At 44.8% G+C, this 243,793-nt stretch overlaps 3 protein-coding genes across 5 annotated transcripts in view; 2 read left to right on the top strand and 1 right to left on the bottom strand.

Moving 5' to 3' along the window:
- Nucleotides 1–426: 426 nt before the first annotated feature.
- On the bottom strand, nt 427–126,338 carry LOC117362837 (serine/threonine-protein kinase 10-like). Of its 2 annotated transcripts, none has more exons than XM_033949875.1 (18): nt 125,395–126,338; nt 93,301–93,465; nt 92,254–92,302; nt 86,047–86,196; nt 85,054–85,126; nt 81,081–81,275; nt 80,105–80,186; nt 67,483–67,632; nt 57,482–60,256; nt 51,870–52,000; nt 50,146–50,269; nt 43,744–43,923; nt 43,053–43,182; nt 28,363–28,487; nt 23,613–23,798; nt 6,296–6,421; nt 5,447–5,560; nt 427–1,653 (listed from the first exon to the last, which is right to left on the bottom strand). In XM_033949875.1, the coding sequence occupies exons 1-18, from the start codon at nt 125,539–125,541 to the stop codon at nt 1,534–1,536; spliced, it is 5,022 nt and encodes a 1,673-aa protein (XP_033805766.1). In that variant the 5' UTR covers nt 125,542–126,338; the 3' UTR covers nt 427–1,533. The 2 variants fall into 2 exon arrangements, with proteins under 2 accessions (XP_033805766.1, XP_033805767.1); XM_033949876.1 differs by having other exon boundaries at nt 85,054–85,123.
- Nucleotides 126,339–141,864: 15,526 nt separating this feature from the next.
- STARD7 (StAR related lipid transfer domain containing 7) lies at nt 141,865–230,821 on the top strand. 2 transcript variants are annotated; one of them, XM_033949851.1, is made up of 9 exons: nt 141,865–142,262; nt 161,561–161,778; nt 169,580–169,629; nt 177,503–177,613; nt 177,751–177,833; nt 181,196–181,295; nt 206,349–206,433; nt 213,624–213,828; nt 230,246–230,821. In XM_033949851.1, exons 1-8 carry the CDS (start codon nt 141,976–141,978, stop codon nt 213,794–213,796), a joined length of 1,107 nt encoding a protein of 368 aa, XP_033805742.1. In that variant the 5' UTR covers nt 141,865–141,975; the 3' UTR covers nt 213,797–213,828; nt 230,246–230,821. The 2 variants fall into 2 exon arrangements, with proteins under 2 accessions (XP_033805742.1, XP_033805741.1); XM_033949850.1 differs by lacking the exon at nt 230,246–230,821 and having other exon boundaries at nt 213,624–215,892.
- Nucleotides 230,822–242,938: 12,117 nt separating this feature from the next.
- Nucleotides 242,939–243,793, top strand: part of ADRA2B (adrenoceptor alpha 2B) — a 1,808-nt gene continuing 953 nt past the window's right edge. The window contains exon 1 of the mRNA XM_033949494.1: nt 242,939–243,793. This exon is cut by the window's right edge and continues 953 nt beyond it. Within this exon, the coding sequence (XP_033805385.1) occupies nt 243,444–243,793 (350 nt within the window). The 5' untranslated portion in view covers nt 242,939–243,443.

The following is a 243,793-nucleotide window of genomic DNA, read 5'->3' as shown; positions in this document are numbered from 1 at the left end:
AATACTTCCTCCTATTGGTTTTACAAGTATTTCCTTGTAACTTTGAGTGTCCCCTAGTCGTTGTAGTTTTTGATGGAGTTAAAAATCGATTAACTCATACCCATTCTACACAACTCAGGATTTTGTAGAATTCAATCATACCTCCCCTCACCCATCTCTCTTCCAAGCTGAAGATCCCTAACCTCTTTAGTCTTTCCTCATACAAGAGGAGTTCCACCTTCTTTATCATCTTGGTAGCTCTTCTTTGAAACTTTTCTAATTCTGCTATATCTTTTTTGAGATATGAAGTCCAAAATTGAATGCAATACTCAAGACTTCTTCCCTAAGACCTCTTTTCAACCTAGTAGACAGTTACCCCAATTTAAAATTTCCCATGGGATGATGAGAAGTCTCTTGTGGTAGAAGACATGTCTGCTCACTAAGAATTACTACCATATTCAGCTTCATCTCTACTTTAAAGTGACCCAATTCATCTTTGGTCTGTTTGACTGGAGACTAGTAACCAGTTCAACAAACACAGGCAACTCCATTGTTTTTATAAGTTATATTCATTGACAGAAAAATTTAAGATGAGATAATCTACTTTGTGACAAGTTTTGCAATGGTTTGCAATTGGTTAACTGAGGAATCGTCATTTACATCTCCCATCCACTTTTACTTTTAACTGCAAGCATCAGATGTAATTGAGTAAAAGCAGTAAACAAATTGTTGAAAACTGCTTCAGTAAAAGTAACAAATGTTATCCTTTACTTCTTTACAAGTAGAAATAACAAAACATTTACTTAAGTACAGTAACTAGATAGTAACGAAGTAAATATAAGTAGCATAGTGCATAAAATCAAGTAAGGGCATATACAGTATACTGGTGAAACAGTGAGGTTTGCATTTACAAGTACACAATTTACAGAATGAAAGTTGCATGCATCCCTGCTGCATTTACGCATCTTAGTTATGCCAGGTCTATGGATGATATAACTGTGGGCACATAAATGTAGGTGTGCCAATACTGGGTTACACTAGTTTTCTATAACAGAATCTGGGTGCTTAGATGCTGTTTTAGAATAGGCTTTCCCCATGCAGCATTGGGGCACCTAAGTGGAAGAATCCACTTATAGAATTTTTCCCTATGGGCTGAATTATAGCAGTGTCTTTAAAAGAGGTAATATTAATTTACAGAAAATAAAACTTAAGTATTCTGGTCCAGGAACTGCCACATGTAATTGTAAGTGTGTTCAGGGAAGTTTCTTTAACTATTACTGTGTACATATCTTTTGTTATATATAGGTGCCATCATGTTCATCTTTTATGTTGTATGTTTGTCTATGTAGTGAATAGTTGTGTATCAATTTTACAATGTGCGCCTTGTAAATACTGTAGATGTGTGCTCTAGCTGCTGCGCCACACCAAACCACTATCTCTGTAAATTTTGATACTACTGTGTGTTCACATGTTTTACAAGTATTTCAGTCTTGGAGACAGCATCTTATTTCACAGGAATTAGATACCCATAGTGTTTTCTCATTAAGGTTATTATCAGGTGGGAAAATGGAAGATGGGTAAGAATCGTGAAGTTCGCCTAGTAGGCTCACTGTTGCTCCTCCGTGGTTCCTTCTGCTGTAAATGCTGCTTGTGAGCAAGTTCTACCTCAAGTATCTAGAAAAAAATAAGACAAGTGACTGTTTAAATATACAGTGCCCCTTCCATACTCCATGATTCTGTGCAGAGGTGTGCCAGGAACTACAATATTTATAATGTGTTTTATTAATTATATCAAACAAAAACAATGAGAGAAATCGTATTCAAAAAACATGAGGATTCAAATCTAATCAAATATAAACAACAAAGAATCCACTCTTTAAAATCACAATCTAAATTCATTCAATATTATGTCAATGTAATCTAAATATACCAATGTCAATTCATAATATATAATATAAATGCATTCAATACTTGATTTCTAACATCATCAATTCATTAAAAGACAAGCATACAAACACACATCCAAATATTGAAAAAAAGACAAAAGAAATATTAAAGGAGGCAAAGGAATCCAATAATTCATTATATAGTCATTTTTCATAAGTCACTTAACTCAAGTTGGTCCAAACTTCAGCTTATATAGCCTTCAATGGCAAAGCCAACGAGACAAGTCGGAATCCTGAACCATCCAATAGAGAAAAAGTTATATAAATACAAAAGTTCATGTGCAGGCTAATCCCAAAATCGTCAGAATTAATAAAGTGCAAGTGTAAAAATCCAGTGAAGTAATCTAATATAAATCTAATCTAAACCTTAGGTTTGTATACCGCATCATCTCTACATTCGTAAAGCTCGACACGGTTAACAAGAGTTAGGGTAGAAAGGAACTCCAGTGGAGGGAAGAGGCAAAATGAAGAGAAAATTTAGAAGACTAGAATAACCAGAGAGGGAGGAGGAGTTACATTTTTGAGAATAACCAGGTTTTCAGATGTTTACGGAAGAGTTGGAGGGAGCTCAGATTCCTAAGAGGGGAGGTAAGGTTGTTCCAGAGCTGAGTGATTCTGAAAGGGAGGGAAGAACCTAGTTTTCCTACAAGTGAAACGCCTTTTAGAGAGGGAAAGTTTCAGTTTTTGGGTGGATCTGGCAGAATTGGGGTTAGAGGAGTTCCAAGAAAGAGGAATGAAGGGAGGGAGAATACCGTGTAGGATCTTGAAAGTGAGGCAGGCACATTTGAAGTGGACTCTGGAGATAATCGGAAGCCAGTGGAGCTTGGATAAAAGCGGTGAGATGTGGTCGAATTTGCTTTTTGCGAAGATAAGCTTAGCAGCGGTATTCTGAATCCGCTGGAGTCTTTGAAGGTTTTTCTTTGTTAGGCTAAGGTAGATAGAGTTGCAGTAGTCCAGTCTGGAAAGGATGGTGGATTGGACAAGGACGGCAAAGTGTTTTTGATGGAAACAGGATCTTACTTTTCTCAGCACGTGAAGGCTGAAGAAACATTTTTTTACTAGGGAGTTGAGGTGGTCGTTGAAGGAAAGTGTTGAGTCAATGATGACTCCCAGAACTTTACTAGAATATTCAAGATGCAGAGTAGGGCCAGAGGACAGTGGGATGGAGGTGGGCAGTTGGTCCAATTTTGGGCCGAGCCAGAGAAGTTTTGTTTTAGATTTGTTCAGTTTCATCTGCACAGTGTGGGCCCAGGATTGAAGGTTCGATATACATGAGGATATGTTTGCCGAGAGGTTGGTGAGGTTCCGGTCGGTCTCGAGGAGGACAAAGATATCGTCTGCGTAAGTGTAGAGTGTTTCAAGGGGGGAGAGATGGAGGAGTTTAAGGGAGGACATATAAATGTTGAAGAGGATAGGAGAGAGAGGTGAGCCTTGCGGGACTCCACAGATCGGATTCCAGAGGGAGGAAGAAGTGCCCTTCATGTTGACTATGTAGGAGCGGGAGCATAAGAACTTCGAGAACCAGTCAAGGACTGTGGAGTTTATGCCTATCTCGGTGAGTTGGTAAATTAGAATATCATGATGGACGACATCAAAAGCTGTAGAGAGGTCGAATTGAAGAAGGAAGGCGAACTTGTTGCGAGAATGGAGATATTGAACTTTTGAGATTATGGAGGTCAGAAGGGATTCGGTGCTGAAATTGGGACGGAAGCCGTATTGGTAGGGTTGAAGAATGGTGAATTTCTCAAGGTAGGAAGATAGTTGAGTGGATATGATGGACTCTAGCATCTTGGTAAGTAATCCAATAGTATTCAAAAATATAAAAAATAAACAGACCACGAGACCTTCCAATTCCCTCTTCCCTCTCGTGGAAGACTGGATGAATTGTCTGTTTATTTTTTAACCCTACCGTATTGGTAGGGTTGAAGAATGGTGAATTTCTCAAGGTAGGAAGATAGTGTATGGAGGAGTGTGTGGTGCAGTGGTTGGATCTACAGCCTCAGCACCCTGGGGTTGTGGGTTCAAACCCCGCGCTGCTCCTAGTGACCCTGGGCAAGTCACTCAGTCCTCCAAAGCCCCAGGTACGTTAGATAGATTGTGAGCCCACCGGGACAGAGAGGGAAAATACTTGAGTACCTGATTGTAAAAAAAAAACCGCTTAGATAACCTTGATAGGCGGTATATAAAATCCTAATAAACTTGAAACTTGAGTTGAGTGGATATGATGGACTCTAGCATCTTGGTAAGTAATCCAATAGTATTCAAAAATATAAAAAATAAACAGACCACGAGACCTTCCAATTCCCTCTTCCCTCTCGTGGAAGACTGGATGAATTGTCTGTTTATTTTTTAAATTTTTGAATACTATTGGATTACTTCACTGGATTTTTACACTTGCACTTTATTAATTCTGATGATTTTGGGATTAGCCTGCACATGAACTTTTGTATTTATATAACTTGTTCCCTATTGGATGGCTCAGGACTCCGACTTGTCTCATTGGCTTTGCTCTAATTGGCCTTGTATTTCTGCTTCTAATATTCTGTAGTTGTGCCACATGTTTAATGGCAATCGGGAAAAGTTGTGCTCAGAAGATGACTGCTAAACTCACACTAATCCAGAAAACTGTATTGCTTTGAAGCCAACCCTTTTATTGTTTCCTTTAACAGCCTGGAAATGATTGATAACTCGAGAAGTCGAGCCATTAATCAAGTGGGGCCTGAGGAACTAGCTGTACTTATGCTGTAAGGAAGAAAGATAAAAGGGCTGGATGAGGGTATAGTGGGCCTGGAGATTTGAGATGAAAGAAGAATGGAGCTCTGAGAGCAGTGACGAGCACAGTGAAAATTTAAGAAACGTAATCAGTTACTGACAGAGGTAGGAAAACAAGACCAATAGAGCGTAGGGGAATAAAAGTACAGAGATGACAAAAATTGAGAACGCCTGCAGAGGGAAGCAAATTATGAGAAACAGTTTCATAGACCTGCAAAAAAAAAATGTAAAAGCTAAAGATTAGGCATTGTGCAAATAAGTAGACTTCCTAGATAGCAAAATAGGATAATATATAGGTAGTAGAGAGAGAACAGAAATTGGGATGTTTATCTCAGGCTTTGGGACATTTACCTCATCCTAGAGTAGTTGTATCTGCATAGATGGTTGATATGCGGCCTATAAGTGTTTTAATTAAATTAAATAAAATGAGACCTCCTCATGCAACTACAGTATAGCCAAGGCTGTTTGATTGTTAAAGCAATATCAAGGAATAAAGTTATTCTTATACTTGTACAAGCATTCTGGTGGTCTACTTTATTGGGTGGGCTAGCAGCCCCTTCTCACTGAATAGTCTCCCCCATTTAAAAAAAGAAATGTCCAGACAGTCCTGTAAAAAGACGACATGTCTGGGTTTTCCCGGATGTATGGTAACTCTAGTTAGAAGTAAGAAGCATCACTTTGTAGCTGTTGAGCTTCTCTTGTAGCTCTATGGGAGTTGGAGGGTAACTACACATATGTATAATACGGACCTCCTTGCGGGTGATTAGTCTCTCCTGCCATTCCTGCAGCTCCATGGTATGTTCATCCTCTAATCTTTTAAGCTGTTTTTTCTCCTGTTCCTCCAGCATGTCCAGTTTCTCAGTCTGCAGAACAGGAGACAGAGATATATAAAGAAAAACTGGGAATGTGCTGTATTCTTGAGATCCATGGACTTACCCAGTGCTTGGAATAGTTTGTGAATTTTCAGTCATTTTCTGCTCTCCCTTTTTTATATTACTGGTACTTCACACAGCATTACTCCCTCTAACTATCACAATTCCTATAGTGGTGTGTGTTCTGTGGTCACAAGGATTATTATAACAATGAGTCATTTGCAGCGACAATGCCCCTTATGTGCCTACTCACTTTAAATTGTTCCTCCTTTCACCTGTACTTTTTCTTGCATTCTCGCCTGTAGTTGCTTCTATTTCCACACCTACTCAGTCACTGGTAACTACTCCTGTTCCCCTTTTTATAGTATCTTGTTTGCTCATATGTAGCTTCTTTTGTTCCCTAGTCCAGGGATAGGCAATTCCGGTCCTCGAGAGCCGGAGCCAGATCAGATTTTCAGGATATCCACAATAAATATGCATGAGATAGATTTGCATCTCAAGGAGGCAATGCATGCAAATCCATCTCATACTTCTAATCTCTGTACAATCCATTTGTAATCCGCCTTGAACCGCAAAGTAATGGCAGAATAGAAATCCCTAATGTAATATCCTGAAAACCTGACCTGGCTCTGGCTCTCGAGAACCGGAATTGCCTACCCCTGCCCTAGTCTATAGTTATTACTGCTCAGTGGTTATATCTTCTAGCTGTTCACTCCATCTGCTCACCTGTAGCTGCTCTTGCTCTTTCACAGTTGTGTCTAGCTGCTCTTGTAGTTCCTGCAGCTTTACTGTCTGCTTTTGCTGCTGCAGCTGCATTTCCCTTTTCTGCTGCTGTTCTTCCTGCTTGAGAAACTGAAAGAAAAAAGTTCAATGCCCGAATGTCACATCATGCTCTTCTCTGACCTCTATGTTTCACACTAATCCCTTCACTTAAAATATATGCTTGCCACTCTGTTATGTGCTGTATATCCTTTTCATGAGCCTTGAAGACATTATATTTCTGTCCACAATACTAGGGATATCCCAGCTACAATACAACTTAGTCACCATTTATGATACATCTGTGCTAATCTGGTCTCCTTATTTTAAGAAAGATAGAGCGGTGCTAGAAAAGATTAAAAGAAGAGCAACCAAGATGATAAAGGGGATGGAATGCCTCTCGTATGAGGAAAGACTAACAAGGGTAGGGCTCTTCAGCTTGGAAAAGAGACGGCTGAAGGGAGATATGATTGAAGTCTACAAAATCCTGAGTGGAATAAAACGGGTACAGGGGGATCGATTTTCACTCCATCAAAAATTACAAAGACTAGGGGACACTCAATGAAGTTGCAACGAAATACTTTTAAAACCAATAGGAGGAATTTTTTTTTCATGCAGAGAATGGTTAAGCTCTGGAATTCATTGCCAGAAGTTGTGGTAAGAGTGGATAGCGTAGCTGGTTTTAAGAAAAGTTTGGACAATTTCCTGGAGGAAAAGTCCATAGTCTGTTATTGAGAGACATGGGGAAGCCATTGCTTGCCCTGGATCGGTAGCATGGAGTATTGCTACTCCTTGGGTTTTGGCCAGGTACTAGTGAGCTGGATTGGTCATTGTAAGAATGGGCTACTGGGCTTGATGGACCATTGGTCTGATCCAGTAAGGCTATTCTTATATTCTTAATCCTAATGTGTGTGAATGCATTGTTAAGACTGTATTTTCTGAATTTCAACAGTTTATTGTAAAATAAGTATGAACAGTTTACTTACTGCTTGCGGAAACTGACACCCAAAGATTTTCTGCCCCAGGCCAAGAGTCTTTCTACAGGATATTCACAATTAGTGACAATGTTGCAGAGAGGTAGATATAGAATCTGAAGAATGAGTTCATTTTATTATTCTGGTGAAACTATGTAGAACATATAACTGAGGAAGTTATATGTGCAGTTCAGGCAATCTTGAGATTTTTAAAGTGACAGTACACTTTTGCACTGTCGTATTGGGCTACATTGATGACATTATCCACATGTGAGAATATGCTGCCTGCTTGTCCTCAGATAAATTTGGGATACATCTCTATTAGAGGAAGTATCTGGATAAAGTTGTAAGCATCCTTTGTCCAGAGAGCATAGCCAATCATTTTCCTGTATCATTGGGATTAAGGTGCCTAGGTAAAACTGTTCTCACCTTTTTTTCTTTTGACAGGATTTCATTGCATCCTATACTTAAGGGCCTTAAATAAATATCTGTCTTCTTGGGACCAGGAAATACTTGAGGTAAAATCTCTTTTCTTTGTATTCTGAACAGATCCCACTAATTGTACTAGTCTATAAAAGGGAAGAGAGTTCCTTTGAGGCTCTTGGTGGGTAATTTGGAGTGAACTTCTGCCACAGAAAAGTATATCCCACCCAGACTATTATGAGAACTCACCAGTTTGAATTTTTTCCAAGCAAGGGGGCCCCTTGTAACCTTAGCCTCTCTCCTACTGGCAGATCATCTTGGAAAGGAACTTTTACAATAGCTATGCTCTTCTGGAGCTGGTCAAAAGCTTGTCCCCTGCTTTGATTGGGGAGCTGGTTGGGACTTCTGAGCCCTCTGCTGCCTTGGATGGGAGCAAGACCTCTGGGCCTGAAAGAAACAGTGGAAGGGAGGAAGGCCCCTAGTGATTAGTAGTCTTTTCTAACTAATGCTGGCTATGGCAGGAGTAAGCTGAGAAAGTGACTTGATAGTATCAATTCTCTTCTGGATGAAATGAGCAACCTCCTCTATTTTGTCACCTCAGTGGGAAACGTCCACCAGCTTCTCTTGAACCACCAGCTCAAGGTCTAAGGCATGCAGCTAGGTGAGTCTACACATCCTAATACTCATGGTAGAGGCCCTGGATGCCACATCAAAAGCATCATAGGCTGCCTCTTCCTTGCACTTTTGATATTCCTGCTGCCCGACTACTAGCTAGCGGAGCTGTGCAGCTTGAACAGATGGTAGAGTATCTGTAAACTCCACAGCACTAAGGACTTCAAGTGCATGCTTATAAAGAGCTGTTAAGAATGTATGCAGGAGGCATTCTGGAATATTTTCCTCCCAAAGGTTTCCAGAGTCCTTGCAGCTCTCCCCAGGAAGCACTAAGGAGTGAGTTTTGGAGCTTCTTGCTCTTTTGAGGGTGGATTCAATGACCACTGTGTGGTGCAGAAGCTGGAGCTTTTTGAATCCAGGAGCCTTCTGGACTCTATACATAGAGTTGGCCTTTTTATGAATAGGCTAGACAGAGAAGGGGGTCTCCCATTGTTTCATCTTCACAGACTTAAGGATCTTGTAAATGGACAGTGTCAAAGCTTTCTTAGGAGGAACATCAAAGTTAACATTTCTGCTCTAGGTTCATCCTCAACCTCCAGCTAAACTGGGAGGATCTAAGCCATCACCCAGACAAAACTGGTAAAATTTACCTCCTCAGTGGGAGACCTTCTCCTTTCATAAGGGGATGGGTCTTTCATGAGAAGGATCCAGAGACTTCACCTCTGAGAGGATCTCTGGTTCTTGGTCAGACTTTCTCAAGGAGTCCATATAAGAGGGTAATACTCCTCCTGGGTCTATTAGACTCACATCCATGCTGTGAGTGCCAAGGAATGGACTCTCTCCTGGGCCCCAAATGGGCCAACAAGCAGATTGTGGGTCTCCAGTATAGGCTGAGAGCAATACTGGGATTGACACCCTTGAAGCCTCGGTATTGTGGCAAGCTATGATATGCTCCAGCTCTTCCTGAAGCAGGGAAGGCTGGGCCAGTACCAGTGTGGTTAGGTCCACAGGAAGGTATCAGAGCTGAATCAGTCCTGGTCCCAGTACATAGGAAGCTGGTGCATTAGTGTCCAATCTGGGGAGAGGGCATGCCCCTGGAGCTGAAAGTTCTCAGATACTGATGTTGAAGCCCCAGAGATCCTGGCACTGTGCCTTAAAGGTGACTTATGCTGTTGCTTCTTGGCTTCCGCCCAACACATGGCATCAGAGTTCTTCAGCACTGACAAGGATGATATCAATTCCTTACAGGTCCTCAGTGTCTGGTCTGACAATGCTTGATCCCAGTGGGCTCTACTGATACTAGATGCATCCACAGTGTCCAGTGCAGTGAACCAATGTCTTGAATGCTGAAGTCAATGAGCTGGACTTTTCAGTACCAAAAATATTTTTTGCACTGTTCATGATTCTTGATAGAACTCTAACATCCTAGAATAGAGTTTACAAAGAAGAGCATTGTAGTCAGGATCCACACACAGCAAGCCCAAATTATGAGAGACAGTATGTGACATAGTCTTAGAACGCTTTTTAAAACCAATGGGAGTTTTCTGGGATATGTCTGGAAACACAGATGATCTAAAATCAAATGACTCAATCTTGAGAAACAGAGAAAGAAATCCTGGCCAAGATGCTCAGGTCTCAGGGGACCAAATGGGCCGCAACAAAACAAGAAAGCTTAAAAATTCTAAACTGGAAAAATTAAAGAGAAAAAAGGCTGCTCATCCTCTGATGGAAGAGAACCCTCATCCAGATCCTCCTCCCAGTCCAGTCTTTGTCTTTTGGACATTTCCTCTTTCTGAGAAGCTGTCCAGCACCACAGCCATCTGATTCCCCTGCCTTCTTCAAGCAGAAGGCTTTATCACAGCAAGAATAAAGTCAGGAGAAAACTCCTTTGTACCAAGGACTCTACCTGGCCCTCTGGGGGGAGACATTACCTCCAGCCTTGGCAGCAGCTATGAACCTGCCATATTTGGAGCTGCTTCTGTGGGATTCCCATCCCCATAGCTGTCCTGAACATAACACAGCCAACATAGCCACCTCACCGGTCCATCCTCCTTGGTTACCATGCAGTAAGAGCATCTCATGGTGCTGACAAGCCTTACATTATCGGAGACAGTTTCTGGACAAGCTGTGCCTCCTGAGTTTGAAGACACACATACTCTTGTGAGCCTCATGTTTACTCAACCAAATACCTGAAATGGGACTGCAGGCACATACATGCCTGGAACAAACAGATGGGAAAAGAGCACTTCTGGGAAAGGCTTTGCTCCTAATTTTTTTTTTTTTTTTTTTTCTGCAGCAGCAGTCTCAAACAGCACTCGAAGCTCTCTGCCCCAGAAAAGAACCACAGCAGCTCCCTGGAATATGGGGACAGCAAGACAGGAGGGACAGGGGCTATGTGGGGAGGGACCCAGCTACTCGTGTTATATCTCCAAGGCAGAAGAGATCCCCATGGAACTCAGCCCAATAGCACACTACAGTTAGAGAGCTCTCAAAATGAGGAAGAATAGAAATTATACCTTCCCAAACTCTGTATGTTGGTTTTTTTTTTGTTTTGGGTTTTTTTTTGGAGGGGGGGGGGTGTTAACCAGACTCCTTGGGCCTAATCAAATCTAAATCTAACCAGACTATATAGGCTTACCAAGTCCACCATCTGCTGGAGACAACAATACTGACACCTCAAGGACTGCACAGGCTAGTTATAGGCTCACTCAAGATTTAGACATTTTCAGTCTCCATCTGGTGGTAGGCATGTGTAATAGAGAATGACACGGGGAGAGATCCCCGCAGTGAGCCGCGGGGAGCCTGCGGTTTGGCTGCGGGCTTCAGAGACTCTATACTCAAATCGCCGCAGACACGGGGAAAAAAGTTTTCACCGCCCGCAGGCCAATTTGTCCCCGCAGGCCAATGTTCCCCCTTCTAGGAACCGCTATTTACCTGGGTTTCACCGTGTTCGTGACCGGGTGTTCGATGTCTCCGCCATGTTGTCTGTCTCCTCCAACTCTCGATCCAACTTGCACGTTGCCGCATTGACTCCGCCCCCCAATATACTGGCTCCTCATTTGTCAGATCAACCCTTCCTGCCAATAGAACCCGCCCCCCCCGACGATCGCCGGCAGGAAGGTGCTCAGCCCTTCATGCCGACAGAACCAGCCCTCCCCAACGATCGCGGCAGGAGGGTACCCATCCCCTCCTGCCTACCCCAACCGCCCCCCCCGACGATCGCAGCAGGAGGATATCCAACCCCTCCTGCCAGCTCCCCAACAGCCCCCCTATGATCACTGGTAGGAGGGTGCCCAACCCCTCCTGCCGGCCCCCCCAACGGCCCCCTATATCGCCAATAGGAGGGTGCCCAACCCCTCCTGCTGGACCCCCCCCCCCAACGAACCCTCCCACCCCGGAACCCCCTTAGTCTTACTTTCCAAGTTGGACCGGACAGCTCCTCGCTCGTCTGGCCAGCAGGCCTGCCTCCGTCCAAATGAGGCGGGCCGGCCCCTCCCCTCCCCTGCCTAACCCACAGGATCCTAGGGCCTGATTGGCCCAAGCACCTAAGGCCCCTCCTATAGCGGGAGTGGCTTTAGGTGCCTAGACCAATCAGGCCCGAGGATCCTGTGGGTTGGGCAGGGTAGGGGCGGGCCCGCCTCATTTGGACGGAGGCAGGCCTGCTGGCCAGACGAGCGAGGAGCTGTCCGGTCCAACTTGGAAAGTAAGACTAAGGGGGTTCCGGGGTGGGAGGGTTCGTTGGGGGGGGTCCAGCAGGAGGGGTTGGGTACCCTCCTGCCGGCGATCTTAGGGGAGGCCATTGGGAGGACCGGCAGGAGGGGTTGGGGAGTGTCACATGGGAGAGGGAAAAGATAAAAGCTATTTAGAGAGAGAAAATCTTCCTGCGGCCTCCATTTTTTTTTTTTTTAACTTCAGCAAGGCCTACAGATCATAAGCATTACAAACAGGGCCTAATCATCCATAACAATCAATAACACAAGATTAACAGCAAACCTGCTGCGCTGTTACTGCCCTGAGGGTTATATACACTGTCCAGTGACTACCCTTCCCCAGAGCTAAGAGCACCACCACAGGGGTTATTTCAAAGGTCTACCCGTCTGCTCACTCACTTTCCACTGCCCCTCCCACCCCTACTCTGTACCCAGACACTTTACAGTACAGCAATCCTAGCATTAATTGCCTTTTACAAAGGAGCAGAAGGGGTGGAGAGGCTTGCAGGTAAATCAGTCATTTGCCATTGCCCAATCCCATCGTGGCTACCTATATATCACTAAATCTACATTTATACTCTAGGGATTATGGTTATACTGGTAAGTCCGGCTCTCGCTGTGTGCTGCTAGCCGTACGATCCAATGCAGCCGTATCTGGTGATGAGGGGCTTTTTGAGATGATGATGGGGAATTTGGAAAAGGCAGAATAAAGTTTTGAAGGCAGCTAACAAGTTTATTCTTAATGCTTTATTGTTAAGTCCCAAAAATTGGGGGGGGGGGGACTTCTTTTCCCCATAGCAACCCGATGCACTCCTGTTTTTCCTACTTAATGCACATGTGGACAAGCAGTTCTGATTTCCCCCAAGAATACCTACAAGAATTACTCATCTACTTACCGCGTCTACTTACCATGTAGGCTAACATTGTAAGCATTAAAAGTACATGTCGTGTTTGTTTTTGTATAGTTATTAACTAATATTTAACTAAGTTTTAAAGTTTTAAAGAATGTTTCCTTTATACGTAAATAAAGAAAAGTATTTAAAATCGTACCCGTTTGAGGCTTTTATATATGCAGCGGTGACGGTGACGGGGCGGTGAATGGGGTGGCAGTGGCGGTGACGGGGAGGTGAAGGGAATGGCGGTGACGGGGCGGTGCAGAGGATGGTGAGACGGGGACGGGGCGGTGACGGGGACCAATTTTTTCACCGTGTCATTCTCTAATGTGTAACCCATCAGTCTGGACCAGTCTGGGAAAATTACATGGAAAACCGTTTATACTCGAATATAAACTGAGATTTTGGGCCAAAAAAATGGCCCAAAATGGGGGGTCTCAGTTTATAATCCCATATATTGTCCAAAACTCAAAAAGTTTTTTAAAGATATAGGATATGAACTTATATGAATATGTGAATATATCATATAAGCTCAGATAATAAATAAATGTGTATGTGAGGTGCTAGGAACCCAAATCTCAAGGAGTCAACTGGACACCAATACCACGCTCCACCATCCACTTATCCTTGACTATACAATTAATAATATATTGGAGCAAGATACTTATCTGTAAGTCTGCAGGCACTTGGACGCTCCAACTTAATTCATGTTTCAAGTTTTTTTTTTATTTAAAGTTTATTTTTAATTTGATAAATCTAAGTGGCTCAGCAGAATAACAACCTCCATGTAGAACACACCACATGCATTTAGCTGTTAGTTCCCCTCTACCCAGACCTGAGTTTCGCCTCATGGCGTCTTCAGGAGTAGCATTTCTTATAACATGCTAAAATAAGACAAAATATAATAAAATTAAATCCATTATGGAATGAGCATGTGGCGTGTTCTACATGGAGATTGTTATCCTGTTGAGTCACTTTGAATTTTGTAATGGCCCCTGTTGACTCCTTTGCAGCTCACTTGCAGGCGACTTGGGTTCTCAGCACTTCACATACACACATTTATTATTTGAGTGCTTATTTGATTTATTCATATATATTCATACCCTATATTTTAAAAATGTTTTTTGAGTTTTGGACAATACATGGGATTATTATTGCATTTAAACTTCTGAATTTTGGTGCTCTCAGTTTATATTCAAGTTGGTGTCCACCTGAACCACCCCCCCACCCCTCCCCGGATCTTTGCAAGCCTCCCCTGGGCCTGCCATAAACCCTGGCAGTCCAGCAGTGAGCTGGATCAGGAGAGATCCTGCCTCCTGTCCCGGCTAACTCTAAAACATCCCACCTTCCAGACTTCTAGAATGCCTACCTTGAAAACTCTGGTGATCCAGTGGTGAATCAGGGCAGGAGCAATCTTCATACGCTCCTGCCCCGTGCGAGCTATCTAAAATGGCTACCACGAGTTCCCACAGTCTCGCAAGGTTTGCCACAGGAACTCGAGGCACCCCTGATAAACAATGGCTTGCATAGGAAGTAAAGAATGACATGGGGACAATTTTTTTCCCATCCCTGCAGAAACTCAATTTCCGCATCCCGTCCTGCGAGTTTTGTTGCTGTCCCTGCCCCATTCCTATAAGTTCTGCCTTAACCGCACAAGCCTCAACCACTTATGATTTTAAAATGTTTGAGGCTTGTGCAGATGAGGGCAGAGTTTGCAGGAATGGGGCAGGGACAGGAAAATGAGTTCCTGTGGGAATGAGGAAAAATTTGGCCCTGTGTCATTCTGTAGTACGAAGATTGCTCCTGTCCCAGTTCACCATTGTACCAATAGGGCTTTCAAGGTAGGTTTTCTAGAGTTGGGATGTTTTAGAGTCAGCTGGGATAGGAGATGGGAGGGATCGCTCCTGTCCTGGCCCACCACTAGACCACCAGGGCTTAAGGCAGGCCTGGAGAAAGGCCTGCAAGGCATCATGGATGGGAGGCAGAAAGGGAGTGGGGACAGGATGCAGAGCCTGTCAGGGCAGGGCAGGACATCTGAATATAAACCCTCGGTTTATATTCAAGTTAACTTTTTTTTTCTCCTTTGCAGGAGAAAAAAAGGTTACTTCGGTTTAAATTAGAGTATATGCAGTACGTGGTTAGCAGACTGAAAATTGCCACTAATTGGGTAACTCTTGGCCCTGCACAGGCCTTCTGTCCTACCCCAGCACTACTTGGCAAGTGCCAATGTAGTCTTACTAGATACTCAGTACTACAATCCAGATAAGTGTTTTTTTAATTTTAATTCTTTATTTGATTATTCCTTATAATAACAAATATTCACGAATATCCATCAAATTCTGTATACAAGATACAACTTAACATATAAAGGAAACAAATCATCCATGATATAGTCCACATTATAATGGTCGCCAGTATTAAGTAAGAAGTAAAAATCTATCTATCATTTAACATAGCAGGCAGTAATTGGCTAATCCATATAGATAATACATCATCCTCCAATATATCAAGTTTCAAGTTTATTAAGTATTTGATTAATCGCTTACTCAAATATCTAAGCGATGAACAAATCATTCAATTTACAGATAATACAGGGGTTATAAAAGACAGATGGACACTGAACAAAACATATTAAATTAACGACTAACAGAATAAACAGAAAAGGAAAACAAAGGGAAAGGCAGGGTAATGAAATACAATAATAATGATAGAAAGAAGGACGATTATGGTAAAAAACAATAGGAGGGAAATAAAGTTATCAATAATAGAAATTATACTTTCAGCAAAAGTTTTCCTTTGATAAAGTCTTCTAACTGGACTGGTTCAAAAAAAAGTATACTTATCGCTTCCATACGAGACTAAGCATTTACACGGAAATTTAAGAAAGAATGTAGCTCCAGCTGCTACTACCTTAGGTTTTAGCTTGAGGAATTGCTTCCTTTTAAACTGAGTTTGTCTAGAGACATCTGGAAAGATTATCACAAGTTGGCCACAAAACAGGTCTTGTTTTTTCAAAAAATATAATTTCAAAATAGCAATCCAGATAAGTGTTGCTGTATATTTGGGTCTGCCCCTACTCTGCCACGCACCCCCCCTTCCCTCGTACCTTTTTAATTTTCCAGGTGCGAGCAACCTCAAGAACTTGCTGACCGTATCATGTCGGCTATCTCTCTGATGTCACTTCCTAGGTGCAGAGCCTGGAAGTGATGTCAGAGAAAGGTGACATGGATGTGAGCAGCAAGTTCATAATGCTGTTCACGCAGGGAAAATTAGAGGTATGAGGGAAGGGGCACACATGTGCAGCAGGGGATTTGGAAAGGAGCAGGGGTGGGGAGGAGGACGGGTGCTGACGCCACTTCCCCCACCCCCTCCTATGCCACTGGCAGTTATTCTAACTCGGTTAAGTCCCACCAGCTATTGCCCATCCCTCTTCCTCTTCTTCCCCCTCCCAAGTATTTAGCCCTCCAGTTATGGTAACTGACTAATTATCTTGATTAAATAATGAGATGACTCCTCTCATGAAGAAGGCACCTCTTGCCCAAATAAGGAACTACTGCATACCACATTTGGACTTTCTGCGATTAAGGGTAGATAAATTCAATTAATAAGAGTTTCTTCTAAAGAGGCTAAGCTTATTATAAACTATGATTCCAAGAAATCCCAATAGTTGCCCACTTTATGGTCTAGAGCAGTGTTCTTCAACCACTAGTCTGTGGACCTGTGCCGGTCTGCAGAAATTTCCTGCCGGTCCACAGGGCCAGTATGTGCATTGGGCCCGAAACAGTGTTCTTCAACTGCCGGTCCGCAGTGCGATCGATGCGGCATTATCTTTGGGCCGGCTCCCTCTTCCTCACTGCTGCAGTGCACAGGGCCGCAGGCAGTGGCTCCTATGCGCATCCTGCGCCTGAACTGGAAGCCTTCTCTCTGACGTTGCAACGTCAGAGGGAAGGTTTCCAGAGCCGTTGCCCGCGGCTTTGTGCACTGTGTCAGTGAGGAAGAGGGAGCTGGCCTGAAGATAATGCCAGGGGCAGCATAAAACGGCTAGGCGGGAGCAGGCCAGAAATTAAGGCACAGCATGGAGGAAGGGAAACAACAAAGGTAGGGGAAATGATTTTATTTTTAAATTTAGTGATTGAATTGTGTCAATTTTGAGGATTTACATCTGCTGTCAGTATTTTGCACTGTTCAGGAAGAAATGCATTTGTTTCTTTTTCTCTGGGTTTGTACAGAATGCAGAGTTTTGCATCTTAGGGTCTCGTTTGTACATATTAGTACTTTCAGTTTGTGGTCCCATATTTGCATAGGGTTATCTGTGTTCTGGTAGGAATTAATGTTGAGAAGCATACAGTGTGCTTTGTGTAGTTTAATTTTGTGGTTAACTATTATGTGTTGTTAATAAGATTATATTGTGTGTATATATGAAAAATGAATGGAAAAAATAGTTAAAATTAGTATTATTATGGGGTGGGGTCTGGGGCGAAGATTTGGCAGAGATGGGCGGGGTCTGGCCTGCGATTTAGCCCAGTGTTCTTCAACCACCAGTCCACAAAAAGCAATGTTACTTACCGTAACAGTTGTTATCCAGGGACAGCAGGCAGCTATTCTCACTAGTGGGTGATGTCATCAGACAGAGCCCCGGTACGGACGTCTCACAAGCACGTGTTGCTTGTAGAAACTTAAAGTTTCTAGATGCCCGCACCGCGCATGCGCCGGTGCCTTCCTACCCGGAGATCCGGGCGTGTCTCCTCAGTTCAGGTAGCTAGCCTGAGAAGCCAACCCAGGGGAGGTGGGTGGGACGTGAGAATAGCTGCCTGCTGTCCCTGGATAACAACTGTTACGGTAAGTAACATTGCTTTATCCCAGGACAAGCAGGCAGGTATTCTCACTAGTGGGTGACCTCCAAGCTAACCTCAGTGGGATGGAGGGGGAGTTGGCGACTTAAGAGAATAAATTTTTCAATACTGTTTGGCCAAACTGTCCATCCCGTCTGGAGAGGGTATCCAGACAATAATGTGAGGTGAATGTGTGAACCGAGGACCAGGTGGCAGCCTTGCAAATTTCCTCGATTGGTGTTGATCTGAGGAATGCTACTGAGGCTGCCATTGCTCTGACCTTATGGGCTGTGACCTTACAAGGGAGTGATAATCCAGCCTGGGCATAGCAGAAAGAGATACAAGCCGCCATCCAGTTAGAGATGGTGCGCTTTGATACGGGTCTTCCCAACTTGTTAGGATCAAAGGAGACAAAAAGTTGAGGAGTGGTTCTGTGTGGCTTGGTGCGATCCAGGTAGAAAGCCAAGGCACGTTTACAGTCTAGAGTGTGAAGGGCCGATTCTCCGTGGTGAGAATGAGGCTTAGGGAAGAATACTGGAAGTACAATGGATTGGTTGAGATGAAATTCGGAGACCACCTTAGGCAGGAATTTCGGGTGAGTGCGGAGGACCACCTTGTCATGGTGGAATACTGTGAATGGTGGGTCCGCCATCAATGCCTGGAGTTCGCTGACTCTGCGAGCGGACGTCAGGGCTACAAGGAAAAGCACTTTCCAGGTGAGATACTTCAGAGGGGCCCTGTTGAGTGGTTCAAACGGGGGCTTCATGAGGTGGGAAAGGACTACATTGAGGTCCCAAACCACTGGGGGTGGTTTGAGAGGAGGGTTAACATGAAAGAGTCCTTTCATAAATCTGGCGACCACCGGATGGGCCGAGAGGGGTTTCCCTTGTAGAGGCTGGTGGAACGCCGCAATAGCGCTCAGGTGGACTCGTATGGATGTGGACTTGAGCCCAGATTGAGATAGGTGCAGGAGATAGTCCAGCACGGAGGATAAGGAAGCTCGCTGCGGTTCCTTTGACTTAGAAACGCACCATGAGGAGAATCTGGTCCATTTCTGGGAGTAGCATTGTCGAGTGGCGGGCTTCCTGGAAGCTTCCAAGACTTCCCTCACTTCTTGTGAGAATTGGTGAGGGGTTACGTTGAGAGGAACCAAGCTGTCAGGTGGAGAGACTGCAGGTTGGGATGAAGTAGTGATCCTTGATGTTGAGTAAGTAGTGAAGGAAACACTGGAAGTGGTACTGGTTCCCTGCTGCTGAGTTGAAGTAGGAGGGAGAACCAAGGTTGTCTGGGCCACCGAGGGGCTATTAGAATCATGGTGGCCCGTTCGAGTTTCAGCTTGACCAGAGTCTTCTGGATCAGCGGGAATGGTGGGAACGCATATAGAAATCGTTTCCCCCAGTTCAGTAGAAAAGCATCTGCCTCGAGGCGATGAGGAGTGTAGATCCTGGAGCAAAACTGAGGCAGTTTGGCGTTGTGGGGAGCCGCAAAGAGGTCTATCTGAGGCGTCCCCCATTGCGTGAAGATTTGGTGAAGGGGGTTGGAATGGAGAGTCCATTCGTGCGGTTGTAGCAGATGGCTTAGTTTGTCTGCTAGGACGTTGTTCTCCCCCTGGATGTATACTGCTCTGAGTAGGGCGTTGTGGCGCACCGCCCAGTCCCAGACTCGTAGAGCTTCCTGGCAAAGGAGGGACGAGCCCGTGCCCCCTTGCTTGTTGATGTAATACATGGCAGCCTGATTGTCTGTGCGAATGAGGATTACCATGTCGTGAAGTAGATGTTGGAAAGCTTGGAGCGCATTGAAGATGGCTCTGAGTTCCAATAGATTGATTTGGTGTAGTCTTTCCGCACTGGTCCAGAATCCTTGGGTGCGGAGACCCTCCAGGTGGGCCCCCCATGCGTAATTCGACGAATCGGTTGTGAGAACTTTCTGATGGGGGGGAGAGTGCATCAGCAAACCTCTGGATAGATTCGAAGAGGTCATCCACCAAAGTAGAGACTGCCGAAGAGCAGGTGTGACTACGATGCGTTTGGATAGTGGATCGGATGTCTGATTCCACTGTGATGCCAGGGTCCACTGGGGGATCCTGAGGTGGAGTCTGGCAAAGGGTGTCACGTGTACTGTGGAGGCCATATGGCCCAGGAGCACCATCAGTTGTCTCGCCGGTATGGTTTGGTGAGTGATCACCGACTGGCAGAGATGAAGAAGAGACTCCATGCGTTGCCGGGGCAGGAATGCTCGGAGTCGGGTGGTGTCCAGGACCGCTCCGATGAAGGGGAGGGACTGGGTGGGTTGTAGATGGGACTTGGAGAAGTTGATCTCGAAGCCCAAATTCTGGAGGAAGTAGGTTGTAGCCAAGGCCGCCGAAGTGACCTCTGGGGCTGACGGGGCCTTGATGAGCCAGTCGTCGAGGTATGGAAAGACCTGTAGACCCCTGTCCCTGAGTGCTGCGGCCACTACCACCAGGCACTTTGTGAAGACTCTGGGGGATGAAGATAGGCCGAATGGTAGCACTCGATACTGTAGGTGCAGATTTCCCACCCGAAATCTGAGGAACTTCCGGGAGGCCGGGTGAATGGGGATGTGAGTGTAGGCCTCTTTGAGATCCAGGGAGCATAACCAGTCGTTCTGCTCGAGGAGGGGGTATAGAGAAGCCAAAGTCAACATGCGAAACTTCTCTTTGACCAGGAACTTGTTGAGGGCCCGAAGGTCTAAAATGGGTCGCAGGTCGCCCGTTTTCTTCGGGACGAGGAAGTACCGGGAGTAAAACCCTCGGTTCAATTGGTCTGACGGGACCGTCTCGACCGCCCGAAGCTGAAGTAAGTTTTGGACTTCCTGAAGAAGAAGGGCGGTCTGCGTCGAGCTTGAAGGATACTCTCTTGAAGGATGGTCCGGGGGGACCCGGTGGAATTGAAGAGAGTATCCTTCTCTTATGATGGAGAGGACCCATAGGTCCGTGGTTATGGCCTCCCATCTGTGGTAAAAAAGATGGAGGTGGCCCCCTATGGGAGAGGCCGAGGTTATGCTCCCGGGAGGGGCGTCAAAAGGGCTGGGGAGCCTTAGGTACAGCGGGTGGCTGGACTTTTTGCTGAGACTTCTGGGGGGGTTGTCTCTTCGCAGGCTGTCTCGCCGCGGGCGTTTGTCTGGGCATGTAACGCCGCTGGTAAATCAGGGGTGGCCTGGAAGGTCGAGACTGTTGAGGTTTGGGTTTGGGCCGTAGGATGGATTGAAAGGATTTTTCATGATCCGACAGCTTCTTGGTAACAGTTTCGATAGACTCATCGAACAGGTCGGCTCCAGCACATGGTACGTTGGCGAGTCTGTCCTGTAGGTTGGGATCCATATCGATAGTACGGAGCCATGCCAGGCGACGCATAGCTACCGCGCTTGCGGCGGCGCGTGCCGAGAGTTCGAATGCATCGAAGGAGGATTGCATCAGCTGGAGTCGTAATTGGGAGAGGGAGGCTACCACTTCCTCGAACTCGAATCGAGCTTGGTTGTCTATGAACGGAGTGAACTTGCGGAGTACCGGCAAGAAGAACTCCAGATAGGAAGAGAAAAAGAAGTTGTAGTTTAGCACCCGTGACGCCATCATGGAGTTTTGGTAGAATTTTCTACCAAATTTGTCCATCGTTCTTCCCTCTCGGCCCGGCGGTACAGAAGCGTAGACCTGGGAGGGATGAGAGCGTTTGAGGGAGGACTCGACCAGTAGGGATTGGTGGGAGAGTTGGGGGCCCTCGAACCCTTTATGGTGCACGATGCGGTATCGAGCATCGAGTTTGCTGGGGATCGCCGGTATGGAATACGGCGTTTCGAAGCACTGCATGAAGGTCTGGTCCAGTAATTTATGCAAGGGGAGCCGAAGCGACTCCGTTGGAGGGTTAGGTAAGTGCATGGTGTCCAGATACTCTTTGGAGTATCTGGAGCCCGTGTCAAGGGTCACATCCAGATCATCCGCCATTTGTCGGAGGAATGATGAGAAGGACAATTGTTCCGCCAGCGTCGGTCTGTGGGACGGGCTGGAGGAGGATGAGGCCTCCAGGTCTGTGGACATCGGGGAGTGACAAGGAGAATCTGGTACCGGTGTCTCCTCGTACTCCGGGCCCCTCGGAGGGGACACCTCTGTTGAGGAGTATCCCCTACGTTGCAGTTTTTTCTGCGGTGACACCTCCGAATGGCGTGAGGAGTGCCAGGATGAGTGTCTCGATCGGTGCCCGTCTCGGTGGCGGGACGGGGATCGGGATCGTCTGTGCATCGCATGGTCTCCCGAGGCCCCCAAGTGGATAGGGCTGGAAGCGGTGGATCGCAACTGGGTTTGCGATGCGGGTTCTTGCGATGCTACCCAAGTCTGGTAAGGAGTGCGGAAGAACTCTTCCTGACTATGCCCAGGGCTTCGAGTATCGAGCGGGGGTCTGGTCCCATGTTGGCGCGGAGGCGTAATGGGTTCTAATGGCGGCATATCGGTAAGCGAGGCTTGCCGCGTGGGCATCGCCGCCCTCCCCCGTTCGTCCTCGTCGGTTGTCGAGGTCGAACGGTGTGGGGGAGGGGGAGGGGGCGGACCGCCCCTTTGGATCGGTACCGGGAGGTCACCCTGTATGGCAGCGATGAGCCCGGGTCCGATGGTCTGCATGAGCTCAACGAATTGAGCTTCCAGCACGGACCGTAGCGAAGCCGATAGGGAGGGATCCGCACCGAAAGGGGGTCCTCCTGCACGGACATCGCGCTCCTTCGAGGTCGAGTGCTTCTGCTTAGTAGCTTTCGGCACTTTGATGACCATTGGCGGCACTGTGGAAGGAAGAGGTACCTGAACCGAGGAGACCGGGGCAGGCACCGACGTCGAGCTCGTGGATGGTGTCGGGGCGAGCGATGCCGGTTTCACCACACTCGATGCAGGGGTGGTCGATGCCGGTTTCGCCCGAACCGGGGAGGTATCAGATGAAGTGGAGGCTGTGGGATCCTTAGCTGCGTCCATCTTGAACATCGATTCCCACAGTAGGCAACGCCGCTTGAATGAGCGTGCCGTAAGGGTAGAGCAAGGCCCGCACGATTTCGGGATGTGGTCAGGGCCCAAACACTGCAAACAGCGCCAGTGAGGGTCCGTGAGTGAAATCGCGCGTTGGCACTTGCTGCACTTTTTAAACCCGGTGATTGGCCGGGACATAGGCCGGAAAATCTCCGCCGCGAGGTCGAAGCCAGTGGGCCTGAGCCACGTGGCCGGCCCGTTCGACCCGCCGGAGGAAATAATCTTCTTTTTTTTTTTACGAAAATAAAAGAACTGTTAACTGTAATTAAAAGAAAAGCGAAAACGCGGACAAGGAAGGCAAATTTAACTGAATTCAGCTAGCGCATGATGAAGTTGAACTTCTCAGCTCCGCGGAAAAGAAAGAACTGAGGAGACACGCCCGGATCTCCGGGTAGGAAGGCACCGGCGCATGCGCGGTGCGGGCATCTAGAAACTTTAAGTTTCTACAAGCAACACGTGCTTGTGAGACGTCCGTACCGGGGCTCTGTCTGATGACATCACCCACTAGTGAGAATACCTGCCTGCTTGTCCTGGGATAATAATTATTTTATTTCTGCTGGTCCATAGGTGTATAAAGGTTGAAGAACACTGGTCTAGAGGCCTTTGTTCTTACCTTTTATTTTTCTGGTGTCTCTTGCCACCAAATAAAGAGCGAGCACAATTGGGTTGAAGGCTCGAATAGAAGGGGAGAGACTTGCATCAGTGCAAAGAGTACCCAGCAGGATTGCAAGTTCTTGTAGATGATGAAAAGAGGCCTATAGCATTATATGGCTTTTGAACCTGCAGTATCACTATTTTTCTGATTACAAAAAGTCTTTACCTGTTTGGTTCTCTCACGCAGCTCTGATGAGGTCACAGCTTGGATCTTCAGACTTTCCTTGAACATGTTGAGTCGTGTCTTGGAATCATTGCGCTGGTTTTTTAGCAGCTGCACTCTCTCCTGTGCATGACTATTTTTCATGTCTTCCAGGAGGAAGTGGTGGAAATAATTTATCCTCTCCTTCTCCTGAAAACAAAGGGCAGATGAAAAGTGTTTTGGAATTCAGAGATATAGGTATAATTGAGCAAAAAGAGAAATGTCTCGGAATGTAGGGTTACCAGAAGTCCGGAGAAACCCAGACATGTTCTTTTTTTAGAGGACTGTCAAGGTGCCTGGAGGGATTTCCAAAACCCAGCAGTTTGTCCAGGTTTTGGAAGGCCCCCCAAGCTCAGGGCTGCATCTGGAGGGCCTCCAAGCATGCTTGGATATGACACAATTGTGTCTCATTCATGCATGTTTGGAGATTCTCCAGACATAGCCCTGAGCTTGGGGAAGGTTTATGTAGGGGTGGAGAAAGGCTGGGGGCAAAACAGGGCGGGCCATGTGTTCTTTTTTTATGATGAAATCTGGTAACTCTATCAGAGTGGAGAGGAAGAAAGAACAAATAAAGGTGTACTAAGAAAGTAGGAGGGGATATTTTACAAGACACTTTCAGCACATGGGGCAATAAACCATTTTATAACCTAAGCAATGTCCCCAGGATCACCACGTACTCTGGTGGTCTAGTGATGTGCTGATAATGAGAGACTTGATATTGGCGCCAGTTAAGTGGGTGCTAGGGATTCCAGAACACCCCTAATTAGGGTTATCAGATTTTCCATCTGGTAAAAGAGGATGTATGGCCCCACCACAGGTCTGCCCCAGCCTGACACCATTCCACCCCCCAAACCTAGCCCCACCCAAACCTCGTCTCTTTGGGCTGGGTTTTGAAAAGTCATCCAACTAGTGCTGCCCGATTCAGAGAAAAATATTTCGATTCAATTCGATTCACCCTGTTGAATCGATTTTTCGATTCGATTCACTGTTAATGACACAGCTTTTTAAGTTTAAACATTTTATTTAACCAAGGCAATATCATATCACAAATTCCCAGCTTCCATCCCCAGCCCCCCAGACTCACCAGCCCCCCTGCTGATTCCCAGCTTCCAACCCCAGCCCCCCTGCCGATTCTGAGCTTCCATCCCCAGCCCCCCTGCCAATTTCAGCTTCCATCCCAAGCCCCCAAGACTCACCAGCCCCTCTGCCGATTCCGAGCACTACCTGCCGATTCTGAGCACTACCTGCCGATTCTCAGTCCCCCCTGCCAATTCTCAGTCCCCCCTGCTGATTCTGAGCACCCCCTGCCGATTCTCAGCCCTCCCTGCCGGTTCAGGTACTTACTCGACTGGATGTGGAATCGCGGGGAAGAGAGGAGAAATGCAGAGACAGCCAAAAAATACCCTTTGCTTCCGACTGGTCCGCTGCACGAGGTCTGCTCGCTCCCCCTCAACACTCCCACGTCCTTTGGTTTCTTCTGATGTAACTTCCAGTTTTGCAAAACCGGAAGTTATATTAGATGGGAACAAGTCCGGCGGCCAGCAGTGAAAAAAGAATGAACTTTAATCGGGATGAATCGGTAAGTCCGTTTTTTTACAAAAACGAACCGATTCAAATCGATTCACCTGCTTTGTTCCCAGATGGCAGTGGTGGCTTGGGGGTTGTTCCCAGACGACGGCCCCGGCTGTGGCTTAGGGAGAAAGAAAGGGGAGACAGAAAGGGGGGGCAGGTAGATAGAGAGGCTGAACAGGAACACAGACAGGGAGACAGAAAGAAAGAAAGAAAGGGGAAAGGGCGATAGAAATAAAGACAGACAGAGAGAAAGAAAGAAAGAAAAAAAGGGGTGGCAGGTACATAGAAAGAAAGAAAGGGGAGGGGGCAGGGAGAGAGGAAGCAAAAGTTGGGGGAGGAAATAGAATGTGTCGTGGGGCAGGGGGCAGGCAAGGAGAGAAGAAGAAAAAGTTGTACTCATGGAAGGGCAGAGATGTAGTTATCTTTATTTAAGTTCATTTCTTTTTCTTTTTCTAGTTTTAGCATTCTTGATGTACATTCTTGATGGGAAGATAGGACTTCGATGAGAAACCTAGGGGGCAAGGGGGCCCCTTCTGGTGATTAAGGCAGGTCATGACCTGTTGGGCCGCCGCGGGGGCGGACTGCTGGGCGGGATGGACCTCTGGTCTGACCCGGCAGAGGCACTGCTTATGTTCTTATGTTCTTATTCTTGATGAACCTTAAAGGAATATGTTCATGCATTGCTTGAAATGAAATTGTTGTTTACCTGTTTTTTTATATTTTTTAATTGGCATTCTAAGAACATAAGAACTGTCATCTCCGGATCAGACCTTCGGTCCATCAAATCCGGCAATCCGCACACGCGGGTGTACACCTGGCATAATTTTAGACACCCATATCCCTCTATGCCTCTCGTAAAGAGATATGCATCTAGTTTGCTTTTAAATCCTAGAACGGTGGATACCGCAATAACCTTCTCTGGGAGAGCATTCCAGATGTCCACCACTCGTTGCATGAAGCAGAACTTCCTGTTATTTGTCCTGGACTTGTCCCACCTTAGCTTCAGTCCATGTCCTCTTGTCTGTGTCACATTGGACATTGTAAATAATTTTTTTCCTGCTCTATTTTGTCGATTCCTTTCAGTATTTTGAAAATCTCGATCATATCCCCTCGCAGTCTCCTTTTCTCAAGGGAGAACAATCCCAGTCCCTTAAGTCGTTCCTCATATTCCAAGTTCTCCATACCTTTTATTAGCTTCGTTGCTTGTCTCTGCACCCTCTCCAGCAGTTTTATATCCTTCTTTAGGTTGGAAGACCAATGTTGGACACAGTATTCCAAGTGTGGTCTGACCATTACCCTATAAAGCAGCATTATAACTTTCTCTGATCTACTTGTGATTCCTTTCTTTATCATGCCTAACATTCTATTTGCTTTCTTTGCCACTGCTGCGCATTGTGCCGATGGTTTCAGGGTCCTATCTATCAGTATACCCAGGTCCTTTTCTTGTTCGCTCTTACCCAGAGTTGCACCTGACATTCTATACTCGTGTTCCTTGTTCTTTCTGCTTAAATGCATTACTTTGCACTTTTCCACATTAAACTTCATCTGCCATTTATCCGCCCATTTCTCTAACTGATACAAATCACTCTGGAGTTCCTCGCTATTCTTCTGCGATCTGATTGCCCGGCATAGCTTTGTGTCGTCTGCAAACTTGATGATCTCACTGGATGTTCCTTCTTCTAGGTCATTGATGAAAATATTAAATAAGATGGGCCCAAGTACCGAGCCCCGGGGCACACCGCTAGTCACTTTCTTCCAGTCTGAGAACTTCCCATTTATGCCTACTCTCTGCTTTCTGTTCTCCAGCCATTTGCCTGTCCATCTTAGTATATCTCCCTCTATTCCATGGCTTTGTAGTTTCCTGAGAAGTCTTTCATGTGGAACCTTGCCGAACGCTTTCTGGAAGTCCAAGTATATTATGTCCACCGGTTCTCCACTATCAGTTTGTTTGTTCACGATCTCAAAAATTTGAAGTAAATTCGTCAAACATGATTTCCCTTTCTTTATTACAATAGTAGTTATTTAGATCTATAGATGATTTTGGAGGTTCAAATTAAAATGATTTTTATGATATCTTATTGTTATGTTTATGTTCATGTGATGGAGCTCCTCAAGTCAATCCATTATTTTTAATGTGTCATTCTATTTTCACATTTTTTAAATGTTGAAGTTGTTTTATTGATGTATCATGTTTTTTAACCATTTGACTGTGTTTTTTAACTTTATGTATTTTAATTGTTTTGATTAATTTCATCACTAATATGTTTGTCTATGTAGACTCTTGAGGCAGGTCATTTTGACTGAAACATGTAAATGTAGAGTCATTGAATCACTGTTTTGAAGAAATAAAGGATTTTTATGCAATACATCTGAGTTCACCAGTCTTCTTTGGACATTTTCACTCCTTGGTGTACTACTGCAATAGAATAGAGCATGTCAACAAAGTCAGCATGTCCTCGATGAACATGTTGTTCACTTCCTTCTATTGCTGACAGAGGTTAAATCAACAGCATGTGATGAGTTAAGTCATTACTTGGTGCTAAGGAAAAGTACTAATGAAGTATGATGTGACTTAAATAGAACCAATAGAATATTGCTGAAGTATGCAATTTGTAATTGGATTGTAATTGGAAGATGTACCAACTACCTATGTTTAATAACGAATTAATTGATGATGTCATTATCTCACTAAAATAGCCAGTCACTTGTAATTCAGGGAGCCTTTCTGATGTCCTATTCATTAAAGGATGGCAGAAACTCTCCCAAGGCCTTGAATATTTAACTACATTTTTGTGTTAGATTTCTTTTCCATGATGTTCTCTGGGATAGAATTAAGAGATGAGGGGTAGCCTGTCCATATCGTTATTTAGACCAAACAGCACCAATGCAAGAGAGCACTAATAATATAATTTGACAGGCTGAGATCATACTAAGCATATTAAAGCTTATTAGTGAGGTTTCATGTTTTGCTGTGTATAAAACAATCCCAGCTGGAGACATGATCCTGACTCAAAAATAAATTGTGCCAGGCACAACTGAAACAATGCACAGAAATGAAAAATACTCTATAGGAGATGGTTATAGTGATAGCCCATGAGGATCGATGGTGCAAGAGATAGCAGGTAACAGTGAATAAATTCACCTTTTCATGCCGCTTTCTGAGCTGTTGCCTTTGTAAGCTGTGCTGTTCCTTCACCTGCTGTTTAAATAGATGATATTTCTCCTGCAGATGATGCTGTTCCAGGTCCCAAATCACTGCTTCACGGGCTAGAAAAACAGAAATGGTAAACAGCTATTGCAGTGGTTACCTACCATTAGATGGTTTAGGATTTATGAAAAAAAAAAAGAAACAAACTTTCAAATGAGTTCAAGGCCAAAACAATAAATAAGTGTAATGAAGATATGCCCTGTTTCTTGTAGAGCTCCAATCTACCCAGGTTGTTTCAGATAAACTGATTCAATTATGTTCATCCCCCAATCTTTTTAGAAGAGATAGGACTACAAACAAAGAGGCCAGAAACATCGTTACCTCAGCATACTGGATGTACACAGGCACAAAACAACTCCTGCTCTATCAGCTTGCACTAGAGGCAAAATGGAGCTTCAGAAAATATATTTACAGCAAACAAGGCTGAGAATTGGATCAGCCTCTCCAGGTTTGTTAGTCAGGTGCTAATGTCATTTGTTTTAGAGTGCAGGATATTTCTGGTTTTGGAGAATAAAATAAAAGAATAAAAATCCATGACAAAAGTAAAAAAAAGACCCCCAAATAGAACTGGAATAAACAGAGAGAAAAAGAACCCAATAGAAGGTCTTTTATTAAAAATACTCAAAAAACCCTCCCCATCCCTTTATTATTTATTAGATGATGTTATTTCAAATGGTAAACTACTTGATTTTTCACAGTTGCAACATAAATTTGGTCTTAATAAATCACAAAGCTTTAAATGGTTGCCACTGAAGCAGGCTATTCAGGAGGGGTTCCCTGAATGGAAAATTCTTAATAATCAGTATAATCTGGAATTCTTATGCTTTCAGGTGGATTTCTTGGGACACCAAGCCGCACAGTGGTACAAATTGATATCTGATTATATGAATAAAAAACCAAGGAATGGTCTTAGAGATATTTGGAGCATTGAGATTAAGCATCAAATTTCTGCGTCTCAATGGACACAAATTTGGTCTTGGAGAATGAGATGTACAGTGTCTGCATCTATGAGACAAACTTGGTTCTTTTTGTTACATAGAGCTTTTTGGACCCCTGTTAGATTACAAAAGTTATATAGCTCTAGGTCTAATAGATGCTGGCATTGTAATCTGGAAGCAGGGACTTTGGATCATTTAATATTTTATTGTCCCTATATCATGGTTTTTTGGAAATCAATTTGGTCTCAAATTAATTGTTTACTAGAAAACCATGTTGCTTTATCATATGATACAATTCTGTTTGGGATGTCAATGAGAGCAAAAAGTCAAATTTCATCAAATAATAAGCTTTTATTAATGATGACAGGAGTCGCCATACAACATATTACCAACAACTGGAAAAATTACAATAGGCTTAGCTACACATTTTGGTGGAATTCATTATGTCATCTTTATGAAATGGAAAGATCAATTGCCATACAAAAAGGGAATTATAATAATTTTAAAAAGATTTGGGGGCCATTAACAAATTATTGCAATGAATAGACATCATTTTCCTAATGAAAGTACATTTACATGTAGGGGGAGGGTAAATAGTTCTTTTAAAGGTCTGATTAATAGATTGAAATATAATATATAAATGATATTTTGAATTAAATTACTTGTGGGAAGTGTGGATGGGGGGAATAAATTCATGTATGTAAAATCATAATTGTATGAATATCAAGTGATATGTAAAAGTTAATATGATGTAGTATTGTGCACTTGTTGTAAGATGGAAAAATGTATAAAGAATTAAAAAAAAAATACTCAAAAAACAAACAATGTCAACAATAGAAGAGCACAGGAAAAAAGACTTACCATGGCTGTGTTTTGGCTGGAATACCTGCACCAGATGTCAATAATATCCTATGAAAGTTGCTCTCAGGCTAAGTGCACTGCAACAGGGTCAGTAGAGTTGTCTCTTTTCCCTTATTCCAAAAGGCCCATCAAATTCCAGGGCTCCCCTTCTGCCCTGCAACAGTAGTTTCTCTGCGGCCATCCTTATCACTCCTTTTTCTCTTCTGCCCTGAAATATGAAGGGCCTTTTGGAGTAAGGGAGATGTGACAAGAGGGTTACAAACTCTTCACTGACACTGATACAGTCCACAGCTGCCAGGGGAACAATTTAAACAACTAGGATGCCACACAATATCGAAGTGGTTACTTCATATAATAGGAAAATTTGTTATAAAAACCTCACTAATAGTAACTATAGGAATTTGAAAACCATCTTGGGCTTGTTGGAAATTCTGCATGCTTAAGATGGAGAAATTAGGTTCTTACCTGCTAATTTACTTTCTTTTAGCTTCTCCAGACCAGTAGAGGTTAACTTTACGAATGGGTATATATCTAATCATGACCAGCAGGTGGAGACTGAAAACAAAACTTTGGGACAGTATATCCTAGCCCCTCCTCTCTATTTCCCTCAGTCTGCCGAATAGCCAAGCAGAACCAAGAACTGGAAAACAACAGAGAGAAAAAACAATACTCCGAAAGGAGTAACAAATAACATACCCAAAATGCTGTTGGAAAATGCAGAGGAGAAATTCCCGAAGGAAGAATGTCCCCACAGCTCGCCAGCTAAGCCAGCCGAGCCACAGCCGCTGTTCTTCAATTCTCCCCGGCCCTAGAAAAATACTAGAACCCGCAGCAAAAACCAAAAACTGCCCGCGCAACAGCCCCAACAACAACAACAACAGACAGGGTGGGGACCTCTACTGGTCTGGAGAAGCTAAAAGAAAGTAAATTAGCAGGTAAGAACCTAATTTCTCCTTCTTTAGCACTCTCCAGACCAGTAGAGGTTAACTTTACGAATGGGACGTACCAAAGCAGTCCCTCTCACGGGCGGGACCCCCGAAGGGCCGATACCAGTACACGCTCACCGAACACCGCGTCCCGACGCGCCTGCACATCAACCCGATAATGACGAACAAAGGAATGCAAGGAGGACCAAACCGCAGCCTTACAAATATCCACTGGAGGCACGAGCGACGACTCAGCCCAAGAAGCCGCCTGACCCCGAGTGGAATGAGCCTTGAGAAACTCCGGAACAGGCTGCTGTTTCAGAAGATAAGCGGAAGCAATCGTCTCCTTGATCCAGCGCGCAATAGTAGCCTTAGAAGCGCCAGCTCCCCGACGAGGACCCGCCAGGAGGACAAAGAGATGATCGGACTTCCGGAATTCCTGGGTCCGCTGCACATAAGAGCGAAGGACCCGACCGACATCCAACTTGCGCAGCTGCCGTTGCTCAGAAGAGCCCTCCCGACCACCCAAGACCGGGAGAACCACCGATTGATTGACATGAAAAGGAGAAACAACCTTCGGCAGAAAGGAAGGAACAGGCCGCAAGACGACCCGCTCCCTAGAAAACTCCAAGAAGGGAGCCCTACAAGAGAAAGCCTGCAGCTCAGAAACACGCCTAGCAGAAGTAATGGCCACCAAAAAGACCGCCTTCAAAGTAAGGTCCTTCAAAGAACAGTCGTCCAAGGGCTCGAAAGGCGGACGCACCAAAACAGAGAGAACCAGATTAAGATCCCAAGAGGGAACCGAGGGCCGTAGGGGAGGCCTAAGCAACTTGGCCGCCCGCAAAAACCGAATCACATCAGGAAGAGCCGATAAACGCTGACCTGACACCAACCCTCGAAAAGCCGACAGGGCCGCAAGATGAACCCGGAGAGAAGACCAAGCCAGGCCTCTATCCAGGCCATCCTGCAAGAACTCCAGAATGTTAGGCAGAGAAGCGCGAAAAGAGGTCACTCCCCGCGCCCGACACCATTCCTCAAAGAGACGCCAAACCCGCACATAAGCCCGAGAGGTAGAAAGCCTCCGGGACCCCAACAGTGTAGAGATCACCTTGTCTGAATATCCCTTCTTGCTAAGGCGACCCCTTTCAAGAGCCACGCCGTAAGACAGAAGGGAGACGGGTCGAACATGGGAATGGGACCCTGCATCAGAAGGTCGTCCGAGAGAGGCAGAGGAAGAGGATCCGCTACCAGGTGCCTCACCAGATCCGCATACCACGGACGGCGAGGCCAATCCGGCGCCACCAGCACCACCAAACCCGGATGGTGAACAATGCGAAGAAGCACTCTGCCCACCAGCGGCCAAGGAGGGAACACATACAACAGCCCCTCCGTTGGCCACTGCTGGACCAGAGCATCCAGACCCTCGGCCAGACCGTCCCTGCGACGACTGAAGAAGCGGGGCACTTTGGCGTTGCCACCCGTGGCCATCAGGTCCATCAGGGGCTGCCCCCAAGCCTGCACTATCAACTGAAACGCCTCGGCGCCGAGACACCACTCTCCTGGATCTAGGAAGTGACGACTGAGGAAGTCTGCCTGAACATTTTCTACTCCGGCTATATGAGAGGCCGAGAGGTCCAGCAGATGGGATTCCGCCCAAACCATGAGCAGAGCCGCCTCCTGCGCCACCTGAGTGCTCTTGGTGCCCCCCTGACGATTGACATAAGCCACCGCCATGGCATTGTCCGACAGCACTCTGACCGACTTGCCCAGCAACAGGGAGTGGAAAACCAACAGCACCAGACGGACCGCTCTGGTCTCCAACACGTTGATCGACCAGGCGGCCTCCTCCGCGGACCAGGTGCCCTGAGCTGAGTGACCCAAACACTGAGCCCCCCAACCCAGGAGACTCGCATCCGTCAGGAGCACCGTCCACTGCGGGAGATCCAGACCCACCCCCTGAACTAGGTGAGGGGTCTGGAGCCACCAACGCAGACTGCAGTGCGCCAAGCCTCGCAGGGGAACCGGAACATCCATCCCGTGCCTCTGGGGAGACCACCTCCGGAGCAGAGCATACTGGAGAGGACGCAAGTGGGCCCGCGCCCACCTCACCACGTCCAGGGACGCCGCCATCGACCCCAAGACCTGGAGGAAATCTCGCGCCCGAGGACACCGGGACGCAAAAAGCAGGCGAATCTGATATTGCAATTTGCTCACCCGGCCCTCTGGGAGGAAGACCTTCCCCAAGGAGGTGTCGAACAGCACCCCTAGGTACTCCAGACGCTGAGCCGGGACCAACCGACTCTTGGAAAGGTTGACCACCCAGCCCAGCGACCGGAGAAACTCCACCACCCGAGCAGTAACCCGGGAGCTTTCCTGCAACGACTTTGCCCGAATTAACCAGTCGTCCAGGTAGGGGTGTACCAGGATGCCCTCCGACCGCAAGGCTGCCGCGACGACCACCATCACCTTGGTGAACGTCCGAGGAGCCGTGGCCAGCCCAAAGGGAAGCGCACAGAACTGAAAATGCCGACCCAAGATCGCAAAGCGCAGGAAACGCTGATGAGAGGCCCGAATGGGAACATGCAAGTAGGCCTCCGTCAGATCGAGAGAAGTGAGAAACTCCCCCGGCTGAACCGCCAGAATGACCGACCGCAGAGTTTCCATACGGAAAGAGGGAATCTTGAGAGCCCTGTTGACCCCTTTTAAATCGAGGATGGGCCGAAAGGTCCCCTCCTTCTTGGGCACCACAAAGTAAATGGAGTACCTGCCCGTGCCCCACTCCGGAGGGGGCACCGGAACAACTGCCCTGAGATCTAGCAAGCGCTGAAGGGTCTGGCGAAAAGCCTGCGTCTTCCCCGGAGTCTGACACGGAGAAGCGAGGAAAAAATCCGGCAGAGAGCGGGCGAACTCCAGGGCATAACCGTCCCGCACCACCTCCAGGACCCACTGATCGGACGTGATCTCGGCCCATTTGGGGAAAAATTCGCACAGCCGGGCCCCCACCGGAACCAAAGGGAGCGCCGGCAAGGCGTCATTGTGCAGGACGGGAAGCGGGGGAACCGGCGGAGGGATTCCCTGCCCCCCGACGGGCCCCCCGAAAGGGCTGCATGCGCTGGAAGAACCGACCCCGGGAAAATCCCGGAGACTGGAAAGAAGCAGCCCCACGCCCAGGGCGATACTTGCGAAAATCCCGCAAACGCCCCCGGGCCGCACCCCCCCGAGACGCCGGGCGGGCACGGTCCTCCGGCAGACGGGGAACTTTCGAGTCCGACAGAGTCTGAATCAACTTATCCAAGTCCTCTCCAAACAAAAACGACCCCCGAAAGGGAAATTTAGTAAGCTTAGCTTTGGACGCAGCATCCGCCGCCCAAGCGCGCAGCCACAACACACGCCTTGCGGCCACGCCAAAAGCCATAGACTTAGCCGAGATCCGCACCAAGTCATATAGAGCATCTGAGAGGAATGAGGCCGCCATCTCAATCTTCGCAACCTCCTGATCCACCAGAGACCAGTCGTCAGACTCTCGATCCAAGACCCGCTCCGCCCACCGAAACACGGCGCGAGCGACCAGTCCCCCACAAATAGCCGCCTGGACCCCAAAGGCAGAGACCTGAAAATTTTGCTTAAGGATGCTCTCCAATTTGCGCTCCTCAGGGTCCCGCAAGGCAGAACCGCCCTCAACAGGCACGGTATGCCGCTTGGAAATTGCCGAGACCACCGCATCCACGACTGGCGAAGCTAACGTAGCCCGATCCCCTTCAGGAATGGGATACAGGCGAGCCATGCTGCGCGCCAGCCGAAATGGCGTCTCCGGCGTTTTCCACTGCTCCAGAACAATATCCCGAATATCCTGATGCATAGGAAAAGAGCGGGAAACGGAACGGATCCCCCGTAACAGGGGGTCCCCCACACGCGGAGTCTCCGGCGGCGCGTCCTCAAAATGCAAAACCGAAGAAACCTGTTGAATAAGGTCAGGCAGCTCATCTTTCTGAAAAAGGCGCACCACGGACGCCTCGTCACTGGAGAACGGGAAATCCGACAACCCGCCGCCAGCTTCCGTCCCCTCCAGAGAGTCCTGGAACTCCTCAGAAGGGTCCAGGTCCTCCTCCAAACCGACCCGTTCCTCCGACCACAAATTCTCGTCCCACGACACCCGCGGACGCTTGGACAAGGGAGGCGGCGGAGGGGACGTCACGCCAGACGAAAGAGGCAAAGCCGCAGGGAGCGCGGAGGAAAACCCACCCCCCGAAACCCCCTGGGCGCAACCGGGACCCCCAGCCGCCTGAAAATAGGCTCTGCATAAAGAAAAGAAAAATTCAGGAGAAAAACCCCCCGAGGGTCCCAAGGGACTCCCTGCCACAGCAGGGGACCCAGCAGAACCTTGCCCCTGCATAGTCAAAACAGGGGGAAGGTCACCTGAGGTGGAAGACAAAATGGAGGGGCCAGACAGAGAAGATGGCGGTTTTCCCGCCAAAAAAGCTCCCTCCATAGCCTGAAGCGGCTGAGAAACCTGAATAGTCTCAGCCGCTAGAGCAGGCAAGCCGGCATCAGCTGTCAAAAAATCAGCTGAGAGGGAATCCTTCGGGGAATCCCTCCGTGGGCGGTTGTGGAAGACCGGGCTTCCCCACTGCTCCAAGCCGACTCGCGAGGCACCATCGGCGGGGAGCTCTGGGCGCCTGCAGCCGCTGCCGACGGAGCTCCACCACCTCACCGACCCAAACCGCCGAGTTCAGGCCGGCCGCGAGTGCCTCGCGGCTGGACTAAATTTGTGTCCTACTCCCTCGGAGAAGGGCACAATTGCTCCAGACGCGACCTAGCTAGAAAAAAAAGTGCCGGTTACATGAAAAAATACAGTAAAATACAGTTTTCTTAAAGGGAAACAACCCTTCAGACCAGCACTACCTCAGGATTTTTTTTTTTTTTTTTTTACAGAACAGACTCCACAGGCTCTCGAAGCAATATGCCTTGCTTGACTTAGGGGGCAAGGCTTACTGCTGAGGCTCCTCTAAAAAAATGTGGGGAGGTGGAGGAAGTGGGGGGAGGGACCCCGCTCGTGACCCGCCGGGTTTGACACCCCCAAGGTCGGACGAACCCCCAAACAGAGTCCGCCCAAGCTCCGTCCGGCTAAAAACAGGGACAATAAACCCCCTAAACAAATTCCAACAGCCCTACCAAGGGAGATGGGTACAGATCACTCAACACCTGCTGGAGACTGAAAGAAGACTGAGGGAAATAGAGAGGAGGGGCTAGGATATACTGTCCCAAAGTTTTGTTTTCAGTCTCCACCTGCTGGTCATGATTAGATATATACCCATTCGTAAAGTTAACCTCTACTGGTCTGGAGAGTGCTAAAGAAAAGTAATTTCTTCTGCTACTGAGAATTAAAGAAAAAAATAATATAAGAGGCAGAGAAAGTTTTGAGCACTAGGTGGAGGAGGGTTTGAGGGTCAATGATTGAAACTCTGAACCAGTCAGTCTTGCATATGGTAGATTTACCCAGATCCAAGCGGGTTTCTGAGACCTTCAATCCTCCTTTCCCACTTTAGATACCTTGATGTGGGATTTTTTGCAGATTTGAAGAAACAGGACCCCCAGCCGCCTGTAAGTAAGTGTACATGGCTAAAACAAAATCAGGGACAAACCCCCCTATGGCATAAGCAGGAGAAGCATTAAAAACCTGTTCCTCTCTCTAAGACAGGAGGAAGGTCACCTGAGGCCATGAGCAAAATAGCAGAGCTTCCCGCCAAAACTGACGAAAAGCCAGTCGAGAAAAATCTCCCCTTAGGCCTGTAGCAGCATAGAGGCCTGAACAGATCCAGCCGCTAAAGCAGGAGAGGCAGTTGCAGCAGGTACAGCGGTAAGGGAGACCCCAGCACTATCAGTGGTAAGGGAAACCTTATTTCCCTAACCGTCGGCAGCTAAGAAAATCCCTGTGTGGGCAGTAGGAGAAGCCTGGGCTTCCCCACTGCCTGTAGCCAACGAGTGGTGCACGTGCGAAGGGGAACCCCGCTCGCCAGCACTTGAAGCCGACGATGATTCCCCTTCATGGTGGCCTGAGCACTTTGTGCACACAGCAGCTGCATCAACTACACATCTGGTGCACAATGAGCACTTTTTAAGCTTGTTAAAAGTGCTCACTGCGAAAACCGCTAGAAGGAAAAACAAAAGTGCCAGTTAGCAATAAAAAACAATTAAAGTCAAAGCTAATTTAAAGCTTCCTTTAAGACCGACACTGCCTCAGGATTTTTTTTTTTTCTCAAATACAACTTTAGTGAGTAATTGAACAAACCCCACTGGCTCTCCAAGCTATATGCCTTGCCTAAACAGTGGCAATGCTTATAGCTGAAGCACCTCTATGACAAAAAATTTAGGAGAGGTGGAGTAAATGGGGGGGACTTGACCAGTCAAATGTGGCACCCCCGAGGTTGGAAGGACCCCCAAAAGGGTCCCTCAAGCTTAATCTGGCACCCACAACAGGGACAAGAAGGCCACTAAGCAAATCCAACAGGCTCTACACTAAACCAATCAAAACTGCACAGGCTGACCACTCCATCTGCTAGAGACCGATCTGTTTCTGTGCTGGTCTGGAGGGATGCTAAAGAAAAGACAGATTCTCATCTCAGCTTTGCGGAAAACTACGAACTGCAGATTCTGTGAGCCATCAGGTGGGAAGGCACCAACACGTATACGGTATGAGCAGTGCTAAAATTTAAAGTAACAATACACTTTTTAACTGTCCATACCAGATTCTATGGATGATGTCACCCACATGTAAGATTATTATATCTGCTTGTCATCTGAGAATGTAAGTTACACATGTACACTTCTCCCTCAGTATTTGCGGGGGATAGGGGCAGAGCCAGACCGCGAATTGAGAAAAAACGTGAATATCTTCTCGTCTGGCTCTGACCCACCCCCGCCTCCCTCCCGCCTTCCCCTCGGCATCCTGGCCCTACCTGGTGGTCTAGTGGGCTTTCGGGGCAGGAGCAAACTTAAGAACATAAGAATTTGCCTCCGCTGGGTCAGACCAGAGGTCCATTCCACCCAGCAGTCCGCTCCCGCGGCGGCCCCTCAGGCCTATCACCTGTGCAGTGGTCCCTGATTATTCCTATAACCTACCTCAACTCCTATCTGTACCCCTCAATCCCCTTATCCTCTAGGAACCTATCCAAACCTTCTTTGAAGCCCTGTAACGTGCTCTGGCCTATCACGGCCTCCGGAAGCGCGTTCCATGTGTCCACCACCCTCTGGGTAAAAAAGAACTTCCTAGCATTTGTTCTAAACCTGCCACCTTTTAATTTCTCCGAGTGCCCCCTTGTACTTGTGGTTCCCTATAGTGTGAAGAATCTGTCCCTGTCTATCTTTTCTATGCCCTTCAGGATTTTGAAGGTTTCTATCATGTCTCCAAGTCTCCGCTTTTCCAGGGAGAATAGCCCCAGCTTTTTCAACCTGTCAGCATATGAGAAGTTTTCCATACCCTTTATCAGTTTAGTCGCTCTTCTCTGGCCTCCCTCAAGTACTGCCATGTCCTTCTTAAGGTATGGGGACCAGTACTGGACACAGTACTCCAGATGCGGGCGCACCATTGCACGATACAGTGGCATGATGACTTCCTTTGTCCTGGCCATGATACCCTTCTTAATGATACCCAACATTTGGTTTGCTTTTCTTGAGGCCGTCGCACATTGTGCCGATGCCTTCAATGTTGTGTCTACCATCACCCCCAGATCTCTTTCAAGGTTACTTACCCCTAGCAGTGATCCCCCCATTTTGTAGCTGAACATCGGGTTCTTTTTCCCTACATGCATGACCTTGCATTTCTCTATGTTAAAGCTCATTTGCCATTTTTTTGCCCTCTCTTCCAGTATCGTTAGGTCCCTTTGCAGGTCCTTGCAGTCTTCCACGGTTCTAACCCTGCTGCAGAGTTTGGTGTCATCCGCAAACTTTATAACTTCACATTTTGTTCCCGCCTCCAGATCGTTAATAAATATATTGAACAGGAGCGGTCCCAGCAGCGGCCCCTGCGGAACTCCGCTCGTGACCCATAGCCAGTCTGAGTAGTGGCCTTTTACTCCAACCCTCTGTTTCCTGCCTGCCAGCCAGTTTTTGATCCATTGATGGACATCCCCTTGCACCCCGTGGTTCCACAGCTTCTTAAGCAGTCGTTCGTAGGGGTACCTTGTCGAAGGCTTTTTGGAAGTCAAGGTAAATGATGTCTATGGATTCCCCTTTATCCATCTGGCTGTTTATTCCCTCAAAGAAGTACAGTAAGTTTGTGAGGCATGACCTTCCCTTGCAGAAGCCGTGCTGGCTCGTCTTCAGCTGTCCATTGTTTTCTATGTGTTCACAGATGCTGTCCTTAACCAGTGCTTCCATCATCTTTCCCGGAACCGAGGTCAAGCTCACCGGCCTGTAGTTTCCTGGGTCACCCCTTGAACCCTTTTTAAAGATGGGCGTGACATTTGCTATTTTCCAGTCCTCCGGTATCTCCCCAGGTTTTAAGGATAGGTTACATATTTGGCGTATTGTTTCTGCTATTTCGTTCCTTAGCTCTTTGAGTACCCTTGGAAATGACTGCTGTGAGTTCCCGTAGTCTCTCGAGACTACGACGGGAGATCATGGCAGCCATTTCCTATTGGTGATCTACATGGGGCAGGAGCGTAGGAAGATTGCTCCTGCCCCGAAAGCCCGCTAGACCACCAGGTAAGGCCGGGATGCCGGGAGGAAGGCTGGAGAGAAGCGGGAACGTGCTAAACTATGGGGGTTTTTCCCCCTCCCCTCCAAAAATCGCAAATATGTGAAATCGCGAGTGTCAAAACTGTGAATGGGGAGGGGGAAGTGTACCTGCTGCACTTAGGTACAGACACTTAACCAACTCTATGGCTTGCATAAGTGCTAGCACCGACAGTAAATGCTAGGCATGTTAATATCCGGTGTTCTACAATGGGCGTCTAAGTTCCAGTAACAGAGTTGACCCCATAATTTATAACTTTAGCAGCACAGATCCAATCTACAGACCAAGAACCTGGGAGAAAAAGGGTCAGTCTGATTTGACAATGGTTGCTGAAACGAAGGAAGGGAAGAGAGCACAGAAAATCAGTCTGAGGGGAGAAAGATACTGCTGTTGTCATGAATTTGCATATTCCAGGGATCCTAATGAGAAAGAGCTGGTGCTGGTAAGAAAGAATGAAAGCAAGCCAAGAAAGATATACTAAAAGGGAGAAGGCCACGTCATATTAAAGTGCAGACAGGACCGTTCTGAACCTGAAACACACTCTGTGTGACAAGCCCCCTAGAGCTCCTATCCCACTCACTGCGTTGCAGCTAAACAGGGAAGGCAATGGATAGAACACAATTTTGGTTTGTCATTGCCTCACCTCATAATGCTCTAACAGACTTCATGATAAGATTCAGTTCGTAGGAACCTGGAGCTTCTAACTTAAAGCTGCCATGGTCACTCTCATTAGGTTCTTTTGTGGTCTATGCTTTTTGTTATAGTTGTACTAGGGATGTACATTGATTAAAATTTTTAATCGCATGATTACTTGCATAAAACACCCCCCTCATATTTCCTCCTGTACAGTGGAATACAGTGGTATCTTGGATTACGAGCATAATCCGTTCCAGGAGCATGCTCGTAATCCAAAATGCTCTTTTATCAAAGCGACTTTCCCCATAGGAAATAATGGAAACTCGTTTTAATACGTTCCCCCCAATGAGAACCGGTATTGCTCCCCCTGAAGGCCCCCCTGCGATCCGGCACCCCCCCCTGCGTTTGGGCACCCCCCGCGCCGCAATACAGCACCCCCCCCCACCCCGAACGTGAACTCGCAGGCCTTGAGCTTGAGCAGATCCTCAAGGCCCAGCAGAAGAGGAGGCCGATCTTCGGGCACCGGCACCAAGCACAGGACATGCTGGTGCCGATGCCCAGATGACGCTAAGAAGCAGTGGGGGGTGCCCAATCGCGGCGGGGGGTGCCTGAACGTGTCGGGGGGGGGGGTGCTGGATCGTGGGGGGGAAGGTGCTGGATCGCAGGGGGGCGCTCGTAAATCAAGCCACGCTCGGTTTCCAAGGTGCTGATTTTGCAAATGTTTTGCTCGTCTTGCAAAACACTCGCAAACCGAGGTACCACTGTATATAGATAGCAGATGTATATATTCTCAAAACTGACATATTTCAATTACTAAAATAAAATCATTAATCATCACTCACATTCCAGCAGCTCTCTCTTTCTTACTCACTCCACCCTCCCCTCATAGTTTGGTAACTTCCCTGCTCTCTAGCCACTCTTCACAGCCCTGCATTTTATACTCTTTTACTACCCCCTTCCCAATAGGTCCAGCACCTTTCCCTCTGCACCTCTGTACATCTCTCTCTCTCTGCTTCCCCTCAGTGCAATACCTCTCCTTCTGCCGCTCTCCCCTCTCAAGTCCAGCACCTTTCCCTCTGTATCCTCAGATTCTGGCATCTCTTATTCAGCCTCCCCCTCAGTCCAGCTCTTCTCCTTCTATTCCTCCTCCCTCGAATACAGCACCTCTTCCTCAGCTGGTCTACTTCCTCCTTGTGAAATAAAGCATCTTTTCCTTCATCTACTCTCCACTCACATCCAGCTTTCAAAATCATGTTCTTTGCTGGCAGCAACAAGTGGCAGCACTACCTTACTGCCCAGGCCAACCAGGAGCCTATCTAGGTCCCACCCCTCTGATGCAACTTCCTGTTTATTGTAGGACCTGGCTAAGATTAGCCCGGACAGCAAGTTAATGCTGTCGCTTGTTGCTGCCAGCAATAAGCAGGATTTTGAAAGCTGGAATTGAGAGGAGGGAGGCTGAAGAAGAAGGTGCTGGTCTTGTAGGGGTACGGGTTAAGCTGGTGAGGTGAGGGTTGTGGCAGCAGTGGGGTAGGATGGGGATTTCCAGGCTAGTTCGCGAGAGTTGGGGCAGCCATTCACAGAGCGGCATGGGACAAGGCAGGAAGCAAAAAAACTCGCACCTGCCTGCTTGCCGCTGCCGGTGCTGCTCAGGGGGAGAAAGCAGGAAACAAGGGCAGGAGGCTGAAAGCTCCTGCACTGCAGCGCAGGACCGCCATTCATGGAGTGGCAAGGCAGGAAGCAAAAAACTTGCGCCTGCCTTATTCCCGCTCTGCCACTGGGGAGAAAGACGGATGGAAGGGCAGGAGGCTGAAAGCTCCTGCCCTACAGCGCTGGACCATCAGACCGCTGGAGAAATTAAGGTGTGGGGGGGGTGGCGGTTAGTTAGTATTCGCTCCATAAGACGCACCCTTATTTCCACCCACTTTTTTGGGGGAAAAAAAGTGCATCTTAAAAAGCGAAAAATACGATAATATTTTGATGTGTTAAGCACATTAAAAATGAAATAAATGTGCAGCCCTAATTTGTACATTTTCTGGTTGCTAGCTCATGGTTTCTCTTTCTCTTCCTGGGCAGTATTGTGACCCTGAGCACTGATTTTCCTACAGTCACTCTTTCTAAACTTTATTGTAAGCGCTGCCTTCTTTTTCCTCTTCATATCTCTCTTAGTTCCCACCTCTATGAGTCCTCTTATTCTCTACCTGGGCTCTTGCACTGTATGGTCCTTCTCCTGCCATTTCTCAAAGTTTTATTGTGAATACTGCCTCATCTTCCTGCTGCAGTCGGTCTCTGAGCTTCACTGTGAGTGCTACCTGATCTCTCCCTTATGATTTCTCTCACTGGCTGAATTTTGAGTATTGCCAAGGTATATTCCCTGCAGTTTGTCTCTGCGCTATATTATGAGTACTGCATGGTCCTCCTATTTTACATACACAAATCATGCATGGTTCCTCCCTGATGGTTTTGCTGGACCTGTACTGTAAGCAGTGCCTACTGATTTTTTTCATTTCCTCTTAGGTTTGTTTTAGATACCTCGTTTCAGATTGTGGATTTTGCTAATGTATTCCCGTTTAGTGGAAGCGACCTTCTTTTTCTGCTCTAGAATCAGTTTTTGAAGGGCCTGGTTCAGTTCCTCCTGCCGTTGCTGCATAAAACTCTGCTCCTGGGACAATGAGAAACAAATCAACACACTGAATGAGAGATGGATAAGAAAACAGACACTGAAACTGACACACATACAAAGTGAAAAATGGACAGAAGGATAGACAAAAATACAAAACGAGAAAAAGATGAGACTGACAACCATAGTAGTGATTGAGAAATCAAGACTAGATCCACAAAAAGGAATAGAGTGATCCCTTTATCAGATGATGTTTCCCCATGATTGTGTATTTATAAATACAACTATTATTATTATTTTTCATACTAGAAGAAATATGTCCTAGCTGAGACCACGAGGAAGAGTTTAGTTTGATGGAGAGCACATGTTTACTTGCTGTGATTGTCACATCAGTACCTTCTTCATGGCATTCTTTCCAAAGCCTTCAACATTCTGTAAATCTGAACCTTCATTAGTTTTGTTGTCCCTTTCCTGCCCTGTAACCTTTTTCTCACCACTCCAATTTCCTGTTCTCCTTCCCTCACACTATTTTCTAGCTCTTTCTTTTTCCCTTTTATTTTTCCTTGACCCTTCTCTTTGCTCTCTAGCCACCTTTCTTCCTACCTCTTTGCTGTTATTCTGGAAAGTTGTGCTCTTCTTAGCATAGTCCTTGTTCTGCTGGGATTTCAGGCGCTTAGCATCCTGGCATAGTCGCAAAGTGTATTCTTGCTCTAAACGCTCTAGCACCTGCTGCTGTTGGCGTTCCAATACTTCAATTTCATGGTCATAGTACTGCTTCTTCCCCTGTAGGGACAGAGAAAGAGAGAGAAGTCAAAGAAGCCAAAACAAACACAAGATCCTTCTCATCATCCTGGTTCACAGAAAATCTGAGAGAACAAAAAAGGAAAATATGGAAAGTTGAAAAAAATAGATGCAAAACACATAGTGCTGAGGACAAATCTATCTGGAAAAGCCTCTTGAAAGAATATAAACTAGTGACACTCGAAACAAAAAAGACACATTTCACTAAGCTAATATCCAAGATCCTGAGCAGATCAAAGGCCATCTTCTCACTGTAAAAAAATTTGTTCTCCTCCCCTCAAGGCCCACACCTTGCCCAAGAAACAAACTTAGACAATGAATCCCTTTCAACCTTCTTCCACGAAAAGATATCAAAGATTCTAGAAATCCTAGACTTAGAGGCCAAAGCTCTACAAAACATCCCAAAAACTATACAACACGACAACCTATGCAAGACAAACCCTAAACAGCTTCAAACCATTTCCATTGATGACCCAAAAAGCATAATAGACTCCCTACACCTCACAACCTAGCCCAAATGAAATTTTCTTGAACTCTATCTTACCTTTAATAAACAAGTCCCTAAATTCAAGAATAATACCGCAGAGCTGGAAATCTCCTAAAAAAACCCTACCATGGACCCAGACGATCCAAGCAGCTATAGACCAGTCTCCAACCTCCCGTTTGACTCAAAAATACTAGAAAAGATAGTGTTCACACAACTACGAGACTTCATGGACACAAATGCCACCCTCTTCAATTTCCAATCAGGATTCAGAAAACACCTCAGAACAGAAACAGTACTACGAGACATCATAGACGATTGCTGGAAAATCCTGGATGAGGGAAAAGATGCATTGTTGGTACTATTAGACCTAAGTGCCGCCTTTAATATTATCAATCACTCACTTCTTCTATTCAGACAACACTACCGGAATCCATGATATTGCACTGGCATGGTTCTCCTCCTTCCTAAACGAAAGATCTCAGAGAGTACTATTGTGACCCTCCACTATGGAATGCCCCAGGGTGCATTGTTATCCCCACTCCTTTTCAGAAACTGAATTTCTCTGGATACACAAAGACACCTGCACATACTCCTGCCCGTCCCTTTCCTGGAGCTAAAGACAATGTATGAAGCCTTGGAGTGATACTTGACTCAAATCTGTCACTCTCAGATCATGTATCCAAACTAGTGTCTTCATCTTTTTACTTCCTCTGCTAGCTAAAGTGCATCTGTGCTTACTTCTCAGAAACCGATTTTGCTCACCTACTATATGTGTTTGTATTATCCCGCTTAGATTACTGCAACACACTACTAGTGGGCCTACCTGCAAAAACCCTCTCCCATCTCCAAGGTGTGCAAAACGCTGCAATCCAACTCCTGAAAAACCTGGGCTTCCATGACCGTGTCACCCTTGCAGTAACATCCATGCACTGGCTACCTATCCAAAAACGCTGTGCCTTCAAAGCCTTGGTTCTAGCCTTCAAGACCGTTCACAAGATAATACCAAACTACATGTCATCAAAACTACAAATCTATGTCCCCAACTGATCACTGCGATCCCAAGCAGAGAGACGGCTGGTCCTACCACCTTGTCGCGCACTCATGACTGAGACAGCTCGTAAGCGCTCCAATTACTTTTTATATCTAGATTTATACTTTTTATACCTCATCCTTTAGATCGCTGGACAGTCTATGGAACTATAGGAAGACCATGAAAAGCTTCCTCTTTACAAACCCAGCTCCTTAACGACAGGCACCTCCACCCCTGACTGATGGAACTCAATGGCACCTCCTAGCACACCAAATGGACTCCCACTGAAACTCAAATACTACTGCAAACATAACTGAAATAGCTACCAAACTTACCAAATGCTGAAACCACAACCATATTGTGCTACATACTGAAATTCAAATGCCACCCCCAGTATAACTAAATTGTGCTAACCAAGGAAACCAAACACTAGATTATCAACCATGTACACACCTGCAACACAAAAGCTGCATTACCTTCTGTTATCTTATGTTTGTACTGTAAATTGCTGCTATATCAACTAAACTATGTCTGTCAAGTCTATACTCTCACTTATTGTCCTGTCTATACTGTGACTGTTCTGGGCTCCTTTGGGAGGACGGGCTAAATAAATAAATAAATAAAATAAATAAATCTGTTGATGCCAAAGTAAAAGGATTACTTTCTTTGCCATGAGTACAGCACATGTCAAGAAATCCAACAGACCCTTGGGGATCCGTATACCCTAGAGCAGGAGTGCTCAAATGGTCGATTGCAATCGGCCAGTAGATTGCAAAGGCAACGTAAGTCAATCACGTTGCCTTTGCGATCTTGTTCTTCCTGCCTCCCCGAGCCAGGCCAGGCGCATACAAGTGCCGGACCCACAAGCCTTCACCTCCGACGTCAATTCTGAAGTTGGAGAGGAAGCTCTGGGTCAGCCAATCGCTGCCTCGATGGCCTGGAACTTCCTCTCAGATGTCAGAATTGACCTTGGGGGGGAAGGCTTGTGGGCCCGGCGCTTGTACGCACCAGGCCTAGCTCGGGGAAGCAGGGAAAAACCAGAGAGGTGGCTTGGGGAGGGGGGGGGGACAGGGAGAGAGAAAGAATCAGGGAAGTGGAGAAATCAGCGTGATGGCTTTGGGGGGCAGTGGGAGTGAGAAAGAAAGACAGGCAGGCAGGGGGAGAGAGAAAGACAGAAATAAAGAGGGGGCAGGGAGAGAGAGAAAGAGAGACAGAAAGAAAAGGGGAGAGGGCAAAAAGAAAGAAAGGCAGAAAGAAAGAAATATTAGATTTACAGAAGAAGGAAGTGCAACCAGAGACTCATGAAAACACCAGACAAAAAGATAGGAAAAATGATTTTATTTTCAATTTAGTTATCAAAATGTGTCCGTTTTGAGAATTTATATCTGCTGTCTATATTTTGCACTATGGCCCCCTTTTACTAAACCAAGATAGTGGTTATTAGCTCAGGGAGCCTATGAGCATCAAGAGCTGCGAGAGGCATTCAGCGCAGCTCCCTGCACTAAAAACTGCTATCGTGGTTTAGTAAAAGGGGAGAGGGTATATTTGTCTATTTTTGTATAGTTGTTACTGAGGTGACATTGCATATTTTAAAGTCATCTGCCTTGACCTCTGAAATCCCCCCCCCCCCTGAATACAAATGATAATTAACATTTTCTCTGTGTACAGTGTGCTTTTTAACATTTTATTGTTCGTAGATCATTTTGACTTGGTCATTTTAAAAGTAGCTCGCAAGCCAAAAAAGTATGGGCACCCCTGCCCTAGAGGAAAGGAGGGAAAGGGAAGATATGATTTAGACATTCAAATACTTGAAAGATATTAATGTAAAACAAAATCTTTTCCAGAGAAAGGAAAATGGTAAAACCAGAGGACATAATTTGAGGTTGAGGGGTAGTAATGTTAGGAAATTCTTCTTTACGGAGAGGATAGTTGATGCCTGGAATGCGCTCCTAAGGGAGGTGGTGGAGAGAAAAACGGTAACAGAGTTCAAACAAGCATGGAATGAACACAGAGGATCTCTAATCAGAAAATAGGTATATATTGAAGGAACTAAGGCCAGTACTGGGCAGACTTGCACAGTCTGTATCCCATATATGGCCATTCAGTTGAGGACGGGCTGGGGAGAACTTCAATGGCTGGGATGGTTCAGATGGGCTGGAGTGAGCTTGGACTGTGACTCCAGTAGATAGAACCTAAGCACATTACAGAGTTTCTGGCCCAAAAATATCTACGAAAAAGGACAATTTAAATTAAATTATTATTTTATAGAGCATGTACAGTTGGGCAGACTGGATGGACCATTCGGGTCTTTATCTGCTGTCATTTACTATGTTACTAAGATTGAGAGCCAGCATGAAGAAGTGGGTAAGGTGAAAGATGTGGTAAGTATTCTATTTATTTATTTGTTTAGCCATAGTTTGTGTTTTGATAGCAGATTAGATTACCTATTGAATACTGTAAATGCGAGAATGGTAGAGTGGTACAAAGTTGAAATGGAATCGTGATATATAGACTGCCTAATGAGTGCTTTAAGAAATTGAATAGGCTACGTCGCATTTGCCACATGAGAATTATTACCATGGTTTTGTAAAAAGCACTAAGTGTGGAAGTGGGCAGAAATGAAGCAAGAGTACTGTATATACTCGAATATAGGATGAGATTTTTGGGCCATAAAAATGGCCCAAAAATGGGGGTCTCATTCTATATTTGGGTCATCCCCCAGTGACCACCCGACACCCTCCTGAACTTCCTGCAAGCCTGCCATTAGGCCGGGACAGGAGGGATCCCTCCCGTCTCCTATCCTAGCCGACATTAACAATAACCACCCTCCCTCCCTCCCTCACGTACCTTTTCATTGGTGGTCCAGCGTGTATCCGGCGCTGAACCCCTGCTGTCGATTTCAAAGCTTGTAGTCAGCGGCGTACCCAGGCCAGCACACAGTAGCAAGCTTTTCATGCTCCTGGCCGGCCCTGCACTGCTCCTTGATAGGCTGCCGCGAGAACTGCGAGAACTGACGGCAGCCTATCAAGAAGCGGTGCAAGGCCGGCCGGGAGCACGAAAAGCTCGCTTCTGTGTTCCAGCCCAAGTGTGTTGTTGGCTACAAGCTTCAAAATCGGCAGGAGGGGTTCAGCGCGGGATACAAACTGGACCACCAGGGAAAAGGTATGCAAGGGAGGGAGGGAGGGTGGAAATTGTTAGCGTCAGCCGGGACAGGAGACAGGAGGAATCCCTCCTGTTCCGGCCTACCACTAGGTGGTTTCAGTTAAGGGGAAGGATTAATCTGCTGACTGGGTTGGAGGGCAGAGGGGAGTATGGGACAATCAAGCCATTGTGACATCACTAATGAGGTTGGCTCTTTTTAGTGGGAAGAGGGTACAGGGAAGGAAGATGTGACAGGGTGCAGAGCTTGGCAGGGAGGGGGGACAGAGTATAGAGCCTGGTAGGGAGGGGGGATAGTTTCGAACCTGGCAGGGAAGGAGGCTTGGTTCAAAGCCTGGTAGGGAAAGGGACTGAGTGCAGAACCCTGCAGGGCAGGGAGGGAAGGGGGCTGGGTGAGGAACTTGGCAGGGGAAGATTTGAGGGAGGGGACACTGGGTGCAGATCCTGGCAGGGCATGGCACTTGAATATTAAGCCCCTGTCTTATATTCGAGTTAACCATTTTTCCTCCTTTTTGGGGGGGAAAATGGGGGTCTTGACTTATATTTGAATCAACTTATATTCTAGTATATGCGGTATGTGGGAGGAGATGATATAGTTGACAGCCCACTTAGTGCTGTAAGTGGAAGAGTGGGATGGTGTAGGAGATGGTGAGTACTATAAATGTGGAATTGGGTGAGGTAAAATGAAAATAGTATGGGATTCAGTGGAGTAGATGGCCTGTTGATTGCCTAAGTGTGGGTGAGGGCGAGAGTGGGAAATGGTGGCATAATGTAGGAGTGCATGGAATTAGAGAATGACATGGGGACAAATTTGTTCCCATCCCTGCAGGAACTCAATTTCCCCTTCCCATCCCCATGAGTTTTGTTGCTGTCCCTGTCCCATTCCTACAAGCTCTGCCTTTACCGTGCAAGCCTCAAACACTTATGATTTTAAAGTGTTTGAGGCTTGTGCAAATGAGAACAGACCTTGTAGGAATGGGGCAGGAACAGAAAAAGAACTCATAGGGACGGGAAAATAAATTCCCGCAGGGATGGAGAAAAATTTGTCCCCATGTCATTCTCTACATAAAATAAAGTAAAGATGACATGCCAAGTGGTAGACTACTAGACAGCCTGCTGAGTGCTGTGTCAGAGCAGGCAGGGAGAAGTGCCATGAAGTAAGAGGAGTTAACAGGATATCATTACAGTAGTTGGATCAGCTAAAGGCAAGCACATATATCAGATGGTTCTGTGACTGTGCTAGATGTGTGAGGGAATAAACAATGTGTTAGGGAATAAACAAGTGCTATGCTTAATTGGTTCTGTATCTTACAACTGAATCTTTGACTCTGTGCTTGTGAACAATGTTCTGTACCTTGGAGTTGAGTCTAGATTAGTGATTGACTAAAGAACCTCTCAGTTAGTACTCTATTGTGATAGATTCTGTGCCTCCACATTCTGCATCCTCTGACAACCTGTCAATCTGTGGTTGATTGTGTGACCCAATGTGCGATTGCACTTTATTGGTATTGTGTTTTCTCACACTTACACTCATCTCTGTCTCAATGTGACGGAACATGAGCTCCCGCTGGCGCTGCAACTTCTGATATAACTGTGTTTGTGCTCTGTGCTCTTCCTTCTGCAAGAGACGAAGTTCATGCAGCTCCTGACGCCTGTAACACATATTCAGAAAACATGAGACAGCCTCAAAGGGGCAAATTCTATAAAGGACATCTAAAAGTTAGGTGTCGTTTAGACGTCCAGCAGCACAACGCTGAGCGCGATTCTATTAAGCATAGATGCACAACAGAGAATCGCACTCAGCGAATTTAAGAACATCTATATATGCTTTACAGAATCGCCTTCTGCCGGTAACCCCCCCCCAACTCCCCCTCCCCGAGACATCCCCTGGCAGGAGGGATGCCCAGTTCCTCCTGCTGGAACCCCCCTAAGATCATCGGCAGGAAGGATATCCAGTCCCTCCTGCTGGACCCCCCCTCACAATGATCGTCAGCAGGAGAGATGCCCAGTCCCAACTGCCGGAAGCCCTCCCCCGAAGGGCATGCCCCCCGACCTCACCCCAAGCCTAAGGTGCTTAAGGCTCCTTGGCCAACCGGAATCTTAGGCCTCTCTCCCAGTGCATTCTAGGATGCGCTAGGCATGGCCTAAGATTCAGTAGCAGTGTCCTAGAGTTGCTGCAACCACCCTCACCTGTTCTCCTGCATGCAAATACATGAAAACTGAATATATGTGTGGGTGGGGGGGTGGAGACCACTCTAGGACACTGCTACCAGCTAACCAGCTTTGAAGAGTTTTGGTCAGGAGGGGTCTTTAATCTGCAGGGGATCTCCACTAGCCACAACATAAGCAAACCAATTTTGAATGAGCTCAAGCCCAAAGTAGATGGGCACCGGTCTACCCAGACCACCTGTGACTATGCTACTTATTTCACCCTACTGATCCACTATACCATCTGTTTAACCATGACTGTTTAAGAACCCAGAAAGTCAGACCTCAGCCCTGCTGATCTAGTTATAGAAACATATAAGAGAATTTCCCTAACTGGTTCAGAGAGAAACAGCTGCATTGCTAAGTATAAGTGCTTCTTCTGGACCAAATCCCCCAAGCCCTTCCTGGATCTGCCTATCATGACAACCCACACATTCAGCATAAGAATCTCTGTCTGGAATCCCTTCTGTCAGTGTCTCTCTCCAAAGTGTCTCTCCCACCAATTGTCCTCATCAATATAAGAGTATCTATCTCAATCCTCCTCAAGTGTCCCCTCAATCCTTCTTCCCTCCTCTAAGGTGTCCTTTTATCAAGGCGCGGTAGGGGTTTAATGCACGGAATACCGCACGTTAAACCATTTGCCGCGCTAGTTGCTAATGCCTCCATTGATGAGGCGTTAGTTTTTTGGCTTGCCGCGGGGGTTAGCACGTGATTAAATGTCTGACGTGCTAACCCCGCTAGCGCACCTTAATAAAAGGAGCCCTAAGTCTTCCCAAGTCCTCAGTACTTTTCTCCTGAATTTTTCTTCCTTGCCACTTTCCTAAATTCTGCTCCTCCCCACCCTTGAATTTTCATCCCTTCACTCTCTTCTTTCTCCTTTTTGACAACAAATTGTCTCTCTGAATTCTCTTCTACTCCCTCCTTCTTGTCAGCCATGAAGACTCTCTCCCAGAATCATCCTCTTCTTTCTCCTCAGTATAGGAAATATTCTCTCCTTCCTGTTCCCACACCCACCCTTTTATTCTCAGAGTAAGAATCTCTCACCTTGCTGTCCGAAGCTTGTCGCCTTTCATGTTGTCCTTGTTTACAATTTTGGAGGTGGTCACACTAACCTCTTTCCCATCCACCACGAATTTTCGGGTTATCTTCACTGTTCTTCTAATGGAAGCAAGTTCCTGAGTCAAAAAGCAGAGAGTTATGATATAAATCCAAGCTATTGGGTGCTACTGACTGAAGAAAGTCCACAAGTACAGATTACACATATAGATATCTCAATAATCAAGGCTTTTTACAAAAAATCATTTTGGTCCTTATTCTATGAATTCCACCTCAAGTTAGATGTCAATATAAGCACTGATTCTTAGGCACCTACTCCTCCCCCACTCTGAATATATTCCTGTCTCTCTCTGTAGGCTCTCTCTGCACATCTCAATCACTTTCAGGTTCTTCCCTCCTAATTCCTCACTACACAGTCCTGTTACTACAAGCATTCCCACTACAACTGCATCTGAATTGAATTGCCACTACAAATCTCCCCCTTACAGCTCTATAACTGATTGTTTTCCCCAACCCTATTACTCACCCTCAGTGAATACATACCTCTCCCCCTTACAGGCCAGTCATTATATCCACATATACTAAGCCAACACCAGAACTAGATCAGTCTGTCTGGGTAAGATGGCAACTCTATCGCACTGTTATTGTGCATGTGGTGAACCAAAACTTTGAATGTCAAGGAAAAAAAATCCATCAGGCAAAAATCACCCTATGGTGTTCAGTACTACTATTAAAATTTAATGGAGGAATATTACAGATACAGGTACAGGCAGTCCCCGGGTTTGAGTTCCATTTTTCAAATCATTCTTAAGTTGAATTTGTATGTAACCCGGATCCTGTACAGTCTATAAGAGGACATAAGGGAAGTGGAAAGACAGTGGTCTAAGCTGAAAGGAGCGAAAAAATGGCTACGGACCTTTATGTGAAGAAAATAAATAAAAACAAGAGAAAAAGGAAACCGATATGGTTCTCCAAACTAGTGGCGGAGAAAATATAAGGTGAAAGAGTTGACATTCGTGAAATATAAAAAAACCCAAGAAGAGGAGTACAGAAAGGACTACAGGGTGAAATGAAAGAAGCCAAGAGAGAAATGTCTGGCGAAAGCGCAGGCAGAAGAACAAATAGCTAAAAATGTAAAAAAGGGAGACAAAAATTTTTTCAGATATATTACTGAAAGGAGGAAGATGAAAAATGGAATTCCTAAACTAAAAGATGCTGGGAACCGATATGTGGAGAGTGATGAGGAACAAGCAAACATGCTAAACAAATACTGCTGGAGAAGGACCGAGATTGTCTGGCAAAGTAACACGAGAAAATGGAGTAGATTCTGCGCCGTTCACGGGGGAGAGTGTTTATGAGCAACTTGAAAAACTGAAGGTGGACAAAGTGATGGGACCAGACGGGATCCATCCCAGGATACTGAGGGAGCTCAGAGAGGTTCTGGCGGGTCCTATTAAAAACTTGTTCAATAAACTCTGGAGATGGGAGTGGTTCCTGGGGATTGGAGGAGAGTGGATGTGGTCCCTATTCACAAAAGTGGTCACAGGGATGAAGCGGGAAACTACAGGCCGGTGAGCCTCACTTCGGTTGTTGGAAAAATAATGGAAGTGTTGCTGAAAGAAAGGATAGTGTACTTCCTTGAATCTAATGGGTTACAGGATCCGAGGCAACATGGCTTTATAAAAAGTAAATTGTGCTAAACAAACCTGATTGAATTTTTTGATTGGGTGACCGGAGAGCTGGATCGAGGACATATGCTAGATGTAATTTACTTAGATTTTAGTAAAGCCTTTGATACGGTTCCTTATAGAAGGCTCTTGAACAAACTTGAAGGGCTGAAGTTAGAACCCAAAGTGGTGAACTAGGTTAGAAACTGGCTGACGGACAGTCGCCAGAGAGTGGTGGTTAATGGAAGTCGCTCGGAGGAAGGAAAGGTGAGTAGTGGAGTCCCTCAGGGTTCGGTGCTGGGGCCGATCCTGTTCAATATGTTTGTGAATGACATTGCTGAAGGGTTAGAAAGAAAAGTTTGCCTTTTTGCGGATGATACCAAGATTTGTAACAGAGTAGACACCAAAGAGGGAGTAGAAAATATTAAAAAGGATCTGCAAAAGTTAGAGGAATGGTCTAATGCTTGGCAACTAAAATTCAATGCAAAGAAATGCAGAGTAATGCATTTGGGTATTAATAATCGGAAGGAACCGTAGATGCTGGGAGGTGAGAAGCTGACATCAGTTTATGATTTATGAAATTCTTGAACTAATAGAAATTGTTCAAGTTGTAAAGGATCCCAAAAGATGTAATCTTTATCGTGATGTTTAATCAAACATTTGCAGGGAAACTTTAAGAAAAAAGATGCTTCAATTGTCAAGATTCGAGGTTTTAATACCAAAAAAGCTTTCCTTTTGAACTGAGTTGCCTTGGCAACATCTGGAAACACTAGAACATTGTCTCCACAGAACTTCTTATTTTTATTCTGAAAATAAGTTTTTAGAATCAGTGTTTTGTCGGACTCATTTAAACATTTTACCAATAATGTTGCTCTAGTCAAAATAGTGTCTTGAGGGTCTTCCAAAAAACCAGTAAGATCAAATTCTGTGGGGACAAGTTCTTCTAATCCTGTTTCAGTAGTAATTTTCTTTTTTTGTGGGATATAGTAGCATGTTGATATAGGTAATAAATCTGCATTAGCTAAACAAAGGATTTCCTTAAAGAATTTCCTTAATAGAATTTCAGGTGTTAATAAATGAGTCCTTGGAAAATTAATTAGACGCAGATTTTTAACTCTTAGAAAATTTTCAAACATTTCAAATTTTGAATGAATTACATGGGAATCCTTTACAGCTGAAACAGTAAATGCTTGCAAAGATGTTATCTGAGATTCAGTTGTTACAAGACGTTTATCTAGCATCTTTACATTGGAATCATTATTTTCTAACTTCTGAATAACTTCCTGAGAAAAATTTAGATTCTGAGTGGTGAGAAGCTAATATGCACGGACGGGGAGAGGGACCTTGGGGTGATAGTGTCTGAAGATCTAAAGGCAAAAAAACAATGTGACAAGGCGGTGGCTGCTGCCAGAAGGATGCTTGGCTGTATAAAGAGAGGCGCAGCCAGTAGAAGCAAGAAGGTGTTGATGCCCCTGTACAGGTCGTTGGTGAGGCCCCACTTATGTTCAGTTTTGGAGACAGTATCTGGCGAAAGACGTAAGAAGACTTGAAGCGGTCCAGAGAAGGGCGACAAAAATGATAGGAGGCTTGCGCCAGAAGACGTATGAGGAGAGACTGGAAGCCCTGAATATGTATACCCTAGAGGAAAGGAGGGACAGGGGAGATATGATTCAGACGTTCAAATACTTGAACGGTATTAACGTAGAACAAAATCTTTTCCAGAGAAAGGAAAATGGTAAAGCCAGAAGACATAATTTGAGGTTGAGGGGTGGTAGATTCAAGAGCAATGTTAGGAAATTCTATTTTACGGAGAGGGTGGTGGATGCCTGAAATGCGCTCCCAAGAGAGGTGGTGGAGAGGAAAACGGTGCCGGAGTTCAACGAAGCTTGGAATGAACAAAGAGGATCTAGAATCAGAAAATAATATTAAATATTGAACTAAGGCCAGTACTGGGCAGACTTGCACGGTCTGTGCCTATATGTGGCCGTTTGGAGGAGGATAGGTTAGGGAGGGCTTCAATGGCTGGGAGGGTGTAGATGGGCTGAAGTAGGTTTTGACAAAGATTTTGGCAGTTGGAACCCAAGCACAGTACCAGGTAGAGCTTTGGATTCTTGCCCAGAAATAGCTAAGAAGAAAAAATTTAAATTGAATCAGGTTGGGCAGACTGGATGGACCATTCGGGTCTTTATCTGCCGTCATCTACTATGTTACTATGTTACATTAACAAATATATAAGGCAGTAGTATATATCTTTATAAGGCCAAAAATCTAAGAAGCTTCAAAACATGACATTAGTTTAAATAACCCCGGGACTGATTCTGGATGCTGATAGGATGCGTAACTATGAGATCATGATGCTTTTATTTTGTATAAAAAACGCCGCGGCCATGTTGTTCTGCCTGAACCAAACTATAATGATGGCAGTGCATGTGGAATCGGCATAATAAAGGTATTTAACAAGTTATTGCTCTAAGATTTAACCCTTACTTTTTATTCTCAACTACTTTATATGAGCTAGAAATGATACCCCTAGGAGTGGTTGATAAGAGCCGTAGAATGTATGTTCTAAGATACTAATTATGATATATCTCTCTTTTCTATCAGGGGATTACCTTGATAAAGCCCTAGGTGGCGAAACATAGCCTATGTCGGTGAAGAACCCCTGCTATGCTCTGATAAAGAGATGAGTATTTTTTCTTAATCTATTTTGAAAAATAAATAAAAATAAATAAAAATGAATAAACTAATAAGATTTGATAGAAACTTCTGACCGGTGACGACTTTAGTGCAAATTATACTGTGAATGAAACCTTTCTCACAGTTTGTACTGCTGAGGTCATAAATGAATGTATTTTAACTCTAATTGAGACTATATGTTTTGAAACTATGTTACATTAAACATCAAAGAACATTAAACATTAAAGAAACAGTCCTCAAAATAAAGTACTCTAGTTTAATAAGAAAGAAAAGATAGGAGGTTTGCACTTACTTTGTTTTTCATCTGTCCCACTGTTCCTCTCCACCACCACATCCAACATTTCTCCTGCTCATCTCTCTTTCCTATGTATCTGTACCTCAAGCCTCTCCCTTCCACAATGTCCAATATTTCTTTCTCCACCACTATGCCCAACAATTCACCAATTTCTTCATTTCCCCATGTGCACCATCTCTCTTTCTCTCTCACTCAGACCCATGTCCAACAATTCTCCCTTTCTATTCCCTCCCTACCTCAGCATCTCTTTCCCTGATTCCCTCTATTGTTCCATCCTATGTCCCAAGTTCATGCTTCCCTCCCTCCTTCCTTTCTGTGTCCCATGTTCGTGCTCCCTCCTTACTTTCTTCCTTCCTTCCATCCTTTGTCTGAAGTTTCTATTCCTTCCCTTCCTTCTGTGTCCCAATGTGACCCTGCTTCTCCCATGTCTCAATGCACCCCTCATCGTCCTTCCCTCCATTTTAAATCCCAAATTTGTGTCTCCCTCCTTTCTGCGGGTGTTTAACTCCTCTGGCCAACTCCCTCCTCCCGGTCGCATTTCTCTTTGCAAAGCCGTGAGCAGCAACTCCTGCATGTGGTTCACTGACCAGGAAGTGCGACTGGGAGGAGGGAGCTGACCAGAGGAGGTAAACACCCATGGGAGGGAGGCATGAATTTGGGATTCAGAACAGAGGAAAAGACAACGAGGGGCATATTTGGACACAGAAGGGAGAAGGAAGGTTGCGCTTAGACAGAAAGGGAGGAAGAAGGGGCGCGTTGGCACAAGAGAGGCAGGACCCCGGTTTGTAAGTACGAGTTTAATGTAGGTCAGGTGTTCTTAAACCAGGGACTGCCTGTACTGCATATTTCTTCCCCAATGTTGAAACTATGTTTGTAAATTATAATCCGCTTAGGTTATAAGCGGAATAGAAATTTTAAAAATAAATAAATAAACTACTTACCTGAGAAATATCTTCTGAGTCTTTACTGGAAACATACTTTGTTTGTGTTCCAGATTCCTTGGTGTCCCTTAATGCCAATTCCTCTCTTTCATCCTCTCTAGCACAATTTTCCTCAGAAGCAGATTTCACTTCCCATATTGCCATCCCATAGTTCTCATGACTTGCTACCTCTGAGAGCATAATTGGCATGTCCTCTGCAAAATTCACTTTCTTCTCCTTTTGGTGTACTATTGGTTTTTCTTGTAGTTTTGGTTTATTTACATTCCCTGTGGCATCCTTTATTTCTGCTGTTCTAGTCCTTTCCACTTCTGTACATTCTGACCTTAGCTCCGGCTTGTCAATAGATTCTTTTAATGGGACTTCATTATTTTTTTCAGACTCAGTGATATTGTTCCCTTCTCCATTTTTATGTTGTAAGCATATATTCTCATCTGCTTCAGTGATACAATTCATATTATTTTCTACACCTTTCTCTTTGTCCTCTTCTACAGATATCAGAGACTTTCCTGTATATATGTCTCTTATCATATTTTGATTTTCATTTTGGATCTTCTTAGTTATTGTACTATTATCAACAGTTCCTGGAGGCAACCTCTTTTCCTTGGGCTTTTCTGAGGTCTTTTGAGTTGCACTCTTTGGGCTTCCCTCAGTTTTAACTTCCATTTCACTCTTTTCATTCACTGGAGTTTTCTCTATTTCAACCTCCTTGTCAAGTTCCTCTCTCTCTAAAGGTTGCACAGTTAAAATTTCCCTTCCACATTCTTTTCTTTCTAGAGAACTCTCAATTCTAGGCTCCCATTTACCCTCTTGTCTCTCTGAAGAGTGTTCAGTTTTAGTGTTTATCAGATATTCCTTTCTCTCTGAGATACCCTTGGTTTCAGTGTCTATTTGGCATAGTTCTCTTTCTAAATTTCTATCAGTTCCAACTCTTTCACATTCATTCATTTCCAGAGACCTCTTTTTTCCAGCATCTTTTTGGCATTCTTCTTGCTTCAAAGCTTCCTCTGCTTTAGGTTCTTTTCCTGCCATATTTTCCTCTGTTTGACATTCTTCACTATTAGTAACTCTCTTGTTTCCTGTCTCCATTTGTGATTCTACTTGCTTCATTGCTCCCTCTTTGTCAGTCACCATTTGACATTCATCTTTCTTTACAGTTCTTTCCCTTTCAAGCTCTGTTAGAGGTTTTCTCTCCAGAGTATTCTTTAGATTTTTGTTCACCCCATCTAAAATTATGATGCTTTCTTTATTCCCAGTTTTAACCTGTTGTTGTTGTATAGTTGCTTCTCCATCCTGAGATACAGCCTCCTTCAACAGGAGATTTGGACATAGAGTATGTCTGAATCCTGACCTTGTTCTCTCCATATGCATTTCTGAGACTTCACTTTCTTTAATTTGAGAATATGCAATAATCTCTTTGACACTACAGTGGTCAGACCTGATGTGGCTAAGGTCCAGAGCCTCCAATAAAGAAGTATGAACAGTCACATCATTGTGTTTTAAATGATAAGAGTTGATATATGCACAATCCAAGTAATGGTAGCAATTCAAAAAATGTCTCTTTTCAATTTGCATGGCTTTATGTTTCCAATACCTTGACCAAGTGGCTGTCTGTTTACTTTCAGGTAATCCTTTATCACTTAGTCTACCTACTACTGATGTTTGGAGGATATGTGCTTCATTATTTTCACAGAAATTATCACAATTACCATTTGAAATATCACTCTGTGGTCTTTCCACAGAACTCTCCAAGTATGAAACAGAATGTGTGGCGATTCTGGTCTCTTGATCTGTATCATAGATCTGCTGGTGCTGCTCCACACTTGCACTAGGTCTAATATTTTCATTAGGAAATGTAACTTCTACTGAATTTGAGTAAAGGGGTTTGTTGTCAACTTGGGTTTCTAAAGAAAACTGGACATACTCAGCAAAGTGTTCAGTATCCCTCTCTTTTCCCTTTTGCATTTCATTTAAATCTTCTACTGATGATGAACTTTTTAAGATGGTGTACTCTTCCTCCTGTTTGTGTAAGATTTCCAGAGACTTTGCTTCATCATCATTTTTTGGTACCACATTACCTGCAGGTTCAAGTGTTGTCCCTGGATCAATATCATAGTTTAATTCTTCCTGCATTCCTGGACACCCACCTGATTTCAAATGCTCAAGACCTGGCTTTATCTGATTTCCTGGCTCACCTTCCAGTTTTATCTCAAGATTATCAATGACCACATCTTGTTTTTCTGGGTTTTCCTTTAACAGTAATCCTCCAAAAAAAGACTTGCGCCTCAGCAGTCCCAGAACATCAGGTTTGCTGGATGGGAGTCTCATGGATCGTCGCAATTCCTTGGGCATTGATAAAATAGGAGTAGACTTTCGTCTTACTTGCTTTAAATAATCAGACGTTCGGTTGGTCCTCAGACAAGGTTTCCCCTGGTGCAAATCATTTATGGTGCTAATGTTGGCATCATATTTCCCAGATTTTGGAACAGCAATACTGAATAGACATTTTTTCATGTTTTGTGAATCCCCGAGAGATCTAGTAGAACATCCCATCACTTCCCCTTGAGTTTCCTCTTCCTGAAGCTGGGGCTGTCTAGCAGAGGGAGCAATGAAGTTCATCTTGTTTTCTATTTCTATTTGGCCATTTAGTATGGCACTTTTCTTTGTAAGTTCACTCTGAAAATATAATCTCTCGTTTGACAGTCTTCTGGATTTTGATGGCCTCTCCTGCCCATCAAGGGTGCCAGAAAAGATTGGATAGGGCCGCTTGTAATCAGACTGAAAAAAAAATATAGTAAGAAAATTTTAGTTCTTGTTTATTTTGAGGAACATTTTCAAATGCTTACTCACAGTCTACCTGCATAAAATAAGGGTTTACATGGGTAGGTTGGCTCTATCCATATAAATTACTTTTTAAAAGTCAAAAATATCAATGGAGTTAAAGCAAGTGTTTTAGGCCACATTATATACAAAGGCATTCCCCAGGGAGTGAACCTAGTCTGGAATAGAAAACTACTTATCTAAGTGGAATGAGAGTTCTGTGGTCATTGGCAGTAGGTACAGTGTTTGCTGAAAATTACAAAATCAGCAATTGCCACTGGGGTTAAGGGGAGACACAGTCAGAAGAGGCGTGCACAATTGGCACACTGATTTACCCATTCAGTGGACAAGCTATGCATGTTCTTTTTCCAAAGTAAATGTTTAATTCTATGCTAAATTTTCCACCAAAATTATGTGGGTGTTTAAAATTTTTTTACAGTTTGTATGGATTAAAATGTTGAATAGGCTTTTGAAAATTTAGAACTTATCTTCAGATAATTGTGTCATAACACTACAGTCCCAGTGTCACCTTCTCAGCTGCAGTCCAACTATTTAAACCAAATTGTAGCCTCAGCCCTTATAAATTAGTGAATATATTTACATTGGTGTGATATACAGGCCTCCTTTACAGACAGAAGCAGTGGACAGAGATTTAATAGTAGACTTTCGGAATATAAGGGGAAGTTTTACAAATAGGTGATTTTAAACATGCTGGATGTTGACTGGGGTATCCTTATTTCGGGGTTTTCTAGAAGTAGGGAGATCCTGGATTCTCTACAAGGAGAACTGTTGCAGCAATTGGTAATAGAACCCACGCGGGATGGGAGTCATACTGGATTTAGTGCTTACAAACAGGGAAAGTGTTTCTGATGTTACAGTGGGTGATCATCTAGCATCCAGTGATCACTGCATGGTATAGTTTAATATTAAGATGGGTATAGAGAGGGTTAATTCAAATGCAAAGGTTCTAGATTTTTTTAAAACTAACTTTATTTGGATGGGAGATTATGTCAAGGAATTGTTTTCTGAATGGGAACGTCTGAAAGGAGTGGAAATGCAGTAGGCAAAACTGAGAAGAGTAATTGTAAGAGCGACAAACCTTTTTGTGAGGCAAGAAAGTAAAAGTAAGAGGAAAAGAAGGCCGCTTTGGATCTCAAAAGTAGTAGCTGAGAAGGTAAGGAATAAGAGGTTAGCTTTCATAAACTAGAAAAGATCACAGAAAGAGGAAGACAGGCAAAAATATCTGGAAAAATTAAGAGAGGCTGGTCGTGTAGTCAGGAAAGCAAAGATGCAAATGGAAGTAAAAACAGCTGACACAGTAAAATGGGGAGACAAGACATTTTTTAGATATATTAGTGATAGGAAGAAGTGCAAAAGTGGCATTGTGAGACTCAAAGGTGAAGGGGAGAAATATGTAGAAGCTGATAAAGAAAGGGCTGAATTGCTTAACAAATATTTCTGTTCTGTGTTCATGGCTGAAACGCCAGGAGCAGGACCACAAAAGACAAACATGAATAGGAATGGAGGAGTGGTAGATCCTGATTGATTTTCAGAGGGTGGTGTTCGTGAGGAGCTAGCTAAAATAAAAGTAGACAAAGTGATGGGACCAGATGGTGTACATCCGAGGGTACTGAAAGAACTTAGGGAAGTTCTGGTGGCTCTGTTGACTGACCTTTTCAATGAGTCTCTAGAGCCGAGAGTGGTACTGGAGGACTGGAGAAGGGTGGATATGGTCCCTCTCCACAAAAGTGGAAGTATGGAAGAAGTAGGGAATCACAGGCAGGTAAGTCTGACTTCTGTGGTAAGCAAATTAATGGAAACGCTTTTAAAACAATGAATGGTGAAGTTTCTGGAACCTTGTGGATTACAGGACGGAGGCAACATGGTTTCACTAGATATAGGTCTTGTTAAACAAATCTGATCAATTTCTTCAATTGGGTGACAAAAGAATTGGATAGAGAGAGTGCGCTAGATGTGGTGTATTTAGATTTTAGCAAAGCCTTTGACAATGTTCCACACAGACGTCAAATAAATAAACTGAGTGCCCTCAGGATGGGTCCTAAAGTTACAGGCTGGGTTAAGAACTGGTTAAGTGGAAGGCGACAGAGGATAGTGATCAATGGAGATCACTCTGAGGAAAGGGATGTTACCAGTGGTGGGCCTCAAGGTTCTGTTCTTGGGCTTGTTCTTTTAAACATTTTTATAAGCGATATTGCTGAAGGGCTGTCAGGTAAGATTTGGCTCTTTGCGGATACCAAAATCTGCAATAGAGTAGACACCCAGATGGTATGAATGACATGAAGAAAGATCTAGCAAAGCTTGAAGAATGGTCTGAAATTTGGTCATGCATTTGGGCTGCAAAAACCCAAAGGAACGGTACAGTTTTGGGAGTGAAGAATTTTTGTGCACGACAGAAGAGCGGGACTTGGGTGTGATTGTATGTGATGATCTTAAGGTGGCCAAACAGGTTGAAAAGGTGACGGCAAAAGCTAGAAGGATGCTAGGGTGCATGGGAAGAGGTATGGCCAGTAGGAAAAAGGAGGTATTGATGCCCCTGTATAAGACTTTGATGAGACCTTATTTAGAATATTCTGTACAATTCTGGAAACTGCACCTTCAAAAAGATATAAAAAGGATGGAGTCTGTCCAGAGGAAGGCTGCTAAAATGGTGCATGGTCTTCTTCATATGGCATATGGGGACAGACTTAAAGATCTCAATCTGTATACTTTGGAGGAAAGGCAGGAGAGGGGAGATATGATAGAGATGTTTAAATCTCAAAAATATACTCAATGTTATTAGCCTAGTGGTGAAGCTACCCACTGAAGCACATTTACTAATAGTGGAGAAAAAGCCTCAACTGCATTTAAAAATGCTTTCAATATCAGATGGCAACCCAACGGGATACTAGCTAGTGAAGCATTTTTTCCTGTTCTTTTTGTTGTTCTTCTTTTGTTTTCCTGTGCACAGTGGTGTTGGGTAACCCATTTTGAAAGTAGCATTTTGCACTTTGTTGAGTTTTTTGCCTATGAGACAGAAGTTGACTGGCTTATAACCCATTGGGTTGCCATCTGATATTGAAAGCATTTTTAAATGCAGTTGAGGCTTTTTCTCCACTATTAGTAAATGTGCTTCAGTGGGTAGCTTCACCACTAGGCTAATAACATTGAGTATATTTTTGAGATTTAAACATCTCTATCATATCTCCCCTCTCCCGACTTTCCTCCAAAGTATACAGATTGAGATCTTTAAGTCTGTCCCCATATGCCATATGAAGAAGACCATGCACCATTTTAGCAGCCTTCCTCTGGACAGACTCCATCCTTTTTATATCTTTTTGAAGGTGCAGTTTCCAGAATTGTACAGAATATTCTAAATAAGGTCTCATCAAAATCTTATACAGGGGCATCAATACCTCCTTTTTCCTACTGGCCATACCTCTTACCACTATTAGAAAATGTGCTTCAGTGAGTAGCTTCACCACTAGGCTAATAACATTGAAGGCCTGTTTTACAAAGCCGTGCTAGTGGCTGCCGTGCGGCAACAACCCCGAAGCCCTTTAAATCTCTATGGGCTTCGGGGCCGTTACTTAGCTGCAGACGCTAGCGTGACTTTGTAAAACAGCCCTGAGTATATTTTTGAGATTGAATTCTTGTTATTACATTATTTTTCTTGAGAGTCGTTTAAATACCTATGTAATGTAAATGTGCATGAGTCAAATCTCTTACCATGTGAAAGAAACTCTGCAATGAGAGGGCATTGGATGAAGTTAAGAGGTGATAGGCTCCGGAATAATCTAATGAAATACTTTTTTACAGAAAGGGTGGTAGATGCGTAGAACAGTCTCCCAGAAGAGGTGGTGGAGACAGTGACTGTGTTTGAATTCAAGAGGGCCTAGGATAGGCACGTGGGATCATTCAGAGAGAGAAAGAGATAATGGTTACTGTGGATGGGCAGACTAGATGGGTCATTTGGCCTTTATCTGCCATTATGTTTCTATGATATACAGCCTTTTGTAAAAAAAAAAAAAAAAAAAAGCATCAAAGCATTTACAATAAAATAAATAAAATATTAAAAAGAGGGAGATTGGAATGCCAATATAATTAATACAGAAGACAATGACAATGAAGGGAGGGGTTTAAAGGAAGAAGACTTCCTTAGGCAAAATGCCTTTTAGATACGGTAATTAGTACAAACTCTAGGGAATACCCTACCCCTGACGAGCTCCTTAACACTTCTACAACTCTAGATCTCATGGGAAAAGTGCTGTCTGAAGACACAGGGACTGAGCAGAATCTGCCAAAGCATCCAAGATGGTGGTGGTTTCCACTGAAATCAGGACCACTGCCACATCAGGAACACTCTCATCTGGCACAGTCTGGAGTTGTTCCTGACTCTATTCTGGGGATAAATCCAGTGCTGACTGTGACTCCACTGTGGCCTAGTTGCCATGCAGTCTCAGCAATATTTGCAAAAACTGCCTCCTCATCTAGACCATGCCTCTGACACATTGAGAAGTGGTATAGCTTTTCAGAACTCATGTCACCAAAAGCTGGTAGAAAGAAAGGGGGCCCAACCACAGCTTCTATCCCAGGAGTAGGACCACAAAAACTTGACTTCAAGGATCCTGACCACAAAAAGATAAACAGCCCCAAAGAGTTAAGTGCTGCTGGAACAACTCTTTTTTTTGTTGTTGTTATAGAGGCACAGTTCCCAAGAACTCAAAGTGCTAAGTCAGTAACATAGGCTGCAGCACAATGCAACAAATTCCCGTAGGAAAAGAACTGGAAGGAGAAAGGAGAGACCCAGCAACCTAGGTTGAACACCGCTGGGTCACAGAAAGAACCCCAAGGGCCACAGCTTCCAGCTAGAAGCCAAAAGAAAGGAGCCTTGGGAGAGAATAAACCAACTACAGAAAGCTTTTTAAAAGATACAGTAACCCCCCTTATGCGTGGATTTACCATCTGTGGTTTCAGTTAACCATGGTTTGAAAGTATTAAATGAAAAGTTCTCTCCCCAAAATTCCAAATTATAAATTTCACGCCATCAGTATATAGAACACGATACAGGTATTATGTGTGCACATATGAACATAGTACACAATACTATGATAGGATGATTGATTATGGTATAAATGTGTCTGTATTGAAAACCATCTACAAAAACGCTAACTCTATATTGTAACACCTTTACAGAAGCTCATGTAAACTGCTCTGAATTGACTCCCCAGTCATTTGTAGTGGTATAGAAGCTTTCAATAAACATACAACATATTGTTATAACTGTTCTATTTTATTATCAGTTATTGTTGTTGATGTCTTATTGTGCCTAATATATAAATTAAATTTTATCATATGTATGTATGTATGTATGTATGGTAAAAAATGTATACATATAGGGTTTGGTATAAACTGCTGTTTCAGGCATCTGCAGGGGATCTTAGAAAGTATCCTCTGCAGATACAGGGGTTTACTAAAATATTTTTTTGGGTTCCATACAGGCCTACTAGATCAGCCAAATCTGCACAAGCTTGCCATATGCTAGGAAGTTGTTCTTTACCCAACGTGTGGTGGACACCTGGAATGCGCTTCCAGAGGACGTTATAAGGCAAAGTACGGTACTGGGGTTCAAGAAAGGATTGGACAAATTCCTACTGGAAATGGGGATAGAGGGGTATAGATAGAAGATTACTGCACAGGTCCTGGACCTGTTGGGCCGCCGCATGAGCGGACTGCTGGGCACGATGGACCTCGGGTCTGACCCAGCAGAGGCATTTCTTATGTTCTTATATTCATCTCCAACTGGAGACTAAAATACTAGCTCTGAGAGGGACTGCACAGGTTAGTTATAGACTGCCAGAAATCTGTAGTTCTCAATCTCCACATGCTGGTAGCAATGCAAAACCCATCTGTCTGGGCCAATCTGGACAGACACTATCACTGAGGAACCTCCGTTTTAGCCTCACTCAAAGCAATACTTATCTTTTAGACTTACCTTCATTACTAGCCTTATTCTTTAATCTTTGTTCTACCCTTAGTACTAGCCTTCATCTAGAACATCAATCCTAGCTTCATCTCTCATTCCCACTTATTTAAACAGTATAATATGCATTATTGATTTTTATATTATCATGTAGTTATAATGTACTTTTTAATCTTTTTATCTATACTTATTTTAGTTTATATTGTGTTTTCCTTATTCATTAGTTTTAATGCTTGTATTAGTTATTTAGAATTTTATTATGTATGATGTTATTATTTTGTATGCTGAATTGCTAGTTAGGCGGTATATAAAAATAAAATTATTATTATTATATTATTATTTTTTTGATGGTATTGTTTTGTTTTCACCTCAAAAGAAGATGTGTTCATATGTATGTTTTTGTATGATAATACAATACTTTTAATATTTTTATATTGGATTTATTCTCCCCTCCCCCCAACCTCACCTTGAACCAGTGGCTTAGCTTGCCCTCCAATTTGGGGGAATCCTAGAGGTCTTTAGCATCCCTTCTCCCTCCTTGGAACAGGTATGCTGAAGCCCTACCAGTCAAACCTTGCTCTTGTGCTGCTATAGTACAGAAATCAGTTGCATACTTCCAGCCATTGATGCCAGGACTCCCTGAGCAAGCTCAGTTATTGTATGAACTGAGCATGTGCAAGAAGTTCTGGTGTCTGTGGCTGGAACCATGCCATCAACTTCTTCTGTCCAGCAGCAGTGCAATGAGGAGGAGAGCAACTCAGCAACTAAATTCTTTGTCTGGCAGGGCTCTGGTATCCTTGCCAGCAATTTAACGAGAGCTGCATGTTTGGAGGGGCCTAAGCCTGAAGGGGGGCAGGCCTCAACAGTGGGGGGCAGACCCCCAACATGACTACGCCACTGCCTTGATCAATTGCAGGGTCCAGTGAGAAAGCAGTTTCAAATCTCAGGTCAGGCAGAGAAACTGTTTACATTAATATGACACATATTCTATGAATTTGCAGGCTGTTGCAAAGATGTGTATCTCTCTATTGAGATACATGATGGGGAGGCAGGGTAAGAAAAACTGCCATAACAAGAATGGCCTATTTTTCCTATAAGATCATCTTGGAAGTGTGTTTCTTTTAGACTCTGCTCCTGCTCAGATTGTCCTTTGCATTTCAGAAATTCAGAACTAGGAAAGGCTTCAACTGATCTTCATACTTACCAAAAGGATCTTTCCTTCCAATTCCTCTTCATCCTCATCTTCCTCATGCTCTCCCTTTCCATCATCTATCTCTTCCATCACTTCTGCCTTTGCCTCTGCAATAAGCTCCCTCAGAGGGTGATTATCAGTCACTGATGTAACAAATGGGTGCTAGGAAAAACAAGAGAGCACATATAAAATAAGTGATCTGTGAGACGGACAATGAAACTGTACATAATAAAAGCAGAAAAATAGCAAATCTCAGATCACCATATCATAGGTAATGTGATCCCAGACAGTAATATTCAAAGTCATGTTACGGATCACATGATGCCAGTGGGTAAATGTCAAGAGCATGACATCAGAAACTAGAGCAGGGCTAGGCAATTCCGGTCCTTGAGAGCCATAGGCAGGTCAGCTTTTCAGGATATCCACAATAAATATGCATGAGATAGATTTGCATCTCAAGGATGCGGTACATGCAAATCCATCTCATACATATTCATTGTGGATATCCTGAAAACCTGACCTGCCTGTGGCTCTTGAGGACTGGAATTGTCTACCCCTGGACTAGAGGATTCTAGAACAGTGTTTCTCAATTCGGTCCTTGAGTACCCCCTTGCCAGTCAGGTTTTCAGGATATCCACAATGAATTTGCATAAGGAGAAATTAGGTTCTTACCTGCTAATTTACTTTCTTTTAGCTTCTCCAGACCAGTAGAGGTTAACTTTACGAATGGGTATATATCTAATCATGACCAGCAGGTGGAGACTGAAAACAAAACTTTGGGACAGTATATCCTAGCCCCTCCTCTCTATTTCCCTCAGTCTGCCGAATAGCCAAGCAGAACCAAGAACTGGAAAACAACAGAGAGAAAAAACAATACTCCAAAAGGAGTAACAAATAACATACCCAAAATGCTGTTGGAAAATGCAGAGGAGAAATTCCCGAAGGAAGAATGTCCCCACAGCTCGCCAGCTAAGCCAGCCGAGCCACAGCCGCTGTTCTTCAATTCTCCCCGGCCCTAGAAAAATACTAGAACCCGCAGCAAAAACCAAAAACTGCCCGCGCAACAGCCCCAACAACAACAACAACAGACAGGGTGGGGACCTCTACTGGTCTGGAGAAGCTAAAAGAAAGTAAATTAGCAGGTAAGAACCTAATTTCTCCTTCTTTAGCACTCTCCAGACCAGTAGAGGTTAACTTTACGAATGGGACGTACCAAAGCAGTCCCTCTCACGGGCGGGACCCCCGAAGGGCCGATACCAGTACACGCTCACCGAACACCGCGTCCCGACGCGCCTGCACATCAACCCGATAATGACGAACAAAGGAATGCAAGGAGGACCAAACCGCAGCCTTACAAATATCCACTGGAGGCACGAGCGACGACTCAGCCCAAGAAGCCGCCTGACCCCGAGTGGAATGAGCCTTGAGAAACTCCGGAACAGGCTGCTGTTTCAGAAGATAAGCGGAAGCAATCGTCTCCTTGATCCAGCGCGCAATAGTAGCCTTAGAAGCGCCCGCTCCCCGACGAGGACCCGCCAGGAGGACAAAGAGATGATCGGACTTCCGGAATTCCTGGGTCCGCTGCACATAAGAGCGAAGGACCCGACCGACATCCAACTTGCGCAGCTGCCGTTGCTCAGAAGAGCCCTCCCGACCACCCAAGACCGGGAGAACCACCGATTGATTGACATGAAAAGGAGAAACAACCTTCGGCAGAAAGGAAGGAACAGGCCGCAAGACGACCCGCTCCCTAGAAAACTCCAAGAAGGGAGCCCTACAAGAGAAAGCCTGCAGCTCAGAAACACGCCTAGCAGAAGTAATGGCCACCAAAAAGACCGCCTTCAAAGTAAGGTCCTTCAAAGAACAGTCGTCCAAGGGCTCGAAAGGCGGACGCACCAAAACAGAGAGAACCAGATTAAGATCCCAAGAGGGAACCGAGGGCCGTAGGGGAGGCCTAAGCAACTTGGCCGCCCGCAAAAACCGAATCACATCAGGAAGAGCCGATAAACGCTGACCTGACACCAACCCTCGAAAGGCCGACAGGGCCGCAATATGAACCCGGAGAGAAGACCAAGCCAGGCCTCTATCCAGGCCATCCTGCAAGAACTCCAGAATGTTAGGCAGATAAGCGCGAAAAGAGGTCACTCCCCGCGCCCGACACCATTCCTCAAAGAGACGCGAAACCCGCACATAAGCCCGAGAGGTAGAAAGCCTCCGGGACCCCAACAGTGTAGAGATCACCTTGTCTGAATATCCCTTCTTGCTAAGGCGACCCCTTTCAAGAGCCACGCCGTAAGACAGAAGGGAGACGGGTCGAACATGGGAATGGGACCCTGCATCAGAAGGTCGTCCGAGAGAGGCAGAGGAAGAGGATCCGCTACCAGGTGCCTCACCAGATCCGCATACCACGGACGGTGAGGCCAATCCGGCGCCACCAGCACCACCAAACCCGGATGATGAACAATGCGAAGAAGCACTCTGCCCACCAGCGGCCAAGGAGGGAACACATACAACAGCCCCTCCGTTGGCCACTGCTGGACCAGAGCATCCAGACCCTCGGCCAGACCGTCCCTGCGACGACTGAAGAAGCGGGGCACTTTGGCGTTGCCACCCGTGGCCAACAGGTCCATCAGGGGCTGCCCCCAAGCCTGCACTATCAACTGAAACGCCTCGGCGCCGAGACACCACTCTCCTGGATCTAGAAAGTGACGACTGAGGAAGTCTGCCTGAACATTTTCTACTCCGGCTATATGAGAGGCCGAGAGGTCCAGCAGATGGGATTCCGCCCAAACCATGAGCAGAGCCGCCTCCTGCGCCACCTGAGTGCTCTTGGTGCCCCCCTGACGATTGACCTAAGCCACCGCCGTGGCATTGTCCGACAGCACTCTGACCGACTTGCCCAGCAACAGGGAGTGGAAAACCAACAGCGCCAGACGGACCGCTCTGGTCTCCAACACGTTGATCGACCAGGCGGCCTCCTCCGCGGACCAGGTGCCCTGAGCTGAGTGACCCAAACACTGAGCCCCCCGACCCAGGAGACTCGCATCCGTCAGGAGCACCGTCCACTGCGGGAGATCCAGACCCACCCCCTGAACTAGGTGAGGGGTCTGGAGCCACCAACGCAGACTGCAGCGCGCCAAGCCTCGCAGGGGGACCGGAACATCCATCCCGTGCCTCTGGGGAGACCACCTCCGGAGCAGAGCATACTGGAGAGGACGCATGTGGGCCCGCGCCCACCTCACCACGTCCAGGGACGCCGCCATCGACCCCAAGACCTGGAGGAAATCTCGCGCCCGAGGACACCGGGACGCCAAAAGCAGGCGAATCTGAGATTGCAATTTGCTCACCCGGCCCTCTGGGAGGAAGACCCTCCCCAAGGAGGTGTTGAACAGCACCCCTAGGTACTCCAGACGCTGAGCCGGGACCAACCGACTCTTGGAAAGGTTGACCACCCAGCCCAGCGACCGGAGAAACTCCACCACCCGAGCAGTAACCCGGGAGCTTTCCTGCAACGACTTTGCCCGAATTAACCAGTCGTCCAGGTAGGGGTGTACCAGGATGCCCTCCGACCGCAAGGCTGCCGCGACGACCACCATCACCTTGGTGAACGTCCGAGGAGCCGTGGCCAGCCCAAAGGGAAGCGCACAGAACTGAAAGTGCCGACCCAAGATCGCAAAGTGCAGGAAACGCTGATGAGAGGCCCGAATGGGAACATGCAAGTAGGCCTCCGTCAGATCGAGAGAAGTGAGAAACTCCCCCGGCTGAACCGCCAGAATGACCGACCGCAGAGTTTCCATACGGAAAGAGGGAATCTTGAGAGCCCTGTTGACCCCTTTCAAATCGAGGATGGGCCGAAAGGTCCCCTCCTTCTTGGGCACCACAAAGTAAATGGAGTACCTGCCCGTGCCCCACTCCGGAGGGGGCACCGGAACAACTGCCCTGAGATCTAGCAAGCGCTGAAGGGTCTGGCGAAAAGCCTGCGTCTTCCCCGGAGTCTGACATGGAGAAGCGAGGAAAAAATCCGGCAGAGAGCGGGCGAACTCCAGGGCATAACCGTCCCGCACCACCTCCAGGACCCACTGATCGGACGTGATCTCGGCCCATTTGGGGAAAAATTCGCGCAGCCGGGCCCCCACCGGAACCAAAGGGGGCGCCGGCAAGGCGTCATTGTGCAGGACGGGAAGCGGGGGAACCGGCGGAGGGATTCCCTGCCCCCCGACGGGCCCCCCGAAAGGGCTGCATGCGCTGGAAGAACCGACCCCGGGAAAATCCCGGAGACTGGAAAGAAGCAGCCCCACGCCCAGGGCGATACTTGCGAAAATCCCGCAAACGCTCCCGGGCCGCACCCCCCCGAGACGCCGGACGGGCACGGTCCTCCGGCAGACGGGGAACTTTCGAGTCCGACAAAGTCTGAATCAACTTATCCAAGTCCTCTCCAAACAAAAACGACCCCCGAAAGGGAAATTTAGTAAGCTTAGCTTTGGACGCAGCATCCGCCGCCCAAGCGCTGTCGCACACCCGATAGTGAGTAGTCAGAATGGCTACCGGGTGCTGCGCACAACTACAGTTCCTAGACGTGCCTTCCCGAATTGAAAGGCCCTGCTGGTGATAGTAAAGTCAGGTAAACACAAAAATTGCTCAGGATGCTTCAGCTTTTAAAGATAGCACACTTTATTTATCACAGTCACTGTGCTCAAGTCCACATTCGAAAGGAAAAGAAAAACAAAAGAAAGCTCATTAGTTCAGCTTATTTTACAGCTAAACCTGAGCAGCCCTTTCCTCAGGGTAAGTCTTTCTTAGGTAGTCCTTATTATGCAATTCAAAAGTCAGTTTGTTTTCACAAGCACGCTGTGTCAGCCTGAGAGTATCACAGGCTTTTCCCCTGTTAAGCCAGCAAAGCTGACGGGGGTGGGGAGTTGCTGAATCCACTTATTTAGCTTGCCAGAAAATGGCCCCTCTATCCCGACCTAGGATCTTTGTGGATTCAGACCCCACAACTCCCACTGCACAACAATCAGCAGCTAACTTGGCCTTATCACAAAAAAGGCAAACCAAAAATATTCCAAACAGAGTTCACAGTTCTTCAAAGAACAAAAAGGTTTCTTCAGGGTGAGACTTGATAAGAATTCTCACACACACACACACAGTCCCAGCCAGCACAAGTCCCAGGTGCCTCAAAACCACAAATCAGGTTTGTCAGAGAAGAACAAACATAGCAAAAACAACTTAGCTCTCTCTCTCCTGCAGTCTTCTCAACTGTCACAGGCAATGTCCATTGCTTCTTCAGGTAAGCTTGCTAAAGGGAAATTACTCAGGTCCTCCATTTCTATCTCGTTCCCTTGCTGAGACATGGGAGCAGCACCAGGACATGAGTCTTCTTCCCAGGTTGGATCCAGACTGAATCTTCCCAGCTTGGACTGCTGGTTATGACCAGGTTTGAGAAAGCCACGCCCTGCTCTAAAAGGAGAATGGGTTGGCTTTTGCTGAGCCTTGTGGTGTTGCTCAATTAGTCTCAGGAGCTGTGTGCTAGCTTGATTAGGAGCCTGCCTACCAGAGTGCTTTCTAACAGGGATAGTTCTAGGTTCAGGGAAGTTTTTAAACTCATTCTGCTTCCCCTCCCCCCAGGGCTCCTGCTCTTGGGCAATCTCCTCAGGGCTAGAATCCTGTTCCCCACTGCTAGCACTGCTGCTGCACTGATCAGCCCTTTTAAAGATCAGGGGTTTTGGTGCTTTCACAGGCACAAACCTGACCTCAGTAGCAGGTTTGTGACAGCGCGCAGCCACAACACACGCCTTGCGGCCACGCCAAAAGCCATAGACTTAGCCGAGATCCGCACCAAGTCATATAGAGCATCTGAGAGGAATGAGGCCGCCATCTCAATCTTCGCTACCTCCTGATCCACCAGAGACCAGTCGTCAGACTCTCGATCCAAGACCCGCTCGGCCCACCGAAACACGGCGCGAGCGACCAGTCCCCCACAAATAGCCGCCTGGACCCCAAAGGCAGAGACCTGAAAATTTTGCTTAAGGATGCTCTCCAATTTGCGCTCCTCAGAGTCCCGCAAGGCAGAACCGCCCTCAACAGGCACGGTATGCCGCTTGGAAATTGCCGAGACCACCGCATCCACGACTGGCGAAGCTAACGTAGCCCGATCCCCTTCCGGAATGGGATACAGGCGAGCCATGCTGCGCGCCAGCCGAAACGGCGTCTCCGGCGTTTTCCACTGCTCCAGAATAATATCCCGAATATCCTGATGCATAGGAAAAGAGCGGGAAACGGAACGGATCCCCCACACGCGGAGTCTCCGGCGGCGCGTCCTCAAAACGCAAAACCGAAGAAACCTGCTGAATAAGGTCAGGCAGCTCATCTTTCTGAAAAAGGCGCACCACGGACGCCTCATCACTGGAGAACGGGAAATCCGACAACCCGCCGCCAGCTTCCGTCCCCTCCAGAGAGTCCTGGAACTCCTCAGAAGGGTCCAGGTCCTCCTCCAGACCGACCCGTTCCTCCGACCACAAATTCTCATCCCACGACACCCGCGGACGCTTGGACAAGGGAGGCGGTGGAGGGGACGTCACGCCAGACGAAAGAGGCAAAGCCGCAGGGAGCGCGGAGGAAAACCCACCCCCCGAAACCCCCTGGGCGCAACCGGGACCCCCAGCCGCCTGAAAATAGGCTCTGCATAAAGAAAAGAAAAATTCAGGAGAAAAACCCCCCGAGGGTCCCAAGGGACTCCCTGCCACAGCAGGGGACCCAGCAGAACCTTGCCCCTGCATAGTCAAAACAGGGGGAAGGTCACCTGAGGTGGAAGACAAAATGGAGGGGCCAGACAGAGAAGATGGCGGTTTTCCCGCCAAAAAAAGCTCCCTCCATAGCCTGAAGCGGCTGAGAAACCTGAATAGTCTCAGCCGCTAAAGCAGGCAAGCCGGCATCAGCTGTCAAAAAATCAGCTGAGAGGGAATCCTCTAAAACCCAACCGTCGGCGGTTTGGGGAATCCCTCCGTGGGCGGACGGAGAAGACCGGGCTTCCCCACCGTTCCCTGCCGACTCGCGAGGCACCATCGGCGGGGAGCTCTGGGCGCCTGCAGCCGCTGCCGACGGAGCTCCTCCACCGCACCGGCCTGAACACCGCTTGCACAGGCCGGCCGCGAGTGCCTCGCGTCTGGAGCACAATGAGCACTTTTTCCCTTTAGAAGTGCTCATTGCTCCATACGCGACCTAGCTGTAAAAAAGTGCCGGTTAGTTGAAAAAATACAGTAAAATACAGTTTTCTTAAAGGGATGCAACCCTCCAGACCAGCACTACCTCAGGATTTTTTTTTTTTTTTTTACAGAACAGACTCCACAGGCTCTCAAAGCAATATGCCTTGCTTGATTTAGGGGGCAAGGCTTACTGCTGAGGCTCCTCTAAAAAAAAGTGGGGAGGTGGAGGAAGTGGGGGGAGGGACCCCGCTCGTGACCCGCCGGGTTTGACACCCCCGAGGTCGGACGAACCCCCAAACAGAGTCCGCCCAAGCTCCGTCCGGCTAAAAACAGGGACAATAAACCCCCTAAACAAATTCCAACAGCCCTACCAAGGGAGATGGGTACAGATCACTCAACACCTGCTGGAGACTGAAAGAAGACTGAGGGAAATAGAGAGGAGGGGCTAGGATATACTGTCCCAAAGTTTTGTTTTCAGTCTCCACCTGCTGGTCATGATTAGATATATACCCATTCGTAAAGTTAACCTCTACTGGTCTGGAGAGTGCTAAAGAAATTTGATTTGCCTGCACTGCCTCCTTTATATGCAAATTTTTTCATGCATATTCATTGTGGATATCCTGAAAACCTGACTGGCAAAGGGGTACTCCAGGATCAAGTTGAGAAACACTATTCTAGAGCATGGCACAGCTAACATCGAGTGAAGCTGGCAAAATTCCCAGGGCCGCTCAAAGCAGCTGAACCATTTCTTCCTCTCCTCTATTCTGCGCCCAGGTCCAGTATCTCTACAGCTCCCCCCACTCTCCCCACTGGTCCTCCACAAGGCAAGGTAGCTCAAGGAGGACACAGCGCTGAAAGCGACCTCTCTTTCTCTGTCCAGCAGAGCCTTTCCTCTGCTGCGATCCACCCACAGGAAGTTGCACAAGAGAGGCAGGATACAGAAAAGGAAAGGCTCCACTGGCCTGAGAGAGAAAGGCTTCCTTCAGTGCTGTGTCTTCTGTGACTTGCCTCACTGTGAGGAGGACTAGAGAGGAGAGAGGAAGCTATAGAGACTCCAGTCCCGGTTGAGGGCAAGAAGAAGAGAAGAAAGAGAGAGACAGACAGAGATGAAGACCTAGACCATAGAGCAGAGGATTTGGAGGGAAAGCAAAGAACATAGAAATAGCCATACTGGGTCAGACCAATGGGCTATCTACCCAAGTATCATGCTTCCAACAGTGGCTAATCCAGTCGCAAGTACCTGGAAGAAACCCAAATAGTAGCAACACTTCATGTTACCAATCCCAGGGCAAGCGGTAGCTTCCCCCATGTCTATGTCAATGGCAGACTATGGACCTTTCCTCCAGGAACTTGTCCAAACCACCTTTTTAAAACCCAGCTATGCTAACCTCTATTACCACATTTTCTGACAACGAATTCCAGAGCTTAACTATTCTTTGAGTGAAAACATATTTCCTCTTATTTGTGTTAAAAGTATTTCCATGTAATTTCATTGAGTGTCTCCTAGTCTTTGTACTTTTTGAAAGAGTGAAACATTGATTCACTTTTACCCATTCTGTACCACTCAGGGGGAAGAAAAAAAAGAGAGAGTGACCTGGACTGAAGGGGAGGGAGAAGAGAGGAGGCAGATGTTGGACTGGCGGTAGTGCAGAGAGAGAAAGAGACTAGGGAGATGGAAAGACACCCTGGACCATAGAGGGAGGGAGAGGGATATAAGACCATAAATAGGGAGGGGAGAGGGAGAAAAAATCCTGGAATAAAGGTGGATGGAGAGATGGGGACAGACAAAGTACTGGGGGGGTTTAAGCAGAGGAAAGAGAAACAAAGAGAAACCTGAACCAAAGGGAAGAGAGGGGGCAGATGCTGGACTAGGGGGATGCAGAGGAAAGGGAGCGAGAGAGACTGAAGAGAGCGGGAGATACTGTGTTCCAAAGAGAGACATTGGACCATGGAGTGGAGGTGGGGGTTAGGGATGGGGGTACAAGAAGAAGGGAGAAGAAAGGAGAGAAACTAGCCATGGGGACACAAAAGAGATGCTACACATCCTGGAGGGAGCATAGGCACAGGAACACACAAGGGCAATGATGGACACAAGGAGAGAAAGAGGAACACAGGGATGCTGAACAGAGTAAGATAAGAACACAGAGGGCAGATACTGAATATAGAAAGAGGATAGGGACTCTGAGAAGGCAGATACTGAACACGGGGTGGGGGTGGGGAGGAGGCAGGATAGGGACAGGAGCACAGAGGAAAAAAATTGGACATGACTGATAAAGACATGGAAGAAAGGTAGGTATTGGGCATAGAGAGAAGAGAAATTCCAAAAGGACAGAAGACCTTGAGATAAGAAAAGCAGAAAAGAGACACTGGGACCAAGGTAAACAAAGGTAGAAAAAAAATATATTTTGTTTCTGAAATTATTAATTGTAATATGTCAGATTCGGGAAATGTGTATCTCTGATATCTTGCACTTCTGTTTCCATTTTTTTTAATTGTAAAAGGCTTTCTCTATATATCTGGAATGTGTTTGCTTTTTGCAGGGCTTGTTTACTGAAGTTGTGAAAGAATGTCTCAACCCTTTCCCCCACCCCCTCCTGTTGTCTTCACTACCTTGGAAGAGTTTATATTATAGAGAGCCCATCTCAGTTTTCCATCGGGGCCCATTCATTCCTAGCTACTCTAGTGCTCTAGAGAGTAATTATATCAAAGTTTTCATGATTTGGGAGCAGAGGATGCTACACAGTTTGTTGCCAGATAAACATGTGATAAAACCTGAGTAAGTCAAAAATCAGTAAAACATAAAAGTAAAATTGATGTATCTTTTAAATACCTGGCCCAAGAGTAATTGTCATGGCCTGAGATAGCTTTTGCAATGTCACATGGAGGGCATTTTTGATATGACATCCAAATATGTTTGGACGTTTTGCTGAAGATGCACAAAAATCCAGTAGCGAACATGACCATTTTCGAAACAGCAAAACATCTATCTTTTTGTTTTAAAAATGGTCATTTTTTAAATATACTTGTCATCAGTGCATCTATCTTTTTAAATTATGAGTATTAAAAAAAACCTCATCCAAAAGAAACACAAACAAAACAAGCCATTGGGATATAGAAGTGGCCAGCATTTTCAGTAAACTGGCTACACAGACATCCCAGCAGAGCAGTACGGCACCCTAGGGCATACTGCAGTGAACTTCACATAAAAAAGCCCAGGTACACATCTCACCATAACCTCTTTATAGTGTATGGTGAGCCCTCCAAAACCCACCCCAAACCTACTAGATCCAACCTTTATGTCTGCAGGTGTCACCTATGACAGGTACGTTAGATAGATTGTGAGCCCACCAGGACAGATAGGGAAAATGCTTGAGTACCTGATTGTAAAAACCACTTAGATAACCTTGATAGGCGGTATATAAAATCCTAATAAACTTGAAACTTGAAACATGAGCAAGTACAATGGGATTAGGGTGGGTTTTGTAGAGATCACATATTCCACCATAAGTGTTGTAGTTAAGAGTGGACTATGGAGCTGAGTCCCATCTCTGTGGTTGTCTACATCACCCACTAAGCTACTCCAGGAACCCGCTTGATGCTTTACTAGGACTGGCCATAACATCTGAAGCTATAATACAGGCAGATATGTACTGTTTCATTCTCAATCTTTGGGGGGTGGGAGGGAGTCAGTGACCATGGAGAAGAGTAGGGGGGTCATGCCTACATCCCTCCAGTATAGGGTTACCAGACATCCAGGAAAACCAGGACATGTCCTCTTTTTAGAGAACTGTCCAGGTGCCCGGACAGACTTTCCAAAACCTGGCAGTTTGTCTGGGATTTTGAAAGCCCCAATGAGCTTCGGCTACATCTGGAGGGCCTCTGAGCATATGCAGATGACGTCATAAACATCCACGCATGCTCCAGGTCTTCCAGACGTAGCCAGAGCTTGTCAGGAAAGAAGAGAGGAGGTTTTGTGGGGGTGGGACTGGGGCAAAACTGGATGGGGTTGGAGGCAGAACTGGGCAAGGCTGGGATAGAACAGGGCAGGGCCAAGTGTCCAGGGCTTTGTGGTCCAAAATATGGTAACCCAGTGGTCATCTGGTCAGTTTTGACACCTTTTGGGCACTTATTCGTTATTAAAACAAGTCCAGCCCTAAACATTCAAATTGTGCCCTGGACATTTTCTAAAATGTTCAAATACTGCACAAAAATGTCCAAATCATAAGCCCACCCTAGTGCCATCAAATCCATATGCTGCTAAAGGCGCATGCATGAAATCTCACTTTACTTTGTCGAATGCTTTTCCACATTAAAACTGATTAATATCGATTGGATATCAAGACGGGCCCTCTGTTCCAGTGACAGGAGAATCTTCTAACGTTCCATGTTATAGTCCTAATCTTCATGAAACCCACCTTTGATTCATGTATAACACTTGCCATTCCATTAGCCATAATTTGGCAAACAATTTCACTTCTGTGTTGAACAATGTATGCAATCTATATATTTTTTCATGTGTTTTCTTTGCTTTCAAGAATGAGTCAGAAAAAAAGGGTAGCTTTTTAGCAAGAAACATAAAGCTGTGTTTTTCATGTGCTGTGCTTCAGTTAATGGATCTTTTCCTCTAATTAGCAAATAGCATTGTTGTTTGTCTACAAAAATAGAAGGTTTTGCATGCAATCTATCTGTTTTGATGTGCCCTGTCTATATGGGGTGCCTTATTAAATATGTTTTCAGCTTAATAAGGCAAAAATAAAAACCCAGAGAGCTATTTAGCAGATCACATTAAGGCCATCCAAACTGTGCCTAAGTTCCCTCCATAGAACTCAGGTCTTTCTGAAGCCCAAACTATGCTGAATAGTAGGCCTAGTTTTCATTTGCCTACAATGTAAGCATGAGATGAACGCCCCAGGTTGCTCAGCATTATGTAAATGAATCAAAGGACGTCTATATTGAAGCCTCACCCAAACCACGCCCATTCCACGCCCACGCCTATTGAGTTAAGTGCTAATTTTACAAATGGCCGTCCATGAAATTATGAACACGTCTACAAAGTGCTAATTATCGCTCGTTAAGGCTCTTAAATGGCTCATTATCCACTTAGTTTGGACACCTAAGTCATGCTCAGCGTTAGGCATGATTTAGGCACCGTTTATAGAATCAGGGCTAAAGTGATTAATGACCCATTAGGCTTTCAATTAGTTGGATGAAGACAATTCCACAATTGAACAAAAATATGGACCCTTCTAACTTCTCGGCATGCAATTGTTCTATCTACTTTCAACAACCCTGAGTTTCTCTAAAAGGTTGGATTTCTATATCCAAAGTACACAACTTTATATTTTGTATTAAAATTACTGTCATGCAATTGACTCTTCAAGCTTTCTTAAATTATTTCCCATATCATCTGTTCCCTCAGGCTGACTCTTTACCTGCAACAATTGACTTGCTGACCAGCGACATTCAGGACTCCTTGCCAAACATTGCCTCAAGAAATCATTGAATTCCTCAGACCTGCAAGACCGAGTAAGAAAAGTAATTCGGAGAAAATCTCTCTTCAAAACACATTTCACTATCTCATGATTCCCTTCACCTAATATCAACCTTATCATCTCACAAATATTGAGCTGTGGTAAGGAGGCAGTCACTTTGTGTCATGTGACACATGTGATTCAGTGGGTCAAGATGGCACACTGGGGTCAAGATTCAGTGGGACTTATATGAATAGGAGAGACTCCTATCTAGATAAGTCCCACTGACCAGGTAGTATCCAAATATTCAGTTAGACTAAGAAGTTATCCAGGCACTGCCAATATTCAAGAGTAATGCAAAGATAGCTAACTGGGCAAGTAGGATCATATAAAAAAGCAGTCCTAACTATTTATCAGCAGTACCTGGATAACCTGGATAACTGGTAATTCAGTTCCAGCACCCAAATAGGGGCCAGCACTGACTATTTAAACTAAACTAAACCTTAAGTTTATATACCGCATCCTCTCCATAAAGATAGAGCTTGGCATGGTTTACAGGAACTTTAATATAAGGAAGGAAAAACATAATAAGAAATTAGTGATTATACAGAAATTAGTGATTATAAAGAAATTAGTAATTATACATTTTTGAGAATAGCCAAGTTTTCAGATGCTTTCGGAATAACTGGAAGGAGCCCAGATTCCGCAGCAGGGCAGGAAGGTTATTCCAAAGCTCAGTGATTTTGAAGAAAAGAGATTTCCCTAATTTTTCCACATATATAAAGCCTTTTAACCATCATGAGCTCAATACTGCCCAGATCATCTTTAGAAAATCAGGAAGGGGAGAGTTCCCTAAGGTTAAGAAAGAAAACCCATTATGGGTGTCAACAGCTCTGTAATGGGGTTGAATTCAGGGAGCTTTTGCTTTGCCACTCACCATTTTAGAGGTACACAAAGCCTCGGTGGGTCTGACTTGGTGATTTTCAGCAATACCCTCATAGGGTTAAGCTCATGATGGGGAGGCTCTCCTTCAGCCATCTCAATAAGAGTAATTCCCAAGGACCATATATCTGCCTTATAGTCATAGGGGACATCCTTAGAGGTCTCACAAAGCACCACCTCTGGAGCCATCCTGTAGCAAGAAAAGAACATGTGATGAGAGTAACACCCTTGCTTCCCCTGTACATGCATTTCCCCTCTCCCTACTCTAACACACATCTCTCCCACACCCATTTTATAGCAGAAACAAAACATGATGAGAGATTCTGCAGCTTCCCACATACACATGTCCTCCTATAAATATATAGTAACTTTCAGAGCCATTTTATAGTAAAAATAACACATGATGAGACTCTCCCGTTTCCTCTGTGCATGAACATCTTTATCCCCAGGGTTCCCCAATGCATACCACTCCTGAAGTTATCATGTATCAAGAGAAGAAAACAGGGTACACCTTGAACATCACCTGCATTTGATGGGAGTCTTCCACACAGAATTTATCTTTTACTCTTCCGCTGCAGCAACACAACTTGGTAACAGCAGCACATGCCATAAAGACTCTTAGCACAATCAGAAAGGAGTGCAGCCCCTTTCCCCGCCCTCCACACATGTGATTTCTATTCAAAGGAAAAGAGTGGAGTAGTATAAGCAAGCAGAAGTGTGCATTCTCAGAGTTCTCTTTGCCTCTGGGAGTCCTGGTTCAGCAGAATTGTGGCAGGAGGGAAAGAGGGTAGAGGGCTGGAGGAAGAGCGGGCTGGGCAAAAGATAGAAAGAAAGGTGAGAAGAAAGAGAAGACAAAGATGCTTCAAAGCATTTTTGAAGATGCTTTGAAGCATCTTTAAAGATGCTTTCAATTCCAAACTCCATCCCACCTTATAAGCACCAATATCTGTCTTATTGTTCCCTCTGTAATTCCTCTACCTGAGTACTATGTATTGATACATCTTCTTGTCCAGTTTGTCTGTCTTGACTAGATTGAAAGCTCTTTTGAGCAGGGACTGTCTCTTCTATGTTTTGATGTACAGTGATGCAAATGTCTAGTAACATTATAGAAATGATTAGTAGTGTAGTAGTAGTAGTAGAATTTGTGTGTGACAGCACAGTGCAGGAGAGTGGTATGTGAGAAAAGAGGGTAAGAGTAGAAGGCTGGAGGAGAAAAAAAATTAGGGAAGAAGATTGGAGAAAAAGATGAGGAAGAGAGGGATGGGCAACTGATAGAAAGATTTTTCCCTTGCGTAAGTGAGCCTGACCTGCCTGCTTCCAGTATCTCAGCAGCAGAGACTGTGGGTAGAATTCAGCCAATGGGAAAGCAGTAGGAGTGGGGGGATAAGAAGGTAGCTCTCTAGGCACAGGAAGGGAAAAATTTTGCTAGTGGGAGGTTCCTTTGCTGTGCAAGTAAGGCTTTTGCATGAGGTACAATAACTGAGTTCAGCAAATGGCATAGGGCTGAACTTGGAGAAAGATAGTGGCTGCTACAGGCTGAGGAAAAGAGCAGTCAGCAACTGCAAGAACTTTACATTTGTGCTGTTGATTAATCACTGTTAACGTTTGTGATTAGTGCACAAATGTTAATGGTGATTAAAATAATTAAGGCTGTTTTGTAAACCGCCTAGAAGTCGCAAGATTGTTGGCGGTATATAAGAATAAAGTTATTATTATTATTATTAATGCTGATCGCCACATCCATCTCCTCCATAACTTCCCCACATGAACATTCTCTCCAGTGGAGTACCAAGGGTGGGGCGGGGGGGCAGACCACCCCAGGTGCAAGCTCTAAGAGGATGCACAGCTGGCACACAGATTTTAAATGCAGCCACTGTGGGACCTCCCTGCCCCTCCCCACGGCTGCTGGTTCACCCCCTCCCCGACGTCACTTCCTTGTTCCATAGCAGAGCCAGCACCCATTTAAGTTTTTAACTGCTACTGCTGATATGGGAATGCAGCAACAACGGTGGGGAAGTGAGGGGACAGGATGCTTAATGGAATTAGGGTGGAGGAAGAGAGATAGAAGGGAACAGGATACTCAACGGAATTGGGGCGGAGGGAGAGAGAGAGGAGGCAGAATACTTGATGGAATTGGGTAAACATTGGATATTAGTGGGGATAGTAAGAAAGAATTTAATCTAGACAGAGACAGAAAATAAATTGAGAAGGAAGACCAAGGAAGAAAAGAAAGGGAGAGGTGGAGAGAGAGATGCCAGACAATGGGGGAGGGGGTAGGGAAGGAGAGGAGAGGGATGCCACAGCATAGAGGAGGGAGAGGAAACAGATATACTAGATCGGGGGGTGGGGGCGAGGAGAAGATAGAGATGCTAAAAACCATGGTGGGGAGGAAGGAGAGATGGAAGGGAAGGAGACAGAAATGCCATACCTTGGGGGGAAGTGGAGGGAAGAAGATAGATGCCAGACCATTGAGGGGGAGGGAGAGATGGAAGGGGAAGGCAGACAGTTTCTGTGAGTGCATGCAAAGTGATCCATGTGAGAAAGAGGGACCTGAACTATAGCTACATGATGCTGGGTTCTATGTTAGAAGTCACTGCCCAGGAAAAGGTCTATGTGTCAGTGTTGAGGATACGTTGAAACCCTCAGCTCAATTGCAGCGGTGGCTAAGAAATCAAATAGAATATTAGGAATTATCAGGAAAGGAATGGAAAACAAAGATGAAAATGTGATAATGCCCTTGTATCGCTCTGTGGTATGGCTGCACCTGAAATACTGTGTGCAGTTCTGGTCATTATATCTCAAAAAAGATGTAGCAGAATTAGAAAAGGTACAAAGAAGGATGATGAAAATTATAAAAGGGATAGGATGTCTTCCTTATGAAGAAAGGCTAAAGTGGCTAGGTGTCTTCAGCTTGGAGAAGAGTCAGCTCAGGGGGGACAAGATAGGTCTATAAAATAATGAGTGGAGTGGAAATGGTAGATGTGAATTGTTTGTTCACTCTTTCCAAAAATACTAGGACTAGGGGGCACGCAATGAAGCTACATAGTAGTAGATTTAAAATAAACCGGAGAAAATATTTCTTCACACAATGTGTAATTAAACTCTGGAATTTTTTGCCAGAGAATGTGGTTAAATCAGTTAGCTTAGTGAGGTTTAAAAAAGGTTTGGATAATTTCCTAAAAGAGAAGTCCATAGGCCATTATTGAGATGGCTTGAGGAAATACACTGCTTATTCCTACGATAAGCAGCATAAAATCTGTTTTACTACTTGGGATCTAGCTGGGTTTCCAAGTTTATTTCATATTTGATATACCATTTATCATGGAATAGCTAAACAGTACTTGGGACCTGGGTTAGCCACTGTTGGAAACAGAATACTGGGCTTGATGGACCTTCGGTCTGTCCCAGAATGGCAATTCTTATGTTCTTATGGCATAGAAAGAAGATCGTTACGATTAAAACGCTCACATGAACGTCGGGAGTCTATTGAGTTTTGTCAGTGCTAGAATTGGTTGTAACCATCAAAGATAAATGTTGCCAATATTGGATTTATTGCTGATGTTTATAATTAACATTAGAAGTAACAGGGATTTAGTACAGCACTTGTTTATTCCTCTTTTGAGGAAGGGAGGGTAGTCTATACATGATTAAAGGTATGATCCCAGGTTGGGGATCTGAAATAACATATAAGTTATAAGACATCCTATGATCTGAGCATCATAAGCATTATGATATATCCCCTTGTTAGAGTTTGTGATCCCTAGTGAGGTCTTTACAAATGTATTGAGATGTATTGAAATTTCTTGAAAGTGATTCTCATGCTTTCACGTTGAGTGGTGATAAGTATAATTGGATAATTTTAATTTGACATTTATCTGCCCTTTGTTACTATATTGTGTTTTTTTGGATAGTGGGCATGACTATAATTGAAACCCTTTTCTGATGTCTCATATGGTTTCTACACATACCAGTATGGGGTGCCTATAAAGGAGGAACGCCGCTGCATCGTTTGCAAATTTTTCGCTGACACTCCAAAATCTGCTAAAGTAAAAATGAGAAACAATAGTGATAAATAATAATATTGTAGTATTCAAGACATGGTTGTTCTAAGATGTTATGTGATTGCTTCTGGCAGCTATTATGATGTCATACATTGAAATCCTTTTGAGTAAGGAGAAGCCTGTTAAAAAAAATTGCAAACTTTATAGAACACTGCTATCTGTCTCCTTCAGCCCTTTTGGACCCAAATGGCCCTCACTTAAAAATTAGTGAAGACCAGTGTTCTAGTTTAAATGCCTGACTATATATTGTTTGAATTTTTCACTGAAGATCTTTCTTTCCTGCCACAGAAAAATGTAATCCATCATTAAAATATAGCCTCTTGTTCTTCCATCTATTGACTCAGCTGCCTATATATCTAAAACAACCATGTTTACCCCAGGTTTAGAGCCATGTATTAAAAGTGGTTGCATGATTGCAGCCTTTCTTCCTTAGCATGAACAGGCAAAACTTCTGAAAATGCCATGATACTGACAAAATCTGGAGTTGCTGTTCTAGCTAGGTCATTGTGTCCTTTGAACTTTGTACCCAAATTAATGCCTCAAATGATAAGGTCTCTAAAAAGTAACAGTGTTCTATTTTGTGCTTTGTTGAGATTACCTGAGGTATTTTTTATACATTGGGTTTCACTTTTCTTCTCTAAGGCCACTTTGGATTCTGCTTTTGAAGCATTATTTACCAAGGCAGAGAAGGCATTTTACAGTGGTATCCTTTGGGGGAAGTGGATAACTCTGTATTAGAAGCCATACCCTGTTGGAGACCACTGTAATCCATCTTCTCCTGGGATATCTAATTCTTTGTGGGAGGATAGAAAGAAGGAAGATGGTTATGATGGCGGGAAAGACCAAGAAACTCTGCAGCTACGAGTATGAAGGTTGTAAAGGCAACCTTCTAGCACCTACCCAGTTTGACCTCTCCTGCCAAGGACAGCAAGAGGTTTCCAGCCTTGAGATCCCTGTGAATAATTCTGTGACAGTGTAGATATTCTAAGGCCTGGAGTACTTGTTTACACACCACCTGGATCTGTACCTCAGTCAATGGCCGCTCCAGCTCTACCAAAAGAAAAAGAGGGTATAGGATAGATAACACTTCAAGACTCTTCAGAATATGAATATACCAATCCTATAGACTCTTGAGCCCAAATTCAGTATAAGATTCCCAGTCTCAGAAGCTACCTAAGCGGCTTTTGAGAATCGCACACGGGCATCCTATAGAGAATCGCACCTAAGTCCGCCTAAGAATCCGATTCTCTAACTGATGTCCATGTTACAGGCGCCGATTAGAGAATCAGGTTGCCACTGAGCTTATCGGGGCAAGGGATCTCCCTGCTGCAATAAGCTTAGCGGCAACCCATCCCCCCACCCCCCCGCGAAGACTACCGGCAGGAGGGATGCTCAATCCTTCCTGCCAGAACCCCCCCACCCCCATGAATGGTTTTGGCAGGAGGGATACCCAGTCCCTCCTGCCCACACCCAACGCAAACACCCCCCCCCCCCGAATGATTGCGCCAGGAGGCATGCCCAGTTCCTCCTGCCCGGCACCTGCAAACCAACCCCAATGTTCCCTGGCAGAAGAGATGCCTGCCCCCACCATTACCCCCACCAATCGTGGCAGGAGGGGTGCCCAATCCCTTCTGCCGACACCCCGTGAACCCCCCCAAATAATCAGAGGTAGGAGGAATGCCTAGTCCCTCCAGCTGTCACCCCCTACCCCCCTAAAAGTTTGTCTCCACCCCCAACTCCCTGAAAGTTCACCCCAGGATCCCCCCCGAAAGGTCACCCCCCATCCACACCCGGACTCCCCCACCTCCACCACGACCCCACCCATACTCCCCAACCTATTTTCATTGGCAGGACAGACGGCTCCTGTCTGCGTCCAGCCGGCAGGCCCGCCTTCGAAGGCTTGGTAGGCCTGCCCCTTCCCAGTGCATCTTGGGATACACTGGGGAGGGGCCTAAAGACCTGATTGGCCCAGGCACTTAAGGCTCATCCTGTTGTGGTCACAGAACATCACTGGCAAAGTACCTTCCATTTTTCAAAAAAGAGAGTTGCTGATTTTAGCTTTCATATGCGAGAAAACAGGAACAATATATATAGACACGAATGATGATAATTCTCTAATGAGATTTTTCTAGAGCACAGTAAGGAAAGAAACCACACATGAAAACAATCTGAGAATTAAGTGAAAGGGAGCAAGAGGTTGTGAATGATGGCTCTATGAAGACAGGTTGAAGGGATATGAACTCCCCAGACTATGGCTAAATAGTTTCATAACAAGGTTCACAAGATAAACCTTGAGTTCTCAATAGAATCACCTCCATTTCTCCCTCATCCTGTCTACCCTTCTGACCCTTCGCTGACCCCCACCACTTTTTCTTACTTCTCTCCAATTTCTGAGGATGAAACTGCACAATTTCGTTCCTCCTCCAAACCCTGTTCTTCTGATCCCATCCCCACCCATCTACTGATTCCCATCTCTCCTTCTATCTTCCCGTCTATCTGCCATATCCTCAAACTATTGCTCTCCACTGCAACTGTGCCTGACTCCTTCAAAGATACTGAAGTTATGCCGCTTCTTAAAAAAAACATTGCTAGACACTACCTGTCCCTCCAATTATTTCCCTGTCTCTCTCCTACCTTTCTTATCCAAGCTACTTGAACATTCTGTTCACCGCCGCTGTCTTTACTTTCTTTTGTCTCAAGCTATCCTCGACCCACTTCAATTGGGTTTTCGCCATCTTCATTCTATACTCACACTGGTTTTCCCTGCAGTACTGGGTAGAAGAGTTAATGATGAAGAGTTAAGCAAATGGCCTTCCTTTCTGGTTGACTGATGTTCCAAGATGCCTCCCAAGGGGACCAGTGTCCCTGTATGACTTGTACAACACAGTGGGCCTCTCAACGTCCTAGACTCAAATCAGCAGTTCAAAGAGTCCAGGATAAAAAACCCCTGAGAAGATGGGGTGGAGAATGCCACCATGCCAGCTGATCCTTTGGGTCCCTGGCAAGAGGAACCCTAACTTTGATTTCTTGAGACACAGGAGACCAGTGAGACAGCAAAACTCACTGCAGTAGCCTTATGAGGGCTCTCACCCATGGCACCACTTCAAACATATCCAAACACTCAAGGAAGCAGGAAAAAATATCACAAATACCAACTCCAAAGGAATGATAACTCAAACAAAAAAACCAGAATGGGCAACTAATCACTTGCATACAAAACTTTGAACAACTGCAATGGCATTTCAACACTGTGCTCAGTGTTGAAATGCCATTGCAGTTGTTCAAAGTTTTGTATGCAAGCGATTAGTTGACCACTTCAAAAGTAAACTGCCATGGATCTGAGTAACTGTAGGTATTTCCAAGCCTTTAAGCACAGGACGCCCACTTTTGGGCTCAAACTTTGGTTATGTATTCTTGACTTTAAAGTACCATACTCCATTTGGAGTTGAAAAGGACCCCAAGGTATTCTTAACTATTGTGAAAGCACAGGGTGATTCTCGGCATAATTCAGTATCCGTCCAAGGCACTCCAAAAGAAGCAGCAAATAGTAAGTTCCCTCCCCTAAAGCCTTCTTTGAGTTGGCTTGATTCAAAATGTTGTCCAAATATAGGTGAACATGAATCCCCTGTTTTATGAAGGTATACCACTACAACCACAAGGTCCTTGGAGTTGTGGCTAACCCAAAAGGCAGGGCTTGAATCTGAAAATACTTGCTAAGTATGCAGAAACACAGAAAGTGATTGTGCTCGGCCTTGTTTGCAAATGTGGAAATAAGCCTCTGAAAGAGCAAGAGAGGTGAAGAATTCCACTGACTAGACTCTATCTGAAAGTGCAGGACCTGAAGGAAAATGCTGAGCCATAAGTCCATGATAGTCTAATCCAGGGGTGCCCACACTTTTTGGGCTTGTGAGCTACTTTTAAAATGACCAAACCAAAAGGATCTACCAACAATAAAATTTAAAAAAAACCACAAAGCACACTGTACGCTGAGAAAATGTTAATTATCATTCCTATTCCGGGTTTTTTCATAGAGGTCAAGGCAGATGACTCTATGCACTGTCACCTCAGTAACAACCATACAAAAATAGACAAATATACCCCCTCCCTTTTTACTAAACCACAATAGCAGTTTTTAGCGCAGGGAACTGCACTGAATGCCCAGCGCTGCTCTTGACACTCATAGGCTCCCTGCGCTAAAAAACGCTATTGCGGTTTAGTAAAATGGGGCCATAGTGCAAAATATAGACAGCAAATATAAATTCAGACACATTTTGATCACTAAATTTAAAATAAAAAAATTTTTCCTACCTTGTTGTCTGGTGATTTCATGAGTCTCTGGTTGCACTTTCTTCTTCTGACTGTGCATCCAATCTTTCTTCCCTTCTTTCAGCCTGTATGCTTCCTCTCCTCCAGACCTCATTCCTTCCCCCAATTTTTTCTTCCTCTCTTCCTTCCCTTTCTTTCTCCCTGCCTCCCTTTCTTTTTTTCTCTCTTCATGCCCCCTTTCTTTTTTCTGTTTCCCTTCTTTCCTTCTGTCTCCCAAACCACTGCCGCTAGGCAGGGACAGGGCACAGTGCAGGCAGGCAGGCCTAGTGACAGGCAGGCCCCATACCCCTCTCGTACCCTAAACCATCCCCCTACGTACCCCCCAGTACCTTTTTTAATCATACCCCCTGTATTTTTTAAAATCCCTCCTTCCCTCCCTAGACGGCTAACCTGGTATTTTAAACATCCCCTCACCACCCCCACCCCCCGGTACCTTGATGCAATCCTGGCGGTCCAGAGCTGCATCGGCAGCCTTCCCTGCTGGACAGCCGCCCAAGTCCCCATCTGCCGCAGCAGTAATAGGCAGGTGTGAGCCCCAAGCGCGCCTGCCTGGTCTCGTGCCGCCCGAATGTTGTCAGCTCGGCAGGCTCCCCCATCTGCGCCGGAAGTGAAATCCAGACACGAGCCCCAAGCGCGTCTGCCTGGTCCCGCGCCGCCGCTCGAATGGTGCCGTCAACTCCCGCGAGTCTTGCAAGAACCCACAGGACCAGGCAGGCGCGAGCCCCGAGCGCGGACCGGGGTAAAGAAGGGCAGGAGGACCCGGACCTGGCCGGCTGTGCACCCCTCCAAGCCGTGCACCCGGAGTGGACCGCTCCCCCCCTTGGTACACCACCGATCTTCACCCTGCCCTGTCAGCACTCTGATTGGCTGGCATTCTTCAAGAGGCGGGCCAGTCAGGAGGGGAAAAAAGAGAAGGGAAGAAGGGAACCCGCTCTGCGATCGACTGGGGTCGCCTGAGCGAGCAACCTGTCGATCGCAATCGACGTATTGGGCACCCCTGGTCTAATCTAATCTAAAACTTAGTTTTATAGACCAGGTCATCAACCAAAATGGAACTCGACTCGGTTAACACTAAATGATAACATAATACAGAGGAACTGAAAAAATAATCAAAATTAAAAATAAAAAAAATTCATTTACAAAATATTTAGCTAACAGAAATGTCTTCAGGGCTTTTCAGAATAGTAAGAAGTTCTAGGCTGCACCATTCCCTATAGTGTGATATGACTTAAACAGTTCAGATTCTCTGCTTCCATCTGCTGGTATGATAACATAACCTGTCAATCTGGACTGACTAGCAGGATGAAAAATAAATATCCTTTTTGACTCCTCTCTTACCTTTAAGGATCAAATAAATTCTCTGAAATGCTTTTTCAGTTTACGAATGCTGAGGAAGGTTAGATCTCTTTTCCATCAACGTCATTTTTCTGTCTTGGTCCAATCAATTATACTATCTTGGCTAGATTACTGTAATGCTATTTATCTTGGCATCACAAAGATCTGTCTCCAAAGGTTACAACTGATTCAGAATACCACTGCAAAGTTGATTTATGGAAAAAGCAAATTCGACCATGTGACTCCTTTGCTTTTGAGCCTTCATTGGCTCCCAGTTCATCTCAGGATTCAATTTAAATGTGTATGCTTTACTTTCAAAATTTTATATGGTATTTTTATTCCTCTTCTTTTCCTATGCAAGAAGCATTCAACAATTTAAACTTTCCCTTCCTTCCAGGAAAGGAATTAAAGAAGTCAAGAACTTTAGCCTTTCTTTGGCTTTTAAATTTTCTCAATTATGGAATGAACTCCCTATAACTTTGAGATGCCCTAGTCCTTTCCAATTCTTCCGCAAATCATTAAAAACTTTTTTATTTGCTAAACATTTTGAAAATTAATCTTCCAATTTTAGCATATCTTTCTTAATTATTGTTAACCAAGTCGAGCTTCCTCTGGTTGATGACCCGGTATATAAAGGTAAGTTTTAGTTTAGTTTACTTGAATAGCCTTACTGGGTCAGACCAATGGTCCATCTAGCCCAGTATCCTGTCTTTGCAGAGGCCAATCCAAGTCACAAGTACCTGACAAAAACCCAAATAGTAGCAACATTCCATGCTGCCGTCCCATGTCTGTCTCAACAGCAGACTATAGACTTTTCCTCCTGGAACTTGTCCAAACCTTTTTTAAAACCAGCTACATTAACTGCTCTTACCACATCCTCTGGCAATACATTCCAGAGCTTAACTATTCTTTAAGTGAAACAATATTTCCTCCTATTGATTTTAGAAGTATTACATTGTAACTTCATCAAGTGTCCCCTAGTCTTTGTAAATCTTAATGCAGTAATCAATCCACTTACCTTTAAATAAGTTGCCACATCATGACTTATTTACTGCACCAGGAACTAAGTTGCTGTATTACCTCCCTCTGGCTTTTTCCAATAAAAGTACTCTCTCTTAGCCAAAGCAGCACTTCCTGCTGCCAGGCTGAAGCCTCAAGATAACAGCCACAAATTCACACAGTTGTTATCATGAGACTTCTGCCCAGCAGCAGGAAGTGAGACACTTATGTACTTCTGCTGCCATGAGAGAGTACTTTTATTGAAGAAAGCAGAAGGAGGTGATATAGCAACCTAGTTTTAAATAAGTCATATTTGTCAAGCAGCCTCATTTAAATTTTGGGCAATGTGGGGCAGGGGGAGTGAGAAGAGTGTCCCTTCTTCTGCCCCTCCCTTCCATGGTTACCATTGCCACAACTATGGGAGGACCTGTGCTGATATTAACTTACCCAGCATCACTGCATCCAGGGCACCTCCGGAACAAAACTCGATGAAAATCTGAGGAAACAAGACAAAATAAAGGAGGTAGGGAATGATAAAAAGCAAGGATGGATGTAGGATAAAGTAAGCATGTCATTCTGAGCATGGAGTGACAAAGGGCAACATTGAAAGCCTCAAGCTGGGTCTGGAATTGGGGAAGGAGAAGACAGAGAGTGGGAGCATATGTCAGCCATCAACCAGGAAAGGAAATCTCCCCACTGTCCCACCTCAATCTCTTGCCTGCCATAAGTGCTCACCTCAAAATAGCCCACAGCCTCTTGTTTTCTGATTACTCCTGACCCTTCTAGGTCACCAATGCAGAATCGAAACCATGGCCATATTTTGAGGTGAAATTCTGGCTTTTGTAGAAGTGTACTAACTTTTTAAAACCACATATTTTCTTGTCTGGCTATGAGACTGCTACAAGAGCATATTTACTGCATATTTCTGCTTTAGAGAGTGACTTCTCTGCATAGTTTTATCAACTATGCCTAGAGTAGATAAATACAAGAAGACACAGCAAGATGAGAACATTTCTTGGTTCAAATCAAACTCTGGACAACTGTTGTAAAAAATATTTTTCTATATGTCTGTATTTTCTGATTGGCTAAAGATACATCACCTCCTTTCTAAAGAAAGTATAATCTATACAGCATGATTTTGTATTCAACACATCTTTAGGGGACTTCATCTTAGATCATTACTGTCTGTATTCACAAAAATAAAAGCGGTAACTGAGTTAACAAGAAGGTCCTTTCCCTTCTTGGGGTGAGGACTAGTGGGGAGTGCCACTGACATACCAGCCTAGAGCACAGCATGCAGCAGAGCTGGCCCTGGCACAGAGGTCTCACACACATACACACCCCAAAACAAAAATGCCCTCCCAATCTTCCAACAGGTTCTAAGTTGTAGCATAGTTCCCCTTTATCCAGAAATTTTTTCCAGCACAGATCACTAAAAACCTCTTCCTCAACCCCATACCCCTTATGAAGGCTGCTTTTTCTATCACTGCTCACCCAGAGTTTCCCATCCCAGTGGAATGCCTCTAGCAGTTTCACGATATTGGGGTGCTCACACTGAGCTAGTATATCAATTTCCACCATGTAGTCCTCCAGCTCCTCCTCACTCTGTGTGTCAATCATCTTTGCAGCTGCTAGGACCCCTGTGTCCTTATTTTGTGCCTGCAAAAGAAAAGCAGCATCCATAAATGAAAATAAGATCATCTGGCATTAGTAATCATAGGTGACCCGTCAAAAGTGCGCTGGATTGTCTGTTGCGCTTTTGACGGTGTACCATAATCATAACATGATCAAATTCTACTTAATAACTGGAGTGAGAACACAAAGAAAATCTATTGCATTAATATTTAACGTTCAAAAGAAAGACAATGAGGAAATTAAGAAAATATACAAAATAATAAAATAAAATGAGTAAAGGTTATGAGTAATCAGACACATAAAGGAGCATAATCAAAAGAAACGTCTAAGTCCGTTTTGGGCCTAAGTCGCAAGTAGCCCAAAGTCAGACACGGGAAAAGGTCCATTTTTGAAAAATATGTCCAACATATTTTTTTTCCCAAAAATCATTCAACTGTACGTCCAGCTGTCTGATCGCCCAGACCGCTTTCATCCATCTTTATACCCCATTTTCATCCAAAAATTTGTCCAAGTCACAAACGCCTAGAAAAATACCTTTTGGGTGTGGGAGGGGCCAGAAAAGTGGTGGACTGGACACCCAGACATGGCACCAGAGTAATGGGGTACCTCACAGGGCACCGCTGTGAACTTCACAAAAAGGGTCCCACATAAACATGTCACTACAACTTCCTTATAGATCATGGTGAGCCCCCCAAAACACCTCCAAAATCTACTAGACCCACCTATCTACCACCCCAATAGCCCTTATGGCTGCAGGAGCCACTTATATGGCAGTACAAAAGGGTTTGTGGTTTCTTGGGGGGTGCACATGTTTCACCATGAATGCAGTGATTAGAGTGGCTTATGGACCTGGGTCCTTCTTTCTACGGTTCACTAACCCACCTCCAAGACCACTTAAGACACCTCTGTGCAGCTCTACTAGGCTTTCCTAGTAAAGTTGTTATTATGATTTTTAGTGGGGGGGGGTCAGTGATCATGGGACAGTGTGTGGGAGTCTGTACTTTGTGTCTGCATTGCTTATCTGGTCACTTTGGATACCTTCTTGTGATTTAGACTTGGTTTTAGATGAACTAAGTCACAACGTCTAGGTTCCATCTAGGCAGTGTTGTAAAACTAAACGCTAAAAACCTCTAGCTCAGCTTGATAAAAGGGGCCCTAAGTTAAGCAACGATAGGCCTCATACTGCTGCCTAACTTAATTGGCTTAATTGATTTTAATTGGAATAGGTAATTGACCACATTGTTTAAAATCAATTATTTTCTCATTAAAACAAAAAGTAAAGGTGCCTCCAGCATTGGCACCATACTTCTGACTACGGAGGTGCCTAAGGACACCTAAGGTCAGAGAAGGCATGGTTAACACTGGAAGAGACCTTAAGCGCCCTGAGACGCCTCCACAGTCATGATTCATGTCAAAGATAGGTGCCAGAAATGCAGGCCTTTAAATCCTTGGCCTACATTTCCAACACCTATCTTTGCTGTGGCTGCGGTTCTTAAAACAGCACCATTACATAATTGACACACAATCGGCAATGCATTTTTAGGCAGCCGCTGCGAATGGCGCCTTTCGAGAATCTGGACCTAAATGAATGTTTTGCTTCACTCTTTATTGAGGAAGATGTAAAGAAAAGGTATTTAATTTTGACAACTCGGAGACAGTAAAACAAATCTCTGTTAACCTGGAATGTAATAGGGTAAACTGGCAAACTAAACAACAGCTAATCACCTGGAACAAATGGTATACACCCCAAAGTACTAAAATAACTAAAATATTAAATTGCAGATATACAATTAGTGAACTGTAAACTCTCAATATAATCATCCACAATAACTGAAGATTGGACGTGGACAATTTACTGCTAATTTTTAAAAAAGGTTCCAGGGGTGATCCAGAACATTTCAGACTGGTGAGCCTGACATTAGTGCCAGACAAAAGGGTAGAAACTATTATAAAGAACAAAATTACTGAACACACAGAGGAGTAGCAAGGGAAGTTGGTGTTTGGGGCGGTGGCACCCAGCATTGCTGCGCCGAGTGCCCCCCACTCGAAAGCTCCACCAACCCCCCTCCTGCATACCTCTTGAAATGTTCACCAGCATGAGCAGCATCTTCTATCTGTTGCTCCCACCAGCCTTGGCTCCCTTCTGACTTCACATCCTGGTCCCACAACCAGGAAGTGACATCAGATGGGAGCCAAGGCCAGCGCGATCAGCAAGTAGAAGATGCTGCTTGGGCCAGCGAACATTTAAAGAAGTATGTGGGAGGGGGGGAGAGCATGTGGTTGTGGTAGACAGCAGGAGAGGCACTGGCGCACCCTGCGAAGATGGTGCCCAGGGAGTCTGCTCCCCTTACTATGCCACTGCACACAGTGCTGGTTTAATGGGACAACACTAACATAGATTTTGCCTAGGGAAGTCCTAGCTTACCAATCTCCTACATGTTTTTTGATATAGGCCTTTATTTCAGAAAAATAGCCATGTTTAAATATTGCATACACATAAATGGAAATTTAAGAAAGCCATAATTTACTATATATGTAGAGATCCATGCCACGCAGAGTATTCCAGATGACATGGTGAGAGCATGATTTGGGCAGGACATAAATCTACACATGTAGCCATCATGCTTAAAGACATGCATAGATTTTTTAAAGAGCTCATTTCAGCTCAAGCTTTACATGAGAGATTAATGGAGAAATGATCTTTAATTAATCCTATGCAGTTTATCTCTGTCTCTAATACAATGGAAAAAAATTGCAGCCTCACTTCTTAATTGGCACCACTTACATATATCAGCTATACATGGAAGCAGTGTCATTTAAGCATGGAAGCTGCCAAATGAAAAAATTTGGGTTGGCCCCATATGCCTAAGGCCCCGCCAACAGGAGTGGCCTAAAGTGACTGGGTCAATTCCAGTTGGCCCAGGCACCTAAGGCCTCTCCTATGGATGGGACCTTAGACGCCTGGCCCAATCAGACCCTAGGCCCACCATTCGGAGGATGGTGGGCCTGCTGGGCAGACGGGCTTGGGACCCGTCCGTCTGTCCAACTTAATGTAAGTTCAGGGGGGGTGTCGGGGGTGGGGTTTCGCAGAGTTAGGGGGGCCATTCGGGGTTTGGGGGGTGATCGGGATTTCGGCTGGGTCAAGGGGGGTGCACCATGGGCAGGAGGGCTTGGGATCCCTCCTATCCTGCCCGTATTTGAAGGGGGTGGGGGGTGCACCTCGAAAGGAGGGGTTGGGCTTCCTCCTGCCGGTATTGTTTCAGGAGGGTTGCGGGGGGGGGGGGGGGTTCGCCATGGGCAGGAGGGCCTAGGATCCCTCCTGCCCATAATTGAGGGATTCGGAGGGGTGTTCGGGGGCTCGTGCCTCAGCAGGAGAGGTTGGGCTCCCTCCTGCCAGTATTTTCAGGGTTTCGGGAGGAGGTGGATCACAATCATGGCAGGAGAGATGCCTCATCTCCCCTGCTGCAATCGCGATCTCCCTCCCTCCCGAACTGCTGCGAACCGCGGCAGGAGAGATTGGGCATCTCTCCTGCCGCGGTTTGCGGCAGTTTGGGGGGGGAACGCAATCACAGCAGGGGAGATGAGGCATCTCTCCTGCCACGATCACTGTGGAGGGGGGTGGGCAGGTTGCGATTAGCTCAGTGGCCCCTGTTCGGAATTTATACCTGTTTTGACTTGGTCTAAGTCAAAATGTATAAATTCTGACTAGGCAACCTGTTTTTGGTTTTACTTGCTGTACGACTAAGTCTAGGTCGGCCCACCTCTCGCCCTTTCCCCTCCTCTAAAAACACCTCTTTTCACTCTAGGCATTTAGAGGCAGGTTAAAGGCCTAAGCTGGTTTTAGATACATCTAAAACCAGTTTTATTATCGGTACTTGGACGATCTGTCTTTTTGATTGTCCAAGTACCGATTTATGCCACTTTTTGACTGGGGTTTTTTTTTTTTTTTTTTTTTAATTATTAGCTCCTTAGACACACAAAATACCATAGGTTTCTATGATACTCTGTGTGTCTACATGCTTTGAAAATGAGACCCTTAATCTTCGCTTCCTGATTCTCTAATGTTTTTTCTCAAATTAACAATTTGTATTGTATGTTTGATCATTGCTCTCCTTCAGTGGTTAAGGTTTTAACAGAACTTTCTTCTACTTATTTTGCAGAAATTGTTTATTTGAGTTAGGGTGTTCCTGACTCACTTAAGAGAGCAGCTGTAAGACCTTTGCTAAAGATCTCTTCCTTGGAAATTGATTTCATTGAAAATTATTGACTCATTTCCTCCCTGTCCTTTCTGGTCAAGGTTCTGGAAAATGTAGTTAGTACATAATCAACTACTGACTTTTTGGAGTATCACAATATTTTGGACATGAACCAGTTTGAATTTTGTTCTTTTCATGATACAGAAACTCTACTATTGTCTTTTTTGGATATTGTATGAACTAGCTTATTTATTTATAACATTTCTTTTCCAAGTATAACCTAAGCGAATTACAATAACATTATCTTAAGGCACTTTTAGAAACTTCCCTCTCTGTTTCACATGGGTTCACATTCTAAGCTAAAGTACCTAGGGAAATAGAGAAAATTAAAAAAAATATTATGCTTTAATTCTAGAGACCGGTATTTTTTGGTAAGTTACGATATTTCTGCCACATTTGATACTGTAAACCATGCTATTCTTTTAAACACATTCAAAGCTCTTGGCTTGCCGTGAAGTTCTTAGTTGGTTTCAATCTTTTTAAATTAATAAAATGAATATTGGTTGTTTACTAGATTAGATCTACAAAACATGTTATGTGACTGATGTTCCCCAAGGATCAGCAAGCATTCTCTGCTGTATTATATATATTTTTACTTCCTTTGTATTGGCTGCAGAGAAGTTTTGATATCCTGTTTTGCATTTATGCTGATGCCATTCATTTTTTTCTGGTTAAGATAAAACATAATATTGATGACACCCTTTCTGAGATACAATTGTATTTGACATCTATCAAGCAATGGTTATATGGTAACTTTGAAACTCATTATCCAGTTAAATCGGACGCCTAAAGCACGCCTAAAGTTAGGTGCACTTTACAGAATCTATGCTAAGAGTCCAGCAGTGTTTTGTTAGTTTTTCCTTTTAATTATACGAGTAGCTGGTGTGGAGGGTGACATCGTAAAGCAGTGTTATAAAAAGTAGTGGTGTCATCCAGGGAGAGGAGGCATATAATTAAAAAGGGAAAAAAACCCCAGTCTGCTTAGTAGATAAAAGTGCTGGAGCCTGAGAGGAAAGTCAAGTGGGATCATTTGCATATTTGAATAAAGCTAAGTGGACTATCTTAAACAAGCCTTGTTCTCAATGAGGGAGGGAGATCAAGTGAGTGAGGGAGCTGGTGCAGCTCAGGAGAAAGCCTCTTCAAGAGTCAGAAGGACTGTGACAGGAAACAGGGGATTGTAATGAACTCACTTCAGAGAAAGTCTTGGAGCACTTCAGCCCATTAAGACTGATGCTTGTTCCAGGTTAGGTTCTGTGGTGGTTTCTTCCCACCCTTTTGAGGAGAGAGCCCAGACCTTACCACAATATGTTTTATTGTTGATGTATATGTTTTACTGTAATCTGCAGAGAACTTTAGAATTAGTAGAATATAAGTACAATAAATACATAAATAAACCATAAATTCAGCATTCATTTCTCTTTAACCTTAACTAGTGTTAAAAGGCAAAAGAAGCAGGCCTTGCCCACTCAACCAAACCAGTCTTCTACTTGTTGCCCTCTACATTTAAAATACTGTAGTTAAGGCATAAGCAGAGCTAAGGATCTACATAGGTTGCAAAGCAGAAAAGAAATCCAGACAATAAAGCAGAAAAGATCCAAAAGATTTACACCCCCCCTTTTATAAAACTTTAGTGCAGCTTTTAGCACTGACCATGGTGGTAACAGCTCTGACACTTTTAGAATTCCAATGAGCATCAGAGCTGTTGCCACCAGGGCCAGCGCTAAAAAATGTGTTACGGGTTTGTAAAAGATGGGGTTAGTTGAATTCAGTCGTATTTTTCGCTCCATAAAACGCACTTTTTCCATCCAAAAACATGGGTGGAAAAAAGGGAGCGTCCTATGGAGCAAATACCCAAATCCCACTCCTGTTACCTTCAAGGACCACAGTCTGCCCCTCGCCTGCTGCCGCCACCACTGCTAGTTGCTCATTGCCAAAATTAGAAGGGAAAGGCCAGGCGGGTGCAGCGATTGCATGCTGCTGGCCCAGAAGTCCTACCCCCAATGTCAATTGTGACGTTGGGAAGAAGGTCAGGTCATCCAATGGGGGAGGGGGGGGAAGAGGACAAAGGCTGGAAGGCAGTGAGGGAAATATAGGAGGGGGGAGGAAGGGACAATTGTTGGGCCTGAGGAAAGAAAGAAAGAAAGAAAGAAATCAGATGGGGGGAGGAAGAGGACAAAGGCTTGCAGGCATTGAGAGGGATATAGAAGGGAGGGAGGAAGAGACAATTGTTGGGCTTGAGGAAGGAAAGAAATAATCACCAGATTTGGGGGGGGGGGGGAGGAAGAGGACAAAGGCTGGAAGGCATTGAGGGGGACATAGGAGGGAGGGACGAAGGTACAATTGTTGGGCCTGAGGAAGGAAAGAAAGAAAGAAATCACCAGACAATAAAGGTAAGAAAAATTATTCTATTTTCAATTTAGTGATCAAAATGTGTCAGTTTTAAGAATTTTTATCTGCTGTCTATATTTTGCACTATATTTGTCTATTTTTCTATAGTTGTTAATGAGGTAACATTCCATATTTTAAAAATTCATCTGCCTTGACATCTGTGCCCTGTCCCTGCCTGCCCTATGCCTCCCTGCCCGTCCTGTCCTAGCCTACCACTAGACCACCAGAGGGGACAGAGCCTGGCAGGGAAGGGAGACAGGGTGCAGAGCCTGGCAAAAAGTGTGGGGTTGGGTGCAGAGCCTGGCAGGGAGAAGTTGGTTCAGAATGTTTTTTTCTTGTTTTCCTCCTCTAAATCTAGGGTGCGTCTTATGGTCAAGTGCGTCTTATGGAGCGAAAAATACGGTATGTTTCAATATCCTCATCAGGAGTACAACTAAAATATAAAAAAGGAAACACATCCAAATAAAATTAATAAAATATTGACAAAAAATAATAATGAAAAATTAGCCCCCTTTTACGAAGCCGCACTGCTGGACAGCGTGACTTAGGGCTCCTTTTACGAAGCCGCGGTAGCGGCTTTAACGTGCTTGACTTTTCATCACGCGCTAACCCCCACGCTACCCAGAAAACTACAGCCTGCTCAAGAGGAGGTGATAGCGGCTAGCACGGCTGGCGGTTTAGCGCACGCTATTACACACGTTAAACCACTACCGCACCTTCGTAAAAGGAGTCCTTAGTATAAGGACCCGTAACATTTCAAATGTATATGTGGGTATACTGCATCAAAAATAACACCATACTTCTAAAGTAGCTATAAATAAGTGGTTACACAACTAAAGAAACATTTATTTCTCATTCAATTCAATTAATATTAGCATGACTTTATTTGATATGGAAAAATTATGTTCTTACCTGTTAATTTTCTTTCCCTTAGACGCAGCAGATGAATCCAGAGACCAATGGGATAGCTCACATCTACCAGCAGGCGGAGATAGAGAAACTGATTAACAGGTGGTCCTATTGGCTGGCACTCCTCCTGTCTCATCAGTATAGCTCCTTGCCCAAGCACACGTAACCAGCAATAGGCATAGCATGTAAAAAACATCTTTCCCATAACACATCTCAAAATGCAATAATACAGAAAACAACCTGCCATAATAACAAACTGCGAAAGTTGCAAAAGAAAAAACCGAGAGACAATATCCAGAAAGGGTGGGGCTCTGGATTCATCTGCTGCGTCTAAGGGAAAGAAAATTAACAGGTAAGAACATAATTTTTCCTTCCCTAGCAACAGCAGCAGATGAATCCAGAGACCAATGGATGTAGCAAAGCAATCCTCAATCTGGGTGGGAAGCAAACGCCGCCTCCGCAACAACCGAAGCACAAAACGCCCCTACCGCATGCGCCCCCACATCCAAGCAGAAATGCGGAGAGAAAGCACTCTCGGAAGACCAATTAGCCGCAAGACAAATCTCCTCCAAGGAAAAAACCTCTGGGCCGAGCCCAAGAAGTAGCCATCGCTCCAGCGGAATGGTCATGAAATTCTTTTGCCAACCGCTTCCCTGCCAGCAAGCAAGCATAAAGAATGTCCTCCTGGACCCATTGAGCGATGGAGGCTTCGGACGCCGCCAGACGTTTGAGGCGTCCCTTGAAGAATACAAAAAGGAGATATAAACAACTAAAAGTCGTTAGAAACCAAGCTCACAGAGAACGCTACGTACATATCAAAAAATGCAGTGAATAAAAGCACTGCTCCCAATTTCTCCTCCCAGGAAGAAGGAAGGAAAAGCGAGCATGACATAAAAGAAAGGATGACACCCCCTAGAAAGAAATAATGGTACCATCCGAACTGATACCCCATATTTCGGAAATCAGAAATAGGAATCCCCGTTGAACAAGGCCTGCAACATAGAAAACTGCAGAGCTGAAGCATGGCCACAAGAAACCCCATGTTCAACGGTACAGCCCTTTAGAGTCCCAAAAGACAAGGATGAAATGAAGCCTTCGGTAAACTGAGAAGAAGTACGTGAAGATTGTACTCCAAACCGTGCTTTCTAAGAGGCGCATGAATATACCGCACTCTGTTTAGGACCTGAACTACATGAAGCTGAGAAGTAAGCGAAGAGCAATATACCTAGCCCTTGTAATAAGCCAAGAATGGCACTAGAAGCTGAAGGAAATTGAACGCTAAGCCCTCAGCAATACACCTGTGCCAAAAAGGAACTCTGGAGTGGTTCAAACGTTAAGAAGCACCCAAGAAAGGAAAAACCTCCAAAAGGAAGCAGAAGCCACAGGAGAAGACGTCCGTAGCACCTGGATAAGAGAAGAAACAACCTGCTTCGCATAACCCTTACACGTCAGCCAAGATTTTTCAAAAAAACTAGGTCGTAATACTAAAGTAGTACAAATATCCATGTTGAACGGACCCTAGGCGAGCAAAGCCGGAGATACCAGGAAACTTCTTAGTCCGGCTGTCGAAAGACTCATCAAATCCGCAAAGTAAGGATGGCGCCAGAGATTCTACAAATACTGTGCCCGGAAAGCGAGCTCGAGGTGGCAAATCCAAGCCATCATCAGCCAGCGGAAAACACTGAAAAAGAGAAGGCAGAAACGAGAAAGGAGCCATGCAGCTACCCCCTCTAACTCCCACTCCCTGGGCCCGCCGAAGAAGCTAGGAAGCTTAGAATTGAGAGACGAGGCCATGAGGTCTAGGTCAAGCAAATCTCACGTCCATAAAAAGAGCTAGAACGCTGAGCCACAAATCTCAATATCCAGGATGCAGAAGATTACACTATTACTAACATGCACACTTTCCAGAGCGTACACAGCGCTGTACACTGTCACATACAAGAAATGGGCCATGCTCAGATTCCGCGGAGAGAAAGTCTATCCAAACTCTTATCCTGATCCATAAAAGGATCTGCCAACAGAAGACGAAGATGAGAGTCCACCCATTGAAGCAGAACAACTTCACCTGCCAACTGAGTACAACACCTACTGCCCAAGCAGTAGAGAAATACCCCCATCCTAATACTGACCAAAAGGACCCTTAGCGGCAATCCGGAAGAATGATCTGAAGCTCCAGAAAGGTAGCCTGACCCTGCTCAAGAGCAGAAGAATGAACAAGTACTGAGTCGCCTCTGAAAACCAGACTCCAGGAGCTGAGGATGGAAGCCACGGAGCCCCCCAACCCGACAGCCCGGGATGGTCGGTGGTCATGAGATAGTCCAGCAAAGACCGAGGCATGCCTTGAAAAGAGAAATCGCGCTGAGCCACCAAATCATACAGAGTGATGCAGGAGGAGCATACCAAATAATTGGTGCCCTGAGATACCGGGAACCACCGGAACAAAAGTGACTGCTGTAGCGTAAGAAGGGGAAAGCAAGCCGAAGTCCTCAGTGGAGTCAGCAATATGGATCCCAGAAACTGTACAGAATCCCATACTCTTGGTCATGGTAAGCGAAGAAGAATACCAATCTGAGACCGAGACCCCACGCCCAAGTCTCCGTAAAGAAACACATGTCTCTCCTATATGAATAAAAACATCACCCAGATATACCTATAAATAGTACAGGAGAAAAGAGCGCTGTGCAAATTCAAAGATGCACGTGTAAAGAACTGAGGAAAATATATCACCCTTTTCGTGTCAGTCAAATGGCCCGACTGGAAGTCGTCCGAATCAAGCAGGCAGTCAAGAAGAAATTAGATGAATCGCCTGGTAGCGCCAAAACGGTACCACCGCCCACATCACCTAAAATGTTTGTGAAGCCTTGGGTAGGCGAAATGGCATGTGCCAAAACCGAAAGCGCCGCTCCAAGAGAGGCAGGCAAACCAAGTGCCGATTCGGAGTCCATAGAGAAAATGTAAATATACTCCCAGGTTGTCTGCAGAAATGTGTAACCCCGAGAAACTAATTCAGCAGAATGGGATCCAGCCTGCCCAATGGCCCCGTCTCGGGCACCTTGCAGTAAGTGGAACAACGTCCCTTAGTTCCTGAAGGACTACAAGAACTGTCCTGAGGACCAGTAACACTGAAAAGGGAAATACAAAACATAGAGACTCCAAGAACGAACTGGAAACCTGAGGAGGATGCAAAGATGCAAGCATCCTGAAAAATCTTCACAGCCCCCTGACCTGACATTATAGCATCTTCTCCCTCATGAGAAAGCCTGAAGAGTCATTGGAAGAAGTCAAGATCCCCTCAGAATGAAGTGCAGAAGGTCAGGGAATGGCAGGATTAGACTGTAGGATCTGCAAGAAGAGTCTCCTAGGAAAAATCAAGTTTCACAATGTAAAGAGGAATATACTGGAACCATGAAAACAGTACTAACCCCATGCAACATGAGCGAAATACATATGTCCTTTAAAGTGAATACGTACTAGACTCAATCAAGGTGTTGCATCTACCGCCCTGTGGAAAACAACAGCATCCTTACAGGTAGCAGACAAAGCTCACATCGCTAATGAGAGCTTCAGGGATGAGGCTAACAGCCACATAGCGCGTGATCCTCCGTGGGTTTGATAGAATAGGTGACTGGCTCCTGGTTAAAAGGAGCTGTACAGCCCTTCCTGTCTGTTCGGGGGGGCCCGTCTAGCATGTGCCATGAGAAAATGGTGACAGGAGAAACCAGCGTGATAAGCATGGAAATCTGAAGTCCAGTCCCCCTCAGAAATAGAGAAAGAGAGTCCTGGCCACAGGAAGATGCGCAGTGTCATTATGCCCACAGAGACAGCCCAAACTTGGAAACTGTTTGTACTACCTTTAGGCATATATATCCTGTGCCACTACTAGACACATGCAGCTCAGCATAGAGGCCCAAATAAGGACAGTTACCAACAGACAAAGGCTCAATCTGCAGGGACCCCCAAGAGAGACAATGAGATACCTGTGTGAAATACAGGGCACTATCTTACTGCTGATCTCACCGTGCCGTGAGTTGCCGTATGTCGCCCCAGTCCGGAGACAAACCGAGACTGGGTGACCTAGCACAGGTCAGAGTCTCTCTGGTAAACCCCTTGAGTGCTAACCCCAGAGTCCGATTAAACAAGCAGCTTCCTTCAAGGGAGTACAGCAGGAACACAGACATAGACATATAAAGCTGCCCAAGCTTGTCCCAAAGCTGGTGAAACACATACAACTTGTCTGAACCGGAAAGGAGAGAAGCCTCGGCATACCCTGAGCAAAGTCAGCTGGAAATAAACTACCGGAACGCCGCAGCTCTCCTGCCATCGCCGGAGACCCAAGCACACGCCTGATTCTGACACGTGGCCGCTGCATCAACGCTCCTAGAAACATAGTTGGATTCAAGCCCCGCAAAATTTACCCTGCCGCGGCTTGCATAGAAATAAAATCAGACTCAGGGAATAACTAGAAGAACGGCCCACAGCGCCGGAAAAAACATGTCCCATTTCATGCTGCTATAAACTGGCACCTGCACAGTCAGCTGCACATGGCCGTGACAGAGCCTCAGAATAAACAGGACTCCTGCTGCACTGAAACCCAACAATGAGAACAAGTGCGAGCAAGAAATCGCACCGCTACTGCCGCGCTGTAACCAACAAGGAAACCAAGCGCGTGCATGTAAAGGGCGGGAAGTCCCGGCTCCCTCCAAGGATTTCTAGTCATAAAACTTAGCCACAATAAAATATCCATGCCTTAAATGTACGATGACCGAACCCACAGTACTAAGACTCCCAAACAGAACCTGAAGTTCAAACAACTGTAAAAGCCAGACATACTCACAGCTTGTTGTTAGGGCCGGTTGAAGCCAGTTTGCAGCAAAAGCATGGCATAATGTAGCAACTGTGGTCTCTTTTTTTTTTTTTTTTTTTTTTTTAACAGAGAAGGGAAAGAAGAAAAAAATTGAGACCCAGTCAGACCCTCTAGCAATGGAGGGAGGGTGAGGCAGGGACAAGGGGGGGCCCAAGTGTAACCTCTAAAGCCAGCACCGTTCAGCCGGACACCCCTGTCTCACTGAAGAGAAAATCTCAACAGGAGAAATAACACTGCCAGCTCACTGAAGAGAAACCTCAACAGGAGAAACAGAATGGCAGTCTCACTGAAGAGAAACCTCAACAGGAGAAACAGAATGGCAGTCTTGCTGAAGAGAAACCTCAACAGGAGAAAATAAAGTTCCAGCCACAGCCAGAATTCAGGAGCTAGTTGAATAGCAACCTTTTCCTGCTGGGAGATAGAGATTACTGATGAGACAGGAAGAGTGCCAGCCAATAGGACCACCTGTTAATCAGTTTCTCTATCTCCGCCTGCTGGTAGATGTGAGCTATCCCATTGGTCTCTGGATTCATCTGCTGCTGTTGCTAGGGAAATACTTTTTAGATGTTTTAATTTTATTAAAAGACATGTGACCACCAGTTGACTTCTACAACTCCCTCCCACCCTGGATGTGTATGTTTAAAGGTCAGTAAAATAAAGTCAGTTATCATTCCTTACAAAATTTAGTCAACAGCTCCCAAACAGCCATATGTTTTTTTGCTGAAGCTCTGATTAAATTATATAAAGCATCTGCCAACTAAATCATACCCAAATCTACAAAGAAGGATCCTGGACCACTGACAACTACCGAACTTTTCCACCAATTGCTCTGATCACCTAAAACATAGCCAAGCTGCATAGTCTCCACAGACAACCATCGGCAAGATTCATTGTCATACAGAGACTTCAAATGCTTGGTTCAAAAGAGACTCCATCCTGCAGGCCTGAGGATCTTTCAATACTGCACCCCTCTCAACCAGGATAGTAGTCTTCTTCATCACAGATGAAACCACCGCATTTACCTTAGGCAATGAATATTTTTGATTGATGAGATGCTACTAGGTAAAGCCTAGCTTTAGACTGGTTATCAAGAAAAATGGCACCTGGAACCTTCTATTCTTCCATAATATCTATCACCTTAGGCACAAGGAACACATTAGAAGTCTTTCTGATACCAACCAAAAGGGGGTCCTGAGAATCAGAACTAGAACTTGGCTTACCCATCAAAATCTTAAGAGTAGACAAACCCTGGGAAATTAAAGAAGTGAAGTCATCCTTACCAAAAATATGGACTACAGAAGGATCCTCTCCCAATGGAAACTCATTCCTCTCAGAAAGGATATCATTCTCTAAACCAAATTGATGCTCTGATGAGTTTAAATCAGGCTGTTCCTCCACTCAAGAGACTACAGATAGCTATCATCCTGATAATGTACCCTTTTCAACCAGGGCTGCTTAAAAGCTACACTAAAAGAGGAAGCAGGGACATTAAGAAAAAGAAGAAGAGGGTAAATCTCTGCCCATAACACAATAAATCCATGTAAGAAATTTTGAGCAAGACCTAAATCCTGCAACCTGCCCACAAGAGAAGGATGCCACTGCCAGTGCGAAAGAAGACAACTGAAGAGGCTCATCTCTGGCAGCAAACCTCTGTGGGTACTGTACACATGGCAGCAGTTCCTGCCATAATTGGGTCTACCTCTGCTTCAGCCGCATTAATTGCTAGCTGTGCTCAACCAGAAACCAGAGTGCTGCTCATTAAACGGTCCTTCAGCAACGAGAGGAAAGGAAACTGCAGCTTTCTCCTCACACTATCAGAATTTTCCCCATCTCCATTGTAGCCAACCTTCGTGTTCCATAATAGAACAGTGCTTGGTTTCTTTTTTTCTGCAGTCCTGTTATAATGGACTTCAAGGGTCCTGGAAAAACAGTCCTTTATATCCAGAGTCCGTTATATCCAGAGTTGCATTTTTTAAAAACTTTATTTAGGGCAACTTGAAACAACGTAAATCGATGAACAAGTCACTGCCCAAGCATATCAGTAACATCAATAATAAAACTCAGCAAAATACTGGTATGGCACGAAATGATTGCAAACCAGAACACTGTATTGGAAAGAAAAATACTTGGTCATTTTTTTCTGGGCTGCATTTTGATACTATATCACCAGCATGCCACGTGCCTTGTAGGTGTAGCCTGCATGTCCATTATAGCCGAATAAAACTACAGCTAAAAGCGGCTCTGGGGACCAAAATAGTTGTCCGGTATATCCGAAAGTCTGTTATATGCAAGTCCGCTATATCCAATGATTTTCTGTATGTTTATAATGGCGCTTGGCCGGGACCAGCAGACCTCGTCCGCTATATGCGAGGTTCCGTTATAAGCGAGTCCGGTATAATGGGATTATACTGTAGTGAAAACTCACCAGCAACTCTGCAAGGAGGTTAGGTTGACAAAGAAAACCAATGAAGTCATTATTCTTGCTTGCATTCAAATGTTCTTATTCAAAATTTTATTTTTCTCTTTTGTTCGAGTTTGTTTCAATACAGAGACTTCCAAAAATGAAAATAAAATATAATACCCAACAAAAACAAAGCCTTTCAGCACAATTTTTTTTTTTTTTTTAGGTAAACCACAGTGGATAAATAAAAGCCAAAGAAGCCCTGATACAAACAGCTGCTAGTCAAGCCATCTGTTGAACAGCAATTAAGTTTAGATACTCAAGGTTTCCCCCCCAAAAAAAGGTCCAAGAAAAACCAAACCCCTTAAGAAAAGGTTTGGTCTGGGGGATGGAGGGAGAGAGGGACCTGAGACCCCCAGATGTCACACCCCTAAAATCTTTTTTTCTTTTTTGTTGTTCAACACATAATCAAAAGCATATGCTATGCAATTTGGTACAACTGCCATGGATTTCTTTTCTGCTATCGGTGAAAAATTATTGATAAACTGTAGCACCTACTGTATGTGCAAAACATTTATGTATTCATCAAAATATCTTTAACATACGTAATGAAGTCTTTTGTGACGCAGAAGACTTTATGCAAGACTGTCACATATTGTCTGTTGATGCTCACATAGCTTTAAGAGGATATATCTGTTTGTGCTATGTGTGTCTTGGCTTTCAATGAGCACAGTGGGCGAGGGGAAACAGCAAGTAGAGATGTATCTGTAACTAGGTATCCGTTTCCTGTTTAATGTGTGATATACTCTGCGGTTACAGCAAAATTTCAGAACAGGCAGTAGAGTTTCTGAGCTAAACTCATGGGGGAACTTATCTAATACTGCAACAACAGTTCTCACAAACACACAAATATACAGAAACTCTGACACTGCTTTCCTTACACATATAGATACAGGGAGAAACTCTAACACTATATAGATCACCCCCATAAGTCAGACACACATAACTACAGTGGGAAGCAAGCATTGCTCCGTCTGACTCCCACTCTCCCATCACACATATGATAGCAAATAGAAGCCACAAAGCACATATTTGATCCTGTTAAAACACCCTACTTTCTCTTCAGTTTTACCATCACTGAAGATTTTCTTGCTTGTCCTAAGATTGCTCCAATACTCATTTCACCTCTAACACCTCAATTGAGATCCTGTTGAATGTATCCTCCCCTTTCACAGGTATGCTCAGAAACACTCCTTGCATCACTCCTTTGCTCATAACAGAGATCTCTAGACCAGTTCCATGCAATTTTTTTCCTAAAAGTACATACAAGTTGTCATACTGGGACAGATCAAAGGTCCATCAAGTCCACTATCCTGTTTCCAACGGTGGTCAATTCAGGTCAAAAACAACTGACAAAATTCCAAAAGAGTAAAACAGATTTTATGCTGCTTATCCTAGAAATAAGCAGTAGGTTTTCCCAAGTCCATCTTTTATACAGACTTTTTTTTCTTTAAAACCCTGCCAAATTAACTGCTTTCTCCACAGAAGATGAGTTCAAATATCAAGCATGGCAATTATATCATAGATTTTTAGAATGGGGATATCCCCATGGGGTGATAAGGGCTTATTTGCGGGCTAAATTTGCCTAGAGGGAATTGTTGTTGCATTATGTTCAGAACAAAAAAAAAACAAGATAGACTTGAGCAGTCTTTCCGTACATGTTACACATTACGATGATGACTACTCTCCTTTTCAAATATTGGGACATACTCACAACACAAAACTGTTTCCAAAAGTGGCCATTAATTGCATACCAGCGAGGAAAAATGTTGAGAGAGATTCTGTCTTATAAAAGCATTGATTATACTGGAAGCACTGGAACATCAACTGGCCACTCAGTTTGTGGACATCATGGGAGTCCAATGGAATCCACTGGGTAATAACAGCAGTAGAACTAACAAATCGATTCTGGAGACATTAAACCAGCAATGTCACTCAAAGCCCAAATGATGAAGTTATGACTGTCTTATTTTGGTCACACTGTCAGAAGAGAAAGATTATTGGAGAAGGACATTATGGGGGTCTTTTATTAAGTGTGCTAGCCAATTTAGTGCACGCTAAATGCTAATGCGTCCATAGAATATAATGGGCGCGTTAGCATTTAGCACGCGCTAAATCAACTAGTGCACTTTAGTAAAAGACCCCCTTTGTTTGGGAAGATTGAAGGAACCAGGTGAAGAGGGCGACCTGCAATCGGATGGCTAGACATGTTGAAAACAATCATGGGGATGATGCTGGAGGACCTTACTGGACTAGCACAAAACCAATCTTTTAGATCTGTAATTCATCAAGTTGCTAGGACTCGAACATGAGTCAATGGCACCTAACTAACTAATAACTAAGAAATGCAAGGTCATGTGTTTGGGCTGCAAAAACCCAGGGGAACAGTACAGTTTAGGGGGTGATGAACTTATGTGCACGACAGAAGAGCGGGACTTGGGTGTGATTGTATGTGATGATCTTAAGGTAGATCACTCCTTCAAATAATAGTGCGCCACACTTTATCACCAAAAATACAGATGGAATGCTGCTTAAGCCACACTTCTTACATGAAGTTGAATGAAAGAGATTAATAATGGATCTCAAGCGCTCACTGTTACACTGCCACTAGAACAAGTCCCGGCGTGCAACATACATGTGAGCTATCATCGGTCCTTTACACTCATTATTAATCTCTTTCATTCAACTTCATGTAAAAAGTGTGACTTAAGCAGCAGTTCATCTGTATTTTTGATGATCTTAAGGTAGCCAAACAGGTTGAAAGGTGACTGTGAAAGCTAGAAGGATGCTAGGTTGCATAGAGAGAGGTATGGTTAGTAGGAAAAAGGAGGTACTGATGCCCCTGTATAAGACTTTGGTGAGACCTCATTTAGAATATTGTGTATAATTCTGGAGACTGCACCTTCAAAAAAGATATAAAAAGGATGGAGTCAGTCCAGAGGAAGGCTAGCAGTGTTCCCGCTAAGCTGTGCTGGCGTGCGCTGGCGCACAAAATATTACGTCGCAGCGCACAAGTTTCTCTTCACAGCGCACACACGCGTCGCAAAGGTAAGGGGAGGCTGGGGGAGGAATCGGACGTCGGGGTGGGGGTGCGAGGGTTCACGGAAGTTTCGCCCCCCACATTTCGCCCCCAGCAATTCGCCCCTCACATTTCGCCCCCAGGTATGTTTCGCCCCCGGTGGTGTGGCTGCCGCCGTCTCATCTGCTCAGCGTGGCTGGAGTCCTTCCCCTCCCTGGGCGGCCCGGCTGTGTGGGAGGGGGGATTGGGGTTTGGTTTCCGACCCTGGCGGCCGCGTCGCTGTCTTCCCCTCCCTGGGCGGCCCGGCTGTGTGGGAGGGGGGATTGGGGTTTCCGACCCTGGCGGCCGCGTCGCTGTCTCCCAGCCGCCCTGCTCCGGCCCCGGGCAGGGCGTGATGCACTGGAGAGCCGGGGAGCCAGAGAGAGAGTTGGGGGAGGCAGAGAGCAGGTTGATTTCAGGGCTGCAGGGCTCAGGGGCGAAATGTGCGGGGGCGAAATGTGCGGGGGCGAAATGTGTGGGGGCAAAACATCCGGGGGGCAAAATGTGTGGGGGCAAAATGTGTGGGGGCGAAACATACCTGGGGGCGAAATGTGGGGGGCGAAATGCTGGGGGCGAAATGTGGGGGGCGAACCTTCCGGATCCCGGGTGCGAGCAGGGAGGGGGGCGATCGGAAGAGGCGTACGGCAGATGGCAGGGCGGCGAGAGGAGAGTCGGGTGGGGGGGGGGAGTAACACCGGAAGAGAGCGGCAAATCCGGGCAAGGCAAGACTTGCAGAGGCGTACCTAGGGGGTGCGGGGGGTCGATCCCGACGGTCCGCTCAGCTCGCCAACAAGGAGAGGCAGCCGGACTCGCGTACGCTCCGACCGCCTCTTCTTGCAAGAAGCCGGGTCTTATTCAATCAGGAGCTGCTTTGACATGCAGCTCCTGATTGGATAAGGCCCGACTTCGTGCAGGAAGAGGCGGTCAGAGCAGACGCGAGTGATTTCCTGCACTAGGCACCACATGAAGTCACCCACCGTACCACTCGATTCGGGTAAGCGCAGGTATCGGTGGGTGGCTTATTTGCGGGGGTGCCTTATTTTATATTTTTGTCTAAAAAGGGGGGGCTGTCTTATTTGATGGCCCTGCCTTATCATCGGGGAAACACGGTACTACTACTAGTAAATTAGTAATGCGCTACAAAACTGAGGCCGCACGAGCGCCATTGTTTATCTATACATGCATGAAGCAAGTTCTTTTCAAGTTTCGATCGTTTGAAGCGTGTGCATAAACTTTCTTTTGCGATCTTCCATAGATTCAGTCAAATAATTTTTACATCCATTCGAAAATGTCGAAGCGTAAAGAGAATGAAGAGTTTGGTAGCAGCACAAAGAAAAAGCGCAGCCAATTTAAGAAGGAATGGCTGACCGAGTTTTTGGTTGACACCACGTTGCCGCACGCGAGTGGACGGAAAACAGTGGCGATGAAAGAAATATTCGAATATAGCGACACGGACAACGCATTAATTTGCTCCCTATGCCGAAAAGCAGGTGTTAACGGAGAATGGAGCACAGGGAAGACTTGGTCTGAGTGGAAAATTGATTATTTAAAGCGTCATCTGAATCATAATTCTCATTTAGAAGCGGTTCAAAAGCTTCACAATCAAAGCCGAGGTTTTCTAATGAATTTCTTGAAAGAAACTCCCGATAGTCGGAACAACAGAATCGAATACGCACAGAGATATAAATCAAGTCCAGAGGAAGTTAACATTTTAATTGATAATATATTGCTAGCGGTAAAGTTGAATTCGTCCATGCTATCCGTCCAGGAAATTCACAATCACATGGCTAAATACGTAAAAATACCTGATAGCTGGAGAAGCAAAAACTATGCTTTCGAGTTCCTTGACTGCATAAATGCCATTGTTAAACGGGAAACATTTACAGAAATCCGGAGGTCTCCTTTTCATACCCTAATAATTGATGAAAGTACTGATATTTCTGTTTCGAAAATGCTCATAATATACATTAAATTTAGAAGAAGTGGCAGCAACATTCATGAGACAGTTTTTGCTGGCATCAAACATCTAACTGCTTGTGACAGCACAGCTATAGTTGATGCTATAAAGCAGTTTTATAGTGAGAACGATTTAGATTTCAGTCGTATGGTCATGTTCACGTCCGATGGAGCATCAGTCATGCTTGGGAAGCATAATGGTGTAGCTGCAAAGTTACGTCAATCAGTTCCTCATCTTCTAGAGCAACACTGTGTAGCTCACCGCGAAGATCTAGGCATAGACGATGCATGGAAAACGATCCCATTCATGAAAGAGATTGAAACTCTAATACGCACCGTGTATACGATTTTCAGTAGATCGAGCGTACAAAAAGCCAAACTGGAGGATATTGCTAATGCTGCAGACCAATGTTCCCTCTAAGGATTGATGAGGTGTGTGCAAAAAAAAATATGCATGAGCGACAAGTTACATACTCCACAAATTTATGAGCAGGCGCGGAGGACAAGTGCCCATGAGATTGTGGGAGGGTTAAATACTCAAAACTTAAAAGAATAACAATTTACTTAAAGTTTTTGCTTCGCCAGCTTTCTGGTATCTTTATATACAGTGGCGTACCTAGCATATGTAACACCCGGGGCCCATCATTTTTTGGCACCCCCCATCTGTACGCAAAACATGATTTTTAGTAACAAGCCACACGTCACACATGAGTAACTAGGAAAAGGCAGCATCTTACATATTGCAGTGAGCAGTACATCAATACACCCATTGTAAAACTAAACAAGCCAGACCAGCACAGATCAATCCTACACCGTCAATCCTAACAGAAAACCATGTCTTTCGAACACACAGAACACAGAAAATACCTTCGCCTAGTATGGAATATGTCATCACAAACTAACCCCTCCCCCTTTTACAAAACTGTAGTGTGGATTTTAGCCACATTGGTAACAGCTCTGATGCTCATAGAATTCTGAGCATCAGAGCTGCTACCACCACGGCTGGCGCTAAAAAACGCTCCACAGTTTTGTAAAAGGGGGGATAAAATAGAAATACACAGACAAAGGTTAAATTGAACCAGCAAGAAGCTGGACTCTGCATAAAATGCAACACCACAGAAACAGTGACATATGTCTCCTAAAGCAATAAATAAATAGAAACTTTTTGGGCTTGCGAGCTACTTTAAAATGACCAAGTCAAAATGATCTACCAATAATAAAATTAAAAAACACAAAGCACACTATACGCTGAGAAAATGTTAATTATCATTCCTATTCTGGGTTTTTTTCAAAGAGGTCAAGGCAGATGACTCTATGCATTGTCACCTCAATAACAACCATACAAAAATAGACAAATATACCCCTCTTCCTTTTTATTAAACCACAATAGCAGTTTTTAGCGCATGGAACTGCGCTAAATGCCCAGCGCTGCTCTCGACGCTCATAGGCTCCCTGCGCTAAAAAACACTATTGCGATTTAGTAAAAGGGGGCCATAGCGCAAAATATAGACAGCATATATAAATTCAGACACATTTTGATCACTAAATTTAAAATAAAATCATTTTTCCTACCTTGTCTGGTGATTTCATGAGTCTCTGGTTGCACTTTCATCTTCTGACTGTGCATCCAATCTTTCTTCCCTTCTTTCAGCCTGTATGCTTCCTCTCCTCCAGACCTCATTCCCTCCCCTAACATTTTCTTCCTCTCTCCCTGCCCTTTCTTTCTTTTTTCTCTCTTGATGCCCCCCTTTCTTTTTTTCTGTTTCCCTTCTGTCTCCCTGCCTGCCCCCTTTCTTTCTTTCTCCCTACCCTCCACAAAGCCATTGCTGCCACCATCCATGGAAACAGGCCCCAAAGCCACCACTGCGGCTGCCCCAAGCTCTCTCTGCTTCCCATCGTCGGACCGCCCCCCCTTGGTACGCCACATTTCAGGCAGCGGAGCGGAGCGGCGGATGAACAAAACAAGGCTCTGAGGAGGACGTGCAGGCACAGCGTCGCCTGAGGAGAACGACAAGCGCCGGACTCTCGCCACTTCCGTCCCCTTTCGTGGTGCCGCGCCGGCGCTTGGCCTGAGCCACGGCCGCCGCTTCCTCTCAACTCCGCCCGCGCTTGATTCCAGTCGCGCCCACTGCGAAATGTGAGGGGCGAATTGCTGGGGGCGAAATGTGGGGGGCGAAACTTCCGTGAACCCTCGCACCCCCACCCCGACGTCCGATTCCTCCCCCAGCCTCCCCTTACCTTTGCGACGCGTGTGTGCGCTGTGACGAGAAACTTGTGCGCTGCGATGTAATATTTTGTGCGCCAGCGCACGCCAGCGCAGCTTAGCGGGAACACTGCTGCAGACTCAGATGTCATTTCATTTAAAGCTATACATGATGTTAGGTGGCTGTCTCGGCACTTTGCTGTAAGTGCAGTGGTTAGAAATTATGACATCCTGTTAGAATATTGTCAAGAACAGGTGGAAGAAGACAATGATCCCGTGCACAAATACTGCCTGACTAAATTGAGTAATCTGGAATTTAAAGTTGCGCTATTTATTCTCTGCGATGTTCTTGAGGAGCTTGGATCACTGTGTAAGCTTCTTCAGAAGAGTTGTTTGGCACCTTTGGATGCATTCCAGTTCACTAAAGCCAAATTAAGGAAACTCAGATCTCAATATCTGGGAGAAAAACCACATTTCAATGAAAATGTTGAAACTCTCATTTCATCTTGTAATTCTGTAATTAAAACAGATCATATTCTTACATTTATTACACAAACTTGTGATCATATGGACAAAAGATTTCCTGACAATGAATTAGAGGACTGGCGTGTTTTCGACAAAGACTGTATCTCAAATCCGTCCAACTTAGAGGAATTTACATTTGGAAACGAACAATTTTCACGATTATCTAACCGTTATTTTCTGTTAATGAACAAAGATGATGAACATTGTTTCAAAAGGCAGCTTATTTCAGAATATTCGGAGTTCAAATATATTATTGCTGAAAAAGTAAAAGCAGGAGCTATACAAACGATTCAGGAAATGTACAATTTTGCTCAGCAGCATAAACAGTTCAGTGGACTAAATGCTCTATTAGACGTGTGTGGCACCTTTCAGGCTTCAAGTGCCGATTGTGAGAGAGGATTTAGCTTGATGAATGCTATAAAGACAAAGACTCGTAATAAGTTAAGAGTAGAACATTTGGAATGCCTAATTATAATCAAACTTTATTTAGCCACAGGAAATAATGTAAACATAGACAGTGTTTACAATTTTTGGAAATCAGAAAAAGGCAGAAGAGAACAATCTTAATAAAGAATTTTGGAGCCTAAAAGCCTATGGAGAACTTCCAGAACATGCTAAAATCAATGAAACGGACACATTTGGCCCCGGTGATGACGATGAAATCCAGTTTGATGATATTGGGGATGATGATGAAGATATTGATGATATCTAACTTGAGTGAAGAATTGATTCCATTCCAGTTTCACAACAATTATTCTACAACATATTGAGTGAACTCTTCTCACTGAAGGCAAACTTTGTGCCCAATAAAATGGTTTTCAATATTTTGTTTTAATGTATTTATACTTTTGTGTAGAAGCTGGAATTGATAGATTGTCTAGAAATTGAAAGCATCAAACGTATTGTCTTCTGGACTGTTTTTAATTTACAGTTTACACATATGGATGTAACAGACATAACTACATTTGTTGTAAAACATTTATTAAGATATCATTTCATCCCTACAATTTCTGTAGACTGTTTTAAAATAAATTTGAGTTTTTCTGGTAAAAAAATAAAAAAAAATAAAGAATTTTGTACTTTCAAGAATTAATGCGTTGTTTTGTGTTCTTAAAAATATTATTTAACGTTATTTAATTTAGCGTGTAGGCCTAAAATTCCTTTGAATACCTCGTCCTCATGTATCAGCAACTTTGACAACATATTTATTTGGCTCATAACTTGCTGGCGCCCGATATTTTTAGCTCACAGTGAAAAAAGTTTGCTCACAACACCCGCCCGCTTAGAGGGAACAGGCTACTACAATGGTATGTGATCTTCATCAGAAGGCGTATGGGGACAGACTTAAAGATCTCAATCTGTATGCTTTGGAGGAAAGGCAGGAGAGGGGAGATATGATAAAGATGTTTAAATACCTATGTAATGTAAATGCACATGAATCGAGTCTCTATCATTTGAAAGGAAACTCTGCAATGAGAGGGCATAGGAGTAATCTAAGGAAATACTTTTTTACAGAAAGGGTGGTAGATGCATGGAACAGTCTCCCAGAAGAGGTAGTGGAGACAGAGACTGTGTCTGAATTCAAAAGGGCATGGGATAGGCACGTGGGATCTCTCGGAGAGAGAAAGAGATAATTGTTACTGCGGATGGGCAGACTAGATGGGCCATCTGGCCTTTATCTGCCATCATATTTCTATTTTTCTATGAGCAAATTCACATTTTGATACACTTGAACATGCAAAGTTGAGAAGGTGGTGGATGGACACTTATTTGGCAACTTCAGCTCTGGATAGGAAAGCTGGATGTGTGATTTTATTTCACAAGTTTGTTAGTGGAAATACATAAATCTTATATTGATCCTAATGGGCATTATATAGTGGCACACGGCTCAGTGGATTGGCAACCTTTGATATTATTTAATATATTTTCCCAAATATTTATACGTAGTACAGCATTTTTGGTACTATTATTTGAGAGGTTTCTTTGATGGGTGATATACCGATTATTATGGGCAGAGATTTTAATTTGGTTCATGATCCAGCTCTAGATGGAACTGGGAGTTCCTTAAGAGAAATTTATGATACTGCTAGAGGCATTCCTCTGGTCAATGCACCTTTGGACCCGGTTGATATATGGAGAGTCCTTCATCCCCAGGAGAGGGACTATACCCATCTTTTGAGGGTGCATAGTACGCAGTCACGGATTGATTACCTTCTGGTCTCCCAATCTCTGTTTTCAAAAGTAATGAATACAGCCATTGAGGCCTATCAGATCTCAGATCATGCCCTGGTCTGGTTTGATCTTGATAACCCAGTGACTTCTACCAGTACCCCAATTTTGAGGTTCCCTATAGAACTCTATAGAGATATAGTTTTTTTTAGGATTATTTGGTCTACAAATGGCAGGATTATCAAACTTTTAATTTCCAGCATCGAGACAATTCTATTCTTTTTTGGGAAACTGCATAGGTAGTGCTTCGTGGAGACATAATTTCTTATGTTTCCCACAAGAAAAAAATGAGAGACAGGGAGATACTGCAATTGGAATGACAGATATGTCAATTGTGTAAAGAATTTGGTATCTCTCCCACATCTGCAATTAGAGAACAAATAAAAGTATCTCAGTCGACTTTGAATTTTCTGCTGAATCAGCAGACTCTCAAATCTCAACTCTTTCATGGATTTCAGTTTTATAATCAGGCCAATAAAAGTGGTTCTCTTCTGACTAAGATTGCCAGACAATGGGAGGGTCCAAAACATATTTCTTTTTTAAAATCACAGACTGGAAGTCTCATTATAGAGGACAGAGGCATCAATAGAAACTTTCAACAATATTTTGCTTCTCTGTACCAAGCCCCCATAGATCAAGGCTTAAGTAGTGAGAAATATCTAGATAGTTTAGACCTTTCCTCACTGGATAAAGAATCTCGGCAGTCTTTAGGGTGCCCTGTTTTAGATGAAGAGATACAATGGGTAATTAGCCAAAGCTCTAATCATAAAACACCAGGACCGGATGGTTTCCAGGCAGAATTTTATAAATTACTTCAAGATTACATTACACCTTCTTTGAGGGCTATGTTTCAAGAGAGCATATGCACAGGTCATCTACTAGAATCCTTATCCTATTGTAGTACTTTCAAAACCAGGGAAGAATCATACTCTTCCAGGTTCCTATCGACCAATATCATTGTTAAATTATGAAATGAAGCTTCTGGTAAAGATTTTGGTCAATAGGTTGGCTGGAAAACTACCTCAGTTGATCACAGAACAATAAGTTGAATTTGTGTGAGATCAGTACATAGAGAAAAATCTCCGGAAGATTTTGGTGTCTATTGCTGTAATGCAGCAGGATAAGATTTTGACCATTTTGGTTAGTTTCGATGTTGAAACATTCTTCAACCAAGTCTCATGGGATCTTTTATTTACTATATAAGAGGAAATATGGACTGGGAGACTCTTTTACTCATAGTATACAAATGTATCAAAAACCAAGAGCATGTGTTTGGGTTAATGGTCCAGTGTTTAACAAGTTTGAGATCTTTAGAGGGACACGTCATAGGTGTCCTCTTTCTCCACTATTGTTTAAGTTTTTATTGGATCCTTTGATTTGGGAGATATAAAGTAACCCTGAAACTAGAGGTATACCTTTAGGCTCATCACTTTTCAAAGTTGATGCTTTTAATCTAGCACCCCCAATTTTGGCCTTAAGAATCTTAATGGAAAGTTTTTGAGAATATGAGGACTTCTTAGGCTTTAAATTAAATTTAGAGGTCTGAGGCTCTGCCTTCAGAGGAAGCTTTGAAAACTGATTGGCTTGGGATGGGTGGACCGTCATTTCACTTATTTAGGAATCCAGTTACCAATGCAGCTTGATCAATTATATAAGGTTAACACTGGCAAATTGTTGAAACAGACAGAGTAACAATTAAAAGTCTGGAGATAACTGCCCCTTTCATTGCTGGGGAAAATAGCTTTGGTGTGAATGACATTGTTCCCTCGGCTTTATGTTTTCAGGGTTTTACCATTATGGATAACACAAAAAGATCTGGGGCAGGTATGAAAGTTGATGGGGAACTTTTGTTGGGGAGGAAAATTACTATGACTGTTATGATTATTTGATAGGAACTTGGCATAGGTTGTGATTGGGTCTCCCAGATTTACAACTTTATAATTGGGCCTGTTTGTTGAGACATTTAAGTAATTGGATACAAAGTGCAGAAGACTACTCCATATGGTCTGGAGGCATCTTTTTTTTCATCCCTGGCATTTGAATTATTTGTCATAAGTTAAGGGAAAACATCTTCCAATACAATTTAAGAATCGTGTGTTGTTACAACCTCTCTAATTGGTCTGGAAAGCGTTAACTAAACTGTGGACTCGGGATCCATGCTATTCTTTGTTATTACCTGTTATGGGAAATGCCAATTTTAGTACAGAAACAGATGGTAAAGTCTTCCGAGGCTGGCATGCCCAAGGAGCAGATTTATTGGAACATTATGTGCTGAGAATTGAGAAGGAGCTTGGGAAACCATGAAAGAGATACATTTGCTTATTTGCAATTGCGGCACTATATACAATCTTTGCCCTCTTCATTCATTTCTTATGTTTTTTGGGTAGACTTTGAACTTTGCTGACTCCTGACTGTCTCATTGTTTAAGGTTGCATTGGTTGGAGAGAAGCCTCCTAAGCAATATGAGTACTATTTTAATAAATGGAAGTTGGAGTGGAGGGATTCTTGTAGAGAATTTAATGTTCCCACCATTATAAAATTAATTTCAACAGTAGTGTATAGAGAGAATGTTGGTTCGGAATCCTGCACAGGGCCTATTTTCCTATAACCAGAGCGTTCAAGATGGGATGTGTGCTAGAGCAGTGTTCTTCAACCTTTTTACACCTATGGACCGGTGGAAATAAAATAATTATTTCATGGACCGGCAAACTAATAAGACTAAAATTTTTAAAAACCCCATTGCCGCCCTGTCCCCGCGAGCTCGGTCCCGTTAACCATCTGATCCCATCCGCACAAGCCTCAAATAGTTATGATTTTATATTGAACATATTTTATTAAAGTATAAAAAGAAACAATATTCTGTACAATTGTCATTTTATAAATATAAATAATACAGGGCAAGGATCAACAAAACCCCCGTTTCCCCTCCCCTTCACATATATCCCCTCTACTATCAAGAAAACTGAATAAGCCAAATTATTACAGAATGCTACGCAAATATCATGCTAACAGAATACCGCAGTCACACATGGCAGGAATGGTGTTAGGGGGAATGCAACTAGGGCAACTGCCTCATGGTCAGAGAGAGCCCTAAGCCAGCTGGAAGCTAAAGACGCACTGCCTGGGCTTTGCACTCCCCAGTTATGTCTAACATCAGCTCTAGCAGGATACATATTTTAAATCTGATATATTCTAATCACAAGATAGAAATAAAATTATTTTTTTCTACCTTTTGTCATCTCTGGTTTCTGCTTTCATCGTCTTTTCACTCTCTTCCATCCAGCGTCTGCCCTCTGTCTCTTCAATCCAGCATCTGCCTCTTCCATCCACTATCTGCCCTCTACCCCTCCCCCTCCCATATGGTATCTGCGTTCTTTCTATGCCCCTCTCTCCTACACCAGATCTAGCATCTTTGTCCCTCTTTCCTTATTTTTCATCTGACCCCCTTCCCAGCATCAATCTCTTTCTACCTTGTCATTCCTCTGTCTCTTCCCTTTTCCCTCTTCTGATCTCTCCATTCCATCCTGACTCCTTCCCCTCCTCTAATCTCCCCGCCAGCTGTTTCCTTCCAATGTTCCTCCTCCCCTGTCCAGCAGTACCTTCTCCCTTTCTTCCTCCCCTTATCCAACAGTAACTCTCTTCCCTTCCCCTTCTCCCCTGCCAGTAGTAGCCCCTTCCCCTCCCTTGTCCAGGAGTACCCCTTCTCCCTTTCCTCCTCCCCTTATCCAACAGTAATTCTTATCCCTTCCCTTCCCCTTCTCCCTGTCAGCAGTAGCCCCTTCTCCTCCCTTGTCCAGGAGTACCCCTTCTCCCTTTCCTCCTCCCCTTATCCAACAGTAATTCTCATCCCTTCCCTTTCCTTTCTCCCCTGTCAGAAGTAGCCCTTCCCCTCCCTTGTCCAGGAGTACCCCTTCTCCCTTTCCTCCTCCCCTTATCCAACAGTAATTCTCATCCCTTCCCTTCCCCTTCTCATCCCTTCCCTTCTCCTCCCTTGTCCAGGAGTACCCCTTCTCCTTTTCCTCCTCCCCTTATCCAACAGTAATTCTCGTCCCTTCCCTTTCCCTTCTCCCCTGTCAGAAGTAGCCCCTTCTCCCTTTCCTCCTCCCCTTATCCAACAATAATTCTCATCCCTTCCCTTTCCCTTCTCCCCTGTCAGCAGTAGCCCCTTCCCCTCCCTTGTCCAGGAGTACCCCTTCTCCCTTCCCTCCTTCCCTCTCCAGCAAATGTTTCCTTTATGTAAGCTAGCGGCAGCTCTGTGTGCTTTTAACTTCGGCACAGAAGCATTATTCTAGCAGTTAGTATTATGAGAATATGGCTAGGGATGTCATTTTGATGGAAGGTGCCAGCTGAGGCAGGAGTGATTAAGGATTGATCCTATCCTGGGACCCCCCAAGGGACTTGTAATGGTAGGCCCAGATAGGGCTATGAACTGGGGGGGAGGGGAAAGGGAATCATTTGGTAGTTGGGGATGTTGCTCATGGGGGTAGGGCTTCAGATCAGAGATGGGGCTTCTGATCAGATGGGCTTTGAATCACTATTAATCCTATTAATCACTATCCTATTAATGCACTTCCAGAGGACGTAATAGGACAGAGTACGGTACTGGAGTTCAAGAAAGGATTGGACAATTTCCTGCTGGAAAAAGGGATAGAGGGGTATAGATAGGGGGCTACTGCGCAGGTCCTGGACCTGTTGGGCCGCCGCATGAGCGGACTGCTGGGCACGATGGACCTCGGGTCTGACTCAGTGGAGGCATTGCTTATGTTCTTATGTTTATGTTCTTAAGTAAAGAGCAGTTGGGGAATGATTGAGGTACTAGAATCTTGAGCGGGGTGGGGGTGGGGGTTTAGGGGATGATCAATCTTTTTAAGATGCAGCCTGGGAACATTAGGCAATGGCTTTGAGATTCAATGCTAGCAAGATGGTAAATTAAACCCAGCTTTTGGCTGGAGTTATTTTTCCAGCTATCAATAGACTTGCAATATTCACTGCAAGTCACATTATAAAATTTACATAGTAATGGAGTGCAAGTTTCCAAACTTACTTAGCATTTGATATACCACATTAGCAAAACATTTATGTGGTTTATATTTAAATAAAAGTATATGTGAAAAATAAAATAACTACTATGTACCCTGCATTAACTTCCCCCCTCTTTTACTAAGCTTGATAGTGTGGGCTGACACATTAAATTAGTGCCCCCCACAAACTTGTTTTTTTTGCTCTGGCACACTAATGGAGCAAATGTTTTTCTTTGGCCCACCCATAACTCCGCCCCACTCCACCCCTTGCCTCACCCTACATGAACCTCATCTCATTTTTCCTGAGCTAGGGGCCATGTCTGGAAGGCCTCTGAGCATGTGTTGACATTGATACGATGATGTCACGCACATGTGCACATCATCATCATGTCAACATCTGAGAATGACATGGTGACTGTCACCTGCGGCTAGCCATGGGTAACCCACCGAAACGAGGACAAAAAAAAACCTGGTCACCGCAGGTATGGGGACAAGGCCATTCACCGCCCCGTGGAGCAGTGAATGGCCTTGTCCCCATAGTTAATTGAGGGAACGCGTGCAAAATACTTAAAATCTGATCGCGCGATTCGAGCATCTCCCTCCCTCACCTTTACCTTCGCTGGCGATTTTTCTCTTAACAAGCAGCTGCAGCATTTCCTGAAGTCGCGTGCGGCTGGCTGGCTGCCTGAAATTTTTCCTCTAACGCAATCGGAAACATGAAGTTGCGTCAAAGCAGAGGAGAAGTTTCAGGCAGCAAGCCAGCCGCACGTGACTTTAGGAAATGCTCCAGCTGTTTGTTAAGAAAAAAATTGCCAGTGAAGGTAAGGGCAAGGGAGGGAGGGAGATGCACGGACTGCAATGGCGAGAGGGAGGGAGGGAGGGAGGGAGGGAGGGGGCTGCTGCTGGGGACAGAGGACCCAGCTGAAATTAACCTTTTTAAAAATATATATATTAGTTTCCCATACAGCTTGGGGGGAAAAAGGACACAAAATCAAAACTGGTCGAGGAGTAGGAAAGAGAAAGGGGAGAAGGACAGGCAGATGAGCCAGATGCTGGAAGCGGGGGGAGAAAGAGGGAAAGAAGCTAGATGGGGTTGGAGAGGAGAGAGACACATAGGTGTGGAAGAGGAAGAGAGGGGAAATCTGGACACAGGAAGGTAACAGAAACAGAGGGGAAATTATGTGCATAGGGCATAGGGACAGAGACATAAAGGGGAGATACATGGGGGGAGGAATTATATGCATCGGAGCATAGGGACAGATACATAAAGTGGAGATACAAGGGGATGGTATATGGACATAGGGGAGGCAATGCTGGACATAGGAGGGAGTATACAGATACAGAGGGGAGATATTAGAAATGGGGAAAATAGGAACACAGAAGGGAGATGGTTTGCGGGGACGGGACCGGGACCAAGCTTGCAGGGACAGATGTCAGGGACTGAGCTCACAGGGATTGGACGGAGACGAGCTCAAGGGGACGGGGCGGAGACGGGGGACACATTTTTTCCCCATGTCATTCTCTAATTTATATACTGCCTTTCTGTGGTACAGTGAAAGCAGTTGTCATACATATTGCATTAAGGCACTTACAGTACACATGACTTAAAGCCCTAATATAGCTTGATAACTTCCTCACTTAATTTCTGACTAAAAAGTAATTTAATTAAAAAAATTGTATTCTGCCTTAGAAGCCAGAAGAGCACAATAAAGTTCCTTAAACAATTCAAGACTGTGATTTAAGTAGATGTAAGGGATCAGCCAAGCAAATTAACAAGAGGGGAGAGGCATGGATTACATATATTTTACGCAGGTATTTTCTTTGTCCCTAGTGGGCTCACAATCTGGAGGGTCACCGACAAATGGCTTGCTCAGCTTTACAAGGATCTGCAGTAGGAATTGAACCCAGTTCCCCAGGTTCTCAGCCCACCGTCCTAACCACGAGGATTCTCCTCTACTCCGTCTAAAATCTCTTTTCCTTTAAACATAACAGTGACGGTATCTTTGTTGCAAATAGCCTTGCTTCTGACAGCGGTTTACTCTTTACCTGCTGTATATAGCAGTTGGCGGTGAGGGATACTTACCTTCAAAACTTTGCCAAAGGCTCCATCACCAAGCTCCCCTGTTACTGCCCAGCCATCCTCTGGGTTCTCGTCCCGGTTCACATTCTCATAGCGCTTTATTTTCTTCTTCTCGACTCCCAACTTGAACAGCCTTCGGAAGAAATCCATCGCCGCCAGGTCTGGGGGGGGGGGGGGGGGGGTTGAGGGGTGAGTGCGGAGGTCACCTCCAGGGGTCAGCCTGGCGAGGGGAATGAGGGCGCATACCTATCCGCAAGCAGAGTCAAATCCCCTACGGGAGGAGTGGGGAAGCTAGAGAAGACCCCACAGCGATAACAGCTTTCCCAATTAAATAATAATAATAATTAAAAAAAAATATTGATCCAGGAGAGTAATAGTGCTGTCCTTTCCCTCGGCCGATCTGTCACCTCAGTTTAGCTTTGCAATTTGGGCTCCATCATTGACCCCATTCACCGACAGAACACCTGTAAAGCCACCACAACCGAGTCTGCCAAATTTCGCGCCCAGTGTGTCTGGCTCGGTGCCTAAAAGCCAGCAGTGAGCAGAATCCTTGACAAAAATAAAAATTAAAGTCCAGGAGAAAATGCTGCGAGGTCGCAAACCCCGGAGTCAACTGTTTCTTCTGCAGTAGTTCTCCCGCGCCCTAAGACACATCGTGGCAGGAAACAAGCTTCGACAGCTCACACTGAAGAGAAAGTCAAAGAAGGGGGAGGGCGGTGACACGTGAGGATTCACTTTGGCCCGGGCAGAGAGAGCAGAGGACCTGAAAAAAGGTATTCTATGATGTATTAAAAACGGCAGACCACCACAGACTCATCCATGTGAAAAGCTTAATATTTTAGCCCTACCCTATGTTTCCCTTTAATGAATAAGTTTCCGGTCAAAGGTCTTGTTGCTGTCAACATCTTGAAAGAAAACCAAAAACACCTTTGCTACCCATGCTCTTACTCCTGATCCACTCCCATCAGATAAATACCACCCCTCCCCGTCTTTTATGAAGCTGCCAAATCCACCAATAAAAAAAACCCTAATTACATTACATTACATTAGGGATTTCTATTCCGCCATTACCTTCTGGTTCAAGGCGGATTACAAAAGATTAATTAAAAAAACGGTGTTACAATGGGAGAACTATTGATTAGCTAGAAAGGTAGGTAGTAGATCTTTTAAATATTTCACGGGTTGTTAAGGATAAGGCGGTTTGCAAAAGAATTAAGAAGGGGGTCATAATGGAAGTTGTTATTACTAGTGAGGTAAAGGGTAGATCAATTGTCAGTTTTGGAGTTATTAAGAGTACGTGGTGTTATGGTTGCTTCAGGAATTTCTTGAAAAGTATAGTTTTTATTTCTTTTCTGAATGTCTTGTAGTCTGGGGTGGTCGTCAGAAGGTTGGAAATCTGGTTGTCCAGCCTTGCGGCTTGAGTGGCTAGGAGGCCGTCGTGTAGTTTTGTTCGTTTTACTTCCTTGATTGGGGGAGGTATGAATGGGGAGTGCGTTTTTCTGTGTCTGGTAGTGGGTGCTTGGATGAGGCGATTGTTCAAGTAAGATGGGCTGTCTCCGTTTAGGGTTTTAAATAACATGCAGTAGAATTTAAATTTGATTCTTTCTTGGATTGGAAGCCAATGTGAGTTGATGTAGGATTCTGTGATATGGTCATATTTTCTCAATGAGTAGATGAGTCTCAAAGCTGTATTTTGATTTGTTTGAAGTTGTCTAATCATAGTAACAGGGCAAGGAAGGAAGAGGATGTTGCAGTAGTCCAGTAGACCTAGTATTAGGGATTGTACTATAAGTTGGAATTGTGTTCTTTCAAAGAATTTCCGGACTAGTCTCAGATTTCTCATGATTGCGAAGGATTTCTGAATTGTTTTGTTTATTTGCGGTTGCATGGTGCAGCATCTGTCTATGGTCATGCCAAGTAGTTTTATGGTAGTTTGGATGGGATAGTTGATTGCGTTGAGTTCTAAGTTGGTTGTGGTTTGGACCTTGTCATTTTCGAGAAGGATGAATTTGGTTTTGTCTGGGTTGAGTTTAAGTTTGTGATCTTTCATCCAGGTTGTGACTGTTTCAAGTGTTCGGTGAAGTGTGTCTGTCATGGTAGGTTTAGAATGATCATATGGGATGAGGATGGTGATGTCATCTGCATAACTATAGGTGGTTATGCCTAGATTGTCCAGATGTGTTCCTAGAGAAGCAGTGTAAAGGTTGAAGAGGGTAGGGGATAGTGGAGATCCTTGTGGTACGCCGCAGGGGTTTGACCAAGGTTCTGATTTTTCTTTGTTTGATTTTACACTGTAGGTTCTGGATTTTAGGAAGCCTTCAAACCAAGAGTATACTTTATCTGAGATGCCTATTGCATCTATGATCTGTAGAAGGATGTTGTGATCTACTAAGTTGAATGCAGCAGTTAGGTCCAGTTGTATGAGAAGCATTTTTTTCCCTGTACTAAGGTGTTGTCTGACAGTGTCCATAAGGGAACCTTGTAGTGTCTCTGTGCTGAAGTTGGTTCTGAAGCCTGATTGCATGGGGTGGAGTAGGTTATGGTCATCTAGGTAGTTGGTGAGGAGTTTGGCTACTAGGCCTTCTATAATTTTGACATATAGCGGAATGGAGGCAATAGGTCTAAAGTTAGATGGGTGGTTTTGTGGTACTTTTGGGTCTTTTTGGATTGGGGTGATGACGATTTCACTGAGGTCAGCAGGGAAAATGCCTTCTGTGAGCGTGGATTGAATCCATTGTAGAAGTATGGTGCGGAATTTTACACTGGAGGTAGTAAGGAGATATGAGGGGCAGAGGTTGAGGTCACAAGAGGCATGGCTGTATTTTTTGTAGAATTTATTGAGTTCGGACCATTGTATGTTGGGAAACTGAGATCATGTTCTGTCTGCTGCAGTTGACTCTTTTTCTGAAGGGTGGATTGTGATTGCGTTTTGATGGGGTGGGTTTAGGTTGAGAGTGGCTCTGATGTTGGTAATTTTGTTCTTGAAGTGTTCTGCTAAGAGGATGGCTGAGGGAGGAGGGGTGTTATTGGTGGTTGTGTAGGGTTTGGTGTCTGTTAGATCTTTAAGGATTTGGAATAGTTTTTTGGAATCTTGGGTTTTCGTGCCTATGAGATTAGTGTAGTGGGTTTTCCTCTTGTCCTTTAGTAGATTTTTGTATTGTTTGTTGATTTTTTTCCAGTCGGTTTTTGTTTGATCTAGGTTAGTTTTTCTCCATTTTCTTTCTAATCTTCTACACTGTCTTTTGAGTTGGAGCAATTCATTATCAAACCACTGGTCTGATTTCCTGCTGGTTCTGGTTTTGGTTTGTAGAGGGGCCATATCATCAAGGATGTTGGTGGTCACATTCTTCCAGTGAGAGATGAAGTCTTTTGGGTCGCAGTCTTGGATAGTTTCGTCTACTTTTGACCAAAAAATGGTTGGCTCGATATGTTTGCGTGCGGTGTATGTGGATTTTTTGGATTGAGGTGTGGGTTTGGTCTTGGTCCAGTTGATGTTGAAGTTATATGTGTAGTGGTCTGACCATAGGGATGGGGCAGAGGGGATGCGGCTTCATAAAAAAAAAGGGGGGGGGTACATTTGCAATAAGATTAGCAGTGCAGTCATCACTCAGCACATTGAAGGGAGGGGGGAGGCTGGAAATACAAGAGATTGCAGTCTCTGAAGTACCTCAAAACACATATGCTTCCCCTCATATAATACAAGGGGTGTTCAATCATTTATCTACCTCATTAGGAAAGAAAAGAGTTTTCAAAACGTTTTTGTGTTATTTTTCAATATAGTCTTTTGACAGCTCCATACACTTCATCTACTTTTCCTGCAATTACTTTAAACCCGTTGAAAATAATTCTTCTGTTTGACCTTAAACCAGAACGTCACCACTTCCTTGACATCATCACTTGAAAACTGCTGTCAATGGAGAAATTTCTTCAAAACTCAGAACAGGAAATAATTTAAGGGAGCCATCTCAGGACTGTAGGGTGGATGGTTCAGCTGTTGAAATCCATATTCTCAGATGGCAGCTTGTTATTGTTGTGAGATGTGCACTGGCGCATTGTCATAAAGAAGCAGCAGCCTGCTATGAGTTTTCCTCCTCTTTTCTCCTTGATTGACTCCTGCAAAGCAATCATTGTGTTAGGTAACTTTCCCCAGTTATAGTTGTCTTGTGTGACATGAACTCCAGAAGCAAAAGTCCTTCATCATCCCAGAAGACTGTTGCCATGACTTTGCCTTTAACATTTTTTGGGAGGGTGAGGGATGCTTTGTGCTTCCACTGCATTGACTCCATTTTGGACTCAGGATCTCTTTGACAGACCCAAGTTGCATCTCCAGTCAACAAACAATGAAAAAAATTCACTTGGTCTTCACAAAGCATCTCCAAGTCTCCTGACAGCACTGGAGCCTCGTGGCCTTCTGACACTGCAATCAACATTCTTGGAAGCCATCTTGCACTAACCTTGGATGTGCCCAACTTTTCATTAATTATTTTCCAAACTAAACCTGCTGAAATGCCCATTTCTTCATCTAGTCTGGAACCTTAAATTGTCTTTCTGACAAAATTAAATTCTCGACTATCTTGCACATTTCTGTGCAAATTGCTTCCAGAGGCCGTTCAGTAAGGGTCATCTTCAATGGATTCTATCCCACTTGTTCCAAGCATTTTACTTTGTAGGATAATGGGGCAGACTCACTATAAACTGCAGTCATTCATTCATAGATCTCCTTAGGCTTTTTCTCTTCTTTTGTGAGAAATTTTATCACTGAACGGTGTCCAAATCTAGCAGTTTCTTACTTGATTTGCAAGAGGACTCTCTTGACATCCTGTCTCTTGGAATGTTAAACTCGCACTGAAACACAACTAACTGTACATGAGTAACCTTGAGACATGTCACAACAAGCACAGACTTGTTTAAACACGCTTGATATTTTCTTTCATATTCAGGTAGATAAATTATTGGATGCCTCTTGTATTAAAGCCAAAATAATTCTGTATCCACAGAACCCACTTAGTCCCTCTCTCAACAAAGGCTGTAGAACAGACCGCAGAATATTTCTCCGTAAAAATTGAAATAAAAAACCCTCTTGATTTACATCTAAAGAATTCATGGGAGCAAAACCATTTTTTTGTGAGCAAAGGACTGAGTTGATATGCCATCTTTTATCATGCTACGGTTAGGTTTTTTTTTTTATCGTGGGTCACTTTGGTAAAAGCTCCAATGCTCATAGAAGCATCTGAGCTTTTACTGCAGCAGCATGTGATAAAAAAAAACCCTAATGCAGTATGATAAAAGGGGGCCAAGGATAGTAGACATAAATTGCTAAAAACTGACATATTTCAACCACTACATTACAAATCAACAAATGCAAATAAAACATACAATGGAAAACTATACCATTTAAATATATTTTTCAACTAGCTTGTTTTTTTGGAGCATGCAATTTTTTTTCTTTGTATTGTTACATAGTAACATAGTAGATGACGGCAGATAAAGACCCAAATGGTCCATCCAGTCTGCCCAACCTGATTCAATTTAAATTTTTTATTTTTTTCTTCTTAGCTATTTCTGGGCAAGAATCCAAAGCTTTACCCTGTACTTTGCTTGGGTTCCAACTGCCGAAATCTCTGTTAAGACTTACTCCAGCCCATCTACACCCTCCCAGCCTTTGAAGCCCTCCCCAGCCCATCCTCCACCAAACGGCCATATACAGACACAGACCATGCAAGTCTGCCCAGTACTGGCCTTAGTTCAATATTTAATCTTATTTTCTGATTCTAGATCCTTTGTGTTCATCCCACGCTTCTTTGAACTCAGTCACAGTTTTACTCTCCACCACCTCTCTCGGGAGCGCATTCCAGGCATCCACCACCCTCTCCGTAAAGTAGAATTTCCTAACATTGCCTTTGAATCTACCACCCCTCAACCTCAAATTATGTCCTCTGGTTTTACCATTTTCCTTTCTCTGAAAAAGATTTTGTTCTACATTAATACCCTTCAAGTATTTGAACGTCTGAATCATATCTTCCCTGTCTCTCCTTTCCTCTAGGGTATACATATTCAGGGCTTCCAGTCTCTCCTCATACGTCTTCTGGCGCAAGCCTCCTATCATTTTTGTCACCCTCCTCTGGACCGCCTCAAGTCTTCTTACGTCTTTCGCCAGATACAGTCTCCAAAACTGAACACAATACTCCAAGTGGGGCCTCACCAATGACCTGTACAGGGGCATCAACACCTTCTTCCTTCTACTGACTACGCCTCTCTTTATACAGCCCAGAATCCTTCTGGCAGCAGCCACTGCCTTGTCACACTGTTTTTTCGCCTTTAGATCTTCGGATACTATCACCCCAAGGTCCCTCTCCTCGTCCGTGCATATCAGCTTCTCTCCTCCCAGCATATACGGTTCCTTCCTATTATTAATCCCCAAATGCATTACTCTGCATTTCTTTGCATTAAATTTTAGTTGCCAGGCATTAGACCATTCCTCTAACTTTTGCAGATCCTTTTTCATATTTTCCACTCCCTCTTCGGTGTCTACTCTGTTACAAATCTTGGTATCATCTGCAAAAAGGCACACTTTTCCTTCTAACCCTTCAGCAATGTCACTTACATACATATTGAACAGGATTGGCCCCAGCACCGAACCCTGAGGGACTCCACTAGTCACCTTTCCTTCCTTCGAGCGACTTCCATTAACCACCACCCTCTGGCGTCTGTCCGACAGCCAGTTTCTGACCCAGTTCACCACTTTGGGTCCTAACTCCAGCCCTTCAAGTTTGTTCAACAGCCTCCTATGAGGAACTGTATCAAAGGCTTTGCTGAAATCCAAGTAAATTACATCTAGCATATGTCCTCGATCCAGCTCTCTGGTCACCCAATCAAAAAATTCAATCAGGTTCGTTTGGCACGATTTACCTTTTGTAAAGCCATGTTGCCTCGGATCCTGTAACCCATTAGATTCAAGGAAATACACTATCCTTTCTTTCAGCAACACTTCCATTATTTTTCCAACAACTGAAGTGAGGCTCACCGGCCTGTAGTTTCCTGCTTCATCCCTGTGACCACTTTTATGAATAGGGACCACATCCGCTCTCCTCCAATCCCCAGGAATCACTCCCGTCTCCAGAGATTTGTTGAACAAGTCTTTAATAGGACTCGCCAGAACCTCTCCGAGCTCCCTTAGTATCCTGGGATGGATCTTGTCTGGTCCCATCGCTTTGTCCACCTTCAGTTTTTCAAGTTGCTCATAAACACCCTCCTCCATGAACGGCGCAGAATCTACTCCATTTTTTCGTGTAACTTTGCTAGACAATCTCGGTCCTTCTCCTCATCACTTTCCACATATTGGTTCCCAGCATCTTTTATCCTAGCAATTCCATTTTTCATCTTCCTCCTTTCACTAATATATCTGAAAAAATTTTTGTCTCCCTTTTTACATTTTTAGCCATTTGTTCTTCCGCCTGTGCTTTCGCCAGACGTATCTCTCTCTTGGCTTCTTTCAGTTTCACCCTGTAGTCCTTTCTGTTCTCCTCTTCTTGGTTTTTTTTATATTTCACGAATGCCAACTCTTTCTCCTTTATTTTCTCAGCCACTAGGTTGGAGAACCATATCGGCTTCCTTTTTCTCTTGTTTTTATTGATTTTCTTCACATAAAGGTCCTTAGCCATTTTTATCGCTCCTTTCAGCTTAGACCACTGTCTTTCCACTTCTCTTATGTCCTCCCATCCTAACAGCTCTTTCTTCAGGTACTCTCCCATAGCATTAAAGTCCGTACGTTTGAAATCTAGGACTTTAAGTATCGTGCGGCCGCTCTCCACTTTAGCCGTTATATCAAACCAAACTGTTTGATGATTGCTACTTCCCAGGTGAGCACCCACTCGAACACTAGAGATACTCTCTCCATTTGTGAGGACCAGGTTCTGGGAGTTTTTTAATTAATTTATTTATTTTTAATATTCTTTGTATTTGATATACACCCCATCAGTGAAGACATTTGAGGGGTTCACAGTCTAATCAGATACTCTTAATTTTTATTCCTATTGGTTGGTTTCCAGAGCTTTTGAAATTTATAATAAGAATGGATTCCAGTGGGATAAATCATAAAAGCAGCACCCCTTCCCTGCTCCCCCTGTCCAGCAGTAGCCCTTCTCCCTTACTTTTACCTCACCCCTGTCCAGTAATACCCCTTATCCCTTACCTGCTCCCCCTGTCCAGCATCTGCTAACCTGGGCAGCCTCGGGGCTTTTGCTAGGCCGGCCCACCGCACATTATCGAAGTGGGCCAGCCTAGCAAATGAAACCATGGCTGCTTCCGTTGCTGGTCTAGCCTCAGGCTGAGGCCTGCATATTTGCCGTTCGTTGAAGCGCAGGCTGGCTTGGGTGTGGGAAGCATATGCGCATGAGAACAGAGGCTGATAGAGAAACCGCCGCAGGGTCCTACTGCGCAAGCGGGAGCATGGCATCACGGCACCACAGAGTTTGAAGTGCGCATGCGTGCTAAGGGTATTATTATTATAGCGGATGTTTAATCTGTAACGCATTCTGAGCTCTTTGGGGAAAATGGGATAGAAAACAAATTAAATAAATAACCCGTGGCGGTAACAGCTCAGATGCTCATAGGAAACTGAGAAACTGTTCACAAGAAAAAGGGCAGAACACGCCCGTCACATGCTTTTCAGATTTTTTTCTCCAAAACTACTATAATTTATTTGGTGTATTATTTTTTTATTTTAAGATAAGCCACAGCCATAAACGCACGTTTGAGACACAGTATCGGCACCCCCAGACCAGATGGCAATTTTTGGTTGTCAAAACTACTATAATGTATGTGGATGGTATCTTTTTTAATTTTATGATCAGCCACAGCCAGAAAAGCACGCCTGAGATGCGCTTTGCACAGTAACAGCACCCCCGACCAGCCAGTAATTTTTGGTCACCACAAACTTGTGCCGCGCTTAGATAGATGATAAAGAATTGCCTGGAGTGCTTGTTTAAATATTGATGAACTAATTTTACTACCACTTTAATATTAACGACCTCGTTGTAATACATCTGCATGGCAGAGTCGAAGTCTGGCAGGAAGCTCAGAAAAGACCACGGTGAGCCATTTTGATAATCAGCCAGTAAAATACTGCCATGCTAAACCTGCTGGAGCTCATTTAGCAACCATTGCTAAAGGCACGGTAAGTTTTGAGAATCTTCCTCTTAGGTGCCATCGACTCCTGTTTGAGTCCTAGCAACTTGATGAATTACAGATCTAAAAAGAGATTGGTTTTGTGCTAATCTGGTAAGGTCCTCTAGAGTTAGGGTTACTAGAAGGTTGATTGGGCGGTTTATAAAATTTCTGAATAAACTTGAAACTTGAAAAAAAAGAGGACACATTGCCCATCCCGTTCCACCCCAGCCTCTCCCAGCCTTTCCGGAGCTCCAGGCCGTGTCTAGAGAACCTCCACATATGCGCGGACATTGACACGATATTAATCCATGTATACGCAGAGGTCCTCCAGACATGGCCTTGAGCTTGGTGGTTTTCCAAAACCTGGACAGACTGTCAACAAATATCTTCCTACTTGGGGCCAAGATACCAATAATGCTTCACAACATTCATTCCTACCAGAACACCTGGCCTTGATCAAAACACAGATAAACCCTATTCAAAATAGGACCACAAACTAAAAGTCCTAATACAGTATACACAAATGAAACCCTAAGATGCCAGACTCTGAATGCAGTATAACACCAGAGAATAGAAAGAAACATTTTTCTTCCTTAACATTGCAAAATATAGACAGCAGATATAAATTCTGAAAACACATTTCAATCACTAAATTGAAAATAAAATCACTTTTCCTGCTTTTGTTGTTTGGTGATTTTATTTTTCTACTCATTTTTTCCCAGTCCCAGGTTGCACTTCCTTCTGTCTGTGCTCTAAATGCTTTATTTTTCTACTTATCTTTTCACAGTCACTGGTTGCACTTCCTTCTGTCTGTGCTCTAAACGCTTTATCTATTTTCTGTTTTTCTCTCCTTCACTTTCTGCCCTACGTCCATCTTTTTCTTTATGAGATGGCGGGGATGTCACTAGTGAAAACTACGTCCACTAGTGAAAACTACGTCCATCTTTGGCATTAACTTTTACCATTCAACTTTTTTCCACTTTTCTCTTTCTTCCTCAAATCTATCTATTTTTCCATATCTTTTCTTCCCATCTATCCATTGAGCATAGGAATTTGACGCCCTCATGAAGCTCAAGGTGTGAAAAACAAATAAAATGCAAAGTGACGCTAATACAAAGGGTTTTTTTCCAAATATAATTATTGTTTTTATTTTTTCAATCATGACACCAAAAGAATAAAGCATAATTACAGTTGCATTAGCGGGAGATCGTTATAGTTACCAAAATGCTGGCTTTCTGATAACGAGCTCAGCTTAAGATCTCAAGATACTCTATTATATACTTTTGGCTCAGTGTAACATCATCAGTTTGACAACCAATAAAAATCAACAAAGGAGGTGTTTAAAATTAGACAAAGAAAAAAGTTTCAAAGGTGCTGAAAAGTTCTCAGCCTTAGAGGAAAGGAGAAAGTGCAGGAGAATGCAATCAAAGAGAAGGAGGGGATGTCTCCCCCTGAGCTGACAGTTTCAAATTTCATCGATCTTTACACAGAAGCCTTCCTATGTTAGAGAAGGAGTCTCTGACTTAATTACTTCCAGATGTTATTTTAGGATTTCTTTAGGTTGCAAATATATATAATATGCCTTTTCAAAACCCATTCTTTTGTTCAATACACAGTCACACAATCACTCCAGGGGCCCCCATTCATTCATAACTTGATTCATTCATATTTTGGCCATTCATATTTAATGCATTTTATATCTTAGTTTAGGACACGTTATCTTCCTAGCCAGTCTAAAGCACATCTGGTATCAATTAACACCATGATGCTAGGAGCCTGAACAAAGACTTGGAAAAACTGCACACAAAATGGATTCCAAAGACAGAGAAGAAACAGCAAACAATAATGGAGTCCCTGTATCTCTTAATTTCCTTCATGATCTAGCCTAATAGCAAAGTACATAAAAAGAATATTATTATACTTTCCCTTATATTAATCTGTAGTGTGTTTTTCTGGCTTTAGCTTCATTCATATTCAGATTTTTATTCACTCGTCTTTCGTACGCTTCTATTGGGCGTGGCCTTAACTGACACATATGCTTGTATCTAACTAGAATTACCCAGAATCATACGAAAAACAGGCACTTAATACTGCACTATCATGTTCTGATATCCATTCCATTTCCGTCCCATCACCCCCTACTGGCCACGTGCCACTACTCCTCACCATGCACATTATCTCCTCCTTCTCTCCACCCTTCCCCACCATCCATGTGGCCATCTCCTCCCTTCTCCCCTATTCCCATCTATCCATAAACAGTATTTCTTCCATTTTCTTCCCTTCTCCACTCCTTCCATCCCTATGCAACATCTCCTTCATTGCTCTCCCCTTCTCCTCCACCAATCTGGAAATTGGAACGAGTGAGGTGATTAAATTTGCAGATGACACTAAAGTGTTCAAAGTTGTTAAAACGCATGTGGATTGTGAAAAATTGCAGGCGGACCTTAGAAATTGGAAGACAGGGTGTCCAAATGGCAGATGAAATTTAATGTGGACAAATGCAAAGTGATGCACATTGGGAAGAATAACCTGAATCTCAGTTACTGGATGCTAGGGTCCACCTTGGGCGTTAGTGCCCAAGAAAAGGATCTGTGTATCATTGTAAACAATATGATGAAACCTTCCACCCAATGTGCAGTGGAGGCCAAAAATGGAAACAGGATGCTAGGAATTATTAAAAAAGGGATAGTTAACAAGACTAAAATTTGTTATAATGCCCCTGTATCGCTCCATGGTGCAACCTCATCTGAAGTATTGTGTTCAATTCTGGTCTCCTTATCTCAAAAAAGATATAGTGGTGCTAGAAAAGGTTCAAAGAAGAACGACCAAGATGATAAAAGGGATGGAACTACTCTCGTATGAGAAAGACTGAGTGAGTAGAACGGGTACAAGTGGATCGATTTTTCACTCCATCAAAAATTACAAAGACTAGGGGACACACGATGAACTTACAGGGAAATACTTTTAAAACCAATAGAGGGAAATATTTTTTCACCCAGAGAATAGTTAAGATCTGGAACGCATTGCCAGAGGTTGTGGTTAAGATCGGATAGCATAGCTGGTTTTAAGAAAGATTTGGACATGGAGGAAAAGTCCATAGTCTGTTATTGAGAAAGACATGGGTGAAGCCACTGCCTGAATATTGCTACTCCTTGGGTTTGGGCCAGGTATTAGTGACCTGAATTGGGCACCGTGAGAATGGGCCTGATAGTCCATTGGTCTGACCTAGTAAGGCTATTCTTATATTCATCCCATCCCTATACACCATGTCCTCTCTATCTCTCCCCTTCCCCTCCATCCCTGTGTACCATCTCCTTTCTCTCCTATGGTCTGACATCTGTCTTCCCCCTTTCCCTCTCCTATGGTCTGGAATCTTTACCCTCTCCTTTCCACAGTCTGGCATCTCTCTCCCCTCCTTCCTTTCCCTCCTCCCCCATTTTTGGTTTGGTATCTCTGTCTTTCCCTTCCCCTCTCCCTGCCTTAGGCTGTAACCCCACTTTCCTTTCCCTGGTTTGACATCTCTTTCTTCTCTCCCCCCCTTCCCATCCAGTGATCTTAATATCTCTCTCCTTTTCTTCCTCCCCCTTCCTGTGGTCTGGCATCTCTATCTGTCCCTTCCGTTCCTTCTTCTGGAAGTCTGGCATCTTTCTTTCCCTTTCCATCCCAGCAGGCTAGCATCTCTTACCTTCCCCACCCCCACCGCGGGATCCAGTGCTTGCTCATCATTCTCCCAGTGGTTCTGCTCTCTTTTGCCATAGGCAGTGTGACTGAAATAAACAAACTGTCTCCGGCGACCTGGAAGCTTTCTTTCTGCTACTCCTTCCTGACTATGCAGGGGCAAGAAGCAATAGAAAAAAATGATTCTGGGTTGCCTACGGCTGAAGAGTTAAAGCAGCAGCACTGCGAGAACAGTGAGCAAGCACTGGATCTTGGGGGAGGGGGTGGTGGGGGTAGCTGGGGACTCTGGATAGGTGCGCGGACCTTGCAGTGAAGATGGGGGTGTGGATGGCAGAGGACTCTGGATAGGTGTGCAGGTTTTGCAGTGAAGATGGGAATGGCAGGGGAACCCAGATATGTATGCGGCTTTGCAGTGAAGACTAGGGGTGAGGGGGAGCACAGGACTCCAGATAGGTGTGCGAGCCTTGCAATGACTGCTGTAGGGTTTCCAGATTTCCGGTTTCCCCGGACAAAAATAGCAAAACAGAAATGCTGCCCGGATTCCTAGAGAGTCCTCAAAAAGAGCATGTCTGAAGAAACCCATACATCTGGTAAAACTATCTAGAGCAGTGGTCTCAAACCCTTTGCAGGGCCATATGATCAAAAAACTGTTTTATTTTACTTTTGTGATTATGATAAACATACCAAGGGCCTCAAAATAGTACTTGGTGGGCCGCAAGTTTGAGACCATTAATCTAGAGTCATCCCCATGGTTATTTTAATTGTATCTAGCCATTCGATTGAAGGTCGCCCTCATTGCCTGGTTACTTCAATCTTCCCAAATATAATATCATAAGAAAATAAGAATAGCCTTACTGGGTCAGTCCAATGGTCCATCTAGCCCAGTATCCCATCTTTGCAAAGGCCAATCCAAGTCACATGTGCCTGGCAAAAAACATAAATAGTAGCAGCATTCAATGCTACCATTTGTCTCAACAACAGACTCAACATATGGACTTTTGCTCCAGGAACTTATCCAAGCCTTTTTTTAAAACCAACTACATTATATGCTCCTACCACATCCTTTGGCAATCCGTTCCACAGCTTAACTATTCTCTGAATGAAAAAATATTTCCTATTGATTTTAAAAGTATTACTCTGTAATTTCATTGAGTGTCCCCTAGTCTTTGTAAATCTTGATGCAGTAAAAAATTGATCCACTTGTACTTGTTCTACACCACTCAGGATTTTGTAGACTTAAATCATATCTCCCCTCAGCTGTCTCTTTTCCAAGCTGAAGAGACCTAACCTCTAGTCTTTCCTCATATGAGATAAGTTCCATCCCCTTTATCATCTCGGTCGCTCTTCTTCAAACTTTTTCTTGTGCCGCTATATCTTTTTTGAGATAAGGAGACCAGAACTGAATGCATTACTCAAAGTGAGGTCACACCATTGGGCGATACAGAGGCATTATAACATTGTTACCCATCCCTTTTCTAAGAATTCCTAGCATCCTGTTTGCCTTCTTGGCCGCTGCCGCACATTGGGCAGAAGGCTTCAGCATATTGTCTACGATGACACCCAAATCCTTTTCTTGAGCGATGACCCCCAAGGTGGTCCCTAACTAAGATTCAGATTATTCTTCCCAATGTGCATCACTTTGCATTTGTCCACATTAATTTCATCTGCCATTTGGACACCCAGTCTGCCAATTTCCCAGTCTGAATTCGTTTTAACAATTTCTAAAAGTTTAGTATCATCTGCAAATTTAATCACCTTGCTTGTAGTTGAAATTTCTAGGTCATTTATAAATAAGTTAAATAGCACCGATCCCAATAAAGATCCCTGAAGCACTCAACTATTTACCCCCCTCCACTGAGAAAAATGTCCATTTTACATTACCCTGTTTTCTATCCGCTAACCAAATCCTGATGCACAACTATTACCTCCTATCCCATGACTAATTTTCTCAAGAGCCATTCATGAGGAACTTTGTCAAAAGCTTTCTGGAAATATAGATACACTAAATCAATCAGCTCACCTTTATCCACATGTTTATTCACACCTTGAAAGTAATCAAGCAAATCGGTGGGCAAGACCTCCCTCAGCTGAACCCAAGCTGACTCTGTTTCATTAAATCATGTTTGTCTCTATGTTGACGACTCCCAGATCTATTTCTCTGCACCAAATATCTCTACTGAAACTCAGACTAGTCTCAGCCTGCCTGTCTGACATTGCCACTTGGAAGTCTCATTGCAATCTAAAACTGAATATGGCTAAAACAGAGCTGTTCATCTTCCCGCTTAAACCCACCTCTCCGTTTCCCTTGTTCTCCGTCTCTGTGGACAACAATCTTATCCTTCCTGCTTTGTCTGCTAGTAATCTCTCCTTCACTGCCTGGATGCAACATATCACTAAAACCTACTTCTTCTATAATATTACCAAAATCTGACCCTTCTAAAACACTTATCCATACCCTCATCACCTCGCACTTAAACTACTGCAACTCACTACTCTCAGGCCTTCCACTTAGTCATCTCGCTCTCCTCCAATCTGTCCAAAATTCGGCTACACGACTCATATTCCGAGAGCTGCTTTACTTACGTTACTTTACGTTCTAAGTCACTTCATTGGCTTCCCATCTGTTTCCGAATACAATTCAAACTCCTCTTACTGACCTACAAATACACTCACTTAGCTGCCCCTCTGTCTCTCTTCACTTATCTCCACCTATGATCCCCCCCAAGAGCTCCGCTCAGCTGATAAGTCCTCCTATCTGTGCCTTTCTCTTCAACTGCCAATTCCAGACTCGTCCCTTCTGCTTTGCTGCACCGTATGCTTGGAACAAGCTGCCCAAATCCCTATGGTGGGCTCTGTCTCCTGGCAGTGTTCAAGGCTCAGTTAAAATCCCACCGCTTTGAGAGTGCTTTTGACTCCTAACTCCTTGCACCTTGGGTTCTGCATCTCCAACCCTATATGTCATGTATGTCTGTCCAAGTTAGATTGTAAGGTCTTTCGAGCAGTGACTGTCTATAAATGTCAAAATATACAGCACTTTGTACGCCTTTCAGCGCTATATAAGGGATAAGTAGTAGTAGTTTGTCTATATGTTCCACAATTTTATTTTTTATAATTGTTTCCTTCATCAATGATCTTTCTCGTCTCTGACAGTGTGACCAAAATAAGACTGATTTAGGGTTACCAGATTTTCGGGCGGGGCTGGAGGCGGAACAGAGTGGAGCCATGCCTCTGGGTTTGTCCGTCTTTTAATCTGGTAACCCTAATCCGAATTTTCTAAGGACTCTTGGTAAATGTTTGTGTCCTAGGTACATGCCTAGTTTGCCTTTGCGTTAATCCTGCCCTGCGCGTGTTCAGAAATATACTTCCGTTTTTATGAATTTCAACAACCGCATTCCCGATTAGAAGATCGGTCAAACATTTCAAGGGGGAAGCCCACTTCAACCAATCTCCAAAGGCAGGCATTAAGTTAGACAGAGGTCAGTCAAACCGGTCCTCCTTCGATCCAAAGCGCCCTTGACTAGCCCCCTACGGCTTAGCACGTGGAGGCGGAAGCTAAGTGGGAATGTATCGTAACCAATCAGCGGGAATGCCAAGTTGACGTAGACAATTCGAATAGCAATGGTGAGAGCTAAGGGGTGGGACGTTAGCATAGTTTGGCTGTGCGGTTGAAAGAGCTAGTAAGGGAGGTGATTGCGGATCGGGGTGGGCTCAAATTTGTGAGTCTGCCCCGCTACTGCCATGTTGCGTTCGGTGCCAGCTGCTATAGCTGCTTTGGTTCTGCGCTGGCGCCGCCCTGCGGGTCCGAAGCTACTGTCGTTGCTCGCTAGTCACTGTAGTTTTGTTACAGGGCAGCGGCTGCGCCGTGCCCAACAGATCGCGCAGCTTTACAGTAATCTATACACGGAGCACGCTCGTCGCGGCCTGTGGCGCCGCCTGCGGGCCCGTCATGCGGGCCGCCTGATGATCGCGCTTGGCGGAGTTTTCCTTTGGGAGGAGGAGCGGATACGAGATGACGAGCTGTACCGGTAAGGTTCCTGGGAGTGGAGTCAAGGGCCTGCTAAGGTTGAGATTGTGATAAAATCAGATTTGCAAATCTGGGACACCTGCGTGAGGTTGGGGGGTGGAGTTGAGCATGACTGAATGGGGGGGGGGGATAAGGTCCTTCCAATGACAATTTTTTCACTGTATTATAATCATTCTCTTCTACTTTTTTAGTTTAGCATCTCCATATGTCTTTCCTATTGCCGCTGAAACTTCTCTTTTTAGCACCTGACTCAGGGGTGTAACTAGCCCACCCAGTTTTGGGTAGGTCTGAGTCCAAAGTGGGTGGGCATGAGAACACCCCCCCTGCTCCTGTGACCAATCATCTCTGAATTCTCCTCCTGCCCCTCTATGCTTTTTCAACCCTTCAGTGCTTTGTGACTATGGAAAGTGACTGCTTGTACTGGTCCAGAGCCTTCCCTTTGGCCTGGTCCCACATATGCACAAACAGGAAGTTGAATCTAAGTGAAGGTTCTGGGCCCATGTGAGCAGTGGGTATGAGTTGCTGTTGATAAAGAACATAAGAATAGCCTTATTGGGTCAGACCAATGATACATCTAGCCCAGTAGTCCATCTTCACAGTGGCCAATCCAGGTCACAAGTACCTAGCAAAAGACTTGAAATATAGAGGGGGGTTGGTTTAGAGTTGAGAAGTGCTGGTGATCTTTCACACCTCTTTATGCTGGCCTTCTGGTAGATGCAGCATTAAGTAAAGAATGAAAAGCTTTGCTGACTTCTAGCACTGTGTTTTACATTGGAAGCAATTACTAATTTCTAGTGCAAATAGTTGTCATTCTGGATAAGTGGTTAGTGAATTCAAACCCGCACACTTTGCAGAAGGTATCAATCACAGTATAGTATTAAACTCTCCCTCCTCTTTTCTCGGTGGAGTGTGCTGCCCACTTCATTTATTTTTCGTGTCTATCTTCAGATTTGGAGGATTTCGGTATTACAGAGTTCCCAGTATTTCTGGGGTAACTCTGCCTGGGAGAAGAAGCAGACTTGGGGTTGGCAGCTGGCAGGCCAATGGTACCTGCTAGCCAGCCTGCTTAACATTTTTAGAGTTCAGAGACCTCTAACTCAAAGCTAACTCGTCCCTGAATTTTTTAGGAGTTTGAGCTCAGGCTGATCTTGGCACCTGCTGTGGTCCTTTTGGGGGGTCTTTCAGGGTACGGGTTGCATGTCAACTCCCCCCTTTGCATGCAAGGTTTAATGGGGGTAGAGGTCCAGTATGGTCTCACTCCAACTGGCAGTCAGAAGATTTCAGCTTGGGAGGCTGATTTTTGTTTGACATGAGCAGAAGACATCTTTTGCAGCACAGCATGTCATAATAGTGAGTACAGACTTAGTCTATGGGAAAATCGGGTGGGGGTGGGGGGTCTGCAAACTGGATCTTTGGAAGTTTTTAAGGTTGCCTAGAGGAACCCCTGCTTCCAAAATCCAATCTTTTCTTTTTTTGGTATTTGGCTGTTTTTATCCAACATTTTTGGTACCAAAATGCTGCCGCGGTACCCATCTTGGATTTCTGAATTTTATTTTACAGTCCTCAATTTGTCTCAAAATCCATTGTTGGGCCTTAAAATCGATGGTAGTGGACTCCTTAGACTCATTTACCTCTATATCATGCCAATTTTGAGCTGGATAGTCGACTGAGGAGCTTCCATGTGTCATGGAACAGGTGGGGTGGGGAGCCTCAGGCTTAGCTCCCTCTGTGGTCTCTAGGGCCAGGGAGCTGCAGGGAAAAAATCCCTTTCAGAACCCTGAAACTACGACTTAGCAAAACACAGAGGCATAGATGTCACAGAGCCCGTGAGGAGAAAGGTACCTAGAGGCATAGATGCCACGGAGCCAATGAGGAGAAAGGTGAGGTCTCCTAAGGGGTCTCAGGACTGACTCATCAGGGTTTTCATCGCTGATTTTGTAAGTCTCATGGAAAGTTTATCTAAGCTGCCAAGATTCTCCTGCACTGTCTGGAGACTCCTCAGAGGCCGCACAAGGAGTGTTTACCTCGCAGAGCGTGCACCCCCTGGAACAGGGTACTGTTCAAGACGCAGAGGACCAGTCTGAAAAGATGTGGAGTCTGGGTCTGTACCTTTCTGACACACTCTTGGAAGACTCTGGTAGAGAATGACACTGGGACAGATTTGTCCCCCATTCCCACAGGAACTCGATTTCCCTGTCCTGTCCCCATGAGTCTTGTTCCTGTCCCTGCCCCATTCCTGTAAGCTCTGCTTTAACTGCACAAGTCTCGAACACTTATGATTTAAAGTATTTGAGGCTTGTGCAGATAAGGACAGAGCTTGCAGGAATGGGGAAGGGAAAATGAGTTCCTGCGGGGACGGGAAAAATTTTATTCCCTTGTCATTCTCTAGACTCAGGATCCCAGAGGGGCTGGTAGTCAGTAGGTGGTGGTAGCACTTGATCAGGGAGAGGTCCCGTTTGTGCACTGCCTATTCAAGTTCACAGCATTACTGGAGATTACTACAGATTTCTTAAAGGAACTAAATCTAGAATCCCCATCCACCTCTACTGCACAATGTTCTATCATGAGTGGTATGAGGTCTCGGCCTACAGCCTTTCACTGGCATCCTGACATTAATGACCTAGTCACAGAGCATTGTGATGCTTCTGAAGGTCACTTAAGTTTGCTAAGACCATGTCCAGGTTATGTCCTATGGCTCTCGAATGTCAGCAACTGTTTGCACAACCCCCCGTGATTAAACGCACCTCTACGCTGAGTGAGGGTGGTATAGTTTTGAAGGATGCACAGGATCGCAGAGAGAATGTGATTCTTAAGAGTGAGATTGAGGCCTTAAGCTTGGGAATTAAGATAGCAGCCTCGTTTGTGGTACGTGCCTGCCATACCAATTTTCATCAGACCCTCTCGGGGGATGCCAACACTTCCCTTTGGTTGTAGTAGCAGGAGTGGATTTATATAGCTGATGCAGTATATGATATCATCAGACTTATGAGTAGTCTTTGGTTATTCTGTCCCAGCCCATAGAATGCTGTAGATCAGGCCATGGACGGGAGACAAAGCTATGCTCAGTAAACTTCTCTTCAAAGGGCAAATGTTATTTGGAAAAGGGCTGAATGACCATATGGCTAGTGTGGCAGGTCATCACCCAAGTTCTTTACCAGACAATAGTAGTAGATGATCTAATTTCATCAGGAGGAGCTGCAACCCAGAAACCCTATCAAAGATTCCAGCAGAGATTCACAGGAGCAATGAGGTCTCGGTTAGAGAGCTGCACGGGGACAACGGGAATCCCGCAGGATCCGCGGGTTCCCCCTTCAGGTCACGGGGATCCCGTGGGGACGCCCCCTAGGGTCGCGGGGTTCCTGCGGGGCTGGATGTATTCAGCCGCGGGGCTCGTCTCCCTACCTGCCCTGCCGCACACAGCAAAACGGAAGTCTTCCTGATGTCAGTGCTGACGTCGGAGGGAGGGCTTAAGCAAAGCCCTCCCTCCGACAGCGCTGAAATCATGAAGACTTCAGTTCGGCTGTGTGCTGCGGCAGGGCAGGCAGGGAAAAGGCAGTGGTACAAGGCGGGGGGCGGTCCGCCCCGGGTGCAGCACAGCCAGCCAGGTCCTCCGACCCACCGACCGACAACAGGCCCGGTCCGTCAAACCTCCCTGCCCTGTAGCCGCAAATTTAAATTACTTTCTTACAGCAGTTTCAATACTCCAACTGCTGTAAGAAGGTAATTTAGATTCGCGGCTACAGGGCAGGGAGGTTTGTTGGACCGGGCCTGTTCTGTTGTAAGTCGGGCGGGTAAGCGCCACAAAGGTAAGGGGCAGGGAGGGAGGAAAGGTGGAGTGGAGAGGAAAAGGCGCTTAAGGTAAAACTGAGGGGGGAGAAGGACGCTGAAAGCACTGGGGAAGACAAAGGGATGGAAAAGGACGCTGAAAGGACATGAGGAAGACGGGGGGGGGGGGAGAAGGAGGCCTACATTCACATTCACATTTTTTGGAGCACAGGAAGTTTGATTCCACGTGCTGTAGAGACGTTATCAATTCTCAGCACTTACCTTTGGACTGGCAAAGGCACTTCATACATTCACCAAGGTGGTGACAGTGGCGCACCTCCACAAAATGGGGTTATAGATGCATCTATACCTGGACAATTAACTACCCACAGGTTCAGGAAAAATGTATCTGCCGCACTAGAATAGCCAATCTATTCCTATGAGAATTCTTGTAGAGAGCCTCATGAGCATTCTTTTGCTCTGCCTTTTCTGCTTGTATTTATTTTTCCATTAAATTCAAGGTTGTTGTTTTTTTTCTTACCGGTTGTGAGGCTTTTTGGTGCTGCAGAGGATCCCATCTTGGGACATCTCTGATTGGGGGAGAGTGCAGATTCTGAGGTTGGATGTCTGCACAAGGGGCAGACTACCTTTCAGTTCACCCACTTGGACGACCTACACTAACAGTCTGGGAACTCAGGGACCAGTCCCTTGGAGCTAGGCTTGCCCCAGGTTATGTTCACAGTGGGCTTGAGTGCAGGCTGAGTGGCTCCATGGCGGTTTTTCCAGGATTGAGCCGACTGCTTTTCTCCTCCCGACTGCTCATGTGAGGTTCCGGTGGGAGTTGGGGTCTTTGGCCGATTGTTGGGCCTGAGAAGCAGTCTCAAGAGACAAGCATTCCGGATTCCAGACTTGTTTGAGGTAGAAAGTCTCTCTGTAAGCTCTTTGCAGCTTCACCACAAGTAGCCCCCTGTACACAACATGGCACAGTAAGTAACAGGCTGACATCCTTTAATACAAAATGGGAGGGGGGTTGTCTTTAAAAAGTGGATTTCTTTGGGTTCTGGGCTTAGAGCCAGGGTTCCCCACCTCTAAAATCCCCAAATTGCTAATTTTTGGACCCCAGTATAGCTCCTACAGGCTACTGTGGTGTCCATCTTGGATTTCCGTATTGAAAGCTTTTGTTTTCAATCTGCCTCAAACACCTCAATTTTGATTAAAAGCTGGTGTGATGGACTCCTCAGGCCAAGATAACCTTTGGATTTGTGCTAGATGACCATCTGAGGCTCATTCATGTCCCACGTGCCATGCGTTGTATGAGGGGAAGGAGCGTTGGCTTAGCCTAGCATTGGCTTAGCCTCCCCTTGGGGGGGTGTTAGTACCCAGACGGTGCGAGGAGCAGGTAGATAGTCCAGGTTTGGGCTGGGAAGCAGCAAAAGTACGTCCCCAGAGAAGTGCAACTATGTTGCTGCTGCTGCTGCAAAACCCCAGAAAGGATCTTGGGAGCATCCGCAGGAGTTGTCTGGATGTCCTGGACACGGGTTTCCTCCGGAATTCATCAATATGATGATTGAAACTTATGTGATTAACAAGGGCTGCATGGAACCCTCGGGGATCGCAGCCATGCTGCTGCTGGGGGTTGTCCTCCCCCCCCCCCCCCCCCGAGCACAATTCCCCAGCAACAGTGCCATGTGAAGATGGGAAGGTCCAGTCTGAGGAGGCCTGGGACAACGAGGGCTCTATATCAATCCCCTTACTTTTGAGTGTGGGTCATCAGTACTAGGAAAAGCTGATTCATGTCTAGCAGGGCCGGATCTGGTGGAGGCCCTTGATCTCATAGAGGACCTAACTATACACAGTATGTTTATGCCCTCAGTGCTTTTGGAGATAATTACAGAATTCCTCCAGGATTTAAAGATAGAAACTCTGCAGTCCTCAGCTGCATAGTGCTCACTTATGAGCACAAAAGTGCTGACTACATGTTTCCCCACTCATCAAGTTATTACAAAAATATAGTTGGCCATTGGTAGGTCCTGGAGGGACCCTTTTGGGCAGCCAAAGCCATGGCAATGCTCTATCCCAGGGGTGGGCAACTCCGGTCCTCAAGAGCCGGAATCCAGTCGGGTTTTCAGGATTTCCTCAATGAATATGCATTGAAAGCAGTGCATGCAAATAGATGCTGCAATTTAACCAGCTTTTTGTTCCATTGAAAGTGGATTCTCTGATGGTGCAGGTTACCAAGCGTACCTTCCTTTCCAGTGAAGGCAGTGTGATATTAAAGGATGCCCAGGACCGCAGACTAGATTGTGTTCTTAAGAAGCTATTTGAAGTTGCAGCCTCGGGTTTAAAAGCAGCTGTATTGGTGTCTTTTGTCACCCAGGCTTGCGCTTCAAGTTGTTCCATGATCCGGAAGCAATGGCCATGAGGGATCACCAGTTTCTGATGTCTGGAGTGGATTATGTATCTGATATCTGTGAGCAAAATGACTGCTTATTCCATTTTGTCCTGCAGAATGCTGTGGGTCAGACAGTGGGTGGGGGATGCCTCCTCCAAGGAGACCTTGAGTAAATTACACTTTAAGAACAATTAATCCTGGGAAAGGGCTGGACGATATGACCAGTGTGCAGGATCACAAGCCAGAGACTTTACCAGATAGCAGACCTTGAACCCCAAGGGGTCTGGGTGCATTAATTTTTGGGCCTCAAGACAATATCGCCAGCTCTTGGGAGGGCCTTCGGGCCAGAGATCTTTTCAGAGCTCAAGGCATAGATTCAGAGAGACCAGGCACCTCCAGTCTAAAGAATCCTGCTCTACAGCTGTTCCTAAAAAGAAGTTATATGCCAAGACATCAGTCAGTCCTCCACGCATCGGAGGAGGGGGATCAACCTATTGGGAAGTGTGGGTGGAGATCACTTCAGATCGTTGGGTGTTAGATATTATACAGGTGGGTTACAAGCTCGATTTTCTTTTATCCTCTCACAGACCTCTTCCGGCTGGGAAGCCAGGAAAAGTGGTTAGAGTCAGAGCAACAGTGCAAAGGCTACTAGATCTGGAAGCCATAGAGCTCATACCAGAAGACGACTTGGGCTCTAGCAACTACTTGAGATACTTCATTGTACCCTAAAGAGGCTCAGAAGACTTGAAGCTGTTTCTAGACCTTAAGTTGGTCAGTGCGGCCCTCAATATATCACATTTCTGGATGGAGACTGTGAAATCAGAATTGCTTTGGTAGCGCCTAGAGAATTTCTCACCTCCCTGGATTTGATGGAGGCCTAACTGCACATTCCTATTTTTTCCAGAGCACAGGAAGTTCTTGCAACTCCATATGCTGGAGCAGCACTTCAGTTCACAGCCTTACCCTTCAAGCTGGCCAAGGCATCATGCACCTTCCCCAAGGTGATGGAGGTAGTTGCAGCACGCCTATATAGAACAGGTACATTTTGTATCTTGACAATTGGCTGATAAGAGTCCAGTCTGAATGCAAAGCCAGAACAGTTGTGCAAAGAGTGATTCAGCTACTGCAGAGACTGAATTGGGTTGTCAATTTTTGGAAAGAGCCACCTAGAGCTGAAGCAGATCTTGGAGTATCTGGGAGTCCAGTTCGACACAAAGGAGAACCAAAGTGTTCCTCTTGGAAGCCCGCAGAGTGAAGCTTCTGTATCAGAAATGGGAGTTTAGAGCGAGACAACTCTAGCAGCCTGGCATTACTTGCAGGTGCTGGGTAGCGACCATGGATGTGGTTCTCTGGGCAAGGGTGCACTTGTGTCCTCTCCAGAACATGCTCCTCTTCTTATGGTGCCTGCAGAGGGATGTGCTGCAGTAGCTATCTTGGTCAGCAGAAGCACATTGCATGAGGAAGAGTCTCTGGCAAAGAACATCCAGAAGGGAGATAAATCCTTCTTCAGGTATATCAGTTACAGAAGAAAAAACTCAGGCGGGATTGTACGTCTTAGGAATCCAGACGGAGACTATGTGGAAAAGGATTCGGAAAAAGCCCAACTATTAAATGAATACTTCTGCTCAGTCTTCACCCGAGAAGCACCAGGGCTTGGCCCTCAGCTACAGACAAGGTTTGGCTCAGTTGACCCTTTTAGTAACTTTGAGTTTACGCCCAGCAGTGTCTACGGTGAGCTGTCAAAGCTCAAGGTTAACAAAGCAATGGGGCCGGACAACCTGCACCCCAGGGTGCTTAGGGAGCTGAGTGATGTCTTGGCGGAGCCACTGTCCGTGCTCTTCAACCTCTCCCTTAGTACAGACAGCTTCCCGTTGGACTGGAGGACGGCTAACGTCATTCCACTCCACAAGAAAGGCTCAAAGATGGAGACAGCAAACTACAGATCAGTGAGTCTAACGTCGATAGTGAGCAAACTAATGGAAACTCTAATCAAACACCAATTGGATAAGATCCTGGATGAAGAGAATCTACGGGATCCCCGACAACATGGATTTACTAAGGGGAGATCATGCCAATCCAACCTGATCAGCTTCTTTGATTGGGTGACGGAGAAGCTGGATATTGGGGAGTCCCTGGACATCGTGTACCTGGACTTTAGCAAAGCATTCTATAGTGTACCACACCGCAGGTTGCTGAGCAAGATGAGTTCTATAGGATTAGGTGACACATTGACGCAATGGGTTGGGAACTGGCTTGGAGGTAGGCTCCAAAGGGTGGTGGTGAACGGCACCCCCTCCAAAATGACGGAGGTGATCAGTGGAGTGCTACAGGCTCAGTCTTGGGCCCGATCCTATTCAACATCTTTATAAGGGACTTGGCAGAAGGGCTTTGAGGTAAAATAACATTATTCGCCGATGACGCCAAACTAAGTAATGTAGTGGGCAAATGCACAACAGATGAAGATTCAATGCCCGACAACATGATGCACGACCTACTCCTACTGGAGCGCTGGTCTAGGACATGGCAACTCAACTTCAATGCCAAAAAATGCAAAGTTATGCACCTGGGCAGCCAAAATCCATGCAAGTCTTATACCCTTAATGGCGAGATCCTAGCAAAAACGGTAGCAGAACGAGACTTGGGGGTAATCGTCAGTGAGGACATGAAGTCTGCCAATCAAGTGGAGCAGGCTTCGTCCAAGGCAAGACAAATTATGGGTTGCATACAAAGGGGTTTCGTCAGCCATAAGGCGGAAGTCATTATGCCATTGTATAGATCCATGGTGAGGCCCCACCTGGAATACTGTGTGCAATTTTGGAGGCCACATTATCGCAAGGATGTGCTGAGACTGGAGTCGGTGCAGAGAATGGCCACCCAGATGGTCTCGAGACTCAAGGATCTTCCATACGAAGAACGGCTTGACAAATTACAGCTATACTCGCTTGAGGAGCCGCATCGAGGCGGAGGAAGATATCTTCTTTTTCAAGGGTCCCACGACAACAAGAGGGCATCCGTGGAAAATCAGGGGCGGGAAACTGCAAGGTGACACCAGGAAATTCTTTTTCACTAAAAGAGTGGTTGATCGCTGGAATAGTCTTCCACTACAGGTGATTGAGGCCAGCAGCGTGTCTGATTTTAAGGCCAAATGGGATCGGCACATGGGATCTATTCACAGGGCAAAGGTAGGGGAGGGACATTAGGGTGGGCAGACTAGATGGGCCGTGGCCCTTATCTGCCGTCTATTTCTATGTTTCTATGAGGATTTCCCCTTTCATCTCCACATGGGTGATCCTGACGATAGATGCTAGCCTATACGGCTGGGGTGCACACTACAAAGGGCTTCTGGTTCAGTGATGCTGGTCCCCTTCTCAGAGGAAGTTGTTGATCAATTGCTTGGAACTTTGAGCCATCCATCTGGCGCTTCAGGCTTTCAGGAGTGCGCTGTGGAGCAAAACGGTATGATTTTTCTTGGAGAATACAACAGCAGTAGCCTATATCAATTGCCAGGGGGCACCAAGAGTGCTATCCCTGCGCTTGGAAGCCCAGGTGTTGATTCAGTGGCAGAATGCCATCTCTTGCTGCTCTTGGTGGCACATGTGGCAGGAGTGCAAGTGGATTTCTTCAGCTGGAAGACTCTGAAACTCGGGGAGCGGTCACTGATTCAGGAAGCATTGTGAGTCATAGGGACATCGGACTTATGATCTGATGGCATCGCAGTCGATGATATGAGCCAGGAAGCAAAGGTTTGGATCAGGGCTGTGGAGTCAGAGTCGAGGAGTTGGAGACAATTTTGGGTACCTGGAGTCGCAGCCAATAAAAATGTACCGACTCAGACTCCTGATAAAATTAAATTATAATAAAAAAATACAGCAAGTTCAAATGTCCCATTTCACAAATAATAGTCATAATTAACATATTGTTTGCGAGCATTTTTTGCCGATCTACACCGAAAAGTAGGCAAATTTTTTTAATGTTGCACGGGAAATTACGTTTCGTGTAAAATAGCTGTAACTACTGAACCATTGCTTATTTTTGAATAAAACTTTCAGTTTCTTTTCTTATTGAATTCTTTATTTTAAAATTATTTTGTTATAAACACATTTAAGATTAATTTCAAAATTAAAAAAAATATTCTTTTAGACTGAAGAAATTTAAGGAAAGACAACTGAATTTACTGCTATTTTATTTACAATTTTGATCTCCCGACCCTAATTCCACGAATCGTCAGGTATCTCTTCATCTCCTAACATCCAACGATAGATTGCATAATTTTTAATTCGCCGAATAGTCGTGTTTACACTTTTACCGCATCCCAGCGCTAATTTGTAGCTCCCGCTCTCTAGTGATGGTATGCGAAAAACGTGTTTACTTGTTTCCCACCAACAATGTGTTAAGTACTTCTCTGATGTAAGAATAAAGTCCAGTGCATAGTTGTATTTCTACTAGTGTGAAATTCCGAGTCGCAGTCGTGGGTACCAGAAACTGAGGAGTCAGAGTTGAAGGATTTATATAAGTTATGCACCTGGGCAGCCAGAATCCATGCAAGTCTTATACCCTTAATGGCGAGATCCTAGCAAAAACAGTAGCAGAACGAGACTTGGGGGTAATCGTCAGTGAGGACATGAAGTCTGCCAATCAAGTGGAGCAGGCTTCGTCCAAGGCAAGACAAATCATGGGCTGCATACGAAGGGGTTTCGTCAGTCGTAAGGCGGAAGTCATTATGCCATTGTATAGATCCATGGTGAGGCCCCACCTGGAATACTGTGTGCAATTCTGGAGGCCGCATTATCGCAAGGATGTGCTGAGACTGGAGTCGGTGCAAAGAATGGCCACCCGGATGGTCTCGGGACTCAAGGATCTACCATACGAAAAACAGCTTGACAAATTACAGCTATACTTGCTCGAGGAGCGCAGAGAGAGGGGGGACATGATCGAGACGTTCAAGTATCTTACGGGCCGCATCGAGGCGGAGGAAGATATCTTCTTTTTCAAGGGTCCCACGACAACAAGAGGGCATCCATTGAAAATCAGGGGCGGGAAACTACGAGGTGACACCAGGAAATTCTTTTTCACTGAAAGAGTGGTTGATCGCTGGAATAGTCTTCCACTACAGGTGATTGAGGCCAGCAGCGTGCCTGATTTTAAGGCCAAATGGGATCGGCACATGGGATCTCTTCACAGGGCAAAGGTAGGGGAGGGACATTAAGGTGGGTAGACTAGATGGGCCGTGGGCCTTTATCTGCCGTCTATTTCTATGTTTCTATGTTTCACTGCCCTGGTTTGGGTGCACTGGTGCAACTTTGGCCAAAGGCAGGATTTATTTATTTCCTCTGTGGCCCGTGATATGCATACTTGTGCGCAGAATCATGACAAACCAAGGACTGGTGATTCTAGTAGCACCAGACTGGCCGAGGCGACAGTGGTATACAGATCTGGTCCGTCTGCAAAGGGATCAAGGTGTTCACGCAGTGTCCAGTTACCCTGGAGGATCCAGAACGCTTTGGTCATGGCATGGCTCTTGAGCGTGTGGTGCTAGCATGCAAAGGTTATTCGGATGGAGTGGTGTCCACCCTTCTAAGATCTAGAAGAAAGTGACTGGCCGCATTTGTGAAAGCCTAGAAGTGTTTCCAAGCTTGCTGTGCTCAGAGGAGTGAAAACCTGAGCTCAGTCTTGATATCTGTAGTGCTTGCTTTCCTGCAGAAAAGACTGGAAAAGGCCATAGCGGTTGACTCCTTGAAAGTTCAGATTGTGGGGCTCTCGAGTTTTGGGCCTGGGCCTAGATGTGGCTAGGTTTTTGAAGGGTGCTTTGTGCCTATTTACTCCAGTACAATGGCCTTTTCCAGTGTAGAGTCTTAATTTGGTCCTAAGGGTGCTAGCAAGAGCACTCTGTAAACCTCTAGAGCAGGGGTAGGGAACTCTGGTCCTTGAGAGCCGTATTCCAGTCGGGTTTTCAAGATTTCCCCAATGAATATGCATGAGATCTATTTGCATGCACTGCTTTCAATGCATATTCATTGGGGAAATCATGAAAACCCGACTGGCATACGGCTCTCGAGGACCGGAGTTCCCTACCCCTGCTCTAGAGCACAGTTCTTCAACCGCCGGTCCGCGGACCGGTGCCGGTCCGCAGAAAATTCCTGCCGGTCCGCGCAGGGCCGGCAAGATGGACGTTGTTAAATTTCCTGCCCTGGTGGTTTTCGCGGAAATCTTCTGTTCCTCCCAGCCTCGGGCGATCAAGACAGGCTGCCGACGTCGGGCATTCCCTCTGAGTCTCGCCTATGCGGAAACAGGAAGTTGAAACAAAATAGGCGGGACTCAGAGAGGAAAGATCCCGACGTCTGCAGCCTGTCTTGATCGCTGCCCCTGCCGAGTCGCCGAAGAGGGCTGCGGGGAAGCTGCAAGTAGAAGGGAGATGGTCAGCGTGCGCGGTGGGGGGCAGCGTGTGGATTGGGGCCATCAGCAGCGTCTGTGCTGAAAGCCTGCCCACGTGCAGAATGCGGCGGATAGGGGCCTCCGGCTCGTCTTGGGCGGCAGGGCCTGCAGTGCAAAGCTGTTTTTGCCGGCTTGGGGGGGGGGGGGGGGTGTCACGAATGTGCAGGGAGCCTTCAACAGTGGCTGTCTCCTCTCCTAGCAGCTCTATACTTACCAGGGCAGTGATTCACTTTGGCAACTTCCCCTTTCCTCAGAGGCGGCAACGGACCCAAGGCTGCCTAAGGAAATCACTTATGCAGGCAAGTACTGAGAGCTGCTGGAAGGAGAGGAAGCCACTGTTGGAGGCTGGAAAGCTGATGGATAAAGGGAGAGCTGCTACTGCACCTGGAGGGAGGTAGAAAGAGAGATGCTGCTGGGAGGGGAAGAGGGAAAGGGATGGGAAGAGAGCTACTGTTGGATAGGGGGGAGGAGGGAAGGGAGAAGGAAAAAAGGAAGGAAACAGCTGGCAGGGAGATTAGAGGAGGGAAAGGGGAGAGACAGGAATGAGAAAGTAGAGAGAGATTGATGCTGGAAAGGGGGTCAGCAGAGAAATGAGAGAGGGATAAAGATGCTAGATCTGGTGTAGGAGAGATAAAAATGAAGAAAGCAGTGAAGCTGGAATGAATGATGTAAAAAGGAGAGAGGAGGCACAGGCTGGATGGAAAGGGGAGAGGGGCATAGAAAGAAGTCAGATACATATGGAAGGGGGAGAGGCCAGACAGTGGATGGAACGGGCAGACGCTGGAAGGAAGAGTGGAAAGAAGATGAAAGCAGAGACCACAAAAGGTAGAAAAAAATCATTTTATTTCTATTTTGTCATTACAATATGTCAGATTTGAAATATATATCCTGCTAGAGACATAACTGGGGACTGCAAAGCCTAACACTATTCCTGTCATGTGTTGACTGCAGTATTCTGTTAGCATGATATTTCTGCGTAGCATTCTGTAATAATTTGGCTTGTTCAGTTTTCTTGATAGTAGAGGGGATATATGTGAAGGGGAGGGGAGACAGGGGTTTTGTTGGTCCTTGCTCTGAATATTTATATTTATAAAATGACAATTGTACAGAATATTGTTTCTTTTTATACTTTAATAAAATACGTTCAATATAAAATCATAACTGAGGCTTGTGCAGATGGGATCAGATGGTTTGTGGGGACCGAGCTTGCGGAGACTGGGTGAAAATGTGTTTTTATTTCGGTCTTAGTAGTTTGCCGGTCCACAAAATAATTATTTTATTTATGCCGGTCCACGGGTGTAAAAAGGTTGAAGAACACTGCTCTAGAGCAAGCTTCACTGATGGCTCTTAACAGTCAAAATTGTGTTTTTGATGGGTGTTGTAATTGCAGGCATTGTCATACAGAGATCCCTTGCTCAGAATTTCGGATTCAGGCGTAGTATTGCATACAGTACCATCTTTATTATCGAAAGTAGTCTCCAGGAAGTCAATCTGGAATTGTGGTTGCCTGCTTTCATGCCCTTGGAATCAAGGAAGAGTGATAGTGTTGAAATTATTGGATGTGTGCAGAGTGTTACTGCAGTATCTGGAGGTTACAAGTGAATTTCAACTGGTTGATCATCTTTGTACTGGTGGGTGCTGCCTGTAAAGGCTGACCATCCTAGAAACCGACCATTTTGAGATGTATCAATATGGCCATTTTTTTAGCCTATATTGCTTTGTATGTAAAGGAGCACTCCACTTGAAGCATAGCTTCCATAGTGGCAGAATCTTCAGCATTATCTCCAGAAGAAATTATGTGATGAAGTGATTGAGTTATGTAGGACAAATTCGCAAAAGTCCTCTTTAGCTTTTGACCAGCTTTTTGACGGAACATAGAATAATATACAAGAAAGGGAATCTTCTAGTTCCTTATTGCTAATTTTACAGGCTAATATTTCTAAATGATTGGTCATTTTGGAATCCAATAGTTCTACTCAAATCCTTCCTTAGAAACAATTGCTAATCCTTCCCCTCTTCTTTCAGCACGATTTAGCATGTGAATTTTAAAATTATCTGGTAGGAGATCATTTATTATTGGGTCATCTTCAGACAATAGCCACGCCACGTTTCCGTTAGGAAAAGACAGGCTACTTGCTTGCTGATGATCCAATCTTTAATTAAAAATGCTTTATTCCTGATAGATCTGGTGTTAAGATACGCACAGGGAATGGAAGTGGATGTGATAAGTTTGGTAGATGTAGTGGTTCTGATAGGTTTTATTTCCCTTATCCTTTTTTTTTTAATGGTACGTTGTTGTCTTCCGTTGCTCGAAATTACATTAATATGGTTTGCTCCGTCTTCCTGTTGGTTAATTATAAGCCTGATGGGTAGGTCAGGATAATGGGCTGAGTGTAGTTGTGGTTAGAGTGATTTGACATCCTTAATGTTATCGCAGTATCGCATGTGATCCAGGTCTTGCAGAACCTGGGTTGGATTGTAAATTTTCAGAAGAACTGCCGTTTACCAGCCCAGTCTCTCAAGTATTTGGGAATTCTGTTCAACACGAAAGAACGCCGTGTCTATCTTTCAGAGGCATGCAAACAGAAGATTTGTGAGCATAGCAGCCCCTATGGCATGGCACTTTCTTCAAGTTCTAGGATCCATGACAGCAGCCATAGAAGTGGTACCATGGGTGAAGGGGCACATGCATCCACTGCAGGACTCTTTTGATCCCTTTATCTCCTCAAAAGGATTTGCTCCAGATACCACTGCCTTAGACAGTGGGAGCACAGAGCAGCTGGTGATTTCGACAGCAGTTGCTATCAAAGGGCATGCCCCTTCAGCTATACTCAGAGGAGATTCTGACAACAGAGGCCAGCCTGTATGGCTGGGGAGGCCATTGCAAAGGTTACCTGGTTCAAGGGTGATGGATGCTGACTCAGAGGCAGTGGTCCATCGACAGACTGAAGCTATGGGTCATACAGCTAATGCCACAGAAGTTGGACAAATCCCTGGAAGGCAAGTCAGAGAGTGGTTGTTGTTTAATAATAATAATAATTTTATTCTTATATACCATGATAGTTCGAGGGGGTTTACAACAAGATGTGATGGACAATCAGCGAAGTGGTTACACTGTAGAGTTATCAAATATAAGCCATGATGTTTCGAGGCAGTTTAAAACGAAAGGTGCTGGACAAACAGCGAAGTGGTTACAATACAAAGTCATCGAATGCAAGCTTACAGAATGAAAGAAACGGAAAGTTACAAAATTCTTAGGTTACAAATCGATTAAACAGATTCATTTTTACAGATTTTCTAAAATTGAGGTAGGATGAGTAATGTGCCTGCCTGGCTGGAAGGCAAGAGTTCTGTCCAGGAATCTTTTGTAGTGGCAAGCCTTTATTGTCGGATAGGTGAACAGATGAATTCTATGTGTGAGCCTAATAGAACTATCCAGATTAAATTGAGAAACCAGGTACTTGGGGCCCAGACCAAATATTGATTTGTAACAAAGACAGAAACATTTAAACAGAACTCGTGCTTCCAGGGGCAGCCAATGAAGTTTCTGATAATAGGGACTTAAGTGTTCCCATTTCTTCAACCCAAAAATCAGTCGAACTGCCTTGAAGCATTGTGTAATGCTGGGGTTGTCCAGCATTTTGATTTAATGGCCATGGCAAGAACAAGAAAGTGGATCATTTTATAGCTGCAGATGCGATCCTGGAAGCGCCTGATTGGACACCTTAGTTTAACTGTGGCCAGAAAGGAAACTCTTTTATATGTGTGTTCCTTGCGGCCCATGATAGGCCGAGTAATCTGCAGGATTGCAATTCACCCTGGGGTGGTAGTCTTGGTGGCCTCAAATAGGCTGTGGCAGCCTACTGACTTGAGGACCAGTTGCCCTAGAAGAACTGATAAGCTTTGACCTTATGGCATGGCTCTTAAGTGCGAAGAGTTAGAACGCAGGGGATACTCAAGAGGGAGTTATTGCTTCTCTCCTTAGAGAAGAAGCCAATCATGGTCTCAGCTTATGCAAGGGCCTGGAAGATGTTTCAGCACTGGTTGTTAAAGACAAGGTGGAACTGCTTCAAGCTCCAATCTCGGTGGTGTTAGCGTTTCTCCAAAGTGGGACTCAAAAAGGGGCTAGCAGTTGGTTCTCTCAAAGTAGTAAGTGGCAGGTATCTCATGTTTCAGAGCCCGAGTGAATGTCTCCCTTTCCTCTTATTCAGGTATAGCCAGGTTCTTGAAGGGGGCTCTCAAGTTGAATCTTACTCTTTGTCAGCCTGTTCTATCTTGGAACCTTAACTTTGTCCTACTAAGACCCCTTCTTTACAGCAGGTGTCTTTGATGGACCTCTTGGTGAAGATAGTATCCTTAGTAGCTATCAAATCAGCAAGAAGAGTCTCAGAGTTACAGGCGCTTTCTTGTAGAGAACCTTTTCTCAAGATTTTGGACGTTGGAGTTTTCCTGCGCATGGTGCCTTCTTTTTTGTCGAAGGTTGTTTTCTGCTTTCCACATCAATCAAAAAGTATGATTGCTGGCATTTCACTCCACAGGGTTGGAGAAAAAAGACAGTTCTGCAGTTGCTGGATGTGCAGAGAACAATACTTGTGAGATCACTAACGAGTTTTGTCTCTCCGATCATTTGTTCTCACACACCAGTCAACCTAAACTGGTCAAGCTGGCATTTAACGCTACCATCTCTAGATGGATTTGCATCCTTGGCCATAGAGTCATTACCTGCGGGAAACAGTTATCGATATCTTTTGAGAGAAAATTCACTGAGAAGCAGTGCTTCACCATGGGCACTGCCTGAGGAGATCTGTACAGCATCTTCTTGGCCTACTCTTCATACTTTTACAGTTCTACAGAGTGAAGTAGCAAGAACAGATGAGGCCTTTGGGTCCTCGGTGTTGAAGACATGCTCATCAATCCCACCCTAGGCTCTAGGGACTGGTTTGGTATGTCCCACTTGTTCAGAATGACACACCTATTGCACTAGAAAGAAAGATTAGGCTCTTACCTTGATAATTTTCTTTCTTGTAAATAGGTGTGTCATTCTGGAATCCCGTCCTGTACTTTATAGAACATAAGAAGTGCCTCTGCTGGGTCAGACCAGAGGTCCATCGTGCCCAGCAGTCCGCTCCTGTGGCGGCCCAACAGGTCCAGGACCTGTGTAGTAGTCATTTATCTATACCCCTCTATCCCCTTTTCCTTCAGAAAATTGTCCAATCCCTTCTTGAACCCTATCCCTTGTCCTATCATGCCCTCTGGAAGCGCATTCCAGGTGTCCACCACCCGTTAGGTAAAGAAAAACTTCCTATCATTGGTTTTGAATCTGTTCCCTTTCAACTCTTCCGAATGCCCTCTCGTTCTTGTAGTTTTCAAAAGTTTGAAGAATCTGTCCCTCTCTACTTTCTCTATGCCCTTCATGATCTTGTAAGTCTCTATCATATCCCCTCTAATTCTCCTCTTCTCCAGGGAAAAGAGCCCCAGTTTCTCCAGTCTCCATACCCTTTATCAGATGTGTTGCTCTCCTCTGAACCCTCTCGAGTATCGCCATATCCTTCTTAAGGTATGGCGACCAATATTGGACGCAGTACTCCAGATGCGGACGCACCATCGCCCGATACAACGGCAGGATAACTTCTTTCGTTCTGGTTGTAATACCCTTCTTGATTATACCTAGCATTCTATTTGCTCTCTTAGCAGCAGCTGCACACTGTGCCGTCGGCTTCATTGTTTTGTCCACAATTACCCCCAAGTCCCTTTCTTGGGTACTCTCACTCAATAACATCCCTCCCATCATATAGCTGAACTCGCCTGCTTACTGAGTACTGTCTCAAAAAGACCATGAAAATTTCTACATTGGGGAATGTATAAGTTCCATAAATGTTAGGCTTGTGCTGTTTTACACTGCTTTTTTTTATTGGTTCACATTGTTCATAAATTGTTTAATTTTTCTTGCAGAGCAGATCTGTGTTATTGGGGAACATCCCTGTACCCTTCCTTATATTCTGTTATCATGGCTATCATCTGCTTTGGTACAAACTGAGGAAGGAGGAGGAGTTGATACCTTCTGCAAAGCGTGCAGGTTTGGATTCACTATCCACTTGTACAGAATGACACATTTTATTTACAAGAGAGAAAATTATAGAGGGTAAGAACTTAATTTTTCTTTACACACTTTGCATGTGTTTTGCATGCCTACTGTGCTGTCTTTTAGTGTGTGGTTGTATTCAAGGTTTTTACTAGAAGGTTTTTTTGCATTGGAGAGTAAGACAAGGATGAGAGAATTTTAAGTAAACACTGACTTAGAGCATGATGCAGTTTACACATCAGTCCCTTGTATTTAAGCCCTTTGGGAAAAGGAAAATACCTAATATACCCGAATGTAACTTGACTTGAGCCACATCTGAAAAGGTGTGAGCTAAATCCCAAATCCCTTTCTCTAGTCCTGTTTTTTGTCTATTACGTATTTGGAATTATGGGGTGGTTGTTTTTCTTTTTTAAAGAATATAGGCCACTATTTCTGTGCATACAATGAAATAAAGCTAAGAACGAGGTGATAAAGGTCAGCCATTCATGACTACATCTTAACAATACTTGAGGAGCTGCTGGTTACATATGTAAACTGCTCTTTTGATCCTGCTTCAGGATCCAGATTCTCTTCTGTCTTACTAGCTAAAGCTGTCAACTCTCTCTTTTTTGTTTTCTTGTATCTGCAGATCCGCTGAGGAGATGAGAAATATGGAGATGTTGACTGGAATGTTACACAGGTTCAGATCTGAAGCAGGACGGCCATGCTTTTTGGATCCCAGTAATACTTCTTGCGCAGCTAGCAGTGATGCAGCTGAGAGGCAGGCTTGGGAGATGGTGATGGAAAGGAAACAATTCCGATTATGGAGAAGACCTATTGAGGGGACACACCTGTATCAATATAGAGGTAAGGGTCTGATGCACAGAGTATTCTTATAGCTGTCATTGTATAGATCAGTGTATCACAAACTATGTGCTGTGACACACTAGTGTGCCTCGTGAGATTCCAAGTGTGCCCTGGCTGAAGAAGAAGAGAGGCGCTGGCCAGCTGACTTGCCTACAGGATGTGCCTCTTGCCGCAAGGCACGTCCTGTAGGGCCAGAGGTTCTCAACACGTGGTACGCTAACGGCAGCAGCGCTGGCACCGTATCTCCTGGGACTCTCCTGCCTTCCTCATCTTTTCTCCCCACCCCAGACCAGCAGCGGCAGCTCACTGTGCTTTTAACTTCCCCACACAGATGCTGCTAGCATTAGTTTAGACACAGTTTCATCAGGCAGCCTTGGGGACTTTGCTAGGCCGGTCTGCTTTGATGACGCAACTTCCTATTTCATCAGAGGCGGGCCTTCCTAGCATAAGCCCCAATGCTGCCTGATGAAACCGCATCTAAACTAATGCTAGCGGCAGCTGTGTGGGGAGTTAAAAGCACAGTGAGCTGCAGCTAGAGAGAGGAGAGGTACTGCTGGACAGGGGAGGAGGGAAAGAGAAGGAAGAAGGGGTACTGCTGGACAGGGGAGGAGGGAAAGGGAAGAGATGTACTGTTGGACAAGGGGAGAGAGAGGGAGGTGTTGCTGGACAGGGGAGGAGGGAAAGAGAAGAGAGGTACTGTTGGACATGGGGAAAGGAAGAGGTGCTGCTGGACCTGGCAGAAGGGGAGGGAAAGGAAAGGTGCTACACGGGAGCGTGAGATGGTGCATGAGGCGAGATTAGTTGTGAGTGGGGTTGGGGAAGGAAAGGAAAGCAGGATGAGTGAGAGTGATGAGAGAGGGAGAAATGGACATGGGGTGAAGGAGAGGGAAAAATGGTGCATGAGGAGAGAGCATGTTGGGTTGTGGGGTGGGAAGGAGGGATGTCACTCGAGGGAAGAAGCAAGGAGAGAGTGAAAGCGTGCAGGAGACAGAAAGTGATTCATGGAGAGGGTGAGATAGATGGGGAGGAGAAATGTGACACTTGGGGGAAGGGGGATAGGCAGAGAGTGAAAAGTTGGACTCATGGAAAGAAGTTGGTTGGAGGAGGGAAGAAGGATCAGAGGAGAAGCAGCATGCAGGAGGAAGAGAGAAAGAAATGTTGGACTGATGGAAAAGAGGTAGAAATGTTAAAGTGGGGGGGGGGGCAGAAAGGAGATGGACTGCAGGGGGCAGAAAGGAGGAAGGGAAAGATAAATGTTATATTTGAATATACTAGAGGGAGGGAGGAGAGATGACTAAAGGAAGGGAGAGATACCAGACCATGGAAGGGAAAGAGGGGAATCTGGTAGCTATAGAAATAGTAGTAGTAGTAATAGTAGAAAGATGCCAGACTGGGAAGGGGAAAAAGGAAGGAGAGTGATGTTGGACCACTGGGAGGAGGGAGGGAAGGAGAGAAATGTCGGACTACTGGGAGGAAAGGAAAGAGATATTAGACTACTGGGGGGGTGGGAGGGAAGGAGAGAGATGTCAGACCATGGAAATGGAGGGAAAAAATCTATTTTTCCATCTTACCTTCCTATCTATCTCTCGATAGATAGGAAGGTAAGATGGAAAAATAGATTTTGAGAAGAAAGCAGAAAAGTGAAAAAATGAAGGTTAAGTTAATGCCAAAGATGGATGCAACTATGTTTCTAACACAAAACAGGGATAATGTTTCCTATGTTGGAAGTCAGTAAAGTCGTTTTGCTAAGTATAAAGAGACTGACTAAATGAAGCAAAAGCAAAAAAAATTCAAGAGAAGTGACCTAAATCCAAAAGTCGCTCGGAGAACTGAAACTCTGAAGAGGGGGAGGTAACCCCCTCTTGGAACAAGAGTTTACCATCCAATCATAGCGTGTTTGATGTAAAAATAGGTCACTCTCTGAGATTCGCTAAGCACTTATGAGTTTGTATTTTTATATTTTCTTAAATATAATAAAATCTTTCAATTATACTGCTTGAATTTGTATATAAATATGAATATACTAGTCTTTAAGCCCGTTACATTAACGGGTGCTAGAATAGATGTGTGTGTCTGTCTTTCTTTCTCTCTCTCCCCTTGGCCGCTGTCTGTCTGTCTATTTGTTTTTCTCTCCTTGGACACTGGCTGTCTTTCCTTGGACGCTGCCTGAATGTCTTCCTTTCTGTCTGTCTCAATGGCCCCCTGTGTGTCATTCTTTGTGTCTGTGTCCTTGTGTCATTCCCCCGCCCCCCCCCAGAGCTAAGCTGTCTGCTTCCAGCATACCCCTTCCCCCAAAGCAGCCCCCTTTCCCTCTCCCTGACCCCCTTGTGTCTTCCCCCTCCCCCCCCCCCGAGCAAAGCTGTCTACCCCCCAGCACACCTCTCCAACAAAAGCATCCCCCTCTACCTGCAGCACTGGCACGACACCCTTCAGCCAATCGTGAGTGCTCAGGGAGCGGGGCCTGCAGCTTCTTTGGCGTCGGTGGGGAAGGAGAGGTTGGCCCAACTCTCCGCTATCTGCACTCAGCACAACCCTCCCACCAAAACAGCCCCCTTTCTTGCCTGCTCCATGGCCCTTCTTTATCCTCTTCCCCTCCCTCCAGTCACCGCTGCCATTCCTATTTAAAACGGCCTGCTGAGGTTCGCGGCCGGCTGTAGCGAACCTCGCAGGCCGCTGTTCACCTCAGTAGCATGTTCCCTCTGACGCGATCGCGTCAGAGGGAATGTGCTACCACGTGGAGAGCGGCCTGCGAGGTTCGCTACAGCCGGCCACGAACCTCAGCAGGCCGTTTTAAATAGGAATGGCAGCGGTGACTGGAGGGAGGGGAAGAATAGGAGCGGTAGCGGTTGTTGCGGGAGGGGGTGAGTCGGCGACGTGCAGGCCGCTGTGAACAGGAGCGGCAGCGACGGCAGGACCATGAGCCCTCCCGCCATCCGCTGCCAGAGCCGCTCCTGTCGCCCGATGCAGCTAACTGGTACATACGCCTCAAGCCGCGGCCAAGGCTGGGGACTTGCGCATGCGCACTCCTGCGGCCACAGACCTACACCGCACAGAACACGCAAATAGGAGTGCGCATGCGCGGCTAGCTCTTTATTATATAGGATTTTTGCATTCAGTTGTCACTGGAATGTAGATTAAACCTCACTTAGCTTGTAAGAGGGGTTCAATAGGGTCTCGGTGCAGCCCCGTTTCGGTGTCTGCTTCAGGAGACCCCATCGGGATATGTGCAACACTTGTTCAGCAGTTGAAATCCAATATAGCTTTAAATATCCGTGAACGTTAATCTATAATGCAAAATACAACATTAAGACACACGAAATACGTAACCTACACTCTTACTCATTACGTATCCGTGCTTCGAATAAAAAATCCTTTATAGCTGCCATTTTAGGGAAGGAACTCTTAGAAAGGGTACATACCGTTTAGAAAGGTAACACTGTAATTCCGCGCAACGAGGAACGCTGACCTCCGCTCCAACTTTTAAATTGGAGAGGGAGTGGTTCCGTGCGTAATAGTACGTGGTGACAACACTCATTCACTGACAGGGAGGATCAATAAAGCACGTTGAAAAACACTCTTTAACTCCAAAAATATGAATGAATCTTCAAAGAAAGGCTATCCATTCGATTTCATTATTGAGTCCATGTGGATGGAGGGTGTTTAAAATATATATCCATTTCTGCTCCTTCCTTCACAGTATGTGTGCTGCATCTCCACCCCTGGGATTCATGATTGTGTCTAACACTGAAAATTTCATCTCTGTTGGGTCATGTTGGTGATTAAGCCAGTGTTGTACTAATGGAGCTTCTTGTATTCCTGACCAGATCTTACTTATATGCTCCCCAATCCTGGTTTTTATGCTGCGAATGGTGCAGCCGACATATAAGAGACCACATGGGCATTGTATAATGTACACTGCTTGTTGAGAATTGCAATTGGTTGCTTGCCGGGTGTATCTATGTCGAGTTAACAGTGACATCTGTTGTATTGTAACACTATTGACATATCTTACAATGCCCACACGGAGTATGTGCACCTAATATGCTGGGTTGTAGAGAATTCCTCACAAACTGAGAGTGTACCAACTTCTGTTTTAAATTCTGACATTTAGAGAAAGCAAATCTAGGAAATTCTTGAAACTCCTGATGGTACTGCATTATATGCCAGTGTTGTTTGATAACTCTCTTAATCTGAAAAGCATGTTTGGAGTATGGTAACACACATACCAGGGGTCGTGACTCTCGCTTGGGTTGTGGTTGTAACAGCAATGTACGATTCGCATATAGACCTCTTTTGTAGGCTTTCTTAATCACAGAAGGTGGATACCCTTTTGCCTGAAATCTGTGTTTAACATCATCTGCTTTGCTGACATACTCCTCCACAGTGGTGCAGAGTCTTCTAAGTCGTAAAAACTGTCCCACTGGAATGTTATTTCTTAGGTGCCTAGGATGGAAACTGTCATACTGCAACAGGTTGTTTCTATCAGTGGGCTTGCGGTAAATGCTGGTTTGAAAACTACCATGTTTCAAAAAAAATATTAATATCCAAAAAGGAGACCTGATGGTAGTCCTTAGTCATGGTGAACTGTAGATTAAGGTCACAATTATTAAGCCATTCAAAAAATTGATCCAAGTCGGCAACTGTGCCTGTCCAGACTGCCAATATGTCATCTATGTATCTCTTCCAAAACAGAAAATGTTGCCAATATTCTGCCAATACAAATGTTGCCAATATGTTGCCAATACAAAAAAGTGCGTTCAAACTTGGATACATATAAACAAGCTATAGACGGGGCCATTTTGGCCCCCATGGCAGTACCTTTGATTTGCTTGTAAAAGTTACAATCAAATTGAAAATAGTTCATACCTAACGCAATAGTTGCCAACTTCGTCAAAAATTGGACTCTGGTATCTGATATATCTGAAGCTTGTAATTCCTCCCTGATAACATCAATCGCCTCTCGCTGGGGAACATTGGTATACAAAGCTGAAATGTCAAGAGTAATCAATATGGCATTCTCGGGTTTGAAAAGTAGTTAGAAATTTGATCATGCTGGTTGAATCCAACACGTAGGATGGTGCCAACGGAACTCTGTCTTTAAGGTGTATATCCAGTACGGCTGATAACGGCTCCAGTTATAGAGCCTATACCTGAAACTATTGGTCGTCCAGGAGGATTGATCAATGATTTGTGGATCTTTGGAACAAAGTAAATCACTGGTATCCGAGGATGTCTACAATGTAAAAATTTGAACTCCTTTTCATTAATAACTCCTGTTTCCAAAGCTTGAACTAGAAGATAAGAAATGACATCTTGTATATGCTGCGTTGGATCATCATGTAAGAGTTCATAATAGGTAGAATCATTAAGTTGGCGTGTAGCTTCTGTTAAATAGTGGTAGTATCCTGAATGACCACTCCACCGCCCTTGTCCGCAGGATGGATAACAATACTGGTATCTGTGGCTAAGGATCTCAAAGCTACTTGTTGTTAACAAGATAAGTTGTAACGTGTGGGAAGAGGATCTGTCTCTAGGTGACCAATGTCTCTCAGGATTAGATTCTCAAAAGCCTGAATATGTGGGTCAATGGTGCCAGGAGGGCACCATGTGGATTTAACATGCAAGACTTTCTCACTGTCATCTATCTGATCTGTGAAATTGTCATCTCTCTGAAAATAATGCTTAAGTTTACATGACATGATGAATTTAAATAAAGCTATTTGAGTGTCAAACAACTGATTAAAAACTCGTGGGTACAAAAGAAAGACCCTTGTTCAACACTGATACTTCAACTGATGTTAATGGCCTGTGGAAGAGGTTGAATACATTGGATGCTAGGGCTGCGTTTTTGTTTGCTTGGATCTCACCGGTCTCTTGATGTTCGGTTTGGGTCCCCCCTGAAAATGGACATTATGACCTTGGCTCTGAACAGATCCCCTCTTGTTTCTTGTTGTCTTCCGATGTGTCTGACGATGTCTGTGTGTATGTAGGGTGTTTCATACGCTTGATATTACGAGCTTTATCCATCCACACATATACAAAACCTTTAGTATAGCCAAATTCATCACGACACAACTTTTTAATCTTCGTTTTTCTCAAGTCTTCCTTAAATGCATCAATCTTAGAATTAAATTCTTGTAATGATTTACTGTATTCCTCCACAATCATACTACTCTCCAAAGAAGCCTTTGCCTGTTGGAACTCGCTCTGATATGTGTCCAATTCTATCTTAGTTGTCTCTATGTCTAAAAGTATTAAAAATAATGAACATTTGTTTAATATGGCATTCCATTTCTCTAGGAATGCTGAATTATCTAGAAACAGTCTGGGTTCAGTCCTCTTCAGAGTTTCAGTTCTCTGAGCGACTTTTGGATTTAGGTCACTTCTCTTGAGTTTTTTTTGCTTTTGCTTCATTTAGTCAGTCTCTTTATACTTAGAAAGATGGATGCAAGGCAGAAAGTGAAAGAGAGAAAAACAGTCAATGGATAGGAAGGCCCTGGAAACATAGTTAAAAGCACAGAAAAATAAAGTCACCAGACAACAAAGGTAGGGAAAATGATTCTATTTTCAATATAGTGATTGAAATGTCAGTTTTGATACTTTATGCTGTATATATTGTGTGTATATGAAAAATGAATGGAAAAATTGCATTATAATTAGTAAAGGGGGTGGGCCTAGGGCGGAGCTTGGGAGGTCTGTGGTTGGGGTACTCAGTTGATATTTGTTAGACTTAGGGGGTACTTAGCTTGAAGTAGTTGAGAAACATTGCTGTAGGCAATCAGCCAGCACCAAAGTCTCTCATAGAAACATAGAAGGTGACGGCAGATAAGGGCCAAGGCCCATCAAGTCTGCCCACATCAATGACCCTCCCCTACCTCCCTTTGCGAAGAGATCCCACCTTTCGATCCCATTTAGCTTTAAAATCAGGCACACTGCTGGCCTCAATCACCTGCATCGGAAGACCATTCCATCGATCCACCACCCTCTCTGTGAAGAAGTATTTCCTGGTGTCGCCATGCAATGTCCCTCCCCTGATTTTCCATGGATGCCCTCGTGTTGACGTGGGTTCCTTGAAGAAGAAGATATCCTCCCCCACCTCTATACGACGCGTGAGGTACTTGAATGTCTCGATCATGTCCCCCCTCTCCCTGCGTTCCTCAAGGGAGTAGAGCTGCAGTTTATTCAGCCGTTCCTCATACGGGAGATCCCTGAGCCCCGTGACCATCCGTGTGGCCATTCGCTGGACCGACTCAAGTCTCAGCACATCTTTGCGGTAATGTGGCCTCCAGAATTGTACACAGTATTCCAGATGGGGTCTCACCATGCCCTGCTGGCATCGAGGACCGATGTTGGACAGCCCTTTGGTATAACCTGAAGGTGGCAGAACAAACCACTGGGGAAGGAGGCAGAGTTAAAAAATGTAAACAACAGCATTTTGCAATCAATTTGCAACAAGGGGTTAATAACCTATTGTTCAGAATCAATTGCCCTTCTACTACAAAGAAAAATATTGAGGTGAGGTAAAAACCTAATTTCCCATATTACAGTTTAGCTTCTGTGGCTGTTTTAGGCAGTGTATACATTTTAAAAATAGCTAACTAAATTATACCCTTGCAGTGACCTGAATAAACCTGATAAACCAGCTGATCTCTCTTCTCCATCATCTGTTGTATTTTATTATATAAATCCTTTCTTGTGTGAATTATTCAGGTGTTGGATGAGTTTTGTTTAGCGCAGTAAGTGTCTCTTTTTGTGTCTCTTGCCCTTCTGAAAGCCTGTGGCTTCTCTTCTCTTTCCACAGTATTTGGGACATACACAGATGTCTCCCCTCGCCAGTTCTTTAATGTGCAGGTAAGAAGCTTGTTTGTGATGTTCTGCTTCTAAAGTGTGCAGAGCACCTTGGCATCTTTTCCTTTTATTTTTAAAATTCATTGGTTACCTATGCAGGCTAGAGTCTTGTTTAAAGTTTGTATGCCTACTGTATAAAGTGCTGTGTGATGGAATGGCTCTGCCTTATCTTATTAACTTTTTTGTGTTATCTGCTGTAAGGTCCGCTAGAAGAAGTTATCAATTCTGTTACATCCCTTCCGGAATCAGTACTAAAGATGTTTCACCTCAACCCGTGAACTGGATCTTGCAGAAATCTACATACTTTTCTCTCCACTGCTCCTCCTGCATGATTGAGGAACACAAGAGCCCCCTGCAGGTTCTAAGGGGGGGCGGAGGTTTTGGTCTGGGTCCATCCAACTAGCAGCCCAAAGATCCTGAAGATTGACCTATTCAGTGAAACTTTGAGACAGAAATTCCTTTTCCTTCACGTCAGCTGCACAGACAGAGCTGACAGGCAGGCCCTTTGGAGAATGTAAGTACAGCCCCATTACTTCCTATGGGAGAATCGGATGTGTGTGTGGGGAGGGTCTGAAAACGGGGTTTTCAGCAATTTTTGGGAATAGGGGTCAGGTTCCCAAAACGTCTTTTTTTTTTTTTTTTTTTTACCTTCTCTATAGTCTCGACGAGGTGTTTTTAGATGCAAATTTTCTGATGGTGGCCATCTTGGGATTTTTAGTGATATATTTTTAACTTCTTTTTTCTGCCTCACAACCCTTCTATTTCATTTAAAATCATTAGGAATGGCCTCCTCCACCTCTGTGGAGTTGAATTTCTGTGTGGATTGCGCAGGTTTATTGGTGGAAGAGCATCTGTATACTGCGGCGCGTGATGGGAGGGGGTGAGATCTTTGGGCCTCGCTTCCTCTGGCTCCTCGAGGGCTGGGAAGCCTGTTTAGGTTTGGGAAATGGGCAGAAAATCTCACTCAGTTGCAGTTTTTGGTGGTGATGCGAAGCACAGACGTATTGAGTCTAGGGATCTCTCGCAGACCTTGCAGGCAGCCAATGTCGACTCCGAGATGTGAATTTTCACTGGAATTTGTTCAGCTCATGTGGAGAGCATATCTTATGGACCCAACCCATGTGGCACTGCTGAAGTGCGCTCTGTCTGTTTCTCTGCCAGGGCCTTCCTTTGCAGAGGTCCCTGTTCAGGTCTCCAGTGCCCCTGTATTCATGGACGTGGACTGCCATGATTGGCATGCTGATGCCATGGATACTTCGTCCACCCTGCCTGACATTGATACCCTTTGTGGCACAGTTAGCCAAGTAGTCTCGGAGAGCCCTGAAGTGGGTGATGACTCCTCTGTCCGTCTGCTGTTTAAATCAGCCTCTGTTCACCATTTTATTGCGGATGCCATAAAGGAACTGAAGTTGAAGGCTCAGCCCCCCACGACTTAATGTACTGTCATGAGCCATTCCAGATCTCTTACATAACATCCAAATCTCATGGCTCTGGTTATAGAGCAGTGGGAGACTCCAGAAATTTCCTTCTGACTGACATAAGACCATGGCTAAACTTTATTCTGCGATGCCGGATTTTTAGCAGTTATTTGAGCAGCTGAAGGTTGATTTGGCAGTGGTTCAGGTGACCAAGCACACTGCCCTCCTTAGTGAAGGAGGAGTGGTGCTGAAAGATTCCCAGGACCGCAGGATGGGTATGGTCTTGATGCTTTTTTAAGTTGCTTTTTTGGATATTAAGGTAGCAGCAGCTACCTCTTTTGCAGCAAGATTGCACTGAGATCCTTCAATGGAGAATGACTTCTATCCCCAGCTGATGCTAGAGGGGGTGGATTATGTGGTAGATGCTTTATAAGAACTTATACAGGTTCTAGGCAAAGTTTTGGCTTATTCTGTTTCAGCTCGCAGAATGCACTGGGTCCACCACTGGCTGGGGATTCAGCCTCCAAGGCGACAATCCAGCAGGCTCCTTTTTAAGGGTCAAATACTTTTTTGCAAAGGGTTAGATGACTTTATGGCCAGTGTGATGGACCGCCTTCCTAAGTCCCTCTCGGATAACGAGCCTAATCATAATCTGGGAGGTGGTCGCAGCAATTTTCATTCCTCATGTAGGTTTTGCCAAAATTCCATGGGCTTGTCTGTCCAGAGATATTTCCAGAACTACAGACCACACTATATCAACCCCAGACACCAGTAGGCTTCGGGTTCTTGCACCAGTAGTCCCAATGACTCGAGAGCCTCAGCCACGCTTCCTCGAATTGGAGGCTGGTTGATGGAGTTCTTCCAGGAATGCTGGACATCATACGGGGGAGAGACACAAGATAGGTTTCATTCTTCTCCCTCCAGATTTATTTTTGGACTCTCCTGGGAAAGTGCTAAACGTCAGGATGACTCTGCAGCATCACTTGGACATTCAAGCTATAGAACTAGTTCCTGAAAGCGAATTGAAATCCACCAGTTACTCCTTATACTTCATCGTGCCGAAGATGGGAGACCCATCCTGGATCTCAAGTTTGTCAATACCTTTCTGTGGATTCCGCACTTTCGCATGGAAACTGTCATTGCAGCAGTGGCTCCGGGAGAATTCCTTGCTTCATTGGATTTAACAGAGGCTTATCTGCATATTGCTATCTTTCTGTGGGACACCGGAAGTTGCGGAGATTTCACGTTCTTCAGCAGCATTTCCAGTTTACAGCCCTGCCCTTTGGGCTGGTGATGGCCCCCTGCATCTTCACCAAATTGATGGTGGTGGTAGCAGTGTATCTACGCAGAATGGGGGTCCAAGTTAATCCCTATCTCAACGATTGGTTGATCAGAGCGCCGCCAGACTGGAGTGCAAACAGGCGGTAGACTGTGGTGTACTTCCTTCAGCGTTTAGGCTAGATTGTCAATTTCAGGAAGAGCCAGCTAGCCCTATCCTAGACGTTGGACTATGTGGGAGTTCAGTTTAACACACTCCAAAGCTGTGGTTTTCTTTCCGAGCCATGCAAGCAGAAGCTCCAGAAACAATTTTGAATCTCTTGGCTATCCCGAGCCCCACTGCTTGTCCAACTCGGGAACTCCTTTACAACTTTCTGCCTTGGCTCATGGTAGTTCGATTTATATACAAGATTGTGACTCATCTGGGCATGGTGATTCTAGTGGCTCTGGACTGGCCTCGCTGTCCATGGTATGCGGTTCTTGTCCGTTTTCAGAGAGACAAGAAAGTGAGGCTCCCTTTTCATTGAGACCTCCTCAGTCGGACCTGTTCCCATGGAGAACCCCCAGTGCTTTGGTCTTAAAGCACAGCTCTTGAGTGTAAGGCTGTGACTCAAATGAGGATACTCTGGCATGGTGGTTGCCACTCTTTTGAAGTCTAAGAAGCCCTTTAGTATGGCGGCTTACGCCAAGGCTTGGAAGGTCTTCCAGCAGTGGTGTGCCGGAGACTAGGTGGAGCCTTTGAGCGCTCCAATCCCAGTGGTCTTAGCCTTTTTGCAGGCCAGGCTAGAAAAAGGCCTGGCAGTGGCTTTCCTATTTCATAGCACATAGCGGCTTGTTAGCTTACAGCTCATCCAGATGTGACCAGATTTTTCAGGAGGGTGCTTTGTTTGCAGCCTCCCCTGCGTCGGCCCTTTCCAATGTGGATCCTCAGTGTGATGCTGTAAGGGCTTGCTGCAACTCCTTTTGAGCTGATCAAATGTGTCTCTTCTGGATCTTACAGCGAAGATCCTATTTCTCATGGTAATTGTCTCAGCCAGGCTTATTTCGGAGTTTCAGGCTCTCTTGTAGAAAACCCTTTTTCTGGATAACAGAATATGGGGTTTCCCTCCATACAGTTCCTTCCTTTCTTCTGAAAGTGGTTTCGGAGTTCCATGTCAACCAGGAAGTTTGTCTGCCTGCTTTTCGTTCCACTGAGTCAGATGACAAGGATAAGATCTTACGAAAACTGGATGTCTGAAGAGTCTTGCTTCACTACTTTGAGAGGACTAATGACTTTCTTCTTTCTGACCATCTGTTTATCCTTACTAGCCAGTCCAGGCGGGGCAAGCCGGCATCTAAGGCCTCTATTGCCAAGTGGATTCGTATGGCAATTTCATCAACTTACATCGCCTGTGGCAGTCAGCCGTCAGTATCTCTCAAAGCTCATTCAACAAGGTCTGTTGCTGCTTCGTGGGCAGAGTCTTGAATGATTAATCTGGCTGAAATTTGTAGAATGGCCACTTGGTCATCTCTTCATACCTTTACCAGATTTTACGGAGTGGTTGTGATGGCTCAGTCCAGTGCTGCATTTGGGGCCTCTGTCTTGCAGGCAGGCTCTTCTGTCCCACCCTAGACGATGCCATTGCTTTGGTACATCACCTTTAGTATTGATTCCAGAGGGGATGTAACATAATGGAAGATTAGGTTCTTACCTATGGCCTGTCTTCTGTCTACTCTGGGTTATTTTTACCTGCATAGTTCTGCTTTGAATGTTTCTCATTTCAGGCCTCGGTATCTTCCAACCAGCAGACAGGTCCTGTGGGAAATCGTCCTGTATAGGCGAATCCATATTTGTATCAAAGGCATGTTTCTAGTTTGTGCTCATTGCATACGACAGGCTGCTTCCATGTTCTTGCCTATATGTGTCTGTTGCCTGTTTCTTAATTTTCCTTTTATCTTTGCAGAGCAGAACAGAATGCTGTTGTGTGGTAGGGAGATTCCCTGTGCCCCCATTATATCTATGTTTTGTTCCAGTGTTCTTTGGTTGCTTTTGGACATCACTGCAGGGGGCTCTCTGTTCCTCAGTCATGTGGAAGGAGTAGTAGAGAGAAAAGTGTATGGATTTCTGCAAGACCCGGTTTGCGGATTGAGGTGAAACACCTTTAGTATTGATTTCTCCAGGGATTAACAGAAAGAAGATTACTATCTTAATCTTGCATTTCTTTCCCTCACTTAAAGGTAGGACAAGGCTTAGATTTGTAGGTAAACTGTTTTCTTTTCAGGCTGCTAGATTGGGTAGAAATCTTTCCGATGCTATTGTATTCTAAGGATTATAGAGAACATAACATCATACTTCTTAACCGCGTAACCATGAGTTTACGCAGTTTACATAGGGTGGTCCAAAAAAATCAAGTTCATGGGACATGACCTCCACAAGTCTACGGTATTTTTTTGTTCTCTTTCTGACTACTGTTAATTGTGTCAAATTATAAGCCCTGGTGTTGAACATTTAGAGGTTACTCAACAATTTTTAATTTTAATACATAAAATGCAAGTACAGAATGTATATTCTGAACGAACTGTGAGCAAATGCTCATGGAAAGAAGTTAAAATGCATATTGTTACAGCTGAAAATAAGCTTTCTGGCCTAATGATTTATTATGCATTGGTTACCAGTCAGCATTGAATAATGCCATTATTCCACAGTAAATCCAAAATGTTATGGTGCAAACACCTGAATGAATAAAATATTTATTCATCGGTGTGGCTTTGGAGCAAGTTGGATAGGTCTTTCTGTGCTGAGCAACAACACCTCACCTTTGGCCATTTTGACCTAGAATTGGAACAAAGGGTTCTGCTGATTTCAAAATCATAACTGTGAGAGTCAACTTCAGCAATATTCTTGGAATCAGATAATCCACTAGTCAGAGAGAGAAGTAGCAGTTGGCTGTGTAAAACTACTGACGATGCACAGCAAAAAACAAGGAAACAAACCCTATGCAAAATTGAGGATGGAACTGTATATATCAACCAGAGATAAGATGATTGAATATAAATTAAAATATTTATTTAAAAAGTCATAAGAGTCTTTGTCAAATATTAAGTTTAATCCATGTTGCAAACCTGGCATGGTCCGTGTTTCAGCATTGATGCCTGCCTCAGGGGTGCAAGAAACATCTAAGGGACAAACATTGATGATGACAAATATCAGCAATATGGAAACTGAAAATATATAACCAGAAATATAAAATATGTGACTAAAGTGACATTCTGCATATTACTTTGTACAATGAATAATGTAAAGTAACAACAGCACTATGAACTGAAATTATATAACCAGAGATATATATGTAATGTATCTAAAGTGACATGCTATATAAACCCTTGTGCAAATATGAACTAGTACATTTAAATTGAGAAAAGTCAAAAGACAACTGTTCAAAGAGAACCCAAGTGAAAAAATGTATGTTATGAATTTGTAAATATTTATATTAGAAATTTATATTTTGAAGTGACTTGGTGTGAAATAGAAATCACTAATGTAATGTAATGTAATGTAATTACTAAATAGAAGAGGTGAAGTGAAATGATTAAATGCCATTTAGAACCTACCCAGTAGATGGCAGTCTTATATTGTCACTTCAGTCACATTTTATATTTCTGATTTTCAGTTTACCATATTGCTAATGTTTGTCCTTTAGATGTTTCTTGCACCCCTGAGGCAGGCTTCAATGCCGAACACGGACCGTGTTGGGTTTGCAACACGGATTGAATTTAATATTTGACAAAGATTCTCTTATTGACTTTTTAAAATAAATATTTTAATTGATATTCAATCATTTTATCCCTGGATGATGTGTACAGTTAAATCCCCACTCCTTCATTGTTTGTAAACTACTAACAATGACATTTTCTGCCTCTGCTTTGGCTGCAAACTTACTAAATCTTTTTCTTGTGCTCTTTCTATCCTCCTCCTCTGCATATGCAGTGTCAATACCGGTCATGCTACACGATGAAACATCTTGCCTCTGTATGATTAGAAATTCTGTCTTTGATTTTCATTGTGACTAATGCATCACTGGTAGCAACATCAAAAAAATGGACAAGGCATTCTTTGAAGGCAGCTTGATTCACCAGATCATGTTTGTTGCATCTGTTCTGGAGGGGTTTTGGGTTTGTTTGCTTGTTTTTTTTATAGCTTTTCAGCTGCTTTAGGTTGTGGAAAGAGCGAATAGCGTAGTTGGTTTTAAGAAAGATTTGGACAAGTTCTGGAGGAAAAGTCCATTGTCTGTTATTGAGAAAGATATGGGGGAAGCCACTGCTTGCCCTGGATTGGTAGCATGGAATATTACTACTCCTTGGGTTTTGGCTAGATACTAGTTACCTGGATTGGCCACCATGAGAACGGGCTACTGTGCTTGATGGACCATTAGTCTGACCCAGTAAGGCTATTCTTATGTTCTCATATTTTCCATAAAGATTCATCAAAATGCGAATCCCCGAGTCTATTCGTTGATGTGATATTCTTGCATGCTGCCAAATTTCCAAGACCTTGAACATGGCCAGATGATCTGCCTCTTTCAAAGCAGCCTTTTTGTCAGTGTGTAAATATATCATTCGAAGAACCTTCCCAATTTTTTGGAAGATGTGAACTGGACAGTTCATCAGTGCCCTTCCTTAGCAGCCATACTTCAACACTGCTTCTAGTCTTTGACATTCTTCTTAGTTTTATCAGGGCTTTGGAGTCGGAGTTAGAAGCAATTTTTGGGCTGTCGAGTCGGAATCAGTGAAAATGTGCCGACTCGACTTCTAATAGAGTAAAATTGTATGTCATGCAAGTAGTATTCCTTATTTCACAGATAATAATTTGTTTAACCCATTTTTTTAGGATAAGTTTTTGTAAATTTTTAATTAGATGAAGCTATAAAAAGCAAAATATATCTGTTTATATATTTTGAATAGTTTGCTTTTCTGTTTATTATGATTCCTGGTTATTACCAGCTCTTGTTATGTGAACCACATAGAGCTGTAAGGTTATAGGGGAATATATGTTATGTTACTGCTAGCAGTATTTAGTGTTTTCTAATTTTTTTTTCCTTTGATTCCTTTCTTGCCCTAGCTGTATCATGTGACATGCTGCATTCATGGTAGGCATTTATGCATGCATAATTCTGTCTACCTTTTCTGTCTGTTTCCTCAAGCTGGATACAGAGTACCGTAAGAAGTGGGATGCTCTGATTATTCAACTGGATGTGATTGACCGGGATCCTGTAACAGATTCTGAGGTTGTGCACTGGATAACACATTTTCCAGTAAGTTTTGTGACTTTTAGTACAGAAATTTCCTCTGCTTATTACGATTTAGAAGTTAATGCCACTGCTGGTCAGTCTTATAATTCCTTGTGCATTCTGTGTACTGATTTGACAATATTTGGTTTTTTTTTTTACAGTATCCTATGTATGCTCGGGACTATGTATATGTGCGACGCTATCATGTGGATGAGGAGAATAACCTAATGGTACTCGTGTCACGGTAAGTGTGGATTAAGATGGGGAGAACATGAGTTTGGATTCATAAACTAAGGTGGGCATAGTAGTTATAGCAGTAAGTTGAAAATGGGGGAAGCCAGGATGCAAATCTTGTTTCTACTACCCATGCTCCTTGTTGCTATCTCCCATTGCCTCAGGTGCTCACTTAGATTGAAAACTCTTTGGGGCAGGAATGTATTGTACCTGAATACTTATCAGCACTATGCACATCTGGTGGGGCTAAGCTATGATGCTTGACTATATAGTCATGTTGTGCTTTTCTCCTGGAGAAGAATCCAACTTAAAACTGGAGAATGTTGATCATATCGGAAACTGCCAATGACTTGTCCTTGGCTCAAGTTTGTTTTTTGTTTTTTTAGGATTGATTATATCCTGCTGAAGGAGCTGTTTAGCTTGTCTTTGAAGCATTTGTACAAAATTCCTTTTGGAGAGATAGGAACTTCCCTTAAATCACTGTCTAGAGCCTTTGGGTCTAGACAGCTAGACTCAACTCTCAAGCAACCTTCAGGAGCTCCCTTAATCTGTGATAACTATGCTCTTTCTCTCTGTACTCTGTACTCAGTTTCACCCCCATGATATTATGAAGGCTGTATTACTGTATACACTCCACATTAGTCTAGCTAAAGGCTTGCACCACGCCCTAGTTGACTCAGAATGTTGCAGCATGACTGATAGAAGAGATCACATCATGCCATTCCTGCAAAAGATTCACTAGTTGCATGTACAGTACAGGGCTAAATTTAAAACTTTATTTCCTTAGTGTCTTCACCAGATCAGTTCAGAACGTGCAGGTGTTTATCCATTGGCCAGCAGGTGGAGATAGAAAACTACAAAAGTGTGTTTTGCCCTATAAGTATGTTGTGCAGACAGTATTTTTTTCTGTCTCCAGCAGGTGGAAGGTAATCTGTAGTGCAGCTCCTGGACTGAGGTTTGGTCTTGTTGCTAGACCAGTTGGTCAGCTGGTGGCCAGTTGAGCTAGGGAGAAGTCCTAGCTAAGTGCAGGCTATTAGCCACAGGGAGCTATACCCTGCAATCTAGCCCCTTTCCCCCAATGGATCTTCATTTCTCCTTAAAAGAAAAAAAAACAAACAAGCTCAAGAATATATCCACAAGAAGAAAATTCTGAAGGGAAAAATTGATCTGGCAGCAGACAGTTGCTGGCAAAACGTTTGCTTTTCCTCTCTGGTAACTCAAAAGCTCAAAGGGGAGAGAAGGGGTGCCCAAAGATGTCTGGCTAGTTGAGCTCTGTGGCTGGTGCTGCTGTTTATCTTCTGGAGATTCATCTCACTTTTTTTTTCTGTGAGGCTTCTTTGATGGTAGCACTGGTTGAAGTTTTGAAGTGCTGCTCGCTGAACCACTTCAGAGCATTGTGTTTTCCTCCTAGCTCCAGGGAAACCTTGATCTTGGTTCTCTGCTGGTGGAATATCTTTGATTGGCTTTGGGGCACTTTCCCAGCTTGGGAGAAGGCAGCATTGATTATAGTGTCTGAGAGTTTCTCTCTGAAATTGTATGACTAGTAGCAATTTTTTATTTTTTTTTTAATTATTTATTCATTTTTAAACTTTCATCAAGTGTACAAAATTCATAATAAACACTATTAATTAGACCACTTGAATATCTTATCAGTGTATCTTATAAATATAAATGCAACCCTCCCCCCACCCTCCTTCTAAGCCCATTATTCATTATAAGATCATAAACCCTCCCATTGAACCCCTCCCCTCCTTCAACTAAATGGTGTATAATTAATAGAAAAATGTCATTTAATCATGACAAAAAGATGTTAATGGCTCCCATATTTTTATAAAACTTTTATACTTTCCATTCTGTACCGCCAGTGATCTTTCCATTCTATATAGGTGACACAACGAATTCCACCAGAAATTAAAATTAAGTCTACTGTGGTCTTTCCAGTTATTAGTAATATGTTGGATGGCAACTCCTATCATGATCAATAAAAGTTTATTGTTACACGATGATATCTGACTTTTTTCCCTCATGGACATTCCAAATATCACAGTATCATAAGATAACGCTACATGATTTTCCAATAAACAATTTATTTGATCCCAGATTGAATTCCAAAAGGCTAAGATATGGGGACAATAATACAAAAGATGATCCAAAGTCCCTACATCCAGATTACAATGTCAGCATCTATTAGACAAAGAACTATTTAATTTAATTGACTAGCAGCAATTTTGATTTCCCATGTTTGAGTCTGGAGAACAAGCTCTTCTCCAGTTGTGGACTGCAGGAGGGGTGCAGGATTCAGTTACAGTAATGTTCCCAGTGCATCCTAGGCCTCTAGGAATGGATTCTCCCTAGATTTTTGTCGTCCTCCACCAGCACAAAATCAGCTTATCTCTGCACATTGACTTCTGGATTTTGGAGTCTGTCCATTCTTCACCGCTGAGCAAGCTCAGTCCCTGGCATTCTAGGTCTTCTTCCTCAGACAACCCTTAGAAGAGGAGGGAGAGGTTTGGACCTGACAGGTAATCCTTATGAAACTATCAAAATCCTTGGAAATTTTGCATGTTTCTTTCAGTACTTCTTCCCCCCCCCCCCAAAAAAAAAAAAAAAAGATTCCATCAGTAGTTTTCACCAGATCTTGAAATATAGCAATCGTGCAATTCTCTCAGGTGATGTCATGTTACACACATGCGTTTTGCAATACTGCCTCCTTGATCCGGAGATCATTAAAACAGGCAATAATATCCCTCGGGCTAAATTCCACCCAGGGTCCTAAACTGCGATGCACTCGATCAAATTTAATCTTTAGGGGGATCCCTAGTAGATTGGCAGGGAGGAAAAGCTTAAAACATCTATTTTTTTGCTCTCTTGATGGAGCTAAGGAGTCAGTCGTCCATGCCCCAGTGGTTGTGACATTTCCTCCACTCTTGTCGTGTTCTTACTCTGTTCATATGAATTTTCAGATTTATGTCATGCTTTTTCAGTGATGGCTCAAGGCAAGTTCCGTTTAAGGTACAGTCAGTATTTTCCTGTCCCCACTTACTTAATCCTCCATTGCCTTATGGTATAAACAGATTGCGACTTGCTCTAGGTCACAAGGAATGTCAGTGGGAGGAGTGGTGTTTGAATCATTAACAATGGCTTCCCTGATTTTTAGGTTACCACTCTTTCTGCTGGGTTGCTCTTCTACCTTGGTTCATTGATGTTCTGTGTTCTTAAACTACATCCTGGAGCGCACCTGTGTTGTAACTTCTATGGTTTCCTTATTGACATATATGTGACATTTGAGTTCCTCAGCATTCCCATAAATGTTATCCCAGTGCAGTTTTGTTGTTATCCTGATGCTTATTAGTAATCTGCTTCTTTATCTAGAGCTGTGGAACATCCTAGCGCCCCCGAGTCCCCTGAGTTTGTTCGTGTCTGGAACTACCAGTCTCAGATGGTGATTCGTCCTCATAGTTCATTTGATGCGGTAAGATGCTACCAACATCTAGAATTTCTTAGGACTTTATTTCCTGAAACTTTTGCACTATGAGGAAGCAATTGAAGACACTTTTTTTTTGTAGTCAAGCTTTTAGTATTTGAAACAGTTAGGATGGAAGAGAAGTTTACCATATACAGTGGTACCTCGGTTTACGAATGCACCGGTTTGCGAGTGTTTTGCAAGACGAGCAAAACATTTGCAAAATCGGTGCCTCGGAAACCAAGCATGGCTCAATTTACGAGCACCCCCCCTGGCCACGATCCGACCCCCCCCCAACATGATTGGGCACCCCCCCGCCACAATTGGGCACCCCCTGCCACGATCCGACCCCCCCCGCCACAATTGGGCACACCCCCCCCCCCGACACAATTGGGCACCCCACCGCCGCTTCTTACCCTCATCTGGGCACTCTTGAAGATCGGCCCTCGTCTGCTGGGCCTTGTGCATCTGAGCATGCTCAAGGCCTAGCAGACGAGGAGTCCGATCTTCTAGAGTGCTCAGATGAGGGTAAGAAGCGGCGGGGGGGTGCCCAAATGTGTCGGGGGGGATGTTGGATCGTGTCGGGAGGGGTGCCCAATCATTTCGGGGGGGGGGGGTCGGATCGTGGCTGGGGGAGTGCCGGATCGCAGGGGGGGGGGCCTTCGAGGGGAGCAATGCCGGTTCTCGGGGAGGGGGGAGGAACGCATCAAAGCGAGTTTCCATTATTTCCTATGGGGAAACTTGCTTTGATAAACGAGCATTTTGGATTACGAGCATGCTCCTGGAACGGATTATACTCGTAATCCAAGGTACTACTGTATACTCAAATATAAGCCGAGATTTTTTGGGCCCAAAAAGGCCCCAAAATGGGGGTCTTGGCCTATATTTGGGTCAGCACCCACCCCCCTCCTGGGGTTGCAGGCTTGCGTAAGACCTGGTGGTCCAGGATAGGAAGGATCCCTCCTGCCTATTATCCCAGCCGACTACCTCTCTCCTGACTCCATCGTGTACCTTTCAATTCCCTGGTGGTCCAGCAGTGGGTCGAGACAGGAGCGATCTTGTACTCCTGCTCCTTGCAGAGCCAGTAGCTGAATGGCTGTCATGAGTTCTTGCGAGTCCCATGAGAACTCGTGGTAGTCATTCAGCTAGTGGCTCTGCAAGGAGCAGGAGCACAAGAAGATAGCTTCTGATCCGGCCCACTGCTGGACCACCAGGGAATTGAAAGGTACGGGAAAGAGGTAGAAGTTGTCACAGTCGGCTGGGACCAGAGGAATGAGAGATTCCTCCTGTACTGGCTCACCGTTGGACCACTGGGGCTTATGACAGGCCCAGTGGAGGCCTGCAAAGCATCAGGAGGGAGGGGGTGAGTGGGCAGGGAGGGAGAAGGGGGGACAGGGTGCAAAGACTGGCAGGGGCAGGAAGGGAGGGGGGGACATGGTGCAGAGCCTGGAAGGGAGGGAGGGGAGCTGGGTACAGAACCTGGCAGGGCATTTGAATATTAACCCTCCCTAGTTTATATTTGTCAACCATTTTTTCCTTCATTTGGGGAGAAAAGGTTACCTTGGTTTATATTAGTCTGTTAATAAATTTTTTGTTGTTATTTTGTTTTGACCATTGGAAAATTTTATGTTGTAAACTTGTACCCTGCCTAGAACAGTGGATAAAATGGGCTATAAATGTGTTTAAATAAAATAAATAATACATTGCTTAGCCAGGAGCTGAAAGGTAAACACATATTTATAGCACATTTGTGTCTGCTAATGTTAAGAGACCAGCAAGAGGTTGGAGCCTATATTTTCTATTGTTGCAAGACTCCATATCTCTTATGTATATTAGTATAGTGTTGATATAAATAGGCACTTAATGAAACTGTCAAGGTGCCACATGAAAGGCTGCTTAGGAAACTGTGGAACCACGGGGTGGGAGGGGATGTGCACAGATGGATCGAGCACTGGTTGTCGGGTAGACTGCAGAGGGTCGGAGTAAAGGGCCATTCTTTAGCACTCTCCAGACCAGTAGAGGTTAACTTTACGAATGGGTATATATCTAATCATGACCAGCAGGTGGAGACTGAAAACAAAACTTTGGGACAGTATATCCTAGCCCCTCCTCTCTATTTCCCTCAGTCTTCTTTCAGTCTCCAGCAGGTGTTGAGTGATCTGTACCCATCTCCCTTGGTAGGGCTGTTGGAATTTGTTTAAAGGGTTTATTGTCCCTGTTTTTAGCCGGACGGAGCTTGGACGGACTCTGTTTGGGGGTTCGTCCGACCTCGGGGGTGTCAAACCCGGCGGGTCACGAGCGGGGTCCCTCCCCCCACTTCCTCCACCTCCCCACATTTTTTTAGAGGAGCCTCAGCAATAAGCCTTGCCCCCTAAATCAAGCAAGACTATTGCTTTGAGAGCCTGTGGAGTCTGTTCTGTAAAAAAAAAAAAAAAAAAAATCCTGAGGTAGTGCTGGTCTGGAGGGTTGTATCCCTTTAAGAAAACTGTATTTTACTGTATTTTTTCAACTAACCGGCACTTTTTTACAGCTAGGTCGCGTATGGAGCAATGAGCACTTCTAAAGGGAAAAAGTGCTCATTGTGCTCCAGACGCGAGGCACTCGCGGCCGGCCTGTGCAAGCGGTGTTCAGGCCGGTGCGGTGGAGGAGCTCCGTCGGCAGCGGCTGCAGGCGCCCAGAGCTCCCCGCCGATGGTGCCTCGCGAGTCGGCAGGGAACGGTGGAGAAGCCCGGTCTTCTCCGTCCGCCCACGGAGGGATTCCCCGAGCCGCCGACGGTCGGGTTTTAGAGGATTCCCTCTCAGCTGATATTTTGACAGCTGATGCCGGCTTGCCTGTTTTAGCGGCTGAGACTTTTCAGGTCTCTCAGCCGCTGCAGGCTGTGGAGGGAGCTGTTTTGGCGGGAAAGACGCCATCTTCTCTGTCTGGCCCCTCCATTTTGTCTTCCACCTCAGGTGACCTTCCCCCTGTTTTGACTATGCAGGGGCAAGGTTCTGCTGGGTCCCCTGCTGTGGCAGGGAGTCCCTTGGGACCCTCGGGGGGGTTTTCTCCTGAATTTTTCTTTTCTTTATGCAGAGCCTATTTTCAGGCGGCTGGGGGTCCCGGTTGCGCCCAGGGGGTCTCGGGGGGTGGTTTTTCCTCCGCGCTTCCTGCGGCTTTGCCTCTTTCGTCTGGCGTGACGTCCCCTCCGCCGCCTCCCTTGTCCAAGCGTCCGCGGGTGTCGTGGGACGAGAATTTGTGGTCTGAGGAACGGGTCGGTCTGGAGGAGGACCTGGACCCTTCTGAGGAATTCCAGGACTCTCTGGAGGGGACGGAAGCTGGCGGCGGGTTGTCGGATTTCCCGTTCTCCAGTGACGAGGCGTCTGTGGTGCGTCTTTTTCAGAAAGATGAGCTGCCTGACCTTATTCAGCAGGTTTCTTCGGTCTTGCGTTTTGAGGACGCGCCGCCGGAGACTCCGCGTGTGGGGGACCCCCTGTTGCGGGGGATCCGTTCCGTTTCCCGCTCTTTTCCTATGCATCAGGATATTCGGGATATTATCCTGGAGCAGTGGAAAACGCCGGAGACGCCGTTTCGGCTGGCGCGCAGCATGGCTCGCCTGTATCCCATTCCTGAAGGGGATCGGGCTACGTTAGCTTCGCCGGTCGTGGATGCGGTGGTCTCGGCAATTTCCAAGCGGCATACCGTGCCTGTTGAGGGCGGTTCTGCCTTGCGAGACCCTGAGGAGCGCAAATTGGAGGGCCTCCTTAAGCAAAATTTTCAGGTCTCTGCCTTTGGGGTCCAGGCGGCTATTTGTGGGGGACTGGTCGCTCGCGCCGTGTTTCGGTGGGCGGAGCGGGTCTTGGATCGAGAGTCTGACGACTGGTCTCTGGTGGATCAGGAGGTTGCGAAGATTGAGATGGCGGCCTCATTCCTCTCAGATGCTCTCTATGACTTGGTGCGGATCTCGGCTAAGTCTATGGCTTTTGGCGTGGCCGCAAGGCGTGTGTTGTGGCTGCGCGCTTGGGCGGCGGATGCTGCGTCCAAAGCTAAGCTTACTAAATTTCCCTTTCGGGGGTCGTTTTTGTTTGGAGAGGACTTGGATAAGTTGATTCAGACTCTGTCGGACTCGAAAGTTCCCCGTCTGCCGGAGGACCGTGCCCGCCCGGCGTCTCGGGGGGGTGCGGCCCGGGGGCGTTTGCGGGATTTTCGCAAGTATCGCCCTGGGCGTGGGGCTGCTTCTTTCCAGTCTCCGGGATTTTCCCGGGGTCGGTTCTTCCAGCGTATGCAGCCCTTTCGGGGGGCCCGTCGGGGGGCAGGGAATCCCTCCGCTGGTTCCCCCGCTTCCCGTCCTGCACAATGACGCCTTGCCGGCGCCCCCTTTGGTTCCGGTGGGGGCCCGGCTGCGCGATTTTTTCCCCAAATGGGCCGAGATCACGTCCGATCAGTGGGTCCTGGAGGTGGTGCGGGACGGTTATGCCCTGGAGTTCGCCCGCTCTCTACCGGATTTTTTCCTCGCTTCTCCATGTCAGACTCCGGGGAAGACGCAGGCTTTTCACCAGACCCTTCAGCGCTTGCTAGATCTCAGGGCAGTTGTTCCGGTGCCCCCTCCGGAGTGGGGCACGGGCAGGTACTCCATTTACTTTGTGGTGCCCAAGAAGGAGGGGACCTTTCGGCCCATCCTCGATTTAAAAGGGGTCAACAGGGCTCTCAAGATTCCCTCTTTCCGTATGGAAACTCTGCGGTCGGTCATTCTGGCGGTTCAGCCGGGGGAGTTTCTCACTTCTCTCGATCTGACGGAGGCCTACTTGCATGTTCCCATTCGGGCCTCTCATCAGCGTTTCCTGCGCTTTGCGATCTTGGGTCGGCACTTTCAGTTCTGTGCGCTTCCCTTTGGGCTGGCCACGGCTCCTCGGACGTTCACCAAGGTGATGGTGGTCGTCGCGGCAGCCTTGCGGTCGGAGGGCATCCTGGTACACCCCTACCTGGACGACTGGTTAATTCGGGCAAAGTCGTTGCAGGAAAGCTCCCGGGTTACTGCTCGGGTGGTGGAGTTTCTCCGGTCGCTGGGCTGGGTGGTCAACCTTTCCAAGAGTCGGTTGGTCCCGGCTCAGCGTCTGGAGTACCTAGGGGTGCTGTTCGACACCTCCTTGGGGAAGGTCTTCCTCCCAGAGGGCCGGGTGAGCAAATTGCAATCTCAGATTCGCCTGCTTTTGGCGTCCCGGTGTCCTCGGGCGCGAGATTTCCTCCAGGTCTTGGGGTCGATGGCGGCGTCCCTGGACGTGGTGAGGTGGGCGCGGGCCCACATGCGTCCTCTCCAGTATGCTCTGCTCCGGAGGTGGTCTCCCCAGAGGCACGGGATGGATGTTCCGGTCCCCCTGCGAGGCTTGGCGCGCTGCAGTCTGCGTTGGTGGCTCCAGACCCCTCACCTAGTTCAGGGGGTGGGTCTGGATCTCCCGCAGTGGACGGTGCTCCTGACGGATGCGAGTCTCCTGGGTTGGGGGGCTCAGTGTTTGGGTCACTCAGCTCAGGGCACCTGGTCCGCGGAGGAGGCCGCCTGGTCGATCAACGTGTTGGAGACCAGAGCGGTCCGTCTGGCGCTGTTGGCTTTCCACTCCCTGTTGCGGGGCAAGTCGGTCAGAGTGCTGTCGGACAATGCCACGGCGGTGGCTTATGTCAATCGTCAGGGGGGCACCAAGAGCACTCAGGTGGCGCAGGAGGCGGCTCTGCTCATGGTTTGGGCGGAATCCCATCTGCTGGACCTCTCGGCCTCTCACATAGCCGGAGTAGAAAATGTTCAGGCAGACTTCCTCAGTCGTCACTTCCTAGATCCAGGAGAGTGGTGTCTCGGCGCCGAGGCGTTTCAGTTGATAGTGCAGGCTTGGGGGCAGCCCCTGATGGACCTGATGGCCACGGGTGGCAACGCCAAAGTGCCCCGCTTCTTCAGTCGTCGCAGGGACGGTCTGGCCGAGGGTCTGGATGCTCTGGTCCAGCAGTGGCCAACGGAGGGGCTGTTGTATGTGTTCCCTCCTTGGCCGCTGGTGGGCAGAGTGCTTCTTCGCATTGTTTACCATCCGGGTTTGGTGGTGCTGGTGGCGCCGGATTGGCCTCGCCGTCCGTGGTATGCGGATCTGGTGAGGCACCTGGTAGCGGATCCTCTTCCTCTGCCTCTCACGGACGACCTTCTGATGCAGGGTCCCATTCCCATGTTCGACCCGTCTCCCTTCTGTCTTACGGCGTGGCTCTTGAAAGGGGTCGCCTTAGCAAGAAGGGATATTCAGACAAGGTGATCTCTACACTGTTGGGGTCCCGGAGGCTTTCTACCTCTCGGGCTTATGTGCGGGTTTGGCGTCTCTTTGAGGAATGGTGTCGGGCGCGGGGAGTGACCTCTTTTCGCGCTTCTCTGCCTAACATTCTGGAGTTCTTGCAGGATGGCCTGGATAGAGGCCTGGCTTGGTCTTCTCTCCGGGTTCATCTTGCGGCCCTGTCGGCTTTTCGAGGGTTGGTGTCAGGTCAGCGTTTATCGGCTCTTCCTGATGTGATTCGGTTTTTGCGGGCGGCCAAGTTGCTTAGGCCTCCCCTACGGCCCTCGGTTCCCTCTTGGGATCTTAATCTGGTTCTCTCTGTTTTGGTGCGTCCGCCTTTCGAGCCGTTGGACGACTGTTCTTTGAAGGACCTTACTTTGAAGGCGGTCTTTTTGGTGGCCATTACTTCTGCTAGGCGTGTTTCTGAGCTGCAGGCTTTCTCTTGTAGGACTCCCTTCTTGGAGTTTTCTAGGGAGCGGGTCGTCTTGCGGCCTGTTCCTTCCTTTCTGCCTAAGGTTGTTTCTCCTTTTCATGTCAATCAATCGGTGGTTCTCCCGGTCTTGGGTGGTCGGGAGGGCTCTTCTGAGCAACGGCAGCTGCGCAAGTTGGATGTCGGTCGGGTCCTTCGCTCTTATGTGCAGCGGACCCAGGAATTCCGGAAGTCCGATCATCTCTTTGTCCTCCTGGCGGGTCCTCGTCGGGGAGCTGGCGCTTCTAAGGCTACTATTGCGCGCTGGATCAAGGAGACGATTGCTTCCGCTTATCTTCTGAAACAGCAGCCTGTTCCGGAGTTTCTCAAGGCTCATTCCACTCGGGGTCAGGCGGCTTCTTGGGCTGAGTCGTCGCTCGTGCCTCCTGTGGATATTTGTAAGGCTGCGGTTTGGTCCTCCTTGCATTCCTTTGTTCGTCATTATCGGGTTGATGTGCAGGCGCGTCGGGACGCGGTGTTCGGTGAGCGTGTACTGGTATCGGCCCTTCGGGGGTCCCGCCCGTGAGAGGGACTGCTTTGGTACGTCCCATTCGTAAAGTTAACCTCTACTGGTCTGGAGAGTGCTAAAGAAGGAGAAATTAGGTTCTTACCTGCTAATTTACTTTCTTTTAGCTTCTCCAGACCAGTAGAGGTCCCCACCCTGTCTGTTGTTGTTGTTGTTGGGGCTGTTGCGCGGGCAGTTTTTGGTTTTTGCTGCGGGTTCTAGTATTTTTCTAGGGCCGGGGAGAATTGAAGAACAGCGGCTGTGGCTCGGCTGGCTTAGCTGGCGAGCTGTGGGGACATTCTTCCTTCGGGAATTTCTCCTCTGCATTTTCCAACAGCATTTTGGGTTTGTTATTTGTTACTCCTTTCGGAGTATTGTTTTTTCTCTCTGTTGTTTTCCAGTTCTTGGTTCTGCTTGGCTATTCGGCAGACTGAGGGAAATAGAGAGGAGGGGCTAGGATATACTGTCCCAAAGTTTTGTTTTCAGTCTCCACCTGCTGGTCATGATTAGATATATACCCATTCGTAAAGTTAACCTCTACTGGTCTGGAGAAGCTAAAAGAAAGTAAATTAGCAGGTAAGAACCTAATTTCTCCATATTCTGACTGGCGGGGAGTCACAAGCGGTGTGCCACAGGGATCGGTGCTGGGGCCGTTACTCTTCAACATATTTATCAATGACCTGGAAAAGGAAGCAAAGTGCGAGGTTATAAAATTTGCAGACGATACCAAACTGTGCGGCAGAGTTAGCTCCAGGGAGGAGTGTGAGGACCTGCAAAGGGACCTAGACAAGCTGGAAGACTGGGCAAACAAATGGCAAATGCGCTTTAACGTGGAAAAATGCAAGGTCATGCATATAGGGAAAAAGAACCCGTTGTTCAACTACAAATTGGGAGGGGCATTGTTGGGAGAAAGCAATCTTGAGAGAGACTTGGGTGTGCTGGTGGATCCATCACTGAAGCCATCTGCACAGTGCGCAGCGGCCTCAAAAAAAGCCAACAGGATGCTGGGCATCATAAAGAGGGGCATAACAACTAGGACGCGGGAAGTCATCATGCCACTGTATCGAGCGATGGTGCGTCCGCATCTGGATTACTGCGTTCAATATTGGTCGCCGTACCTCAAGAAAGACATGGCGGTACTTGAGAGAGTCCAAAGGAGAGCAACGAAACTGGTAAGAGGGCTGGAACACTGCCGATATGCTGAGAGGTTGGATAGGCTGGGGCTCTTCTCTCTGGAAAAAAGGAGGCTCAGGGGTGATATGATAGAGACCTTCAAGATCATGAGGGGCATAGAGAGGGTGGATAGGGACAGATTCTTCAGGCTGAAGGGGACAACAGGTACAAGGGGGCATTCGGAGAAACTGAAGGGAGATAGGTTCAAAACGAAATCAAGAAAGTTTTTTTTCACCCAGAGGGTCGTGGACACTTGGAATGCGCTACCGGAGGAAGTGATTAGGCAGAGTACGGTACAGGGATTCAAACAGAGACTGGACGGATTCCTGAAGGATAAAAGGATCGTGGGATACTGAGAAAGCTAACCAGAAAATAAATATAGAATCCCAACCAGGTCGTGCATGTGCAAGACTGGAGGGCTAGGACTTTGATGGGAAGATAGGACTCAATAGGAAACCAAGGTGGCATGGGGGCCCCTTCTGGTGATTTAAACAGGTCATGACCTGTTTGGGCCGCCGCGGGAGCGGACTGCTGGGCAGGATGGACCTGTGGTCTGACCCGGCGGAGGCACTGCTTATGTTCTCGCATATAACGCGCGCGTTATACGTGGTTTTTACAAACCGTGCCTACCCTTGCGCGTTATACGCGTGAGCGCGTTGTACAAAAATTTTTTTACATAGTTTCCCCCCCCCACCCCGATGCCCGATTCATCACCTGGAAGGAGCGCTCGCACTCCCACCTCGAAGGACCGCTCGCACCCCCACCCGAAGGACCGCTCGCACCCCCACAGCCTCCCCCCCTCTCCCATGGAGAAGCTGTCTACCTTGTTTCCGGATGCCAGCCCAGCTGCTTCCTCTGCCGGGGGTCCTGCCCCTTCTCAGAGCCCTGTGCTGCGCTGCTTCCTCTTCAGGCGGTCCCGCCCTTTCTCTGATGTCAGAGAAAGGGCGGGACCGCCGGAAGAAAAAGCAGCACAGCAGGGTTCAGAGAAGGGGTGGGACCGCCGGCAGAGGAAACAGCTGGGCTCGCTGGCATCTGGAAACAAGGTAGACAGCTTCTCCATGGGGGAGGGGGGTGAGGCTGTGGGGGTGCGAGCGGTTCTTCGGGTGGGGGTGCGAGCGGTCCTTCGGGATGGGAGTGCGAGCGCTCCTTCGGGGTGGGTGTGTGGGTGCGTGCGAGCGGTCCTTCGGGGTGGGGGGTGCGAGCGGTCCTGCGGGGGGGTGAATCGGACGTTGGGGGGGGCATCAGGCTTTCAGGGTAGGGACAAGACTTCAAGGAGGAAAGGAGAGTCGGGGCGGGCGAAAACAGAGTCAGGGTCTCCAGAGGAGAGTCGGGGCGGGCGAAAGGAGAGTCGGGCAGCATGCGCGTTATACGGGTGTGCGCGGTATATAAAAATTTATGTACATAAATGTGTTTTTTGCGCGCTATACCCGTGTGCGCGTTTTACACGGGTGCGCGTTATCTATGTGAAAATACGGTAGTTTATGGCTGCTACCCTGAATTTATATACAGTAGACTTTGATTCCATTTCCAGCTTTGGCTCCTGCTCATGATGCACTACTTGAGATGAGCATTTCTTGCCTACTTTGCAAGCCAGTTTTTTTTTTTTTCTTCTTCTTCTTCTAACAGAACCTAGAACACTAGTTCCAAGGCAGTAGCTTTATTTAGAATCAAACACAAGTTTCAACAGAGGTTTTCAGTGTAAGACCTTGGGGCCAGTAGCAGCCCCTAGAGACCTCTGGAGCGGCCCTCCACTTGTCTTCCTGGGGTGGGCTCTTTTTTTCCCCCCATGCATTCTGTTTCTCTATGCAGACCCAAGACAGGAAGTAGAAAGTTGATTTAGGCAGGTTGAGCCACATTCTTGGACAAGGCATATCTTTGAAATGTTCACAATCTTGGATACCTCCTCCCCCCATTGAAGTTTGACTTTGAATGTAGGCTGGTGGGGATGGATGTCATTGCACACTGGTCAGCAGTGTTGTGGCCCCACATGGGATAATACTTGGTGGCTCTTCTTCAGCTCTTTAAAATCCAAAGTAACCCTAGCTTAAATATTAACAGATTTCCCCCCCCCCCACTCCAAATAAAATCTGACTAAAAGAAGCACCCGGTTCTTTCAATCTATACTTACTTTTTTCTGCCATTGCTAGGTTCCATCCCCGCCTCCCCCTTTTCAAAGTGCAACCATATGAGTCCATTATCATTTGATTTGTTAAATTGCCATTTATATTTATCCATTAACTTTTCCAGCTACTCCACAATTTTTAGACACAGTCTATTCTTGGATCGTAGGGTCATGCACCCGCTTTCACTTGGTTGCAGCAGCCAGCCTCACTTGTTTGAGCATTCACTGCCACTTAGGGCCTTGTTGGTTTCTGAAACCAACAAACACATTTTAGGATCTCTTCAAATAACCTTACCCAGTTTACATTCCAATCTCTGAAGGACTTCTGCCCAATAGCCTTGTAGCTTGGCTCCAGCTGACATCTCCAATACAAATCTGTCGTTTTCAATTAGACTGGTGTGAGATACTACCTGGTTACCACTTCATATGCATTCTTTTGTAACAGCACACTGGTGGATGCCTTCTTAAACTCTAGTCAGCTTTCCATTCCCCATATAGGTTCCTCTCTCACAAGATCATAAATTTAATGCATTTTTTATATCTCTTCCAAGGAGATTTTTGCATAGTATAGAAATAGGTTCCTTCAATTCCTTAAAGCTAGCCATAAATTTTCAAGATGTTTGTTCTTTTCTAGATCAGCCTTAGTCCATCTTTGTGTTCTGATATAACATTGAATCTGCATTAGGGAAAAGAAGACTCCCTCAGTCAGGTGATATGAGGAGTGTTCAATGATTTAAACTTGAGTATGAAAGAAAGTAACAAGCGTGTTGAAACAAGTCTGTGCATGTTGACATGTCTCAAGGTTACTCATGCATAGTTGCAGCTCATTGCAAGTCTAACATTCCAAGAGACACAATGTCAGGAGAGTCTTTGAGCGAATCAAGTAAGAAACTGCTAGTTATCCCAGGACAAGCAGGCAGCCTATTCTCATATATGAGTGACGTCATCGACGAAGCCCCGATGCGGAAACCTCGCAAGCAGACTTGCTTGTAGAAACTAGAAGTTTTGAGTCAGCCGCACCGTGCATGCGCTAGTGCCTTCCTGCCCAGCACAGGGCGCATCTTCTCAATTCTCAGTTTTCCGCAGAGCCGAGAAGTCCCTCTTTGACTCTCTGCGTTCATCTTACTTCGTGCCTTCTCTCACTGCGGTTTGTGTTCTTTTTCTTCATGAATCGCTGTATTTCTTTTATTTCTAGTTTTAAAAAAAAAATGTATTTCTTCCTTTCGGAAGCCGGGGCAGGCCGCTCGGCCGCAGCCCAGGGGCTTCGACTTTGTGGCGGCTGTTTTTTCTCCTATGTCCTGACCAGCAAAAGGCTTCAAGAAGTGTAGCCAGTGTCAACGTGCGATTTCTCTCACGGACCCACACAGTAGGTGCCTCAAGTGCCTTGGGCTAGACCATCACCTGAAGTCGTGCGAGCGCTATGCTATTCTTCAACCTCGAGCCCTTAAACATCGTCTGCTTTCAGTGGAGAAGCTCTTCGGGATGGATTCGACCACTTCCTCGACTCTGAAGCTGACCTTAGTCTCGCCTTCGACCTCGGGTCTTCCTGCCTCCACTGCTTCGACCTCGAGCCTCAACAGACCTTCTTCGTTTGCACGGCTCTCTCCTTGACGACGTCTGCTGTATCTTCCCCTATATCCTCAGGTCAGATAGCTCAGCAGAAAGTTCCAGTGGTGGTGCTTAAGGTGCCTAAGACTTCCAAGTCGAAGCACATTTCCACTGCCTCTGTGGAACCTCCAGCCAAAGCAGGTAGTACGGTTTCAGACGCGGATTCATCCTAGCCTGCTTCTTTCCAGACCATGTTAGAGAAGCAATTCATTCAGTTCCTCACTAATAGGGGACCAAAGCTTGTTACTCTAATCCAGCCTGGGCATTCTGCAGACTCCTGCGAGGTTGAGCCTCTTCCTATGCCTCAGTCTGAGCTTACACACTCTATGCAGGGAGCAGAGTCTCTCTGCGAGTGTCTGGTCTGGCATCTATGCATATGAAGCATGGAGCAGATTCTTTGCAAGTGTCTCGACAGGAATCCTCACACTCCATACAAGGAGCTGAGTCTTTGGGAGTGCATCGAGATTCCTCCATCAAACCTCTGGAGCTTCGATCCACAGCTTCCAGCCCTATCCATTCCTTGGTGGCATCAACTGCTTCCATCTCTGGGGCGAAGTCTCCTCGATCTTTGAGATCTGCTTCCAAGCACCATTCTCACCGACGATCGAGGCCTTCCTCGAGGCATACTTCCAGGCATAGCTCTTTTTCCAAAGAGCGTCCTTCTTCAACTAAGCCTTGATCTACACCTTCCAGTTCTACTAGAACACCGACTCCTCGATCGAGGTCTCCATTTCCACACCTCGATGACTCAGCGGTTTCGATTGCTTCGTCCAAGTCTCCCTATTCTTTTGATGCCTTTTTTCCTGCCGAAGCTTCATCTTCGACCCAGGCTGCCTCGAAGACCTCGAGTCCTTCTCGAGGCAAGGCATTGGTGGATCAGCTATCTTTCTCCTCTTTTCTTCGTCAGATGGCTATTGACTTGGACCTTCAATTGGATGCTGGTTCCAAATACTCTAAGGAGTATCTCGAAGTCATGCATCTTCCTCAACCTCCGGCAGAGTCACTTAAGCTTCCTCTTCACAAGTATTGTCTCAGACTTTTACCAGATGCCTTGAGACTCCTTATGCAATTCCAGCTGTTCCAGGCAAATTAGACTCCAGATATAAAACTCTCCATTGCAAAGGATTTGAGAATTCACACTTATCTCACCAATCCCTACTTGTGGAGTCATCCTTGAAAAGGTCCCATCCTTCCAAGGTTTATGCTACCGTTCCTCCTGGAAGGGAAAGGAAAACTATGGACAAATTCTGACGTTGCATTTATCAAAATGCCTTGATGTCCTCTAAAGTCCTTAATTACAATTTCCATTTAATCACTTATTTTGAGTTCCTCATTGCTCTTTTGCCTAAATTTCTCAGTTATTTAGATACTCAAAAGCACTTTGAATTTCAAGAAGTCATAGCTTCTCTATCACAACTCAGATTACATCTACTTCAGTCTTGTTACGATGCCTTTGAGTTGTCTGCCAGGGCAGCTGCTTGTTCTATAGCAATGTGCCGCCTTGCCTGGCTTCATACCATTGACATGGATCCTAATCTTCAGGACTGCTTGGCTAATATTCCTTGTGCAGGCAATGACCTCTTTGATGAATCTATTGAGACAGCCACCAAGAAATTGTCTGAGCATGAAAAATCCTTTGCTTCTATTGTCAGACCTAAGCCAAAGCCAGCTCCTGCCAAGCCTGTACGTCCTCCTCCTATTTACCAGAGGCGTTTTGCTCTGAGAGCGGCTCCTTACACTCGCCCTCCTCCCAAGAAACAGCAGAATCAGAAACAACAGAAATCTCAACCTTCTGCTGCACCTAAGGCTACGCAGCCTTTTTGACTGTTTAAAACAGAGCATAACCTCCGCCGTACTGTCTCTGAACTAACTTCCCCCTATTGGAGATCGTCTCCATCATTTTTATCACCGATGGGAGACCATCACATCTGACCTGGGTGTTGTCAATCATCAGGGAAGGGTACTCTCTTCATTTCACTCAGGTTCCACCAGAGCTTCCTCCAAGAGAGTATCCTTCCAGTCCATCCCAGACCAACCTTCTTCTTCAGGAAGCTCAAACTCTGCTTCTGCTCCGTGCCATCGAACCAGTTCCTTTGGAACAGCAGCACAGGGGGTTTTACTCCCGTTACTTCCTTGTTCCGAAGAAGACGGGCGATCTGCGGCACATTCTGGATCTCAGGGCTCTCAACAAATTTTTAGTCAAAGAAAAATTTTGCATGTTATCCCTGGCATCATTTTATCCCCTCCTAGATCAGAATGACTGGTTATGCTCTCTGGATCTCAAAGAGGCTTATACTCATATTCCCATTCATCCGGCCTCCCATCAATACCTCTGATTTCGGGTGGGGAATCTGCATTATCAATACAGAGTGCTGCCCTTCGGCCTGGCTTCCTCTTCCAGAGTCTTCACCAAGTGCCTGGTTGTGGTAGCAGCAGCTCTAAGGAACCATGGTCTTCAGGTATTTCCCTACCTCGATGACTGGCTTATCAAAGATTCAACATCTCAAGGGGTTATTGTAGCGACCCAACGGACTACGTGGTTCCTACAGAGTTTGGGATTCGAAATTAACTTTCCCAAATCCCAACTTCAACCCTCTCAGAATCTACAATTCATCGGAGCTCTTCTGGATACTATCCAACTCAGAGCATTCCTTCCGCAACAATGTCTGGAAGTCCTCTTTCAACTCTGTCATACAGTGTCTTCCCGCTCCTCCATATCAGCGAGACACATGATGGTACTCTTTGGTCACATGGCCTCCACAGTACACGTGATTCCTTTTGCCAGACTTCACCTCAGAATTCCTCAGTGGACCCTGGCATCTCAGTGGACACAGGTTTGCGACTCACTTTCTCGACACATTGCAGTCATTCCTTCATTGAGATAGTCTCTCTGCTGGTGGATGCTCTCTTCCAATCTCTCCAGAGGCTTGCTGTTTCAACCGTCCCCTCATCAGAAGGTCCTCGCAACAGATTCCTTGTCCTACGCTTGGGGCACTCATCTCGATAGTCTCCGTACTTAAGGCCACTGGACCAGTACGGATCATCAGTGTCACATCAATCTGTTGGAACTCAGAGCGATTTTCAAGGCTCTCAAAGCTTTTCAACATCTTCTTCAAGATCAGATAGTCCTCATTCGTACGGACAACCAAGTCGCCATGTATTATGTCAACAAACAGGGAGGGACGGGATCTTCCTCCCTTTGTCAAGAAGCTCTGAAGGTTTGGGACTGGGCAATCCGCCACAACACCTTCCTCAAAGCTGTCTACATCCAAGGGGCGAAAAATTGCTTGGAGGACAACTTGAGTCATCTTCTGCAACCTCACGAATGGACACTCCATTCCTTGCCTCTTCATCACATTTTTTCACAGTGGGGAACGCCTCAGCTAGATCTCTTTGCAGCTCCCCACAACTACAAACTGCCTCAGTTCTGCTCCAGGATCTAGTCTCCTCATCACCTCGAGACAGATGCTTTTCTTCTGGAATGGACGAATCTCTTCCTGTATGCATTCCTTCCATTCCCTCTCATTCTCAAGACTCTTGTCAAGTTAAAGTTGTAAAGTTAAGACTCCAGCTAATCCAGAATACTGCAGCCAAACTGATCTTCTCAAAACGCAAGTCTGACCATGCCTCCCCACTCCTTGCCAAACTTCATTGGCTCCCAATAATCTCCAGAATCCATTTCAAATGTTCCTGCCTGGCTTTCAAGATCATTCACGGAATCCTGCCTCCTCTTATCCCACTGTCTTTCAACTCCTCCAGTCCCGACTCCTCCAGAACTGCCCAAAGGCTTAAACTAGCCTTCCCCTCTCCACGCGGCATCCACTATTCAGGCAAACTGGGAAAATCCCTTCTCTTCAAAATCACAGATCTTTGGAACGACCTCACCACCCCGCTGCGGAACCTGAGCTCCCTTCAGTTATTCCGCAAACAACTGAAAACCTGGCTTTTCAGCAAATTGTAGCTCTATCCTTCCCCCCTTTCTCTCCCCCCTTCTACACATAAGTTCATGTAATCCTTTTTCTTCTCCCTTCTCCTTCAATTCAGCAGCAGGGAGCCATACCTTCTACCAGTTTTTCCATCTCTGCTTACACAGACTCAGGAATCTCTGCTTCATTCCAACCTGCAGTCTCTATACCTGACAGCTTGGTACCTCTCAACATAACTCCTCTTCAGTTTTCTCAATCTGTAAGAGACATTTTAGAGGCTTCTAGGAAGCCTACCACTAGACAATGCTATCACCAAAAATGGACTAGATTCTCTATGTGGTGTTTTTCTAACGATAAGGAACCTCAACATTCCTCCTTATCTTCTGTCTTAGACTACCTTTTGCACTTATCCACCTCTGGCCTCAAGTCTACATCGATCTGAGTCCATCTCAGTGCAATTGCTGCTTTCCATCAGCCTATTGAAGGAAAACCCCTTTCTGCTCATCCGGTGGTTTCCAGATTCATGAAAGGACTTTTCATTGTCAAACCTCCTCTCAAACCACCTCCAGTGGTTTGGGACCTCAATGTTGTTCTTACTCAATTGATGAAGCCTCCATTTGAACAAATGTCTATGGCTCATCTGAAGTATTTCACTTGGAAAATGGTGTTTCTCATTGCCCTCACTTCTGCTCGAAGAGTCAGTGAGCTGCAAGCTTTAGTTGCTGATCCACCTTTCACTGTGTTTCATCATGACAAGGTGGTTCTCTGTACTCATCCTAAATTCCTACGTAAAGTGGTTTCGGAATTTCATCTCAACCAATCCATTATTCTTCCAGTGTTCTTTCCAAAGCCTCATTCTCATCCTGGAGAATCAGCTCTTCATACTCTGGACTGTAAACGTGCTTTGGCCTTCTATTTGGAATGTACCAAACCAAACAGATCTGCTCTTCAACTTTTTGTCTCCTTCGATCCAAATAAGTTGGGACATCCTAACTCTAAGCGTACCATCTCCAACTGGATGGCTGCTTGTATCTCCTTCTGCTATGCCCATGATGGATTACCTCTATAGAGTAGAGTCACAGCCCATACGGTCGGAGCAATGGCAGCTTCAGTAGCTTTCCTCAGATCTACACCTATTGAGGAAATTTGCAAGGCTGCTACCTGGTCCTCAGTTCATACTTTCACTTCTCACTATTGTCTGGATGTTTTCTCCAGACGGGATGGCCGTTTTGGCCAGACAGTGTTACAAAATTTATTCTCCTAAATTGCCAACACTCCCACCATCTCATTCTGGTTAGCTTGAAGGTCACCCTTATGTGAGAATAGGCTGCCTGCTTGTCCTGGGATAAAGCACAGTTACTTACCGTAACAGGTGTTATCCAGGGACAGCAGGCAGCAGACACAATCCACCCACCTCCCCAGGTTGGCTTCTCTTCTAGCTATCTGAACTGAGGAGACGCGCCCTGTGCTGGGTGGGAAGGCACTCGCGCATGTGCGGTGCGGCTGAGTCAAAACTTCTAGTTTCTACAAGCAAATCTGCTTATGAGGCTTCCGCATTGGGGCTCAGTCGATGACGTCACCCATATGTGAGAATAGTTGCCTGCTGTCCCTGGATAACACTTGTTAGGGTAAATAACTGTGCTATTTGGAGCACCATTCAGTGATAAAATTTCTCACAAAAGAAGGGAAAAAGCCAAAGGAGATCCATGAATGCAGTTTATGGTGAGTCTGCCCCATCCTACAAAGTAAACTTTTGGAGTATGCAGTTTTAGTGGGGTAGAGTCCATTGAAGATGACCCTTACACTGGACAGCCTGTAGAAACAACTTCCACAGAAATGTGCAAGAAAGTCGATTTAATTTTGTCAGACAGATGAATTAAGGTTTCCCGAATAACTGAAGAAATAAGCATCTCGGTAGGTACAGTTTGGAAAATAATTAATGAAAAAGTTGGGCGTGTCCAAGGTTTAGTGCAAGATAGGTTCTAAGAATGCCGATGCCATGTCAGAAGGCCACGAGGCTCCAGTGCAATCGGGAAAGCTTGGAGATGCTCAATGAAAACCAAGTGGATTTTTTTTCATCATTTGGTGACTGGAGATAAGACTTGGGTCTATCGCAGGGATCCTGAATGCAAAATGGAGTCAATGCAGTGGAAGCATAAGTTATCCCCCACCCCAAAAAGGTTCAAGATAGAAAAAGCTGTAGGCAAAATCAAGGCAATTGTCTTCTGGATTGATGGATTTTTGCTTCTGGAGTTCATGCCACACAAGACAGCCATAAGCGGGGAGAGTTACACCAATACAATGATCGCTTTTTTGGGAGAAGAGATGAGAAAATGTCATAGCTGGCGTGCTGCTGCTTCATGACAATGCACTGGTACACATGTCATGACAATCACAGGCTGCCCTCCGAGAATGTGATTTTCAGCAGCTGTTCTGACCTGGCTCCCTTGGATTATTTCCAGTTCTGAGTTTTGAAGAAATCTCTCAGTGGACGGTGGTTTTCAAGTGATAAAGACATCAAGGAAGCTGTGATGTCTTGGTTTGAAGGTCAAAAAGAATTATTATTTTCATAGGGGTTAGTTGTTGCAGGAAAAGTACATGAAGTGCATAGAGCTATCAGGGGACCTCCCAGTAATTCCTCAGAAGTTATCAAGGTGCCCCCCAATATCCATCAGTTCCCTAAAATCTTCCATTCTGTGGTAAGAGTATACATTAACATCCAAATTTGTAACCTGCTTAAACCTAAGCAGTTTCCACAGTACATACATATTCATAATTTAAAAAATAAGATCATAAAATAGGCATAAAACTAGGTCTGCACATTTGACATGTTAACGTGATTAAAATGTTATCGTTAACACCCCTTTGCTCCTCGACTCTGTCTCGCCACCTGCCACTGTTTCGCTACTGCTGTCCTCCATGGTCCACTATAATCCCCTCCCTCCCTCTAACCATTTATAGTCTGCCGGCAGTGCTAGCAATTAAACCTTCCCCAGTTTGTTGCCCAGTTCCTAACAAATCTAAAACCCTCCTCCCTGCACCATTGCCTCATCCATGCATTGAGACTGGATCTCTGCTTGGGTCCTGCGCGTGGAACAGAGAGCACTTCTGAAAATGCTACTCTGGAGGTTCTGGATTTTAACTTTCTACCTAAGAGCCTAAATGTGGCTTCCAGAACCTCCCTACCACATTTCCCTAGGTCATTGGTACCCATATTTAGCAAGACACTCCTCCCCAGCACTGTTTAAAATATTATCTAGGTGACCCTCACATCCACCAGTCACCCAACTATCTACATGCCTAATGATCGAATCTCCCACTAAAACAGACATCCTAACTCTTCCCTCCTGAGCAGAAGCTCCTGGAGATGCATCCTCGGTGTGAGAGGACATTGCCCTGGTGGGCAGATCCTGGCTACAGGATTGCCTTCTATCTCACCAGGGTGATGCTTTCCTTTTAAGAAGCCCTATAATCTTATGGCACTATCAGCAATAACTCTCTCAAGTCCCTTCAGATATATATCACAATCACTACTATAAGACTTGTATATATCACAAGTTTCTCTTAACTATAAAGGACGCCTCAGCCCCACCACTCCACCGCTGCATTATTTCTTGTTTGCGGGAAGAATTATGTGGCACTTCATCATTGGCTGTACCTTTATATTTTTATCATTTTTCATGCTATGTATTTGTTCATTATTATTATTTTTTCTTAATAAATAAGTGCTCTACAAAATTTTCCTACAGCCACTTCATCCCACATCTCTGGAATAAACTCCCCCCCCCCCAACTCAGGCAACAGAACTCTTTATTGACATTCCGTAAAATGGTAAAGACCCTCCTCTTCAACTAAAGGTCTCCCTCAGTCTACACCCCCCCTTAAACCCCACCTCTCTCTTCTCTCCCCTATTTAACTTCTCCTAAATTTCAGTATAGTCCTCTCTTAGTCTGTACTCTGAAAAATTGTCTGTACTCTGAAAAATTGTCTGTAGCCTGATAAATACTGCACAATCTTGTATGTCCAAGCATCTAAACTTATTGTACATCTTATTTGCCTAATTACTTCTACTGTGTATGTTTACTTGTAGACCGTTCTGAGCTACCGGGAGAACGGGATATAAATCTAAATAAATAAATAAATAAATAAAAATAAATACTTAGCTCTTCCTTCAGCCAACGCCTGGGAGTCTGACCCAGCATGACATGTTTCGCACCCGAAGTGCTGTATCAAGGATCTCCCTATAAGATAGTGGAAGGAGTATGTTAGGTGCTATTCACAACAACCTCCCCCACAACTTAAAACTTATCTTATCCCATTCATTCACAAATACTAATAACTCACCGAGAGCGTGCGTGTCATCCGACTCTACCGTAACTATGAGAGAAAAAGATGGCCGCGGCGTCTAACCTCGGAGTTTAAATATCCCTCCCTTCTCAATCAGCTGTTTCCACTCCCCTGTGTCTCATTGGTCAGACCTATATCCTATGAGTGAAGTCCATTCAATTTCCCCGTTCAATCCATGAGGTACTACAGTATCTAACAGAAAAATGTGTCTCTGCTCACATTCATTAAGCTTCTTCAGATCTTTCCCACCATCCCTCCCAACAACTTTAGTGACGACACGCCACCGAATTTCCTCTACTGTATGTCTGTATGTAGTCCAGTGTTCAACCAGAGGGGCCTGGGTAACTCCATTTATTATGCGGGATTTATGCTCTGTTAATCTGGTACGGATCGCCCGATTAGTCCATCCAATATATACTAGCCCGCAGGGACATGTGATCGCATAGATCACATCTTGTGTTGTGCAATTTGTATCAGTCTTAGATGTTAAAACAATGTCTCTCCCAGGTACCCTCCAGCTATGTCCCTCTATGGTAGACGAGCACCATTGGCACCTCCCACATCTAGTATGTTGTCCCCCTTCCCCCTAGTTACTCCCTCATATTTTAGAGGGTTACATTTTGATCCCATAGTGGCGCCTCTCGAGTAGGCTATCCTGGGGAAATCCCTTAAAGTCTGGTGTACTTGGACGATATACCATTGTTGTCTCATAATCGCCACCAACTGGTTAGCTGCCTTAGAAAAAGGGAGAACACACGTTAAAATATCATTCTCCACCTTCTGGGCTGTGTATTTTAACGTGTGTTCTCCCTTTTTCTAAGGCAGCTAACCAGTTGGTGGCGATTATGAGACAACAATGGTATATCGTCCAAGTACACCAGACTTTAAGGGATTTCCCCAGGATAGCCTACTCAAGAGGCGCCACTATGGGATCAAAATGTAACCCTCTAAAATATGAGGGAGTAACTAGGGGGAAGGGGGACAACATACTAGATGTGGGAGGTGCCAATGGTGCTCGTCTACCATAGAGGGACATAGCTGGAGGGTACCTGGGAGAGACATTGTTTTAACATCTAAGACTGATACAAATTGCACAACACAAGATGTGATCTATGCGATCACATGTCCCTGCGGGCTAGTATATATTGGACGGACTAATCGGGCGATCCGTACCAGATTAACAGAGCATAAATCCCGCATAATAAATGGAGTTACCCAGGCCCCTCTGGTTGAACACTGGACTACATACAGACATACAGTAGAGGAAATTCGGTGGCGTGTCGTCACTAAAGTTGTTGGGAGGGATGGTGGGAAAGATCTGAAGAAGCTTAATGAATGTGAGCAGAGACACATTTTTCTGTTAGATACTGTAGTACCTCGTGGATTGAACGGGGAAATTGAATGGACTTCACTCATAGGATAGAGGTCTGACCAATGAGACACAGGGGAGTGGAAACAGCTGATTGAGAAGGGAGGGATATTTAAACTCTGAGGTTAGACTCCGCGGCCATCTTTTTCTCTCATAGTTACGGTAGAGTCGGATGACACGCACGCTCTCGGTGAGTTATTAGTATTTGTGAATGAATAGGATAAGATAAGTTTTAAGTTGTGGGGGAGGTTGTTGTGAATAGCACCTAACATACTCCTTCCACTATCTTATAGGGAGACCCTTGATACAGCACTTCGGGTGCGAAACATGTCATGTTGGGTCAGACTCCCAGGCGTTGGCTGAAGGAAGAACTAAGTACACAAAGGAAAAATAATAATAATGAACAAATACTTAGCATGAAAAATGATAAAAATATAAAGGTACAGCCATGAAGTGCCACATAATTCTTCCCGCAAACAAGAAATAATACAGCGGTGGAGTGGTGGGGCTGAGGCGTCCTTTATAGTTAAGAGAAACTTGTGATATATACAACTCCTTTTAAGAAGAGCATTTCTTTTATGTAGTCTCGTAATTATTTTGAAGAACATTGCTTTGTGATGCAAGCAAATTTGATCATCATCTGAGAGATTAATTTCTTACCACTGAATAAGAGTGATTTGTCTGCTGATAATCGGTGTACTGATTTGAGCCCAACTTTTTTGCAATAAAATAAGCCATGACACTCTTGACTGTTTTCTTCTAATGATGCATGTTGCATGTGAAGTATCATCATTGCTACCCAATTCAGTTGTTTCAATTATGAATGAATTGATAACATAAATTTGTATGAATCTAAACTGGAAAGAATTATTGAAAATAGAGTAGGACTTGAGATGAAAAGGAATCTTCTCAATGGTGTCTACCTGCTACAAATGGTAATATAGCAATATGCTAAGCTCATGGAGTGTGTTGCGCAGTGGTTAAAGCTACAGCCTCGGCACCCTGAGTTTGTGGGTTCAAACTCATGACCCTGGGCAAGTCACTTAATCCCCCCATTGCTCCACGTACATTAGATAGATTGTGAGTCCACTGGGACAGACGGGGAAAAATGCTTGAGTACCTGAATAAATTCATGTAAACCGTTGTGAGCTCCCTGGGAGAATGGTATAGAAAATTGAATAAATAAATAAATGTGCTCTTATTAAATCAAATAAAAAACAGCAATAAGCTATACCAGTGCACGGCTTGCTAAATTTATAGAATTGATGACAGCTGTTGTGTCAGACATATATAGTATAATCTCATTATAACGGACTTCAAGGGACCTGGAAAAACGGTCCCTTATATCCAGAGTTGCATTTTTAATAAACTTTATTTAGGTCAACTTGAAACAACATTCAATCAATGAACAGTCACTGCACAACCATATCAGCAACATCAAGAACAAAACTCAGCAAAACATTGGTATGGCACAAAATGATTGCAAAACCAGAACACTAAAAGATGTTCTAAAGCGTTATGTCGTACTGTACTAGAAAGAAAAATACTCTGTCATTTTCTTCTAGGCTGCATTTTGATACTATATCACCGGCATGCCACGCGCCTTGTAGGCAGATCCTGCATGTCTGTTATAGCCGAAGAAAACTACAGCTAAAAGCGGCTCTGGGGACCAAATTGGTTGTCTGTTATATCCAAAAGTCTGTTATATGTGAGTCCGCTATATGCAATGATTTTCTGTATGTTTATAATGGCGCACGGCCGGGACCAGTGGACCTCGCCTGTTATAGCGAGTCCGTTATAACGAGATTATACTGTGTATGTGTGTGTGTTGTATAACTATTGTAAATGCTGAAAGATAAGCTATAAGACTACCAATGGTTTGTTAAAATCTGACCCTTATATTTTGGCATTATTTGCTGGCTTTGAAAACCATCTTTTTCATGGTATTTAAAATATGCTCTTTCTAATAGTTGGTTTGAAAATTTTTCTATATAACGTTTTCTAAAAGATGGTGAAAAATATCCAATTTATGATGATCTTGAAAAATGCAAAATTTTTAAAGTTAAATTTTAAAGTAACGAGATTAGGTTATAAGACAAAATCATATATTTGAGACCAAAGTCTCGTCACAAAATAATAGACAAAATTTTACGGGGTTATCTTCATTACAGGAATCATAGAAGGCTAAATTTTGAAATTTATTTTAGCACTTCCATTATTTCGGGCCACTTTGAGGTTTTTATACATATGTCGGTTTAAAAAATTGAAAATCCACATTAGTTCCATTGAATAGATTGTAAAAAGTTGTAATAAGATCACCAAGTTTCTTTTTTTTTTTTTTGCGTATATAACCAAGGAAATATATTGACTCAAATTGTGAAAATTTTGCAGGGATATGATCACAGTATGGGATCAAACAAAAATCTTTATCTCCACAAATATTCCATTGCCGAATCTTAAACTTCACCAAAGTTTGTTTGAGTTATGTAAGATTCAGCATACAAAGTTTCAACAAAACCGTGATGGAGAGGGAGGGTACAGTTCTAAAATTAGATCACAACATGGAATGACCCAGCAACTCTTTTCTCCTTCCACAAAAGAGGGCTCATATGGGAGTGAGAGAGGACATCCAATTTTTTTTTTTAATTCCTGTTGTGGTTCTAACCAGATGCCTAATGTGTTTAGCTTGAGAACTCTGGAAGATTTTATTGTTCAAACTTTACAGATGCTTTATCTTCCCTAGCCTCCTAGTCTAGCTGTCTTAACGGCACTGTCCAATAATAAAAGCCTGGAAATGTCCCTCCCATCCAACTCTACTGTGCTAAAAAACTAGTCATTGGTCAAGAAAATTCTCTACAACAAACTCATACAATTCAAATACTTTCTAGGGATATTACCTGAAAGACATTAATTACAACTTTTAAATTGGGCAAACTTTCCAAATATTGTCAATTTGTTATTAACAAATTTTATAAAATGAATATTTAAAAATGGAAAATTTTCCTTTTCACATTGGTTGCATCCTGAGATCACTGATAAATCTCGGTTGATAGATGATGTTGTCAAGAGAGGGATATGAAATGATGTAGCTTCTCTCTGTATATGACAGTAAGACAACAGAAGCTGTCTGTGCATGCAGGTAGTCTAGTGCTGTGGTGAAATGGCGTTTTCATTAGTATGAAAGCATTCCAGATACCTAATGATTTACAGAAAGGAGAAAGGGCATCAGCGAATCCCTAAACATTTTTTTCTTCTTTTCTCCAGAATGGCTTTGACTACCTGCTAACCTACAGCGACAATCCACAGACTGTTTTTCCTAGATATTGTGTCAGCTGGATGGTTTCAAGTGGTGAGTATGCCAATGTGAACTATCGAGGGAAGGCTTCAGAGTTTCTCATTCCCTTAGGCACCCAACATGGCAGAGGCTTAAGCAACTTCTGTCACCTCTGTAAATTGCTTGATATATCAGCTAGGGTAGTACATTGTAAAGAGTCAGAAGCAGGGGAGTCAAATACCAAAGATAGTTAAATCAAAGTGAAACAAAGTTTCATACTCCAGGAGTTTCCTACTAAAAGTGTTCCCTCTTTCTGATTATATTCTACTAGCTACTCTTTCTTTGTGGAGGAGACTAGAGTTTCCAGAGGTCAGTGTAGTGCTCTGCCAGGCAAGTACAGATTTCAGAAAAAAATTTACATTGGTTATAGTAGAGGCACTGAAATTTATAAAGGTCCCCGTACTGCGAGATTCCAGCTGCCCCACACCAGAAACGCAAATAAATCAGTTGCCATATATTGAGAATGCTGTGGCTTGTATAATGTTGTATTGACTTTTCACTAGACATAATGGTTCTTGTGTTGTCCAAAGAGTTAAAATTTGATTCTGTCAGTAAAACATCCAAAAAAGGCTTAAGGATCATCCAGGTATGTCTTTCATATATGAGATGAGCTTGATGTTGCTTTTCGATAGCAGTGATTTCTGCTTTGCTGTTCTTCCATGAATCACCTATTTGCTCATTGTAGTATCATTAAAACTGACTTTAGCTGAGGCTAGAGAGAGATGTTTTTCTGGGATGTGTTTTGACCTGGATGAGTTATCAATGTGCCCTTGGAATAATTTTGGCAGGCCAGTCTCTTCAGGGAAGATTACCACTGTTCTCAAGTCATCTACATTTGTAGATAATAACTCTTGTCTTTGGTTCGATGGTGTTCCAGAGCTTTAGAAATGGCTTTTATAACCTTTCCAAACTGATATTTCAGCAACTTCTTTTTCTTCTCACTTCCAGACTTTCTTTGATCATGACTGTGTTTTTATAGAATTTTTATGGTGGTCATTATGCTCTCATGGTAAAGTCAATATATAGTGAAGTTTAGATTCATTTGGGCTGTGTTCATTCTGTTGAATCTAATTGTCAGTTAAAAGTGCAGGTACTTTTTCTCATGGGTGTTGAATAATTTTGTTCTTTAACACTGTTTTTAAATTATTCAACTCTTTGTTTACTCAGGTTCCCTTTGTCTAATATATTTTGTTTAAAGATCAGAAACCATTTAGTGTGACACCTATGCAATAGAAAGGAAATTGAGAGAAAAACATCATTGTATCCACTGAAAATTGGACTAGACTTCCATAGTAGGATGTGTCAATTTTAGGGATAGATTTTTGTTTTGTTTTTTAACTTTTCAAACTACTAGTGACCAAATTATACAGTTTTGCATGCTGAATCTAAAGCTATCTCCAGAAACTGCATAAAGTGAGTCTTTTACCTATCACAGTTGAAATATCTAGAAATATTATATATACTCAAATATAAACAGAGATTTGGGGGCCAAAACATTGGGCCAAAAATGGGGGCATCTCCTCTCCCCCCCCTGACTTGTTACAGGCCTCCGCTGGGCCACCAAACTGTACCCTGTCCATCCTCTCTGCCCTGTCCATTGTACCTCCTCTCTGCTGATACCCTGCATACCGCCATGCCTTCCGTATGACCCGCGTACCTGGAATCCCTGGTGGTCCAGAGGTGTAACGGACAGGAGTGAGATTTCTGCACTCCTGCCACGCTGCTTTACCGGTCGCTGCTGCTTGGTGCTGAGCAGCTTCCTGAAAGGCTGTGGCAAGTCTAGCGAGAATTTGCAGGAGCCATTCAGGAAGCCACTCAGTGCTGAGTAGCAGCATGGGTAGCGCGCTCCTGTTGAACCGCCAGAATTTGCAGCAGCGACTGGTACAGCAGTGGGACAAGAGCGTGAAAAACTCGCTCCTGCCTGCTACACCTCTGGACTACCAGAGATTCCAGGTACGCAGGTTATACAGAAGGCACAGCGGCATGCAGGATATCGGCAGAGAGGAGGTACCATGGACAGGGCAGGGAGTGGGAGGACAGGGTGCAATGCCTGGCAGGGGAGAGAGGGAAGAGGGCTGGGTACAGTGCCTAGCAGGGTAGGGGCTGGGTGCAGAGCCTCACAGGGGAAGGAGGGGGCGCTGGGTGCAGATCCTGGCAGGGCAGGACACTTGAATATTAAGCCACCTGTCTTATATTCAAGTCAACCATTTTTCCTTCTTTTAGGGGGGGAAATGTGGGTCTCGACTTGTATTCGGATCAACTTATATTCTAGTATATATGGTAATATTTATTTGAACTTAACTGCTGCAGTTCCTCCTCAAACTGTACATCCAGTTTTTTTTCATGATTTTCACCTGAACCCTCTTCACCTTTTTGTGATTTAATCACCACCAAAGCAGTGTCCAAGTAAGTGAGTGAGTCCTTTATCAATCCAGACAGTAGCAATCTCTGCTGTCTCTCTCAGTTCAGTATGGTGTCTTAAACTGACAAGGGCTATGTTGATTATATCCTCAGTATGTTTTGGCCTCTTCCTAGCTTTCTCTAGAGGAAGAAGAGCTTCCTCCATTAGTTTTTTCCACCATGTCATCTGAATCTCCCTGTTTCACTTCAAGCACAGATCTCCCCATCATTTCTTGCTCCTCTGCTGGGTGGTTGTTTTGTTGTTTTTTGGGAGTTGTTGTTTTTTTTTTAACTCTCCACTTTTCTTCGTTCTTCCTTTTTGCCTGCATTTCCTTCTGTAGTTCTGGACTCAGGGAGATCCACTGATCCAATCTGATGAGGTCCAACATGCCTAACTTGCTCTCTTTATAAAAGGTCAAAGGCTAACTCAATCACAAGAATTATCTTCTCTGCTACAGTCACAAAATATATGTATTCCACTGACACAAGCAGAATTGCATCCCACATCAATACAACTCTTTATTTCACATTTGGCTCACAATTTATGTCCATCAGCGTGTTGAGCTTCTGCATAAATCTTTTTCTCTTCCAGTTTTGCTTTACCCACAGAAACTTTGCTGGTTTGTTCCACATGGATTTCAACTTTGTTTTAATGATCCAGACATTGTATAGCTCTCCTGGTGCAAGATTATATATTAATAATAATTCAACTAGATTTAATTTGCATAGGGGAGTTAGACAAGGATGCCCTTTGTCTCCATTACTTTTTGATATTGTCCTAGAACCTTTATTAATCGCAATAAATAAGACTAAGGAGATAAAGGGAATCACGTTTTCCAACTGGGAATTTAAACTTTCTGCATATGCAGATGATATTTTATTATATTTAAGAGAACCGGATACTACTATTCCATGTATACTTAATTTATTAGAGAAATTCGGCACTTTTTCTGGATATAAAATTAATTGGAGCAAATCTGAAGTCCTCCCAATTAATGTTCATTGTACGAAAGGACTATTTGACCCATATTCATTTATTTGGAAAGAAGATGGAATAAAATACTTAGGAATTATGATCAAAAATACAATTGAAGACACAGTCAAAGAGAATGAAAAACTTTTATTGAAAAAAATAACAGAAATGTGTGAGCAATGGAATCCATTACATCTTTCTTGGTGGGGAAGAATTCAAACAATTAAAATGATGGTATTGCCTGTAGTTTGTTATCAAATGAGTATGATACCAATATTTTTTCAGGGGTCATTTTATAAAAAACTTAACAATATTCTTACAAAATTTGTTTGGTTTGGGAAAAGACCAAGAATCGCTTTAGTATCATTACAAAGACCAATTTTCCAAATTTTTATAGGTATCATCAAGCCTATATTTTAAGACAGGGTATGTATTGGATCCTCCCAGATCTCATGGAAAATGTACCAGATTGGCTGTATTTAGAATGGCAACTCCTGTTCCCTTTATATCCAGAACATCTAATTACCATAACAATGCCTAGGAGATATAAAGATAACAGAATCTTTTTAGATACATGGAAAACATTGAGATACATAAGTAACCTATCACCAGAACCAATAGCTAAATCTTTAAATCAATCAATATGGGTAAACTCCAGGATCAGAATTGGCGGATTTAAAATCGTCTGGAAACAATGGATAAATGCAGGAATAAGAACATTGAATGATGTCATTTCAGAAGGTTCCTTGCTTAGTTTTTCACAATTGCAAAATAAATTTGGACTAAATAAAACACAATATTTTAAATGGATGCAATTGAAGCAAGCCATTCAGGTAGGGTTCCCTGAATGGAAAGATCTTAATACCCAATATAGTTTGCAAGTTTTATGTTTCCAGGCGGATTTCTTGGGACACCAAGCTGCAAAATGGTATAAATTAATATATGGATTTCTAAATAAAAAAAAGAAAACTGGACTTAGGGATATTTGGAGCATTGAGATTGGACAGACAATTTCTGCATCTCAATGGCCAAGATTCTGGTCCTGGAGATTAAGATTAACAAAGTCAGCATCTATGAGTCAAACATGGATATTTTTATTACATAGAGTGTTATGGACCCCGACGCGCTTGCAAAAAATAGATAATACTAGATCTAATAGATGCTGGCATTGTAAAATAGAAGTAGGGACATTAGATCATTTAATTTTTTTTTGTCCTTGCATAAAAGCCTTTTGGAATTTAATTTGGCCCCAAATTAACATATTACTAGAAAATCATATTGGTCTCTCATATGATACCATATTATTTGGTACTGCAATGAGAACACAAAGTCCAATATCAGCAAACAATAACAAATTGCTTTTAATATTGACAGGAGTTGCCATGCAGCAAATCACACAAAATTGGAAGGATTATACCAAGCTAAATTATACATTCTGGTGGAACTCGGTGTGTCACATTTATAAAATGGAGAAAATATTGGCATTACAACAAGGAAATATAAAAAATTTTAAGAAAATATGGGATCCATTGACAAAATATTCTAAAGATCAGATATCTTAACACATTGATAATAATAATATAGGGTTAGGGAGGGAAATATAGAAATTACTATGAGAAAAAATGAAAAAACAAATAACAGGGGAAAGGGATTCAATATATATGATATGATATTGTACATACAACTATAATTATTATAAATTAAATATTATGCTATTCATTTATTGTAAGAATGAAAATTTTATAAATAAAAATTTAAAAAAAAAAAAAAAAATCCTAACATACAGGACCACTGAATTTTGGATTTACTTTGTACGAACTGAGCAAGTAATCCAGTTGTTAGGTCATTGACCAGTTCATTAGTGCTGTAATTTTTTTACCTTCTTGATCACCTGGCTTTGGTGCTCAGAGGTCCACTTTTCGGGCTTACTTCATTTGGGAAAGGATGCAGTCCCATATGGGTGGACTGCTGCTCCTAGGCCAATCTTTTAGAGTGCCTGCAGAGCCAGCTCCTTTCAGGAGCTCAGGGACTGTTCCCCCGGGAGCTTGCTCATCTGCTGCTTTATCACAGGCTTAAGTGCAGGCTGTGGAGCCCCTGTGTGACAACCCTGTGGATATCAGGTAGCCGCCTACGAAGTTCCTCCACCCCAACATGCATGGATTTTCAGGGGTAGGAGCCTTGGTCTGAGACCCCCTGACTAACAGCCAGAAGATCTCCAATGACGGACTTGTTACTGGAAACTCTATCCTATGACTCCGGACTTCCAACAGCTGTTTTCATAGCAAAAAGTGGCACACCTTTATGAGGCTCTACAGAGTGGCTGCTTGAAAGGATGCTGCTTTTGGGTCCTCGGTATTGCGGGCAGGCTCATCTGTTCCTCCCTAGATGTATGGGACTGCTTTGGTACATCAGCTATGGTGCAGAATCCTATGTCTTCACTACAGAATGGAAAATTAGGTTCTTACCTTGCTAATCTTCTTTCTGATAGAAAACATAGGATTCTATACGGCCTGACCTGTCTAGACTTGATTTGCCTGATTCCTGCCTCAGACATTGCCAGTATCCATCTCGGGATTTAGCATAGACATAACTATAGGAACATGAGGGCTCTTATTCCCTTTCTCCTTTGGGGGGAGTGTTATGATTCCTCCTAGTTGCATGTGTAGGTTGGTTCCTAGCTACTCATGTGCATAATATATTGTTCAGTGTTAAGTTGTTAATTGCTAGTAATCATTGTTCTTTTAACATAAGTTACAGAGCAGAAGAGAATATGGTTTATTGCTGGGGAAGTTCCCTGTGTCCTCATCTTTTTCTTCTATTTCAGTGGTGTTCAATTGTTTTGGTACTAACTGAAGAGGGAGCTGTTCTCCACTGCAGATAGGGAGGAGTTCAAGAGTTTTTTGAGTGACACGCTTCTGCAGATTCACAACTAATAGGAAGCAACAGCTATGGTACAGAATCCTGTCTTCTATCAGAAAGAAGATTAGCAAGGTAAGAACCTAATCTTTCATTTTTGCAGTTTCTTATAATTCCAGGTAGGTAAATAAAATATAAAATTTAAAGCTAGTCATTTTTTTCTACATGAAATTGTACTATTTTTTTTCACTAGTGTTTTTTTTAAATTGACATCTCCAAATTTGACACACCCTACTTTTAGGATAGCTTGACAGCTTTTTGTAATAATTCACAGTGAATGTGTGTGAGAAATTGGTATACACCAAAAACCATATATGTAAACTTTTCTTATGCATAATCATGATGAATATCTTTAAAGTCTGGCTGCTGGATCTTGGGACAGAATTACAAAAGCCTGCTTTGTTTTCTCTCCATTGATGGAGGTAGCAATGCTGGAAAGCCTGCACATGAGGCACTGAGCTCACCAGCCTATTTTGTTGTTTGCCTGGTGTTTTCTAAAAGGTTCTTGGTGTTTCTTGTATTGTTGAGGAGACTGCTTGAAGTCAGTTTGTCAAGTAAAATGTTGAGTTATCTTTTTTTCTACCACTTTTCTCCATTAGAGGGAAAAATATTAGCAGACTGTTTGAAGCGTAGCAAAGTACCTACTCATTATCCCCCCCCCCCTGATGGTATAGTTTGATAGGGAAAAGTGAAGTGGCTGCACTGTTTGTGCGGTGTATGAAATGAGGAGGAGCTGTTTTTGGTTGTGCTGGACTTTAAGCCAGTTTAGATGTAATGATCTATGTCATCTCTCTAAGTATTTGCTTCCTTCCTTCTGTCCTCCATTTTGCACTTCTGGATTCTGTTGCTTGTGTGATCATGTACATCTGTTCCTATGTGCTATTTAGCTTGCTCAATGTTTCTTCCTTTTCTGCAGGTATGCCTGATTTCCTTGAAAAACTCCATCTTGCAGCACTCCGAGCCACAAATATGGAAATAAAAGTAAAAGATTATATCCTTCGACAATTAGAGGGAAGCAGTGAGACTAAGCCCAGCTCTGAGCGCAAGGCTGAGACCTCTTGCAGTAGAGGACAAATGGAATATGCATAGTGCTTGGTCATAACTCATGAGAAAAATTTGGGGTGAGTGCACTGAGAAGACAGATTGATACTTGAAGTTTGCTCCAACAGAACTGTGAATGAAAAGATCTTGGAAGATCCCAGTGACCAGCTTCTCAAGAATCGAGCTTTGGTTACATTCTAATTGATCTATCTTGAAGACCAGTGTTATTGCCTAGTCTGTTGGTGATTATTATGGAGGAGAAAGTCTGACATTCCCATGCCATCTTTGGTGTTTACCTGCAGAAGTGTAGATGTATACTGCTCCCTCCTTTCTCATTTTATATGGCCCTGAGCATTGCAAGGAGGCAGTTTTGTGTGTTAATATAATGCAGGTAGAACAAGTCAAAGTATGTTTAGAGACCTCAGCTTGTACTGCAGAGACCAGAAGCGGCTGCTTCCTTCATCAACAGCAATATGCATTTCACAGCTTGTGCTCCTCATTGTGAGTGGCAGCAGGGAGTTGGAACCCTCTTAGGAGTCTGGATCTTAACCTAAACTAATAGCAGTAGCATGCTATATATCCCTGTGAGCTCCTGACCAAGAGGGCTAAGTTCTCATTGTTGCTTCAGGATATGGAAAACTAAGCTGGATGCAACTTCTCAATGCCTTAAACTGACTTTGTTGTACAGTAATGTTCATACGGTATGCAAAAATTTTTTTTTAAACTAAAATCTGGCCATCTATCTCATCTTTGCATTGTTCTGTATTAATAAAGGTCTCTGTTCATGGTATATCCCTCCTACATAATCTCTCTGTGTTTCGGGTAGTAAATGCTATGTACTACTTGACACTCAGGATTCAAATGTTTAACATTGCTAATGAAGCTTGGCTTAAGAGAGAGAACTTAATTGGCAGAAAGATAACAGAAGCTATGTGTACATGTCTGCACCAGAGCATCAAATCTGATGTCTCATGTTTATAGCTTTTCTTTGGCAGCTGTTTATCCTTCTTGTAAGGTAGAAGATAGGGCTAGGAATTGAGGATGCTGTAAATTACATCTGGGAACTCAGCCAGATTGCTTTTCTTACCTGTGCTAGAATAATAATGATTTTTAATCCATCCATGAGGTGGCTATCTTATCTTTCTATGAAGATCCCAGTTATAAAGGATGTAGAGACTGGTTTTTTTTTCTCTACCTTGTAAGAGCAAATTGTTATAATGTGAGGACCAGTAATGTTAAGGTACCAGAGGATACTTCTAAGTATAACAGATAAGAGAAGTCTGTAGCAAGCTGCTTAAGTTGTCAGCTCATGTTGTGTCTAACGGTAATGTATGCTTAGGTATGGAATCTCCCTCATTCCTGCAGCACTTACTGTTTGTATGGACTAGCAGAGATAGTGGTGGTCAAGCGTGACATTTCTTGTGCATCATGGGTTGCTCTGGATTTTTCAAGATAAATTTTAGTATGTTTTACAGTCATTTTTGCACCATTTATACACTTCTTGTTGGTCTATAAATACTTAAGATGGCAGGAAAACTGTTGTATGGGAATATGTGGGAAGGTTGGTGACACAACATAAGCATTTTATATAGCTGGCATGAGCTGTCCTCGGTGTATAATATGTTTGAGAGGAATGAACATTGGGGCCTGGATATCTCCTCTTTATAGTATAGTATTGCTATGAGGAGGACTTTGTCTTCAATACCCAGTGTAGTGCCTTTATGAGAGGTACACTATCAGGGACTCTTTCCTTACTGTGCCATCTGTATAAGAGGGACACTTCTCCTTTACCCCTTGGTATTCTATGTGTGAATTTTATCAGTATATTTGCCTCATGATAACATTATTTCTGTAAAATCTGTGGCACTTTTAACTTGTGTGAATAAATTTTGTATAAAATGCAACTGTTTCTCATCATTTTGGGTTGTGGGTTCAATAATGTCGGTCCTGCTCAGCACGCTGCTTATCCGAGACTGAAAATTTATGTATGTGTTTTTTGTTTTAAATTTTTGTGTGTTAACTTGTAAACCACTTAGAACATCTAGATAATGTGGGATATACATCATGTCAACATATACACTATCCTGTAAAGGGTGTGCTCACCCAAGTGCCTGTTATTGAATACATGTATATATTTAAGTGTTTCCTGTTGAGGTGTTCCTTCCTGACTCCTATCCTTATTGAATTGCTTCCCATGTATACTTATATGTTCAGTAATGTTTACTAGATATACAGTATAGTACTGCTGAATATACATACATATCACATAATGCTTTTAGACTGTTTCAAATTAGGTCCTAGATATTCTGCTGAAAACTGGACTCATTGTTGCTACCAGCTTTATTTTCTGGTAGTTTTAGGAGTAGGAAATAAACAATTGTACGTTTTGGATCTTAATCTTAGAATATTATGACATAAATACTGCAAGGTCTGTTTAGGGTGCCCATAAATTAGCACTTAAAATATTTTTGGAATATTACTTGTTTGTGCTTTACTCTGGGCAAGAAATTACAACTGGGATCCAGACAATTGGTAGGAAGACAATTCATCTATACAATGATAGAAAAATCCTACCAACTTTCTTCCTACGAACTGTCTTCCTATCAATTGCTCTACCTCCCATGGGGTTTATTTTTGTACCTCCTTAGACCTATTGCGTTGGAATTTTGGGGCCTCTCCCACGGTATGTACCTCTTCATGTCCCCTTCCCATGGGTTTTGTGGTTTGTTTGTTTTTTGTACCTAACCCATGAATTTTTTGTACCTCTCCGCATAGGTCTACTGCATCAGAATGGGAATCCCTTATGAGGGGACCTTTTCCCATGATATGTACCTCTTCGTGTCCACCTCCCATGAGTTTTTTTTTTAATACCTCTTACCTCTCCATGTAGGCCTGTACCTCTTCCTCCTTGCCAGCTATAAGGTGGGCAGCAGCTGACTCAGAAGCACTGATTAAGGACAGTATCTGTGAACACATAGAAAACAATGGACAGCTAAAGTCGAGCCAGCACGGCTTCTGCAAGGGTAGGTCATGCCTCACAAACTTATTGTACTTCTTTGAGGGGGTAAACAGACAGGTGGATAAAGGGGAATCCATTGACATCATTTACCTTGACTTTCAAAAAGCCTTTGACAAGGTACCGCACGAAAGACTGCTTAAAAAGCTGTGGAGACACGGGGTGCAAGGGGAGGTCCACCGATGGATCAAAAACTGGCTGGCAGACAGGAAACAGAGGGTTGGAGTGAAGGGCCATTACTCAGACTGGCATGGGGTCACGAGCGGAGTTCCGCAGGGGTCGGTGCTGGGACCGCTCCTGTTCAATATATTTATTAATGACCTGGAGGCGGGAACAAATTGCGAAGTTATTAAATTTGCGGATGACACCAAACTCTACCGCAGGGTTGAAACCATGGAAGACTGCGAAGATCTGCAAAGGGACCTAACGACGCTAGAAGAATGGGCCAAAAAATGGCAAATGAACTTTAATGTAGGGAAATGCAAGGTCATGCATGTAGGGAAAAAGAACCCGATGTTCAGCTACAAAATGGGAGGATCACTGCTAGGGGTAAGTAACCTTGAAAGAGACCTGGGAGTGATGGTGGACACGTCTTTAAAGGCGTCGGCAAAGTGCGCCACAGCCTCAAGAAAAGCAAACAAAATGTTGGGTATCATTAAGAAGGGTATCACGACCAGGACAAAGGAGGTCATCCTGCCACTGTATCGTGCAATGGTGCGACCGCATCTGGAGTACTGTGTCCAATATTGGTCGCCGTACCTCAAAAAGGACATGGCGGTACTTGAGGGAGTCCAGAGAAGAGCAACTAAACTGATAAGAGGTATGGAAAACCTCTCATATACTGACAGACTGAAAAAGCTGGGGCTGTTCTCCCTGGAAAAGCGGAGACTTAGAGGAGACATGATAGAAACCTTCAAGATCCTGAAGGGTATAGAAAAAGTAGACAGGGACAGATTTTTCAGATTACGGGGAACCACAAGTACAAGGGGGCACTCGGAAAAATTAAAAGGAGACAGGTTTAAAACAAATGCCAGAAAGTTCTTTTTCACCCAGAGGGTGGTGGACACATGGAACGCGCTTCCGGAGGCTGTGATAGGCCGGAGCACGTTACAAGGCTTCAAAGAAGGTTTGGATAGGTTCCTAGAGGATAAAGGAATTGAAGGGTACAGATAAGAGTAGCGGTAGGTTATAGGGATAGTCTGGGACCATTGCTCAGGCAATGGGCCTGATGGGCCGCCGCGGGAGCGGACCGCTGGGCGAGATGGACCTCTGGTCTGCCTCAGCGGAGGCAATTTCTTATGTTCTTATTTCCTCTTGACGTCAGAGGCTCTGCATCGGGTGGAGGTTCTCTCCGACGTCAGAAGGAGCGCTTCTAGGTCAGCTGCTGCCTGCGGATATGTGAACAACTGCAGGAGGAGGCAGAGAAGTAGTAGGCCTAAACACTGTTTTGTTTTTTTGGGGGGAGGGGGGTAAACTGCTGTTTCTGGGGTTTGGGGGAGTCTTCCAGAGGGGTTGCTGCCAAGCTGCTGTTTGTTCCAGGGGGGTTGGCATGGCATGGCCCCCCCATGCTGCCAAGCTGCTGCTTCTTGTAGGAGGAGGGGGCTCGGGGGGGGGGGGGGCAAGGATCAGCTTCCAGAGGGGTTGTCACCAAGCTGCTGTTTCTTCTGGGGGTTGGGGCATTGCCCCCCATGCCGCCAAGCTGCTGCTTCTTGGGGGAGGGGGCTCGGATCAGCTTCCTATTTCCAACATTGGTAGATGTAAGAGGGTAGGACAACAATTGGTAGGGCGACAGTTGGTAGGATGTTCCTACCAATTGTCGTATCCTACCAATTGTAGACCCGTTACAACTGACATTATTATTAAACCTTCAATTTGGAGTTATTGGGGTAATATAGTAGATGACAGCAGATAAAGACCCGAATGGTTCATCCAGTCTGCCCAACCTGATTCAATTTAAATTTTTTAATTTTTTTCTTAGCTATTTCTGGGCAAGAATCCAAAGCTCTACCCGGTACTGTGCTTGGGTTCCAACTGCCGAAATCTCCGTTAAAACCTACTCCAGCTCATTCCCCACCAAACGGCCATACACAGACACAGACCGTGCAAGTCTGCCCAGTACTGGCCTTAGTTCAATATTTAATAATATTTTCTGATTCTAGATCCTCTGTGTTCATCCCACGCTTCTTTGAACTCAGTCACAGTTTTACTCTCCACCACCTCTCTCGGGAGCACATTCCAGGCATCCACCACCCTCTCCGTAAAGTAGAACTTCCTAACATTGCCTTTGAACCTACCACCCCTCAACCTCTTATTAGGGAGAACACTGGAGGGGGTTTGTGGAGTAGCATTGAAGTTGAGGATTTAGGATTCCCAGAATGGTGTGCAGTGTCACTAAAGATTCTTGGAGGGCTTTGTCACTAAACGTTTCTGACTGAGACAGTGTGTAAGATTTTGCAGTGCTTGGCTAAATTCAATTTTATTTTTGGGCACTCAACGAAGTTGCATTGTAATAAATACTTTTAAAACAAATAAGAGTAAATATTTTTTCACTCAACAACAGTTAAGTTCTGGAACTCATTGCTAGATGATGAGGTTGCCGTGATTGGCATAACTGGGTTTTAAAAAAACATTTGTATAAGTTCCTAGAGGAACAGTCTGTAGTCAGCTATTGAGATAGACATGGCGGAGGCCACTGACCCAGTATGGCTCTTATATCTGAAGTGGTATGGCCCTTAAACTACAAAACTTCAGACACAAAAAGAGCTATACTTGATCAGCCCAATGGTTCATTTAGCTCAGCATTTTGCTTCCAACCATGGTTAATCCAGGTCACAAGTACCTGGCAGAAACCCAAATAATAGCAACATTCCATGCTACCATTCCCAAGATGTCTATCTCAATAGCTAACAAGTCATTATTTTTAAAACATGTGTAGCATTTAAAATACATCTGTTTTTCTTGTGATATGTTCACACTTGTTTCCTGATTTATATTGGGCAGCTCTCTACCTTTAAGGAGTGACCTAATGATTAGAGTAGCTGCCTCTGTACCCTGAGGCTTTGAGTTCAATTCCCACTGCAGCTCCCTGTGACTCGGGACAAGTCACTCAAAACTTCATTGCCACACGGAAACTGCTTTCTGGAAACCACACAGAAAAAGCAGTATATAAAGTCTCATTCCACATAGTAACATAGTAGATGACAGCAGATAAAGACCCGAATGGTTTCATTTAGTCTGCCCAACCTGATTCAATCTAAAAATTTGTTGGGGGGGTGGGTTCTTCTTAGCTATTTCTGGGCAAGAATCTAAAGCTCTGCCCGGTAAAGTTCTTAGGTTCCAACTACTGAAGTCTCCATCAAAACTCACTCCAATCCATCTACATACGTACCATCTACACCCTCCCAGCCATTGAAGCCTTCACCAGCCCAGCCTCCCCCAAACGGCCATATACAGACACAGACTGTGCAAGTCTGCCCAGTACTGGCCTTAGTTCTAAAATATTTACTATTATTTTCTGATTCTAGATCCTCTGTGTTCATCCCACGCTTTTTTGAACTCCGTCACTGTTTTCCTCTCCACCACGTCTTGGGAGTGCTTTTCAGGCATCCACCACCCTCTCCATAAAGAAGAATTTCCTTACATTGCTCTTGAGTCTCCTACCACTCGACCTCAAATTATGTCCTCTGGTTTTACCATTTTCCTTTCTCTGGAAAAGATTTTGTTCTACGTTAATACCTTTCAAGTATTTAAACGTCTGAATCGAATCTCCCCTGTCCCTCCTTTTCCACTTTACCCTTTTCTCATTTGACTCATGTTTGCTGGTCCTGAAGTTTCAAGTCTGTAATGTTTCCAGCCAAAGCTCCCACCTCATAAGATTATAACCCAGCACTAGTTTTCTTTTAGATTGTCTGTCTTTTGAATGAGTCTAGACAGACAGTAACACAATCAGCTTGTTCATTCACAAATGACAATATGCTTCTGGAAGAGACATGATGAAAGCTAAGACAATGAGAATATGTGGCTCTTATAACAAGATAAAACCATAACCAAGTGAATCATAGCTGGGGGCAATGGTGACTCACAGAGGATTAAAGCAATATAAAGTTAAAGCCACTTGCATTGAAGTTAAATGGCATGATGGTTAGGAGGAATGAGGCAGGTTTGGAGCCAAGCCTGTGGACATCTAAACAGTCTATAAATACCAACCAGGTTAAGTTTAAAAAGAAAAAAATGAAATGGTTATTGTATCCATGACCCAACACAACAGCATTTACACAATGGCTTTTACTGAACTAAACAGATAAATGCTATGCTAAGTCTTGCTGTTGATGAGGGGGAGAAAGGTGCGCTTTAGCTAAAAAAATAGAAAATGTGATTTAATAAAAAATCATTACACAATGTGATGCTGATAATACTTGTAGCAGCACAACAGTGTTAATAGTTGTTAAAAGTGTCAGCAATTGAAAAAAGTGAAGTTATTTACAGTACTTTTAGCAAGTATTCCAAGGATAGCAGGACTTGAATCCTCATGTTTGAGTGACAAAGCCTGGTATGGGAAATGGTACCCAAGCAACTTTTCTAGAAGTGTTGCTGGGCTATTCACTATGCCTGCCTGATCCTACCTGTTTTTGTCACATAGGGCCTCTTCAGCCCATTATTAGATATAAGAATCCAACTCCTTTGGGAGCTGGGAGGAGTGTGAGGATAAGTCCTGCTGTTTCTTTTTTAATTCACATTTAAATCAGACATTTTTGGAAAGAACAATAAGAATAGATCTACAAACAAGGCCGGTAATTATAATTTCTATCTAGCCCCCATTATTGGTGAATTTGCCTTAAATTCTGAACAAGTTTCACAATAAACAAAACTCAAGATTCAAAATTAAATAAAGAAAATTAGGGGTAAACCCCCCAAAAAACTTCAAATGCTGAGCTTAATTTTTCCTGGTACTGTTTGATCACTCCTCATCAATCAAGCCAAGTTACTTTTTTTTTGTTTGTTTGAATTTACTTATTTTTTCTCACTTTCCTTTATTGTTAGAAATTGTTGTAGCTGGACAGGATCCCAAAATATGAATTCTTTTTCTTGTAACTTAATTATACATTTACATGGAAATTTTGAGAAAAACGTAGCTTCAAGCACCAAAACTCTAGGTTTTAACAGAAGAAATTCCTTTCTTCTCAATTGAGTAATTCTAGCCACATCAGGAAATATTAATACTGAGTCTCCACATAATTTGGTAGATTTGTTCTTAAAATACAATTTAAGAATCAGATTTTTATCCAATTCACTCAAACATGACAACAAAAGGGTGGAACTGGTCTGGATAACATCTTGAGAGTCCTTCCAGGAAACCTGTAAGGTCAAAATCCACTGGAGCCAGCAGGTCCACCCCTTGAAGTCCTGCTGTTTTCAGAGAACCTCTGCTAGAGGTAAATAATTTTTGTTTTCTCTGCGGACAAAGCAGGATTGTGGATTCTCACACATGGGCCTCCCTAGCTCAGAAGTCTCCAACACGGTGGGCAGCCCTGGTCTAGACCTAAAGTACTTCAACCTGTGTGCAGAAGTAACTACCACCAAAAATTAGACCTTCCGGGTCAGTACTTCAAGTTGTAGATATCTAGTGTCTTGAAAGGAGCTTTCTTCAGCTGAGCACGTACAACATTGAGATCCCATGACACTGTGGAGAGACTTGATGAGAGGGCTTCATAAGTAGCAAGTCTTGCATAAAGCAAACAAGGCTGTGCAGAGATGGGTTTATCTTCTATCCAATGATAAATTCCAGTTGCACTAAAGAGCCATGAGTAAGTGCTTATTCCACCCTCCCCCACACCATTTGATGTATATATCTAATGCTTTTACCTTATACTGTAAATGCCCTCTGTCTTCTCCTCCCCACAGCAGTATTCTGTATACGTACGATTAACCATGTACCTCCAAAATGCTGATTGTGTTGTTTATACTCACAATATAGAATGTACCTCTTCCTCTGCACTCCAAACACTGTGAATGTACTACTGTAAACTGTTCTGAGCTGCTGGGTAGGATGTGATATAAAACAAATAAAAACATAAGAGGAATACAGTCAAACCTTGGTTTACGAGTAACCCGGTTTGCGAGTGTTTTGCAAGACGAGCCCCCATCCGACCCGACTGCGGGAACCAACAGTATTGTTCCCCCCGAAGCCACTGGCGCTGCTCCCTCCCTTCACGATCGTCTCCTCCCCATCTACCGACCAGCCCTGTCCTTACCCGAGTGCCACCGGAGTTAGAAAGGGCCTGCCGCCAGTCTGCTGCTGCCTTCTGGATCTCATCCTCACCGAGATTCTCATAAGACTCGAGATCTCATGAGAATCTTAGAGAGGAACGAATTATGCTCGTAAACCAAGGTACCACTGTATATAGAAACAAAACCAGATGCTGAATAAAGCCTTCAAGGGCAGCTGTAAGAAAAATTACAATCTCCGTATAGCATGGATTGTCTATAAGGGAGATTTTTATATCATCCCATACTCTTGGATAATAAATTGCCTTGAAATGTAGGGAGTAAACCCTGAATTAATTAAGTACATTAAGTTTACCATCAAAATTTGGCAGAATACATTTTATAAGGCCTACTGTATTTACTAAGCTGCATTAGGTGTTAATGTGTCAATTAATATGACCTAACAGTAAACAATGCCTATGCAGGTAAGATACAGTAAGGTATGTCATGGTCCAGACCTAATACATTGCTGCAATTACGTGGTAATTTTGGCACCAATGTATTTCATCAGGACCATGAGCATTGCTCTTGATACTAGTCTCTCTCTGAGATAAGGCTATACATGGTCGAGTCACATTATTATGACCACCTGCTAATATCCAGAATAACTGCCTCTGGCAGCACAGAAGGCAGCCAGGCACTGTGGGAATAGAAACATAGAAAGATGACAGCAGAAAAGGGCTATAGCCCATCAAGTCTGCCCATTCTACTGACCCATCCTCTTAAGTCTATGCCCTAATGACCAATTCCTCAGGTCGACCCTAGTAGGGATCCCACATAGGCATCCCATTTATTCTTAAAGTCTGGCACGCTGCTGGCCTCGATCACCTGCACTGGAAGCTTATTCCAATGGTCAACCACTCTTTCCATGAAGAAATACTTCCTGATGTCGCCATGAAATTTCCCGCCCCTGAGTTTCAGCGGATGCCCTCTTGTGGCCGAGGGTCCTTTGAGAAAGAAGATATCATCTTCCACCTCGATACGTCCTGAAACATAGAAAATGACAGCAGAAAAGGGCCATAGCCCATCAAGTCTGCCCACTCCAACAACCCTCCCCTAATCTACACTCTATCACCTGTCCCCAAGCTGCCCTCCTCTATGCTACCCTCGTAGGGATCCGATGTGGGCATCCCATTTATTCTTAAAATCTTGTATGCTACTGGCTACGATCACCTGCTCCGGGAGCTCATTCCAATGGTCCACCACTCTTTCAATGAAGAAGTACTTCCTGGTATCCCCATGAAATTTCCCCCCCCCTGATTTTCAACGGATGTCCCCTTGTGGACGAGGGACCTTTTAGAAGGAAAACGTCGTCTTCCACCTCTATGCGACCAGTGATGTACTTAAATATCTCTATCATATCTCTCCTCTCCCTACGTTCCTTGAGAGAGTATAGCCGCAACTTGTGCAGCCTGTCTTCATACGAGAGATCCTTGAGCCCCAGGATCATCCTGGTGGCCATTCGCTGAACCGACTCAACTCTCAGCACATCCTTACGGTAGTGTGACCTCCAGAATTGCACACAGTACTCCAGATGAGGTCTCACCATGCTTCTGTACAACGGCATAATGACCTCTGGCTTCCGGCTAACAAAGCCTCTACGGATACATCCCAGCATTTGTCTAGCCTTAGATGAAGCCTTCTCCACTTGATTGGCTGATTTCATGTCTCCACTAATGATCACCCCCAAATCCCGCTCTGCTGTAGTCCTGGACAAGGTTTCACCATTCAGTGTGTATGTCTTACACGGATTATTGTTACCAAGGTGCATGACCTTGCATTTTTTCACATTGAAGCCCAGCTGCCAAGTAGTGGACCAATGTTCCAGTAAAAGCAGGTCCTGCCTCATGCTGTCGGACAAATCATTTTTACTTGCGGTGTCACTCACAGTGTTACATAATTTGGCATCGTCGGCGAATAATGCTATTTTACCTTGAAGCCCCTGAGTCATGTCTCCTATAAATACAGTGGTGCCTCACACAACGAACTTAATTGGTTCCAGGAGCAAGTTTGTTATGTGAAACGTTCGTTATGTGAAACGCGTTTTCCCATAGGAATACATGTTAAAAAAAATAATTCGTTCTGTAGCATAAAATATGCTAAGATGACATAAAAAAAGATAAATTTTTGGTTATTATTTTTATTTAGATACATCTAAAAACATAATTGTTTTTTAAAACAACACACATTTTTTAAATTTAAAGACAGACTAAGTAGAGTCTAATTTTACAGTGAGAGGGCAGAGTCTCAGCGGCAAAAACTGGGACTTAACTGTTCATTTTTTTTTTTTTTCTACCGTGTTTCCCCGATGATAAGGCAGGGCCATCAAATAAGACAGCCCCCCCTTTTTAGAAAAAAATGTAAAATAAGGCACCCCCCCGCAAATAAGCCACCCACCGATACCTGCGCTTACCCGAATCGGGTGATACGGTGGGTGACTCCGTGTAGTCCCTGGCACCCCCGACACGATCGGGGCAAGAGGGAGCTCAAGCCCTCTTGCCCCCCCGACTCCCCGACACGATCGGGGCAAGAGGGAGCTCAAGCCCTCTTGCCCCCCCCGACTCCCCGACACGATCGGGGCAAGAGGGAGCTCAAGCCCTCTTGCCCCCCCGACTCCCCGACACGATCGGGGCAAAAGGGAGCTCAAGCCCTCTTGCCCCCCCGACTCCCCGACACGATCGGGGCAAAAGGGAGCCCAAGCCCTCTTGCCCCGCCGATTCCCCAACTCCCCGACAATATCGGGCCAGGAGGGAGCCCAAGTCCTCCTGGCCACGGCGACCCCCTAACCCCACCCTGCACTACATTACGGGCAGGAGGGATCCCAGGCCCTCCTGCCCTCGACGCAAACCCCCCCTCCCCCCAACGACCGCCCCCCCCCAAGAACCTCCGACCGACCCCCAGCCGACCCGCGACCCCCCTGGCCGACCCCCACGACACCCCCAACCCCCTTCCCCGTACCTTTCTGTAGTTGGCCGGACAGACGGGAGCCAAACCCGCCTGTCCGGCAGGCAGCCATCGACGGAATGAGGCCGGATTGGCCCATCCGTCCCAAAGCTCCGCCTACTGGTGGGGCCTAAGGCGCCTGGGCCAATCAGAATAGGCCCGGGAGCCTTAGGTCCCTCCTGGGGGCAGGGCCTGAGGCACATGGTCGGGTTGGGCCCATGTGCCTCAGGCCCCGCCCCCAGGAGGGACCTAAGGCTCCCGGGCCTATTCTGATTGGCCCAGGCGCCTTAGGCCCCACCAGTAGGCGGAGCTTTGGGACGGATGGGCCAATCCGGCCTCATTCCGTCGATGGCTGCCTGCCGGACAGGCGGGTTTGGCTCCCGTCTGTCCGGCCAACTACAGAAAGGTACGGGGAAGGGGGTTGGGGGTGTAGTGGGGGTCGGCCAGGGGGGTCGCGGGTCGGCTGGGGTTCGGTCGGAGGTTCTTGGGGGGGGGGCGGTCGTTGGGGGGAGGGGGGGTTTGCGTCGAGGGCAGGAGGGCCTGGGATCCCTCCTGCCCGTAATGTAGTGCAGGGTGGGGTTAGGGGGTCGCCGTGGCCAGGAGGACTTGGGCTCCCTCCTGGCCCGATATTGTCGGGGAGTTGGGGAATCGGCGGGGCAAGAGGGCTTGGGCTCCCTTTTGCCCCGATCGTGTCGGGGAATCGGCGGGGCAAGAGGGCTTGGGCTCCCTTTTGCCCCGATCGTGTCGGGGAGTCGGGGGGGCAAGAGGGCTTGAGCTCCCTCTTGCCCCGATCGTGTCGGGGAGTCGGGGGGGCAAGAGGGCTTGAGCTCCCTCTTGCCCCGATCGTGTCGGGGAGTCGGGGGGGCAAGAGGGAACCAGGCGGAGAGAGAGCAGTTAAGCGCAGTGCCTGCGCGGAAGGATGCAGCTCGGGCGACTTCGTTGTGTGAAACGAAGTTCGTTGTACGGATCAAGACATAAAGTTCGTTGTGCGCAGCGTTCGCTGTGCGAGGCGTCCGTTATGCGAGGCACCACTGTATGTTGAAAAGGATCAGGCACTCCACTGGTCACCCTCGACGTTTCAGAGAGGGCACCGTTAACCAACACCCTCTGAAGTCTCCCACTTAGCCAGTCACTGACCCATGCAGTTAGTGTATCACCTAATCCCATTGATTTCATCTTGCTCAGTAATCTACGGTGGGGGACGCTGTCAAAAGCTTTGCTGAAGTCCAAGTACACGACGTCTAGGGACTCTCCCAGGTCCAGCCTCCTAGTTACCCAGTCAAAGAAGCTGATAAGATTGGATTGGCATGACCTACCCTTGGTGAAACCGTGTTGGTGGGGGTTGCGTAGGTTCCCCTCATCAATCATGTCTCCCCTCTCCCTACGTTCCTCGAGAGTGTAGAGCTGCAATTTGTTCAGTCTCTCTTTGTACGAGACCCTTGAGCCCCGAGATCATCCTGGTGGCCATCCGCTGAACCGATTCGACTCTGAGCACATCTTTACAGTAATGTGGCCTCTAGAATTGCACACAGTATTCCAGAAGAGGTCTCACCATGGTTCTGTACAATGGCATTATGACTTCAGGCTTCCGGCTGACGAAGCTTCTATTGATACAACCCATCATCTGCATTGCCTTAGATGAAGCCTTCTCCACTTGATTGGCAGTTTTCATGGCTGCACTGATTATTACTCCTAAATCTCGTTCTGCTGAAGTCCTAGTTAAAGTTTCTCCATTCAAGGTGTACGTTCTGCATGGATTTCCGCTACCGAGGTGCATGACCTTACATTTCTTAGCGTTGAAGCCCAGCTGCCAGGTCGAGGACCATCTTTCCAATGTAAGCAGGTCCTGTGCCATACTATCCTGCAAATTGCATTCACTTACTATATTACATAGTTTGGCGTCATTGGCGAATAATGTTATTTTACCCTGAAGCCCCTGAGTCAGATCCCCTATGAATATGTTGAAAAGGAGTGGACCCAGGACTGAGCCCTGCAGTACTCCGCTGGTCACCTCCGATGTTTTAGAGAGGGTACCGTTAACCACCACCCTTTGAAGTCTGCCACTTAGCCAATCATTGACCCATGTAGTTAGTGTCTCCCCTAACCCCATCGATTTCATCTTGCTCAACAGCTTGCGGTGTGGGACGCTGTCAAAAGCTTTACTGAAGTCCAGGTACACGATGTCCATAGACTCTCCCAAGTCCAACTTCCTTGTTACCCAGTCAAAGAAGCTGATGAGATTGGATTGGCAGGACCTACCCTTGGTGAATCAATGTTGACTGGGATCCCGTAGATTCCCCTCATTCAAGATCGTGTCTAATTTGCGTTTAATTAATGTTTCCATGAGTTTACACACTATTGATGTGAGACTCACCGGTCTATAATTCTCAGCCTCTGCCCTGCAACCCTTTTTGTGCAGAGGAATGACGTTGGCTGTTTTCCAGTCCAAGGGTACTCTCCACGTACTTAGGGAAAGATTGAAGAGCACAGCTAGCGGTTCCGCCAGGACATCACACAACTCTCTGAGCACTCGGGTGCAAATTGTCCGGTCCAATGGCTTTGTTCACCTTGAGTCTTGCCAGTTCGCTGTAAAAGTCACCTGGTGTGAACTCAAAATTCTGAAACGGGTCTTCCGCGCTTGAATTTGCCTTCAACTGTGGACTGTGTCCCAGTGCCTTGCAGGTGAAGACTGAGCAGAAGTATTCATTCAGTAGTTCAGCTTTATCGGAATCTGCTGCCACGTAATTCCCGTCCGGTTTGCTAAGGCATACTATCCCGTCTGTGTTCTTTTTCCTATCATTAATATACCTGAAGAAGGATTTGTCCCCCTTCTTAATGTTCTTTGCTAGAGTTTCTTCCACTTGAAGTTTGGCCTCCCTAACTGCTGTTTTGACCGCTGTAGACCTGGTCATATATTAATGGGGAATGACTCAGTAAGATGCTGGGTGGTTGCTAGAGGTATATGGAGCCATGCAGACTGCAGTGCATCCAACAGTTGCTGACGGTTGCGTCGTGGGGGATCCAGTCATTGAACATGTCGATCGAAGTGATCCCAAATGTGCTTGATTAGGTTAAGGTCTGGGAAATTGAAGGCCAGGGGAGTAGAAGTCTTCTTTGTGCTCTGAAAAACACTCGTGAACAATTCTGGTGGTATGTCATGTCACATTGTCCTGTTGAAAGATCCCATAGGGAAGACCATCAACATGTACAGGTGTACTTGATTGGCAAGGATGACGAGAGACCACCAGAGGTATCAAGGGACCATACCAAGAAAACATTCCCCAGAATGTAACACTGCCGCCATCAGTTTGTGTACGTCCAACAATAGATGTTAAGTGTTTGTTCTCGGCAATTTCATGCCCGACATGCCAATGTCAATCTGTTCGAAGGAGCTCAAAACGTGACTTATTGGAGAAGGCAACCCTCTGCTAGTCGGTGCAAGTATAATGTCAGTACTCCTGTGTAAATTGCAGCCGAACCCTCGTGAGCATGGGTGCAGTCACCAGCCATCTGCTCTGGCACCCCATTCACAACAGCGTTCACTACACAGTCATTTTGGACACACAACTGAAAGCTCATTTGGATGGTGAGTTGCTGCACAGTAGCATGCCAATCAGCTCACACCAACCTAAGCAGCTGATGTTCACCTCATGCAATGATGGCTCGTGCCCCACAGTTACCATGTCGTGTCATCGAAAAGGTTCCATTCGTCCAGTCATGGTGCACTTTTAACCACAGCAGTCCGTGAACAGTTCACAAACTCTGCCGTTTCCCAAAAAATGCCATTCTTGGCCTTGTAGCTGATGATCATGCCTTTCTCAATGTCTGATAAATCACACTTTTTCCCTTTCCCCATGACAGCCACAATTGCTATATTGGCAACTTGCTAGCATTCCACCTTATATGTCCACAAAGTCTGCACGTGACATGTATTCGTTCATTGGCTGGGTGTCCCAGACATCAGAGGTAGTCATAAAAATGTGACTTGATTGTGTATTTATTACCTTGAATTCATAGACTTCAATCAATATATCTATATTAACATAGTAGCTATCATATTAACATAGTAACTATCTATATTAACTATCATATTAACATAGTATATGTTACTATGTTAATATAGATTTATTGGACCCCTGAGGCAGACCAGTTGGCTGAAACACAGACGGGTCCTTTATTGTACTAATAAAGGATTCCTTTTTATGCATGGTCACTCTCCACAGTCCTGCTTTGATGTTTTGTCTTCATTGTTTTTCCTTTTGTGACTTTTGTAGGGTTTGGGACCTCCTGTTGTTGGCTGCTTTGGACTATGGACAAGGTCATTCACAGCAAGTATAGAAAAACTGGCAAAATGGACACATGAGAATTTTACAGAAAAGACCTGGAAAAGATTACACAATCATTGCTGACTGATATATTAGAAGACTTTTATATACAGAAAGGCACAGTAAAACAGTACAGCTCTTTTATAGGAAACTGTATAAAAAGTTCTATCAATGTACCTGAAAAGACTGAGATCATGACCTGAACAGGTTGTACGGGGATGAGCCTGGGAGGAGTTTAGGAGAGAAGCATATTTGGGGAATGAAAACATAAAATGGACTGTATTTTACAGCAGTTTGTGTAATCCGATTTTAACTCTCTAATTTATTTGGTAATGCTTTATGATTTATCATTGTAATATTTATTTGAGAATGTTTTATATTATTGTAATTTGCTTTAGGGCAATTTGATTGTATTATTAATTTGTGTAATTTTTTTTATAATGCTGTAATCTGCTTTGGGGCACTCCAGTGTAATTGCACAGAACATCAAATCTGAAGAAATAAATAACCACATGTTGCCAGTGATCTTGTCAAGAGTCTTATCCTCTTTCCATATACATTTTAAGCCTTATGCAATTCTGTTTATACTTTTATATTATTTAGGTTTTTTCTTTGAAGAAGTGTTTTTTTCCTAGCCCCCAGTTCACTGCCATTACTAGACAATTATCTCTCCACTGCTATTTAAGCAGGTAATTTTCTCACTGTCTGCTTTGTGACAAAAGCTGTGGTTACTCTATCGGCCTCTTTTACAAATCCGCGCAGCTGCCGCGTGGCAGCAGCCCTTTAAATCTCTATGGGCTTTGGGGCCATTAGTGCAGCGCAGCCGCTAGTGCAGCTTGGTAAAAGAAGCTGTATATTGTGAACTATGCATCACATTTCAAAAAGAAGGAAATGTATGTACTTCTACTTTGATGCTTGCAGCAGGTACCTGAATATTTGAATCTGCTTTCTGTGTGGGTAGCTCTTTAATGGAAAATAGTGTGCTGAAATTTTTTAAAGTATAATTTATGTATATTATTTTTCTATCCTGCCCAAAATACAGTCTCAGGAATACATCCCTTAAATAAGGCTATATGTAGGTGTGCACTTTTAATTCAATTTAGTACAGATATTATGTTTTTTAAATCACTATTTACTTCTATAAATGACCTTTAATGTTGTCCTTTCGATGGTTACAGTTTTCCTTATGACACCTATATTCTGGCAATAACCACTGCCTCAAAGCATTGTTTTTCTGAATTAAAATGATTTGGAAATAATCGCCCTGAGATCTCTCTGATGTCTGGTGCACATCAATACCTCATTTCCTATCATACATTACTCCCTTACGGTAATACTACCAAGCTTCTTTCTCTTCAGACACAGACTAAGAGATGGTAAAATTTTGTATCCCAGATGGATCACTTACATTTATTTGCATTAAAGTTCAGCTATCTCGTGACTACTGTTCATATATTCTATATCATTTTGGAATATTCAGGCTTTTTATTGTATTGATTGGAGACCTGGACTGGGCTCTGATGAAGATCCACTTGTCAGCTCCGCTCTCCATGCTGTACTTATGCTTTACTTGCATCAGAGTAATGCCTGCTTAGGGTTCTAATGAAGATCTTTCTCAGCTGTCTGTGCTGTGTTCGTGCTTTGTATGTAAAATATTATTGTAATGACCTAATGGGACTATGATGCAGAGCCACTTTTCAGCTGTTCATCTGTGTACAGGGTGGACCAAAAGTAGGTATACAATATGTTATGCCTCCTGCAGCCTTGCCCTGGTTGTAACAGGGCTATAAGATATGCCTTACACCAGGGGTGCCCAATACGTCGATCGCGATCGACAGGTCGCTCGCTCAGGCGACCCCAGTCAATCGCAGAGCGGGTTCCCTTCTTCCCTTCTCTTTTTTTCCCTCCTGAATTCTGCTGCTGCCGCCGCTGCTCAACATTTTAAAAAAAAAACGGCTTGGAGAACTTATGCTCCGGGGCTAACGTGTGCTTGTACCAGCTTCCCTTCTCTTCCATCTGAAACCGGAAGTTATGTCGGGGGGGGGGGGGGGGGCGGGGAGAGAAGGGAAGCTGGCACGCACATGTTAGAGTCCCGTTCACGGGCTAAAGCGGGAGACAGGTCAGTGAATCTTGCGATTTGCTCTTCTTGCTGCCAGGTCCTGCCTACTTTCTGTTTCCTCAAAGGCAGGTCCCGGCAGCATTTCTCCCAATAGGTCGATCTTGGGCCAATCAGCCTTCTTCTCCCCGACGTCAATTCTGCCGTCAGAGAGGAAGTTCTGGCCAGCGGAACTTCCTCTCCGACAGCAGAATTGACGTCGGGGAAAGGAATGCTGATTGGCCCAAGATCGACCTATTGGGAGAAATGCTGCCGGGACCTGCCTTTGAGGAAACAGAAAGTAGGCAGGACCTGGCAGCAAGAAGAGCAAATCGCAAGCTACACTGACCTGTCTCCCGCTTTAGCCCGTGAACGGGGCTCTAACATGTGCATGGAGCAGGGAGCAGGGAGAGCTTGGCCGGCGGCGGGCGGCTTTGGGGGGCCTGTTATCCAATGGCAGCGGCAGTGGCAGTGGCTTGGGGGAGGGCAGGGAGGGAGAAAGAGGGCAGGCAGGGAGACAGAAGGAAAGAAGAGAAACAGAAAAAAAGAAAGGGGGCATGAAGAGAGAAAGAAAGAGAGGGCAGGGAGAGAGGAAGAAAACGGGGGGGAGGGAATGAGGTCAGGAGGAGAGGAAGCATACAGGCTAAAAGAAGGGAAGAAAGATTGGATGCACAGTCAGAAGAAGAAGGTGCAACCAGAGACTCATGAAATCACCAGACAAGGTAGGAAAAATGATTTTATTTTAAATTTAGTGATCAAAATATATCTGAATTTATATCTGCTGTCTATATTTTACACTATGGTCCCCTTTTACTAAACCGCAATAGAGGTTTTTAACACAGGGAGCCTATGAGCGTCGAGCAGCGCTGGGCATTCAGCGCAGCTCCCTGCGCTAAAAACTGCTATCGTGGTTTAGTAAAAAGGGAAGGGGGTATTTGCCTGTTTTTGTATGGTTGTTAATGAGGTGACAGTGCATAGAGTCATCTGCTTTGACCTCTTTGAAAAAACCCCGGAATAGGAATGATAATTAACAATTCTATGCGGACAGTGTGCATTGTGTTTTTTAAAAATTTTATTGTTGGTAGATCATTTTGACTTGGTCATTTTAAAAGTAGCTCGCGAGTCAAAAAAGTGTGGGCACCCCTGCCTTACACAATTCAGTATTGTTTTAGGATCCGTCAAGACATGTGAGATAAGTGTTTTGGGAAATGTAGTCAGAAATGTTTCAGTTTCCCCTGCTTGTCTGTATAAACTGTTCCTATTGGTGTTTATTTTTCTTTTTTTTTTTCCAATTCTTTATTCATTTTTCATCTTCCATCAAGTACACAATTTATTTTTCAAGACCTCTCCCCTCTCTATCAGCTAAACTTGAATTCTTTGTCTCCTGCTGTGTGTCCTGGCCATCTCTGACCTCTGTCTGATAAGGTAATTCAAGGTGCTTCCTTTCCTCAGCCACCCTAGAGCTAATATCAACTCTGATGGGCCTCTCTGGCACCCTTACCGTGGTTTCCTGATCGGAACCGCGTGCAGCTTGATCGTGTGTTGGAGTTCCTTTGGTGAGCAGTTGCCGATTTTCTGCCGAGATGGGGAAAAGGAAGGGAGCTGTCCAGTCAATTCCTCTGGTGCTCAGGAGCTCCAAAGGTTTGATCCAGATGATGCTAGATGTGAGGACCCTGCGTCAAGTGCAGGGAACACTTCCGACTTTGGGAGGCACACCGAACTCAGTGGCAAGTCTTAGTTCAGATCGGGTTTCCCTTAGCCTGATCCAGGGGCAGGCTTCTCGCCAACCCGGAAGAAAGAGCCTCTTGGAGAGTAAGGCAGTGAAGTTTGCCCAAGAAGATCGGCAACTGCTAATCCCTGGAGGAGCAGTGGGTGGAGAGTTGGTAGGAGGAGAAGATCCCACTGGAGCCCTGACATTGGCTCTCACCATGGAGCCAGGAGAAGTTTCATCATCTACTGGTAGAAGTGAACAGTTTGGAGAGGTGGTTAAGCCTGTTGTAGTCAATATGGATGAACTGTGGAGAGCTATTGAAGTCATGGACTCCAAACTCAGAAAGGCAGTGACTATGGTAAGAACTGATTGTGCTTCTATCAGTTCCCAGATAAAAATCCATAGCGAAATGTTACAAAACCAAAAGGGTCCTTTTACTAAGGTGCGCTAGTCGTTTTAGCGCATGCTAGATGTTAGCGCGCTACACACTAACACGTCTGTTATAGTCTATAGACGCATTAGCGTTTAGCGTGCACTAATATTTAACACGCTCTAAAATGGCTAGCGCGCCTTAGTAAAAGGACCCCAAAGTGAGAGTTTAAAAAACACGAACAAATCAATCAAATTAAAATCTTAGAAGTGGATATTAAAGAAAGAACTTGTATCCAGAAAAAGTTGGAATACATTGAGAATAAACAGAGAAGGAATAATCTGATAATTTTGAATTTTCCCAAATCTCCAATAATATCAGCAATTGAAATGGTTCAGAAATATTTGAAAGAGACTTTGTTAATACCAACGGAAAGTTTACCACCTATAATTAGGGCTCAGTATATCTCTTGGGGAGAAGAAACAAGAGAGTTCTAATCCCACTGGAACAGGGGGTGAAATGAATTTGACTAGCTTTCTGGAGAATTCACTGGAAGTAATAATCGAAAGATCTACTCTCATAGTGACATTTGCCTTGGCGTTTGATGGAGATCTAATACTTCAGACCTACTTTAGACATATGAATGATACATTTTTCTGTTCGATAATTTGAGTGTTGCTCGACTTATCTCAAAAGAGAAGAAAAGATTTCCTGTTACATAGGCCAAGGGTTCAAGCCTTGGGGGCATCTTTTGCTTTGAAATTTCCTGCAATTTCAATAGAGGGAAAAAAATTATTATTTTTTTTTTTTTTGAACCAAACAACTATTAGAATTTATTGTGGCTAAAGAGGGAGGGGGAGTGACTATTGGTCAAATAACATTGCCCACAGTCTAACAAACTGGCTATCTGATATTATTCTCTAAGGCTGCCCTGTAGATTTTCTTTTTCCTAATTCCTGGATCTCTTAATTTGTGGACTAAATAATGAGTGGAAATTTTCTTAATGTTTCTTATCGGATTTCATTTAGTGAACTTAGTTTTCCAAATCTGTACTCAAGTACAGTTTGCTTGTTTAAAATTTGAAAATTCAATAAATAAATAATTAAAAAAAAATCATATTTGTCTGCATGTTCCACAATTTTATTTTTTTATAATTGTTTCTACTATTTTACTCGGCACTGAGGTCAGGCTTACTGGTCTGTAATTCCCCGGATCTCTCCTGGAACCCTTTTTTAAAATCAGCATAACATTGGCCATCCTCCAATCTTCAGGTACTACAGATGATTTTAGCGACAGATCAGCAATGTCATGTTTGAGTTCTTTTGAGTACCCTGGGATGTATACCATCCAGTCCCAGTCATTCCATTGGCTCCCTATCCACTTCCCCGTACAGTTCAAATTCCTCTTGTTGACCTACAAGTTTGTTCACTCTGCAGCTCTTCAGTATCTCTCTTCTCTTATCACTCCCTATACTTCTCCCTGGGAATTCCGTTAATCGGGTAAGTCTTCTCTACTGCCAACTCCAGACTGTCCCTTCTATCTTGCTGCACCATATGCCTGGAACAGATTGCTTGAGTTGGTACATCAAGCTCTGTCTCTGGCAGTATTCAAGTCCAGGCTAACTTGGGTTAAAGACAGTGCGCGCTTACATTTCAAACAAGAAATGTTGGAAAATTCCATAAGGAGATGTAATTTGCAGATCATTAATTTCCCAAAGGTTTTCCCACTAACTGCCTTAGTTATGTTTAAAAGATATATGAATGAGATTCTGAAGATGCCAGAAACCTCTTATCCACTTCTCTCTAAGATATATTACCTTCCAAAGAGAGTTAAGCGTCAAAATCCAAACCAGCAGAATTTATCTGTTGATAGTTTGGATTTAACTAATTTCCTTGAGAAGTCGGAAACTGAGGTTCAGGCTTCCACTACATTGATGGTACAGTTTGCTATTGATTCTGATAGAGAATGAATGTTAAAGCTGTTTTTTAAATATAAAGATGTTTCATTTTTGACTAATACTATCAGAATGTTTCCTGATCTATCTCGCTTTACCCAGAAAAGACGAAAACAGTTTCTTATTTTGAGACCACAGGTTACTCAGCTGGGGGCAACTTTTGTTCTGCGATTCTCCTGTAAATGTGTATTGGTTTATAAGGAAGACAGGTACGTCTTCTATGAGTCACAGCAGTTATCTAAATTTATTTCCACTAAGAGTAGTTCTTGATTAATTATGGGTATGGCTTTCTCTTAGATAGCTCAGAAAGAATAGTTTAAGAGCAATTAGACCGCATCTTGATTTTCCTTTCTTTTATTTGCTTATTTGTTTAAAAATTTCAGCCTATTATCAGCTCCGCTTCCATTTAAATGGTGGACTAACTATACTTTGTAATATTTTGTTTAAATTCCTAAATCTTGATTCTATGTTTGATTGTGGTTACACTGTATTTTTTCTTTTGACTTGAAATTTGAAAATTGTCAAATGTTAAAATCAATAAATAAAGAATTAAAAAAAAAAAAAAAAGACTGGTGGAGAACCGACAAATATCTTCCTACTTGGAGCTATGACACCAATAATGCTTCATGACATTCATTCCTACCAGAACACCTGGCTTTGGTCAAACATGCAGAACACAGATAAACCCTATGCAAATATAGGACCAGAAACGAAAGGCTCCTTTTACTAAGATGCGCTAGTGTTTTTAGCTTGCGCTGCCAATTAGCTCTTGCTAACCTCCGCGCTACATGTAAAAACTAATACCAGCTCAATGGTGGTATTAGCATCTAGCATGCGGGGCAAATTAGCATGCACGAAAACCACTAGCGCAGCTTAGTAAGTCCTAATATATACAAACTAAACCCAAAGATGCCACCCTCTGCATACAGTACACCAGAGAAATAGAAAGAAATGCATTTTTTCCTGAACAGTGCAAAATAGAGACAGCAATGTAAATTCTCAAAACTGACACATTTCAGTCACTAAATTGAAAATAAAATCATTTTTCCTACCTTTGTTGTCTGGTGATTTTTATTTTTCTTATAATTTTCCCAGTCTTTGGTTGCACACTTTGCTGTGCTCTTAACTCTGTTTCGAGGGCCTTCTTATCCATTTGCTGTTTTCTCTCCTTTACTTTCTGCCCTACATCCATCTTTCCAAAGTAAGTAGAAACAAATAGCTTCAAATTCAATAAATATGTTTTATAAGTGAGATGCCCTCAGATAACAAGCTCAACCAAGCATGCACCAATGTAAATGCTGCTTAAAGGTGAAAGTTTTTCTCATTCATTGGGCTAATCTCACTACCACTTGTAACATATTTATAGTATTTGAAAAGTCCACCAGGAATAGGAAATAGTCTCTACCAACTGGGCAAAAAATAATTTCTTCAAATAAACTTGCAATAAACACAAGAAAATTTCAAAACTGTGAAAAATCAAAATTGTACTTATCTGAGCTTGTGTAGGCTCTAAATGAAACACACTGCTAAAGGACACACTGAACTAGCTGTCCATAAGTTGTTATTTACGAAGGACAGCTGAGTGCAAAGTGATGCATGTGGGAAAGAGGAACCCAAACTATAGATACATGATGCTGGGTTCTATGTTAGGAGTCACTACCCAGGAAAAGGATCTAGGTGTCATTGTTGAGGATACATTGAAACCCTCAGCTCAATATGTGGTGGCAGCTAAGAAAGCAAATAGAATGTTAGGCATTATCAGTAAAAGAATGAAAAACAAAGAGGAAAAGGTTACAATGCCTTTGTATCGCTCTATGGTACGGCCACAACTTGAATACTGTGTGCAGTTCTGGTCACTATCTCAAAAAAGATTTAGCGGAATTAGAAAAGGTACAGAGAAAAGCGACGAAAATGATAAAAGGTTTGGGTCGCCCCCTATGAGAAAAGGCTAAAGTAGCTAGAGCTCTTCAGCTTGGAGAAGAAATGGCTCAGGGGTGATATGACAGAGGTCTATAAGATACTGAGTGGAGTGAAAATGGTAGATGTGAATCGCCTTTTAAAAATACTAGGACTAGGGGGTATGCAATGAAGCTACTAAGTAGTTAGATTTAAAATAAACCGAAGAAAATATTTCTTCGCACAACTTGTAATTAAACTCTGGAATTCATTTCTGGAGAATGTGGTGAAACCAGTTAGCTTAGTGGGATTTAAAAAAGGTTGGATAGTTTCCTAAAAGAGAAGTCCATAGGCCATTATTGAGATGGCTTGGGGAAATCCACTGCTTATTCCTAGGATAAGCAGCATAAAATCTGTTTTACTACTTGGGATCGAGCTAGGTACTTGGGGCCTGGGTTGGCCACTGTTGGAAACAGGATACTAGACTTGATGGACCTTTGGTCTATCCCAGTAAGGCAATTATTATGTTCTTAAATTTTCTTCTAATGGTGACGCCCAAAACTGGTTCAGGGGCTTAAACAAAAAATCTCCAACATAAAGAAATCTTGTTCCTCAGCCATCAATCAACTACAACTCCAGCCGGTGTTTAAATAGAATAGCTTTGTTTTGAACTCCCTGGAAGGAATGAAGGACTAATTAGAATATGACGTGAACAATTAACACTTTTATAAGAAGGAACATGTCCTAAAGGCATAAAACAATATAAATAACGTGAATAATGTAAATGATGTAAAATGCAGATGATACTAATAAAGGAGATAATACTAAAACTTTAAAGTGAACCCACCACTCACCTGCAGACAATGACTGCTTATATAATGGTGTTCCATTCAGTAGTCTCATTCAGACCTGAAGGGTACTCTATTTAAATACCGGCCGGAGCTGTAAGAACATAAGAACATAAGCAGTGCCTCCGCCGGGTCAGACCATAGGTCCATCCCGCCCAGCAGTCCGCTCCCGCGGCGGCCCGAACAGGTCACGGCCTGTCTGAGTCACCAGAAGGGGCCCCCTTGCCACCTTGGTTTCCCATTGAGTCCTATCTTCCCATCGTAGTCCTAATCCTCCGGTCTTGCACATGCACGACCTGTTGGGTTTCTATACTTATTACCTGGTTAGCTTTCTATACCTGTGTTACATCCCAGCGCCTCTCTCAGTATCCCACGATCACTTTATCCCTCAGGAATCCGTCCAATCCCTGTTTGAATCCCTGTACCGTACTCTGCCTGATCACTTCCTCCGGTAGCGCATTCCAAGTGTCCATGACCCTTTGGGTGAAAAAAAACTTCCTTGCATTTGTTTTGAACCTATCTCCCTTCAGTTTCTCCGAATGCCCCCTCGTACTTGTTGTCCCCTTCAATCTGAAGAATCTGTCCCTATCCACCCTCTCTATGCCCCTCATGATCTTGAAGGTCTCTATCATATCTCCCCTGAGCCGGTAGTCGGTTAATATCTGAAGCAGTTTCTCACAGTGAAAAACGTGGTGTTGTGCATCCCCATTAGGGGAAAGTTTTTTCTTGTCTTTTCAGTGCACTCAGCTGTTTTTCGTAAATAACGGCTTATGGACTGCCTGTACAGTGTGTTTCATTCTACAACCTATACAAGCTCAGGTAAGTACTGATTTTGATTTTTCACAGTTTTGAAATTTTCTTCTGTTTGTTGCCATTTGAAAAAATTATTTTTTGCCTGATTGGGAGAGACTATTTCCTGTTCCTGGTGAACTTTTATTATCAAACACTATAAATATGTTACTAGTGGTAGTGAGATTAGCCCAATGAATGAGAAAACTGCATACTTAGATGAGCCTTTTATCTGACAGCATCTCATTTATAAAACATATTTATTGAATTTGTAGCTATTTGATTCTGGTCACATTAGAGATTTGTATAATTTTACAGAAATATTATTGGGTTTTTGTATTGTTGGCTCACCCTACATCCATCTTTGGTATTAACTTTTAACATTCAACTTTCTTCCATTTTTCTGCATCCTTCTCAAATGTATCTACTTTTCCATGCCTTCCTTTCCCCTCCCATCTACCGTATCCATGGGCAATATCTCCTCCCTCTCTCTACCCTTCCACTCCATCTATGTGTCATCTCTTCTCTCTTTCTCCCCCTTCCCATCTATCCATAAATGCCATTTCTTCCATATGTCTTCCCTTCCCCACCTTTCTCATTCCTGTGCACCATCTCCCCCCTCCCTCTCCTCTTCCCCATGCACCATCTCCTCTCTCCATCTCACCTTCCCCTCCATCCCTGTGTACCCTCTCTTTCCCTCTCCCATGATCTAATATCTGTCTTCCCCCTTTCCCCTCCTATGGTCTGGCATCTCTCCCCTCCTCCCCCCTTTGTGGTCTGACATATCTGTCTTTCCCCTACCTTAGTCTGGAATCTCTCCTTCGCTGGTCTGACACCTTTCTCTCCTTCCTTCCCTCCCTCTCCCACATCTAGTGGTCTGACAATTTTCTACTTTTCTTCTCCTTTTTTTTGTGGTCTGGTATTTCTCTTCCCTCCTTTCCTTTCATCCCCTTGTCTAGCATCTTTCTCTTTCCCTCCCATGCTCTGGCATCTCTATATGCCCCATTCTTTCTGTAGGTCGGGCAACTTTCTTTCCCTTTCCTCCCCATCGCTGCAGTCCAGCATCTATTACTCCTCCTTATCTCTCCCCTTTCATCCCCTTGTCTGGCATAGCTTTCTCTTTTCCTCTCCCTCCCATGAGCTGGAGTCTCTATTCTCTCTCTCCTGCCCCTTTCTTCCCCTGGAGGTCTGGCATTTTTATTTCCCTTTCCTCCCCATCCCTGCAGTCCACCATCTCTAGTTTTACCCCCTATGCAATTCCACCCTCCTCCCTCTGCCACAGGATCCATTGCTTGTTCACTATTCTTATTTCCAGCAGTGTTGCTCTTAATCTTTGGGCCACCAGCAGCATGAGCAAAGTAAACACCCTGTCTGCAGGGGTCTAGAAGCTTTCTCTATGCTACTGCTTCCCACCTGTGCAGGGAGAGGAAGCTTTTGGGCCACCGGAGGCAGCGTGTTTCTTTCACTCATGCTGCCTGTGGCCCTAAGAGTAAGAGCATCACTGCTGGATCTTGCCAGGTGGAAAGGGACTCCAGCTAGATGTGCAGGCCACCTAAACCGTTGCTATGGGCTGCCAGTGGCTTGTGGGCTTGCACTGGACCACTTTGGTGTTTATCTGTCCTTATCTACTACTATACAAACCTAAGGATTAGATTAGATTAGATCTAGTACACTTGTTATACAGTTATTCACATCACTTTCTTTCATGAGAGAGCATATTTAGTGTTTGGGACCCTTTCTCAGCAATTGGAACAAGGATCTGGAGAGGGCTGGGGCCTCAGGCTCCTATTCCTAATTCTCCTCCCATTGCTAGCAGTAGTCTGCTGGGGTAGCTTGTCCCGCTGTCCGCGGTGCTGAACTTTCCAGGTGGGCCTGAAAAGTGTGAGGTATGTAAGCACGCGTGTGTCATAAAGAGGGCCCTTAAAAAGTGTTAATTTTTTTCATAGGGCAAAAGAGGTGATACTACTGCGTGTCGGTGCGTAGAGCGTTTGTGTGCATTTGTACAGATATGTTTTCCTATATACAATGTTTGTGCTGAGGTACAATTTCTTTGCTTAGACTTTATAGCACACTTAAAAATAATAACACTGAATCAAGACTGAATAATAACACTGAATAAAGAAAGAAAAAGAAAGCTGAGCTTTTTCCTGTCTAGCTTACAGTGTTACCCTCCCCCCCCCCCCTTCCACCTTAAACATACACCCGCCCAGACCTCCTTACTTGTACATTCTCAGCACCTTTGACTCTAGGAGGTGACATAAGACGCTGGAAAGCTGTCGTCGCACACAATTAAGTAGTGAGATACTTTAGTGTTTATTCCCGGCAGCTACATCTCAGACGTACTCACTGTGGAAAGAATAATTCGCGGGCTGGAGAAGAAACATGGAGCAGATGCAGGAGGTCCGAACTCCCAGTGGGTGGCGCTGCTACTGTGATGATTCCAAATCATGGGCGTTGTGCTTGGACAGGACATTTGGACAGGGTAATAATGTGGATCAAAGAACGCGAGAAGGGAAGTGCTCCCCCCACCCCCCGCACCCCAAAAGTGAACAAAAAAGCAAGCAGTCTGGGCAGAAAGCGTGTCCCGAGAGAAAGCTCTGGGTCAAGCGGTCAGCAAAGAGGGAGGCAAGGTGATCTCATCCTGGAGGGACAGAGAAGAGGGGGAGGGGGGAAAGAGCATTTTGAGAGGAGTTACAAACAGGAAGAGAGAAGGTAAAAATATTGAGGATGCTGGAGCGAGAATATAGAATAGCAAGGAAATCACTGGAGATGGTGATCGTATGAGAGGAAAAAAAAAAGTGCACATTCATGTGGAAAAAGAAGCTGTGACTCGCAGTTGGGGGCCCCCTAAAGCAGCCCAGTCTCCCCTCCAAGAGATCCCCAAGGTTTTCTCCCACCTCCCTCCCTCTTTTTTTCACTTCTTCCACCTCCTTTAGTGTCTTCTATGTCTCGGCTTTCCCCCTTTTGTCTCTCCCTCCCTCGAAGCCGGCGGGGAGGCACCAGAGGTTGGGGGAGAGCTGACATCACACAGCGGGGATGGGTAAAAGTCCTCCGGTACATTTAAAAGCTCCGAGGCTTCTTTGCCCCAGAGGGAAGAGTAGCTTCCAGCCCGGCGGGCGAGGGAAACTTTCTGAAAGACCGAGAGCGATGCGAAGGGCGGGAAACCTCTGCCGGGCCGTGTAGCTGAAAGACGGGACATGCGGTGGGGAACGAACCGGGGCGCCGGGGGAGAGCAGGAAGGACCCAATCTGGTGCAGACGCCCTGCTGAGCACCCCCCCTCCTCTCTTCCCGGGCACCTGCCCTCCTTCAGGCAGCCGGAGATGGCCTCTGACCGTCCGAGATTCACAGCCCTAGCTCGGCCCCATTGAATATCCCCCTCCCCCCCCCCAGTGAAAGTTTGCCTCACTTTGTTGTTTTTTGTTTTTTTTTGTTTCTGTTGGGGAAGGACCTCGTTTCTCCGCATCGGGGAAAACAAGGAGAGCCATGGGCAGCGCGGAGTCTTACTCCACCCAGGCCACCGCCGCTATCGCCGCCGTCATCACCTTCCTCATCCTCGCCACCATCTTGGGCAACGTGCTGGTCATCATCGCGGTGCTGACCAGCAGGTCTCTGAGAGCCCCGCAGAACCTCTTCCTGGTCTCCCTGGCGGCGGCCGACATCCTGGTGGCCACCCTCATCATCCCCTTCTCGCTGGCCAAGGAGCTCATGGGCTACTGGTGCTTCCAGAAGACCTGGTGCGAGATCTACCTGGCCCTGGACGTGCTCTTCTGCACGTCCTCCATCGCCCACCTGTGCGCCATCAGCCTGGACCGCTACTGGTCCGTGAGCCGGGC

This window comes from Geotrypetes seraphini, chromosome 6, assembly GCF_902459505.1.
Source record: "Geotrypetes seraphini chromosome 6, aGeoSer1.1, whole genome shotgun sequence".
Taxonomy (NCBI): Eukaryota; Metazoa; Chordata; class Amphibia; order Gymnophiona; family Dermophiidae; genus Geotrypetes; species Geotrypetes seraphini.
This window is presented reverse-complemented; position numbering and strand designations above follow the sequence as displayed.

Bases quoted from the DNA above. Each gene is read 5' to 3' on its own strand.
- LOC117362837 (XM_033949875.1), bottom strand. From the start codon at position 125,541: ATGGATTTCTTCCGAAGGCTGTTCAAGTTGGGAGTCGAGAAGAAGAAA. The intron at 92,303-93,300 runs GTGAGCAGTGAT...TTGTTTCCTCAG, and splicing joins ACTGGGATGGGAAACTCTGG to ATTTTCATCGAGTTTTGTTC. The intron at 52,001-57,481 runs GTAAGTAGTTTA...TTTTTGACTCAG, and splicing joins ACTCAGAAGATATTTCTCAG to GAACTTGCTTCCATTAGAAG.
- STARD7 (XM_033949851.1), top strand. From the start codon at position 141,976: ATGTTGCGTTCGGTGCCAGCTGCTATAGCTGCTTTGGTTCTGCGCTGG. The intron at 161,779-169,579 runs GTAAGGGTCTGA...CTCTTTCCACAG, and splicing joins ACACCTGTATCAATATAGAG to TATTTGGGACATACACAGAT. The intron at 177,834-181,195 runs GTAAGTGTGGAT...TTCTTTATCTAG, and splicing joins CTAATGGTACTCGTGTCACG to AGCTGTGGAACATCCTAGCG.